At 36.5% G+C, this 288,358-nt stretch overlaps 8 protein-coding genes across 16 annotated transcripts; 5 read left to right on the top strand and 3 right to left on the bottom strand.

The window, feature by feature from the left end:
* The first annotated feature begins 218 nt into the window (after positions 1-218).
* On the top strand, positions 219-2,122 carry LOC141426631 (pyruvate kinase-like). Its single transcript, XM_074085677.1, has one exon. It carries the CDS (start codon positions 387-389, stop codon positions 2,085-2,087), a length of 1,701 nt encoding a protein of 566 aa, XP_073941778.1. The 5' UTR covers positions 219-386; the 3' UTR covers positions 2,088-2,122.
* Positions 2,123-3,274: 1,152 nt separating this feature from the next.
* On the top strand, positions 3,275-25,470 carry LOC141426630 (serine-protein kinase ATM-like). 3 transcript variants are annotated; one of them, XM_074085673.1, is made up of 36 exons: positions 3,275-3,573; positions 4,054-4,150; positions 4,308-4,472; positions 5,309-5,538; positions 5,908-6,006; positions 6,086-6,322; positions 6,490-6,620; positions 6,784-7,017; positions 7,271-8,376; positions 8,462-8,880; positions 8,981-9,439; positions 9,615-9,944; positions 10,224-10,777; positions 10,855-11,026; positions 11,418-11,658; positions 11,905-12,143; positions 12,710-12,975; positions 13,328-13,538; positions 13,979-14,147; positions 14,529-14,663; positions 15,598-16,068; positions 16,338-16,539; positions 16,881-17,046; positions 17,197-17,306; positions 17,394-17,501; positions 17,669-17,892; positions 18,309-18,530; positions 19,043-19,201; positions 20,252-20,358; positions 20,429-20,545; positions 21,207-21,317; positions 21,502-21,689; positions 22,254-22,360; positions 22,920-23,034; positions 23,501-23,640; positions 25,195-25,470. In XM_074085673.1, the coding sequence occupies exons 1-36, from the start codon at positions 3,373-3,375 to the stop codon at positions 25,386-25,388; spliced, it is 8,436 nt and encodes a 2,811-aa protein (XP_073941774.1). In that variant the 5' UTR covers positions 3,275-3,372; the 3' UTR covers positions 25,389-25,470. The 3 variants fall into 3 exon arrangements, with proteins under 3 accessions (XP_073941774.1, XP_073941776.1, XP_073941777.1); XM_074085675.1 differs by lacking the exon at positions 25,195-25,470 and adding an exon at positions 24,839-25,187; XM_074085676.1 differs by lacking the exons at positions 3,275-3,573; positions 4,054-4,150; positions 4,308-4,472; positions 5,309-5,538 and having other exon boundaries at positions 5,926-6,006; positions 6,100-6,322.
* Positions 25,471-26,333: 863 nt separating this feature from the next.
* On the top strand, positions 26,334-27,752 carry B9d2 (B9 domain-containing protein 2). The gene is made up of 4 exons (XM_074085672.1): positions 26,334-26,554; positions 26,633-26,758; positions 27,330-27,555; positions 27,659-27,752. The coding sequence occupies exons 1-4, from the start codon at positions 26,464-26,466 to the stop codon at positions 27,750-27,752; spliced, it is 537 nt and encodes a 178-aa protein (XP_073941773.1). The 5' UTR covers positions 26,334-26,463.
* Positions 27,753-27,754: 2 nt separating this feature from the next.
* Positions 27,755-30,811, top strand: tctn (tectonic). The gene is made up of 5 exons (XM_074085671.1): positions 27,755-28,249; positions 28,444-28,656; positions 28,736-28,886; positions 28,982-29,163; positions 29,668-30,811. The coding sequence occupies exons 1-5, from the start codon at positions 27,755-27,757 to the stop codon at positions 30,724-30,726; spliced, it is 2,100 nt and encodes a 699-aa protein (XP_073941772.1). The 3' UTR covers positions 30,727-30,811.
* Positions 30,729-47,860, bottom strand: Cul3 (cullin 3). Of its 6 annotated transcripts, none has more exons than XM_074085664.1 (15): positions 43,635-43,857; positions 43,333-43,530; positions 42,774-42,959; positions 40,942-41,145; positions 40,658-40,837; positions 39,197-39,391; positions 38,565-38,741; positions 38,056-38,226; positions 36,587-36,694; positions 36,122-36,246; positions 34,815-35,040; positions 33,615-33,784; positions 33,114-33,252; positions 32,525-32,677; positions 30,729-30,838 (listed from the first exon to the last, which is right to left on the bottom strand). In XM_074085664.1, exons 1-14 carry the CDS (start codon positions 43,698-43,700, stop codon positions 32,525-32,527), a joined length of 2,298 nt encoding a protein of 765 aa, XP_073941765.1. In that variant the 5' UTR covers positions 43,701-43,857; the 3' UTR covers positions 30,729-30,838. The 6 variants fall into 6 exon arrangements, with proteins under 6 accessions (XP_073941765.1, XP_073941767.1, XP_073941769.1 ...); XM_074085666.1 differs by lacking the exons at positions 30,729-30,838; positions 43,635-43,857 and adding exons at positions 47,075-47,246; positions 47,700-47,860 and having other exon boundaries at positions 31,069-32,677; XM_074085668.1 differs by lacking the exons at positions 30,729-30,838; positions 43,635-43,857 and adding exons at positions 47,075-47,246; positions 47,578-47,648 and having other exon boundaries at positions 31,069-32,677.
* An 8,549-nt stretch (positions 47,861-56,409) lies between these two features.
* On the bottom strand, positions 56,410-110,256 carry LOC141426624 (bcl-2-related ovarian killer protein-like). The gene is made up of 6 exons (XM_074085662.1): positions 109,925-110,256; positions 64,274-64,469; positions 61,372-61,610; positions 59,950-60,210; positions 58,164-58,322; positions 56,410-56,852 (listed from the first exon to the last, which is right to left on the bottom strand). Exons 1-6 carry the CDS (start codon positions 109,949-109,951, stop codon positions 56,682-56,684), a joined length of 1,053 nt encoding a protein of 350 aa, XP_073941763.1. The 5' UTR covers positions 109,952-110,256; the 3' UTR covers positions 56,410-56,681.
* Positions 110,257-157,107: 46,851 nt separating this feature from the next.
* Positions 157,108-269,318, bottom strand: TrissinR (Trissin receptor). Of its 2 annotated transcripts, none has more exons than XM_074085646.1 (7): positions 269,124-269,318; positions 209,725-210,026; positions 198,957-199,101; positions 196,858-197,017; positions 195,299-195,496; positions 165,066-165,227; positions 157,108-159,377 (listed from the first exon to the last, which is right to left on the bottom strand). In XM_074085646.1, the coding sequence occupies exons 2-7, from the start codon at positions 209,948-209,950 to the stop codon at positions 158,910-158,912; spliced, it is 1,359 nt and encodes a 452-aa protein (XP_073941747.1). In that variant the 5' UTR covers positions 209,951-210,026; positions 269,124-269,318; the 3' UTR covers positions 157,108-158,909. The 2 variants fall into 2 exon arrangements, with proteins under 2 accessions (XP_073941747.1, XP_073941748.1); XM_074085647.1 differs by lacking the exon at positions 269,124-269,318 and adding an exon at positions 210,905-210,996.
* LOC141426101 (uncharacterized) lies at positions 252,387-252,851 on the top strand. Its single transcript, XM_074084965.1, has one exon. The coding sequence runs from the start codon at positions 252,387-252,389 to the stop codon at positions 252,849-252,851; it is 465 nt and encodes a 154-aa protein (XP_073941066.1).
* Positions 269,319-288,358: the final 19,040 nt, after the last annotated feature.

Below are 288,358 nucleotides of genomic sequence, written 5' to 3'. Positions count from 1 at the left end.
AGATACCAAACAGATGCCAATAAAATAACTTCGAGTTAAATACAGGCAGTTTAAAAAAAAGTAGGTAACGAACCTAATCTAAGTCCTAGGCAAAGAGGAGTCCTAGGCCCATAGGTACTTATACTCTTTGCCTAGGCCATAAATCGGTTATTATTGCAATATTTTTTTCAGATGATACTTCAGCGCGTTGTTGACTTGACATTGATTTACTAAACAAATGAACATGGATTGAATGTCAGTTATAAATAAATATTATTTATACTTATGTAAAATTAGCGAACGAATTTTGAATTTAATTTTATAAGGCTTTAGTTACTCATCTACAAATAACATACAATTTTTATATTTTAAACATAAAAGTACCTTCTTATACGGAATTTTACAAAATGGCATTGCCCTGGCACATACCTTTAGAAGCTGCGCCGTGTTTTACGATAAAAAAAGCCGCTCCGGAAACTTCGCTCCTAAAACATTATTGCAATTTAAAAGTACATGATAACCCCTGTGAAGAATTACAAACTGGACTGATGTGTGACATAGGTATTGGCAATCGGGAACCAGCTACTATACAAAGACTAATTGCTTCTGGTATGACTGTAGCTCGTCTGAACATGAGAGACTTAGAACCAGACGCTTGCGCACAATTGATTCAAAGTATTCGGCAAGCTGTATATAATTATAGTGCTGAATTAGAGTACGTATATCCATTAGCCGTTATCGTTGATGTTAGAGGACCTGAAATTGTCACTGGTGACTTAAAAGGCGGCCCACGAACCACATTGGAGCTAGTTCAGTATCGTACCATTCGTTTGACTACTGATTCTAGTTGGCGTGAAAGCGGTACTGTTGATTATCTATATGTTGGATATGATCACCTCACTGATCTTAGACCTGGAGATAACATTTTTATAGACAGTTTGACTCCTGGGAAAATAAAATTGGTTGTTGCTGAAGTGGGAGATGATTCCATTGAATGTACAATTGATGTTGGAGGTACGATTGGTGCTAAGATGACGGTTCGAATATCCCAGGTACCTCATGATACTGATCACGCGCGCAATGATAAAGTAGGAAGTGTTGATTCAGTATCATGTAGTGATTCGTCACAAGAACCTTTTGAACACATGGAAGAGCAAATCGCTTGGGCAGTCGCTTCTGACGTCGACGGCATGCTGATTCCCAATACCCAAAATACAAATGATATACGACAAGTGCGTGACATTGCTGCAGAAAAGGGAAAACACATACTTGTGTTTGCTTGTATTGATTCTGTTTTGGGACTTGATAATATTGATGAAATATTGGAAGAAGCTGATGGTATATTTTTAGATAGATGTGTTTTGAGTTGTGACTTACCGGTAGAAAAAATATTTATTGCCCAGAAAAATATTCTTTCAAAATGCAATAATGTTGGTAAACCTTGCATATGTAAGGCGGTTTTAAATGAACAAATACCTACACTTTGCGTTACGGACATAGCTAATTTAGTAATAGATGGTGCAGACGTACTGTGTATGGAATTACATTATGATTCTCCTTTAAAAAAGTTTGCTCCTTCTTATGATGCAGTTCGTATGGCTGAGCACTGCTTATTAGCAGCTTCTGTTGTCTGTAGAAACGCTGAAAAAATAATGTGGCAACCGCGAATTTACGGGAATGTTGAACTAATGCAAAACCCAATTGAAGAACCTAGCAAAGCAGTATGTATAAGTGCGGTCGAATTAGCCATGAGATCGCTTGCTGCAGTAATTATATGCTTAACAAATTCTGGCCGTACTGCGAAAGTTCTTTCTCATGTGAAACCCACCTGCCCTATAGTGGCGGTCACCCGGATGTGCCATACAGCGAGACAGTTACGCTTTTGGCGGAGTGTACGCGCTATGCATTATTTTGAAGCCCCTAAGCCCAATTGGGCTACTGAAGTAGAATGTAGAGTTCACGCTGCACTAAATTACTGTAAAGCTAAATGCATTTTGCGAGCAGGTGATGCTTATGTGGTTGTAACGGGGTCTCGTCGTGGCGTTGGATACTGCGATGCTGTTAGACTTTTGTACGCCAGTGCTCGGGATACTGTGTCAGTAGAATAGAATCTTGACTGTTTACAATAAAATATAATCGTTGGCATATTTCTTATTTCATTTCAGGACAGTTTAAAACTCTTTTCCAGGCCCCCGCCTGTTTACAGACGATTCTACAGTATAATTAAATGATTTATTTTTTCTTATGAACGGCTAATTTAAAAGCTAATTTAGATATTACACATTACGCAATTGATCACGACTATTTTGTATTGCTAAAATTACCCCAAAGAATTACCACGACTTTTCGACCATAATGCAGCAGGGCTACTACGAAACTCGAAGTTCGTATCGTACCGTCCCTCTCGCTCTCTTATTAAACAGTGTAAGTGTCAGAGGGACCGCACGACACGAACTTCGAGTTTCGTAGTAGCCCTGCTGCAGTCGTAGTAACGAGTAGACACAATTTGTTTTATTCTACGTTTAGTAATATAAAATAGCCGTAATTAAGTCCCGGGGTGATAACTTATAAAACTTCTTGTTAAGTAACCACTGGCTGGCTCTATGAATATTATTTCCCTTGTATATCTCTGGCGGGATGAATTTAAAAATATAACATAATTGTTGCCAGCCGCCAAACATTACCCGAAAAGGAGTAAAAGTTCAAATTTGTTCTGGCCTTATGAAACTTGCCCACCCATGCACTGTATACTTAGCACTAAGTTTGGTCACGCATTTACTTCACTTTTTAGGGATAAGCTCGCCTTTGTTTTCCTCTCTGTGTATTTGTATTTTTATTTTTATGTGCAATAAAGAGTTTACATACATACTTTACATTTTACATAAGTTGATAAGACCAGATGCCGTATTGTCTAACGTTTCTGACGCTCACGATCGCAGTTTATGTATGAGAAATCTGTTATTTGATTGCGATCGCGAGCCTCAGAACCGTTAGGCAATACGGCCTCAGAGGACAAGGAATGCATTGTAAAAGTCCACCACACTACAGTTCATAAAATAAATTTAAATGAAGTAATCAGAATGCCGCTTCTTAACGAGGTGGGGTAATTAGTGCAGAGGTTCTGGTATTACCAAAAAAATTTCAATCTTTTATTTTCTGCAGGGCTACTCCGAAACTCGAAACTCGAAGTTCGTGTCGTGCGGTCCCTCTCGCTCTCGTATCAAACAGTGTAAGTGTCAGAGGGACCGCACGACACGAACTTCGAGTTTCGAGTTTCGGAGTAGCCCAGCTGTTCTATGTCTCTGTTGAGTTGACTTTCTGAAGTTTACTTACTGGTAAATAATTGCGGGAAATGCGTAGCTACTTAATTTAAATCCTTTAATTTAAGTTATAATGTCTTTTGAAAGCTCCTTGCAAGAAATAGGTACTGGACTTATTTCCGCTCGAGCTTCCGAACGAAAAAAGAATGCGGAATCTTTGAAAAATTTTCTTACCGGCAATGCAGCACCTTCTCTTCTTAGTGCGAATACCCTAAGGAAAAGGGGATACAATTGGAATAACCTATTTGACGACATTCATGAATATGTCTTGAAGGTATTTTTTATTATTTGCCAAATATCCGAAACTGTTTGCTTATGTATTTTGATTTGTGTCTTAGTAAACAAGTTTTTGGAACCCGTTAAGTCTTGGGGTTTGTAGTATAAAAAAAATAGAACCCTCATATAATATGAGATCATTTTGTGGTGTGTTAGTCTGTCAGCCAATTTGCACTGAATGTATGTGAACTAGGTTGAAATAAAGTACACACAATTTCTGTCATCTATGGACATTATTACATGAATAAATCAATTTTGTAAATTTGGGGAGTTATACAGACGGAAAAAGTTAGAAAACAAAATTTTATGTAGGTACTATTAGCAACCACCTCACTATATCCATCATACATAAAAAATTGGAAACTAAAAGTAAAAATAATAGTAATTTATAAAAACGAGCAAGGGGTGCAAGCCGGGGGTTTCAACATTCTAAGATATCATTTTGTGTTAATTATACAATTAAGTTTTCTTTTAACAGGAATTGGAGAAACATGAGACTTCTAAAACATTCTCGAATGTCACTGCACCACTATGCACAAGTCTCTTGCATTTGTGTGTTGCTGGTGCAAACAAAGGTAATAAATTATAATAATTAAAGACAGATTTTTTTTGCCTGGACAGGCATTTTTTTTTCTCTTGTGTCACAAATTGGCAGACCCTCCCCCCTTCTAGCTATATAACGTAATTTATAGATGGTCAGTTAAGATTCATTTAATTGCACATTGCTTGCAGGTAAAGCATTTATAGGCTGTGAGAAATTAATGGAAGCATGCTTGTTTATACTAAAAGACAAGCGCATGACGACCGCAATTGGAGATGCATATGTGAATCTCCTGTATAAGCATATTATGCAATATGATCATTATGTGAGTTATATTACGCCAGCTACATGGGAAGGTAAATATTGTATGACTGTTTGCTTATCTTTATAAATTTTCCCTTACTATTGGGGATAAGTTTGCCTTTGTGCTTCTCTTTGTTTGTCTGTATTTTTATTTAAATGTTTTATGTGCAATAAAGAGTACATCCATAAATAAATACATACATAGTTTAAAAGTGAAAAGCGAAATTCTTTTATACATACATATACCTACTTCCAATGCAGGCGGTCTTAGCTTTAAATTAGAAAAAGTGAGGAAAGACAAAAAATAGGAACTAACAAATTGTTTAAAACACAGTGCTTTAAAAAAAGCAAAGAAGCTAATGATTCTCATAGGCATACTGTACTAAATTTATGGTATCAGGTGTTACTTTGCAGACGTCCAAATAAATGAACTATAAACAATTACTTTGCTCACCCACCTTACGATAGCTAAGTCTATGAAATAACCAGGGTTCATCCTCAGAGCAAACTCTCTCTTTGCTCTGAGGATGAAGTCTGGTTGAGTTCGAAACGCGTCAGCATAGTATGGTGGTGGTGATAGTTGGGTTTGTGTGATTTGTGTGTGTTCTTACAGTGTGGAGGTGGAGGAACTGCATGAACACACATTTACGTTTACGTATAGTTCCTGTTGTATCTAGTTCATACTGTGTATAGTCGCCATCAGATATTTCGGAGTGGCTAAGGTGGTCAAAAATATCGGAACGTGCACCCTATTATTAAGGTATTAGAGTTCATGTCTTGATGTTTTTGATCACCTTGGCCGCTCCGCAATGTCTGATGGCGACTGTACTTTGTTGGACAACACCTGTTAGAAAAAATGCAACTTGTAAACATATATCATGTTCTGCAGATTTGCTGGATGTGTGCATCGATACAACCTTGAAAAACCATACTAGACTGGACAGTTTCACATTACTGAGGCTGGTTTGTCTAGTTATTAGAAAAGGACAAAGCTGTTGTCAATTTGTTCTGCCACTGAAAGATTCATTGCCAAAATTGAAGAAATGTTTCAACAGAGTAGAGAGTGATAAGAAAATTCAAGAAATTGTTGCTGAGATTACTACATTACTTCTTGAAATGGTATGTCTATAATATAAAACTGCAGTGAACAGGCAATTAAGACTCCAAAAATTAGGAACTGATAAGGGATCTAGTGGTCTCTTTCCGTAATTTTTTAACAGACTTGATAAAAAGTAGAAATTATGTGTTCCACTGGATGTTTTTTTTTATATGTGTATTAATAGATTTTTCCGTTAATTAAGGATTGATTTTCACATTTTTTTTTGTTAAAAAGTTCACTTCCGAGTTTGTCATAAGTCAAATAAGTCATCCATGTGTGCGTGCGTGCGTGCGTGAGTGCGCTCGCGTCATTGTTTTGCTATCAAATTTAGAAATAACCGGTGACCAAGAACTCAAGACTCGCTTTGATATTTTATTTTAATTCTGCAGCTATCATCCGAAAGCCGCCTGGCAATGTGTGAATTCACTGAGAGCATCTTGCCCCTTCTGTTGAAAAGCTATGATCAAAATAGTGACTATAAAATGAAGGTATGTATGTACTTATATACTTTAAAAACAAAATTGTTTTTGTAAAAAAAAAAATTATAACTTGGGTATTATTCTTCAGTCTTCTGTATTTAGAACATTGCATTTAACTATCATGCTGCATCACCCGGAAGGAAAGCTACAATCTGAAGAAGGTAGCCTGGCCAATAACTGGATGGCCTGGAACAAATATCTACACAGTATCATGGAAATCATATGCTTAGAGGCCAATTATTTGCAAAAAATAAGAAAACACAGTGAACAATCTACAAAACATTGTGATGTTTTTTTCCGTTTGGCAGCTTCAGTGTGTTTCCAGGTAAAGACTAAAGTTGATTACTACTATAAAACTCAAATGAAAACTATTATTCTTGAACAGGTTAACAGGTCCAATGTTTATGATGGCAACTGTAGGTAAATACGTATTTTATTCCATTAAACCTATTTTTTAAACATTTAATTTTTAATTCAATCTTTTGTTTTTAGAATTTTAACATGTCAGCAATATCTGGAGAGGAGGATGCTGCAAACTCGTCCAAAAGACAAAGAGTATCATTGAACAATTATAAATGTTTTTCTGATCTAATACAGGAGTTTCAACATAATTGTGTACCTTGGTAGGTAAACTTGAATTTAAATGTTAGGTACTTATGTTTTGTACCAACATGTATAAGTAGGTAGGATTCTTATTTTACATGTTTGCTTGCTGCCCAGTTATGAATTTAAAGCATAATATAAATATATCCATACTGTAATTAATTAACTATTGATTAATTTCAGGCTTGGGATCCTTTATTGGTATGTACAAAATTATTGCAGCAATGTGACCACACCAGAACTAATGGCTTTACTAAATGTTGCTGAGACACTGATGGCAAATAACAGTTCTAATTTTAAATGGGATACGTTCGAATTGATTACGTGCTGCGTTCTTAACTGTATAATGAAAAGGCCAGACTGTGATCATGAACAGTTAAAAAATATTTTGGTTACTCTGTGGAATTCTTGTGTAAGGTGAGTAAATTGATTTGCGCGCAGTTTATATGTATATATAAAGCTACTGCCCTTGACTATTCCTTTAATATATTTTTATTCGATTGGTTGGTATCGTGCCCCACTGCTGGGAAAAGGCTCTCTCGGTCTGGCGCAATGTCAAGCCAATCCCTTGCATACGAATCCAACTCGTTCCACCATCTCCTTGGCCTTTCCTTTTAATAAATAAGTGTTTAAATATATTAAATTTAATTTAATGACTATCTTATTCCAGAAATTCATCATCCACCAACGATGCTCATAAACCGATTCATAAGATTATGCAATATCTACTAAAATCAGACCTGTTGCATTATCAAACAGTGCAGCCGTTGATAAAACTGTACTTTGAGAAAGGCATGCCAGTCACAGATTCCAGCATTAACACGTTATGTTGTATTTATCACAAATACTATAGCAAATGCAGCTACCCACAGGAGAGGAAGAAATGTTTTGAATGGTTCACTCAAGGAAATGCCAACTCGGTAGATCTGAAGACTGCAAAAGAATTATTTTTGCGACTCCTAGCAAAGAATAATTTCAGCTTAAAAGATGGCAAAACTAAAAGCTCAAAAGAAGATGTGTTGTATGAAAAACTGTTTACTTCCATGGAAAAAAGCATTTTGTTCAGTGCTGGCACCATCAATATCGCAAATGAGAATGCACTAGAATACAATATTAACGAGCCCTCAGAGATAGACATTGAAATGTCTAGCATCATGCAAAAATTCTTACACCAAAAACTTACAGATCATATCGACAAATTAAACCTGGGCCAAATTCCTCTGTTGGAGTGCTTACAATACGTAAAAGTAGTAGTCACCTATATTGATATCGTATTGCGAATAAGTTCTTTAACACGCGCACAGATGGAAGAAAGCCCGTTATATTGTTCTTTAAAGAGAGGATTAAACATAATGTGTAGAGCGTTGTCAAGTACTCTTAAGGATACCAAAGACGTAAGAGATAGAGTGATACTACTGCAATGTATGCAGTCGCTCTGGCTATCAGACTATCATCCTATGATTGAAGCTCTCATTCGTCATTGCGCTGATCAAGAATTTTTCGCCCGTATCAATGAAATGTTGAACATACAAGTTTCAAAAGAAGACGAAGCAGTTTATGAAGAAAACGATGCCGAATATAATCCTAACGCTTTACGACACAACAGTATCATGCTGCTGGCGACTTACTGTAGAAGAATTTCCGAATTCAGAGAGGACATTTTGGAATTGATTTTAGACCCAGATCTATATGACTTTACGACAGTTTGGGATGTCAAATGCGCGTTTCAGTGCGTAACAATTTTAATTGACCGAAGCATGACAGAATCCCCATTGGGTAAATTATATTTCAGCAACGTCTTTTCAATTTATATTTTTGTTCATCACTATTTTTTTAATTATTTATCTATGTTTGTTTGTAGAGTCGATATTTGCTCTTATGAGAAGCATGTGTCAGGCATTATTTCGAAACTCAGAAGCAACTAAAACCATCCTAGAAGTGTTGCTGGATATACTTGATCGTGTTTGGGCACATGATGCTACCATGAGACAAAATTGTCTTATAATGGTCAAAAGTTATTTGCAACGATGCGAAATGCTGTACTACCCTCCACACGTAGCAGCGCTCGTTTATAAATGTGTAGCTAAAATAGCTGAATTGAATTTGAATAATTCAGCGATGGATTGCCCCTTCAAAAATGTTCTTGTTGAAAAAACAAGCGAAAACACTCACAGCTTGCGTTTATACACAACCTATCTGCTAAATGGCGTTATACATCATTTGTCAGATGATGAAGTTGAGGCTTATATGACCGGCCTGTTGGAAATATTTACTGTAAATGTGTGTATTTTTTATATATTTTATTTAAAATCTTCCTAACAACATTATCCTCTTTCGAATTTTGTCATCGTTCTCAACTTGCGTTTTTATTTTATTTCAGGTTTCTTGCACAAACGAGTATATTTTAAAAGATGAAACGTCGAATCGTACTTTGACTATACTGCATAGATTTCTGGCTCTCGCACAGACGAAAAAGTCATTGGTTCATAAAATCCTAACCAGGTTGCTCCAGATACAAAACGAAAAATCGTTGGATGTTATAGTAGTTAAGAAGTTTCTAAATAAAATCACTGAAACGACCGTGGCAATTGATATTGAAACGTATTTGCAGAACAATATTCTTTTCGTGATACATTTTTGGACGTCAAGGAACTATAAGTTTGAGGATTTGCCGTTGTGTATATTTGGGTTTGTAAACCGTGATGCTTTCCTGGAAAAACATATGAAGTGGTTATTTTCAGCGGATGTTTTATGGATTAACAAAGGAAATGTAAGGAAAAGCGCTGTCCTGAATACAGTTAAAAGAAAAACGGGCAAATCGGAGGAAAGTATCGTAGAGGTAAGTGGTAAACGTCCTCTGACATTTAGCTCCTTGCTTCTAGGTACCTGCACTCCACTCACATAGTAGATCTATAAAACATGAGCACTAGAAATACCCTTAATCATCAATATGTACCTATAATGTTTAAAATAAGTTACAACAGAAAATAAAATTAAGTTTAAAATTGTTACAGCTCTGTTTTTCCAACATTGTATCTCTATGTTTACCTTATGTTGTGACTGAAAAGTACAATCTGAGCTTTATGGGCGCTGAAGAGTACAATGACTTCAGACTATCAATGAAGAACGCCATCAAAATGTTTCAAATGACTAGAGAAATACTAGATAACGACAAATGGAGCATATTGTTTGTCGAGAATATGGCTGAACTGTTATTGACGGCTGCGATGCATTTACGGGATCAGCAAGGTGCGAAAGAGATGTTCCAAGTTAATGCCCCGCGAATGACAGAATCTTATTTATATCCAAAGACTGTCTTTTGTTCAATTCTAAAATACTATGGGGTGAGTATTATCTTTCATCAAATTTAGATCTTGTTAAATGACTGACTTCACAAAATATATTTTTTGTATGTATTTAAGTACCTAGGTACGTTGATAAGTTCGTCGGCTGCTACTTATTTTGATGATTCTTTTTGTTGTGTATCAATGTTGCATAGTTGGTCTTTATCAAAATCGTTTTACTAATTCTTCATTAATATTTGTATAAGTTTAATGTTTTAGTTTTCATTTTCACGAAAAGTTTTAAATGTTTGTACTAATATAAACTTATTTATAATACAGGAATTAATAGATGGAAATATCATGCAGTATCTTTGTTCGGATCAAGCCACAACTCTCTTCCACATACTATATAAACTGTGGGATAATGTCCTGCAAGAGAAAATCTTCGAATATCGGAGCCTATCCCTTTACACGTTCATCTCATTTGTCGAATGCATTCCATTAGGGTATGATTCTGATGCGTTTGTGTGTAACTTTACATGCAACAGTCTCACACACGCGATTAAGATCTCTAAAAACAGAGATGAGGTGAGAATATTCGTAGTGGCACTGAAGGCAATGCTGACAAGATTTTTGCCCCAAGCGATGGCATTGATTCGGAAATCAGTTCTAAAGGCACGATCTGTGTTACTGATTAAGAAAGAAGAGGGATACGAAAATGAATGTAGGGCATTGTCGACGTACTTAGCGGCTGATTTGAAAGAGCATCTGAAGCAAAACGAGGATGTCGTTGATTTCAGTAACGCGTCCCACGAAACCATTATATCTTGCGCTACAGTCGTTGAATTCTGTGAAAGACTCAAAGTATATCAGTTTAATCTGAGCTGTCCAAGGTATAATTGTTGACCTTAATACCTTTGCCATATTCACACAGTTATACATGTTTCATATCTCTGCTTTTATTTTTCAGTCACGAAGCTTTAATACATTTGCGACAGTTTGTAAAGTTAAACAAACATCACGTCAACAGTCTGTGTGAGGCACTGAACACAAAACGTTTCTCCGAAGAATGCAGAACGAGTGTCATTCACCAAGTTATTTATGCTCTCAGTAATACCATGAAGTCATCATCTGATGATAAGGTTGGTAGTAGAAGTGACCAGATAGGCTGTTTTCGATGTCGTAAGACCATTGTGCCAGTGTCTTTCACCAAAGTTGGCAACTGACTGCGTAAATGAAGCTGCGACAAAAGTTATGAGATTGGTTTTTATTTGACATAGTTGTGTATACTGAGTCCAGCTTACGCAGCTTTAGCTTATTTTGCACTCGGGTTTTGAAATATGCGCTATTTTAATGTATTAATTGGTTTAATTAAAAATGCACTATAAAGTGACGCAATAGATTTGTTACGTAGAAAATGCATCAGCGTATTTACGAGTATACCTCGGTGTCGATTCAAGTCTGTTTAATTTAATAATTTATCAGGAAATTTGTAATTTTGTATTTATTTTGTATTTTTTTTTGTATTTTCAGATCATAATAGAAGCCTGCAACTGTTTATCCGAGATCGGAACATATGATTTAAAAACGATAGTGACCGTACCACCTCCAGACACGAAGAGAGTAACACATCTTTCCCCAAAGCAATGTTTCGCGTTCACCGCCGTCGATGTACTGTCGGAGGTTCTTTCTGACGAAAACCCAGCTGCCACCAACAAAGCTGTACTGGCTTTAAGTGACATTTTCAGATATCGCGAAGGAAAAGAAGCGTTAGGTAACAAACTTAAAAAGCTCTTAAATTTTATTACTGTTTGATATAGTTTCGCCACTACCACCTATACCTACCCGTTTAATTATAAATTCTGATATACAAATATCACTGTTCCCCATACATACATCAATCCCAGCCTATATACGTCCCACTGCTGGGCAAAGGTCTCCTCTCAGGAATAATGATAATAATGATTATAAAATGTTCCCCATAATGAGTGTTGTTAACTTTGTTTACATTTTCTTTTAGAGTTAGATGACGTAAATGTCCAGTTATTAAAGCCATTCTTGTCTACAAATAGCAATGACAACGCACAGTTCCAATTAAGCAGCAGAGAACTTGAAAAGTGTTGTCAATCAAATCTATGGGTTCCGCTAGAAAAGGAAGATCACAACGGATGGTTAATACGGGTTACAACTGCGCTACTAGACATACTGGCCGCTGATACGAATTACTTAAAGTCTTTGCGTAATGTTTGCACAATGAAGGTAATGATTTGAAGGGTTTGTTTGATATTGCAATTTGAGAAATACGCACATTTCACAATCTCTACATACTACCGACGCTTTTATAAGAAAAGTAACAGTATCGTCAGTTTATGTAGACAGAGCTGAAGCTTTTTTAAACCTCTTCACCGCCACATAAACGAAGTGGCGTGCTCTGTACGCCACAGAAAAACCAGCGACAAATCAACTTGATTTTTAATTCCGCTGCAGAAGGATTAATCTCGATATTAAATGATATTGTAACGGATAACTTACGTCTTAAATCGAGTTTGGCTCGACATGTTTCTGGCTATTTCGTAGCCCTTCTTCGGAGCACGCGGCTCGGCGGCTGCCGCAACACGCGCACTACGCGCCACCGCTCTGCTCGCTCGTGAGTTATCCGTTACAATATCATTTAATATGAGTGAGTCTCACGGTAGTTTCATGGTTAATTTCGAGTTGAATGATGGTCATGTATAGATGACCCTGGCGTGTGAGGCATTCCATTGGCTGTCAAGACTGGATGACTCTGGCAGTCAAGAGGTTAAATGTCGCTATCATTATTTCAGCCTACAGTTTCTCGCCAAATTCTACCAGGTTTGGTTGGATTGCTTCTGGAATGTTCTGCTGAGATGCACATAAAAGTCTTCAGTGAGCAAATCAATGGCTTCTTTAAACACATTTGGAGAATGAACTTCGGTGATCATTTTGACAGCAGTGGCAGTGATCTTTACCACAAAGGTAACGTGATCAATCATGATCACAAAATGATTATTCAGTACGCGTTAGACGTCGTCAACTTTGTCCGACTCCAGATAAGTCATTATAAGACACGGTAAGTACACATTTTAGAAATAAAACTATGTTTTGTTGTGTCTGAAGGTGCTGATAAACTTGAGCATTCACTTTTAATTAGCATTCTAGGGAATGTTAAATTAAGGCTTACAAAATACACAGAAACAGAAGCGTTCTAGCGAGCATTATAGCGGGCGTTCTAGCGAGCATTCAAGCTAAGCGACGGTAAATTTGCTCCGAACTTTTTGCCGAGCATCCGTTCGAATAATAACATTTTCGAAAACGTTCCCTAGAATGATCATGTAAGTGTTCTGTTCGAGGATTTAAAAACTGCGAATGCTCTAGTTTATCAGCACCTTAAAGGCAAATACTCACGTAATAGATTTTTTTAGTCCCGAACGCACAACGCTGGACGCTTTGAACTATTTGCGGCTGGATTATGACAAGGTGGCGTGGGCGGCGTCTGTGGCTCGTCAGAACTTGGTGGCAATATACTACGGGGAACTATGGGCCGTGGCCCACAACGGCGGCGTCCCTCCGTCCACGCCCGAAACCACCACCAAACTAAATGGCGGTGACAACGTCCAGAGAATGTTCAGAAAGGTTAGGATACAAAAAAATAAATAAATATATATACGGTAATCGTATTTTATCAAATAAAAAAATATTTTGTGATGTTGCCAGGCTTGTATTACAAGTTGCAAGGTTAAAGTTAGCTAAATTTACCACGAATATGTATAAGCTAAATAAAAAAGGTAAGGTTGCCTGGAAGAGATCGCTCTGAAGCGATAAGGCCGCCTATTGCTTACCTTAGAAAATCTCTATGTATATACTTGTTTTCTCTGTACTGTTTACTGTATTGGTGTGCAATAAAGAGTTATTGTATTGTATTGTAAAAATTATACCATTACTGAATATTTTGGGAATCAGTATAGATTACTTACTACGCGCAGCCAGAAGAAGAAATAGTTTTCATGGTAATACTCTGAAGCTTCGTTAGTTGGTAATACGTTACGTGACTGTACATCTATTATTGTTTCTAGTGCTTCGTGTCTATAGGCGAGATGGACGCCATAGACGGCTGCGGCACAGCACACTTGACCAGCGAAGACGAGAAGCGCAAACATTTATTTAACACTGGCCAATACTCGGACGCGCTGCTCTCGCACGACATTGCGCTCTCAGGCCCGACAGAGACGGGTTCATATTCAGGTACAATAAAGCTTGTTTTTCAGATGATGGTTTTGGTCAGTCCCGTCTTTCCCATAAGGGCACCCAGGGCCCATGCGCAGGGTTCTCGATCTCACGGGGGTTCTGAAAGTCAGATATTTTGCTTACACGATAATTATGAGTTTGGTTATCATTGTCATAAACTTAAACACTTTCCAACGAAAGCGCTAGTTTTGGTTACTCGTCGAGACAGCGCCATCCACTAACGCAAGTGCCATTTTATTTTATTTATTGATTCGGCATAGTTGCATATATAATAAAGCTATTATAATAGCGATAAATCGTTTCAAGTTCAATTCGCTTATCTCTTTTATTTTATGTTGTAAAATGTACTTATGATTTGGTAAATATCCGTGTTCGCAGACGTAGACCTGCAGTTCGGAGTGGTAAGGTCGCTTCACAAGTCTGGGATGCATCATCTCGCTTTGCAGTACATTAAATCACTTCCAGAAAGTGAGCAATTAAATGATGTCAAGTACGACTGTCTCACATGTCTTGGTGAGTTCTTTTTGTTTGTTGCGTTCGTTGATACATACATACATAAAGTTAACATTTTCTAATAGGGCATATTAGGCAAAACTCTGCGCAGGGGGCGACACTAGCACAAACCATAAAGAAACCGCCATGACAACGTCAGTTCTCTTTATATTTTGTCGCCATAACGGATCTGACCAAAAAGTATTAATACCTATAGAAATCATGACAAGTAACAAAATAAATGATATTTACATCGATAGTAGCGATAGAGCTATATTGACAAAAATTTAATTTAAATAATATGATATTACGGAATCCTACGGACATTTAAGATACTCAAAAAACATAAACCATAAACATATGGTATGTGCTAGTGCTGCACTCTGACGGGATAAAATGGCAGTAATAATCCCTATTTGTCGGAAATTGCATGTCTTATCTTCTTAAGTATAACACTCTCTGTTTTCTTCTGTACAATTTTTTTGGTTGATTGTACCATCAGCCAAATATGTGGTCTACCATCCTAAAGTTGATAATCGTTTCGTCATAATGCGAATAGATGTGTCTGTCAACTTGAAAGTTCGACTTAAGCGACATATTCATTTGATAGGATATTAACTTGTTTAAAAATTGATAGACCACTTATTTGGCTGATGATTTTCCTTCACCGTAAAGCTCGTGGTAAATTTCAAATGTAATTCCGCACTTGAATTTCGAAAAACTCAGAGGTGCGGTGCGAGCCGGGGTTTGAACCCACGACCCTCTGCTTGAGAGGCCATAGGTCAAACCACTCGGCCACCACGGCTTTTACTAAAGCTGCTTGCTGGGAAAACTAAAATGATTGATTTCTAGAAACTCCTTAAAAGTAGGTATGGTTAGAATATTTATTCATTAACGCCATGCTATCTGGTTTTTTTGACGGTAGTTAACGGTTTATGCTTTATTTATGGTCTAGGGGATTGGAGCAACTTCGTGGACACGCAGGACTTAGAAGAGAAATCCAAGAACACAATGCTGCGCCCTCTTTCTATAATAAAAGCATTCCGCTACGCTTGTCTCAAGGACTGTCTGAATTTGCAGACAGGGAAAGATTTCGAGTCCAAGCTCACTTTACCCCTGAACAGAGCAAAGTTAACTATATCCAGATGGTGCCAAAAACTCAACATGGAAAACTGTCAGAGTGTGTACAAAGTTGTGGCCAATTTACATCTTTTCAACGATATAGAAGACTATTATTCTGTAAAATGCGGCAAATTGCCCTTTGAAACTCTTCTAAGCAATTGGAAAACGGAAAATCTGGCACTATTTCATGATTTTAAGCATCTTGAGCCATTGATTTCTCAGAGAAGTCTAATACTTGAATACGCTGGGAAAACGTACAAAAACTTTTTAAAAGATATTATACCGCTGCAGCTCCAATATGCAGGTAAGAGTAAAAGATAAACAAGTAAGTATTATGGTCTCTTTCTTTCCTACTTCTACGCGCGGCGCGCAGTTTTTTACTACATTGCGTGTGTTCCCAACCAAGCGCTGGACGCTGAGATTATAAATCGAGAAATGTACAGAGAATTGGCTTGCCGTCGGTCGCGCATAGTCGTTGCCGAGCCGATGATTGACTTTTAAACTTGATTGACTTTTAAAGAGCGAACCATCTAATGGACGGATATTGTAAATTAAAGAATTTATTATTTGTAGAGTTAAGTCTGTCTAACGAAAGAGTACAAATGGCTCAGCGGCTCTTGGCTACGGCTAAGAAAATGCAGAATTCAGATGCTGTTGCTTTAGTGGAAGGCCAAGTGTGCTGGGCTAAAGGACATAAAGAAATTGCACTTTCGCTTGTCCGAAACGTAATGGGTAGCGACACAGCTAATATGCACCTTACTGCAGCATCTTTAAGGTAAACAAAAACCATACTCATGTATAACTTTTTTAAGGTGCATGTTATAGTATTTAGACATAAATATAGTCATGATTGGTTAGTGCTGCTGCATAAGTAGCGTAGTAGAAATAAGCAACCTGAGATATGTATGCATAGGAAAAATTCGTGTCTAAATTCCTGTCCAGCGGTGGTGTAGGGGTTATAGCACGCAGCACGGATTGCTGAGGACCTGGGTTCGATTCCCAGCGCTGGTCTCTTTTTCTGGTTTTTCTGTGCATCCATGTCTAAGTTTGTATTTTCGATATAAATATAGTCCCTGTATTGAGTGTATTAAAAATAAGTGTACCTAATTGTTTTAGACAATACGGCATGTGGATGGCAGAATCCAAGTTTGACAATGCCAGGGATATTATAAATAAATATTTGATGAAGAGTCTCCATGTTCTGGACAAGTGTGATCACGTGCGAACCAGGCTGAAAGTTTACCACGATATTGCAAAATTTGCGGACTCTGAATATAAACAGGTATGATTTTAAATCATGGTTTTACATGGCTCTAACATTTCCTGGTAGACAACTAAAGGGTGTTTGTAGTCTCTCAGTCAGCCATGGTACTGTTTTTAAACATACGAGATAGATTATCTGTTCAAGTTTTATTGTTATTGTTGATGTCAGGTGGTGAGCTACATGAACTCCTCAATTTTCGAAAACAAATTGAAATGTTTGGAAAGCATGAAGGGCACAGCTGATTCAATGAAATCAACACAATCATCACTTCTAACAAAGTGGGTATCGGTCCAAATTATCTCTTGGCATTACCTTAGATATTGTATGAAAAGCCAGTAATAACAACAAGTTTATCTTTTCTGTAGGGATGAGAAGAAGGTACTCTTTACCACTCAAAAGCTTAGCACCTTAGACGAAGCGGACATCGCTAATACCAAAGCGGAAAAGCTTAGGTTTCTGCAATTAGCTATGAAGTGAGTAGATTCTCATTAACGCCCCTTGCTTAAATTTTTACTTATATTATAACGCAAATTTAATGTAGTTTTCTTTCTTCTTTCTTTCTTTCAAATTGGTTGACTATACTTATTTTTCAGCCATTTTTTCTTAGTTCACTGAATACAAATACTATCTTTTCCCTCAGATATTATTTGCTGTCCCTGAAACATTGTGAGGACAATAATCTGTCCGTGTTCCGCGTGATATCCCTCTGGTTGGACAACCCCGCGCTCCAGCTGGAAGGCGAGAGCTTTGAGCAGCTGCTGCTCGCTATTCCGTCGCGCAAATTCCTCACTGTGCTGCCTCAGCTTGCCCCTCGCATCACACAGGATACTACGCCTTTTGCACAGAACTTGACCGCTGTACTAAGTAAGTAAATTGATTAGAAACAACTCGATCACTCTGAAATCACGTACAACTCGTAATTATGTATGAGGTTTTTGTAAAAAACATTTGTCAGAGGTTACTAAAGTGGTTCAGGTAAACCAGAAGGGGTCCACGTTGACATTAAGAAAAAAAATAGAGAAGTTTTGGGAATACAATAGAAATGTAGCGGCAGCGGCCGGGTCTACCTACCGACAACAGTAAAACTTTGAAAGTGATCTACGAGAAGAAAAACTTTGGGAGTCTCTCTATCCAAATTAATATATACGAAATTTCAAGTCAATCCGACCTTTAGAAGTGTGTATAATTCGACTTGCACAGACGCAGAGACACCGGGTCAGGTGAAAGAAAAACCTAAAAAGAGCATAACCTAACATAGTGTGCGTTTGTTTCATTCACAGAACGCTGCGCTCGTGAACACCCGCACCACACTCTGCCCATCCTCTTCAGTCTCAAGAATTCTGACAAGGACATGTATATATTGAACGCATCGCGCGGCGCCGGCGGAGCGGCGCGGGCGCTCGAGCCTCGGGACGCCGCCGCCGCCGCACTGGTGGCGGACCTCGCCGAGTCTAGCGCTGTGCTGGCGAAGATTATAGGGCAGATGGAACGTCTGTGTGACGGTTAGCTAACTTTATTTCGTTCCTTTGGTGCCCCTATGCCAGCATTAGCCATCTAAAAGAAAGAAAGAAAGATTTATTTGATTTATTTTATCTAGGCGCCTTTTTATATACGACAAGCGACAAAATGATAGGTTGTGTTTGTTAGACGTAGTATGAGTTTTCTATGTCTAACAAACGTGACCTGTCCGTCACTCGTGATACGTCTCACTCACTCCTACGAGATAGATAAGTATATAAAAGTTCATACGTTCAGTCTAGTTTTCCTTTAGATGCCAAATCTTCTTGGTCAAAAACAAGCAACGAACCCGCCAGCCGAACTGAACTGAATAACGGTCTCCGACAATCTTATCCAACTATTTGGTTGAAATTACAGATTTTTACCTTTTAATTTCGTTCTTCAGATTATTAACTCCTAACATGAACCTGCTACGGCTGTCCGAAATCTGGTTGTTACCCGTCCGCATTGTTGTTCTACACCATGAGGATACTTTAACGGTTTTTCTTTGTTTCAGCTACCATAAGCTTCGCCAATTTCAAAACTCAAGCCAAGGAACAAAGGCAAAAGATACCGTCGGCCGAGCTGATACATAAACTCGGCCATTTGGATGCGATTCCGGTCCCCATCGACACCATAGCCGTGCGAAACGATTGCAACTACTCTTATATACCAAGTAAGTTCCAAGTGCTATATAAACTATTTTGAGTAGTTTTATCCGTTTACATGCTGGTCTTAGCTTTAAGAGTGGGTTGTTTGTGGGTTTTAGAGAAAGTTGATAGTTTTGATTGATACTGAACGAATAAATAAAACATAGTTCGTATACGTTATGCCAATCCAATTTATGGAAAGTGTAAACAACCCGATTTCATCAAAATTCTTGTATAAACACCCGCTGGATCGAATCAATAACATATTTATCTATAATTCGTGGCTTTTAACTAGACGTCTAATCAGTTTTTTTCACCAAAATTCACTTGATTTCAATATTTAATTTTCATTTGAAAAATCTTCGTCAAAATCTGACGTTATTTCTTGAATAAACCTCTTGTATAATCTGCAGTAGCATAGACTAGCGTAGAGATGGTGAAAAAATTTGTCATTTTAAAAATCGAATAATACTCTATTAAATAAGCGATTATTACTTATTTACCTTAAAATTTAAAAATAGTTACTGCTTTTATAATTGAATAAACAGACGTTGGAATTAAATCAAGTATTGTACGAGTAAATAATGAAATAGACAAAAATACTTTGATCTATTCAATTAATAAATTACTCGATTTACTGCACAGAATAATTATTTTGCAATAGCTTCTAGGTTTAATGGCGTCTGTGTTTACCCTTTCTATAAATTGGATTGACATAAACCTTAGGTTGTCCCTTATGTCCAGTGGGTCTCATAAGAAGGCTTATGTAAATAGTTGTGATCAGAGTATCTCTGTAGGATCGAATCAGTAAAAGAATTAAAGTTACCGACATTTCTCAGCGAATCGCATACCTTAGAGGGTGGGACTTGCTCGTAGACTTATCGATTGAGTAGAATCGAGTGGCGACCGCGTACCACAAGTCCACAACCAATGATCAAGGAATCCTTTGGCTACTAGTGCCATGATCAATCGTCATGGAGATTCATATAAAAAACAGCATAGATAGAGTCTAGCTAGCAGTCAGAACTTGTACATTTCTGCTTTGATTGCATACTTTAACTGTGTTAATCTTTTAGCGCTGGTGGCATTCGATAACTATTTCGAACTTGTTGGTGGAATAAACTGTCCGAAGAAAATAAATTGCCGCAGCTCAGATGGCAAAAAGAGAATTGTTTTAGTGAAGGTACAGTAGTTTTATTTTATTTTTGCTTGAATTGTTTTACAAATTAATTAATGTATTGATTCTGATTTAGGGAGAGGACGATCTCAGACAGGATGCCGTCATGCAGCAAGTGTTCCATATAGTAAACACCTTGCTAGAGAAGAACCCCGTGACTAGTCGAAACAAGCTACTTATTCGCACTTATAAGGTAAATTATAATTATTACCTAGAGTTTCTTCATGAACCCAATCACCGGAACATGATGAAAATTGAATGAAGCATTGGTTTCTTTGATTATAACAAAAAAAACTATTCAGACCAAATAATATTTCAAGTAGGGCATCTATCTAAGTGGGTGCACCGGACCTTGCGTGTCATAAACATGTTGTAACTTATACATATTAAATTATATTGTAACGGATAACTCACGTCTTAAACCGAGTTTAGCTCGACATGTATCGGGCTATTTCGTAGCCCTTCTTCTCAGGAGCACGCGACTCGGCGGCTGCCGCAACACGCACACTAGGCGCCACCGCTCTGCTCGCGCGACTGCCCGACGAAACTAACACCGGCGCACAACTACCCGCAATTTATCGTCATTTTTATTGTCAAAAAATGTTCTAACTTGTTGAGGTTGACTCTGAGCTTGGCGGTTATATTTGACAGAAGCGAAAATGGTGAAGCGAAAAGACCCACGTAACGTGGATATTGCTCACTAAAAGTAGTCGATTACGTATTCACAAATAGACATATTGCGTTTTTATATATTTCACCGGACTTCAAAACAGGTCCGTGATGTAAAGTTATCACGGAATTTTGTCACTAATAACCTAATAAAATAAGTCGCACAATTAGTTCGACGTTTGCAGGTGGTGCCTATGTCTCGTCAGTCGGGAGTGCTCGAGTGGTGCGAAGGCACGCAGCCAATAGGGTCATATTTGATCGGGAGCAATGGCGCCCATGCCCGCTACCGCCCAAAGGTAAAGTACAGTGGCTATCGAAAAATTACAAACTGTATTCTTATATATTTCTATATATGTTTTTATTTCATTTCATAATTATAATTAAGAAAGGACATACGTTTTTGCTTGATAATTTACTAAGCTTATTTACTTAATTACTTTGTCTTATTTGTGTTACTATAAACAGGTTTATTTATTTCAGGATATATCTTGCACCGCTGCTCGTTCGAAATTCACCACTATCCAGGCGAGTAGAAGAACTCTAGCGGAAAAATTGGCTATTTACTTGGGGATATTAAAGAACTTTAAACCAGTATTCCATCACTTCTTTACGGAGCACTATCTTGACCCTGTCACTTGGTATGAACGACGGCTGGCCTACACTAAAAGGTAAAAATCTTCAACTAGTAGTAATTATACCTTCCGCCGCCTAACTTTGCCTAAAAATTCATTGCCACGACTAGTACGACAAAAACTATAAAGGTATAATTCCAATAATTGAATAGGTACTATACCGTTAAGCGATTCGAACACAATCCGGGAGTAACGTAAAGACGTCGCATAAAAAATGTATCTCAAAAATGCGTCAAAACTGAGTATTAAGTAATGAACTTTTAGGCAGATTTATATGGCGCGTGGTATAGTAATATTTACAAAGATGATACTACTAGCTGTTGCCCGTGACTTTGACTGCGAAGAATTCGTTCCTGCAGGAACTATGCAATTTTTTGGGATAAAAGTATCCTATATGGTTTTCCAGGTTATAAACTATCGGTGTACCACGTTCCAACCAAATCCGTCCAGCCGTTTTTGCGTGTTTGAGTAACATACATCCAAACAACTTCACAAACTTTCTCATAATAGTCTAAGTAGAATATTTGTAATTCTTTGTAATAGAAATGGATCTATCTTCTCATAATAATAGTTTCACGCACTCGTTTTTTTGTTTTTCAGTGTTGCCACATCGTCGATGGTCGGCTACATTTTAGGTTTAGGAGACAGACACGTACAAAATATTCTTATAGACAAGAATACCGCCGAAGTTGTGCACATTGATTTTGGTAAGATGTCTTTTATCTTCTAACTTCACTTAATTATTTTCAAATATTTAATACATTCACTGCCGCATTCGCGTAGCGCGTAGCAGCGGTTTTCCACTTTGCAGCGAAAACTGCCTACGAATAAAGAACGCGCCTAGGGTGTTCTTGGCACTGAATGTGTGAAAGGGCTTAGTTAGATGAAGTACGACAAGAAAGACTTGTGCCAAACTAAAATAACACTTCTAGTGCAACAAACGACTTGGACGAGAATTTTCTTCTGTAAAATGTATTAGTATGTACATTATAGCTAATATAAATAGCTATAATGTAGTTGCGTAGCGGAACTGACCAATAGGTAGAGTTGTAATACGAGCTAACTGATTCTGCAACACTCTTTGTTTTGTCACTTTACCAATCTAGCACCAGTTTTTCGTTATAATTTTGCCAAAAATTAGTTTATCCCCTAAATGGACTAAAGTCACTTTGTTATTAGAATAGGATTGTTATATTTCCTTTTTTTCATAAAAAAAACAAGTATGTTTTAATAAACTTGCCTAAATTAATGGCCATTCATTTTCAGGTATCGCCTTCGATCAAGGCAAAGCACTACCTACGCCCGAGACCATCCCCTTTCGCCTGACGCAGGATATCATCGCTGGTTTTGGTTCCAGTGGAGTGGAGGGAATTTTCAGAAAGTATACATACATATTCAACTCCACTCACGGATTGTGATAATTAATGGACGGATGTGTGCTGATAATTAATCTTATTTGGCCAATCCTTGAAATGCTATTTCGCTCACGCAATGGCTTCGTACTAGCGCTTAGCAGGATGTTAAAAGTGCAAAACACGGGTGCGAGCCGAAAGCAGCAGGGCTACTACGAAACTCGAAACTCGAAGTTCGTGTCGTGCGGTCCCTCTGACACTTATACTATTTAATACGAGAGCGAGAGGGACGGTACGACACGAACTTTGAGTTTCGTAGTAGCCCTGCAGGGCGGGGCGTGCGCGGGCGCTGCAGTGTGATATTGTAGCACGTAAATACGCCCGCCGCATTCTCGATCCGACCCGCTTTCGACTCGCTGCCGTCCTGTGTGTGTTTTGAGCTTAAAAAAAGGATCGGCTCCGTTTCTTCACTTCTAATATTGTTTTTGTTCTCAGGTCGTGTGAAAAGACGATGCAGTTATTACGGGACAATCACGAGACCCTGTTGACAATATTAGAGGTGCTCCTGTGCGATCCATTCTATTCTTGGACTACAAAGAAGATAACGGCAACTCCTAAAGATTCCAATTTGAATTGTAAGTTTTTCTTTTTTTTTGTAACTTTTCTGAAAATGTACATTTTCGTGTTTTTGAGTAGGTAAAAAATATGGAATTTAAATAGTTATTTGTGCAACAAGAGAGCAAAGTTGTTTTTTGTTGCGAGTGTTGATTTTTGAATCCCGAGTAAGCGAAGGATTCTATAATTGAATCACGAGCGTCAGCGAGTGATTCTAGGTTAGAATCCTGAGATCAGCAAGGGATTGAAATACACGAGATGCAAAAAAACTTTGGTCTCGTGTGACACATACAATTTTTCACCTCAGCAGCGAGAACAAATTTAAATGTAACATAAGAATAAAACCACATATACCTACCTGTTTACAAAACAAACACATTTTTTTAAAATAGAATCCGATTATTATCAAATATAATAATTACATTTAAAACCATAAAAAGAGTCCAGTAGCTACAATACAAATCGCATACTCATAGCATGCAACCTTAACTTCTTGTACTAATGTCACACTTATTTTTTAATACTGCAAAAAGCCTCATCTCGGGGTAATTGAAAAGGTTGAACAATTAAACCTTTAAATATGATTTTTATTAAGATTTCTATTACATAAACATAAATAGATTTGTTAAAAAATAATTCAATTTAACAAATAATAATTATACTGTAGAGGCAGTATACGGATTTTTTTTTAATAAAAAAAAAACAAGAGAAGCTGCTTTCGTGCAACGAGGTTGCATACTTTATTAAAAGATCAGGAAAATTTACATTTTGGAAATATTTCGATATATTTTTAATACCAAAAATTTAATTTAAGTTTGTAATCGACAAATTTGATCCTATCTCTTGCTTTTTTCGAGTTGAAGTGAAATGACAGATCAAAGTAAAGTTCAAATATTTGGAATTCAGCGAGTAGACCCAACACTGTACTCAGCATTTAAAAAAAATAATTAAAAAGTTACTTTGTCTCACGGAGTGAGCAAAATGCGATTTTGCTCACTGATTTCTCATAGCAAAACCTGCCTGTTTGAGCTGCTGAGGTGAAAAAGAACTTTTCTATTCTAAACTTGAATTATACTGAGCGGCAAAAAATCTGGCACTTTAAATGTATGCAGTGATAGGTAATCTTCCATGTAAGTTGTGCCAAATTTTGTGCCACTGAGTAAGTATATAATTCACGCTAGCAAACTAGCAATTATTCTTTTTTTTTTGTTCGACCAGATAGCCAACGAGCAAGTGGGTCTCCTGATGGTAAGAGATCACCACTGCCCATAAACATCTGCAACGCCAGGGGTATTGCAAATGCGTTGCCAACCTAGAGGCCTAAGATGGGATACCTTAAGTGCCAGTAATTTCACCGACTGTCTTACTCTCCACGCCGAAACACAACAGTGCAAGCACTGCTGCTTCACGGCAGGACTAGCGAGCAAGATGATGGTAGTAATCCGGGCGGACCTTGCACGAGGTCCTACCACCTGCAAATCTCGACGTTTCAGCCACATTGCACTGGCCGTTGTCACCTGCCATTCGGTTCGTCTTTCTCTATAAATAATACGAATCGCTTTAAAAAATTTCAGTACCAGCTCAAACAGGGTCAGTGGCAGATCTGGCAGAGCGGACGCTACTAGCAGTAAGCAGCAAGCTAAGCGGCACGGAGGGCGGCGCCGCGGGCGGCGTAGCCGTCCCCGGTCAAGTCGCCCAGCTCATCAGCACCGCTACCGACCCCGCTAACCTTTGCCGCCTGTACCACGGCTGGCAACCCTACTTGTAAACGTGACAGTTTTTTGTGTATACCCGTATGTGTAGCGATTGTGAATAATGTTGAAATAAATGATTGTTATAATATAAATGTACTTACTTTATTTTTTATATTGCTCAGCTGCTTATTAAAACACGAGAAATACACTATAACGTTACAGGCTCGTATAATCATACTCAGGTACAGATATTCGATTTCATTGATAACTATGCTGTGCAAACCTGCTTAAGTAGTAATAAGGTTCTACATTGGCACAGTGTCTTTAGACTGATATTGGTAAGCAATTGAGTTTTCTCGACTGTATTTATAGAGTTATTCGATATGCTACCATTTTTCCGAATAAAAGCCACATATATGCGACATGTTCCTTCGCCATCTTTGTGACACACGGTTCACTAATATGTTGCATAAAATCGAATCTCATAATTTCGTTTCTCATAACAACCTTCAGCAGAATCATCATATCACCGAATTACTTTTCGCATATATTTTTCTCATACTATGGCAGTTGTCTCACCGCCAGCGAGGAAACTATTGGCTATCGACTATTTTATCGCTCAAGAAACGCTCTCGAACAAAAGATATAAGATCCTGTGTGAGTAAAAGAGACACATATATGAACAATAGTCCAAACTAGTGTTTTGCAATGCCATTATGCCATATATAAATCGGCTATACTAATGTTCTGCAGAAGTATATTCGGCGAGTGTTTTGCTATTACATATTCTGAGAAATGACTATTATTCGAACTGATAATTATTATGATTATGCAAAAGTAACATTCGGCAAAAAAAATATACGAGATACCTGTTATGCGAAGTGTATTTCGGAGAATCGATATTATGCAAGATAAAGGAAACCGGTGACACACATACACCACCAAAATTGAACGTATCGATAACAGGCTTCGTAAACAAAAAAAAAAAGCGAACTGTCACTGTGACAGTTTAGCACGTAACCATAGTAACGGAACAGAATAACAAACAACATTCAAGCGAAAAATGAACATTACGTTTCATTTAATAAAGCTACGGAAAAGAACACTAATGCGATATCAAATTGACGTCCACCCTATAAAGTCTGTCTCATGGCTGAATTGCACATATTAGGGCAATTGCAGAGTGTATCAAATTTTCGTACTCCGTCGTCCTTATTTTGCCGATATTCATTTCAATCTGGTATGCCGATAGTTTGTGATTATAACAACCATATAGTGCCGTGCAGTGAAGCAAATTAATAATGCAGTGGTATTTCAGGACCGAATTGGACTCTTGTTTCTGGTTCACCAGAGGGCCAAACTGTATCAGGCAAGCCAGATCACAACGACTCTGTTGTGTGGGCTCAACCCCTCGATGTTCATTACATAACAAAGGGTATCCAAGGTAACAATCTAAATAATCAATATTACAGACAAGACATTGCAGTCATCGAAGTAAAATATGTTGCCTCTTTGATTTCTTAAATAAAAGGGCCCAATACGGTCACAATCATTAATTTTGGACCCACTTGTTGTTTCTTTAAAAAAATATGGCTCTGTCCATCGGAGGACAATTTTGCCAGTGTCTAATAGTTTTGTACGGTAAAAAAATTCTAGAAAACGAAATATGAGAGATAATGGTGGATGAATGATGACAGTGCGACTCAGGCTTGGACCCACTTAAGATCAAATACATTGACATCTATGAACCTTATCAAATAACTGTCATTTTGTATGACAATTCAAAGAATTTTTAAAAAAAAAATCTCAAATTAGTGCTTGTGGCCATACCTAATAATAATATATGATATAGGTAAGGTTTTAAGTTTTCTTCTATGCTTTATTTATACATGAATGAAAACTGTGAATATTGAAAGGTCTATTATTTGTTTTCAATTACTTTCATACTCTTTGCAAAATTTTCCTTAGCCTTTCTGATTGCTATGCTTTTCTACTTTTTACTTACATATTTGAAGGCTGGCCTAAACTGATAGTGCAAGTGAGTTGCCTGGACTCCTTCAGCCGGTCCTGGATAGTGGGCTACAGCTGCTGCAGCTTGCCAGCTGTTCCAGGACACCACTCCATAGACGTCTCTTGCTGGGTCCCACAAGCTACTAATCTCACGGACAGAATCAGACAGTACTTCCTTGGTGGATCTCATCAGCTTTTACAATCTGATCTTATTAACTTAGGATTAGATAGGTAAGACCGCATCCTCAGACAACTTATACACCAATAAGTGGTGTATTCAATTATTGAATAATGTAGAGTTGTTGATGCTGATATCTTGTTCTTATTTTTTCAGGTACAAACTACAGACAGAATCAAAAGGCAACATAGTGTTACATGTAGACATTATATTAAGGAACTTTAGTCAGTTTGGAATAGAATATAAGTAAAAATGAAGATTATTACTTATCTTGGTTTCACATTGGTCTCCATCCTTGTGCAGTTTTGTGTTATGGATTTTATCCAAGAAAGGCTCCAAGTTGAAGAGAAGCCCATTATTTTTAATGTGAGCAGTCAAAGGAAGCAGTTTCGTGATATACTAAAAGAATACACTAATAAGCCTCATGCACTGTATTATCGTACTAGTTTGAACAGATTAACAGATTATAAAAATATTTCGACTACTCCAGCAATATACAGAAACACTTCCCTATTAGACAGTTCTACTTCTACTGAGTCATACAGCACCAGCTTTGAAATGCTTTATGATGAAAGTGGTTCAGTATTAGACACTGATACAACAACAGAGTCATTTTACACCAGCACAGAGATAGATAATGTTACAGATTTTGTTTTATTTGAAACAAGAAACAAAACAAAAGAAGAACCAAATGCTATTTTACCAAAAAGAACTTTAAACAAAAAAAAATGTGATTGCAATTTTTTGGTGGGTATTACACATTACAGAATTTTTTGACGCAGAATCTTTCACTAGCATCATAATATACTCAGATATAGTAATAATTTGTTCATAAAACTAGCTAGCTTTGAAAAGTTAATAATGTAACCCAATGTAAATAATATTTTAAGCAACTTGATATATATTATTGGGCAATAACTTCATCCTTGTCTTCTTTACAGTATAAAGTATGTGATATTAATTGCTGCTGTGATGTAGATTGTTCAGATGCCGACATAAAACTATTTTTGAGCTGTACCGAGAAGGTATCCCATACACAACAAGATGTCTGCTACCCACAACTTGATGGTAAAACACAACCAAGTTCTGTTAACAATTTTCTTTGCATAGCAAAGATGAATTTGCCAGAAAAGCGAAATATTAATAAAAACAAGGTATGTCTACTGTCCTGTTATTATAAGATTATAAGTAATCTAAAGAAATAAGCGATTTTGTACCCCTATTTTGTTTCAGTATGATCCGGAATTCGTTACTAGAACCAGGGAGACAACTTTAAAATGGCAGAATAAAGCGCTACTAAAAAATAATAAAGAATTCACGAATAAACGATACACCTATGGAGATCCAATATGGCTCCTAAGGAATAATTCTATTACTTATCTGGGTTGATACACTAATCTTATATAATATTAGATATTTGTTATGCAACTTTTGATTTTTGTGTTAGTAATTAATATAAATAAATTTATTTTGTTGTAGAAGTGTCTTCTCCGGTGGTAAACAACTACTGCACCGGTAGAAAGAGAGTACAATTCCTAAAAGAAGAAAATATAGTTTGTAGTGTGAAGTTGACGCATCTAGAAATGATACAAATTCTCAATACCATAGAAGAATCATGCATTATCAGTGTCATAGACAGAAGTTTTAACGCCTCTATTTTGGTACGATATTTCATTTACCCATTACGAAGAGCCCACAGGCTTGGCAAGCGCCTACAAACGCATAGGATGCAGTCATAGGATAAAAAGTATAAGATAAGAATAGCCTTTGCTTACTATAACATATGACCGTTATGCGCGTTTGCCGGCACAGGCCAAACAAATGTATTATCCAAAAATGGATAATTTAGCACACTGGATGAGACACTAGTACCTGGGCGACCGAGCTTTGCTCTCCCGTAATTGTCTGTGAAAAATGCTGCCATCACTAACGAAAAATATACTACATTATATAAAATTAATAATATTCGTAATATATTGTTTCATCACACGCCACTCACTGGCAACTGGCAAGGCAGAAACGTTGACGTAGGCTTGTAGGTCGCTTATCCCACGAGTCTTGACTCTTGACTGCTATATTTGGCGTACTATATTATGCCATATTATCAAACGTGTTTAGTTGTTGTGAACTGAGCTTTATGTAAATAATATATTTATATTTTACAGGATTGTTCTACACTTCACTGTACGAACTGGAGTGTCATTGTTTGCGAAGATACTTCCTGTGTGGTATATAATAAATCTATGCATGAGCCATTCTGCACGGACAGCAAATGCACATTTATTGCCCTCAAGATGGACTACATATTTTACTACCACAATTTCAAGATCGTAAATGCCACCGTAAAATTGTATACACAAAATGTATCTATGATGTTACCGTTTATGACACAAGAATTAGGTGTAAAATTCTATTTAGCTAATGCGTCTACTGAACATGCTATTCGATTTAGTGGAGTTCCTGGCTATGTCCATGGCTTGCCGGTTATAGCGTCATTTGTTGAAGCGAATCATACTGACGCATTTTTTAAAAATACCCCTCTGAAGAAGCATTTAGCATTACCTATTAATGAAAATGGAAATTGTGTCAAGTCACCTATTAAAGAAAACACTTTGCTATTCGGACTGAATAAGAGAACAAAATGCAGACTTTCCTTCGAGCCCAGCATTATTTCAAACAATGGCACTAATACGTGTAAATTAATTTCTAAATATATTAACGAATATTTAGAACTCAATAATACAATATTCGTTTCACCTACTGGCAATCCACTTGGCAGAAATGACGAAGATTGGCTACCGGTTCACATTAAAAATATAGATAAAGAATCAATTCATGGCGAGTTCTTTCATGGAACATTAAGTTTAACATGTTATAATATTGCAACAAAAATATTTTTCATATTTACTTATGCAGACAAAAGTAACATTGATTTTCAAATTCAAAATGAAATTCTTAGTGCTGACGTCGAAGTTATGATGCAGAATGTCACCTTCAATATGGATGATTTTTCAACAGTGCTTACAATCGACATAACATTCATTGATGTTACTAAACCCCCGCAGTATGAATTTGCTGGAAGCCCAGATCTAAATATTCATTTGCCTAGAGATTTCTTTTTCCCATTTTCTAGTCAAGCTTCGGTAAAAGATAGCAATTCGACGCTTATAGCATTATTGTGTTTATTTGTGGTGTGCAGTGTTTGTCAAAATAAAATACCTTGAAATAAGAACTAATAAATTTTATTTTGCAATAATTTAATTACTTTTGTTACTTCTTTCACTTTTAACTTTGCACCCGCCATTCAAGGAAAAAACGATCTTGATTTGTGACGTCCTGAAAATAAAACCCAGTTGAGGCTAAACTTCAAGGCGCAATGCCTTCCAAGAATGAGGCGGAGAGAACATGTTACCAAGCAAAGCCAATTCATATAAACATCTTAATCAGTGCCGTCTTTAAAGAAGAATCTTAGTAAAAGAGAGTTTTAGTTTCTAGTAAAATTTCGTGGTAAGTAATCATCTCACTTGATATTTCGCTCGTGTTAGTAATATCAATAAAACAGAATGTACAAAAGAGAATTTTAATATATTTGTTTCTGGAAATTATGAGGAACACTATCATAATACATTTCGAAAGGATCCAACTAAAGCTACACTTGGTATTTACAATATTTTTACATTGAACAAAATCTCAATGTGTTTTGATGAATATTTCTAGACATATTTCCATTCGTAATAACAAAATACTATTTAAATAAACTAAAGCGGACTTACATTGGAATCTATGCTTCATACGTGTTTATGATATAACAGATAACTATAGTAATCCTGTTTAACTTGATTATCTATCTCAGTTCTTACCGCGATCCGACCAGCGCAGAATTTCTGAATCGAGATGCATTAAACACTATCCTTATGGTTGGTTCAGGCAACCAAATTACACTAACTTGCGAAGGAGAGCCAGGTGCAGAAGGGACGGCTGATAGAGCCGGAATATTCAGCGGTGTTTTAACATCATTAAACATTTCTTAAAGTCGCGTTTTCATGCTAATAACATTGGTATTTCTACCATTTTAACAGGCTAAGGTGAATTTATAAGCACGGAGATTCGAAGAATGCAATGAAATAAAATGTTTAAGTAAAATTCAAGCTGCTTCTTCTGGCTTAGATAACCTCACAACATACATTTATAGAAAATCAAACGTCTGCAATCGGCTTCAAGAGGATGATAAGGCGAACAACATTAGTACAGATTAGAGTAGGTAGACAACAATTTTGCCATTAAAAAATTCACAAAAAAGTTCAAGAGAATTATAAAAAGACTGAAAAGAAACGTTACATTATCAGTATACGTGTAATTCGAATTATACCGTGATGTGAAACCACCCACGACTTCTTCAGGTGCCCCGTGAACGTGCGTTTAAATGGCTGTAATGATAGGGCGAAATTCACGAAACGTGTATTACGTTGTTGGCACTGAATGCGTTTCGACTCTTAGCCGCTAAGCCGCCGTGGAGTGGCGAAACATCTGACAGCTCAAAAGCATTTAAAGAAACTAGAAACGAAGTACAAGTTGCATCTAGCAAGGTCGTCACAAGATAACTGCGAGACAGTGGTAATGGCAAAATAGTTGTCCTATGAGGCGGCGGCCCTGCCGCGAACAAATGGAGCGTCCACGCAGGCGCGTAACGTCGAAGAGTAGAAAGCTGTGCCAAATCGCTCGCCCGCGCCAACTATGCGTGCGGCAATCACAGTAATCCGACTGCCGGGTATACGCGTTCAACGGACTCTTACGCGCGAGACGCTGCTACATCAACTAAAAAATATATTAAGCCACGGATTAAAACAAGTCCAACAAGGCTACAGTGTAAAGCCGACGTCAGACTATCCATTTAGAATGGATTAGAAGCGGCCGGATTAGTGTGATCGCGCCGGAGTCGAGCCGCAACTGGCAGCGTGGGTCGTCGCGTACGTGTACTTGCACGGGGGGTAGGGCTGCTCGACAGTTGGTAGGTGTAGGTACCTATGCGACGTAGGTGTAGACTTTGCGGTCGTCAGGCGTGCGGGCGAGGTACTCCCGCTCGATGAGGCCCTCGATGCGCTTCTTGATGACGACGGGCGACGGCAGGAAGCGCGCGCGCAGCTGCTCCGTCACCTCCGCCACCAACAGCGTGTGCTGATAACGTGTTACACATTAAATAACACTGGATGATGAATTAATGAGGTTAGGTAATGTGTACCTCAAGAGCATAGCGAAATACACGCGATAACTACCAATTTCTATACAAATTGTGATAACGTTGTTTTCTTCAGCTTGGTTAAGCTTAACATTTTTTTTTCCAATTTTGATGCGTTATTTTATTAGTCAACAGAAAATCTAGGTTTTAAACGTTCATTAATGATAGACAGACAATGGCCGTGACTACAGAATAATTTTAATAATAAGTGTTTGGTAAAATTTCATTTTAAATACAAGCTTTTTTTTGCTAACTGTACTTTTGTTGATTGTACTTGCATTGTCACTATCTCTAATCTGTGAAATCTAGTAGAGTGAGTACACTGTTCTCTCTAATCAGTCCTTGCTGTGCCCTATTACCGCAGGTAGTACTCACCGCCATTTTCTTACGAGCCTTCATAATGCGCACTATGGCAGCTTCTATCTCGTGCTTGCGGTCTTCGTCGACCTTATTGCGAGTCTCGAGCCGCTCCGGCTCCGACTCCCCTTTCGCCGCCACCGTTTGAATCTTCACTCTGAATTATAACATTACCAGGTGTTAAATGAATCCGTAATAAGTAAATGAGATTAAGAAAACAGCTTCTAAGACCAAGATCATTCCTGCAAGCAGCCATCATGACGCTGTTGCTCGACGCGGCGACTTGAGTATTTTTTCGAGTCGCGGGAAATTCAAAATCACATTCAAAATGGGGTCACATGACCAGATTTATCGTTGCAAACGAGCGACGCGCGACTGTACGTGGCCACGCCTTAATAATCAAATGCTCAATGCTGCGTCGAAACTACAGCCCAAGTCCTCTCATTCTCGGAGAAGGCCAGTGTCCATCAGTATAGGCCGGAAACGAGATGATGAACATAAGCAAGTGCGGCAGCTTACCTGTGCAGTTTGGAGGTGAAGGCATCGTTGACGTAGAAGTGGTGCGCGGGCTCGATGTCCTTGGTCTTGGGCTGCTTGATGAGCACACGCTGCGTGGGCTTGCCCATCGCGAGCGACTGCAGCGCCCGCACCAGATCTTTCTCGGGGATATCCGTCTCGTTCAGGATTTCCTGTCGAGCCATCAGATAGTTCAATGGCCGGTGAGTAAATTCAATGCGGATAGAATAAGGCCTCGTACGCATTATGCGGTTAACCCCGCAGTTTTAGCGCAAACGTCTTGCTCAACGATACTTTGAAGAGGGACGGCACTCAGGGCACGCTAAAACCGGGCATTTAGTCGCTTAATGCATACGTAATCTTAGGTAATTGACAATCAGAGACTATGTAAGTATTTTACAGTTGATTTTGACTATAGCTCGGACAAGGCTCGGAACCGGTTTATAAAATAGCGGTAAATACCGGTTTATTTCGGTTTAACTCTGAACTTTCATAAGAACGCGAACGTTTTTAAGAACTTAACTATAACCTAAATAAACCGGTTTATTCGACGAGTGACAGCTGGCCAGCCGGCGGTAGGCGGCGACGTTTGTCCTGCGCCGGAATAAACCGGTTTTTATTGTTCTAAACCGGTTAATCTGACAGATCTTTATGGAAATGTTCCCTTAAAAACCGATTTAAAAATAACGGTTTCGCGAACGAAACCAAAATGAAAAGGTTTGCGCCAAGTACATGATAACGGTTTGGAAATATAACCGGTATTAGCCTTGAGCTCGGATGATTTTAAATGAATTTTAAGAATAAAATCCATGCTGTCCTTTTTCATTCATTTACACAATTTACGAATGTTGGTGCGCATGTGTTTGCCCCGTGAATGTGTTGTCTACCCCATTTGTTTAATTTGCCGCCACTCTCGATCACTACTCGCTGATCAGATTAGTAATTAATAGTTACTGCAGATTTCGCCAAGTCTGTATTTAATTTGTCAAAACAGTAAATGCACGCGAGAAATATGATAAAGTTGGTACAGTGTCGGCGTAAGCGACTAGCAGAGTGTATAAAGAATACTTATGCTAGTTTGCTAATGTCTTGCGGAAGTCGAATCAAACGATCGGTTTTATTTTTCTTTCCCATCCGAATCTTCAGGAAAACGAAAAAACCGTCAAGTGTTGACCGACATTAACATGAATGTACCGTACTGACCTCGTAAGTGAGCCGCTCCCTCTTATTGAAGAGCAGCAGCACGCACATCTGGAAGGTGGAGACTTGTATGATGTGCTTGCGGGGCGCGACGGGGGCGGCGGGGGCGGCGGGCGGCGACCGCGGCGGGGACGCGGCGCCGGTCGCGCGGAACGTCGCGTGCAAGTCCACGTTGCCCAGTTGGGGCTGCAGCGACAGCTGCCGGCCCGAGTGCTTCGCCAGGTAGAAGCTGTGGAGCACGGAAACAGTCGCTGGTCAATAGTGATAGCCTACCTATATCCACATTATCCCAGCCTATTTACGTCCCACTGCTGGGTACAGGCCTCCTCTAAAAAAGAGAGGGTTTGGGCACGCGGGCCCAGTGCGGATTGGGAACTTCACACATACCATTGAATTACTTCGCAGGTTGGTGCAGGTCACGATGTTTTCCTTCACCGTAAAGCTAGTGATAAATTTCAAACGTAATTTCGTACATGAATTTCGAAAAACTCTGAGGTGCGGGCCGGGGTTTGAACCCACGAACCTCTGCTTGAGATGCGATAGGTCAAACCACTAGGCCACCGCGGCTTCCGTGCTGGTAAAACCTCAAGTCATTTGAGCGTTCATTTAGTGAAGTAGCGGTTACAAGTTTAATATGGATATGAGTAGTGCGATTGGTTAGATAGATAGATAGATTTATTTATTAGATATCACATTGTTTATTGGTTTTACAGTTACCTTATTACTTACTTACATACCGCAAATGCAATCTTGTAGATAATTAAATTCAATAAATATTTTATACAGCTCAAACATATCACATCATATTTATTACGCACATTTTTGATAAAAATAAATACTTACTTGTACTATTCTTATCCATATTAAACTTGTAATCTCTACTTCAAATCCACTCTCTATTATATGACTCGACTGTTTTTTACACTACTTATTCGAAGCTAGAGTTCTTTTTAACGTGTCGGGGACTTGAGTCCTCTGTAGTGCCTACAACCACCAACCAGACCAGAGTTCTCTATAGAGGATATTATTCCCTCTTCGGGTCTCCCCCCATCACATCTATCGACGCGGAATCGGTTTTAGCCGACCAAAAAACGCTTTATATCCACGCATTAAGAGCGAAAAAGGCGTCTTCCCGGTGGTAAACGCTGTTTCGCGTCGCCCGAGCCGATCGCCGTCTTTATCGCTCTTATTGCGTGGACATAAGAGTTTTTTGATCGGTTAAAACCGATTCCGCGTCGATAGGTTTGGGGAGACGGAGCTTTTTATACAGGCTTTAATGTCTACAAACTTGAGTACAGGACAGGACTTACCTGCGGAACACGTCGAAGGCGTTCCTTGGCGGGGTAGGGATGTTGCACTTGGGCGTGGCGCTCTGCGTCGGCCAGAAGCCCGTCGTCAGCACGCGCACCGACAGGTCCACGCCGTGTAGGTTAGTCTGACAAATAAAACGCTCCTAAAAATCTTCCTCGAGATGTGGCCAAGTAGTTAGTAATTTATTACCTTCTGGCCTTGACTTGCAGCTTCGCACGTAAACCCAGCAGTTTAGTTGTAATTCCGGGAATCCACAACAATTAAATAGAGATATCTTCAACGTTGCACAAAAACACCCGCGCCATTTATTCAGATTCCGTGGGAATACCGGGAGACCCGTTTATTTTTATGTTGGACTGGTTAAAATTATGTTGTCATTGGTTTGTTTGGATAAATTAATATCCGTTTTAGGCCGCTATTCTACATCTATACGCGTTAGCCACACAAAGTGAATGTATACATACCCCAGCAGACAGCACGTGCTCTTTAAACTCTTCCATGATAGTGTTGGACACGGTCATGTCCTTGAACATGCCCTCTAGCTTCGACGTGAACTGACACCCGCATTCAGTCTGCAACACAACACCCGTTGTTCAATACCACTTATAACAACATGCAACACTATGTCACGCCCGTGTTAAGAGTACATTGGGTCCTTATCTTGGAAATTGCCGTGTTTTCATTGATGGTAGAAATTTCATAGATAAAGACCTAAATGGTCGCCAGTTGACAAATAGTTCATATCAATAGCTGAGAACTGACTGAGAGCCGCTGCAAGAGGTTCGTGTTTTTTTATATAAATATATATATCAGAAACACTAAATGAAACTCATTTTACTTAATTAATTTATCTAACATTACATTACTATTATACCTTATCAAACTAAGGCCATATACAAAGTAGAATACGAGGTTACATTAGCGAATACGCGAAACTATCGATATATCTATGCGATGCGACGAAGTACTAAATAATCAATGAAACGTATTGGCGACTGTACGACACAGCTTAAAGTCTAAGTCTGCAAAATTCTTTACTTTTTCAATTTGTTACAAGATTTATAATGAAATTTCGAAATCAAATAGAGGAACGCAAAGAACTTGACATTCTTAGACTTTAAGCGAAATTCCCTCTAATAGACTACAAGAAAGACACTTTGGGACACTTACAAATGTCCATGGGAAAGGTAAAGAATTTTGCAGATATGTGAAGATGGAACGGGACGGGGCGGGGCGGACTTTAGGCACTGATCGTGTTGTCTATCTGTGACACGTCACCGATTATACAGTGGAAGTCCCGCGGTTCTACGTCCTTAAGCATGCCTTCCGTCTGGTAAGGAGCAAAGCATTTCTAGATTGTACCACAGAATAATGTTAGATATTGTAATTACAGTCAAGTGTAAAAATATGTACTTATTCAAAGTTTTAAAAATATGTATACCACAGACTCTTATTCCGACGCAATAAGGCCGTAGTAACACATTTTTGAGTGGTTCGAATAGATACTTATTTTTGCACTTAACTGTACCTGATAGTGAACAAATAGTGATTTAAACAACTAATAATTCCTCCCGATGTATCTACGCAGGAAAATCAATAAATTTTAGTATCGCGGGAAAATTCGATTTATTAATGGTAAAGTCAAGTTTTAGGCGTGCTAAAATCGGAGCCTGCGCGTAATTAGCAAATCTCCAATTTTTACTCCAAATTTGTTAAAATAAAATGACCCCTAATAAAACGACACGTAGTGAAGACCCGCATGGTAGATAAGCGGATTTACACTATCCCTGACGATATACAAAAAAACCTCGTTTAGATGACATTAGATGGATAAATTTAACCACCCAAAAAATTCCAAGGAATTAATTAAGGAAATAAGGAAACACACAAGAGATTGTGGAAGTCAGTCATTGAGAAATGAATGTGAAAGTACCTTGAGTTTGGAGATCATGTTCTTCTCAGAGTCATCAGAGACGGATTTGTTCAACAGCAGCCGCTTGGCGAGGTGCTGTTTGTAGTAGCGTTCGAACACATCCTTGTCTTGCAGGAACCGGAACAGTACCATCGTCTTGTCTAACACCGCCTCGATCTCTTGCTCGCTCATCTACAAAAGTAAAGTGAATACACAGCTACAAAAAAGTTTTTCAAAGGTAGAAAAACCGCCCATTATTTTAAAGACCTAGAGCTTTGTCCCTTACAAAGTTACAATATACTCCAAAAACATCAGTAGTTTGAATGAAAATTTTTGACTCCTAAATTATCGTCGTTGAGCACTGTTAGGTGAAAATAACGGGCGTTTTTCCCACATTTCACAAGTACAATGCGCTAGTAAGTTAGATAGTTAGTTGCTAAATCTTCAGTAGCTCGATTAATTAATTGCCTCGATTGCGTTATTAAGTGTCTCGATATAAGGAAGAACTATGAAAATGCTATAATACTTACGCCCTTTTCTCCTTTTTTGAGTTTGCCATCAATGAACAGGGACAAGAATTCAGGTGATTTGTTGTTCAAATTGAGGAAGTATTCGAAGTCAGAAGCGATCATGTGCTTAAATATCTTGTCATTGTTGAACGAGTTGTGGAGGAAGTGGTCAAATCTGTCCTTTAGGTCAAGGAGATTCTGTAAAAAAAATTAGAAGATAAATGATAAGATGTAGATGATAAATCGCCATGAGGGATGAAGTGAACATTTACGAATGCTGTTTCTATTTATTTTTATGTCAGTCAACCAATTCAACCATGTCACGGATACCGTTTGCTGTTATTGCGGTATTGAATTAGTGATATCCTGTATTATTATTATTATAATTACTATTGACGAAGCTTAGGGCTGAGCTAATCTGTAAAATGTTAATTTAAATAAATAGAAATTAATTTGCCGGTCGTCAAGCGGTTCATATAATGCACTCGATTTCACTCTTCGATTGTTACTATTTTTGATAAGTTACTCGCACAGAAGTCCAAGGTATTTTGAATTTATATTTTAGTATTTTGTCCAGTGACGCGTCCGCGACCGTCGGCAGCCTCCGTGCGCATGCATAGCCGTCCCTTGGGCCTTGGGCCTTGGCGCTGTACCTGCACGAAGGCGATGGCGTTGGTGTTGTGGTGGGTGTCGGTGACGAGCGCGCGGCCCTGCTCGCGCAGATGCGCCGACACGGCGTCCGCGACCGTCCGCAGCCCCTCGGGCACGCGTGACAGCAGCTTGTACACGCACGCCAGCTCCACTGTGCGCGTATGCAGCAGCATATGAACCACGCCCGAATTCTCCATCTGCATACAACATTATAACAAATTTTTCAATACATTTGCTCGAACAATTCACTATCAAAGGATGCATACATTGCTCGTAAGTTCATTTTACCGCACTAGTGCGATTTTTTTACAGTTTTTTTTTAAATTACTCCATACTCTTTTTATTTAAAAAAATTTACAAGCAAAGAGTTTTCAATGGCAAAAACAAAAAATGTCGACTTATACGTAGAAAAATGTATAAATATACAAAACTAAGTAATGAATTTGCAAAATTGATTGTATTTATTATAAACTGTATTTATTATTAACTCGGATTTTAATGATTTCCACCTTTTATTTATTCGAAAAAATCGCAGTGGCTGAACGCGTCGAACATTTGTCTGATATTTTTAGTTAACCGAATTAAAAACAAAACTTACGCATGCGCATCACGGACGTGCCATTTTTGTAAAACTTTGCGTTGTTTTGTTTTTATTTTTCTATTTTGTGTTATTAATTGCCTATTTTCTCACAAATGTATTTAAAAACGTCGTATGATACACGGTTGGCACTCGTCCACTCATTTCTAAAACCTTACTTACCAACCTCGTATCACAAATAACTAAAAAGGGTCAGTCAAAGTAGTCAAATCGTAAGTGTTTGTTATTCTGTCCCGTAACTCAGGAGACATCAGTGTTACACAACTTGCTCTTCAAGCTCTTCTTGATTTTACAAGACGATTTACGTGTAAAATAATGTACCAAAATTAATTTATTCTTTATTACGTAAACTTCTTAAAACTTGACGCAATTGCATGCATTTCCAGGATCATTAAATAATTCTACACAGCCAACTTGGCTGTATAAAGCAGAATGCGTCTCTCAGGTATTTTTAAGCGACTCCTGATGGATGAAATTACACTATCTAGGTACCTCTAGAATGCTTATGTTATATGGGTCAATGAACTTTTTCTTGTTTGTTATTCTGTGCCGTTATCCAAGAGACAACCCTGACAGACTTTCTTTAAAAAAACTGTTATAATATGCTACTAATGTGCTTAGGAGATAGTCCATAAAATTGTCAGTAAGACAAAATGTACGCTCCGTGAATTTTAACCACAGATAAAATAGAAACTCATGCTTTTAAAGAGTTGTCCAGGGGACGTAACTACCGCAACGATGTACAAGAAAAAGTAAAACGACCCATTTGCTGAAAGTAGGTTCCTCGACGCCGACGGCGACGAAGTGCGGCTCGGTGCCCTCCAGGTCCAGGTCCAGTGCCGCGCTGTTCTTAGACAAGCCCTACCTCGACGATGGTCTTCATGTGCCGCTCGATGAGCTCGTGCTCGAGCACGGAGACGACGCGCGGCTCGGTGCTCTCGTCCAGGTAGTGCCGCGCGCGTTCCGCCTCCTCGCCGATGCGCGCCTCCACGCGAGCAATGTACACGGCCGCGCTGTTCTCCGCCAGAAACTTTTGAGATTCCATCTGAAAACAGTACTTAATTAGGCAAGGTCGCCATAAGAGAACATTAATGGAAAAAATAGAGAATCCGCCCGAAGAGTCCGATCCCGCCATAAAAACACGCTCACCCTGTAAAACTCGGCGGACTGGTGCAGGAAGGGTTTCTCGAAGTCCTCCTCGTAGACGGCGCGCGAGTTGATGCCGAGCACCATGAGCATCTGGCACGCGTTGCGGATGGCCAGCCGGTCCACCACCTCGCCGCGCCGCTCGCGCGCCACCAGCTCCAGCAGCGTCTGCCGCAGGTGGTCGCGGATGCAGCCGTAGCGGACCACCTGCGATATCAACTTCCCATTATAATGTAAAGTATGGTATCGAAGACGTCAATATTAGTTTCAATTATTGATAACTAACTGTTGCCCGCGACTTCGTTCACGTAGAATTCGTTTATTGCTATCCCGCTATTGCTATTTGCTAATACTATGAGATTAACTTTGCTATTTTTCATATCATAATTTAAAAACAATAAAAATACTTTTTTCTTTTTTGTTAATAACAGAAAAGTCTTCCTATAAAATACCTAAAGAGGCAGAGGTAAAGAACATTCTGAAAGAAACAGAACGTTTTCAATATTGTTAACTCAAAAAATATTCTGTACATTATTTATAGTTTTTAAATAATACAAATAGTTAACTTTTCACAACTAAAGCACTGCACCAAATTCGATGAAATTTGGAATGGAAAAAGCTTGAACTTCATAGCAGTAACAACGAGTAGAATATTTTAAAAACAGAGAATGAGAGCGGATGAGTCCTCGAAACACAGTTATTAAACTATGTATAAATATAAATCGAATTCATATTATGTAGCAAATTACGTATTAATATTGTGTTATTTTGTCATTTGTAACAAACACAATTTGAAACAAAATTATGACTTCATCTTATGACTTCTTTTATTCATCATCATCATTATTATTACAACTTCACAAAAAAATATTAAGATCACCTTCTTCTGTGAGCTTCTAGAGTCCAATGTTATCCTGAATGTAGAATTTGTAAGCAAACTATTAAATAAATATCTTTTATTATTATTATTATTTTTATTAATGGATTAGTATTATCCACATTGCAAACATTTTTCTAAGCAAGGGTATCATTGATGTCTCCTGAGTCACGGGACAGAATAACAACAATAAAAAGTTGATTGACCCTAAAACAACAACGCGCGCGTTAGGTGACGTGACGTGACGTGGCGCGGCGTCGTGTTTTAGTAGTGTGTTTCTCCCTTTACGCACGTTGCTATGATAATAAATAACATAGATACCGTCTCTAATTTAAAAAAAAGTTAAAATTTTTATGAGTGATCTTTATGAACATTATTTTAAGGGTAAATTTTGTTGACGTATTGATTTGTGATACAAGATATTTTCAAAGTAGTGACAATATGTTATCATGAATTTGTTGTGGTCACGGATTCAGCTGTACGCAGCCGTAACAGACTACCAGCGACGTCAAAGCTCCTCTCTCTCTCTCTCTCTCTCTCTCTCTCTCTCTCTCTCCTCTAAACTCTTTTTTTAAAGTTCGAAACAGGGATGAAATAAAACTAGTCTACATCTTTGCTACCTATGATTGGAAAAGTTTGACTGAACACACCTGTAAATGTTTTCAAGATTTTTCAAATCGTGTTTGACATGTTTCCATACATTGGTTGGTTTTTATGTACAGTCAACCAATTTAATTTATAGGCCACCATAGAACCTTGCCATAGTAAATAATTTTGGTTAGTGCTTATTGGATGATGTAAGATGTCACATGGATATGGCTCCAAAAACTTGACTATATCTCAAATCAAAAATTACACAGGTGATGTGCAGTAAATTTAACCCGGTTGGGTTAAGTTAGATGATTCTACTGAAATATTTTAGATAAATTTAAGAAATGTAATTATGCTTTTTTTTTACCTGATCTCTAAAAATAATAAGTCCCAGATTGTAAACATTGTCCACTTCGTTTTGCTGCACATATACCCTGTCCATATACATAAGTATGTCTCGTATCATCACCATGCTAGTCTGGTGGTCTGTCCACGCGTTATTTAACGTCTGCAGAAAACCGTTGTGTAACGCGTGTAGGACATCCTCCCTGACCTATAATTAAAAAAATATTTCAGGATGATTAAAGTTTCAGACCAATGCAAATTGTTTTCAAATACTTGATAAGAAGAATGCAGAACAGTCAATAGACTTGGATAACAATCATGAATGCTTTCATCAGATAGTAGATATTAATATTTTCTTTTCCTTTTCGATTTAAGCGTTTGTTCAACCAATAACAGTAAATAATAATAAAACAGAGAAATCAAATTCTTTCTTAAAAAAATATATTTTTAAAATTAAAAAACAGTTTAGTGAAATTGGACCAATCATACATACTGAGTTGCATCTAGTAGGAATTTGGGTATGGACTACTTCTACTGATGTTACTAATATTGAATACACAATTATTAAAGTAGGTAGTTACCTTTGTTTCAAGATGATGAGTGACCACTTCCTTTAAGCCTGTGTAGAGTCTTTCGCCATGTTTGTGGAGCACCATAGTGTATGCATTACGGTACAGCTCCTCAAAAGAAAGTCCTGAATTATTTTTCTTTTGAATCTCCTGTATTGCATTCTTTAGCAAACTCCATATACTTTCTACATATTTCTCGTCCATAGTCATCTGCAACAAAATAGCAGGTGTTTGTGCATTTATGAAACATGTTTTATTACCACACTAAGCATCCTAATTGACTTGAAACTGTTAAGTAATATCTTGTTACAGACCCATGTGTCTGGATACATTTGATAGTAAGGTTCAGAATAGTTCCACACTTGAAATTTACGTGTCATGTTGAATTTTTCGTACGATTTTTTATGAGTCACACAAACATTGTACAAAATTAAAACAGAAGTAACAAAACATTAAACAACTATAATATAAAAACACAAATTAAGGTTTGCTTTTGAATAAATTTTCCCTCTTGTCAAAATATAATTTGTGACATATTGAATACAAATAATTTGGTTTCAAACTAAAATCATTTTGACACTTCCAATTTTGAAATTCAGTCTAAAATGAATGAAAAAGTAAAACCATAGTGAAACCACAGAAAAAATAGACTTTAGTATCTTTGCTTATTTAAAAGTAGTTTGATCAAGAGGGATATTTTCAAGTCAATTTGACCTTATTGTTACATAAAAATATGGATGAAGACCAAAAAGTTGCACACCGTTAAAGCTGCGTTAGCAAGTAGTTTAAATTTCCATTAACTTTTTCCATTGTGACACAAAAATTATCAATACAGCTGTAGCCAGTGAGTAATAAATAAGACCAATTTTAAAGCAAAATAAACTATTTAATTTAATTTCAATCTATTCAACAAAGATTGGTTTGATAGGTTCAAACCTAACTAGTGCAACCAAGCTTTTTCTTCAAAATGTGTATAGATTATGAAATGTATGCATGTAGGTACCATAAATAAAGCACATAGAAAGTAAAGTAAATAGAAACTGAAAATTGACCGAAGAGCTATGAAGAGAAGTATAATGAACAAGAGACAAATAGACAAAATGAGAAAAAAAGAATTATAAACTGCAACAGGAGTGATCAATGTGACCCATAAAATTGAACAAGCAAAGAGAAGAGGGCCGGGCAAGCCATGTGAGGGCCAGACAAATGAAGTAAACTTGTAACTGCATGGTGGTATGCAAGAGATGGAAAAAGGAATAAAGGAAGGTAATTTTGTTGCTGGGCAGATGAAATTGCAGAAGTGGCTGGCACACAGATGCCGAAAATAATATTATTTACTACTTTTATATTTTGTATTTGCATCTGCACCAAGAGGTAAAAAAATAAATAAGAAATCTATAAAGTACATAATTTTGTATCTGTTGGCTTTGAGAACCTGGGGCCATGAGGCTCTGGTAAACGTAGACTCTCAAGATTTGTAAAAGCACCTGGTCCACACTACTGGAGACCAAGGGGCTGGGCACAATGCCACAATGGCCCCCGTGGCAACCGTGGCAATTGTACAAATCTATTCTAGACTTGATTAAGTTTTAAGGAACTAGTAATTTTAGTTTTAATTAATTTATTTCATTTCTTATTTTATTTATGAAATAAAAAGCTAGAATAAAATTATTCCAAAGCAGAAAGACAACAAACAAAGGATCCTTTATTTTCTAACAATACCTAATTTTAACACAATGCAATACAATACAAATATATCCTTCCCCCCTATATTCCCAAACCTGCCTACCTCAAAACCTTTATTCTTGCCTCTTCTAAAAAATAAACTTGAACTTACTAATTAAATATATTCCAAAGGAAAAGATAACATTTTAGGTGTTTCTTTTCTGCTTTTGTCACTCCCACTGATTTAATCTGTATTGTCTCTAGATTTTGTATGTCCATTTTACTTGTTAGAGCGTTTTCACATTATCTGATCCGATATCGGTATTGGACGAGGATACAATATTGGGGCACATCAAATTTTAAATATGTACCTGTCTTTCACATTGTCCGGCCTGATATCATATATCGGAGCCGACACCGATATGTTCATGGTACCATCGGACGCCTGTGGGCTGTCGGACGATAAAGTTTGTATGTGTGCTATATGTGTATCTAAATTGTCTCTGTGTCGCAGAGCTCTATGCGTGGCGGCCATTTTTAACCGGCCGTATCGGAACGATTTTGTCGTAAATATGTGAAAGCAGCACATGGTGTCAGCTATGAGATGTCGTCTATCGTCGTCTGATACCGATATTGGATCAGATAATGTGAAAACGCTCTGAGTATGCAAAAAGCACTCTATTGCAACTACTGTTTACAAAACTAAAAAACTGATCAAGCAATATATTATATAGCTGCTGTCAGGAGTCAGTGGCAAAAGTGGTTGCTATTGCTAAGTTGAAGCAACCATTGCCAATAACAAGAAAAAAAAAGTTGATTTAATTAGTAATATAAAAATGATGTGCCTTAGTAAGTAATTATAATGCAATAATAAAGTACCGGGGTGATGGAGCTTTGCTCGGGCTAAAACTCGATAATAAGCATTTTCCCAGAGATAAGACCAAGCTAGATCGATTTGTCATGCCCGAAAACCCCCACATACAAAAATTTCATCAAAATCATTGGAGCAGTTTCCGAGATTCTGATTATACATATAACTTAGTTTTGTAACTTGTAAGCAAACTATTGAATAAATATCTTTTATTATTATTTATATACAAGCATTGCTTGCTTAAAGGTATTAGATAGATAGATGTAAGATGTGTTATATTTTTATCACAGAAATATGGTGTATTTTGTGCATATACTACAAGTTTATATACAGAAATGCTAAAAGCGAACCAAGAACGATTATGAGCATGACTGAGTTGGCAAGGGCTTAAAATTGTTTGACTATGTATTTTGATGCACCATAGCTACTCTAATAGATTTGACAGCAACAGTTAGTAAGTATACTATAAATTGCTACCCAATTTGATGGTTTAAAGTTTAGAAGATTCTGTTAATAATGACTTAAAATAATCACTTATTGAAATTACTTGAATTTGATGTATTATTTGACCTTTAGTCTTTAAAGAAATACCATATGAGATAAGCTCCTAAACTCCCATCTCAGAGTTTTACAGAAATCAAGTGTGAAATTACATTTCAAATTTACCACAAGTTTTACAGTGAAGGAAAGCACTGTAAAGAAGCCTGCAAAATCCTGCAAGCAATTCAATGGTGTGTGTGTGTGTGTGTGTGTGTGTGTGTGTGTGTGTATGGTTCCCAATCTCAAATTTCTGAGAAGTGAGACATAAGTTGAGATGATAACTTAGTGGCACATTAAAAAAATCTGTTTAAAATTTTTATTTTTTTAGCCAGTTATGTGTTACTATATTCTAGTACTGACATATGAACATTGTTTCAGAATGGCTAGCATGAGTGGCTATGACTCATTTTATCACTGCAACTATAAATGTTAAACAATTAGGCAGTTTGTAATGTATTTGCAGGTTGTTTACAAATTCTCTAATGAATACTACAGTGACAGAAAACATGCCACATTACAAAGTAAAATTAAAGCACCCTTTAAATATGGAATAAACCACTGCATGCGATCTAATGACCTATTCATGTAAATGAACAATCAATAACAAGGTTATCATCGTTTTGTGATATCAAATACACATACAGAATATGTTCACACCATAAAAGCTATGTTACTCACCGGAAAGGCCCGGATCCTCATCTTGCCCGGTTTATCCTTAGTTAGCGTACTTTTCATCATTATGACTGCTGGTTGTTTACACAAATAAAACACTAGACACCTATATGGTTTTTTTTTCACTTATTATTCATTTACATAGGCAATAATTCTTCATTGTGGCACTTATTAACATCTGAAATTAAACATAATAAAAATCCTTCAATAACTTTGCATATTTAAGGACACATTCCATGAGTGATTATTTACAAGTTTTCTGTATTTTGGACTCTGTAAGAAGCACATTTCTATTATTTCAAATAGGCAAACGTCATTTCGAATGATAAACACACAGGGACTCCATGCTAAAGAACACCAGAAGCACTTTGACTTTTGTATTAGTGTGCACGGAATTCGAAGTTAGTACTGAAATCAATTATTACGTGTTTACACAATACAATGCTAGCGGAAAAACAAGTAAAATTCCTATAAAATCTTCTATTAAAATTAGAATATAGATGACTGACAGTCAACTGTGCTTCACCATCTCTCTCTTTCCCACGGCAAAAAGAGTGTTCTTTTTCTAATTTTTATATCCTTTGTAAATGACCGAATATAAATGATCGAATTTTTCGGAAATAAAACTTACGAGTAGTGAGATTTAAGTCGTAATGTAGAATTAATAAAATATCACCACAGCACGAAATAATAACATGTATTTTTGATCTGTTAATCCTCAATTGTTTCATTCAATTTATTTCTCTTTCCGACATGACAGTAATACAGTTTAACGTTGCCAGTTAATTGAACAAAATTCCAAGGATTATGTACTTTCGGGGAATTAAGCTGGCATAGATTATCATCTCACAATGTTTCCTAAAACATTTCTGTTTATTTGATTTCTGTTTATGATATGACGAATAACAATATTTTTTTTATGGCTCCCTAGGCAATTTAATTATTTTTTTTGATTACGTTTAACTAAACAATTTTAATATACTAGTAGTATTCAAATTTTGAAAGAAAAAATAAATCGAGACAAATGATGAAATTAAATTGTTTTTCTCGTTCTTTACGTTCATTAAAATTGCCTGTTATAAAAATTCTTACGGCCGTTATGGTGCTTCAAAAGTTTACTAGATGGCGCTGAAAGCGAAAATATACGAAACGTATGAAACCTCAGAGGAATGAAACGTATGTCCGCCCAGCAGGGCTACTACGAAACTTGAAACTCGAAGTTCGTGTCGTGCGATCCCTCTGACACTTACACTATTTAATACGAGAGCGAGAGGGATGGTACGATAAGAACTTCAAATTTCGAGTTTCGTAGTAGCCCTGCGGAAAGAATAGGTAAGCTTTACTATACATATAAACTAACTAGCTTTTGCCCGCGGCTTCGCCCGCGTGGAACTCGGTCACTGTTCCCTCGAGAACTGTGCCTTTTCCGGGATAAAAAGGAGCCTATATCGTTCTGGCCCATAAACTATTTCTATGCCGAAAATCCGTTTCGACGTGAAAGACGGACAAATATACAAACACACACAATTTCGCATTTATAATATTAGTATGGATATGGATGTAGTATCAGAGGGGTTACTACGAAATTCAGAAATCGAAGTTCGTATCGTGTACCTCGTACCGTCTCCCTCTCACTCTCGTATTAAATAAAAATAAATTAGCGTCAGCGGGACGGCACGATACGAAGTTTGAATTCTGTTTGCATTTCGTACTAGGGTTCTGTAGTCAACTAGGAACCCTTATAGTTTCGCTATGTCTGTCCGTCTGTCTGTCCGCGGCTAAGCTCAGAGGCCGTTAGTACTAGAAAGAAAACTGACAGTGGTAAGTTTAAAAAAAACTCAATTTTTTTTTCAGGGTAGCCTATCTACCTCCCATACACCTACGCGTAAAGAGGGGATTTTTATTTCACTTCCACCCTGTTTTGTGGGGTATCGTTGGATAGGTGTATTTAAAAATGAATAGGGGTTTGCAATAACCATTTTTTGATAAAGTGAATATTTTCGGAGATATTCACTCCGAAAGTTCAAAAAAATGTGTACCCCCTCTAACTCTTGAACCGCGCGCACGTCTAAAAATATGAAAAAAATCACGAAAGTTAAGCTTAATAAAAACTTTCTAGGAAAAATATTTTAAACTGAATCAGTAGAGCAGTTTTTTACTTTTTGTAAATTAAACTACCTACCTATAATAGTCAGTACCTATCTAAGTAACTAAAAAAGTCGTATTTTAAGTCCGCCTATTGTGACGGTCGGAAACTTACAGAACCCTACACTGAGCATAGCCCGACATGCTCCTGACCGGTTATTTATATAAAAAAACCCCCGACACCAAAAAACGAAACGACAAAAAACGCAGCCAAAAAAGACTGACAAAAGGTTAACAGGAAACTAAAGTACTTGCATATGTTGTATTTTTAAAGTATTAAATTTTAAAAAATACAACATATGTACTTTAGTTTCCTGTTAACCTTAGCGGTCCCCCGACACCGACTACGCTTAGATAAAAAAATACTAGTTACTTATACTAAATTAATTTAGGCTAATTTTGCGGGAAATCAGCATAGTCCCCGCGGGATAGGGATAAACGAATTCTTCGCAGATGAAGTCGCGGGCTAAACAGCTAGGTAGTGCATAATTATTTTTACCCGACTGCCCGAAGGGGGGTTATTTACTTTTTAGTTGTATTTTTTTGGCGGCATTTTTTTGTGGGTTTTTTTCGGGCGTTTTTTTATTTTTGCTGGCGTTTTTAGGAGTCAGGGCTTTTTAAATTTAAAATTTAAGTTTTTTTATTTCATGTTTTTTAAACTGGTATTTTTTTTAAAAAGTGTACTAGTTTGTTGGATATCCTGGCTGCAGCATCAGCTCATCGTGTTGCCACCATTGCATTGTATGTAGAATCAAATACTGATCAAAAGGAATCAAACACGACATATCTGCTATTATTTTTTCAAGAGTATACTGGTGTGCTGGATATCCTGGCTGCAGCATCAGCTCGTCGTGTTGCCACCACTGCATTGTATGTAGAATCAATTACTGACTAAAACGAATCCAAACACGACATATGACACTGATAGATACCACGGTTGCCGACATTCAAACTCACACAGGTACTGGCAGAATACCAGCGCTACGGCTTGTTTGCCGCGGCATTATGCTGAGTCAGCGCCTTATCTTCATTACATAACATGGCTCCCTGTATTACAATGTGGTTTCTCTATATCTGTTATGCGTTCTCTGTATGATTGTTAACCTGGTTTTGTCTTCTTAATGTTTATTCCATTGTTTTTATCAAAAACGTGTATAGAGCCATGTTATTTTGTTATGACGATTAAAGTTTCTATCTATCTATCTATCTATCTATCTATCTATGTGCTATTATTTTTTATAGTGTACTAGTGTGCTGGATATTCTGGCTGCAGCATCAGCTCATCCTGTTGCCACCATTGCATTGTATGTAGAATCAAATACTGATCAAAACGAATCCAAACACGATACATCTGCTATAGTTTTAACAAGAGTGTATCTATTAGTGTTTTGGATATCCTGGCTGCAGCATCAGGCCGAGAATTCCATAATTTTGCATAGTTATATAGCATACATGGGTGTTTCAAATTTTAGGTCCCGAATATGTTTGAAAGTAAAGTAAATACCCCTTATGCGTCTAAGATTCCTACCGCAGCGAACAAAAGAGCTGATGATCTTGAAACGGTTGAACCGATTTTGATAAAACATGTCTAAGCTCCATCGCTAGAAAACCAGCTTTCAAATAAAAAAAATCCGCATTCAAATCGGTCCACCCGTTTAAGAGCTACGGTGCCACAGACAGACACACAGACACACATAGCGGTCAAAGTCAAAGTCAAAGTCAAAATATCTTTATTAAATTTAGGCTATAACAAGCACTTATGAATGTCAAAAAAAATCTACCACCGGTTCGGAAAAACCTCTGCTGAGAAGAATCCGGCAAGAAACAACGGGTATATATTTTTTTAAACAGATTTACAATATTATTAAATGATATGTATACATCACAAGTATTTAACACAACTTTATTTTTAACACAGTAGGTTCGCTATTTGAAGAGATCGCTAATGCGGATCGGAATTATTTCCAAATATCCCTGTCCATGATATAATCATTAACTTTATAATACGCCTTTGATATTAATGTCTTCTTGACAATAGATCTGAATTTTGTATCCGTTTCATTTATAATATTTTTTGGAATTTTATTATAAAAACGTATGCAATTTCCCAGAAAAGACTTTTTGGTTTTAGCCAGTCTGTAAGATGGAACTTTAAGCTTCCCTGTGTTTCTAGTAGCCTTTGGCTTATCGGCGTTAGTGGGAAAATCAAATATATTATGTTCTTCCTAAACATACATGATTATTTCAAAAACATAAAGCGACGGCAGGGTTAGGATATCTGTTTCCTTAAAAAAAGATCTTAAAGATTCACGCGTCTTCAAATTATAAATTGCTAATAATAAAATTCCAAAAAATATTATAAATGAAACCGATACAAAATTCAGATCTATTGTCAAGAAGAAATTAATATCAAAGGCGTATTATAAAGTTAATGATTATATCATGGACAGGGATATTTGGAAATAATTCCGATCCGCATTAGCGATCTCTTCAAATAGCGAACCTACTGTGTTAAAAATAAAGTTGTGTTAAATACTTGTGATGTATACATATCATTTAATAATATTGTAAATCTGTTTTAAAAAAAATATATACCTTGTTGAGTTTCTTGCCGGATTCTTCTCAGCAGAGGTTTTTCCGAACCGGTGGTAGTTTTTTTTTTGACATTCATAAGTGCTTGTTATAGCCTAAATTGAATAAAGATATTTTGACTTTGACTTTGTACATTACTTATTCTGTGGTAAAAGACGGGAAAACCTAAGCCACCAGTCCATTCCAAACGTACGTACCTACGAGGCAAGAAACACCGCTTGCTTAAGGCGCTATATTGAAAAGCAGCAATACGGAAGGCTTAAGAGCGTTTACCTATACCTGCTGAGCTGGCAACGTTGCATTTTTGTTAGTTTTTCTGGATTATTCCATAAAAAAATAATGAAAATTAAAAATGTGGTCTGATAGAACTCTTCTTCCATACTTTATTAACTCTGTCTATCTGTCTGTTATGCTTTCACGCCCGAACCGAATTTGTTGGAATTTGGTACAGAGATAGAATAGACCATGGGAAAGAACATAGGCTATCTTTTATCGCGAAAAAGAGGCTTTATGGGGTTGAAACAGGGGATGAAAGTTTATATGGTGGAAGTTCGTCGCTGTCGAAGATAAAACCATGAAACTTGGCATTTAGGCATGTAATAAGAAATAAATCAATATTTGTTTGAGCTTTTTTGAAAATGCGACCTGTGAGGAGATGAAATAGGGGATGAAAGTTTATATTATGGAAGATCGTCATTGTCTAAGATAAATCGATGGTACTTTATGAAACTTGGCATTCAGGCACTTAAGAAATAAATAGATATTTATTCAAGCAATTTTGAAAATTTTACTTGCGAGGGGATGTTAGCAGAGGGGATGATGCAGTGTTAGCAGAGCCTTCTAAGCTTATAAGCAAAATGTACGCAATGTAGGGCCATTTTATATGGCTTATTGACATAGACAGTCATGCAGCGTTTCCACCAATAATGTGCGAGGATGTGTTGCGAGCTGATAGAAACGCTTCATTTACACATCCTCGTCCTCGCACAGCACAACTCTGGTGGAAACAGCTGAGCGGAGCGAGGCGAGGTAAATGAAGCGTTTCTATTGGTTAATGAAAAACATTCCCCACAACACATCCTCGCACATCTCTGGTGGAAACGCTGATTCAGACATGAAAAATTATGATTTTTAGATTTAATTTCGTTTTTAACGCAAGCCTTTTTGCAGACTGTAGATACTTTTTATTGACTGTACGTGCATTGTCATCTAAACTAGGTACATATCCGTACCTACCAAATTTCAAGTCGGAACTATTAACCGTTGAGGAGTTCCCTCCTGCGGACACGATCCTGGCTGGACCACCTAGATGTCACTACCAGATTATTGTATTGTCTGTCACCAAAATTACATAAGTAAGTATGCCAAATTTCAAGTCAATCGGACCACTGGAAGTGGGTCAAATTTAGCTTCCAAGATTTAATTTATATTTATTACTTATTCTATCATAAAAATGCTCAAAACGAAGTACTTATGTGGATATTAAATTTATTTGTGTTCCGACTAAGTACAGTCAAGTGCAAATATATATACACGGCCAAAGTTACAAAAATATGTACCTATACCTACATGACCATCATGTTAAGTGCATAAAGTCGTGTATACATATTTTTGCAACTTTAGCCGTGTCGATATCTTTGCACTTGACTGTACCCACTTAAGACCTATTGGATGATGGAAGTAACATGTGTCAGCGGATGTCCCGACAATCTCAAAAACTTCATAAAGCTACTTTTACACGTGCTCGTTACTAGCACGAAAGCATGCTACGTGCTTCTATTTATTAAGCATGCTTATTTAGTGACATATTGGTAAGTACTTCAGACACGCATGCTTCTAGGTTAGCATGCTTATTAGCATGCTAGTAAAGATCATGTGTAAGGCGGCCTTAAGTGTAGAAATATAAAAAGGAATTAGGGTATGAAACAACACTTAATTATAAATAAAATTTATTGAAATAACAACAATAAATATTTGTCAAGATCAGATAGAAGCTGCAACATTCCTAAATGTTATACTTATAACGTGGCCATTCACGTCGTTTCGGTGTTCACGTACCGTAAAACGAGGTTACTTTGCTCCCCACTGGGTAACTATGCTCCAGTTCTGTATTTTGTTTAAATGTCTTGCAGATCGAAGTCCCGGTATTTACCCGATACACTTCCCAATAAAGTGACAACACTGAACTTCAATTTTTGCTTCGATATTTTCTTTTCTTTTCCTGTCAGATGCCGTACAGTGATAATACAGAGTGCAATGATAATGATGGGGTAAAAATACACCAAACGCCTCCTAGTATGAATTATGAATGAAATTAAATTCAGTAGCATAACTAGTTACCCAAACGCCGGTTAACATTGCTCCTAAATTAAAGTTTTAATATATCGCATGCTTAGTAATAAACGGTCCTAACTCAAAAATCGTGAATTTTGGCAAATCGAGTTTAAAGTTTAAGTAATTAGCACTTCTCGTTTCCGTTGAATTATTTGGTAGGATTTAATTTTGTTTACTATGTTTTTTATAATTCCTAACGTTGTATATAATGTCTACTTGCACTTTTTTCTTATAAACCAATTTGTTTTTATATATTTAATAATATTGCTAAGGTTTAAAAAAAACATTGCATTCATATATCACTTTATTACAAAATGTAGCAAAATGTAGCGAAATAATAAAAAAAAAATGATGCAAGTCTTAATACAACACCAAGTATTCAAGGATTATTTTTAATAAAACGAGGCAATCCGAATTACATCACTTCATTTTGCGTTTGATTTTTGTGCTAAAAAGAAGTAAATCCAAATATGCTTTTATTTCCTTAAAAGTTATTCAAAATACTCATGTTTTCCTTCTTGCAATAACGATCTATCTTCAAATGGCTCACGAAAGCTAACTTCTTGCTCGCAAGTAAGTCGGAACATGACTGAAGTTAGCTGCTTTAGCACCAAATGAAATTTGCAATTTTGTTAAAAGTAAAACGCACCAAGTCGTGCTATCTCTTTATAATACCCGATTTAGGCTGGTTTAAGAAAGAGAGCCGATAGTGCTCTCAGATATAAGCCGTTTTAGTACAATAACTAATTTTTCGCCAATTTTGAGTTAGGCCCGTTTATTACTAAGCATGCGATATAATATATATTAAAACAACATTATGACGTAGTTTAAGCAAGCCAGCATGATAGAAGGGGTGATCTACTTTACATAAATACATATATGAACATACCACAGCATAATAATCTTTAAGATAAAACAAAGATTTCGAAATTTGGAGCAATATTCGGAGTAAAGTAGCCTCGTTTTACCGGTAACTAATAGGTAAGTACCTATAGCCCAGAACAAAGATAGCGAGTCGGATACTGTAGGTAGATACTTAGGTACAACCATGTACAACTATTTAAGAAAAAAATACAGACCAGTTTTATTTGCTTTCGAGGGATTTTTCGAGAGTCAAATGAAGCACCATGTCACTTTTTGTGTAAATTGATCTTAATAATTAGTTTATGAGCTGTTGTCGGTAATAAATTATAAATGACTAAACCTTAATTATTTACATTAAAAATAATACGTACCTAGACAAGGAATAATGTTTTTGTTTACAAGTTATAAAAATGATTGAAACTGTTGTACCTCGGCCATAGTTGTACCTCGGACAGTCGTCTAAATTTCAATGTTCCCGCATTATTTTAATATCATGTGCTATGTTATTTGAACTGTCGGCGGGATGTATCGAAGTAAAGTTAGTAACGAAACGCAAACGCTGAATGACCTATGTCATGTATCATGAAAATAAAAATCCTTTTACAAAAGCACCATTTTGGAACTTTAAATGAAGCTTATTTATTTAATGTTTTAATTTTTCGTAATAAATTTTAACGGACGGTACGGAACGGTAGGGCTGTTTCAGCATAAACCTAAATCGATGTGCGTTTTTGGACGCATTTTTATCTAAAAACCGGATACGTTCTAAGTACGTAGGACACTAAAAATACGTTGTACCTTGGCCAATGAAATTTAATAGTAAAAAAAATATATATATTTGGTTCCGATCAAATCTAAATGCTGAAAGGTATTGAACTTTAAGTAATTTAGTCATTTGATCAATACGATTTCATCATGTAATCAGCGTCGAAACTAAAAACTAAGATAACTTTTTGTTTGATCTATAAAATAATATGTACGAACTTGGCGGGAAAACTGCTGTGTTCTAATGACCAGTAAATAAGTCAATGATTTTATAAATAAGTAATACATATAAACAGTAAATATTTTCTTGACAAAAATCACGTGTCCAAGGTACAACCTCGAATGTCCAAGGTACATCAGGGGTGTTGTACCTTGGACACTTTTCTCTTTTTTTTCGTGAGCCTACCGTTTCAAAATTTAAAAACGAATCGCTTAGTTTTTTATCGAATAACATAGCCTAATGATGTATCATTAGATATTTTAATATCTGATGTTTATTCCATAATTATTTATTTTTCTAAAAATCAAAAAAGGAAAAACTGTCCGTGGTACAACAGCTTCCCCTATTCGTAAAAAACAATAAGTACCCACCTATTGTAGGTATATAACAAAAAACTGGGTTAAAATAAAACGACTGCTGGTAATTACACACTGGTATACTTTTGTAGTTTGGTAGAGTTCTCGAAACGTTGGTCGAAAAGCATTTTAAGAATTAGATAAGCAGATTACACACCCGAGAGAAAAAAAAAGCTTTTTGCTATGGAACTGATATACAAAACTAAATACTGACAATTTAGAACGGTTACCTACAAATAGGTACAGCTGGAAATTAAAACCAGCGTATACATTAGGCAGAGGCACTCTGGTGATTAAATATGGGTAAGTAGCACCCAGTTGTGGAAAATCTCTAATTCTATTTTCTGTACTCTTGATGCTCAAGTAGGTAAGATGGGTGAGCTTGAATTACCCACCTCAGTATAACTAGAAAGAGGAAAGACATGGCTAAGAAGGAAACTATCACTTTAAGGTTCTTCTCTGAACGCTGGTCCCGCTCGCTTGCTCTAAGCCGCTCCACTAGCCCGTCCTAGAACAAAATAAAATATGTATTTTCAGAATTTTCTTCCTTATTCTTCGCTTGATATTAGATATACAGCCTTATTCATAAAAAGTTAGAGCCTCATTGAAGGCTCCTTGAAGGCCCGATGCTAAAAAACATGATTCATAAACGTCTGTTAGCGCTAATCAGTCGATCAAGGCTCTGCTAAAGTTAGAGGACCGTAGACCCTCCTCTATCTCCCTGCTAAGTCACAAAATGGCCGCCACAAGTTTAAACAGCTGACTGACAAGAGCAAAAAACCATACCGAAGATAAATTCGGTGAATGGAGGGTTACGCAAAGATTAAAAAAAATCCAGGTAAATTTATTTTCAGGAAATTGTATTTAAAAATCCTCTAAATTAGGTACTTATTACTGCTACTTTACTAAGAATAACAAGGAAAAAAAATAAAATTAGGATGATTAACAAATGGCGGGAAAACAAACATCTCGCTTTTTATTTTTTTTCCTGCTAATTTGCTGTCACAGCCGTCATTTTTTTTTTAAATTATCGATGAGGCCATTTTTTGTCTGTGATTTGTCAAGATGGCCAACATAACGCGTCTAATCCGTCTATCAGCAGCTCAACAACTAGCAGACTGCTAGCAAGCGTTTATGAATCATACTTCTTGACAACCGTCTAACAAGTTTAATCAGTCTGCTAAGTAACAGACCGATCAAACCTCAATAAGGATTTTTTTATGAATAAGGATGTTAGATTATAACTGACAAAACCTACCTACAGGTACTGTGCTTCATAAAGACGTCTGGTCAAAAACGTGAGATGTGAGTTAGATTTGAACCTATATCATGGACGTAGGCACGGAGGAGGGGTTTCGAGGGCACAGGATCTTCAGTGAGTGCTCTGAAGAATTATTTGATCTGCTACCGTGGTCGCACCTATAGCCGAATGTCAAAATTCCATCGTCACCATCGCGATGAATGGCGGTCTTCCATTTTACGTGTTCTTCGGCACTTCCTGCCACATACAGTGAAATTGTGGAATCAACTTCCGTCAGCAGTGTTCCAGACAACTATGACATCGGGGCTTTAAAGAAAAGGGCTGACTTTTTTTTTAAAGGCCGGCAATAGACCAATGACTAATTGACTTGTTGTTACTCATGGGCGGTGGTGATCATTTCCCGTCAGATGATCTCCCTCTCATTATAAAAGAGAAACTCACTTTTGCGTACTTAAACCAGGGTGATAATTGATTATATTATTATTATTTTGGATAGTTCTCAACTCGCTGAAAACTTTCAGGATTTTTTGTTGTTATTTGATATTTATTTTAACTTACCCATCCACCATTAGCTGCAATCCAGGAGCCCGTGTCTTCGTGCAATAGGTCGGCGACCGCAGCTGCCGGGGCTGCCACTAGTTCCAGCGCCGGCTCGCCGTCCGCCGCCTCAGCTGCTTCCCTGGCCAGAGCGCCGCAAATGCAGAACACCGCTGCTATCTGCAATGATATCTTGGTCTTATCTCTGGGAAAACGTTTGTTATTGAGTTTCAGCCCGAGCAATTAGCTCGGTCGCCCAGGTACTGGTATTTTAATAAATGGATTAGGTACATAACCGTGACAATCGATCATGATTGCTTTTTCCTTTTCTTGTTGCCTATTTTTAGGGTTCCGGAGCCAAAATTGCAAAAACGGAACCCTTATAATTTCGCCATGCCTGTCTGTCTATCTGTCCGTCCATCCGCGGCTTTGCTTAGGGACTATCAATGCTAGAAAGCTCTAATTTTGCACGGATATATATGTAAACTATGCCGACAAAATGGTACAATAAAAAAATCTAAAAAAAATTTTTTTAGGGTACCTCCCATAGACGTAAAGTGGGGATGTTTTTTTTACTCATCCAACTAGTGTGAGGTACCGTTGGATAGGTCTTTTAAAATCATTTGGGGGTTGCACGGACGATTTTTCAATTCAATGATTTGATTGATTGTTTGCGAAATATTCAACTTTAAAGTGCTAATTTTCATGAAAATCGAGCGTCCTCCCCCCTCTAAAATCTAAACCGGTGGGTGGAAAAATTTGAAAAAAATCAGGATGATAGTAAGTATATCAAAATTTTAAGAAAAAGTTTAACAGCTTAGTTTGCTTTAGAATTAATAGTAGTTTAAGAGTAAATAGCAGCCTAAAGTATAAAATATACCTAAACTTGAAAGATTCCGTATAAAATACGAAATCCTTAGAAAAATATTACTTAATTTTTCGTAATGGCTACGGAACCCAAACCGGAATTCAAACCTATCGATTGGGGTATCAAATGAAAGCTAATAATTAGCCCATTCTTAAAATATATGGGTTATAACCGTTTTAATATACCATTTTCACAGAAAAGTGTGAAATAAAACAATAAGTTTAAAACATCAAAAAACCCGACTGCCTTAAAAAATACTAAAAAGAAGAAAACAAGTCTAGTGGCCTAGAACTTTGTTAAGTAGCTAACTTAAAGTTCAACAGTCGGGACCCACTTAAATCGTGACTTTCAAAAATTCTTACCTAATGGGTCCAGACTGTTGAACTTTAAGTTAGCTACTTAACAAAGTTCTAAGCCACTAGACTTGTTTTGTTCTTTTTACCCGACTGCGAAGAAGGAGGGTTATTAGTATTTTTTAAGGCAGTCGGGTTTTTTGATTTCTTAAATTTATTGTTTTATTCGATTAAAACTATCGATTGCAAACTATCCATTTTTCGGCAACACTAGTCCGAATAGTTCATTGATTTATGGACCTCAACAAATTCAATGGTGACCGCGGACTGGGAGACGAGCTGTCGGTAGGGCTCCAAGAAAATAATGGAGCGACGACCTGAGGCCGTATTGCCTAAAGTTTCTGACACACGCGATCGCAATCAAATGACAGATTTCACATACAAAAACTGTCATTTGATTGCGAACGCGAGCATCAGAAACGTTAGAAAATACGGCCTCTGATCGCGGTGGATGCAGAAAGCACAAGACCGGCCTGAGTGGAGAGCCTTGGCCTTGGGGGAGGCCTATGTCCAGCAGTGGACGTCTTTGTGCTGACAGGATGATAATGGTGATGATGACAAATTAAATTAATACAAACGTAGGTACCTTTGGCCATGTCATGTTTTCTCTAGTCACGCGACGCGCCAAAGCCAACGCGAGCTCCGCTATAGCGGTATCAGAGCGCAACATGGCGAACGGCGCCCGCGTCGCTTGCCGCGCGACATGGCGGAAGACCTCGGGCCGCTTCCTCTCCAGGGCCGCGCAGAGCACTCGCATCGCCGCGAAGATCTGGCTCTCCACGTTGTAAGTCGCCTCCTCGCCGCATTCCGTCTCGAGCATACGTTGCAGACGCTTCATTACGATTTGCTGGAACACAAAAATAATATTTTCATTTTTCATGCTCGTAAACCTCGCATTTATGCTAGATCTAGGCGACATACAATGACTTTTTCACACCTCTCCTTCAGATTATTAACTTTTCCTCCCTGACGAGAGGGAGCAAAGTGCAACTTTTCTGTTCAAGGCTTTTCTAAGTGTTTTATTGCAAATGCCATTTTTTGAAGTTGATAATTGTAACGCCACGCCATTTTCTATGCTGGTTGTTCTATAATAATATTAAGAATTATTTTTTTCAAGTTGTTTAACGCTTGGTGTAAAAAGTTGTATGAGCCACTCAGGAGCAAAATTATTTTCATCTTGGACGTTAACACTTGAATCCCTCATTACGCTCAGGATTCTACTTTAGAATCCCTCGCTACGCTCAGGATTCTATTGCAGAATCCTTCGCTACATTCTGGATTCAATGTACGCCCTCGCCGTAAATACACCATTTTGCTCCCTTGTGACACAAATAACTATTTATGCTCTAGTGCATAAAATAAAATCTTCGTCTAAGACCAAGGGAATCAGGTGTCAACAGCCACAAACAGAAAAGGTTTTAATTTTTTAAATATTCTTTTATATAAATAAACATCAATCAAATCAATCTAAATAAATCAATAAAACTACTCATGCCTAAATAAAAAAACTATAAGAACTACTAATTACTTCACAGTAATGTCGTATCAATTATAAAAGATCTATTATATGTAGAAATCTATTAAGTAACTTAAATCAATAAAACTATAATTATATAGCAATGCATAAAAAATAAAAGGTACATAGTAAGTGAACAAGATTGTTTCCACCGTTGCTATATTTTCATCTCCTCGCAATCGAAGTGAAAAGCAGAGTGTAAAACTCGAGCATTAAACCCATTTTCCCATTGACGTGTCTATCCACCCTCGTCGTACCGGGTCGGATGGCTATATGAACGTCTCGGGTAAAATGGCTCGTTTTATGCTCTTGTTGTACAATCTACTATTAAGGATTGTCGCGGCTAAGAGATATTATTTAATTCGGCAGAAGTGACTTTACTGTGATGTGCTGCAAACATTATTAGTGTTTTTACTGCCACGTTTAACTGATACAAGATGATTAGACTGATATAGTAGAAACACCAATATATTTAAATATAATATTAGTTACCTTATTGGCACACATGGGTGACCGTCTAATCTGAGTCTTTATGTATTGAAGACACAGAGCTCGCCCTTGCCGCACGATCTGGGGCTTGATCTGGGTCGGCGAGGTGAGACACCAACCGATGGTAGCCGATAGCCGCCGGGACACCGCTGATGCTGTGGCCGAAGACACCATTGTGCTGAAGCGACGCTTCGTGCGGTCCAGGGGTGACAGGGACCTCGAGGGAGACGTACGGCCCGCATCTGTAATAATGTATCAGCAAAATAAAAATAAAACTTGTAATTACATTTATTGACCTAGGTTAGCAACCAGCGGCTCTTCACGTTCATATCAACTGAACTGACTGATATCTATGACATCATCTTTGTTATTTTGTGACAGCCACCTATGTAACTGGCGTCACTGAAAATCAGCGTTGCGAAATAAACTACAGATCTTTTCGCGACACATAGCTGAGTGGCGGCCATTTTGGCTGGTAGGCATGGATGTGTATATTCAGTGTTTCTGTATGTGTATCTATTTTTATCATCCAATAAACCATTCTTATTCGTATTCTTATTCTTATTTTGTTATATATAGAGACGGTATCACAGAATCTGATAGCCGTCATATAACATAATTAAAGCTTACTTAGTTACATTGAAATGTTTGAAATACGGAACCAAAGATTTCAAACAGGGCGAAACCGCTTCAAATTATTACTTTTCACTACTAACGTATGATAAAATTAGGTACATGTCTTGCTGTCTTGAGTAACTAGTGAGTGAGGAAGCAGGTAATCTTGTTAGATGAATAAATGTTGCCATAGTAAGTAAGGGGGGCCTTTGCTCAGCAGTGGGACAGAATAGGCTAACAATAATAATAATAATAAATAGTAAGTAAGTGTAAGAAGTAAAGTAAGTGTAAGACCCAGGTACCGCTGGGAGGACAATGTCCAGGCGGATCTGCGCCGTCTTCAAGTCTACGACTGGCAAGAGGCTGCGCACGATCGGGACAGATGGCACGCTCTCGCTTCGGAGACCAAGACCCTCTTTGGGTCCCTGAGCCAAGTTAGTTAGTTCTAAAGTAAGTTTATCATTACTACGTGATTTTGTTATGTAAGTATTTGCGAAAATTGTACCCTGGAAGAAGACCTGGTTTCTGATTTGATATTAAGTTCCATAGGTAGTACGAAAGTACTACCTAACTATCTTTCTTAAACTCAAAAAATCATTTCAAAATCATTTATTTTCTAACAATGTGTTTACAGTTGTTGACGAATCCTCCTTTTAAGTTAAACTATGTGTTACTAGTGCTACTCTTCTAGGTGCTTTTAGCAACAACAGTATAAAATTAGCTTACGAGTATATGAATGTGTATTGGTTAGTCTATCGAGTTCGCAAGAATCGACTCCGTTATTCAAACATAAGCGGATTTCGGCAATTGCTTTTATATTGATAAGCCAATGGATGCTAATGCATTGCATGTTTCATCCACAATCATAAGTGGACGTTGGATTATGGATGTGAAAAACACATTAGGCTTACAGCTTATTTGTACAAGGTTAACTTATCGTCACGTGGACGGCTTGGTAAAATAAAATTATACTTAAACTTAGTGTTTAGAAGCTGTAGTAACTATAGGTAGAGTCATTGACGATGACGCGTGCCGTGGTTCTTATTACAATGTCATTAATGGCTAATTTTGACAAAATAACGTGTCTAGGTATAATTATTGTTTAAGTTGATTGATTTTACTGTTTGTCTAGTAGGTAGACTCTACTAAGGTCTTATTGTCTAAAATCACGACCGCTTTCATCACTTATTTCTGTCACATGGTGTAGGATGACGGAAGAAAGAGACTGAATACGATCGCGGCGTCCACCACGCATTAGACAATACCTATGTGGTTTGGTTGGGTAGGTTGACTAAAACGGAATTGTGCCATGCGCGCCGCGTTAACTTCCCTACGTACGACAATGTACTTACCACAATGGACTGAACTTCAATTTATTGTCTACACTCGGAATCACAATCGTTTTTACACTTCTTTCTTTGAAACGGTATAGGATATGAGTAGAAAGAAAGGGTCAATGCAATTGCGAGCATTACTTGGCAATGCCGAGCAGGTAGTCGGAGGCACCGGGCAGAACAGCCAGCGGCGTACTATACTCGTAATGGCCTTACTTGGCATGCCGAGCGGGCGGTCGGAGGCACCGGGCAGAGCGGCCAGCGGCGTACTTTACTCGTAATGACCTTACTTGGCATGCCGAGCGGGCGGTCGGAGGCACCGGGCAGAGCGGCCAGCGGCCTACTATACTCATAATGGCCTTACTTGGCATGCCGAGCAGGCGGTTGGAGGCACCGGGCAGAGCGACCAGCGGTGTACTATACTCGTAATGGCCTTACTTGGCATGCCGAGCGGGCGGTCGGAGGCACCGGGCAGAGCGGCCAGCGGCCTACTATACTCGTAATGGCCTTACTTGGCATGCCGAGCAGGCGGTCGGAGGCACCGGGCAGAGCGGCCAGCGGCGTACTATACTCGTAATGGCCTTACTTGGCATGCCGAGCAGGCGGTCGGAGGCACCGGGCAGAGCGGCCAGCGGCGTACTATACTCGTAATGGCCTTACTTGGCATGCCGAGCAGGCGGTCGGAGGCACCGGGCAGAGCGGCCAGCGGCGTACTATACTCGTAATGGCCTTACTTGGCATGCCGAGCAGGCGGTCGGAGGCACCGGGCAGAGCGGCCAGCGGCGTACTATACTCGTAATGGCCTTACTTGGCATGCCGAGCAGGCGGTCGGAAGCACCGGGCAGAGCGGCCAGCGGCGTACTATACACGTAATGGCCTTACTTGGCATGCCGAGCAGGCGGTCGGAGGCACCGGGCAGAGCGGCCAGCGGCGTACTATACTCGTAATGGCCTTACTTGGCATGCCGAGCAGGCGGTCGGAGGCACCGGGCAGAGCGGCCAGCGGCGTACTCATCTTCCGCCGCGGACGCAGCGGCGGCACGAATTCGTCGTCATCTTCCTCGCCATCGGGAGGTATGACGTTTATCGCGATGTTGTTCTCTTGTTCTAATCGCAACCGATCCATTTTCCATTTTACCTCCGCAAGGTCTAACTGAAAGATAAAACGAACGATAAATTTCCTGATGACTTTGATACTTAGAAACTTTCAAACGAATCGCATGGATCAAGCATAAAATGTATAACGAGCAGAGGTTTTGGTCTATCATTCTAACACAATAATGTTAAAGTTCATTGATATGGACCTCCGCAAAGTAACGCCTGATTCAATAAATTAATAGGTACTTATGTTAGTGTTCGTTTCGTTGTCTGCATTCCTGTGACTACTAGCTCGAAATGGAGCTACGATTAGACATGTATTTTGGCAAGGGGCCAGTCGAAAAGTCGAAGTGAACCGAATCGAAGTGAAGCGAAGTGAGTGAAGTGGTACCTACTTTTAATCGTAAAACAAGAAGCCCTTACAAACGACCGAGCCGGCGGGAAAAAGTTTAAACGAAGTATATAAATAAAGTCTGTTCATCATTAAAGCTGCCGATTTCAGTTTTCTTTCACACACTGTGCCTATAGGCATCTTACATTACCTCTAAGATAAAGATTGACACCTCATTTCTCAAGATCGGTTGAATACAAGTCGAACAGCTCAACCGCCGCTTCAATGAAATATCCACAGTAGGTAGGTACCAATTTATACTCAACGTGGGTTGTTTATTGTTAAAGCACTAAAATGTAGCTTAAGCCATACTGCATTGTCACGATGAGCGGGAAGCGCTTTGCACCTAATGTACGGCGAGCGGTGCACTATGAGCCTTGATAGTTCTGAGTAGGTAGGTACCTAGTGTAATAAATTATAAATCTACCTGAAACATGCCGTCTTCGTTAAACTTCGCTTTATCTTAGCAAAATGCTCTGCATGTCTAGGCTTATAATAAAAGCCGAAATCGTACGTTATATACATAGGTATGTATATGCCTTGAAGTATTTACTGTTAAGGTATCAAATGCACTAGCATAGAGATTTAGATAGGTACTTCTTCTTATTGCTCAACTCGTAAAGTTCACGGAGATGCGGAGCCTGTCTGCATCTACGACTTCGTGAATTTTGATTACTTTCAGTTGAACTTGTTTCAATTCATTAGGAAGTCTACGACATGCAGTTCTTGTAAAGATTGACTAAAGTTTTTGATTTAAATATGGTAAGGTCAAGGATTTTAATTCGTGAGCCACCATGGAAACATTTCATAGTAAACGCCATAGTGACATCGCATTAATTAACAAGGAGACTCGTAGTAATGACTTTTCTTTTGAAAAGGTTCCATGGTGGCTCATAAATTAAAGTCCTTGACAGTACTAAAATTACGTTTCATATTACCTATTACATAGCTATAATAGATATTAACAGTTCCCTGTCCGTCAGTATGTATAGGTGAAATCAAGTAATATAGACATAACCTAACCAACAAAAAGTGGGAAAACCCCCGACATTGTAACTTCAAAGTTCAATATCTCAAAAACGGCTAAACCGATTTTGATCAAACATGTCTAAGAACCATCGCTAGAAAATCTGCTTTCAAATAAAAAACTGCATTCAAATCGGTCAAATCGGTCCGCCCGTTTAAGAGCTACGGTGCCACACAGACACACATAGCGCTCAAACTCATAATACCCCTTTTTTGCGTCGGGGGTTAAAATACTTACAAGCAAAAATGGTTCTGCCAAAATCATGTTAATTTTATCGATTTCCCCAGTTTCACATTATAGTTTACTAAGAATAGTTAAGTGATTTACGTGTACATTTTACCTACCTGTTGATAAATGGAACATCGTTGAGAATCAGGCAGAGATATCAGTCGCCGTCAGTCAGGTCTATGAGCTTAACGATGTGTGATTGAGTCACGGACAGACACTATAAATCTGCGGACCCTCAAGGCAAAAGCTTACCACCGGGCTGCCATCTCGGGATATATCATCACAATGACACTATAGCACTAGGATTGTCTCGTGAAAGTTGTCATTTTGTTCTCATTCAAAACCACGGACGTGCTGTTATTAAGTGTGCACGAACTTTTTCACAGCTTTATAATAGTAAACGTTTTCATTTATCCCAAATTATGGTGAGAAGATGTGACCGTTGACATGTCTGACTAATTAAAACCTATTGCTCCAGTCACGCGAAGACATTGTTGAGAAATTCAATACATTTGTTTCTAAATTAGTCGCACCGTGCTTCTTTTGTCGACGTAACCAAGCATTCGTTTTGCATAAACTCAAACTTTACTTGTGCCATTATTTTAATGGGTACTTAAAGTGATAAAAGAAACAGAATGATAATTTAAGTACTGGTTTTAATGCAAAAAAATGCAAGACATTGTAAACGTTATTAAAATTAACTTTTGATCTCGAAGTAAGTGTACTGTACCTAATGGTTTGGATCAGATAAAGGCAACATTGGCATCTGTATTTGGTATTAACAATAGATCATCTGAACTCAGACCTACTCTATTCTGGCATGAATATTGATAGGTATTGCCTATCCGCTAAATTTCACATGCTTTCTCTAGTCATATCGAAGCGTAGTGTCGCGTTATGGTATTTTATCTAGTTACTTACCGAAGTTAATTGATCTAATTTACGCTCTAAGTGTAACAACACGAGAACATAGTGATTTACTACTGATGAAAAAACGAAATAAATTAGACAACTGAACAAAAGCTATTTAAAGTAAAGAAACAGTTTTTTTATGTTTGAAAAACTTTAAAAACGACATGAAAGTGATGTTTTTATGTACTGAAAATACATTACGTGCGCATTCAAAAGCATCGTGGTAGGTAAGGTAATAAAACAGAGACGGTACGGGCCGTACGGGTAAATAAACCGAGATCGTACCTACGGATCCAGTTCCTGCTAAGAAAATTTATCTATGGCTATTTTTTATGTAAAATTAAAAATAACAGCATATTAAGCCTTTAATCAATAGACTTGTTAATCCGTCGCGTAGCTACATTAGCACACCTAAAACAAGTCAAAACATGACACCTTCTTAAGGTCTAGCAGAGTACAATGTATTATAGTAGATTGTTCAACGAGGGACTAAAACAAGCCATAATGACACGAAATGTTTAGCCACCCGAACAAATTATTTAAAACTAATATTGGACTATGCATAATAAAGTGAAATCATACTTAATATAATTAAATATTCGTAATAATTTTAATCGTTATTCACGATATTAAATGATTTTTTATTTTTTCCACAGTTGTCATTTTGAGGTTATTTCCACGCCATAAAAATTGACTATAGGTACACAATCAATAAAAATGGCGATAATCCTCCATTTACAAATAACGTGGTTAGCTGTATAAGGGTTCCCAGAGTAAATTAAAAAACAAACTTTAATCCTTCGAGATTAATAAGAACCTTTAGTCTCGATATGCAGAGACTATATAGTAACATTTCAAGAGCACGAGAAGTGAAAAGTAGATAATATAGCTAGAATAAGCAGATAATATGCATCGTGAGTTAAGGCCGCTATATTCTGTCTGTTATACTTATTGGTAAAGGAGTAGGTACATTATCGTCAGCTGGCATTCCGATACTAATACCCATCAACAAAATCAGTGTTTCATTCAAGCTCAGTTAATGATGAACAATACAATGAATTAACTCATTTGTTATAATTACTCTGATTAAATTTGCTGTTTCCAAACTTTGAGGTTCGTGATTTAATGACAACAAAGTATGAGAATCCTAAATTTTATCAGACTAATTTAAATAAATGAGTTAATGCATTATATTGTCGTATCACGTTAAAAATTTGACCTTGTAGAATAATAGATTTTAATTAGTCATTGTTATTTCCTTAATCTAATGCCACAATCTATGCCTACTGCCTGTTATTAAATAAAATTTGGACGACCCGAGCTATAAGCCTTACCTACGTATTGAAAATTTGTTAATACTGAGTTTTATACTCCTCTGTAGATTATCGGCTTCACAAATAACTATTTTAATACCGATCCAAGCAAAGCCTTCAAAGTGTACAATGGTTCTTTTGATTAAATATAATCAAGGGATTGAAACTTTTATAACTTGGACTTTGATTAAGTATTTTAAATCAATAAAACTATAGAGATGGGAAAAACTCATTCAGTTAAAAAAGAAAATCGTTTCAAAAGCGTCGTCAGCTGCTTTAATTTCTAATCACGATTGTAATATTTCTTCTTTCTTCAATTACTTGAAGACTTACTTTTAAGAGCTGAAAGGAAAATTACGAACGAATGTAAAGTTCTATAAAGGCAAGTTCCATTTTCTTATATATGTATGTAAACACTTTATTGTACATACAACACAAAAGTACCTAATATAAAAAAAAAACAAAACAAAAAGAGTGTGTCATAACTGAAATCATTCGCTTTTCGTTAAACACAGGTAGAATTTTGTCTACGAAAAAAAACTGATATACGCTAACGTGCTTAGGGGTGCTAGGAAAAGTTTGTTTTGCAACTGCAGTAGGTACCTATTAACAATGCTAAGTGGCGTCCCGGAACAGGTGGTGTCACGCATTACGAGGAGACGGCCCTGAGTACCGGCGCGATGGAAATGTTAATTCACCGTTTCAATGCTACAAACGCCGCGCTTATCAGCAACGTGCTTCTAGAATACCTGATGATGCTACAGGCCGGGGTTATATTGACATATGCTTACATTAGAGATCAGCACTTGCAGTCAACGGCTTTCTTTTGCAATTTCGAGAATAGCTAGGCAGGGGCTAGATTTAATGACTAAAGGAAATCGTCATTAATTTTTCCTGAAATTCATGGAAAAGAACGTTTCGAATGCTCCTGTTTGGTCTCATTTATATAATAATAATATATAAAAAAACTTTGCTACCCAAAACACACACCGTTCTTTGAAATCGTTTTTAGGGTTCCGTAGTCAACTAGGAATATTTTGTAATGTTATACCTACCTTAAATACGCTTTACAAAACTCTTTAAATTATGAAAACACAAATTTGAACCTTCATAACAATCCTTTTCATTTGATAGGTGTGTTATACACATAACTTACTTCTCATAATCTTTCGTCAATTAGTCCCTTTCACAATTGTTTTTATTCGCTGCGTTTATCCACGTGTAAACAGCCGCCACGTGCTGTCGTGAAGCATTGCACAACGGCTCGTGATTACGTAGAAAATTTAAATTGAAATTTAAAATACGACTCACAATTCTTGATACACATGCAATTGTTCGAGCTCACGCTTGGCGCTTGGGTAATAAATGCATAGAAATGCCAATTGAAAAGATAACAAAAGAAGTAGAGTCGAATAAATATAAGCTTCACGGTTTTAAAATCAATATTACATTTCTAATTTTTTTTTAACAATTATGTTATGCGCTTGATGAACAGAGTTTTGTGCAAAAACAGTTTGATATATTTATAACTAGCTTTTACCTGCAGCTTCGCACGCGTAAACTAACTCGGTCTGGTAGTTGCAATTGAAATTTTCGGGATTTTATAAAATTTCCCTGGAAATTTCCAAAATTTATATCGTAGTCTTCATTGAGGTTGTGTTGTGAATAACTCTACAAAATTCAAGACTAACCCAGTGCTGAAATTTCAAAATTTTTCCCTATCCAAATTCAAATAATTTATTCACTAAATAGGCCGCAATGGGCACTTTTACACGTCATTTTTTAAACTACTAGCGCTTTCGGAAAGACCATCATTGCCGAACCTGCCGAAGAAGAATGCGCAGCAAGAAACTTGGCAGCTAGTCATTTATTCAAAATAAAATAATTACAAATAAAATACTTAAAAACTACAGTATACAATTATAAAAAAAAACAAAATAATAATAATAATACAGGGATTTATGGGGTCCCTTAGTTACAAAACTATCCCGTAGGAATATCGGGATAAAAAGTAGCGTATGTGTTATTCCAGACGTCCGGCTACCTACATACATACCGAATTTCATTCCTCTAAGCCCAACGGTTGTTATTTCGACATTTTATCCCTAGATATCCCGTGGTAATATCGGGTCAAAAAGTCGTCTATGTGTTTTTCTAGACATCCAACTACCTACATACCAAATTTAATGATTCTAAGCCTAGCGGTTATTATTTAAAGATTTTATTATGCCGTGGGAATATCGGGATAAAAAGTAGCTTATGTGTTATTTCAAAGGTCCAGCTATCTACATAATAAATTTCATGGCTCTAAGCCCAGCGGTTGTTATTTCAAGATTTTATCCCTAATTATCCCATCGTGGGAATATCGGGTCAAAAAGTGGCCTGTGTTATTCAAGACGTCCAACTACCTACATCATACCAAATTTCATGACTCTAAGCCCAGCGGTTGTTATTTCGAGATTTTAACCCTATCCCGTGGGAATCCAGGTTATAAACTAAGTTTTCGCCAAATTTCATCCAAATCCGTCCAGCCGTTTCAGCGTGAAGAAGTAACAAACATACTCACTCACAAACTTTCACATTTATAATATTATAGTAGGACTAAGACTTGTGGAAATACGTCAGGTGTTGTTTTTTTCAGACATTAATTTTTAACAGCAGTTACGTCTATATAATATTATTTTTCATATTATTAATTATCAAGGTAAAGTGTACGTTGTATGTGATAATAATAGAATTGGCAGTATTGTAGGCGGTGCTGTTGCTGAGTAATGCTTGGTTTACACGAGCTTAGTAGCTAATTCTTAGTACTTGTCACTTACACTTGTCAAATGTGTGTAGTATTAACTTAGCACTTATGCAATATGTGCTCTATGCACTTATACTAATGTGTAACTGCAAGTGCGAGTGAATAGAAGCCAGTCCTGTTTACTAAGCAACAAGTGCCTACCCCTATCTAAAAATCGATTAATACTTGTCACTTGGGTGGTGTGAACATTCATATCAAGTTTGATTATGCAAAGCTGCCGAAGTGTTTTGTTTGCTTTGATTTCCGAGTTTTATATCTAGAAAAACATCATTATAAGGCGTCAGAAAGATGAAACTCAGAAACTAACTATAAAGTTTATTCAATAATTTAGGTCCTACGAGTGTCTATGGAACCAAAAATCAAAGATACATATCAGAAATAAGAGATATATAAAGATAGATATATATAGGTAGAGAGGGGCACATTAAGTAATTTTGTATTTATCACTTTCTCATTTCGTAATGGTTTGCACTAGAAATATGATACCTGCTTTGATTGTTAGGAAATTTGTCTGAAAATACTGACTTCGGACTGTTTTTTCTACTTTGTATTTCTCTAACGTGACTAAAGTCAGACATGCTCAACTTGCCTCGACAGTGAGGTAAGTTGAGCAAGGTAAAAGTTACATAATAATATCGTCGCTCGGCAGGCAAAAGTACTAAAGCGACACTTCGTCAACTTTACAGGAGAGCGATTTAAAGTTTTTTTTTTACGAAAAAAAATCATAACTTTTTAACCAGACAACCAATTTTAAAATTTCCAGGAATATATGACACATAATTTAATAGACTATAATAAGGTTTTAATAATTCATAGCAAAATCCACTGGTTTAGGAGATAAGTGTCGCTTTAGTAAATTGTCCCCTAGTCATCGAGCAAATGCAATCAGGCAAAAAGACTAAACGTAAAAATTTACCTCAAACGTCATATTTCAAATTAACTTATGTGATTTTACGTCTCAATAAATTTAGCATGTTTTTACTAACAATACACATTTTATTTCTTATCAAACTGTTCATAATGCTGATTTACCAAATTGCAAGGGAAAAAATATTCCAAAGTACCTACTGAACAGAAATTATATAAATAATATTAATTAATTATAATAAATATTAATCATCAATGCTAAAATTTCAATAACTTAACGTTAACTGTTACTAACACTAGACTTTTATTAATATTATAAGGTAATTAATCACAAAGGCACCATCTGATTTCTAACAAAATGCACAAAAGGTTTTTTTCACTATTTTTTTTTGAGGTATTTTGATCATTATCATGTCCTACTATTTTTGGTGTATATACACTTAGGTTTAAGGATGAAATAATACGTAAAATACCTTAATTTATTCTGTAGGTAATAACTTTAATTAGCATTTCAACTAAAACTTCAGAACTTTTTTTTCTATGTTATGCAAATAAATCATTCATTCAACATTATAGTACTTATTAGTACCTTATAAGTAAGAAACCTGAATAACAAACTCATGCGTCATGGTTGCTATAGCAACTTTAGATATATCATTGGTCTATATAACGATTAAGAAATATAATGCACTATTGGTACAACAACATTTTTTATATTCTCATGATCTAACTATTCCGGTATCATGGACTTGTTGTACTTGTTGTACCAAACTATTAATATACTAAGGGGCTGTTTCACCATCCATTGATTACTGTTAACTGGTGGTTAGGTGTGATGCCGTCTCTATTTGTTTTGTTCGAATAGACTCAATAGACGGAGACGGCATCACATTTAACCGTCGGTTAACGCTAATCAATGGATGGTGAAACAGCCCCTAACAGTAATATGGTATAATGCCAAATGAAACGTCGTGAGACCTTTGCTGAGATTTAAGGACTGCGCTAAGTGAGATATGGCCGTCTTAAAAATTGACCACCTAGACTGAGAAAAGCTTTCGGAAAAATGCACTGATTGGTGCAGACGTGTGTGGAGGGCCGCAAGTATTGCGATGAAGGCTTGCCTGGCTCAATGCACTTATTGAAAAGAGACAGAAACGACACCAAGGCCGTTCTGCATCAACATCCGCAGACTTCGCTTGTCAGAGATGTGGACGGACATGTCGCTCTCGCATCGGTCTAGTCAGCCACCAAAGACGTTGTGCACAGGCAACACGCCAAAATTCGTCTGGAACAGACGCGTAGGCCTGATTGATGGTATAATATATGTGATATAACCTATGTTCGATGTAGCGTTCAGTGGGGTATAATGAATTACTGGTATTTATGCCAAATATCTTTTATTCTAGTGAAAGTATATCTAAAGTTGTTATACTGGTCATAACACACCCTGATGGCCATTCGGTTCCACCATGGAGCCGCAGCTGCAGTTATGAGGCACACAAACATCGCAGCCCAGGCGGAGAGCTACTGCCACCCGCAATGAGTCGTTGTCCAAGACTGTTCCCAAATAAGGAACATGCAACGCCTATAACCACGTTCCCGCTTTGACTTTTGATGCCGACTTCAGCCTGGCCAAACCCACCCCAGTGGTTACACCCACAGGCCGTGCTAGAGCGTCCCTAGCCCCCTCGTCATCCCAAACTCATTGTATCTGCGGAGCCCCGTGCAGTGACGCCAGTCTCATTCGGCTCGCCAGTGCATCATGCACATACGAAATGGTATTGGTAACCTTTATGAGATTTAAAAATTTAGGAGATAAGGCCACCAACTCCATGTGCCGATCCGAGGAACGCTGGCAAGCCCACATCCGCCGTACGCCGCAAACCGAGACCACCGTTACATATGGGCAAGGACGCTTGGACCCATTGCTCATCCGCAAGGGACACGTTCAATACAGTCTCCTTTGTATCTCTCAACGTGACGTCAAAAGAAGAAGTTTTACCCGAACACAACCATTGGAGTGGTTTTCAAAAAATAGGTTATTTTTGGAACTGCGAAACACATTCGTAACAGAGTCAAGATGAGATGGGTATTAATACTCTTCAAACGTTCCTGGGCGAGCAAAATAGACGCTTCCTGGTCTCTAGTGCACTAGAAATGGCCTCTTGGAAAATAGAAGAACCCAAGAGGGTAAAGGTCTCGTGTAAAAAGCCCTTTGAGACCAGGAAGAAAGACCTTTGAAGTTAAAGAAGGAGAACAGGCGGGGTTAAATCTGTCCCATATTCGCCGTGCCATCATCTACGAGTAAATACCAAATATTAAGAGGTGATTTTCGAGACGACAGTGCTTCATGAATAGTAAGACTGAAGGTAAGCGGTCCAAGCTGATCTCCCTACTGCGCACCCACCTGCGAAAGAATTTTAGAATCGCCGTAGACAAGGTTAGAAGAAGAATGATAGACCTGGTGTAAAAAAGGTACAGGGTGGGAATGTATTTTTTCACTTCGCCCAACAGAACATCCCTCTCGCCAGTATTGGACGCGTTCTTGAGATCCTACTTCAAGACGACACAGTCTGGATTTCCGGGTTCCGTGACGAAAGTGCGTGTTGTGGATCGTGACCTCAGTGTTCCAAAACCCAGCTGAAAATGAGCTGGTCGAATTCCGTCTAAGCCCACGGCTGACCCATTATGGAATGACCCTAGTGCTCGCACCACATCCTCCAAGTTTACCGGCAAGGCTTGAATGGACCGATCCGGCTCCCGAGGGAAATTTAACGTGCGGGACGCGGGAGGATGCTTCGAACACAAGCGTCTCAAGACCCGGAGGTGCTACCGAGTCATCAGGCGAACGGCCCCCCACACACCGGCCTCATATACTTTGGACTCTGTAGTCTTAAGGACAGAATGCGACCTGGAGGAAGCCTGCCCGTCACTACTAAATTCAACCAAGTCCCATGTTCAAGTTTGGTCTCAGTTTGCGGCGTGTGGAGAATGTGGGCTTGCCAGTCTTCCTCGCATCAGCACATGGAGTTATTATAGTGGCCTTGTCTCTTAAAATTAAAAATTCTCATGAAACCCCATCAGCTCAGTGCACTGGCGAGGTGGACGGCTCGACACCTAATAGCGTCGCTGCCTCGGGCTCCGCTGATATAACGAGTTTGGGATGACGTGGGGGCTAGAGACGCTCTGGCACTTGTGGGTGGGTGTGCCACTAGGGTGGATTTAGCCAGGCTGAAGTCGGTATCAAAAATCAAAGCGGGAGCGTGGTTATGGGCTTTGCTTGCTCCTTATTTGGAAATACTTCTGGACAACGACTCATTGTGGGTGGCAGTAGCTCTCCGCCTGGGCTGCGATGTTTGTGTGCCTCATAAATGCATCTGCGGCTCCATGGTGGAAGCAAATGGCCATCAGGGCTTAAGATGATCGGTATAACAAATAACACATAATTTCACAATATTATGCTATAAGTATTTAGTAGTATAATGTGTAGATATAATTTAGTTTTCTTTATGAAATCGTTGGAGTTGCAATTCTAACCTAACCTAGTTTTCAGGCAGTTTCGTTTCTTGATAGGGTCGCAGTTCTAACCTAACCTACTTTTTTGGCATAACACATTATTATTATAATAGTATTACGTATTCCAGATTATACCAATAATTCATTATACCCACTGAAAGTTATATCTACCAATAATATATCTAAAGTTGTTATACCTAGCCACCGGTACGCACCCTGGCCATTTCACGCGTTGAGTTCTTGTCGATGTTCAGGAAAATTTCCGCGCTACTACGCTCTCTTTGACATACTGAAGAGGGCTTTAATATCCGCCAACATCCTCTGCGTTCTGGAGCCTTCGGTCCTCTGTCGAACCGACAGCAAAAGGCCAGATGGCTTAACTTTAGTGCCATGGCAGAACGGGAAGTGTTTGCTGTCGGACGTTACGTGCGTTAGTACTTTCGCCGCCTCGCACCTCAGCTGAATAGTCCGCGGCAATCCGCGGTGGATTTTGCGGTCAAAAAACGGCAGAATTATTCGGCACTATTATTTTGTTCCTCTTGCGTTTGAGGCGATTATTTACATTCGGGAAGTGGGACGTCGAATTACGGAAAGGGGGTCTCACGCTCACGCCCGCGCGGATTCGTTCCCTGGTGCAAAGATTGTCTATCGCCATTAAACGTGGTAATGCGGCCAGTTTGATGGCTACCTTTGCGCCAGGGACAACTCGAGGGGCCTTCTGGACTAAACTTAAGCTATTTATGTAACATTAATAAAAACAAATTAAAACTTCTAACTCTAAATTTCAAATACTTAGGGCCGAACATCATCTTTATTCGATGCAAACAGAACCGTAGCGATAAAATTATAACTACAAAATTTTGAAATAGATTTACTATTGAGGTTGCCTGGGAGAGATCCCTTAAAGGGATAAGTCCGCCTTTGTACAAGTATCTCAAAGTTTGTCAATTGTGTTGTGTTTCTTTTCTTTTGTACAATTAAGAGTTTACATACATACATACTATTTTCTTTTATCCTTTTGCAACAAAAAGAACTTAAAGTTTTAAGGAATAATAATCATTATAATTTATAAATAAAGTTATAAATCTTAAGAAAATATGATGTTTCTATATACCAAACATCGAATTGCAATGATATTTTACTACGTATATATACTAAACACTTTTTTAATACACGATAAAGGTCAAGAGTAATGACTAATTTCACCAAATCTATAATATTTCGTGAAGTTTTTTTGCTAATCCTGTTTGAATGTATGCTTTTGTATATGTTAAAATGGCTAAAATGCCAAACGTATGTTTTAGTTTTTAAGAACAAATAGCTAAATTCTTATAAATTAATTCTTATCAATACAACCAAACGACTAAAAGTGTATAAAACTTCAACTCGGGGAGGGCATAATTACTGAAGTGACAAAGGTATTTTCTTTTTTTTTTGTACAAAATACTAAACGTCCAACATTTGCAAACTAGAAAAATGGCAAAAGACTGAACGACAGTAAATCGAAAAATGGCAAAAAGGTAACAGTACTAAAATGAAAATAATGAAAGTGATGCTGCATTAAGTAATTTGCTTCCCAAATTTAAGCGTTTTTTGAAAGACTAAAGCGCCAAAAAAAAGTTAAATTTTGCTCCAATCGCTTTGAAACCTAGACAGTTCGATACAGAAAAATTCGCTGATTCTGGTGATATGCATAACTCATTTTAGCCCAAAGTGTCGCTTTAGTACTTTTGCCTGCCGAGCGACGATATATACTTTACCAAAGTTCAACTAACAAAACCTCTGATTTATAATGATTATAATTTTGATTGAAGTAACATCAATACACCTACTCATTAGTTTGCTGTGCCCTTGCAGGGCGTCACATATATACCTTTGCTTTTTAAGACCTTTGCACGCAACGTTTTTAAGACCTTTGTAAAAGTACTGAAATGTGACATGCAATAAAGATTTATTATCATGTTCTTTATTTATCTTCATTCTCAGGATTAGGTTTTTATAACAGTTATAAAAAGTAAAATACAGAAAAGTACATACAAAATAAAAATATTATAAAATCCTAACCTAGTTTGCCGCCGGTAACGGGGCAGGGCCCAAGCCACCGGTGTCAGGGCCGCAGAGTGAGGAACCTCCGGACAATGCGTGCCGTGTCCAGAAGTACCTACCGCCTTCTGTATCTGGCCCTTGATCCAGTCATCTAGCGAGTGTCTCTTGAGATGTTGTTGATTACATTATACTTACGTGAAAAATTAAGTCATCATAATATCTATTTATTTTTGTCAAGAAACAACAATCAGTCTTAATCAAACATATTCAGAAAGTTTTTGACTCGTTAATCACTTTTTAGTCGGTGTTTGTTGCTAGGTGTATAATAATCTATGTAATTTCCACTTTTATTTAAATAAACACTTTTTTTCTGCAGAAAAAATCTGCCGTAGGCGTAGCCCATGGTTGGACCACCTGTACTGGGATTCTTTAATTTTTAAATATATCTAGTTAACGTAATTTTCTCTTTGTGTACCTGTTTCAGTATCGCTTATTATTTTTGGTGTACAATAAAGAGTTATTGTATTGTATTGTATTGTCATTCTTTTAATATTGTACTTGCAATGCTCAACTAGCCCCGTAAAGAACAGACTAACTAGCCCCATGCCACGTTTTTTAGTAAATGATATAATAAATAAATAAAGGTTATAATAAAATGAGTAAGACTTGCGTTAACATACGCATTAAAACACAATAGACAGGTACATTTGCTGAGTACTAAAGCTTTTCTGATGCCCTAGACATTTGTCCTTGCAATATTAGAAGAAAACTACGAGTACTACAGTTTAGTTCTTTTACTTTTGAGTCAGAAAAAAATAAATAAACGAAGCCTGCGACTAATTTTTGCGCCACGTACCTATCAATTGGTAATGACGGATTATTTTATCTTTTCCTCACTTAGACCAGACCTCACTTTCCGCCATATTGAATTACCGCGTTGCATGTTTAGTTTTGGAGGTTTAGACGTGATGAAGTAACAAACAAACAAACAGACTCACTAACTTTCGCATTTATTATATTAGTGGAATAATCCTATCGGTATCGATCGATTTGTCGATATTACTTTCTTCACTCTAGGTTATAATAATATCGATAACACCTCTGACATCACTAAAATGCCCCTGCCCCCCGACCCGCATTGTGCGATAAAGAGAGTTGCAAGTCCTGGACGCCATTGCCTAAAATTTCCTTCTGAAATATTATTTCGGGCGATAACGTTTTAACCCCCCCTAAGCCTTAACAAGACGAGACGATTTTGATGTCATTCGATTCAGTAGACCTTAGTCTAGGGTTGTACGTTAAAAATATAGATATTTAGACGCTTATTACTTTTAATTTAAACAATATTTCTTTAAAATGAAAACGTAAGACCTTAGTTTTTGATTACATCCGGAACATATCCAAAAAATATTAAAATTGGACTACGTTTAAGGGGGGAAAACATTATCGCTTTTTGTATGAAAATTTATAGCTACACAATCCTCTTGATTGTTCAACTTACCCACTTGCTCAACATGCCCCTCCCTACCCTACAAAAATAAACAAGCCAGAGAATCGGCATACTTCTGCTTGCTAATCTTGTATCATTGTCATTAAAAGAATATTAGAGTAATGCCTGTAAACATTTCTTAAAATTAACGAGTCGCTGGCGGTAATCTATGGCGAAGTTTTGTAACTACTAACACCATTCTCTAACACCAATGTATAGAGGGCTACTTGTCACTTGTCACTCTGCAGACAATCCTCTAATCACTTTCACTAATGGCTAGTACTAAGCTCGTATAAACCTAGCATAACTGCTCCAGTCCTTGTTCGATACGACTAGGCAAAGAAACGCTGCCGACTATATTATTTGGTGAAAACATGAAATGTTATTGGTGTAATGCGTCACTGCTGTTATATAGTAGATTATTGTTGTGGCCTGGAAGTAGGGAATTGCTGGCTGAGTATGAGAATTAAACTAACGTTTAACTAACACGAAGCCAGTACTTGCTATTCCAGCCGAGACTAAAATAAAGCTTTTCTTAAAAATGGTGAAGGAAAAAACTAAATTAGAATAAACCTTTTCTCAACAAATGCTTCTGATATGTAAGGAATAATGTACGTAGACTTTTACGGACATTATTGAAAATAAATAAATTATTTTCTTTCTTTCTTTCTAACCGAAAATATTGGGTAAGTATACATATTCATGGAATACCTATTTTGTAATGGGATAAGAAGAAGAAGCCGTAAGAAGGAGAGTTCTGAAAATTAACAATGTGGCGCGTGTATAAGGTTGACTGACGTGACAAGTCCGTGATATTATTGAAGGTGGAAATTAATGCCCTATCGCAGAATATTTTGTTCCAAAACTCCTCATATCCTACTAAAATATAATATTATAAATGAGAAAATTTGTGAGTGAGTATGTTTGCTAATCCTTCATGCTGAAACGGCGCTGGACGGATTTGAATTAAATTTGGTATGCAGATACTTTTCGGGGTAACCACGATGTAATTTTCGGGAATTCCCACGGGAATTTTGTATAATCACAGAATCTCAATTCAACCGTTGTATCTAATCTAATTTGTGCTTGCACCTTTGGGAGTACCTATGCTTGCTTGATCTGTTGTTTGCACGCTTGCTTGCATTTTGGCTTGACTGCTTGCTTGCATGCTTGAATGCAGCCTTAAATGCATGCTTGCTTGCACTATTTCTTGCATAATTACATGTTTGCTTATATGCTCACTTGCATGCTTGCTTCTTTGAAATGTTTATGGTTTACGCGAGTGAAGCCGCGGCGGGTAAAAGCTAGTTGGATTCGTAATGTTAGTTTGATGACATCATTCCTTAATTTTTTATTTGGCATAAATATTGATGTTAATTAATTATTTAATTACTAGCCGTTACCTGCGGCTCCGTCCGCGTAGAATTCGGCTTTCACTATCCCGCGGGAAAAATGCAATTTCCGGGATAAAAAATATCTTATGTCCTCCCCCGGGACTCAAACTACCTGTATACCGAATTTTATCTAAATCGGTTCAGCGGTTTAGACATGATGAAGTAACAAACAAACAAATAAACAAACAGACTTACAAACTTTCGCATTTATTATATTAGTGGGATTCAAAACATGGATAAATCCATTGAAAGACACTTTGCCAATATCGTGTAATAAGACAGTTTATTACATATCGGCCATTGTTTGGAAAAAGAGCCCCTTCCGTGTCGGGTTATTAGCCATCAGGCCAATGAATATCCATAAATTGGTCTAACGCTGCTCTTCATCCCGAACGGATCCAGAAGGAAACCGCAGCTCTTGGACACACGAGGAGGTTACCCAACACGGACTGGTATGTGGTAGGTAACCTTGTTAATTACTTTTTTTAACCTTTTTTTTACTTGCACTAGGTCACATTGGGAATTCATCTCTTGTTATTTTTCCTAGAGCACTAGATGCACATGTAATCGTACTTGACGTCGTTCTTCATCATAGGCATCCTTCACTAAGCACGATTTGGCGTGTTGTTTTCGTCAATTTGAAAGCTCAGTGAAGCCACTGAATATTCGATGATTGGGCATTCGAGATGTTGCCGTAAATTTCATTAATTATCATTTGACTTTATCACAAATTATGATTTCCGATATTTTTTAAACTCTAAACCTATGCAATGTAGCCTAAATAATAATAGAAACTTATTAAATAAATAGAAACTTCGTACATTATAGCTAATTTTACTGTCCCGTTCCCGCGAAACATGGGAACAATAAATATATTATGGTAATGAAGAAAGTAAAAACTGTACCTATAATATATTCGTATATTGTTTTTCGGAGAAATGAAACGAAAACAAAACTCTGAAAATCAAACCAGTGTCTTAGTGATTCCAATAGGTAATGGTAGAGTCTTCTAACTAAAATTGCTAAGGTTGAAGTAGGTAGGTTGAATACCCATCCAAACCAAGAAAAGGTGGTTATAGATACTTATTACAACGTGGAGTTATTTTGAAAAACACTTAATTCGCGCTTTTAATGAAACGTTTCTTTTAGCGAACCTCTGTTTCCAACAAGTCTGATAATACCAAATTTCTTCAGATTAGATCCTTTCCTTTATGCAGGTTAGAACAAAAGCATTCATTTAAGCCAGATAACGCCGAACCTCTTGATTCGATTACATAATGCATAAACAGCGGGTAATGCTTCTTTTCTGGCCAGTGATGACTTGGCGATAATCAGACAAAATCAGAGCGTGGGAGTCAATTGATTGCTACTATTTGCATTGGTTATCAATTGAACGTAAATTGTGTGAGGTTTCCACTTCAGTAATAACACACCGGTGAAGGTTACTCGATGCCCGCTAGGTTATGCTAACATTGTTCTACACCAGACGGCAAACAGCCCATTAAAAACTGGCATAAATCGCTTTAAACAACTACATCAATTAATTTAGCAAAATTTTCCTACCGTAGCGCTTGCTAATTTTTATTCGACCGATGGGAACACATTACCATTGTGATAGCGTTACCTTTATCGACGTAGCTAATTACCGCAAGAGGGGAATCGGTAATTGATAAAATTTTCACTATTTCGCTTTAAAGCGGATAAACTCTTTTATAAAGATAATCAAAATATGTATGTTTTACGATTTCATTACTGAATACTGAGTAGTTTTATAAATAAGCTATAATTTATGTGCGTTTAAAGTACTTATGTTTTGCCGAGAAAGTTGTTTTACTGACGACGAACATTTATATTTAAATGTCTTTAAAAATCCTTTGTAACCAAAAGAATAAAAATATCTCAAATCGGTTTTTAAAATAGAATATACATTTTTATCTCATGACCAGAAATTAATGTTCATCTATTAAGCGAAGTAATTTCAGCAGCTGGCAGCTGTCTCCCAAAAAGAAATTCTATACAAGCCAGAGCTGACACTGGACGGAGTTTCGACTCGCTGGGAGCACGGGCCCGACCAATCTGCACGCTAACAGCAGTTTATAAAGTAGTGCCTAGCAGAATAGTATTGCATAGCGTTCGTTCAGAGTGTAGGTAATATAAGTTTTATGGCTGCGATTGTATAAAGTTCTCGGTTTGCTATCTGGAAAATCAATATCACAGAAATAAGGTTGCCAGCATTGAAATACGGAAATAAACCAACTTTGTAATATTAAGTACCTACAAACACTTACAATTGCATTTACTTAGGCTTTTTAACACGCTATATATTAGCGTCGTTACTATGTAGGTACTTCCTTATGACGAAATCTTTTTATTAACTTGATTGTCACCTACTTTTTGTTAACCCCCGACGCAAAAAGAGGGGTGTTATAAGTTTGACCGCTGTGTGTCTGTCTGTGTGTCTGTCCGTGGCACCGTAGCTCTTAAACGGGAGGACCGATTTGAATGCGGTTTTTTTTATTTGAAAAGCAGGTTTTCTAGCGATGGTTCTTACACATGTTTTATCAAAATCGGTTTAGTCGTTTCAAGATCATCAGCTCTTGTGTTCGCTGCGGTAGGAATCTTAGACGCATCACGGGAACATATTTGGGACCTAAAATTTGAAACACCCATTTATGCTATACAACTATGCAAGATTATGGAATTCTCGGCCTGATGTGGCAGCCAGGATATCCAGAACACTAGTAGGTAAACTCTTGATAAAACCAGTGCAGATATACGTGTTTGGATTCGTTTTGATCAGTATTTGATTCTGCATATAATGCAATGGTGGCAACAGGTTGAGCTGATGCTGCAGCCAGTATATCCAGCACATTAGTACACTCTATAAAAAATAATAGCGCATATGTCGTGTTTGGATTCGTTTTGATCAGTAATTGATTCTACATACAATGTAATGGTGGCAATACGACAAGCTGATGCTGCAGCCAGGATATCAAGCATACCAGTATACTCTTGAAAAAATTATAGCAGATATGTCGTGTTTGATTCCTTTTGATCAGTATTTGATTCTACATACAATGCAATGGTGGCAACACGATGAGCTGATGCTGCAGCCAGGATATCCAACAAACTAGTACACTTTTTTAAAAAAATATCAGTTTAAAAAACATGAAATAAAAAAACTTAAATTTAAAATTTAAAAAACCCCGACTCCTAAAAACGTCAGCAAAAATAAAAAAAACGCCCGAAAAAAAACTCCCACAAAAAATGCCGCCAAAAAAATACAACTAAAAAGTAAATAACCCCCCTTCGGGCAGTCGGGTAATAGTAATTTGTGTCACAAGGGAGCAAAATGGTGTATTTACGGCAAGGGCGTACATTGAATCCAGAATGTAGCGAAGGATTCTACAATAGAATCCTGAGCGTAGCGAGGGATTCTAAAGTAGAATCCTGAGCGTAATGAGGGATTCAAGTGTAAACGCCCAAGATGAAAATAATTTTGCTCCCGAGTGGCTCATACAACTTTTCACAACGAGCATTAAGAAAAAAGTTTCGCCATGTCTGTCTGTCTGTCTGTCTGTCCGTCCGCGGCTTTGCTTAGGGCCTATCAATGCTAGAAAGCTGTAATTCTGTACGTAAGTAAACTATGCCAACAAAATGGTACAACTAAAAATTCAAAAATATTTTTTTTTAGGGTACCTCCCATAGACGTAAAGTGGGGGTGATTTTTTTTCTCATCCAACCCTGTAGTGTGGGATATCGTTAGATAGGTATTTTAAAACCATTAGGGGGTTGCTAAGATTTTTCGATTCAGTAATTTGTTTGCGAAATATTCAACTTTAAAGTGCCAATTTTCATAAAAATCGAGCGTCCCCCTCATCTAAAATCTAAACCGATGTGGAAAAATTTGAAAAAAATCAGGATGGTAGTAAGGATATCAAACTTTCAAGGAAAACTATAACGGCTAAGTTTGCTTGAGAATTATTAGTAGTTTATGAGTAAATAGCAGTCTAAGGTATAAAATATACCTAAACTTGGAAGATTCCGTATAAAATACGAAATCCTTAGAAAAATATTACTTAATTTTTTCTTAATGGCTACGGAACCCTATTTTGGGCCTGTCCGACACGCTCTTGGCCGGTTTTTTATCTAAGCGTCGTCGGTGTCGGGGGACCGCTAAGGTTAACTAATACTTTAAAAAATACAACATAATTATGTAATTTAGTTTCCTGTTAACCTTAGCGGTCCCCCGACTCCGACGACGCTTAGATAAAAAAATATTACTAGGTACTTATACTAAATTAGGCTAATTTTGCGGGAAATCAGCATAGTCCCCGCGGGAGAGGGATAAACGAATTCTTCGCAGACTTTTTACTTTTTTAGTTGTCTTTTTGGCGGGGTTTTGTTTTCGGCGTTTTTTTCAGGCGTTTATTTATTATTTTTGCTGGCGTTTTTCCTAAATTTTACTACTTCTTATGTTAATCGATATCACGAGAAAAAATGCAACTTTGGAGCTAAACGCTTAAACTACAATTAACTAAACATCCAAGTAAGCCTCAGGTACGTAAATTGCGCAATAGATATAATTAATTTTTCAATTATTTCGTTATCAGACACAGGAAATCAGTGATAAATTATTACTAAAAGCACGAGTACCTATCTCGGAAGACAACAACAAATAGTTCTACATATATCAATAATTTGAACCGGTTATAAACAGTCGCGCATAAATTTACTTCATTTCCACAGGAAGTGGCGCTAGATTTAAACTTAGAAACTTAAACGTTAAATGTATCGCGCGCGTTAAATGTATGCGTCTAATAATAGTGTCGCGCCTTTTAGATAGGTACCTACCTACAGCTATATGACAAATCTCAAAGAAGTAAATAATAGTATATTACTGCAGAGGGCGGGAAAAGTCATTTCGTGGATAATATGGTTTTGAAGGACGAGTCCTTCAATAGATACGAATCCACGAAATGATATTCCTGCCGAGGCCTGTATACTGCTTTTCTCCAAATATGCGAGGAAATAAAACGAAAACATTATATTTATTCGACACAATATATTTATATAACAATCTACGTACAATCCTAAACAAAATTAACACTTTAATAAAAAATAACACGGCAAAAAATCTTTAGCAAAATGAAATTCACGTTCCCGCCTGAATTTCGATATTAAAGATTTGGGTCCGAATCGTATATTCATCATCATCATCCCAGCCTATATACGTCCCACTGCTGGGCACAGGCCTCCTCTCAGAACAAGAGGGCTTGGGCTATAGTTCCCACGCGGGCCCAGTGCGGATTGGGAACTTCACACGCACCATTGAATTGCTTCGCGAATTTATATTTGGTTCCACATAAAATATAGTAATCAAAATAAATTAAAACAAAATTTATAGGATTAGTAAATATAAATATTAAATATTTTTGCTTTTAGTTAAAGCGGCAATTCCTAAGCGCACAACATAAAAAAACATACCTTTGTTACAAAATATTTGGCAGTCCGAGAAGATAATTAAGTCTAAATACACCTTATTATAACTTGGACACAATCATTTTGACATTAGCTAAACGGACAAATATTTTTTTTTTAATTAAGGTTTTTGTACATTTGGACAATTAGCTGGCTATTTGGTGAATTTTCGGTCTTGGATGAAATTAAAAGTAAAAAACCTGCACAATAATAAACACTTCCCGGACATGTCCGGGAAATAATGTCACTTTTTTAATTATGATTGGTTTTTTGGAGTCTTTTTGTATTTTATATTTCAACTCCAAATTTGTTACTTTTACGGGTATCCCGTGAAACCATATCGAAAATACAAACTGAGACATGGATGCACAGAAAAACCAGAAAAAGAGACCAGCGCTGGGAATCGAACCCAGGTCCTCAGCAATCCGTGCTGCGTGCTCAGGTTAGTAACCTGAGATATGTATGCATAGGAAAAATTCGTGTCTAGATTCCTGTCCAGCGGTGGTGTAGGGGTTATAGCACGCAGCACGGATTGCTGAGGACCTGGGTTCGATTCCCAGCGCTGGTCTCTTTTTCTGGTTTTTCTGTGCATCCATGTCTCAGTTTGTATTTTCGATATGAGTACATTTAATAATGTGACTGTATTCTTGAATGGGAGATTAAATATATTCTTCATATTTATGATGATTACCTACTACAGACAACAATGAAATGAATGTAGTTTTCGGTTTGTGACTTTATGGCCCATGCTATATTATAACTTTAAGCCGCAAGCCGCAAGCCTATGTGTGACTTAGTAGTTGTCAATGTCATACGAGTACAAAACTAATGCCAGTGAAGCACACTTGTTTCATTGCAGCTAGTTGATGCCTGCATGTTCTTAGTTAATACACACATACATATACACATAAATTAGCGAGCTAGCGATTGCATTTAAGCTTTTTTAACAAGCTTATATTAGCTTCACTTCTAACTGTGTAATGTATATATGTATGTAATGGAATTTGATTTTGACCTACTTTTTTGTGTGATATTAATACAATATTTAAATAGTTAGGGATTCCATTACAAATTTTTCGGTATGCTTAAGTAATTGTGTTTTAGCAAGGCTGTTGTTGTGTATAGTAATTAATAATTATTGTGCGGATATTTTTGGAACACGAAATCACAAAAAGATTTAGTAAAGTCTCGGAAAGTAAACACAGCCAAAATTGAACGTCGTCAATCGTTTAACCTGAGCACATAGATACAACTGTTCCTATACGAAGGTGCCCAAGTTTCGTAATATTCCGGTGCTGTTTACGTGAGTTTGTTGACTGTATGATGTTAATAACTGCTTCAGAACAAGGCAATTAATTACCAACAAACATATCGTTGCGCCCAATTTATTACTTTTATGGTTTTCTGGTACCGGATCTGATAGAATATTGTATTCCGCATGAATGGTCATAATCAATAGTATAGGAATGTGGCGTGAAGTTACTGTTAATGGACCAAGGGCTTTGCCCTGTTTCGAGACTTCCGGATATTTGAGTAGGCAGGTGAGCGCGTGATAACACCAAAGGGACCACACCACTAAATAATGTTTGCGGCTATTATGGACGGAGAAAAGGGATGCAGCTATGGGCACTGCGTAGCTCTATCTCTTTCACTTTACTCAAAATCCACGGTTGATACTTCCTAATGGAACTCGTAGTTTTTATCTGTTTATGATAAATAAAACGTGGGCAGCATTCCATTGTGGGAATGAAATAAAGTTTGAATATTTGATACTGAACTCGTTCTACGGAATGACAATATTATTATGGTTGTATTTTATCACACGTTTCAGTTATCAAGAATACTGGATTGCGGACTCTAAATACATTAGCTAACAAGCAATTTAAGTAACCGACGTAGAGCTGGAAATGTAGTGGGTAGATATTAAATCCCACCTTATATCCTTTTAGATAGGTAGGTAGGTATACTTTTATTATTTTCATTGCAAGTGTGCTATGAAAATGAGACACATCATTATTTAGCTATACCTACATAGTTTTAGTTGTGGGCCATATGCTAATGATACAATATGAGCGCGAGTAGGGTTCAAATTGTTTGTCACATTATCTCTCTCACTGCTATAACTTAAGAAGTTTTATGAGTTTCAGGTATGCTGCCGACAAGTGAACTGCAGTCCGTTATCTGTTTAAAAGTCAATATCATGGACACTGGTTTTATTTTTCTAGACATGTTACGTGTATTTAGACAACAATAGCTAGCAAGCGACACCAATACGATCTACATTACAATACGGAACAAGTAAACAGCTGAGAATGAAAAAGATTACTAACACTAAACGGAGTCATGACTTACACATATTTCTACCGGCATAGACGTTCACGTGGGATGTTTCTGAGTACATTAAAACTATATTTTCTGGTCGTTAGTTAACGACTTAAGATAAGAATTTCTCGTACTAAAATCGGCTTAAAACAACAAGAATTTGTTCGAAAGAAATAGGATTCTTTGGCCATTTGCTGTATGATTTAACAATTTCTTTAAATTTTTTATACCATGTATTTAAATTGCAGACTGCTAACACATCAAAACATAATAACAATTAATTTTAATTTTTAATGTTAGCGTATTCGAAATCTTGAAACAACAACTCGTGTATCGAGCATACCATCTCGGGACCCCATCTAACACAAAGTAAACAAACATAAAGTAAATAAGCATAAATCTGCTGCATGTTAATGTAATGAAGCCTTTTTGTTATACATTTTTGATTGTTAACCTATTTTTGAGTTTTCATACTGGTTGTTTAGTTGTGTTTTTTTCAGTGTTTTTTTTTAATGTTTGAATTTTTGTCCAGAGAACGAGGAACAAAGATGACGTTAAAATTTGTGTTGTCAGATTTGGATTTTCCGTTGAAGTGGTATCAACAGTACTTGGCAAGAGTTTTTTCTTTTATAAATTTTCACAGTTTTCGTGGCAAAGCAATCAAGTGGTGTTGTGAAAGTGGTTGCTTACTATCAGTGCATTTAATTGGCTTTCCACCACCCGCTGCGTGCTTGGAGCTTGCCGTTGTTGCTTCGGTTTCAAAAAGCTGGAATCTATTTACTAGTCTCGGGTATGTAATTTCTGTTGTGCTGTGCATTTAGGGTATGGTTAGGTTTCATACTTTATGAATAAGTTCATAGCCAGTTTATCTTTTCAGCTTTCACCAAACGGTGTAATATTTTCCGACATCGTGCCGTGCTCTGCTCACGGCTGCGGGCTAGCAACGTTCTAATTTGTTTTTTCCTTGACGACGTGATCTTTGTCTGGATCCTGTGACGGGATATCCATTCCTCGCCACCCTTGTTCACGTGAAATAATCTAACATTCAACATAATATTACCGTACCTTCTTAAACACTTAATATTACGCTATTCGGTATTACAACTTGTAATCCAAAGTCCCACATCAGTGTCTACTAATTGCTTCCCATAGCGGCGTGCTTTACTTAAATAATTGTTAATTGTCATTATTTATAAGTTTTTTTATGATTTCTTACTAGTTGCTGCAGTTTTCGTGTCACTTTAATAGTAGATTATTGTCGTGGCCTGGAAGTAGGCAATAGCTGGCTGAGTATGAGTATTAAACGGACGAGCTTGCGAGTCCGTTTAACTAATACGAAGCCAGCAATTGCTATTCCAGCCGAGACTAATATAAAGCTTTTCTCAAAAATGGTGAATAATTCTGAAATAGAATAAACTTTTTCTCAAAATATATTGTAAAATTTAATTTTATTCCAATATTTTTCTTATGCTTTCCCGCCTTTTTTCATCAAAAATAAACTGCAGGTGTATTTTTCCACCGATAACACCACAAGCTATTTCAGACCCAATAGAAAAAGTCCGGAGTTTCAATAAAATATCTGATACCGGCCATTAGACTTGGCTGTATACGACTTGTGCCAACATTTCCATGGCCTTTTTAACTTTAAAAAAAAAATTTGACTGATTGCAGGCGCGCTAATTCATTATTGTCGAGCTAGCGCGCCTGCAATCTTTTTAACTTTTTAATTTCTCGCTGACCATAAACTATGCACTTCACCTTCTGATATGTAAAGAATAATGTCAACTTTTACGGACATTTTTGAGAAAAAGATATTATAACTCTGGCGGAACTTTTCAACTTGTAGTAAAGTGGGTTTTATGCGCATAACGACTGACTTAACTATAGGTACGTGTCTCTCCCTGCATAGGAATTGTGTAGCTTGATACTTGTATAAAATGTGCTAATCGAAAACTTAACGCAGCTCGTGCGAAGTCTTGTTTTCGCAGTATTCAAAATTATCAAATTTATTGCGTTTTTTCTAATATATTACCTACTTACTACCTAATATATTTTGTTATTTTTTCCAAATTCCAAATGCCTATAGTAGGCATTCTTATTATTGCGGTAAATTTTGACTTAATGAACAATACGACAACCATATCTCATTTAATTTTTGTTTTAATTTTAAATTATGTACATACCTAACGTTTTTTTTGTACATACATTTTATGCACGACATTGTTCCAATAAAGGCTTGTTAGTATGACAAACTAAACGTTTTATTTATAGTGTATCGCACATAAATATTGTGTTGTGGGGCTTGCCCGAAGTTGCTCAATTTAAATCCTTTTATACCTTTAAATGGTCTACATAATTTTGTTAAAGTATTATAAGCTTAGGTTGATCAAAGTTTCAGCCAATGGTAAATAATGACTAGTTAACAAAGCCGCATTGACATGGTAGAATTGTAATTTTTGTAATATTAAGAATTATATAGCTACTATTATAATCGTACAGACCTACCTCTCTTTTTTTATTTAACGCCTTTATGATATTGACCTCAGTATCACTGTCACTAGAATTAGAGCTGCTGACTGTGCCGCGTCTGTAGAGCCTCATTTTATTTTAAATAATATTTTAAACTCAGTTATGATACACTCAATAAACAAAGGAGAGTCACTTGATTCAAATAATTTTTACAACACTGACTGACTCTGAACTGCAGACACTAATAGGTACGATAACTTTCAGAGACAATACTAAATACGAATAGAAAAGTTCAATATAATTTGGGATTAATTAATGACGTTTACAATGACGTATTAGTAAAAAAGTTACAATCGATATTATTTCAACGTCATACACTAATTGATTTTTAAATATCTGGCTTACGTTTCCATTTATATAATGAAAACTAATTAAAAGAAAATAAATTGGTAAAATTTTTGTGTTACACAAAAAACTCGTGAATTGTTGTTTTCTGTGTAACAATAATACCTATATCGGGTAGCTAATCTTATTCCATGTACTTTCATCGATCTAGCGGCAAATCGAATCGAACAATTTATTTCATGATGTATTTAAAAACAGTTATCCAAACTGGTAAAGCACTTTTTTGATTGACTACATTATATATAATAATAGTGCACGCTTTCGCATTTTTGTAATGAATAATTATATATTTTTTAGAAACTGTACAGATGAAACAGCCATGTCCTCATTCAGGTGCTGGTAGGCATGAGTACCCAGTGAAAATTTAGGGACGGCTGGAGTTTATCAAACAGCTACCAGATGGGAAGCGGACTGAATGTCGAAACGTTCCATAACACTGTCCAGGTAATAATAATAAATATAGCAGGAACGTTTAAGCTTGTTCTTCTGCTACATCCGAGTGGCGGCACTGATCGTAGATGTTATTGATAAACACGCTATTACTAAGGTAATGGTTTGTACAAACATTACACTATCATTATGATTATGACGTATCTGCATAATACACGACCTATGCCCATTATGCAGTCTTGAGTCAAATAAAATTACAGGAATTACTTCAAGCAATTAGGCTAGGTTGCATATTTTGTTAGACAATTGAGTAAAAAACAATATACTGTCGACGAAACTGAAGCGCGGACCAGGGTGGGACCTTTTCATAATCAATTTCGCTATGATTTCTTTGGCAGATACATGAGTACCTATATAAAATGTCAACATGACATCAGTAGCATAAAGGTTGCACGGTGCACCCATACGCGGTTCTGTTTCTTTGATAGTAGGTATACCTACCAACGACACCCAACGATTCAATTAGACGTATTGCTTTATGAGTTATGTCGTTATTCGCTCTTGAAACTACTAGTAGTTCGCGTAACTGACGTTATAATTTCGCAGTCGCAGTTTACTGTTATAATTTTCGTTTTTAGTGGTAAGTTTCTTTGTTGTTCGTTTACTGCGATAATTGTTTACCCGGTGCGCAGGAGCCGGTCGTAAACGGAAACTGATGCGCCATATCTGCGCGCTGCGATAGTTTCATTATACAAACGGAACTTGCACACATCCCGTAACGTTTAGTTTATTCAGTTATGTACTCGCTGAATGTGATAGATAATCGGTAGAAATAACGGGTGTGGCCTGTAATATAAGCAAATAATTAAAACAGCCTCCTCGTCAAACTGAACAACATTAGTTCAGCGACTTTTAAAAATAGTTAGTTTTTTAACTTTTATTACACTTTTAAGTTTATTCCAAGAAGAAATGTAAAGCAAAATGCTTAATGTTTGTAGCGTGACTGGCGACGTCAGTTGTGTTCTACGATGGCGTACATTGATAGCAGTATTTAATTTGTATGAAAAAAGGAAGATTCAAAGACTCCATTATTATTAAAAGTCGCTGAACTGATGTTGTTCAGTTTGAAGAGGAGGATCTATGTTTTAATATTTTGCTCGTATTACTGGCCACACCCGGTATATACCCGGTATATCACGTGAACATGACATACTTTGTATCATATCCTATCAACAACAAGTAATTTTAGTTCAATTTTGCTTTGTTTTTTGTAATGTCGTAGTATTTGTTACTTATTGTACCTATTATATCTTTTAATAACTATTATATCTTTTACCTAGTAGTTCTCAATTAATAATTAGTCAGGCATTCTTTAAAAAAAATATAAAAAAAGTGTTTTAAAACAATGATATCTAAAAGCATATATTTAACTGAACATAATTATATATTACGTAGGAACGTTCTAAAATATTGTAAGTGATTTTTTACCTTATTCCAGAGGTCCGATTGACGTGAAATGCAGCACACAATATGTAAGCCCGGTGAATCGTCAGTGTAGGTAGAAACTCCACAATAGTATTAATGGCATCGACTAGAAACTTGGTAGTATGTATTTTATTTACCTAAGTAGATGACAATCCGAGTACAGATAACATGAAAAGCTATTATATAGCTATTATATTATATTGAACTGTAAATTATTTTTTACCAGAAACTCTTTATTTTTCTGAATGTGTTTATGAGTTACGTAGGTTCCGTACAATCTATGGTTTATCACTGGCCGTGAATAATTCATCCATGTTAACGAATAGTCAATTTAAAACATGGTGTAAGTTGTAACTCGTGTATAATTTGACAATAACCCTTCGATATCTTTTATCCTTATCTGGATCTCTATAATTTCATCTAGTGATGTGATTCTGATTAACTTGCGAATTACATTTCTTGGTACGGGGTCCTTAGGTCCAGCTATCGTAGGGATAATAGTTAATTAAGTAGGGACTCGTTCTTATCTTATCGGCTTGATAGCCGGATGTGTCACGGCAAATCTTCGTCACTTTTTGTTCCAAGAGATCGGCGAAGTGATTAATCTTTTGGTCCCATCATGTCGAGAGCCTAAATTAAATACATTTAAAAAGGGCCCAAAAAGGCCACCTGCTTCAAGTAGCAAAAATGCTAAAAGGGTTTCTATGCAAGCAATTTGCAAAGAACGTGGAACCTGCGGAGATTACATTAATCTTATCTGACTGACTCGCTATTTGGCAAATTAATGAAGTTGGCATTGGCAAACATAGGCGGCCGAACAAATGGCCGGCCCAAGAGAGTTTTGTTCACGCGGATTGATGTTATTTCTAATTTGCAATGAACTAAGTTATTAACACTTTTGAATGTAATGTAATGTATATAAAACAACGAGTTTATTAGTTCAATTCTCTTATATATAGGACTCAGACAGCAGTGGACGTCCTACAGCTGATATGATGGTGATGAGTCCTCATCCTTCAGTGGGGCTTATTTATGCTCAACATTGCATTAAGTATGAACATTTTTGATTTGTAGGGGTGGTCTGCTAAAAATATTTTTAAACACCGCCATATTGAAATTCTCCGTAGCAGCAGGTTCCATCCATAGCTGTAACAGGGAAAATGTGGTTCAGTAACAAAAGGATTACTTTAATATTTTTTTATTTGTGTTTAAGTCAGTATTTTGAATTTTGAGTTAGTGTTATCATAAAGGTTACCTAATACAATTTGTTGAGCACTACAAATAAGTACCTACAATTAGTTAACACATAATACCTGTGAGTACTGTATTTTCGGTCGCGTAATTTGATTTCATATCCATACTATAATATTACTTTAATATGAAAGTTTATACGGAAGGTCGTCATTATCGAAGATAAATCGATGAATCTTTATTTAACTTGCCATTTTGCAGCGTAATTAGAGATAAATAGATATTTTTAGAGCATTTTTGAAAGTTTTACCTGTGAGGGATGAAATAGGGGATGAAAGATCGAAAATCGATGAATAAATGAAACTCGGCAAGAAGAAATAAATACATATTTGTTTGAGCGTTTTTTTTTTAATTCTACCTAAGGCAGGATGAAATAGGAAAGTTTATATGGAAGGTCGTCATTATCGAAGATAAATCCATGAATCTTTCTGTTTAGGTATTTGATATTAACTAAAAAAAAACCGATTAAATGCGAATCGTTTTTAAGGTTCTGGAGCCAAAATGGCAAAAACGGAACCCTTATAGTTTCTCCATGTCTGTCTATCTGTCTGTCTGTCTGTCCGTGCGCGGCTTTGCTCAGGGACTATCAATGCTAGAATACTGTAATTTTGCACAGATATATAAATGAACTATGTCGACAAAATAGTACAGTTAAAAATTCAAAAAAAAATTTTTTAGTGTACCTCCCATAGACGTAAAGTGGGGGTAATTTTTTTTTCTCATTCAACCCTATAGTGTAGGGTATCGTTGGATAGGTCTTTTAACACCATTAGGGGTTTGCTAAGACGATTTATCGATTCAGTGATTTGTTTGCGAAATATTCAACTTTAAAGTGCAAATTTTCATTAAAATCGAGCGTCCCCGCCCTCTAAAATCTAAACCGGTGGGTGGAAAAATTTGAAAAAATTCAGGATGGTAGTATATCAAACTTTCTAGAAAAACTATAACGGCTAAGTTTTCTTGAGAATTATTAGTAGTTTATGAGTAAAAAGCCTAAGGTATAAAATATACCTAAACGGTGAAGATTCCGTAGGTATACGTAAAATAGCCCTCTTGTTCTGAGAGGAGGTCTGTGCCCAGCAGTGGGACGTATACAGGCTGGGATGAAATCGACACCTCCTACGTATACTGGTACAAGTGCATAATCATAAATTTACAGGAGAGCTGTTCAAAGGTTCCAAAACCTGTAACTTTCTCATTTGATGATATAACTTTTCAAAATTTTGCATTGGTTCCAAAGAAAATATTTGCTTTCTACCTGTATTCATGGAATTTTGAAAATTCTTATAGTTTTTGAGAAAATTGCAGATACACTACTATACGCGTATTTTACATCTTGTAGTTGTGCGGTATACTGAGCTAATTACCACTTGCTCCAGTATACGGCGTAATGCGTAGATTACTGATCTAACGATATTTTTATATTGTATATGAATTTTTAGATGAAATACTTATATGGCTTGCAATGAACAATAAAACAGATGCTCTTTTACCTTCATCTATTGATTTATAAACGTTTTTATCACTTGCATCAATATACGCTAACATTAGCATGCCACTTGTACCAATATACCGCTAGTAATGTTTTAAACGTGCTATACAAAATACAGAAATATACCTTTATAAAAAACCTCACTTGAAATATAAATGGTTTTATAAAGAAAAGTAATTGTATTAAGTGCTTTAAATTAATGGAAGCCCATTCAATGGATTCGTATTCCTGTTCAAATGTGTACTCGTATTTTATTGTGAAAGGTTCCTCATGTGATACATATATCGCATCGCACCCATTTGTATCCACATAACGGTTTAGCTTTTTGTGCCTCTTCAGGGTTCCGTACCCAAAGGGTATAAACGGAAACCCTACTACTTTATACTACTTCGCTGTCCGTCCGTCTGTCACCAGGCTGTATCTCATGAACCATTATAGTTAGACAGTTGAAATTTTCACAGATTATGTATAACTGTAGTCGATATAATATATATATAACAATGAATAGATCAGAATAAATATTTAAGGGGCCCCCATACAACAAATGTTTTTTTTGCCATTTTTTTGCTAATCCTAATGAAGTTGTATAGATGGTACGGAACCCTTCGTGCGCGAGTCTGATTGGCACTTTGCTTAAGACAAGCTTTGACATTAAATATTGAGTCAAAGTCAAAATATCTTTATTCAATTTAGATTGTAACAAGCACTTATGAATGTCAAAAAATTTACCACCGGTTCGTAAAAACCTCTGTTGAGAAGAGTCTGGCAATAAACCTAGGTATATTTTGTAAACAGATTTACAATCATATTTTAGTGATATCTATACATCACAAGTATTTAACACAACTACATATTTAAAACAGTTCTCAATTCGCTATTTGGAGTAAGCACTCGCCAATGCGGATCGGAATTATTTCCAAATTTCCCTATCCATGATATAATCATTAATTTTAATAATACGCCTTATATATTAATGTCTTCTTGACAATAGATTTAAATTTTGTGTCTGCTTCTGAGTCTTGGGAAACTTCTATAACTTCATACGGTTTACCCGTTTTCGCCATATACATAGCCAGGCACCATTCCTTAGGTGTGTATAAAAAAATGTGTATAGGGTGTTATTAAAACCCTGTACTATACTTTAAACCACATTAGGGCTACTAATTACTAACATGATCCAAGTAGAAAAATACTGCGATTCGAAAAAAAAAGTTTTGTATGGAAGTGGAGTCGCAAGAAGACTTTCTAATTTCGATGTTTTCCCACTTATATCGTATTAGTAATCAGTAGCTCTAATATGGGTTACAGTATAGTACAGGATTTTTTTTATCAACCTGTAGGTATATTGAAATTTACTATTCTCATTTTAATTTAAGCATGCATGCCTTCGCCTTCTTTTTGGGGATGCTCAACTACCAAAATGCAATGTAATACTGCAATGTTATATTTCTAGCACGCGTACATGTAGGTATAGCCGAGGAAATTGAATCACGTACTGGTACTGGGGTGGAACCGTTGTACTACCAATGTTATGTTGACATCCCATACATTTGCCAAAGAAATCATAGCGAAATAGATCACGAAAAGGTTTCACATTGGATTTAGTTTCCATGACTGTCTATGAGAAATACGGCTATTGTGGTCTTGCCAAACCAAAACATGTTTTTTTTATATATACTATCAAATTATGTGCTCGTAGAACATTTTAAACGGTCCGCACGCAGCGACGGCTAGCGCGTACACTGAGGCAACTGCCAGTTACACTCGACTTCCCCGGCCCCGCGACAAAATCGGTGCCGCGTATAGTGGTGCATGTCGGTTGCCTCAGCATACGTTGTACCGATTAGCAAAACGGTGTTAGATGCATTCATATACGTCACTTTATTTCCAAAACTATTAGGAATATCCGTCCAAATTTTTTGTGGTAGGTAAATAAGGAAATATTAATCACAAAATTGCAAAAAACTAAAAATCAGAAATTTGTCACTTGTACCAGTATACGTAGGAGGTATCGAAATAATCTATGATACAATAGTTTAATATCAACTGCTCCTTTTACGAAAGATTGCTTTTTCCGATGCAGAGACGTTCATTATTGAGGAGTCCTGGTGCTTCACCACCCGTTTTACCATATGCTTAGCAACTGTGTCTAAGTAATTAAAATTCAACCCGTGAAATACTTGCTATTGAGTAATAACTCTGATGGTCAACTGTGGTCTTCATCATCAGTTCCACTTCACCAAATGATGATTTTCAAGAGCAAATGCACGAGCTACTACTAAATATGTATATCCAATTTACTATAGGTGTCCCTACAAGATTTGAAGAGTTCTCTTGATTTCCTTAAGATCCAATCATCAGCAGGGCTACTGCGAAACTCGAAACTCGAAGTTCGTATCGTACCATCCCTCTCGCTCTCGTATTAATTAAATAGTAAAAGTGTCAGAGAGACCGCTCGACACGAACTTCGAGTTTCGAGTTTCGTAGTAGCCCTGCAGATTAAGATTTGGTGCTTATGGGACGTAATTGAAGACATTCCTAGACAAACGCAAAAAAAAATCAAATCGGTTCATAATGACGGGATTCTGAGGTAACAAACATAAAAAATAAAACCGAATTGATAACCTCCTCCTTTTTTGAAGTCGTTTTAAAATTATCTACTTGTAAATAGTGGTATCCATGGTAAATAAACATAATTAAATGATTCCAGCTTTGTCGTTAAAAGGAAAGCCAATATTCGCACAGGATGAACCACTCAGAGTGAATGCAAGATTTTCATAACTTAGAATAAAAAAATACTGATATATTAAGACTTATACCTTTATACCATTTGGCGCTAATCTGGAGGGACGTACTCCGAACTATGTTCCTCTTGAAGAATCAAGGGAAACTTTTCAAAGGATTATTATTTAGCAAACTTCGCTGTAGATACAATTTACTTATCAGTGTGTCGAGTATGTACCTATGCACGCACGTTTTCAATCACATACTTTCTGTTACGAATTCAATTAGTTACACATTATTGAGTCTTAGAATCCAAAATAACGAATGTTAACAAATTTTATTGATTCACACTTATTGACATTAAATACGGGTAGGTCTACCCGTGATTACGATACATCTGACGTGTTTTGTTTTACAAATACATAAAAGAATACCTACTGTTTAGTCTATTGACTGACTGACGTATCGTACATTATGTTAATTGGCTGTTAGAAATACGAGTCAATTAGGATTATTAGCTCATTTAATACTAACCATAATTAGTGAATAATAAGATTGGCACCTTTCCATTGTTATTCGTTATTCATCGCAATTAATTGAATTATCAAGTAATAAAAAGCCGTTTCGTGAGTATACCTTTAGATATCAGATATCAGTAGCTTTACTTAAAAAAAATCAAAGGTAAAGTAGAGGTGGCGTAAGACTGTGGTTTATGTATACTTATAGAAATACGTTACGAACTCTTTTGATAGGTACTTTATGTATTATACTTCAAAGTTCAAAGACTTTTACATAATCTATTTTTATTACGAAATGGTAAACTTTCTTTGTGTTTTTATTAGTATCCAAGAGGTAGGTCTCCGGTTTGGTACCAAACCAATTATTCAAATATACTGAGCGGCAAAAAATCTGGCCCTCAAATGTATGCAAAATCGGTAATTTTGTATGAAAGGTGGGCCAAATTTTGTGCCTCTCAGTATATTTTCATTGATAGGAAGCCACACTGTCTCTGTTTAACATAGACTACTTAAATTCTGGGAAAATGCAATGTTATAACTAAAGGTTCTTTGTCTAAAATAAAGCGCTCGCAGCCGTCCCCCCATGCCTTCCGCAACGACGTAGATAGCTGTACGCTTTTCAAGATTTGGGCGGTTGAATTTTGGGTTTCGTTGTATTCATATTATACGAAAAGTATAGCACAGAAATCAATGATATTTTACAATCAAGATATTTATTATATTTTTTATGCCTGTGGTTTTTTCGATTTTTGTACAGTTGTCATCTTTTTTTTGTCAACTTTTGAGCTCCTGTAATTCTGATATTGCACATTCATATGAAAATCTGAAAAGCTACAGGCATAGATAATTACGTCTAGTCCATACTTACAAAATTTAATCTATTTCTGTTGCCTAGTTTTCAAATGAGACCGGGACTACGTTTGTATGGGGAATGGAATGAAGAGACTTCTCTTAATGCACAATGTACTATTTATGTTCGGGATACGATGACTTCAGTCTTGGCTTCGTGAATAAAGTAAATGAATGATGATCGGGTTTGATTGTGTAACTAGTTAGTGTTGTTAACTCATGGCTTCGCACGCGTGATTAGATCCAACAGTTGAACTAAAATTCCGGGATTTTACTAAATTCCCATGAGAACTCCTAAAAATTATATCGTGGTCTTCGCCACAGGGTTACTTATATTTAATTTTGTAGGATATATATTGTTGACTTTGATTGTACGGAATCCTTTTTAAGCGAATCCGACTCTCACTCGGCCAGTATTATTACTGGTAGCGGTAGCAGAGGAGCAAAGTAAAAGGTTGTAGATGATTATATGTTACCTATTTGAGCCTCATGAATCAGTAGGTATAGAGAGATACAATTATAAAAAGGCAGAGTATACAATAAGCAGTCTTAATACTAAGTATAGCGGTTTCTAGTAGTAGACAGCCATTTAATAGGTACATAAGTATTGTTTAAGTTTAGTTATTTAAAACAAAACGAACAGAAAAGGATACCAAGACAGCCGGCGATCAAGTTATTTAAAACTTTACTATAGTTACCAAAAGCGACAAAATTAGTTTTAAAATAAAAGACTTTAAGAATATTTCGCCTAAAGGCCTGTTCTTTAATAACTTAGTTAGTATTTTATGAAAGACTTCACAATGTCACCCGTAGAGTTAAAATTAAATCAGACTTACACATGCTGCTTTGAACGTTAATTTTATTAACCGACTTCAAAATCGGAGGAGGTTATCAATATGGTTGTATTTTTTTATGTTTGTTACCTCAGAACTCCGTAATTTATGAACCGATTTGAAATTTTTTTTTTGCGAAAGCATAGGAATGGCTTCAATTAGGTCCCATAAGCACCAAATCAGGATCTGATGATTGGATCTTAAGGAATTCAAATATTGTAGGGACACCTATGGTAAATTCTTATTTCGTAGCAACTCGTGCATTTGCTCTTGAAAATCATCATTTGGTGAAGTGGAACTGATGATGAAGACTACAGTTGACCATCGGAGTTAATTCTCAATAACAAGTATTTCACGGGTTGAATTTCAATTACTTTAACACAGTTTCTAAGCAATTTATGCTCCTCGTAATGCATATATAGGTACTTAGTAAAATGAAACGGGTGGTAAAGCACCAGGACTCCTCAATAATGAACGTCTCTGCATCAAAAAAAACAGCAAAGCAGTTGACATTAAACTATTGTATCTTAGATTATTTACAATAAAAAGCGAGAAAAAAAAATATAACAAAAAATTTAACAGGCTACAAAAAAACCATGAAAATCTGATATTAATCATGATAGTCGGTTCAAATTTTTTGTTATAATTTTTTATCAAGTTTGATATACTTAAATGGTGATTTATTTTAATATCCATCCAATCTCAACAATTACTTAGTTATTTCGTTTGTCTGATTTACGAACGCTAATAAAACGAAATGAGTAAAGTTAAGCCACGTTGAATATTTCATTGTAATAATTAAATAGTACAACTTGAATTCTTATTCCGTAAAATTTGGCCGGCTCCATTAAATATTTTGTATTCCCTGATAAAGTACCTAATACCCACCCATTGTATAGCTTTAAATGGAGAATTTACGTTTTGGTCGGTCCTAGAAGCTCTTTAAAATCTTATTTGGTTAACTCTGATCTTCTTTTGGTAAAAAGCCGTTAAAAATATAACTGCAGCTCGCATGACACTGTACAAATTCTGGTGACCGAGGTTTACCTAGCATGCGTGACGTCATCAGGCATTGTGTCGAGATACTGTATTGGGCGAGCGCACATGTGATATCGTTTGGTTTCAATTCTGCTTTTCCGCCTGCACAAAGAAAAAGTATGAAATCGGGGTGATTTATTTGTGTCTACCAATTAGAACTTCATGTTCCGGTCAGTGCAGAAAATCCTTGCGGTTTCCCTTAGTACCTAGACTTTTATTTTCTTTATGTATATGAATCCTACTAACTGAGATAGAATCTCGCTCGTGTTGTGCTTTGATATCGCGGTGTGTTTCCGAATACAGATCGTGGTGAGGACACAGAGGAGGACTACAATAAGTTTGGCATACTAGTACTAATTTCGGAGAGTTATGCAGTTAATGAACCGATCGCGACATTCGCGACTGAGTCGTTATGCCTCAGTGAGCAATGTCAAACCACAAAATCTGTGCAGCGTCCAATGTCCAAATATATCAATGTCACGGTGAATTAGTCAACCGAGAAGAAACGAGTTTTATAGTTCGTAGTTTTGTATCATCCGAAACATTACCTGAATAAATGCATAGGTTTCCGAAAGAAATTACTGTTGTGATTATGGAATGCACGCAATTAAACGTCGAAATTGTAAAATTTTAAGCCAAATAATTTCTTGGATTGTCATTGAGCATAAGCAGAAACGGTGATAAAACACTTACTGAAATACTGCACCTTTATGGACTTACTTAGTTTACGTCAAATTAATGACATGTAAACTTCGGATATCTATAGAGAGTTGTTGCATCTACTAGAAAAAGGATAGTTTCCTCTTTTTTCTAAAGATGCCATCGTACAATTTAAAATTTTGGGGTGTTTCCAAAACTTAAAACTTTTTAATTTTTTAGAAAAGAAGCCGAAATTAGCCGAGTCTCCTTCCAAAGATCGATGTGCAATCTTTATGGCCGGGTACTGTAACTTTTAGTGAATCTGTACTTTTAATAAGTAACTCAAAAGACACATTTATTTGTTAACTAGCTTTTGCCGGCGACTTCGTATGCGTAGATTTAGATATTTACACAATACCCCATAGCACAGTCGAACCATTTGAGTCCTGTACCACTACCATAAGTTTACAGTGACGTACTCGATAGCGACGGCGTAAATTATTTGTAGAGGCGCTGTACAACTCTTCATACAAATAATTTACGCCGTCGCTATCGAGTACGGTCACTGTAAACTCATGGTAGTGGTACTGACCCACCGTAGATCGTTCTCACAGTAAGTGTCATAATAAATTCCCTCGTCAAGCAATGCGATGTCACTATGACTTTTTCTACGAAAAGGTTTCCCAGTGGGTCACGATTCATTTGGTTCGAGTGTATCTAAGTAATGAGATTTTCTCATTTCACATTTATCTGTCGTGTTGTGTCGTGAGTGTTGCCAGGTCCGATTTGTTTTAAATCGGTACCTACATAAGGCAAAACAAATCGGGATTTAGGGTTGTAGATCGGGACAAACAAAAAACATTATTTATAGTTGTAAATCTCTATTTAATCTAACAGAATAACAATCAGCCTTGTTGGACTATTGTGTGTATGTAACGGTACTCTAATTTTTCGCAGAAAATTGTTTCGCCGATTATTAGTTCCCAACCAACTTTTCGCAGAATTTCATTTTGCCGAATGATCACTTGCCAAGTTATCAAAATATTTAGTTTTACTTCCCAACCTCACAGTTACCAACTGTACGTTTGGTCTGTTTGTTATAAAGTCACTTTTAAAAATGATAACTTTCGTTTAGAAGACTGTTTTGGTTGGCATCATATTCATTTCGTTGTACAATGTTTCCCAAATTTTTTATTGAATAAGGGTTTCGTTTAGTAACTATGTAATAAGCAGGGGTCGGACAAAAAGTGCGGATGACGTAAAAATGACGTAATCTTGCACACAAGATGATGTTTTTATTTAAACTTCCGTGTGACATGTAGTAGTAACATTAAGTAAGTAGCATTAATGAAGTAATAAAATAATCTATTGAATCAGGCGTTACTTTGAATAAAATAATCGTAAATAAATCAATGGAATTCAGTGAATAAAATACATTTCATATCGTTTCATAAAGAGGTTAATAAATGATAAGTGATAATTGTTTATGAAAATTAAAAATGCTATTTGAAATCATCCTATAAGTGGTTTGACGTCATCGGCACTTTTTGTCCGACCACAGATAAAAAGCAATTTGGATAAGCACAACATTTCCGTTGTGTTTTTGTTTATGCACCAATAAAGCGTTTGTTAATCAAAATTGTGTGTTAGATTTCGAAAAAGCTGTAATTATAAAAAATGTAACATTAAAAAATAAAAAATTGTTTCTAGCACTCGCCGGCCGCTGCCGCGGCATGCTCGCTTCGCTCGCTCGGCTTCGTGCGCTGATTGCTCACGGTTAACCTAACACGCTCCTCCTCGCTTCGCTCGTCGTCGCACCTAACTGAACTTTGTCACACATTAGATTTCTGTTGCTATACTTTTACAAAACACTATTTGTAATTCATATTGCCAATTAAAAAATGGTGTGTAAATCTTACTTAGTTTGTGTTTGGCTTACGTACGAAAAAGACGAAAATGTTATTCGTTCAATAGTTGTTTGACCTAGTGAAAGATTTGACAAAATGATAAGTTTTCCAAACGTTTTGAGTCATTATGATATTCTGCTTTATTATAATCCGACCACATAACGACACGTTGTCATACAAAAATTTGGTAATAGTTAGTTGTCAAAGTGATACATCGGCGAAACGTTGGTTGACAAGTGATATTCGGCCAAATGAATTTCTGCGAAAAGGCAGAATACCGTATGTAACACTTTATTGGACAAAAATCTCATGATCGCGGACATGGCGGAGCGGTCTCGCTCGCACGTCTCTGATTTCTCTCTCTCATTCTCTAGAATTGAAACAAAACCATAAAATTCAATTCAATACCAACCTTTAGCGCTAGTGATGTGATACGTGCTATTTTGAATGATTTGTCGCATTCGATATAGTGATGTGATGCTGATGCGTAAAATATACCTATTTTTATCCTAATGATACTGATTTTTGATTTCATTGATTTATTGGGACATTTAGCGTCCCGATTAGGTACAAATCGGGACGCGTCCCCAGACCCCTGAAAATCGGGACGTCCCGCGCAAATCGGGACACCTGGCAACTCTCGTGACGCATCAGAACGGTTTCATACATTTTATATGGTTGCGTTCACATTTATCTCAATGGGGTCACGGCTTGTGTTTTGTCGCATCACGCTATAGAGAGAAAGAGACAGAGAGCATCACGACACGACAGATAAATGTGAATGCGGCTTTAATATTCCACATTATCCGATTCTATGAGATTTTCTAAAAATTCATTCAAACTGCGGATATTTTTTTTTCTAGCCTACAATAGCGTCCCACTGCTGGGCAGCCTCTTGCCGTTTCTCCTCTTGCGGATAAATATCAACTGAAAAACCTGTTCACTAAGTTTCACATCTACCTATGTAGCTAAGTAGCACGATCTCAAGGAATACAATTTTACATACAAGAAGGCATGATAACGTGTACAAAATGCAAAGAGTATCTTCTATAATATAAAAGTGAACCGCTAGAACGGAAAAAAAACGAGAGAACAGAGATATACTTAAAACGTCACTTAATAAATACGATGATTGATGGACGGTCGCCAGTGTTCGGAAAGGTTCACCCTCGTAAAAGCTAATTTCACAAGGCATACCAACGTTAGATATAATTTTCATTAGCCCTAATATCATGCCAGCTAAACTTGTATGTCCGAATTGATTACTAGACCTAAAGCTTTTCACCCTAATGGTTACTTGTACTAAACATTAAATGCTCCAGTATAACTAAAACTAATAATGATTATTCCTTGCTTGAGAGGCGATAGGTCAAACCACTAGGCCACCACGGCTTCCACCGGGATTTTAGTGATTATTAATTCATATTTCCATTCGTCCCGTTTTATTTTTCAAAGTCAAAATATCTTTATTCAATTTAGGCTATAACAAGCACTTATGAATGTCAAAAAAAAAAACTACCACCGGTTCGGAAAAACCTCCGTGTAGAAGAATCCGGCAAGAAACTCAACGAAGTATATATATTTTTTTTAAACATAGTTACAATATTATTAAATGATATGTATACATCACAAGTATTTAACACAACTTTATTTTTAACACTGCCATCTGACCTGGGGGCCTACCAAGATCTTTTCATAAACGATCCAAACGCAGAGCAGTCCAATTTATGTAGGCACCTAAACTGAATCGTCGAAATTGGTACCACGACGTTTATTTCTCAGAGTTGAGTCTCAATGGTTTACAAGTGAATGAAAGACCGATATTGTCTCTGGTCCAAAACTGAAACGCTTTGTGAAACGCTAAGTTGCGAAAGGGATGCCGCTATATGCAAACCAAATATTGTATACTAAAACCTCTTTATTTTGGAAAACCATAACTCTATGTCATTCCGTGTTCTTAGCAACCGTTGTGTTGATTACAAATAAAATGTTTACGCTGTCACTAATCCACGAGTCTCTGTTCTCACTGAAAAATTAGTTTTATCAATGAGGAGTTAAGAAGCACAATGTCGTGAGTACCTATGAAAAGTTATAAAACTTGAATAAAAGTTTAAAAGTTCTTGAAATTTAAAAATATTCCAAGTAAAACATTTAAAATTTCAAAAGAATTGACAGAATGAGTAACTTATACTGAATCGCTAAATTTGATACTGAAGCGATTCAATTCCCACTCAAGTTAAGCGTCATGGTACGAAAACCGCTTGAAGTGAGTGAATGAAAATGTCTGTATCGCTGTCGCTGAACTGTGCTCGAACTGAATCGCAAAAGTAACCTAAAGCCTAAACTGAATCGCATTAAGAGAGCGTGGTAGGCCCCCAGTACTTTTTTTGTATTTTTCCCTATTTTTTTTTAATTAAACGACTGTAAGTGGGTGAAATCGATTTGCAAGATTTTGTAAAATAAAAATAAGAAGTTAAAAGCTCCAGACAAGTACCTACTAGAATAAGTAGGCCAAAGTTATTTAAGAATACATAGTCCATGCTCTTGACTTGACGCCGAATTCAAAGAGACACAAGGCTTGTTTTTCAAATTTTAGATAAACGATTCAGATAGTGGCGGCATAAGGAGTGAGCATTGTGATTAATATCTACCGTGAACTATGACTGTAGCACTTCCTTGCCGCAGATCAATCTTTGTCATTGTGTATATTTTTCTTTCCATTGTTGTGTTCACTTTGAGGCTCACATGTAAAACAGTTTTCATCCGACATCAAAAAGGAGGAGGTTCTCAATTCTTCTGTATATATGTTTTGTGTTTGTTCTCGTAACTCCGCCAATTGTGGGCCGAATTTCAAAATTCTTTTTTTGTTCTAAAGGACATACATCCGAGGTGGTCCGATTGACATCTCTTAGGGAGGGATTTTAGAAAAATCGAGGGCAACCTTCTAATTTTAAAAGCACATCTATAGCGATTTTGGCATTTATAATACCAATTCAAGTATTTACATTCAGAAGATATAATTTGGTGAACTGGAAACTGATAAAGAAGACCGTAGGTACCGGTACTCTGTTATAAAATAATATAACTATGCCGTATTTGAGCTTAATGGAATCGTTGTGAGATGCACTTTGGCTACAAATCACTAAAAACAATATAGTTATGGTATTATGTGTAGGTAAACATGAGTAGTATGTATACAGTCGCCATCACCATTTATAAATAATATTTTAAAATTTAGTATAACGGCATAGAATCTGTCTGGTTTCTCTAGAGTCTAGGCACAGACATTAGGCAATTTTAAGGTAACTTTCGTACTAAAATTATTTGCCGGTAGGTAATTAATCTAAAATAGACGTCGACAACCCTAAGTGTCCGCGCCGGAGTAGGCAGTTAAGTTTCCTAAAGGGTCGGAGTGAACTTACTTCTCCTCTTTTACTATGTTACTGATAGGCATTCATTTAATTTTGTTAGATCTACCCATGCGCCCATTGCTTGAAACGTCAAGACTCACATTTGCAAAATGCACAAAAAGATTTTTTTTTATTTCTCGGAGGCTGCTGCCAAAATGTGATATTCGAATGCTAATGCGAGGTAAATGAAATATAGGTCGTAATAATTTACCAACAGGGTATTCTGACAAACTTTAATAAAAATATGAGGTCCTTAAGAGTATTGAAGCGTGCCGCCATAGAGTCTAACCTGCTGTGATTTAGTTAGTCTTCGGGTCACCACACTCACGTGTGAAGAGTGGGAGAAAGAGCCCATGTATTGACAAGATAACGAGTAAACATCAAAAGACAAGTTAGCTAGAATAATGTTCAATGTGGCAATTTTTTACATGCTTTATATTAGCTATACCTACTTGTAACTATAATATATCGATGATGACAATACAATAAATGTACCATCGAGCAGATCTGATGATTCAAGACGGAACAACGGAACCTGTACCCTTAGTGTAAGTTTTCGGTTACAAAATACGTCGTAAATATTGCGATGTTCGTGTTTCCATACAAATTGAGCTTTTAACGCGAACGCGACCGAGACGTATTTTGTGACCGAAAACTAACACTAAGGGCACTGGCCGTGTTTAGGCTTGTTAGTCTTCTTAGGGTCTCCCTACATCTATTAACTGACGCGGTATCGGCTTAAACCAATCGAAAAACTTTTTATGTCCACGTAATAAATACGAAAAAGACGTCGATCGGCTCGGCCGTCGCGAAACGACGTTTACCGACGGGGAGATGTTTTTTTCGCTCTTATTGCGTGGACATAAAGCGTTTTTTGGTCGGCTTAAGCCGATTCCGCGTCGATAGATGTGGGGAGACCCTTAGTGTGGACTTTGGATTGGATCCAGAATGGTACCCAGAGTCTGACGATGGAGTAGTCATGCAAATTTAGCGTCAAAGCTTGTTTTTAGTTCTTTAATTTAACTAGTGACGCAGAATTGTAAGCAAAAGATTTTGTAAACATTTAGCATGCTACACACTGGTAATCTAATGGTAACCAAACTAAGCCAATTAGGCTGTCGTCGATATGATAATTTCGTGCACGAAGTATAACAAGGTGCAAAAATAACGCCGAAGGAACAAGCTATTGCTAACTTAATGAAATTAATTTCGTAGGTAATGTATTATAATTATATCTACCTAAGTTTTGTTAAACGGGAAGGAAGATGAGTGACTAACTAATTAACATTAAGTCATTGTCATGAGGAGGGAATCTCCAGGGCATATCAGTAATACAGGCTAATGAAATTTGCACTTTGTAAGTAGTGCAGATGCAGACTAATAATGATTAGGTAAACGGCCCACTCGTGTTAGTATGTTGCTAAGCCTAAAGTGACTAGAACCCTAAATCAGACCCTGGGAATCCCTTAGCAATTACCATTTATGGTTAGTGAGTATATCTCCATCTTCATATCGAAGGATTTATGGCAAAGCAATGGACCTCAAACTAGACAGTTAACGTCTTTTTCCCGATGGTATCGCTTTCATTATCCTAAGATGACCATAACTACCATAACTTTGCGAAATTTGGTCGTTAGGTGTTAATTAAACATCATATTCAAACAAATACATATAATACCTAGGTATATATTTTTAAACTAAGTCTCAAAAGAAAACATTATATAAGACCTTTAATTTGAGCTTCTATACTACCACGAGGTTAATCAATACCTAGGATTATAGCAGCATTTAATAGGTATCTGGTCTAGATTAGTTTAAGTTTAACCCGATAGTTAAGTACCCACTAATTAATAACGTACTATTTTATTGCCTTTCAAACAAATGATGTCGTAAAATTATAATAATTTTGGATTTGAAGAAAATTTTAATAGTTTTCTGTGTATATAGGGCAATTAAATATTATTTGAGTTTCAATTAAAAGTTTACTTAAGACTGTTTACTTAAGGAAGAGTTAAGTTAATCTCGTTACTCGATAAAATGGTTTACCTACTCATGGGGCTAAGGTATTTGATTAAATAGCTATTCTTGGACAACCACTTTCATCTCGTAGAATTTTAAGTGACTAATTCCATACTGTGCCATGAGATTAAATATATAAAATATATTTAGATGAATTTATTTATTTAGTAGGTACACATTCACATAATTCGACAAAAATGTGCCTATTCATCAGTTCTATATTTGTGTTTGTACAAAAATGTGTGTATTCAAAATTCTAATTACAAAATTGTAATTTAAGTCATACCTTCTTGGCGACTTCTAATGCATCCATATTCACAATATCAGCAGCATCGCACAATGCACCCAGTCTCGTCACCGATACATAATGTATGATGCGTACAACTAAAAACTTGGTTAACTGGAATATCTGCTTGAATCTAATTCCGGAAACCTGTACAACTACTTGTCACTGATGTTTTAAAGTTTAACTTATTGATTAAAACTGAAAATATGTAGTTGGAGGCATTTCTTTGGTCCCGGCCGGCGTTTTGTTTTGTTTGAGTGCTGATAAGACGCGCTGGTCGTGCTGCGTGCGTGCTGACGGCACTGGCGGCGCGCGCGGCCTGTGATTATCAACTAAACATATGACTACACTACGCTATACGACCGGCGACCACTTTCCTCTATGCATCTTAACGACACGCTGTATTGTTGATTCGTCAAGCGCGCTCCATCGCCGCTTGGAGATTCTATTTAGCGCGGCCCGTGCACCTCATGTTTACAATGTACCTACAACTAAGTGACAAGGACGCTGGTTATTGAGTATTTAGTTTAATGACACAATAATATTGGCAGTGAAATCTTACAGCTCTATAGGTAAATGTTAATAATAATATAGGTAGCTTACAGCCAAAGTGATTCACCACACCATTATGTAGCCGAGCTATGCAAACTGTATCACTATGAAATGTCATTTTCACTTCTTATGCTCGTAAAGTTGGTATTTATGCTAGATCTAGGCGACATAAAAATGCAGTAATGCTGTAGTGAAATTGTGTCCCCCTGCCGCACACCCCTGCCAAGAGGCACGGGGTTGGTTTTTTCATGCATACGCACCTGCATTGTCGCGGACTTGTACAACTCCCGGAGTACATCCACATAGCCACTAGAAACCCCACAACGATGGAGAGAATCAAAGACTGCCCAGTGTTCGACACTACCGAAAGCCTTCTCGTAATCGACGAAGGCGAAGCACAAGGGCTGATTGAATTCCTTACATTTCTCCATCTGTTGCTTGACCGTATGGATATGGTCAGTGGTAGAGTACCCGCTCCGGAAACCTGCTTGCTCCACAGGTTGATAGGTATTCATCGAAGAGACGTGTTAATCGGATGCATTATTACCCGACTGCCCGAAGGAGGGTTATGTTTTTTTTTTAAACAATTTGTATACCTGAGATAGTAGAGTAATCGGACGATAATTTTGTAGTTTACATTTGACGCCTTTTTTACCCGACTGCCCGAAGGAGGGTTATGTTTTTGGAGCGTATGTATGTATGTATGCATGTATGTAAGTATGTATGTATAGAAAGAAAGAAAGAAAGAAAGAAAGAAAAAGTTTATTCGGCAAACTTGTAGGTAGCATTGTATGTATGTGGGTATGTATGCCCATTTCTTTGGTCCTCGCTGCAGCCTAAACGGCTGGACGGATTGTAACATATGAGGTATCATTGGATAACTGTCGGAGTGACATACTCGTAGGGTGTTTAATATTTCAATATGGCGTCTGCGAAAAAAAATATGGCGAAGGAATAAAAAATATATTTTGTATTGTAACAATATGGGAATCAAATGAATATAATATGGGTTATAATACTTTTAATCTACTATTTTCACAAAAATATCAAAAAAGTATAAAATAAAAAACATTAAATTTAAAAATAAAAAAACCCGACTGCCTTAAAAACTTAAAGGAAGAATATAAGCCTAGTAGCCTGGAACTCTGTCAAGAAGCTCATTTAAGGTTCAACAGTCGGGACCCATTCAAATCGTAACCAGCTCAAAAAATCTTGGTAATGGGTCCCGACTGTTGAACCTTAGATGAGCTTCTTGACAGAGTTCCAGGCTACTAGGCTTAATTTCTTCCTTTTAGTTTTTAAGGCAGTCGGGTTTTTTGATTTTTTAAATTTAATTATGCAAGATACTTACCTACTACAGCATTTTTCCAGGCATTTGGCGTGCTTTTTGTGACCAAGACTTTATTAAGATTGGTTTTTTGGAATCTTTTTGCATTTTTTATTTGTTGATGGTGTAGTGGTATGGCACGTGGCACGGAATGCCGAGGACCTGGGTTCGATTCCCAGCGCTGGTCTTATTTTTTTGGTTTTTCTATGCATCTATATTTCAGTTTGTATTTTCGACAAGACTTTATTGAAAAGATTTACTATTATTCTCTGTAGGGGATCGCCTCCCGCTTGCAGCATTCCAACGTAAACACCGTCCTCCCCAGATGCTTTGTTACGCTTCATTAGTGACAGAGCGTGCTGCACTGTATCTATGGTAATTTCAGGCAGGTCATCCTCAGAATGACACTGTTCAGATGTTGTTGCATCCTGAGGGGCCGAGGCTGCTGATGTTGATGCATACAAATCCTTATAGAACCCCTCAACAATGCCAAGTATCTCAGCCCGGTCAGTTACCACTTTCCCCGTCTGGTCTTTTAATTTAAAAATTGTTTTATTTATTTATTTATTTTGCGTTGAAAAACTTTTGGCCCCTTATTTTGATCTATGGTCTCCCTAATTATTTTTGTGTTAAAATTTCTTATATCTGATTTGATTGATTTCCTGATATAATATATACATACATACATAAAATAACGCCTCTTTCCCAACGGGGTAGACCACATCCTTCCACTTGATACGATCCTGGCATACAACTCTCGCTTCTTCTACATCCATCAATCTTTTCATGCATGCACTTCGGTTTAGTGTACTGCTGACCCGACCTTTCTTCAGAACGTCCTCAATTTGATCGTATATATCGCTGCTTAAATACAAAAGGGCCACAAATAAAAAAATCATTTTCACGTTAAATAGCATTTAAAATGCTTATAAACGAAGGCAAACGTGCACCAAATAAAAGTCGCACAAAGAGCCATGGAGCGAGCTATGCTGGGCATCACACTTCTTGACCACGTGCCCAATTCTGAAATTCGGAAACGGACTGGAGTTGTGGATGTGAGTAAGAGGATAACACAATTGAAGTGGAGATGGGCGGGTCACTTGGCGAGACGCACTGACAACAGGTGGTCGAGAGCAATCACGGAGTGGTAGCCAAGACTGGGTCGAAGAACGGTGGGCAGACCACCGGCCCGTTGGTCGGATGACATCTGGCAGTCGGCTGGTAAACTGTGGATGAGACTGGCACAGGACCGGGCAAAGTGGCGTGAAAATGAAGAGGCCTTACCCAGCAGTGGGTGGATGTGGGCTGATTTGATTGATTTATATATATTGTGGATAACAATAATCAAGCCTGATTCGTAGGATGCCAATTGACTATTACAATTTCGAGATGGCGGCAAACGCCGTGTGACTTAACGACCGGCTACGGAGCAAGTGGACGGGCTCGTTGGCTGGAGCGTCATTCTACTTCGGACTGTAGGGACGACAACACCTGGCTAATTGATTCAGTCGGTTCGTCTGTCGATTAGCTATATATGTACATACTCTGATGGGTTCTGTGATTTAATTATTATCGGTTGGTGAAATAAAAGACCTGCATTCCAAAAGAAGTTCTTATTGAAGCTCTCACTCAAGTACCTACCTACATCATGAACGCATCCTGACGGCGAGACAGAAGTAACCATATTCCATCAATCATCATGTCATCTCTCCTCTCCGCTCTTGTCGACATATACATATATGTCGGCTGCCGATCGTAAAATCGGTGCTGTATTGTACTATTTTAATTTGTATTGTTTATATTGTTGTCTTGTATTGTTTGTACTGTTGTCAATAAAATGGCAAAAACGGAACCCTTTCCCCCTTTCGTCAATTCCGTCTGTATGTCTGTCTGTCCGTCCGTTCGTATGTCACAGGAATTTTACTCGAAAACTACAAGATGTATGTCAATGAAAGTTGGAGTACAGATGTCTTGTCAAAGCCGCTATTTAGTTTTGTAGTTAAATTACAAAAATAAATATTTATAGGGGGGCAGGCACTCCATACACGTACTTAACAGAATTTGTTTTTTTTTTTTAATTCGCATCAACGTGTGGCATATGTGCGACACGTTGATGCGAACTATGGTTTGACAGCTCTTTTGAAAAGACAGTAAGGTTTCTCAAAAACTTTTTTGATTAAGTGAAGATTTCCGGAAGTAATCGCTCCCAAAGTAACAAAGTTTGTGTCCCCCCCTCTCTTGTAAACCGTTTGTCCAAAAAATATGCAAAAATATGGAAAGGTAACGCTTAATAAATACTTTCAATGAAAATTGGTTTCAACATGATCGGATATACCGTTTTTGAGTTATTGCCGAAAAACTGCGCTTCTCAACAAAAGGACGTAAGTACCGTGAAGATACGCTCTTTTTCTGGTAATAGATTTTAAGACTGTAGTGTTTTAATTTTTTTCGTAATGGCTACGGAACCCTATCTTGGGCGTGTCCGACACGCTCTTGGCCGGTTTTTATACGTATAGGTACTAACGGTGAATAATAGGTAAATATAAGAATTCAAGTGAAAACGCGTAGGTATCCCCTCCATTCATGTTACCCCCAAGATGCCACGGCTGCTCCTCGCCGTTGCTCGCCGTAAAGTAAATAAATATACTATCACATGACGAAAGGCGTGAGGAGCTGACAGGATATAGCAGAGAGAGAAAGTTGGCATCTGATTATGTTAAAAGTTCATACAATTTTATGGACAAGGTGCTCAAATACTCAACTGACTCATAGGGTTTTTGTTTAAATCATTTAGTAAGTATTAGTTTGAAACATTCTGCGAAACGCCTTTTTTTCTCTTTATCGGGCTACGAGTACAAATCTATACCTAAGTTCAAAGTATTCAGTTCATTAAGTTTAAAGGAATCAGCCGTCGATCTTCTTCCTCAAGGATCTACGGTTCAGTGCCCCAGGGATTCTGGAAGGCAAGGAAACTAATTAGCTATACTTGAACAAATCCCACGCGAGCGGTGCGGAAAGTTAACATTTGTATAACAAAAACTTTGCAAAGGAAAATTAAAATTATTAATGGTTTTGCAACAAGACATTCAAACCATTTAAAAAGAATTTCGTTTGCATAATTAAAACTAAACTAAGTACAGCTCAAAAGTACATGAAGTAAGTAGGTAGGTAAAAAAGTTTCAGTGTCTAACCACAAAACTAGGACACCTCTGAGATTGAGTGTACGTATGCGAAAATAAATACAACTTCCAATTTGTATTTCATAAAATATTATCAAGGCTTCCTGGAGTTTCATTTGCAACATTAACGAAGTATTTATTTTTCTTGAATTCTAATACACAGTGTAGCATAAAAAGCGATCTAAGGGCACTTAGGGTGCGGGTCGACCCCCAGTCATGCTAAATAAAACACGATGAAATTTCGATGAAATAAAATTTTATATTATGATTGGTTTTTTGGAGTCTTTGTATTTTTTATTTCAACACCAAATTTGTTACTTTTACGGGTATCCCGTGAAACCATATCTGGATAGCAGTGGTGTAGGAGTTATAGCACGCAGCACGGAATGCTGAGGACCTGGGTTCAATTCCCAGTGCTGGTCTCTTTTTCTGGTTTTTCTGTGTATCCATGTCTGAGTTTGTATTTCGATAAAATTTAATACATTTAGAAAAGACCGCACATAAAACAAATTTACACAAAAAATATAAATAAGATTAACGAAACACTGTAAAAAATAATAATTAAAAACTCAGATCACACGTTACGATCGAAGTATACAAGGGTGTTTAAACATTGAATAAGTATTGAAGATTTAGCAGGTTAAGTCACATAATTAATTCAAGCCGAAAATGAGCCAAAAGTACGTTGGAGCGCTTGTGGTAAGCCTCGTTTGGAATTTGGAGAAAAATAAAACATGAAGCTGTACAAAAGGTACTCACAAAATACTGTGAATAATCGCCAGATTAACCCAATAAGGAGAAACTGGTACGGTCAGAATCAAAAGTAGCTGGTTACTATTTTACTCTGTCACATTAACACATTTGTCAATCTTGTACGGCGCTAAGTACGTGGCTATAAAACGACAAAGTAAAATAACCAGCTACTTTTGATGCTGAATGTACCTAAATTCTCTTGATCATGATAATCCTAGTTACTACCCTATAGATTGGGGAAAAATAAATATAATCACACAGAAGAAATTTCAAAGCACCTTATACTTTAAAAAAAACTATATATACTTTAAAAAAATATTTAGAGCAAACAGTTAATTTCAGCACAATTAAATACGTGAAATCGAACCGCAACGGAATCCTTAGCTATTCTCTTCACTTGCACGGAACCCGGATGCCGGCCAAGAACCCACAGTTTTTTTTTAGAGTTAGCCCACAACAATGAAAAACACATGTATTCAATCCTAAGCAACAATGAGATAAAAACTTACCCGATGAAAAAATCGTAAACGTCGGTGATACGCCTTCAGCACAGGCGTGCAGGAAAAACTGATTCGTAGATCAATGAGATTGGCTCGCAGCGCAGCGTAAACCAGCTCCGCTTCCAAAAGATGCAGAAGAAATTACGTGGTAAAAAATTGAGGAACAAAAGAAATCTTCAGAGATCTTCAATGAAAATTTCAGTGACGAAATCCGCGTGCAACGCTCGTCAACGTGTGATCAAAGAATGGGCGCAAAACAAAACTCCTATTACAGAACTACGGAGTATTTACCCAAAGCAAACTTTAAAATTCAAACAAAAATTTAAAATACGTAGAATAATAGCGTTAGCAGCCAGGAAAATCGGCCAGTACTAAAGCACTCTGAAATCAAATAAAAAGATTGTATCACCAAATACTCATGCAGCGTTGTAATGCTGCAATAGGTAGTACTTGCTATTCTAACGCCATAAATCTGGAAGGTAAGTAAATTTTGAAACACTCCAAGTGTCCAGCTCTTCCACAATATAAATCCAACTAAAATTAGCACCTACGTCAGTTTTCGAGCTTGAAGAGTGTAATTGAATTTCGTGGGTCAATTTCTTCAGGGATTACATTTTACATTAGTAAAGATACACAAAATCAACACAGTTAACAGATGTACTAAAGTTCAAAGCTTGTGGCATTCCTTTTGTGTCGCTTGAAACTTATTTTAAGGTGCATGTTACTTTAATGAAGTGCAATATAAAGGATACAATAGCATAGACGCCAGCACGGGAACGCTCTCGTATCGAAAACCGGCAGATGGCCGTTTGCACAGAGCTAGGTTTAGATCCCAAGCGGCGGCAGCGGCGCCAGTTCTTTCATGAGAGCAGTGGGTATACATACACCCACAATGCGGTCAAGTACGATTATTTGCAAATACTCAACGCAAACACAGTGTTCTCGACAACTTTTTTCATTTGATTTTCAATGGACTCGAGTTGGAACTAACCGTACTTACCTACGAGCCAACCGAGTCACAAGTACCTACCTACAGCGAACTAGACAATACGAGTGGTTTCTAAAGTTTTAAAGTTAGATGGAACAATTTATTTTTTTAATACGAAGTAATACAAACACAGGTAAGTTTTACATAGGATTATAGAAATTGTTGGGCGGAATATGTTGGAAATGTTGGAATAAAAAACGAGCTTAAAATGTATTTTCACTTTGGTCGCGAAAGATAAATGCGTCGTTAGTAGGTAGTTCGCTTAGTTTGAAATTAAATTCCGTGCGAATGTTAAATTTTAAACTGAATACTGTTTACATTTGAATGTTAAAAAAGGTAATAACATTAATACCTCGTTTATAAAACTCAAGTTTTAAGCTACAAATTGAATGCGGACGTTTTCTTATCCTTACTTCCTTTCTTTATATCATAAATGCGAAAGTAACTGTTTGTCTCTCAATCTATTTAATACTTCTTCATAAACCGTTGAAACTAATGATGATAGTTGATTTGGATGAAATTTAGTATAAAGATAATTTTGAGAAGGACTTATGATAGTTTTTATCTCAGAAACAGCGTAGTTCCCATGGGTAAGCGATAACCAAATTCTTCGCAGACGTACTCACAAGTAATAGCAAGTTAATATATTCCTAGTATCAATAATAACTTAAACCTGCAAAGTGTTTTTATATTTATTGTTCCAGCATCAAATCCCAGAGGTCAAGTAACTATCCATATTCAAATCACTATCGTTAAATTGTAGACATTTTAAGTCAATGACATCAGTAAGTCGATGAAAAACGAACTTGTCTTTTACAGAACTAAATGCTTTATAAAATTCAAGCGAAAACTAGACTTTTCATAGGGTGTGGTTTAATGTATGACCTATAATTGTCGACCCTGAATGAATGACTATAAGACTTGAAAAAGCAAGCTGCAAGTTTCTTTTGCTCGCAGCTTATACTGAGCCTGCAGGGCTACTACGAAACTCGAAACTCGCAATTCGTATCGTACCGTCCTTCTCGCTCTGGTATTAAATAGTATAAGTGTCAGAGGGACCGCACGACACGAACTTCGAGTTTCGAGTTTCGTAGTAGCCCTGCTGAGCCCATTGCCACCTACTTACGTGGAATTGTTTTTGTTACTATGTAGTTTCGTGGCAATAAATGATTTTATTATTATTATTATTATTAAATCCCTCATGTACCTAACTGTCGGAATTAGAATTTTTAGGTCGTGCATTATGTGGTTTATTTCTGGTCGACATATACGGGGTCGTACACTAACTGCAACGTTTATACCTATAGTGATAACGATTTCCACTCCCAAACGTCTATCGTTTTCCCCAACTTCAGGATTTTGTAAATAAAATACTTTTAACAGAATCAAATACCTATTGGTGAAAATCGGATGGAAACCATTATTGTTTGTACGAAAAGCCTTCACTGCAAAGTCGTTTTAAAAATGCTATGCCAAGTCTGTGTTATTAGTAAGAAGTACTATGATGCCTTATTTTGAATCCCGCTCAGAATTTTCAGCCCAGTATATAAACCAGGCATGTACAATGACTTCATCTATGGCTTAATTCTTGTTAAGAGATTGTTAGAATATTCGTAAATAAATAATTTTGTCCTTGAGAATGCTTGTTATTGGCGTGTAGTAAATAATTTTTAATACTAGTTCTCAAAACTGGGTAAAAGTAACCGTTTTTATACATTCAATATATTCTCATGATTTCAGAATCTTTCATGTAAATCATTAAGCCGATTTTAAAAATCGGTCCGCTGTAGTTATTTAATTGGTTTAATCCTTTGCAGTCCTGCGTTAGGCACATTTAAATTGGATGAAGTATTTTTTACAAAAGTTTGTTAATTTAAAGTCGGTTCACTTTATTCGAAACTATTGTTTCGATGCTGACACTCAATCATAAGGAATAAAAGAATTCTCCTGATACGTCAGTGGTTCAATGTTTAAATTTTCAAGACTATTAATTTCAGGCATAAGTACTTAATTAGTAGTTACTTGCGTATTAGAGGTGAACACAATAATTTTTCATTGCCATTGAAAATGCTATGATATAAGATGCAGCAAACCGCACTGTATATTGAAATATTATTACATTTTTCTAGTAACTAGATGGACGATTATCAGTCGTGAACAAGGATTGTTAAGCCATCTACCTGTTCGTAATTTGGCTGTAGGTATTGTATAATGCTACTCTGGTTTATTAATGGCAATATCGATGCCTTAGTTCAGACTAGTACTAATTACAAAAAAACAAATTTTACTTTTTTATTGCCATATATATTAAACGAATTTCTGCGTCGTTTGCTCTTCTCAGAAATCTGAAAAGCCTTCTCCTTCTATTAAAAACAATATGACACCATAATACTAACTGCGACGGATGCGTGTAATATTATACTAAAATCCATTTTTTTTTAAATGTTATGAACGTATACTATAAGTGATTTAAGGTTGATATGCTTAAATTCAAAGAAATGTACATCCATCTTAAGAAAATTTAGTCCCATCGAAAAGTTAGTTATACTTACTTCCTTGTCTGCAAGATATTTGCCTATTAGAGGAACGTTTTATTTGAACACAATATTTTTTCACTGCCATTGAAAATGCTATGATGTACCTATAAGATGCAGCAAACCGGACCCCAAACATACTTTGATAACTGTAATAATATAATAATAGAGCCTAAATAGAACTAACATACCTACTCCGATGTAGATGTTAGATGCTATAAAATACATACAAGTGTGTACGGTACTATTCAATGGAAAAAATCAATCATGTAAACAAAGCAATTTTTCACGATTACTCCGTAGTTACTTACATTTGAACGCCAATCCCGATCATATTCACATCTCAATGAACTCACCACTGTTTTTAACAATCACTTTATCATTAAATAATCGTGTAAATATGTTTATTTTATATAATTAATTGGAAGACTAAAATCCGTTATATTTGTCAAATTGACATGATATTTTTTTCCTCACCGAAGTTGGTCTATGGTCGGTCTAGTCTCTGGAAATTTAGTGCTGTACCTACAAAATTAATTATTTGACTGAACCAACCTTACCTACCGATAATTATGGCTGGCTCTGCAAATTGAGGAATTTTATTGGTTCAGGTTGTAGAGCGTATTCATAAGCATACCTATTAACTTATTCGTAATATTGACATTATTAAAAACAAGCATGCCAAATTTCATGACTCCAGCGGTTGTTATTTCGAGATTTTATCCCTATCTCGTGGGAATAACGGGATAAAAAGTAGCCCTTTGTGTTATTCCAGATGTTCAGCTATCTACATACCAAATTTCATCAAAGTCCGTCTAGCCGTTTTTTGTATAGCTTATTTTTATATTTATAATGGTAACCCGGGGTTATTGTAGCTGGGGGGATATTGTATCTGAGCCGTCTAATGGCGTCCATACGACGCCATGCTCGCCATGTTTATGTGTGTTGTGTGAAGATAGTCTTCTGACGAACACAACGTAAAATGGCCGAGAAGAAAATGGCGTCGTAAGGACGCCATCAGACGGTTCAGATACAATATCCCCCCAGCTACAATAGCCCCGGGTCACCTTACACCCGCCATTCTGACTCTTTGCCCCATTGGACAGAAGTTATTTATTAAAAAAAATAAGGCGGTATAAATAAACTTGTATTTTCATTTCGCTACTATTTTATCATAGCTGTAAACATACAAATAATAAATACTTAAATAATGAAATATGAATAAATTCAAAATAATTATTTACTGCTGATTGAAGTATGTTAAAGAGCATTCACATCACTAGAGCTAACGTCAGTCAATCAGTCAGCCAGTCGTCAGTCAAGTGTCAATGTCAGTAGCCACATTTGTTTACACGATTGATTTTTTCCATTGAATAGTATTATAGGTATTGTATCTACTTATAGGTATTGCTTTAATAATATACCTATGACGAGGTGAGGAAAGTAATGTTTTTTTTAAACTAAGTATGTATTTTTGTATGTAAACTGTTTATTGCACTTAGTACAAAATAAGTTATTGTTAAAAATTCAAATTTTAATACAAGCTTTTTTGCTGACTGTACTTTTTGTTAACTGTACTTGCATTTTCATCCAAGCTAAATATTCGAGCCACAAGTCGATGCCATTAACCGTTGAGGAGTTCCGTTCTGCGGAGGCGATCCTGGCCGGTCTGCTAGGATTTCACTGCCAGATTGTATTGTCACCAAATTTACACAAGTATACGAAATTTCCGTTAAACTCAGAGGTGCGAGCCGGGGTTTGAACCCACGACCCTCTGCTTGAGAACCGATAGGTCAAACCACTAGGCCACCACGGCTTTTTTTTTCATTCATGTGCGGAATTACATTTGAAATTTACCACGAGCTTTGCGGTGAAGGAAAACATCGTGAGGAAACCTGCACGAACCTGCGAAGCGATTCAATGGTGCGTGCGAAGTTCCCGATCCGCACTGGGCCCGCGTGGGAGCTATGGCCCAAGCCCTCTTGTTCTGAGAGGAGGCCTGTGCCCAGCAGTTGGACGTATATAGGCTGGGATGATGATGATGATGATACGAAATTTCAAGTTAATCAGATCACTGGAAGTGGGTCAAATTTAGCTTCCAAGATTTGACCCAAACAAACAAAAAGTTTTTCGTGAATAATACTAGCGCCAATGTTTAAACAGGGCAAGCAGGCAGGCAAATAAGGAAAAGCTTGTAAAATGAATTACAAAAGCGAATTTATCTCTAATAAGGGATCTCTTTTAGCTAACTTAGTTAAGGAAGAAAAATCAAAAGGAAGGAAACAGCGGTGCATTGAAAAGTATAAGTACAAGTACTCAAAAAAGTATAAGTACTCAAAAAAATCATGAACATTAAAGTAAGTATGAGATGCAATGGTATTATTTTGTACTAAGACTGATATTTAAGAGTAATACAAGTGTTTACCTAGTCAAACTTTATTTCTTACCTCAATGGCTACGCGTAGTACCTACGACAAGAAAGGATATAAGTAGGTATACTTATAATAGAAAGGAAAGAAGAAAAGAAGAAGATATAATAGCTACCAAAATTTTACAGTGTAATTTTAAACGAAAATATCCTCATTACTTTCCTATTTATTAATTACTTCATGACTTAAGTCTCGTTTAAAGGAGGTTCCATTTTCGTCTTTCTCGCATTCTGCGTTTATTAAGCTTGAGGCGTGAATAATTTGTACCTAAGCAACCGACTTAATAAGACAGAAACTGGTTACAGCTGGAGCAAAAGGCATTTTGTAATTGAAGCAAATATCCGGAGAAAGAGGAACTCGAGCAAGTTATCGAATTTAAAACTGCGGTTCTTTTGATCTTGTTAAAATAAATTACCTTAACTTAGCTGTAAAAGGGACATTCTCTTTTTGTTATATTATATTGTCATTCTTACATCAACTGATTAGGTCTTTTATAAATATTGTATGTATTGAATGGATTTACATATAAGTATAATCGTTTTTTTACCATTAAGCTGAAAGAGACGACGATGTTTTAGATGCCCAGTAAAAATTGTTCACGATTTTTATTCATGAAGTTTATTCACTGCTTTATCCAAAATATTTAATTAACGTCTGAAGCGTATATATATGTTCAAAGTAGTTATTTTGAAGTTGTCTCGTTTCGGGCTCCTAAATTAAATTTCTAGCAATCAACACATTTTACATACTATAATGCTTTCCTAATCTCTTAAAGCAGGCACTTCACTCTGGATATAACAGACGGTACCTAACCATCGTGCTGTCCTTTTCTATCATTAATTATACAAAATGGAGTGGCATAAATCAGTATAAGACCAAAGCCACGGCTTATGTACATATATTATTGTTGTTTGTTAGATTCAGACAATTTGAACCGCGACGCAGGCCACTGTGGAACCCTATCACAATAAATTTCGTAACGATTACTTCACATGGAATGGTTCAACTTTACGAATATTTCATATTTGTTGCTTTTTTAACCCCCGGCGCAAAATTATAAGCAATGCGCAAGCGGTGCAATGTTATAAGTTTGACCGCTATGTCACACAGGCAGGCACACAGACACACTGTGTCTGTGTGTCTGTGTGTGTGTGTCTGTCTGTCTGTGGCACCGTAGCTCGTAAACGGGTGGACCGATTTGAATGCGTTTTTTTATTTGAAAGCAGGTTTTCTATCGATGATTCTTAGACATGTTTCATCAAAATCAGTTAAGCCGTTTTTAAGATATTCAACTTTGAAGTGACAAAGTCGGGGTTTTCCAACTTTACATTAGGCAGTTTAGCACCTTTATAAGGCAGAGGGAATATTTTTCCACCATAGATTTGCCTTTTTTTTCTCAAACTAATGAAGCGATCGGTTTTTTTCTATGGCAACATGACTTGTGAAAACCCCCTAAACATTTCTTATCAAGGACTTGGGATCGGTCGTCATACATTTTTTTTAGTCTGTGACGGCTGTGGTGACGGTAATCAGTGTAAAAACTAGGGAACCTGAGTGACCGAGTACTGCCTTTTCGCAACGTAACGTTTGGCAACCTGTTTCATTTCGCAACTTTTCATTTCGCAAACTCTAAAAATGTAAATATTTCAGGATTTATTTCAGGGCCATCGTGTAGAACCCTTTAGGTTAGGTTAGGTTTAGGTTAGGTAAGATTGTCTGTAACATGCGACCAAAAAAAAAACATGCATTTTATGCTCGCCAGGGGCAGAGGGATTATTTTTACCACCAAGTTTAAAAAAAATCTGAAAAGCAATAAAAAACGCATCTAGTCATATAAATAGTTTTATTGTATCACCTCTGGATGCTTATGCCTTATAAAGGGTCAGTTAGGTTACAAGCCTTACAGTTCGAGCTCATTAGGTAGTGATTATTAAGGGTACGTATTATAATGTATAAATTTAAAATACATGTCGGTTGAAATACCATAAAGTTGAAATACCGAAAATTGAAAAATATTATGTAGAAATAAATAATAATCAAAATTCATAAAGCACGTTTTTCATATTGGTAGAAAATTCGAAATACATACAATTAAAATGACTAAGTTCACAATGTTTATGTTCATAATGTATACAATCAGAATATATAATAGTTGAAAGAAATAACAATTAAAATTCCTATAGTACGTTTTTCATAATGGTCAAAATACTTACGATATAATGCCCATTTTTATCATCATCTCTAGTCTAATATACGTTGTATTTACTTACATGTTAAATTCTGAAAAATTAAGGAACATAAACATAAGACAATGTCGACGGACGCGGATCTCCTATTCAGCGTAGTTAAGGCGCTTAGCGCCTGGACAAGCTTCGCCTAACCTAACATATACGATACCGACTAATCAGAGGCCGTATTGTCTAACAAGACTGCATTTTAAACTAAAGTCTGATCATTAATTGAATAGAAACTTTAGACGTGCGACGACGAGCGTAGCGAAGCGAGGAGCAGCATGTTAGGTTCAGCTATGACCAAAACAAGGCCAGAATTGTTGTATTTATAACCATTTTTCTTTGTGACATTTCAGTGTCTATTATGTATTTCAACCATTATAGAAAACATACTGTATAGATATTTATATATGTAGCCTACATAAATTGAACTGCTCTGCGTTTGGATCGTTTATGAAAAGATCTTGGTAGGCCCCCAGGTCAGATGGCAGTGTTAAAAATAAAGTTGTGTTAAATACTTGTGATGTATACATATCATTTAATAATATTGTAACTCTGTTTAAAAAAATATATATACTTCGTTGAGTTTCTTGCCGGATTCTTCTACACGGAGGTTTTTCCGAACCGGTGGTAGTTTTTTTTTTTGACATTCATAAGTGCTTGTTATAGCCTAAATTGAATAAAGATATTTTGACTTTGAAAAATAAAACGGGACGAATGGAAATATGAATTAATAATCACTAAAATCCCGGTGGAAGCCGTGGTGGCCTAGTGGTTTGACCTATCGCCTCTCAAACAGAGGGTCGTGGGTTCAAACCCCGGCTCGCACCTCTGAGTTTTTCGAAATTCATGTGCGGAATTACATTTGAAATTTACCACGAGCTTTGCGGTGAAGGAAAACATCGTGAGGAAAACCTGCACAAACCTGCGAAGCAATTCAATGGTGCGTGTGAAGTTCCCAATCCGCACTGGGCCCGCGTGGGAACTATAGCCCAAGCCCTCTTGTTCTGAGAGGAGGCCTGTGCCCAGCAGTGGGACGTATATAGGCTGGGATGATGATGATGATGATAGATATTTCATTTAACTATTTATTTTTTATAATGTTATGTATTTTGAACGTATACATTATTTGACCACTAAGTATATTTCAAGCTTGTGCGTATAGAACTTATGTCAAATAACTTAATATATTTTGATGGATTATATTTTATAAATTTCGGTATTTCAATTATGTATTTCAACCGATATGTATTTTAAATTCATAAATTATGTACGTACCTGATTATTAATATACAACGTGATATTATTGACTTTCGTTAACTTTAAGGGAACATTCAACAGGTAAAATCAAGTATTTAGATCTCTCTAAGACACCGTAGCTCTTACTGTTTAAAAGATAATCAAGGTTTAAGAAAATTAATTATACGCAGTAAAACGTGGTAAAACAGTTCTAAAAACTATTACAATATTGGATGTAAGCATATTGAATTTTGCGTTACCTACAGGAATAATCCAAGCCACAATGTAGAGCAAATTTATGTCTTCTTTGCTCTGATTGTATAATTAATTCGTGCCTTGGATGTTATTTACAACTAGCCGTTGTATTTTTCATTGGATATACTTTATGCCAAGGCAATTATGACAACCTTTTGTGGCTCATCAATATTTTGATCATTAATTTTTATTTATGCTTGTACGGGTGGGTAGTTTATAATGAAATCAATTTAAAGTGGAAAGTTTGCGTACGTGATATTAATAAATAATTACGTCCCGATTTGCAGATCTTAGAAATAGGTTTACTTCAGGATATAAGTTTGTTTTTAACCTACTTCAAATAAGGATGATGTTTTTATTTTGGTTGCTTATTTTTTATTTTTCTATTCAAAGTGTATTATTCTAACTCATAGATCTATATAGATAAAATTCAAAGTCCTGACTGACTGACTGATATATCAACGCACAGCCCAAACCGCTGAACCTAAACACTTGAAATTAGAAAGAAAGAAAGAAAGAAAAATGATTTGTTAACTGTCCCAACAGTACCACCACCAAACACAAAAAACAATAATATATTACTATACAAATTAGGCATACATATACATTAAGTGGCATAGATGTACACTAATAAGGGATTTTTCAAAATTCCGACATTATGGGAAAAAATGGGAATTACATTTTCACTTTAAAATGGCTATGTTTCCGTAACTAAAATTATAAGAGACTTCAAATTTGGCATGCAAGTAGGCAATACCTACTAACTGCTAAAAACCGTTTTCAAGATTTCCCGAAATTCCCACAGGATAAAACGTTTAAAGAGGATCTTATAAACTAATTGAATCATAAAACGCACAAGTTAAACTAATTAACCTAAGGACTGTAGATTTGGCATACTTAATGTAAATCTGGTGACAATTCAATAATCTGGCAGTGACATCCAGGTAGTCCGGCCAAGATCGTCTCCGCAGGAACGAACTCCTCAAAAGTTAATGGCACACACAAGAAAATTTTCAAGATTATTCAATTTCTTTCAATTACAATTCATACGTATGATAGACACCACCTGATGCTATAGCCAAGGTCGTCTGCTCATGAGGGAACCCCTCATGGGTTGATAGCTCTGATTCGTAATTTTACAGTCATGTACGTTCAGTTTTGATGATAAACACGGCTTAATGAAAGACTATGGAGAGAGCTATGTTTGGAGTTTCATTGGAGTTTCTGCGTGGAAAGTCGCTTTTTATTCTCTTGGCTTCCAGCCTTGCTTCAAATAACTATTGTTATGCAAGGCTGGAAAGTAACTGTTTGGCAGGAGTGCTTATATTGAAACCCGAGCAAGCAAATGGTTCAAAAGAAGAATCCTGAGCGTAGTCGAGGGTTTCAAAGGCACGAGATGCTAAACAACATTACAGCCGAGCGGAACACACAATATTTCACCTCACGACAGCGAGAAAAATAGTTGGTAGAAGAAAGTAAATTGAACACTCTTATAAATCAGTTTCAGGTTATGCTAGGTAGCTTATGCCAGTGGCATTTTCTAGATCGCAGAATTCTCATCCCATGAAAATATCTCAAAATACATTCACGTTCTTGTCTCTAATATCTTGTCAATAAGTGAGTTAGCCAGTGGGTACTTTTTACATTTCATTTTGCAAGTAGCTAAACCTACTTAAAGTTAAAATAATTATTACTAGAATTGGTAATATTGACAGTGTGAACTTTTTCCCTCCGGTAGGTGCGTTCTGAATTTGACCACATATCTATCTACCTATTTGTCGTTATTTTTTGTGAATAAAGACGAAAAAACTTATGTAATAGAACAAAATGTAAATAAATGTTATCTATTTTTTTTTAATGTTATCTATATTAATAACAATAATAATAACAATAATAACATAACACATTTGACACACTGGTAACTTGATACTTGGCATATGCCCGTATCAAGTACCAAAAAAAATAACCGACTTAATGTCGAGAAACTCTTTGAGTAAAAAAAAATAACAATAATAATAACAAGAATGAAAACACTAACGCATTTATTTTACTCGTAATGAAATAATTTATGACACACCACGTTTTAGAACGTGTGATTGTGCTTTTTTTTCGGGTGCGTTTCGAAATCTGTTTTTTTTTATTCTACTGGATGGCAAACGAGCAAGTGGGTCTCCTGATGGTAAGACATCACCACCGCCCGTAAGCATCTGCAACACCAGGGGTATTGCAGATGCGTTGCCAACCTAGAGGCCTAAGATGGGATACCTCAAGTGCCAGTAATTTCACCGGCTGTCTTACTCTCCACGCCGAAACACAACAGTGCAAGCACTGCTGCTTCACGGCAGGATTAGCGAGCAAGATGGTGGTAGCAATCCGGGCAGACCTTGCACAAGGTCCTAGGTACCACGTGCTGCCTGTTTTCATCATTTGATACCTATCTATTTTCTTCTTGTTTGTTCTGTAATTTTTTGTAATTATAGACGCATTTGGAATAATTTCAGAAAACTGAAATGAGCTTTATTATTACTAAATAAATGTTTAGTAATAAGAATAAAATATCAGATTAATTAACAGATTTAAATATTACTTCAACAATGTATGACGAACTTTCTTTGTGAACACGTCAATATTCAACGCTTACTTCCTCAAACTCGTATCTACCCGAATTGTATACCGGGTGTGGCCTGTAATACGAGCAAATAATTAAAACATAGATCATACTCGTCAAACTGAACAACATTAGTTCATACAGCATTAGTTCTACCGGATAAACTCTTTCCAGCCAAGAGGATAAGAGGCGACTTTCCACGCAGATTTCGAAGGATAAAGACAGCTTACATATATATTCGTGCAAAATTACAGCTTTCTAGCGTTGATAGTCTCTGAGCAAAGCCGCGGACGTACAGACAGACAGACATGGCGAAACTATAAGGGTTCCGTTTTTGCCATTTTGGCTACGGTACCCTAAAATGAATTTAATTTTGAATATCTAAATTGCAATAGCCTGTTATATTCAGTGAGTCCTTGATGTTTATTACAAGCTTTTCTTTAGCTTGCCCTGTTTATTTATTTATTTGGGTCAAATCTTGGAAGCTAAATTTGAGCCGCTTCTAGCTGTAAATTTGGTGACAATACAATAATCTGGTAGTGATGTCGGCGGCCGATCGTAAAATCCGCCAGATCACGAAATTCCTAGGCATATCGTGAAATGCCGCCATTTCATGAATTGGCTAAGGGACATCCGCCATATCGTTCATAACTCACCGTTTAGCGAATTGCCTAGTGACGTTTAGGCAGATCATGAAATTCCTAGGCATATCATGAGGCGCCGCCATTTCATGATTTGGCCAGTTTAGGCAGATCATGAAATTCCTAGGCATATCATGAAACGCCGCCATATCGGTTCTGGCACTTCGCCGGCCGCTGCCGCGGCACGCTCGCTTCGCTCGCTCGGCTCGTGCGTCGTGATCACAATTAATACTAACCACTCCTCGCTTCGCTCGTCGTACCTAAATTTTTCTATATAAATAAATAACAACTAGTGAATACTTTATTTACCAACAAAATACTAACCTCTAAAATACGGGCAGACGCCCATGGTTTTTTCACATTGTGCACAGAATCCGTTTGATTCACATAAAAAAAACGGAGCTGATGTTCAAAATCTTCTTTTGCACTTCTATTTGGAATTCAATCACTATTTTCGGTTTAAAGATCATTTTGTTGCGACGCCGACATTTTTCACGCGCAAAACAAACACGGCCGGTCAGCTGGTCACGGCCGCCATTGCATACGCAGCGCCACCAGTGGCCAAATAAGAAACTATTTTACGATGTGCCCGGTATAGAGCTAGGAATATCGACGAATGCGTTGCTCTAATCGATCTGCCGTATTATTTCTCAGGCACATCGTGATATGCCTGGCCAACGTTTAGGCATATCATGAAATGGCGGCGTTTCACGATATGCCTAGGAATTTCGTGATCTGGCGGATTTTACGATCGGCCGCCGACATAGACATCTTGGTAGTCCTGCCAGAAACCTCTCCACAGGAGATAACTACTCAATGATTAATAGTACTGACTTGAAATTTGGTACGGATATATGCAGTTAAATGACTATGCAAGTAGTCAACAAACAGTACCTACAGTCAACAAAAAAGCATGTATTAAAAATGAAATTTATACCAAAAACTTATTTTAATGTCGTTTTACGATACAAATAAGCCAAATGTCAGTAAATATGGTTACCTACTTTGTAACGGAATCATCGGATTAGACGAGTGAGCTCAATTTCGGGAGGCGCTGACATACGCAGTCACGCGGAACTGATGTGAGCCCAAAATAAATACCATGGAGAACCTTTTAGAGCATCGATTGCGGAACACTTTACTTGAAACAAAAATAAAACTGTTAAACTTCTACGTACCTACTTTGAACATGATCGTGATGTGGGTCATACCTAATATTATATAGCAAGTAGCCTTATTTACACGGTTTGAAAAATATCGTGCGATTTCATGGTATTCCGCAGCCGCGCGGCTATGGTTCGGTATTGGTTCGGGTTAAAAAGTCGCCTATGTGTTATTCCAGACGTCCAGCTACCTACATACTAAATTTCATGTCTCTAAGCCCAATCGTTGTTATTTCGAGATTTTATCCCTATCCCGTAGGAATATCGGGATAAAAAGTATTTTATGTTTTGATTCAGGCTATAAACTAACATTTTGCCAAATTTCATCCAAATCCGTTCAGCCGTTTCAGCGTGAAGAAGTAACAAACATACTCACTTTCAAGATTTTTCGTGATAAAGTCTATTCGTGGTAACGTCTTTTCGTGATATAGTCTGTTCGTGATTAAGTTTTCGTGATAAAGTCTATTCATGGTAAAGTCTTTTCGTGATATAGTCTGTTCGTGGTAAAGTCTTTTCGTGATATAGTCTGTTCGTGATTAAGTTTTCGTGATAAAGTCTTTAGTGGTAAAGTCTATTCGTGATAATGTTTTTCGTGATAAAGTTTTCGTGATAAAGTCGTTCGTGAAAAAGTTTTTCGTGAAATAAGGGCCTGGACACATGTCGCCGGTACGGTGCCGTCTACGGTGTCACGGCGATAGATGCAAACTGGGGTACAGTGGGGGGGGGGGGGGGGGTCTCAAGGGTGTCCTTACGCGATATAGCGCACGATCTGGCATGGTGGCCCTTTAGAAATATCGCAATGTTTCACTGTGTACCGAATTGCTAATTTGCTTTTAAAATTGGAATGGAAGGAATTTATTGTTTTACTTCGCACAGGTTTGTTTCTCTTGGTAATGATTGGGGATCTAATTTTAAAATTATTTCCATCTTATTAATAATTCAGTAAACCATCATAGGTGAAACTTAATTGTGCCTACCTGTCTGTTGGGTTAAACGTCGGGTCTTAAACACGGGCTGGATACGGATGCTTTCGACTATAAATAATACTTATAATATAAAATAAATAAATTCGAGTTTTTCTACATAAAATAGTTGCCATAAAAAAGCATTTTATGACAAGAAAATATCAGTAGGTAGGTACGCAGAAAGGGATGCCTTTCATTTAATTCCTACTGTTTTATGTGGGAGTGTGATAACAGATTCATTTAGGGGCACTGCGATCATTAACTCGTAAATTAGAACCGAATTTATATATCAAAGGCCCGAAGATTAATGGCATTAGGTACAGGGCGTTTCAGTGATTTCATTATGTATCTACAGCAGCGTGAGCGAACTGCGCAGGGCGGTCACAATTTTGGTTCCAGTACAGAGGAATGAAGCGATCTCATAAACCATTTAGGTATGTACGCTGTTAATCCAATTTTGTCAAACATTGTCCGAACTCCGAACTATGGAACGGGAAAGAGGAGGTTTTCAAGCATCATTTAATGCGGAAAAAGGTAAGTTTGCGAGTGTAGCTACTGCCAGCCTCCTACCAACTGCGGAGGTTGCTAAACGGATTATCTTGGAGGGAGGTAGGTAGTAGAGCACACTTATTCGCGAAAATCCGTTATAAAAGTTGTCTCATTAATGTTGCAAACTGCGCGTAATGCTGGAACTTTTATTTTTATGCGCGCCTAGCGCACTCTAGTTTATGGCATTTAATTTAATAACTAAGGACATTAGGAAATCTTTTAATTCTTTAAGATCGCAAGTCTAGTTTGAATGAGTCCAATATGTGATCAACGATGTCTCTTTCTAACGGAATTACCTACCTAAGTTTTTATAAGTTAGACTAATATAGGCAGTTTCTGATATAATATAAAATGAGGGATTTTTAAGTATAAAGTATAAACTAAAATATTACGCTATAAACCGTATTTTTACACCACGACTCAAACTGGAACTTTTTTTTTTCATACATGTTATTCATGCTGTTAAATAGCACCTAATCTATTTAGGACCTACTATAGAATGCGTTTCTCGATTAAGTTGACATAGGAAATTGTCAAACACTTTTTGACGACCGGATAGACAAGTGGTTAGAGAACCTGACTACGAAGCTTGAGGTTCCGAGTTCGATTCCCGGCCGAGGCAGATATTTGTATGAATAATACGAATGTTTATTCTCGGGTCTTGGATGTTCAATATGTAGTTAAGTATGCTTTTATCTATATAAATATGTTAATCCGTTGCCTAGTATCCATAGTACAAGCTTTGCTTAGTTTGGGACTAGGTCAATTGGTGTCAGTGTCCCATGATATTAATTTATTATTATTTATTATTTTACATTTTTCCGACGAAATCCCTAGGCATATCGTGAAATGACGCTATTTCATGAATTGCCTAAGGGATATCCGCCATATTATTGAAAACTCACCGTTTAACGATTTGCCTAGTGACGTTAGGCATATCATGATACGCCGCCACCGCCATATCAGTTCTGGCACTTCGCCGGCCGCAGCCGCAGCCGCAGCCGCAGCACGCTCGCTTTGCTCGCTGCGGAAACGTACCGTCACAGTTTCTTTTTGACAAGTAACAGTTTCTTAAAAAGCAGTTTCTTTGCTACGGCTTGGTTTCGTTTCAAAGGAAACGAAAATTCCCTTATAAAAAAACGTTTGTTGTGAAACTAGTTTAAGATAAGAATTTGTCATTTGTTCTTGTAAAAAAATTTCCTCAAGTCAACGCATATATTATGTATGTGATAGTCTGTGGTATCGTTTCTCAAGTCGAAGTGTATGTCTAAAAAAACTGTTTTCGTTTCGGCACGAAACTGTTACTCCGTAACTTTATAAGAAACTGTTTCCCGAAACAGTTTCAGAAAATAACGCTCAGCTCTATCGTGCGTTGTGGTCACAATTCATACTAATCACTCCTCGCTTCGCTCGTCGTACATACATTTTTCTTTTTTCGTCTTATCACGATGTGCCCGGTATAAAGCTAGGAATATCGATGAATGCGTTGCTCTAATCGATCTGCCGTATTGTTTTTCAGGCACATCGTGATATGCCTGGCCAACTTTTAGCCATACTTACCATGAAATGGCGCCATTTCCCACATCGTAAAATACTTTTCTTTGTAATCATTAATAATTTAGGTACGACGAGCGAAGCGAGGAGTGGTTAGTATGAATTGTGTCCACAACGCACGAGCCGGGCGAGCGAAGCGAGCGTGCCTTGGCAGTGGCCAGCGAAGTACCAGAACCGAATTAAGTCATTAACCTTAGCTATTGTTTGATCAAAATGTTCTTTAAATTATGTAAGTCCTAGCTCCATACTAATTTTGCTTGAAATTTGAAGTCCAAAATCCGATATGGCAGCGTTTCATGATATGCCTAGGAATTTCATGATCTGCCTAAACGTCACCAGGCAAATTGTTAAACGGTGAGTTTTAAATGATATGGCGGATGACCCTTAGCCATATCATGAAATGCCATTTCATGATATGCCTAGGAATTTTGTGATCTGGCAGATTTTAAAATCGGCCGCCGATATGTCGATTGCACTGACATGCAATATTCCTTGCGAAATTAAGAAACTCAGCTACAGCTCGGAAAAAAGTAACTGAGTAAGTGGGTAGGTGATCTCGCATGTTACATGCGTCTGCCTTCTACAATTCGAGAGACGGCTAGCTTCCTCGCACAATAAGTTTTTTTTTTTTCAGAAATAGTGCCTATTAGTATAATTGATGGATTCTGTCGCAGATCTGTGTTGCGGTGCAATGTCACGTAGGCGCGCCGACAGATTTGAGCTTTTGACTCGGCGAACTCATGTACCTACCTACGGCACGGCGCCGGCCCAATAAGAGCTATTCTAATTAAAGCATGACTGAAAAAACAGTGTGATGTATTTTACTTATTTCTGTAATCGAGGAAGTTAATTTAAATGTTTTCATCACTTAAGCTCTGAAAGGCATTTAAGAGGCGACCTACGCCAGTCACTGCTATTTTTAAACAGACGTGGTATAAAATTGATGTACTTCGTGGCAATAAAAAAAATATTACGATAATCTTGATCGTATTCCTGAGTTAGTCGTTGCTTTCAAAACACGATTAAACTAATTTGGCTCGAAAGATTTTATTGCCAAAGTGAGCTCTTACTTTGATTTAGAAACCAAAAATACTCCGTTATTTATAAAGACACTATAATCAAATTACTAAGTCTGATTTACAAACAAAACGTAATAATAATATCTGTCGTGTTATTTCTTAAATCTAAATCGTAATTTCTTTGCATTTATTTTATTTCCAAATTTTTGATGAGCAAAGACTTACGCCACGCCGACGACATATTGCTTCTCTGTCACTTCAACGCAGAGAAACAGTGAGCCAGTGGGTTGAAACTCCATACAAAAAATCTAATGTATGGAGCTAGTGACTTTTTTGTACCAACCTCTCCAAAATAACTTATTGGTTGCCATATTTATGAAATGATCTGTGTTTAGAAGATTTCACTTAAATTATAATATTTGCAATTCTTCACATTTTAAGCTGTAAAAAAAAAATAAGCGGAAAAAAATATAACTAAGATAAATAATACAATATAAAAATAATTCTGACTGGATATCCTTTTTTATTTAAGTAAATGAAAAAAAATTAGTTCTATTTTTTAATTTTATATGGCAGCCCACAAACCTTCATCTGCTGCGTGGGAACGGACGCCTTCGCGAGATTTTGTGTTTACTGTTTGAATTTCGTGTATTTTGGTGTTTTGTTTTGTTAATAGCGTTGAGTTTGAGATTATTTCTCCTCCGCATTAACTTTTCTTTCACTAAAGTGCATTTATTCGAGACAGGACTCTAGTTTTTACCGTTATTTTCACGGCTGTCCTTTACTAAGAAACCATTCAACATGAGGAGATGCGAAATTTGTGGTATTCAAGAAAAACATTGTGAAAACAAAATGTTCTTTGCTAGATTTCCTCTAAGTGAACATGTGTAAGTAAAGTTACTGATAAATCTGATAATAGGTGTTGAGGTTATATTTGGCTGGCCGACGTCAATTCGTATTATATAGTATCACGACAATTAAATTTTATTTCAGTTGTAAGCAGTGGGTGAAAGTAGTTGGCAACGAGATTTCACAAAATCGAAAACCCGGCTGAAGAAGAAAGCCATACCAAAATTGGGACTTCCCATGCCACCTCTTTCTGAAGAAATTCTTGAAGGGTTTCCCCTAAAGATGGCAAGAACAGCCAAGGTAAACACTTTATTTTATTTTCAATTTATCTCTATTGCAACTTGACTTACTGCATCTTATAATAATAATAATAAAATAATAAAAGATATTGATTTATAGTTTGTTTACAAATTCTACATAGGTACATAACAAATAATAAGTACAATCAAACTATCAAAAGGGAAAGCGACTCAGCTTATGCCTGCACCTTGCAGAACAAAGTCCCTTGGCTAACAGGCGCTGTTTTTCAGTCGCCCCCATAAACCATAACCCTAATAAATACCATCAATACACATGCACATATTTTTTTACATACAATATATGTTATAAATTAATTTGCTTCGTCATCGATAATAATGCTAGGTATTTTGAGTGTATAGTATAGTTGCCGGTCAGAGCATTAGTAATAGACAGAAAAATTGGCTATACACACTAATTATATTTCACCTGTATAAGTTAGTGGAAGCTTCTGGCTAAATTAAACTTTGTTTCAGGTTCAGCTTTGGAGTTGCCCAGTGTGGAATATTTACATGCACAGCCTTCTACAAGTGGTGCGCAGTGTAAAACTGACAATACAACAGGTAAGCTATCACTGATAAAAATCTATACCTTACCTTATAGCATAATTTAGAATTTTAGAGTTGATCTGATGATAAAGCTAGCGGGTGACCATAGGAACACTGTGATAAACAACACAACTGCATCGAGTTTGGACTCGTTTGTCGTCTTGACGAGTACTTTGGTAACCAGGGGCATATAGTACAGTCAGCAAAAAAAAATACTTACATTAGAAGAATTTTCAGAAAAACTTTAATTGAACTGTTTACGGAACCTTTCATGTACGAGTCCAACTGGCACTTGACCATTTTTTCTGTATTGTCTGTGTTTATGGTACACTTCATGTAATAACACTCCTCTTTTTGCGTTAGGGGTTAAAAATAGGTTGAGCTGCTTAGTAGTTAGAGAAGATAGAAATGGATATGCATACATACAGGTCAAAATATAATCCTCCTTTTGGGCTTCACCAGAGTCGGGTAAAAACTACAGAATTAATTTCATTACATTTGGCATGGCAAGTAGATTGTTTATCAGAGGTATACAAAATTATGTATTGTCAACTAACTCCAAGATCACCTTACATTTTATTTCATTCATTTGACAAGTAAAGACATATTTGACAATAAGGCAAGAAATTGTAAGAAAGTTGTCTAGGTAAACATAGGTCATTGACATGCAATATGACAAAAATTGGATTGTGCGTACCAATTTTATTTTATCTTGCATTAGTTAGTGTAAGCTACTGGCTAAATTTAACTTTGTTTCAGGTTCAGCTTTGGAGTTGCCCAGTGTGGAATATTTACATGCACAGCCTTCCACAAGTGCTGTGCAGTGCAAAACGGACAATACAATACTACAATACAATACTTGTGTAACATGAAACTGTATTTACCTATGTAGAGAAAAACAGATCCATGACATGAAAATAAATTATTATTAAGAAAAACAACTTTTTTTTTCTTTAATTCGATCATTTAATTAATAAAAAGCGCACCACTACGTGCCGTTTTTTGACAATATATCGATAAAAAAGCACAACACTATGCTGTTACAATATCGATAATATCGACTGTTCCTAACAACACTACTTGTCAATGTGACTTTTTCGGCCCTGTTTAGTCTGTGCAGTTCGTTTCTTGATATTGGCACCAAAAAGACACTGAATTCATACTACAATCGTGGTATTGTTTTTGTATGAGAGTTCCGACTCTTAAAACGTAGTGATTATATACTCTTTGCAGTGAGCGCTTAGGTGCTCTGCCTGATTGACCTGCGTCGCTTTTCTCCACAAAATTCATTTACGAAAAAAAACTTTTACATTTACACTTCTTTCATAACACTCAATCTATGAGTAAGGAAATTATTATTAAATTACGTTATCACTGTATTTTGGGTATTTAAGGTGTTTTAGGATAGTCAACACCGAGAAATAAATTAAATAACGCACAAAAAAACAAGAAGCCCTCATACTCGTACAATGACAGACAACATGTCAGAAGATGTCAGAAGTTGTAAAGTAAGTGTGTTGTTTATTACAAGAATTAGGTAAGTACAGAAAAATTGGTTAGTAGTCTAAATAGTTTTATTGGCTCCATATTTTGTCTATTACTTATAAACTGATAACTACCATAGTAGGAATATAGGACATGTGTTCAAACTTAATACGTGTCTGGTACGAGTATATAGCCTACCCAACGAAGACCAAAAACTGCCTCTCCGGGGAAATCTCGCGTATAAGTCAATTTTGGCATAGTTGTAGGGGATGGTGTTTAAGACCACATACTAAAAGTAGGTACTGATGGGTGGGGGTAGAGCTAACGGGTGGGGAGGAGTTTGTGTAAAAGTCCCATTTAGTTTTTCGTAAATAACTGGTAAACCACAGCAAAAAATGTTCTAAAACATAAGTAATCTACATAAAATTCTCTACAAAAAAAATTCTAAACATTTTTTTTAAGTATGGCGATGGATGGATGTTTGTTACTCTTTCACGTAGAAACTACTGAAGGGATTTGCATGAAATTTGCCATACAGGTAATAAATACCCTGGATTAACATGTTCTACAGTAAAAAAACGCACTGAGTTCTCTGAACCAGATGATGATACATCTACACTACACAAGCACTATTTTAGTACAGTAAGTACCTACATTATTTTGAGACACCCACTAAATAACATGACTTATATAAAACAAATATTTACTTTATTAATCGTTGGGCAAAGTAACTTATTGATTGAATTTTATAACGGGCAAAGTTATTTAGACAACATTGCCCACATGCGTTATAATAGTAGAAAAAGTTCTCACTTACAGGTTCAAATACTGCACTTTGTGCTTTTTGTATTAGTGTTAATAAAATATCCTTCTTTCTTTCTTTATACGTCTAAAGTACAATTAAAATAGTAAATAATTTTTTAATTCAGACAAAGTGATTGCATTTAGTCGTTAGGTAACAGTTCATAGTTTGGTTTTTCTAGTAAGCCGTCCCTTTTATCAAATGGGCACAGTTTTTTCTGCGAGTACTCGTATCTCCAAGAATATTTATGTTGAGTATGAATATCCTACTTGTGTCAGTTCTTGACTTTTGTTTTTTTAATGTATTTATTATCAGTATGTAATCAAGCGATTTGTTTCAAATTTTAAAGTTGTTCTTTATATAGATTTACATCGCCACTCAAAAATCATATAAATTTAAAAAAAATACCAAATAAAAAGACACATTTCGGTCTTGAAGTAGTGACACCTCTAACTTTTTTTCTAAGAATTAACCATACATTGACCTACTACTTGCCGAAATATCAAAGTTTTGTAGGTGGTACTTCCTATTAAAAATAAGGGACATACGTGGCCTAGTTCTGTATTCAATCGGTGTTTTTAGTGTCATATACAAACTGTTGTTGTTATAATTTGTTATTGGTTATTAGCGTTTAACTCATAAATATGATAAAATTATTAGAAAACTCAAACATAATATAGAGGTGTTTGTATACATACGACATTGATAGAACACTGATTGAATACAAATTGCTGATTTTTGACAGGACCCCCTGTCCCCTGTTTGGAGTAACGCCTGGAAAATTTTGATATTTAGGCAAGCAGGCGAGAAAAAATCTAGAAGTTGACACCTCTGTCATGCTGAGGATGCTGGTCTCTTTTTCTGGTTTTTCTGTGCATCTATATTTCAGTTTGTATTTTCCTACCGACTATGGCCTTGTTGTAACAGGATCATAGCGGGTAATATTTGGAATTGGAACTAATATTGACACAAAAGTACATTGTGCATTAAGGGCTGTAAAAAGGGGATTATTAACGAGAGTCTATTAGAAGCCTGAGCTTAACTGACTTCAGAAAAAAGGAGGAGGTTATCAATTCGGTTGTATTTTTTATGTTGGTTCTGAATTTTGGGCAAAAAACCGTCAACTTTGCCTTAGGGCCATTTTCTTATAAAATCGATTAAATAAATAAATAAATAAATAAATATCATGGGACACTTGACACCAATTGACCTAGTCCCAAACTAAGCAAAGCTTGTACTATGGATACTAGGCAACGGATAAACATACTTATATAGATAAATACATACTTAAATACTTTTTAAACATCCAAGACCCGAGAACAAACATTCGTGTTATTCACACAAATATCTGCCCCGGCCGGGATTCGAACCCAGGACCTCAAGCTTCGTAGTCAGGTGCTCTAACCACTTAGCCATCCGGTCGTCAAAAAACGTCACGAATGTCACGTCAATTGTCACGAATGAGTATTTTTTGTTCAATAAAGGGCTTATATAACTCTCTATTGTACATAAAACATATAAAAATAACAGTTATCAGAGCAAAGTACAATGTTTATTTTGTGTTTATTAAAATTTAAGTTTGTAAACGTAAGTTTGTGCTTTATAAAATTATAAACGTGGGTAATTTTACTTAATATAATGTCCACTTGTGATTGAAAAAATTGCCCGCCAGGCAATGTTATGTCCTTTGAATGTTTTATCCGACTGTACGAAGCAAATGAGGTTTTTGGTTTTCAAATAAAAAATCGATACCTATCTGCAAATGGATCCATATTTTAGTGTATACCTACCTATATGAGTATAGGTATTATAAGTTATCTTCAGTTTTGTCTACATTTTGAGAAATATATCTTGCTTAATTTTTAATATTTTGATATAGGTATTTCTCTAGCAAGAAATTACTAATACACTTATAGAAATGTAGGTGTATTTCATAGGCCATAGTTAAATTAAAGTGTACCTAAGAAAATAAAAGTTAGGTGAACTTTAGTATTGTGTCACCCGAAAGACGTCCACTGCTGGACATAATAGGCCTCTCCCAAGGCTCTCCACTCAGACCGGAGTACAATAAAGAGTCATTGTATTGTATTGGAATGCAGCTTTGAAAATACTCATAATAACCGAATTTTCACATTTTTCGTAATTTCGGCGATTTTCAAGTTAATAAAAACGAATTATCTAAGTACCTAAGTACATAAAATTGAATCAGTTTGAACGTGGGAAATTGTAACGTCATAGCCTTGTCATAGCAGTCAGTCTATGACGTATTCAATACAAACTCCATAACAAACGATCGTTTTGACATTTCTGATAAACTTTAGCGGTACCGTATTTCGCCGCGCTGCGCGCGAAAACGCGTCGCTGTCAGATAACGCCTACGAACAAATCGCGGTTGCACGCGATCTATCTCAGAGGGGTCGCGGGGGTGAGGTACAAAACCGCTCGCGCAGTTTGGCGTGGGTGGACTCTTAACTTGAAATACGTGTAGTAAATTCGATTTACATCTTTAGGGATGTAAGTAAATTTAAAAATTGAATGGTGCTCCTTTGTATTCGCGAACTGGTAAACAAGGAGATTGTAATGCGTAATACTTACTACCTCCAAACCTCCATGCTGGCATAATGCTGCTGGCCAGTGCTGGTTGGCTGAATGAATGTGCCGAAGCCAAAGAGCGCGAGGCCATTAAAAAAAAACAAAAGACGGTTTGGCGCGATAAATTTTCTTCCGCTCTGTTACAGTGATTTCCTCGCATTTGTGATGAAAAGTAGAGTGTTCAACTCGAGTGTAAATGATCAATTACACCCGCGAACTATAAGCACCCTCGCTCGCTTTGCTCGCTCGTGCGCCTAAATATCTTGGGTCTAATTGATCGCTTACAACCCTTGTTTATCAATCTACTATTACTTGCATGTAGGTTACATACATTTTGAGAAGTTTCGCAATCATTAATTTTTATTAAAACTGGCAAGAGTGATTTAAGAGGCACCGTCTCGTGTGCTTCGATAATGATAGATAGATAGATAAAAACGTTTATTTGGTACTGCACACACAATCAAGATTAGATACAAGGATACAAAACATCAGTCCAGACTTAAAAGTAAACTTCATATTGCTTGTGTGCGCTGCAGTAGTGCAAAAGGGCCATGGCTCAGTGGTCAACATGTTGGACATCAGTGGATAACTATGCTAGGTAGTTTAAGAGGCACAGTCTCGTGTTATAAGATTGTGCTTCTATAAATATGCTAGGTAGTTTAAGAGGCACCGTCTCGTGTTATAAGATTGTGCTTCTATAACTATGCTAGGTAGTAAGAGGCACCGTCTCGTGTTATAAGATTGTGCTTCTATAACTATGCTAGGTAGTTTAAGAGGCACCGTCTCGTGTTATAAGATTGTGCTTCGATAACTATGCTAGGTAGTTTAAGAGGCACCATCTCAGTTATAAGATTGTGCTTCGATAACTATGCTAGGTAGTTTAAGAGGCACCGTCTCGTGTTATAAGATTGTGCTTCGATAACTATGCTAGGTAGTTTAAGAGGCACCGTCTCGTGTTATAAGATTGTGCTTCTATAACTATGCTAAGTAGTTTAAGAGGCACCGTCTCGTGTTATAAGATTGTGCTTCTATAAATATGCTAGGTAGTTTAAGAGGCAACGTCTCGTGTTATAAGATTGTGCTTCTATAAATATGCTAGGTAGTTTAAGAGGCACCGTCTCGTGTTATAAGATTGTGCTTCTATAACTATGCTAGGTAGTAAGAGGCACCGTCTCTGTTATAAGATTGTGCTTCGATAACTATGCTAGGTAGTTTAAGAGGCACCGTCTCGTGTTATAAGATTGTGCTTCTATAACTATGCTAGGTAGTAAGAGGCACCGTCTCGTGTTATAAGATTGTGCTTCTATAACTATGCTAGGTAGTTTAAGAGGCACCGTCTCGTGTTATAAGATTGTGCTTCGATAACTATGCTAGGTAGTTTAAGAGGCACCGTCTCAGTTATAAGATTGTGCTTCGATAACTATGCTAGGTAGTTTAAGAGGCACCGTCTCGTGTTATAAGATTGTGCTTCGATAACTATGCTAGGTAGTTTAAGAGGCACCGTCTCGTGTTATAAGATTGTGCTTCTATAACTATGCTAGGTAGTTTAAGAGGCACCGTCTCGTGTTATAAGATTTTGCTTCTATAACTATGCCAAGTAGTTTAAGAGGAACCGTCTCGTGTTATAAGATTGTGCTTCTATAAATATGCTAGATAGTTTAAGAGGCAACGTCTCGTGTTATAAGATTGTGCTTCTATAAATATGCTAGGTAGTTTAAGAGGCACCGTCTCGTGTTATAAGATTGTGCTTCTATAACTATGCTAGGTAGTAAGAGGCACCGTCTCAGTTATAAGATTGTGCTTCGATAACTATGCTAGGTAGTTTAAGAGGCACCGTCTCGTGTTATAAGATTGTGCTTCGATAACTATGCTAGGTAGTTTAAGAGGCACCGTCTCGTGTTATAAGATTGTGCTTCTATAACTATGCTAGGTAGTTTAAGAGGCACCGTCTCGTGTTATAAGATTGTGCTTCTATAACTATGCTAAGTAGTTTAAGAGGCACCGTCTCGTGTTATAAGATTGTGCTTCGTTAACTATGCTAGGTAGTTTAAGAGGCACCGTCTCGTGTTATAAGATTGTACTTCGATAACTATGCTAGGTAGTTTATACCATACTCTTTAATAATACTCCATAATAACGCCAAGACAAATATTAACATCAGCGATAGAAGAAATGAAAGAAAGTAATTGAAATGGTTTTTCATCTTTTTTTATCACAAATATTAATTTAACTTTTCTTTGTTTCAGAAACGGTCTAATCAATGAAAAGTACTTCCCTCGGCGCGGCATCCAACTTCAAGTCGTTTAATAAACAAACGTTCCTCCGTTTGAATAGTAGGTATCATTTTGCTCTTGATTCGAAACGAATCTATTTTTCGCCTCATTATTCATTGTAACAAAGCCTTATTTACCACTTTCCTTTGCAGAATGGTGTTTGAATGTTCTCTCATTATTTTGGATTCTTTGTAAGTTTTCGACGAATTTGCGAATAATGATTGTTATAACTAGGACATTTAATGGACTTTAGGTATTAATTAGGGGTATTTCCTGGACTCCTTCGTTTTATCCATAGAAAATATACTGTTAAAGTTTTTTTAATCAGATATCCATAAGCTATCATTGTGTTAGTTAAACCTTTGAATAGTGACTGTTACCAAGGCCGTGGCTTATTTGCTCTTCTGTGCAGCATTGTGTCTAGAGAACAATTCATGAAAAACATACCTCAATGAAGCCGACTTCGATGCATGACGCTCGCTAAAGTCCGTAAAGCCGCAATAGTCCGCACCGCCACTTCACTAGCTAGTTTTAAGACGTATAAAGTTTGTTACTATTTTACACACAACATTATTTACAATGTCTATAATCACAATTAATATTTATTTTAGAAAACCGAGCACAACCGTACCAATATATGTCCGCCGAGAGCCTTTTTTTTAAGTCACGCTGACTGCCGCCTTTTTTACGATCGAAGGCGCGCGGCAAAGGACTTGCGCCAATCAGCCACCGACAGTAAAGAGGATGCAAATCAAAAAAATTGTTCGCCATCCAAAATACTTGCACACATTGTATAATTTTATCATGTACCTAGTTATTTTAACAGTAGACTTTAATCGAATAGGTATATTTACGCAACACCATCATATGTGACAAAACCTACGCAGTTTTTTAGCATGCGGTTGGGTTAATTGAGTTTGTGCCGTGCCTGGGTTTAGAATAGGATGGACCCATCTCTTCCCATGGGTGTCGTAAAAGGTGACTAAAGGGACCGAATGTGAGGGTGGGCATCAGCGCTCTCTATTGCAAACTACGAACTCCGGAAACCAGCTTTGCGGCGTGGAAGGCAAGGACTACAACACTATTTTCCCAAGAAAGTCGTCATGAGAGTTAAGTACTGATCCTTATCCGACGACCACGATCACTGAGTCAGAGCCTTGTTCCTGGAAACTTGTATTACAGGAAACATATTTTTATGCCCCAGATTTTAGTATTTTCATTTATGAAAATCGCCTAGAATATTCGTAGGATTTTTATGCTCTATACTTAACTTGAATTAAATCGTAGCTTAGAGATAACTTTGGTCATTACTTTAACGTCTCTAGATCAAAGATTTAGAAATGTGATAACACCCCTCTTTTTGCATCGGGGGTTAATAAAATAGATCTAGTTTAGATTTACTAGTTGTTGTAAAATTATTGTTCTATTGTAATTTTTCACAGTTTTGTGAACTAATTTTTAATTTTATATAAGATTTGACCTCATTGACATTTAAATTATTTATTTGATTGATTGTTCCTATTTTCTAAATTTGGCACAGAAATTGTAATTTTAGCTTTATATTCATGTTTTTAAACTTATTACTTACCTGATATTGTGTTTGTAATGTATTTTTTCAGAAGATAATAAATAAATCTATCTATCTATCTACTTACCCACCTGGGCAACCGATATATTTGCTCGGGCTATAACTCGATATCACACGTTTTTCTAGTAAAGCTAGATCAATTATTATAAGTAGGTAGGTAGGTAGGTTTTAAGTGGGTTCCTTGTAGGGGAGCATTTCCCGAACTTCTTACGGGAACGGGAAAAAAACGGGATTTTGCGTTTTACTGGTTGTTGAAAGCGAAAATTTCAAAATTCAAAAGTTTATATTGTAAGTAGGCCGCAAAGGGCAAAGCTTTAACCGACTTCAAAAAAAGGAGGAGGTATGCATTCCACTGTATGTATTTTTTTATGTATGTTCACCGATTTCTCGGTGAATTGTGGACTGATTTTAAAAATTATTTTTTATTTCAAAGAGTATAGGTACTTCCGAGATGGCTCCATTGTCACCAAATCAGGATCTGACGACGGAATCTCAGGGAAATCGAGTGCAACCCTTAAATTTTGTAGGCACGCATTACGTTTTTCATATAAATATTTTCTCAAGCTATTTAAGTATTTGCGTCTGGTAGACATCATCTCATGTTGATGAGCTAATGATGAAAGGTAAAACTCCTTAACGGTTAGGAGTTCAGGATATTTTTTAAATATTACAGGTACGTATAGACCGATAGTTGTATTATTTCAGGTTATCCAGGTGAGCTGATGATGGAAGGTTAAACTCCTTAACGGTTAGGAGTTAGAGAAAGTTTCTTTAAATATATTTTATTATTATTATTTATTTATTTATTTATTACATACACACAACATATGCACGTATAGACCTTTAGTTGTATTCTTTCTGGTTATTCAGGTGAGCTGATGATGGGAGGCATGACTCCTTAACGGTTAGGACACATGAAGTACTTACGCCAAAACAATCAACTCATTACGTAACAAAATTTATCTATACCTATAAAACAGTATACCAACACGTAGCTTAAAGTACAGATTTCACAGACCTGAATTTGGCACATATGTAGATAAAGTATCATAGAAGTGCACTAAGTAAGAATTTTTCGAAATTCCCGTGGGATAAGGACTTTCTAAACTTTGTGTGTTTCTTTGTTTGTTGGGGGTAATCTCTAAAAAAACTGAGCTGATTAAAATAAAACTATTAGTAAAAGCTTTTTAAAAATCGATACCCGAAATAATAGAAGCATGTTTCAATTCAATCGCGGACAGTGTGGTTTTCTACTTAGTTTACTTATTTCTATCCCGCGGGAATAATCCTATGTCGCGTAGGTACGAAGTCGCGGGAAAAAGAAACACGTAGGTTTTCTAAAATTATACCCCTGACCTGACGATGTGAAACAGGGGTTCTAGGTTTGTACGAATTATGATCTCTAGGTTGATATTTTAACTTGAAAATTTGCAAATATTACCCTCCGAAAAATCAATTAAAACACAAAAATAAAGATCGTGGAAAGTAAATCTGTGTTACCCCAAATTTACCGCAAGCGGAGCTGCGGGAAAAAGCTAGTATAATATAAATGTAAGTCGCACTTCTCTCTTGAGATAGTTAAAACATAAAAATACGAGATTTTAGCCCATGCAATTATTTAAAATGAAAAATAAAAGAGGAGAGGAAGTGAATAATAAAATAATTAATTAAAGTAAATAATTTTTTATTTTCTAATTATTGTTAAATTTAACGGACTTCGGCGGCGTGGCGGGCCCAGGCGTCGATGACGGGATGGCCTACGCCTTTCTTCGCAGCTGGTCAGAGCTCGCCCAAGACCGGGCGAGTGGAGGACATGGGGGGAGGCCTTCGGGACACCTCTATAGGCTTTTAAATAATACAATAATATTGTTCAATTAAATTGTTTTAACAAAATAAAGTAGAACGTCAATGTTGGCTCATACATATTCATATCAAGAAGTCCATACATAAATACATCCCAGCCTATTTACGTCCCACTGCTGGGTACAGGCCTCCTCTTAGAATTACAGGGCTTGGGCCGTAGTTCCCACGCAGGCCCAGTGCGGATTGGGAACTTCACACATAAAATTGAATTACTTCACAGGTGTGTGCAGGTTTCCTCACGATGTTTTCCTTCACCATGAAGCTCGTGGTAAATTTCAAATGTATTAACGCACATGAATTTCGAAAAACGCAGAGGTGCGGGCCGGGATTTGAACTCTCGAACTTCTGCTTGAGTGGCGATAGGTCAAACCACTAGGCCAACCCGCGGCTTCTAAGAAGTACTAAGAAGAAGGAGAAGTGCCAATTAACTTCACCGACTAGAGTGCAACTCTTCAATGTTGTTGTTGAATGATGTTAGTACATGTAATCTGCTACAAAAAATTACACAATGAGTAAGTACCTACCTAGGTGCCTTCACAAAAGCAAATTGCTGTAAACATAAAGGTAATGATTTTTAAAGACCAATGTCAAGGCTTGCCCAAGTAACATTCTGTCAAAACCTTGACATCTTTGGAATACTAACCTTTTCACCGCCAGTCATCCAGTCGTGACAGCCAATGGAATGCCTCACCGCCAGGGTCATCTATACATAACCAACATTCAACTCGAAATTAATCGAAAATACAAACTGAGACATGGATGCACAGAAAAACCAGAAAAAGAGACCAGCGCTGGGAATCGAACCCAGGTCCTCAGCAATCCGTGCTGCGTGCTATAACCCCTACACCACCGCTGGACAGGAATCTATACACGAATTATTCCTATGCATACATATCTCAGGTTGCTTATTTCTACCACGCTACTTATGCAGCAGCACTCCAACACCAACACCAACTCGAAATTAATCCTTCTGCAATGGAATTAAAAATCAAGTTGATTTGTCGCTGGTTTTTCTGTGGCGTAGGTACAGAGCACGTCACCTCGTTTGTTTTGTGGCGGTGAAAAGGCTAAGAAGAGTAAGTATTGATTGATATTCTGTGGTACCAATCTTCTCGACGTGTAAATGCAATAAGGAATATTGAGGCCGCCAGGTGGAGTGAGGCAGACTATTGAGTCAATAGACACGTAGTGATGTATTGACATCACCACGTGTCTATTCTTGCCATCGCCACGAAATAAATCGGCGACGCCAATCGGGCTCCAATCTACCCAGTACAGACTGTTTTAACGCGAACGTTAACAGAGGTTTTTCTCAAAAATATCCAAGTACCTACTTAAAGTACAATTCAATAGAATCTGTCAATTTTCTACATATTTAAGACACCCTATCGTGGGTACACTTGATTATATATGTCCCTGTTGTTGCAATTATCATCTAAAAGGAATCAAAAAAGAATAATAGTCACATCACAAAGCCTTAGGCAGCCCGGTGTTTATATTAGTAGGCTGGAAGTGTCTACAGGATTGTCAGATTCTATTGAATTGAAGTGTACGAGTGTCGTTGTCATTATGAATGAATCTAATGGCAAAACGCAACGCATTGGAGACGGTCTATCTAGGTAGTTTAATCAAATCTAAATTAAATAATAAAAATTGATAAAGTGCGACGGCGTGTGGAGCTACGAACAGTGCATGGCTCCGTGTTAATCGTCGGAAAATATTGAATTTCATATTTTGATCAACTGTTTAGTGATAGTTTCATAAGGTACTTATTTTCTAATTTTTGAGAAAAAGCACAATTTTGAACAATGAAACTACCGTGAGGCTCAGTTTTAGGGTTCCGTACCTCAAAAGGAAAAACCGGAACCCTTATAGGATCACTTTGTTGTCCGTTCGTCCGTCCGTCTGTCAAGACCCCTTTTCTCAGGAACGCGTGAAGGTATCAAGCTGAAATTTATATCAAATACTCAAGTCTACTGTCCCTTGGAGTTGTGAAAAAATTAAACTTCTAAGCCAACGCAATCAAAAGATACAACCGTTTATTCTGCAAATTTTCAACACTTGCAAGGGAATCAAAACCTACCTACAGGGTACTTCCCGTGAACTCAGATTCTTGAAATTTGGTACAAAGCAACGTCTTATAGCACAGATAAAGGAAAAATTGCGAAAAACGTATTTTTTTAGTTACATCATAATTATAATATAAATATTTGTAGGGAACCCTCAGTGCGCGAGTCCGACTCGCACTTGGCCGGTTTTTTTAATTAAATAAATCCGGATACCACATCTTAAGTCAAGTTTAGCTCGATATTTTTCGGGTTAATTCGTAGCAACGCGACTCCTAGAGGAAGCTTTTGGAGTCGCATTGCCCCAAGAGCAGAGCTATAAATTAGCCCGAAACATGTCGAGCTAAACTTCGTAGTAATCCGAATTTATTTAATTAAATAAAAACTGCGTAATTTTCGTTTCATGCAATGTGAACAACTCATTTTAAGTCGCCGCGTGGCGCAAACTGGACTTTAGTATAAAACCGAATGCAGCAGAAATCGTTCTCACGACTCAAAAAATTACGCTCGTCTGGCTTCACCCTAAGGCAATAATTAACATTAAGCGGTCTCAAATTAAAATACGTAAATGTACAAATTGCTCATTTTCATTGCTCTGTGTACTTTTAATGTTAATACATTAATTATTACACGAGGCTGACTGTTCATTTATATATATATATATATATATATATATATATATACAGAATCTCAATGTTTTACTTTATACCTTAATTGATCCTATATTTACAGTTAAAAATAATATTTAAATAAATTTGCACAAAAAAACACGTCCGCCAAGTTTTACAGTTTCCCGCCTTTTTTTCTCGTACATAACTTCTTCTCTTTTAAAATATGGCTTTTCTGTACTAATTAATAGGACAATTTCGCCAGTGTCAAAGTGTACTCTCTTTGAGAGGGACGTTGTACGGTGGTTGTAGTTTTTGCAACTTGATAGTAAAATTCCAGAAACCACGTGGACACAACTTGTGCATTAAAAAATGTCAGACACGAGAGAAATATAGAATTTTGTGATCACTGTTCACTGTTAAGGTAAATCGCCGCATAAAACACTATCAAGAAATAGCAAAATTAGATATTGTCTACATCCGCCATGTTCGAATGCTACAAATCGAATCCCGTACATAACTTAATCTGTGGCATTACAATGTGACAATAATACAAGCACGGCTTAGGGTCCTAAATGAACCATGACAAATAGTTTTATTTATTTCTCTTTTTTTGGCTTCGATTATTCCTATGTTTGTTTAATGATGTGATAGTAAATAGATATTTTTTGTTAAAATCTGATATTTAAATGCTTTTATATTTACTTGTAACGTAGTAATTTAATAATTTAATTTGTAAAAATACATTGGAAATACTCGTATGCATTTCGGACTTTACGATAAATGACAACTATTTAAAGCCGAGTGCGCATCATGTGATTAAAGTTCTGTCAGTGTCACTCTTTGCTATTATATAAGCAGGACAGCAACATTTCAAACTGTCAATTTGCTTTAGAGTGTAGACCTGCTTTAGAACTGCCTTTGTGACGGAACACTGCAGGGGTAAAACGAAGGTCATTACTTAAATTTTGTTTATTTAATTCAGTAAATCAAATTTTTGAAATCTGATTTCTGAAAACGCTTCACGAAGCCTATTTCTCCGAATGGTTTTCGATTTATTATACGTTGTCAAAAATTGGGACTGTGTACCTATAGAACAACAACCATTGTAACCGCATCTTAAGTAAATACATGAATTTGAATTTTTTGAATTTTTTAGTACGGTGCGAATTTGGCGAGCGCTTTATTAAAGTTGACTTCATTGAGGTTTGCGGTTCATAAATTGCTTCATTATTTTTTCACAAAAACGAATAAATCACACAATCAGACAGTCACTATATTATATTATCGAAGCTTTTATAAAACATCATTAAAATAGCTAACTTAAAGGTGTAAACATTCAAACGGCATAGGGCCGTTGCTAGGTGACAACCTTGGCTGCCTAGCAACGGCTAACAAGGCGTAGCAACCAAAAACGCCGAAAAAAACACGTTTCTTGTATGACGACCCCTTTAATTTGCTACTTTATTTTATTTTTAGTATTTGTTGTTGTAATGGCCACTGTAATACATAATCTTTTAAAAATTTCAAGTGCCTAACTTTTACGGCTTAAGAGATAGAGCCCTGTGACAGACGGATGGACAGACAAACAGACAGCGGAGTCTCAGTAATAGGGCCCAGTTTGCACCCTTTGGGTACGGAACCCTAAAAATGAATAAACTCGGAAGCGGGCACACCAATAACAATACCGAGGAATGGAATTGACAGGCTTAAATATTTAACTTAATTCCAACGTGAAGCACGTTACAGTTCATATAGACTAGCTAAAACTCCCCCTCATTAGTAGGATATACGACAATTTGATTCGTTATTTGCTTTTGCGGCTAACAGCCTAAGTTATTAATGTTAATTAAAGTAAATACGGAAAATAAATCGGAATCTTGATGCTCTGTAGCTTACAGCGTCATTGAATTTTGAGGTTGATAAAAATATTTTTCTGTTGTGTACAGTTAGTTTAGTAGGTACCTAAATAAACCGGTATTAAGTTGTTGCATGATCAGGATGGCAATTATACTGGGTATGACGTCGGAAATCTGCCGATCTGATCTTTAAGTTGCCGTCTTTTGACAGAGGCGAGCTTAAAGTACCCAAGTACCAGCTTGTTCGATTCGGGCAGGGAAAGGTAAGGGTGAGCCTAATCAGGGCGGCAGCCATCATTCCCTCGGTTCCGCCCTATTTTCAGAGTAGAACGTGAACGGCCACTGAGTAGAATGTGGGTCGCTTCGTTGACTTCGAGGATTAAACTTTTATAAAATAATCGGGCATCTACAGGGAGAGAATGCTTACCAACTTTGTCTTTATGTGTTTAAAAACTTACACACATATTTTAATCAGTAAACGACTCCCGAAGATACCCGTCACGGCGCAGTCTGGATCTCGCACTGCCTGAGTCGTACTTTTTACAATATAAAAAAAGCATAGGTTATGTAGCAAATAAAGGTTTATAATCACCTTGATGTCGACATAAGAAAATCAGTAAACTTGAGAGAATTCTCTAATAACTTGAAATCTTATTTAAAGTTAAGACCATTTTATACCTTAACGAATATTTTGCTAAAATATTTGACTGATTTATGGCAAGTGCTTGCTTCGTCTACATGTAACTCATCCATACTATATTCATCCGTACTTTATTGTATTTAATAAATTTTTAATTGCATACATAGATTAGTGTATTTTTTGGTAGTCCAAAGATTTTGTAAATTATAATTGTATCTCCTTTGACATTATTAATGATATTTATGAGAAATGTAAAGATGTGTAATGACTTAGGTATAATAGAAATTAGAATAGAATTAGAATATGTAAGTTAATTCTGAATTTAACTATTTATTGAGTATGTAATATAATTCTCAATTCAAATTTAACTATATTGTATTGTATTGCATGAAAAGCAATAAATGGCTCAATACTGAATACTGAGGCTGGGGAGCCGAGCCTGCATTGGATTGCTGCAAGTCGACGTGAGGAGCTCCATCCCGGGGCGGCCAGTGGGGGTCGCGCTGTCACTTCGAGCTCTCGTGGCGTCCCACAATAGCAACGAGGGATTTCGTGAGGTTTTTAGTGGGCATCACCTTCGTGGGCGATATGATTCCAAGGGTGTTATTTATACATACAATAAGGCAGTTAATTCCGTATAATGCTTGCCATTGGACGCGCAAGAAGCTATAACTGTCTGCCAAACCCAGCAATGACTTTGCAGTCGAGGTTTGTGTAGAACATAGCACCCCCTATACTCAATACTCACTCTGGCAACAGACGGTCATGTACTAAACTAATTGTGGTTACAACAAATTTTACTTAGGATGAACTCTTTAATAATTTAATTATCTAGAGTAATTATCTTGAGTCTACTCGTGACCACGGCCACTGTAATGTTGCCGAAACGTCGAGGTAAATATTACTCGAGCGTGATAAGTCCTGTGCGTGGTATTTTGACTATTAATTATCTAGGTCTTTGTAAACTGGTTAAATTGCCATAATTACTTTAGTAAGAAATACGAAAAAGCGGGGCGTAGCATAAATTAAATTGTTTGAGTACAACAAAACTTGTTTTAAATTTCAAGCGTAGAAACTTGTCAATTTGTTTCAACTTCGCTTTGGGAGTTTAAGATTTCTCTGGTGGCTTCGGGTAATTGTGATGGATTACTTGTAGCGTCTTTTATTTAATTAAATACAAAATTTTACCATGTGCAGTGACTTCGGATTATTCGCGGTAGATTGGAGGTTCCTTCAAAGGAACTATATTGCGTTTTTTTTTTCGCACAAGTTCCTTCACTAGAGATGAAGGAAGAACCGCGTTTATTTTTTCGCCCTAGTTCCTTTGCATGAACTGAAGGTGCTACTGGGAAAGGAACGAAAGCGAAAAAACAAACGCAGTTTTTCTTTCTTCTCTTGTGAAGGAACTACTTAGTGCGAAAAAAAAGCAAAAGTTCCTTCGAAGGAACAGCCAAAGGAACTAACGCGAGTACCTAATCCGTAACTTCCGCGGTTTATTCCACACTTTTCATCCATATTTTGCAAATTTAAAATCAATGAAGTATCGTAACTAAATCTTCCTAATTTATGTTATTTTTTTCAAAAACTACAAATAAGTACTAATCATGTACCTAGCTTTTTCGAGATTATTTAAACCAGTGTTAATACCTATACGACATTTTTATGGCTGCCTTTAAGACGTTATAGTAGATTGTTCAACGAGGGACTAAAACAACCCATAATGACACGAGATGTTTGGCCACCCGAGCAGAGAGTAGAGACAGCAGAGTGTCATTATGGTCGTTTAGTCTCGCGTTAAACACTACTTTGAATGCGAGGAAAAAAAGGAAATTCTGTTCAAAATTACCATATTTCGTTTTAAAAACGTAGGCTCAATACGACTACTAAAGGACATCTGTTCACAATTTAAATAGTAAAATAATTGCTACGCGATTTTTATTTGTAAAGTGACGCTTTAAACGCTTTAAATATTTATCCAACAGTTTCAAACTATTTTAAAACTAATTGGACTATGCGTAGATAACAAAATGAATTTATCCTTGATATAATTGAATAGATTAATATTCGTAATCATTAATTATGTTTCACGAAATTAAATCGTGTATTTTTAAATATTTTTGCACAGTAGTCATTTTGAGGTTTCCATGCCCTAAAAATTGTTTATACACAATCACTGAAAATGGCGATAATCCTCCATATTCATAAACACCGTGATTGGCTGTTTAGGGGTTTCCCACGTAAATCAAAAAATATATATTTTAAGCCCTAGATTAGGTACCTAATGAGGAGCTTTAGTCCCGATATACAGAGACTAAAGTAACATTAACATTTTAAGGGCATGAGAAGTGAAAAATAATTTTATTAACGCCATAAGCATTAGTGTTATTAATTATAAATACTAACTATAGCGATAAGATTATAATTTGTAAATACTAACACTACAGATTCAAAAGTCCGCAATAAATGATTTGTATTTGAGTTTGAACGGCGATGTCTGGAAATAAAAATATCCAAGAAGTCTTTCTTTGGAACGCATTAAGCACTGTAAGTCTTGTAAAGGTTTAGACCATAGACATAGACCATTTAGGCCTTCAGAATGTTGGCTTACTTTATATGCGAAGGCTGCTCACTTTTCCTTATCTTATCGACACATTGATTTGATTTTATTGATTGATTTTAGCGTAATAAAAGTTATTTATACAATGTGTTCCCAGCAGCCAGGCTTTTTTAGAGAAAAGTTAAAGTAGCATATTTCTTTCTGTAACAACCATGACATTATTTTAGTTAATATACTAAAATTCTGACTTGTTAACTTTCTAACAGAATACGATATTTCACTATATTGTATATGTTTTATAAATTAAAATTACACAATGCCTGTTATCGAATAGGGAAACAATTTTTAGGCTACCTTTACAAATAACAAAGTTATAAAGGTTTGAAATTTAAGATTAGACAGAGAAAGACATCTGGCATGCGACGGCACACGCCAGTACCGCCATACTTGCTGCATAGAGAAAAGTGTTCGAGAAAGAGACAGGTAAGTATATAGATTTTTCAAAAAATCACTATAAATTAAATTTTCAACCGATTTAAGTTTTCTCTTCGCTAAACACTGTCTGTATATCTATATTTTCATAATTATATTAAGATATGGCAAATTCAGGAGTTGTCAAATACCGTATTTAAGTATAATTGCCAGCAATGTACAGCACAGTACATTGACAAGTAATAATCAAAGTATCTGTCGGCTGTCATTTACACTTACTTGCCAATTTACTTTACTGTACGGCTGGCAACTATAATTTTGTTCGAAAGTTAACAGTCTGAATTTAAGTTTATTAATTAAAATAATGTCATGGTAAAGTTACAGAAATACGTTACTTTATCCCTTAAAAAAGCCTGGTTTCCGGTAACACACTGTAGAATCTCGTAACGTAATCAGATAAATATTCTAGCTTTAAAAAAACATTTGAGTTTAATGACTATAAGTAATAAAAAGATTAGTCAAATCGCTAATAAAATTTGAATATATCTAGCCTAAGTCAAACGCTATACTTAACAACTTAATCGGTACTAAATTAAGTGCGAAACTGCTGGGAATATTCCGTCATATTAAGTATCATAGTAAAAGAGGAGAAGTAAGTCCACTCCGACAAATGTTTTTTTGGAGTACCTCCCCTAGAAGTAAATTGGGGGTGATTTTTGTTAGGTACTCATCCAACCCTATGGTGTGGGGTATCGTTGGATAAGTCTTTTAAAATCATTGGGGGTATTAGGTAAGTTTAAGATGTAATTTCGCACATTCATTTCAATAAACTTAGAGGAGCGAGCACGTGGGCTCGAACCCACGATCCTCTGCTTGAGAGGCCATAGGTTAAATAAGTAAGCTACCATGACTTACGTCTGAGATTATAGGTAGTGACCGTGAACCTAAGTCCCGCTTTGACCGATGTCATCGGCATACAATTTTGTGGTTCTATCATTGACATCTATGTACTTTACGGCAGAATATAGATGTCTAAAAATTGAACTTGTTATAATTAAGCAATTTAGAATACATTAAAATCAAAAACTAATCAAAATCACTGTAGAATTAATTCTGGTTTAGTAGTTGAATAGATCCAAGCTTACAAAAGCTTTAGATATCGGGAAGCTTCGGCGTGTCTCAAGAGTGAAGTTTAAATCTCCCTTAAGTTCAGATTTGTCTCACGTCTGAGCTCGAAGCAGCCGACTTTAAATTAGAACTTGTTTTATTGCTATTAAGTCGTCAACTATTGTTTGAAGTTAAAGGCGGACAGTTGAACTAAACCACCATGTCTTAGGTAAAGATACCATAACAATAAAATCACTTTTACTCATCTTTTACTAGTATTGTCCGCATCAATTCTTAAATATAGGTTTGTTATTTTTTTTTGTTTTTACAAGTTTTTCTGATCGTTTTTACTGACTTTACTTGCATTGTCATTGAAACTAAAACATACAATACGTATATTTTACGGTTTCAAGGCAAACCGATCACTAACAGTGGGCAATATTTGACTTTTAAGATTTTAAAACAAATAAGTAACATTACATAGAAAGTTAAATAAAAGCTTGTAAAAAAGTTTGTTTAATTAATAAATATGCTCAACTTTGTATAGCTTTCGGTAAGTGTATGAAAGCGGAGTTAGTCAAAATGTTTAATTTAAACAAAATTGTTAATCATGTTTCGGTTAGCTCTTCCATTCCTAACCTAACTAACTAACTTGACTCAACTCAGGGACCCACAGAGGGTCTTGGCCTCCGAAACGAGAGCATCCCATCTGTCCCGATCGTGCGCAGCCTCTTGCCAGTCGTCGACTTGAAGACGTCGCAGATCCGCCTGGACACTGTCCTCCCAGCGGTACCTGGGTCGCCCAACCGGGCGGCGACCAGTCGGTCGTCCCACGTACGCTCTCTTGGCAGCCCAATTCTCTCCCATTCCAGTTATTATATTTAAAAGGTTTTTAATATCTAATAAATCTCCTATAGAGCCAATGCGATCCAGTCAAAGTGTAGTAGGCAACTGTTGCTACTTGTTTAGAGAAAAGAAGTAACAGCATTACTTACGCTGATCAATTGCTTGTATGAGCTAGGAGCGATGCACGTAACAATATCTAAGTACCTGCGTCTCCTGAAACTATCTTTACAGGGGAATTAGTGCAAATACTAAAATAAATAAAACACTTGGAACGAACATCTTTAATATATTTATAGAATACATTTTATTTACCTTTCTCATTTACAAAGTATCCTAACACGAATAATAAAAATGGTACTGATATTTCAGTACCATTAAGGGTTTTTTATTTGTATATTATAGGGCATAACGTTTGTCTATGTGGTTATTCTAATGTCACTGTGGTTGGTAGTACAGTCAAGGAATTTAATTCATGGACCACCATGGAACCATTTCAAAGGAAAAGTTCAAAGAAACTTTCCCTGTTAATTAATGCGATGTAACTATGACGTTTACTGTGAAATGGTTCCATGGTGGCCAATGAATTAAAATCCTGGACCGTACATTCAATGAACAGTTTAAACTGCCGTGCTCAGAGATGTTGTTGCAAAAAAGTGAAAAGCAAAAATATTTGTACCCCCAAACAAGCAAAGCAAGCAAGTATTAATACCCCTGGTGTTGCAGATAAACATCTGGGCGGTGGTGATCTCTTGCCATCGGAAGACCCACTTGCTCGTTTGCCATCCAGTCGAATAAAAAAAAAGTTTGTCTCTGTTATAACGGATAATTGCTAATAACTGTTTTCATTATGTAATTTAGTTTATATAGTTTTGAAGAATGCTTAGAGTAGATACCATGTGTCTGTCGCTCGCTATGAGCTGAATTTATTATTTAATACAATTTACACTAAGTATTATTTACATTTCAAATGTAACGATAATTTTTCTTGTTATGACTAGACGAAGAAATATACTTAATTCTAGTTTTGTCGTACCTTCGTAAATAACAAATTATTAAAAAAATATAAGTAAAAATAGAAATAGAAATAGAAATATTTATTCGCTATTCGCACACAACATAATAAAAATACATTAAAGAAAGAAAAAAAACAACAATATGCGAAATCGCGAAGCGGTCCCAGCTCAGCATAGTGTTGGCTGTGTAGGCCAACGCTGGTCTTCCGCTGTGACCGCTTGGCGACTTCACGGAAAGCGACAAAATTTCCTAAAAAAAAAACAAACAAAAAGCAATAAAGTCAAAATACAAAACCAATTACTTACAAATAAAAAAAACAAAACACAATGGAACCAAAATAACAAAACATTAAAAACACTAACCACTTACAATTTGCATTAGCATAGACCACCGACGTCGATATGACACGCATAATTGCATTTTAACTACAAAAATATTGCCAAACTATTCTACTTGTAGGTAAATGTAGCGGTAACAATTGAGAATGTTTTTTTTCCCTTTCATAATATTACCAAAACGTACAAACAAGATTTACACAAGAATATTTACCACACAAATAATACTTAATAGAAAATGTCAGTCAGTCATTTGCCATAAAATAACTTACAGCCTGTTTGCCACATTGTCGTGTGAGGTTACTATTACTACTCGTAAACTAGTATGAACAAGGCGAAGAAAGCGGTTAAGCACAAAAGTAAAATCGTAGTGACTCGATAATTCAGGGTAGAAAAGATATGTTCATATGGGCACAACTTAGTGTTGACTATAAAAAACTAACAACATTTATTAATAGGTAACGTATCACGAATGTACCAAAAATACCTACTTCGATTAATTAAGCTCAGGAGATCACTTAACTCTATCAATTGATAGACTAATACAGCGCTTATAACTATATATTCAATATAAAATTAGTTTGTAGCATTTCTTCATTAGTCGTATAAGTCCCGCTTAGATATAGTAGATATAGTATAGAGACCGCTACTGTCGGTCACCTCGTCCGTGGTACTCGACGTTAATCAGGAAATGTCTATGTCCTCAACTTTGTAAAGAAACCTTCGGCGTCGGTAGTCTCATGAGTCTCCGTTTGGGGCCATCGTGACCGTGCTGCAGTTGGCGCGTGTGGACCTCGTTGAACTCCTCCTAAGGCCCACTCCGACAGGATTCAACAATATTAAGTTGTTGTTCTTCCTATTTTTACGACAGTTACAAAATATGAGCTCCCTCATACCTTTCCTGAAGTTTTTCGATAGGAACGCGTAGAGGAGCGGGTTGATGCCGGAGTTGAAGTAAGTGATGAGGAATGTGAGAGGAGTAAGGAGGGTACTGAAGTCACCGGTGCCATGATAGCCGCTGGACCAGTGCTGCCACATCTTACGCGCGTGGAAGGGCAAGTTGCAGATAGCGAAGGTGAGCACGACCACGATGAGCATGCGCACGACGCCGCGGCGCGCACGCAGCACGTTGCGCGACAGGTGGCTCAGGTGGTGGCAGTTGCGGGACTCCCGGTCGCGGCAGGCCTTTAACGCTTTCATGGCGCGCTGGATTACAAAAAAAAGATTTGTTAATTTAAATCAACAAGGCTTGATGCAAAAGTTTCTGATTAGTACTCCTATCACAATTTTCTTACGGAAAGTAACAAGAGCATTCGCGAAATTCCTCATTGTTACCATGGCGTATGCTGATATTGGGATATTGTTGGGGTTCTTTTCTATCTTTTCACCCTTGGACCTTGCTGTTTTGGAGACATGATTTTTTAAATGTTTTTCTCAAATTTCACGAAATCCCGCCTTTTAACGTTCGTAACTTTTTTATTAATGTTTGTAAAATTATTATTTTTTGTATTTAATACTTAGTAATACATGCTTGTTCAAATAATCATAGTTTTTATTATAATTCATAGTCTCAGAGCGACGTACAAGGATTTTTATTCCAAAAAATCCTACTTTAAAATCAAATATTAAACAACAAAAGACAATTGAGTAGTCTCACAGGCTCGCGACGTCGAAGTTCCCAAGACGATCCCATAGAGCTTATGGGAACGGAAGCAATACCATGCCCTCGGTACCGCTCTGCTTTCAGAGCATGACATGAGTGCGTGTGAGCTAACTTTGGGGGCGGCAGACGTGAACTTGCCTTCGAAATCCAAAAGCTTAAAGGTTACTTGACCTGAAATGTATATTTCAGAACTAAATTGTTGTTATTATTATTTTAAAATTTATGACGGTGGAAGCATTCTACACTTCCACTGAACGTAGATATAGTTTAGATATAGTTAGTGTTTAGTATTTTAACTAAGATCCCTTTTTTTTACTATTAGTATTTTTTGTATTTTTTTTTCTTTAATTGTATAATATATTTTTTAAGTATTTTATTTGTAATTATATTATTATGAAAAAATGACTTTCTGCCAAGTTTCTTGTGGCGCATTCATCTTGGCAATGATGGTCTTTCCGAAAGCGCTGGTAGTTTAAAAAATGACATATAAAAGTGCCCATTGCGGCCTATTTACTGAATAAAGGCTAGGGCGGAAATTGTTCGGAGTCAGCGAGTAAAGCAAGTTTATTTTTATGATCGTTTTTTGAAATACTGGTTGCACAAATTGAACTTAATTTAATACTTAATTTTGTTATAATCATTTTTTGCTTCTAACTGTTTTCCCCTGTTCCTAATGCACGCCCGACATCTCTTTCTTACTTGTACAGTTACGGTAGCTAGCCGCATTTCGGCTTTAATTGTCATAAAAGCTGCGTTTATCCTTTCCATTAATACCTGTGCGTGGTCACCTCCGTAACATACTCTTTCGCCCGTCCCCAGACATAAAAGTCTATGGGCGTTTGGTTTGGATACTGTGCGGGCCAAGGTATCTGCCTATCCACTAGTTAGGAAGTTCTGCGTGGAATCGCGGGCAACAGCTATAATAAATATTTTTTTTAACTAAATAACTGATTTTCACAACCACCACTGGCGTACTAACTCTGCTTGCTTGCATGCTTGTTTGCATTATTACTTGAAAATTTGGAAGGATGCTTGCTTGATCTGTTGTTTGCATGCTTGCTCGCGCTATTTCTTGCAAATTTACGTATACATATGCTCACTTGCAAGCTTGCTTAGATGCTTACTTGCATGCTTGCTTGCTTGCATGCTTGCTTGCTTGCATGCTTGCTTGCATGCATGCTTAATTGCTTGCATGCTTGCTTACATGCTCACTTGCATGCTTGCTTCTTTGAAATATTTATGGTTCACGCGAGCGAAGCATGCTCACTTGCAAGCTTGCTTAGATGCTTGCTTGCTTGATTCCTTGCTTCTTTGAAATGTTAATGGTTCGCACGAGCGAAGCCGCGGGTAAAAGCTAGTTAATCATTTATTCCCATTCAATTCTTATATTTCTTTGTTTATGAAAACATTCGTTATGTATGTATTTGAAAACAATTGATTCTAGAACACAGAAGAAAATCGGATGTATACATACCTACTAGTACATCGTGTGTACCCATAAAACGGCATAAAGTCGCAATAGTACCCACCGAATTCCGAATTCCGAAATTCATAGAGTTTTGTCACTAAACTAGTCCTGGAACTAGTTCGTTTTTGTCGTTAGAATAAAAAAATAAAAATTTCATTTTTTACTTGATTAAAAACAAGGGAGTGTAATTCACTAATGCATTGTGATGTTTAAACATCTGATTGCCCGACTCTAGTGCCTGCTTGGGCGATTATTCGAGCGTTTCAACCGCTTCATTTTTGGTCACATTTTTACGAATTGGCTGTTGATTTTGATATCGTTTTCGGTTATCTATCGTTTCATTTTCCCGAAGTTCATATGCCCGAAACTTCATTTGCCCGAATGATTCGTTTACTAGAAAATTTATTTAAAATATATTTTTATTTTTCCGAATTTAGATGCCATAATGATATAAATTCAATACGTATTGTTTTCCATATTATTAAGTGCAGTAATATTATTAAATAGAATATTCAAACGCCATACTAATTAAAAAAACGTCCTAAAAACGCCGTAAAAAAAGGCCTCCAAAAATACAACTAAAAATTAAAAAAATAATTATACACTACTTAGCTGTTGCCCGCGACTTCATCTGCGAAGAATTCGTTTATCCCTATCCCGCGGGGACTATGCTGATTTCCCGTAAAATTAGCCTAAGTTAATTTAGTATAAGTACAAAGTAATATTTTTTTTATCTAAGCGTCGTCGGTCTCGGGGGACCGCTAAGTTTAACAGGAAACTAAAGTACATATGTTGTATTTTTTAAAGTACTTATAACCTATATTACTAGGTACTTACTTATACTAAATTAACTTAGGCTAATTTTGCGGGAAATCAGCATAGTCCCCGCGGGATAGGGATAAACGAATTCTTCGCAGATGAAGTCGCGGGCAACAGCTAGGTAGTGTACCTATAATATATTTTTTTAAATTTTTAGTTCTTTTTTGGCGGCGTTTTTTTTCGGCTTCTTTTTAGGACGTTTTTTTTTTATTTTTGCTGGCGTTTTTTGGTGTCGGGTGTTTTTAAAATATTAAATTTAAGTTTTTTATTTCATGTTTTTTAAACTGGTATATATTTTTTTTAAAGTGTACTAGTGTGTTGGATATCCTGGCTGCAGCATCAGCTCATCGCGTTGCCGTTGCCACCATTGCATTTTATGTAGAATCAAATACTGATCAAAAGGAATCAAACACGACATATCTGCTATTATTTTTTCAAGAGTATACTGGCGTGCTGAATATCCTGGCTGCAGCATCAGCTCGTCGTGTTGCCACCACTGCATTGTATGTAGAATCAATTACTGATCAAAACGAATCCAAACACGACATATGTGCTATTATTTTTTATAGAGTGTACTAGTGTGCTGGATATCCTGGCTGCAGCATCAGCTCATCCTGTTGCCACCATTGCATTGAATGTAGAATCAAATACTGATCAAAACGAATCGAAATACGATATATCTGCTATAGTTTTATCAAGAGTGTACCTACTAGTGTTCTGGATATCCTGGCTGCAGCATCAGGCCGAGAACTCCATAATCTTGCATATTTATATAGCATACATGGGTGCTTCAAATTTTAGGTCACAAATATGTTTGAAAGTAAAGTAAATACCCATTATGCGTCTAAGATCCCTACCGCAGCGAACAAAAGAGCATGTCTAAGATCCATCGCTAGAAAACCAGCTTTTAAATGAAAAAAAAAACCGCATTCAAATCGGTCCACCCGTTTAAGAGCTACGGTGCCACAGACATACACACAGACACACATAGCGGTCAAACTTATAACACCCCTCTTTTTGCGTCGGGGGTTAAAAAAGTGTGTTTGAATATCCAGCCATTTTTACAGAAAAGTGTACAGAAAAATGAGACGGTTGGAACGCTCGAATAATCGCCCGCTTGCTCTGAACAAGATCTGGGGTATTTCGTTTCAATCTCTGGAAAATTTTCAAAATTTGAATAAACACGACGTAAATGATGACGTTTGTCGTGATGTGCGGTTTCAGTAATATAACCCATAACTAGATCATACGTGCGTCGTTAATCTGATATTGATACCGGATTGGAAATTTCTGTACCCATTATACCCTGGTAGGCATATTATTTTTATTCAACCTTGATCGCTTCCGGAGACATTATTATTCGTTACGCATGTTTCAGGTAATTTTACATCGGTGATACCTATTTTGTGGTGTTGAAGAAAAATGCTTAACATATCATGGACGCAATTTAGGACTAACGTCTCCATTATCCAGGAACTCAACATCAAGAAACGTCTTCCTTCCATCGTACAGGGCCGTATTTTCTCTTTCTTCGAACACGTCTTGCGTCGAGATGATACACCTGTGGAGCGACTGGTGGTACAAGGTAAAGTTGAGGGCACACGAACACGAGGCAGATCGCCTATGCGCTGGACCGACCAAATAAAGGCAGCACTTGGCAGTTCGCTGCATGAATGCACTAGGAAGGCAACAGTGAGAGAGGAATGGCGACGGATAGTGCGCCGCATTACCACCCCGGATATGACGACCACGACCACTCTGTCAAGAGTGTAACGACTAGGAAGAAGATACCTATTCCACAATCTTCATCCTTTCGCCGCAGAGGTCTTGTACGTGAAATAACAATGGATTTTGTTTGCGTAGGTGGGAGCGGAATTAGAATAAAGTTTGTAATCGCTGAATGCGAAGGCAAGGTGTGCTTTGTATATTTCATGCACAAAATAAATTGCCTAACTTTTCTACAATGTTGCATCAATTTTGAAGGAACACCTGCTACGTAACTGGCTCATTAGTTTTTATAACAGTTACGAACCCCGATATTATTTCACCAAATCGTACCGAGGCTATCGGCCGCCCAGAAGCTAGGTTAAAGTCATTCAATAAAACGTCAGCAAAATTTCTCTATTTATTAAATTCGAGAGACTTCATAAATCCGAAGATAAGTCTACTTATCTTTTGACAAAGAGATTAATGAATGAAGAAAACATAAATGCGATATCAGAAATAAAAGGACAGATTTGTTTCGCAATAGAAATTCGCGTTTGCTTTAGCTGAATCTTATTTAGATAGATAGATAGATAAAACGTTTATTTGTTACTGCAAACACACACAATCAAAATATATATTTGTGATTAGGTATTATTAGGCATGAATTAGTCAAATACCTACGAACCAAAAACTTATTTAATAAGTATCTCGTCTGTACCTTTGCTTCTTTGTAGCTCATGAAGGAGCGCTGAGGCTCGTAGCTGTATAGCGGCTGTTTCTTGATCTTTTAACAACCGGAAACTTAGTAAGTGTCTGCTGTACCTTTGCTTCTATGTTGCCTATGAAGGTGCGTTGAGGCTCGTAGCTGGAGAGCGGCTGCTTCTCGGTCCTTTAACAACCGGAAACTTAGTAAGTGTCTGCTGTACCTTTGCTTCTATGTTGCCTATGAAGGTGCGCTGAGGCTCGTAGCTGGAGAGCGGCTGCTTCTCGGTCCTTTAACAACCGGAAACTTAGTAAGTGGCAGCTGTACATTTGCTTCTTTGTTGCCTATGAACATGCGCTGAGGCTCGTAGCTGGAAAGTGGGTGCTTCTCGAGCTGTTAATAACCAGAAACTTAGTAAGTCCCTGCCGTACCTTTGCTTCTTTGTAGGTCATAAAGGTGCGCTGGGGCTCGTAGCTGGAGAGCGGCTGCTTGTCGGGCTTTTAACAATCGGAAACTTATAAGTGTCAGCTGTACCTTTGCTTCTTTGTTGCCTATGAAGGTGCGCTGAGGCTCGTAGCTGGAGAGGGGCTGCTTCTCGGGTTTCGGGCAGGGCGTGGCGCAGCACTGGACGCGGCCCAGATGCTGCAGCCCGTGGGAGCTCTGCCACAGCCCCACGGCTATGCGGGTGTATAGAACCTGCCACAAACCATAAATATAATTTAGATTAGTTTGTACCTACAGTTAATTTTTTACACCTTCGTGTTGAGGTATTTTCACAATTGACAGTGAACTTTTTTTTCCTGTGAATAACAATTTCAACACAAGCTTTTTGCTTACGGTAATGTATTGTCATTGGAGCTCTCTATATATGTATATGCTTCTTTTTTTAGCATTAGAAAGAAGAGAAGTGATCTGGACGTGTCTTTTTATTGAAAAACACTTTTGAAAAATAAATCACAGGAAATTATTTACATTTTTTTGGTATCATACGTAATAATTACTGTTTTTTTTAAAACGTTTTTCAATAAAAAAAATGTTAAGATAGTTCATTATTTTTCTAATGCTAAAAAAACGAAGTATGGGAGGGGGGGGGGTCATAGTAGGGTACTTAACGTATTCATTGCGAATGACTATGGATACATTTATGTTGATGCAATTAATCTACTAGATGTGCTTAAATGAAAAAAGGCATTTGACCCGCTATGCCACGTGTATAGGGGTAAAGTGGAGTCTCCTGTGAGATGGTCATAATAAATAACGAAACACAACTTCCAAACGAAATAGTTTTATTTCTTAGGTTATGATCCTGGTACGTTTTAGAAAGGATCGGTGTTCAATTTCACTAATTTTTTTAAGAAAAACACTGGTTTTGGTATTTTTGTTTATATCACACAAACGCGTGCCAAAATGGCGTGGCTCGCCTATGAAGGTCGTTCGCCGACTAAGAACCAATCATAGCTACGCATTTGACAGTTTGTACGGCGTTTGGTTCGAGCTGCATAAGGCTCGCCCCGCTATGCCCCGTGGCCCCGCTATGCCCACCCCCTTCCCTACGAGTATGTATAAATACCAATTTTTTTCGAGGACAAACATTCCTCCTCTCGGTTCCGTTCAAAGGCTTACCCGTGATGGACATGGAAGTTTGAAGAGTTTAGAAGTAGGGCTGTATTAACAATAGTATTTTATTCAGGGTGTCTTTGACCATGGGGTTTTAAACTCAAGTTATTTTTATTTTGTAACATTTTCAAATAACTTGAAGTTGGATAATTTATTGATCCTCATCCTCAAAGTTTAATCGTTAAATCAGTGTATCGGAATCGCTCTCTTGGTACGGGTGCCTTTAAATAATTCCTGGTGTGCTATTCCGATTTCCACTTGGCCCGTTTTTTTTTACAACCTATATTTGCAGGTGGTAGGACCTTGTGCAAGGTCCGCCCGGATTGCTACCACCATCTTGCTCGCTAATCCTGCCGTGAAACAACAGTGCTTGCACTGTTGTGTTTCGGCGTGGAGAGTAAGACAGCCGGTGAAATTACTGGCACTTGAGGTATCTCATCTTATGCCTCTAGGTTGGCAATGCATCTGCAATCCCCCTGGTGTTGCAGGTGTCTATGGGCGGTGGTGATCTCTTATCATCAGGAGACCCACTTGCTCGTTTGCCATCCAGTTGAATAAAAAAAAAATTATAGTAGCGTCTCACTCTAAAGGGCATTTCGTCTGAGTTTTTTTTAATATATCGTGAGCATAGGTATCTGTAGTAATTTATCTATAACGACGGAGAGGCAACGAATAAGTCTCATAGTTTAAAACATTCTACTCAGTCATGAACACTAATTGAGTAAAGAAATATTAAGGGCGTGAAATCCTACTTTAACGCTTAACTCTCAAGTAATGAGAGCTCGTATGAGCCTAAAATGGCACTCAACTTGTATAACTTGTAGTTGAGTGCCATTTTAGGCTGACGTTATGAAAATAGGCACATACCTTGGTACTATGTATTACGAGATTGCTGGATTGGCAAAGATTGTGCACTGGCCAGACGACCACTTTTTGAAATCACATCATTCTAAAATACCTCTTGAAAGTGGTAAAAATTTGTGGTGATATTTAATTCGAGTAGAGTAGAAAATTACAGCTCTTAATTAATTTTGACAACTACTTAGTTGAATCTTTTGAATGAGGGCTATCGCGTATGAATTCGCCACTAGGGCGCTAGTGTAGCGTGAGGTCTCCGAAATGACAAATCTCATTGTTTTTGGCTGAGCTACGCGGGTTTAATTATAATTAGAATAATTTTGTGAATATTTTGCAATATCTGAAATTAATTATGGCAAATATGCGTTCCGGGGCAATGAATGTCTGTGTTATGAGATAGTTTTGTCTTTCGGAAACCTTTGTCCTCCCTTTTTTCCGAACAAAACGGGGACTATGCAACACTGTAGCATGCTCGATATTTTTATGGTACGGTTTTAAGGTGTATTAAATATGATTTTAATCTAAACTTTGTTTTCACGCCCGTCATAACAGACTTTAAAAGCCATACTTAAAAACCTCACGCAACAGTGCGCCATCTAGTGAGACAAAAAACGATAGCCCTCATTAACTTTCGAACGGTCTTGTCATTAATGCGTTACAATTGTTTTTATTGGTTTTTATCTTTTGTATGCCTTTGTAATAACAATAAATACAAAGAAAAAGTCCGCAATCGGAAAAGTGTCCCTGTCCCTTGGACCTTTACATAGAGATTCCCTTTATGATGAGATTGTATACAAAATATTTATTAAGATTAAGCAAAATTCATACAGGGGTCAATCAACTTTTTTACCTACACTAATCTGTCCGCGACTTTTGTAAGTGAATAGGTTTTATGATTGTTTTTTTTGAGTCTTTTTGTATTTTTTATTTCAACTCCAAATTTGTTACTTTTACGGGTATCCCGTGAAACCATATCGAAAATACAAACAACACAACATAACACAACACAAACAAAACATAGATGTCGCTAGTGCTGCTGCATAAGTAGCGTAGTAGAAATAAGCAACCTGAGACATGTATGCATAGGAAAAATTCGTGTCTAGATTGTGTGGACAGGAGTCCAGCGGTGGTGTAGGGGTTATAGCACGCAGCACGAATTGCTGAGGACCTGGGTTCGATTCCCAGCGCTGGTCTCTTTTTCTGGTTTTTCTGTGCATCCATGTCTCAGTTTGTATTTTTGAATATGTTTTTTCTGTAATTTAATAGATGTTGTACATGAATACATGCCATCCTACGTAAGTTCAACCTATAAAACCGTGAAATATCTTGTTAGAAGCACGATTTTTGGTAACGCCAGAGACAATTCTGGTAACGCAGGAGAAGCCCAAAGTATAGGTAAAATAGTTGATTGGCCCACAGGACAGGAAAACTGCAACGGGGATTAAAACCCGCGGTCGTCAAATTTAGTAACGACCAGGAAACTTGTGTTCCAGATGGAAGTAAAGACTATTATTTAGAAGGAATTAAAAAATAATTCTAGTGTTACGTCCTACACAAATGTAGTGTTGCTCTGAAGATGAGCTCTGGTTGAGTTTGAAACGCGTCCGTTAAGTGTGGTGGTGATAATAGTTGGGTTTGTGTGATTTGAGTGTGTTAGTGTAAAAGTGGAGGAACTGCATGAACACACATTTCTTGCATAAGAACATAGCTATCATAAGGTCGCGGGTGAGCAAAGTATTGGTTTAATTGGACGACCAGATGGCCTAGTGGTTAGAGAACCTGACTGCGAAGCTTGAGGTCCCGAGAGAGAGAGGAAAAATACGAATGTTTGTTCTCGGGTCTTGGGTGTTTACTATGTATTTAAGTATGTATCTATCTATATAATTATATTTATCCGTTGCTTAGTACCCATAACACAAGCTTTGCTAAGCTTACTTTGGGACTAGGTCAATTGGTGTGAATTGTCCCGTGATATTTATTTATTTAATTTACAATTATGTAGCCAGATTTTACTTAGGTACTGCCAGGAACACAATGACTATGACTACCTGTATTTTTACAGACATCGACGGCGGTTGAAACCATAAGGTTGGGTAACAACGCAAGAAATCTAGCTATGTCTATACAAAATAACGTAATTTTCATCATCATCATCATCGTACCAGCCGTCGGATTCTTATTTTTGAACTAGGTACCTACTAGGTGTAAAGCCAGGTGGCGCGTAGGTACAACGTACCTAATACGTTAAGGTCTTTGATTATACAACACTAGGAAACAATGCGATTCAAAACGTCCCAATTATTTCTTGCTTGTGTGCGTGGCGACCAATTAACAGCTTCATCCTACGCTCGCGTTACGTCAATCCGGTTGTCACTGTGTGCGTGCAAAATGATACCACGTTATGTCAAATCCCCCAAAATTTGGGGGAAAATTATTAGAGCGCGATAATCAAATCGATTGCTTGGAAAATAATCTCTTATACTAAAAATTCATTGTTATATTAATGAGTTCAATATTTGTAGAATAAAACATATTATTATCTATAGGCATAACATCTGCCTGCAGAGAGATCTCGATTGTAGCCTCTCCCTACAAAAAATAATCACATAATATTATTTTACACAAATATTATTTTTTGTAGGGAGAGGCTACAATCGAGATCTCTCTGCAGGCAGATGTTATGCCTATAGATAATAATATGTTTTATTCTACAAATATTGAACTCATTAATATTACAATGAATTTTTAGTATAAGAGATTATTTTCCAAGCAATCGATTTGATTAAGTAGCACCTAGCGCCACGACAGTCAAATGTTATCTTCAATTTAACATAAGTTATCGACTTTGTATAAATTATTCAATAGTTCAATTTAAAAAAATACATTTTTATATATCAAACACTGTTGTAGCGAGAAAACGAAGCAATCGAGTTTTATATTTGTCGGATGTTATTTGTTCTTACAAATAGATTTCAGGATTATCTGCAGAACTTGGCTATTGTTTTTCACAATTTAGTTTTTGGTAGGATAGCTAACAGAACTAACGAGCAGCATCGTGTGTAATATTACACGAACCATTTGGAGCCACTTTTGACCCCCCTCGTAACTCAAAAACCATTTCACATAAACATGTCAAATTTGGCTCAAGTCAGTCACGTCGATTAAAAGTAAAAATTGTATAGGTTCATGCGTAAAATCGATACATTTCGACTTTGTGCCCAATACAAACTTATAAATACGATTTAGACTGAATTGTGGGGAATATTGCACTGAAAATTGGTATCACCTATAAAAAATGTCAAACAATACCTACTAACCAAAATAATTAAATCTTTTCTTACGAAATTTTATATATTCTGGAGTACTTACAGATGGAAAGTCACTTTATTGGGGTTTTCATCCTCGCTTTGTAATTTTGGCATAGGTACTTTTACGGCGCATTTCGTCATTTTGAGGTAAGTACTATTACGTTGCCTACGATGTCACAATACAGACGGAGGGGGAAATGACATATAAGCCAACAGTTGGCTTATATTTTTTCGGGTCGTCTTTATGCTGCCTAAGGTCTATCTAGTGTTGTATATAAACAAAGGTGTTAAAGTATACCTACTTAACTTAATTCAAATATTTCTGTGGTTCCACTTTGTTTGAGGGTTTGTGTTGTGTGCTAAGGTAAATGTTCCAGTGGTCGACACTTTTAGAGGGAAAATTACACATTTCGTTGAATAACTTCGAAATTTAGTCTTATCAATTACACAGATACAAAATGTTGAGCAGTTTGTCGTTGATGATATAGCAACTTTAAAATTGATCTATATCTTATTACTATTATAATATTATGATGTGTCTTAAAAGTTGAGAAGAAAAATTTTTAAAAAATCAGGATGGTAGTAAGTATATAAAATTTACAAGGAAAATTATAACGCCTAAGATTGCTTGAGAATTAGTAGTAGTTTAAGAGTAAACAGTAGCCTATAGGTATAAAATATACATAAACTTGGAAGATTCCGTACACAATACGAAGTCCATAGAAAAATATTAAGTACTTGATTTTTTGTAAAGGCTACGGAACCCTATCTTGGGCGTGTCAGACACGCTCTTGGCCGGTTTTTCTTTTTATTATGAAATGAACAACGTAGGTTAGGTACTTATGTGGCTGAATTCTTAATAATATGTATTTTTGTAGGAAAAAATAATAATTAGGGTACCCAGTGATCGATACCCCCCCCCCCTCCCTGCAAGCTAAAACATTGACTTGAAATCGAGTGACGAATTTAATAGGAAAAAGTACCACAACTTAGTAAGCTTTACAAGTTAATGGGCAATAGTCGATCAAAACTTAATATTAAATATACGTCTTAACTGTTTTGGGCTAAACTCGATTTAAAACGTGAGTTATCCGGGTAAATATATTTAATATGAGTGAGTCTCATGGTAGTTTCATGTTCAAAATCAAAACTTAATATTCTTTGGACGCATAGGTTAGGTATAATACCGAATCCACACTACACGCACTTGGTTCAGGAGAAAGTCCGTAAAACTTTCAATACTTTTATAACATTTAAGAACGGTTCAGTCACGGAAAGGAACTAATAGTAATAACTTAACTAGTACCTAAGACTGGGTGTTAAAGTGTAAGCCAGGAACGAGTTTTCAAATTACAGTAGAGCCTTTGAGGTTAGTGTTTGCCAGCGCATCAGCGACAAACGTCAAAGGAGTTTCCGGGTTCACTTCATTACCGCTTTAATATGAGCTCTAAACGTATCGTGGTCTTAATTGCAGGCCTCTAAACGACCATTTTGTGCTCTGTGAGTTCACAAGGGTGCATAATCTGAGCTAAAATGGGGAAAACACATTTCGGACTGTAACATCATTTACTTTGCGGAAGGAGCGTAGGTACCTACTGCTTGGATGTTCATTTAGTGGAACAGTAATTCGGATTCTTGTTGCTGAGTACTTATGTTTTGCCTGAGAAAGCAAGGCTAAAGAACCAGTGCAAGTTAATGGATGAGTGTTAGAGAATAATTGAGCAATACTAAATTTAATAATGTCTTATTTTAAATACACCATTAGCCTTGTGAGCGACAAATCAGACGACTATCACAAGTTGTGAAATACTTTCGTAGTTACCACGGTAAAATAGCAGTAAATCTCATTGAGAATTGGTGGCGACCCAATGAGCTATCAATTAATCTGTGTATGAGAACGCCACGGCTTAATGGGGAGCGAGTGCCGAGGATTGTACCAAAGCACGAAAACACGAAAGGCAAGAGTTTCCCCGTAGACGGTCACGTTTAGACATAAATGGCCAAATAAATGAGCATCTTTAAGCAACATAAAAGTAAAAAAAGTAAAGTAAAAATCTTTATTTGTAAACAGAAGAATGCTATGCATACAACAAAGACAGTACATACAAAACAAGTTTGAACTTGCACTGCGACTCCACAAACACACAAAACAACGATAGCGATATATATATTTATTTATTATATTTATTTATGTATATATTTTTTTTTAATTTACGTACTTTAAGTAGGTATAATGAGCACGGCGACGTGCAAGCTACCTCCCACCGGCCGCGCGATGCGCATCGGCGCTCAGGCCGCCGGGTGTGGGAGTTAAATAAACAACTCATAGTAAGTAGGTACAGGATGTTTGACTTTCGCCGAGCTTAACTAAATTTAATTTGTTAATTTATAATTAATATAACGAAGCATCTCCTTTTAATAATGGATCCAACCTGTTCACAAAATATTGGTTAAGTTTCAGTTTGATATTTTTCTCATTTAAAATAGACTTAATCTCCAGTGGCAACTAATTAAAAAGAAAAGGAACCTTGTAATGGAGACGCTGGGTCCCATACAAGTTTTGGTAACGCGGAGTGCTGAGAAACTTCTGACTTCGACGCGTATTTTTGTCATTAAGGTATTCCATTTTTACGAGTCTATCATTAAATAAATTTTCCACCAGAATGGCGTACTTCACCTGATCGTGCACAGGTAGAACCTTGCAGAAGTAGAATAAGTCCCTATAATTATTTTTGATTCTGTCTGACTTTGGCAGGAACCACATTTTTAAGCAGCCTTAGTTGTAAGTCATATATTTATTCTATTTAAGTTAGTTTTACATGTTAACCCGTAACTACTCAATCCATAGGTTATTATTGATACATGGTAGCATTGTAGGTAGTTTCCATTCCAGCAGCATTTGTGCAGTAGCTCGAAACGACACGATCGCAGCTTTGAGATTTCAACCGCCGCTCGTCATTGTGCCGACTGCCCTCGGCGGGACGTGCTCGGTGCAGTCGTGCACTTTCGGCAAATGGTTTGTTGCATTAAGAATCAGACGCTCACTATAAAGATGGATATCTCATGATTTTTTCAAAGAGGAAAACTGCCAAACTTGCACTGATAGATAACTAAAGGAAAAGCATTTTTGGAAAATATACTGAGCGGCAAAAATCTGGCCCTCAAATGTATGCAGAAATAGGTAATTTTGTATGTAGAGTGGGCCAAATTTTGTGCCGGTAAGTATTGTTTAAAGTAAAAAATACCTACTTATTAGTACTGTTTTATAGGTACAATGTGTGGTAGGTAGGTACAGTGATTTTATTTGCCAAGGCTTCCCTGAGAGTGGTTTCAGACTAACGTTTTTTCTGCGCATATACGATCGTTTTTGACGTACTTATACGCGCACAAGATTATATTGAACGCGTATATACACGGTGATTCCTCCGTGTTAACGTTCGAGGAAAAGAAAATCGCACGCGCGTACACGTGGGTTCAAAAACGAGCTTATACGCGCAAATTAAACTCTAGTCTGACACCGACTACCTAACTTTATGATTGGTTATTTGGAGTCTTTTGTATTTTTTATTTCAACTCTAAATTTGTTACTTTAACGGCCATCCCGTAAAACCATATCGAAAATACAAACATGGATAAAATATAGACATGGATGCACAGAAAAACCAGAAAAAGAGACCAGCGCTGGGAATCGAACCCAGGTGCTCAGCATTCCGTGCTGCGTGCCATACCCCTACACTACCACTGCACTGGAGTACAGACATGAATTTCTCTTATGCACACATCTCAGGTTGCTTTTTTCTACTACCCTACTTAAGCATCCGCACTAGCGACATCTATGTTTCGCTCTCATCGAGAGACGTAACACTCTTTTGTAACTGACATAATTTGATTGCTTAGTAGAGATGTCGCTACTAAGCAATCAAATTATGATTGGTTATTTGAAGCCTTTTTTTTATTTCAACTCCAAATTAACTATACCTACTACTACGTACCATTATGTACTCCTGTCCAGTAGTGTGGCACGTAACACGGAATGCTGAGAACCTGGGTTAGATTCCCAGCGCTGGTCTCTTTTTATGGTTTTTCTGTACATAGTCTGAGTTTGTATTTTCGACATAGTTTTAGGGGATGACCGTAAAAGTAACAAATTTGGAATTGAAATAAAAAATACAAAAATATTCCAAATATCATAATTTGATTGCTTAGTAACGACATCTCTTGTCTGGGTGAGCGGTTAGTTCCAAAAGAGTTTTACGTCTCTCGATGAGAGCGAAACATAGATGTCGCTAGTGCTGCTGCTTAAGTAGCGTAGTAGAAAAAAGCAACCTGAGATATGTGTGCATAGGAGAAATTCGTGTCTGTACTCCTGTCTAGTGGTAGTGTAGGGGTATGGCATGCAGCGCGGAATGCTAGCGCTGGTCTTTTTTTCTGGTTTTTCTGTGCATCCATGTCTCAGTTTGTATTTTCGCTACCTAACTTTAACAAACTTAAGTACGTATGTAGGTATCTACCTTATTGAGTAAACAAAAACACTAGAGATTAAATATACTCGTACGGTGCCGACCCATAGGGCTAAGATGGGATGCCTTCAGTACCCGTAGTTTCTCCTTGTGCCTCGCATTCCACACCGGAACACGAAAGTGCGAACATACTCGTATTTAGTAGTACTTAGCATGAAAGTATTAACTTCATAGTGTACCGGGCCGTAGGGTAGGACCTTTGAGGGTAGGACACAGAACGTATTTTGTGTAGTCCCTGATTCTCTCAGCAAAACTCATCCTCTGCGGATCCATCTATGCAACAGTCATAATCATAATTTCAGTCGTTCTCTCGCAGACGCTAAACGTGGTCGAGCGTTGAGGTCGTGTTTGCACAAATTCGTGGCCGAGCGTCGTTTAGAGTATCTATGGGTAGCGCGAGATTCTTTGCTTTGGCTTTACCACGGAAATATCTGACGCCACGCTACTGATATTTAGAGAATAATTATACCTATCTAGTAGCAAATTGGATGGATCTGGCACAAGGAAACCAATCGCAGAAAATAGTCTTGTTGTTGGCATGGTTGAGCGAGGCGGTATTCAAATGAAAAGGGATGACGCGTAAGACTTCTAACGGGATTCCATTAAGCTCATTAAAAGAAGTCATCATTGGAATTGAGTCTAGAAACAGAGCTGTTTCTCGTGCTGAGATAACAAGACATTATTGAACTCTGATTCGTCTCGTGATCTCGTGAAATGAAGTCGGCATTTACTTCGGGTACTTCGGGCCCAATTATGGGTATGAGTTTCAAGATACATAGTAGGTAATCAAGATATTCATGACAAGACACATATCAAAAGAAACGGTGGCACGTGGGCCTTGGAAGTATTTTATCATTAAATCAAATCAAATACATAACTGAAAAGTGACAGTCAGTAGAGTAGGCAGCCCTATCGCGTGTTAGTGTACCGAGCCAGCGTAGGTACTTAACTATTCAAGGACGCTGCTCCTTTTTTGTACTGTGTCCAAACCAAGTATAGGTACCTACTTACTGGAATAGTTAGAATCTCGATCTAAACCTCACGGCATAGGTAGGTAATTAATGATGGGTGGTTCTACTCAGGAGGGACGAAAATGAAGTGATTTTTGGCACAACATTTTTTTGGCATCTAAGATCAGAAAAGTAGCTTGACGTCTAGCTTAGGTTTTCCTTTTATTGATCTCAAACGGGCCAGTCAAAAAAATTAACAATACCAAATTTATGACCATTTAAAAAAATATGAGCCCAGGAGACTGAGGCTATGAACAGGATACTGAGTATTGATACAAAAGAACTTAAAAGCCGTTTTGTAATTAATTAAATATATCTATAAAGATAAATGCAGATAAAGTAAAAGTAAAAAGCAACTGTTCTTTCCTAAAGTAAGTAACTTGGAGTTGGTTTGGCCAGAATTTATATCCTAATGTAGTTATCTACTATTATGATATAAATTTTTCGTACAATTTGCTATATCAGCCAACCTAAACCGCCTTGACTTTAAATTGCTAACAAAATTAATACGGCCAAGAGCGTGTCGTACACGCCCAAGATAGGGCTCCGTAGCCGTTACGAAAAAATCAAGTACGTAATAGTTTTCTAAGGATTTTGAATTTTGTATGGAATCTTCCCAAGTTTAAGTTTATTTTATAAATACCTTAGGTCCTGTTGTTTGATCATTAGTTAAAGATACTAATAGTCAAATTTCCTTTGAAATGCGTTAACTTTTGTTATGTTTCCCATACAGTTTAACTATTAGTTTGTTTAACTACTTATCAAACAACAGGCCCTTAGGCGCTATTTACTCTTAAACTACTTACTTAGGTGTGTGTTCTCAAGCAAACTAAGCCGTTGTAGATTTCATTGTAAGTCTCATCATCAACTTGCTATCATCATGATTTTTTTCAAAATTTTCAAACCAATGGTTTAGCTTTTAGAGGGAGGTGGGGGGCGGGGGACGCTCGATTCGAATGAAAATTTGTATTTTAAAGTTGAATATTTTGCAAACAGATTACTGGATCGAAAAATTATCTTCGCAACCTCGCAACTGTTTTAAAATACCTATCTAACGATACTCCACACTATAGGGTTAGATGAGAAAAAAATCACCCCCCCCCACTTTACGTCTGTGGGAGGTACTCTAAAATTTTTTTTTACCATTTTGTCGGCATAGTTGCTATATATATCCGAGCAAAATTTCAGCTTTCTATCTCTGAGCAAAGCTGCGGACGGACAGACGGACGGACAGACATAGCGAAACTGTAAGGGTTATTGCCGTTTTGGCATTTTGGCTACGGAACCCTAAAAACGAGTAAACCTATTCTTCGTGATAATTAATGTACCCAAACATTCAAGAAAAAAATAACCTACCACGTCAATTAAGGTCTCCCCTTAATACGCTACAGTGAACGACAATTCGTCACTTTCATCCACCCGTTGCCCGCAACTGTCGCAATGTCGCCCTCCAATCCACCCAATGGGACACTATACTTACACACAATAACACATAACTAAAACAATTCTTGTAATTGAAAATGTCAATTGCCTTGAAAATAAGTTATAAATCCATACTAATATTATAAAGCGAAAGTGTGTGTTTGTCCGTCTTCCACGTCGAAACTTTAAACGTCGTTTGGCATAGAGATAGTTTAAGGGCCAGAGAGTGACGTAGGCTACTTTTTATCCCGGAGAAATACAGTTCCCAAGGGAACAGCGTGCGATAACCGAATCCCACGCGGGCGAAGCCGCGGGCAAAGGCTAGTGAGTCTATAATAAAATAAAGTATCGCCAAAAAAATTAGTTTCAGTGTCGTGTCCTCCAAATAATTAGATTGTAATGTAATTACCTGACACGCGCTGATTGATATCATTAGATCGTGTTGAGCTGTTTAATACAGAAGTTGATTTCCCTTTGGAACGTTTGTGTATTTTCGTAAACAAGCAAGTCATTAGCGATGTCAAGTGTCGAGACCGCAAGCGACATGTCAGCTATTGCGGATAAATTAGAAACAAAGAAGGACACACCTTTCGTGTTGTGTTGCGTAATTTTGCGAATAGGAACTAAGGCCAATAATGGTTATTTGTCATTGTACAGATACACAGTTATCTAATTGTATAACGCTCAATGTTTACAAAATCTTCTAAGGCAAGAGAGATATATACTATTTTGTTACCAAAACGAACTTAAATCGCTCCAGTTATAAATTTTACAGGTGGTATTTGTGTTTTCTTTTTGTTATATGCGTAAAATATTGCTAATTTTATACCTGTAATGAGTAGCGACTCGCCCCAGCCTCGCACAGGCAAAAATTTTAAAAAGAAGGTCTTATGAAAGGTCTCTACCATAAACATAATATTACTTAGACGAACAGACCTTGCTTGACAGCGTGACCGAAAGTGAGATGGACCTTTCTGTGTAAATTTGTAAATGGCTGTGTTAGTTTTAGAGTTGCTCTCACTGCCAAATATGAGTTGTCGATAACCATAGGTAGGTACTGTATCCTCGGTATCCCCGTATATCCGGTATCGTCATATAGGTACTTAAGGTACACAGTACAAATAAATCTTAAGGGCTGTTGCAGTAAAGTAGGTACTAGAAACTTCATAAACATTTCTAAATTAAAAAAAAGGCAAGCAAATATCTGACACTCCCACTCATGTCACTCGTCGTTAACTTTACACTAGACAATCAGGTACCTATATTCGTATGTCGAGAGTGCAAATAGTAAGCCATGAAGAAAATACAAACAAGATACGTACCTACTACTTAGCTTTAATGAACACTTAAGGTATTTTTAGTTAGCGTGGCACAAAAGTCCAATTGTTATCTCAATATTAACAATTGGAAGAATATCGATAAAGGTATCGATAAAAAATGTTCAAACTCTACGTTGTAATTGCTCAAGTTCACGGATACAATATATTTTTATTTAACACATAATTATTAGAAATCAAGCCATGTTTATGTAATCTAATTAAGCACTGTTTACAGCTTCATATTAGCATATTAATAAGTAAATTTGAGAATACATTCAATTAAAATAAGAGCTATGAAAATGGTACTTACTTGTACAATCATATTTACCTGTGAAATGTATGTTTATTTGGGTTATGGCAGTAGGTTGTAACACGACACCATTCTGGAATCCTACCGTTTTATGCAAAAAACTGAAAGGATTGCAGAAATGAACACAAAACAAATACGGCGAAAATGTTTTCAGGAGGCTAAAGGAGGCTCACTGATTCAAAACGGGTCACGCTGTCATTTTGATTTTATCTCTTTCCCACACATAGCTTATGCCGTAAGGATCGGTTTCTTCACTCGCACCACTGTAGGTCTATTTACGCTAGTAATATTATGCCTATGGTCTCTACTTTATACACATTTTTACACTCTACTTTACACACACGGCGGCACGGCGCAAAGCCGATGCGCGTGGACGATGAATTTTTTGATTAGATTTATATTTTTAAATTAGATTTATATATTTTGAATAGATTGACCGATTTGATTAATTCAAAAAGTAATCTACTGATATGTATAATTATCTATCACGGTGAATTTTCATATTGAGATGATAATACCAGACCAGTGTACCCAGACGACGAAGATCTAATAGGTGTTCTCATGGAGACCTTCCAGTCTGATAAACATTCACATATCGCTAACTATACTCGTATTAATATACTAGCTTTTGCCCACGGCTTCGCCTGTGCATTTTTCGGGATAAAAAGTAGCCTATGTCACTCTCTGGCCCATAAACCATCTCTATACCGTTGCTCCGTTTTGACGTGAAAGACGGACAAACATACAAACAAACAAACACACACACTTTCGCAATTATAATATTAAGTATGGATTCTCGTAGTAGCTTGATATGTTTATACACACACAAACATCACGCCTGTATTCCCAAATGGGGTAGGGAGAGCACACGAAACGTTACCGCTTCGGAGCCACTTTTAGCAATTTTAGGTTTTAAGTTTGGCAAAAACGGTACAATAGTGACAGATTGCTACCCTGTCGCCTACGGTACACCTTAACCTATATCCTCAGTTTGTACCTGGCAGTTATTCATTACATAATAAGTATGCTTAAATCTTTTAAAATCACATAGAAATATAAATTAATGTAACAATACCTACTCCACTTCGGTACTTACTTAATCTCAGAAAAGATCTACACGTAATGTTACTTACTTGTAAGTAAGTACACATAACCTGCTGTTATTATAAAAAAATGTCTTTTACATTAACGGATGTTACGGTCCGAATGCTGATGCTTAAACCTCGGCTTGAGCTAACGGATTTTTTGTAAATATCGGAATAGGCGTACCTACCTTCTTATTTATGAAGGTACAAATGGCCTTACAAGCTCATAATTCTCACCGTGCCTCAGGACGCCCTACACTACGTTTTCCCGTCCGCGGTCTCCATTCGAGGAATAGTCTACTCCACCGTTCGTCGGTCCTGCGACAGACGTGGCCAGTACCCTTAAGGGCAACACACACAGAGAGCGGGCGCGGGTCGTGCGCGGGCCCGCGACGGGCGTATTTGCATGGCGGTATATGGACGCCTTCACACAGAACGCGGGCGCGGGCGCGGGTCGTGCGCGGGCCCGCGCCCGTCGCCCGTTGTCACAAACAGCGCGCGGGCCGAGCGCAGAGTTACCAACTCTCAAAAATGTTTATCCCTAAAGCTTAAGTTAAAAACCCCTAAAATTGCTATAATTAATTGGAAATCCCCCTAAAACATGTTAGTATAGGTAGTGCCACAAGAGTTGAAGTGAATGATTACATACAAAGCTACATGTCGTGTAATGTCGTGTTATTTACTAACTTAATTAAAGTTTGACCTTGGTGCGCAAGCGCGTTTGTCGTTTTCTACATATATCTCCTGGCACTGCATAATTCTATCTCGAGTTGACAAAAATATCGTGTCCATTATTGGTTCTCGAACTGTTTTAATATGTACTCCAAAAGTCGCCCGATAAACCATTTTTGTCGTTATACTTTTTTGCAGTCGCTAAGATTTAAGCAAAAGTCGTCACTTCTAGGGACTAAGTCACTAAACTGGCAACATTGATAGCCGCTGCGGGCCCGCGCCCGCTCTCTGTGTGAATACAACGAACCGCGCGGCTCACGCGGCGGACACGACCCGCCCGACCCGCGCACGCTTTCTGTGTGTGTTGCCCTTTAGTGTAAGTTTTAGTTTAGGCGCTGTTCGTGTTTCCATACAAATTGAGATTTTAACGCGAACGCGATCGAGACGTATTCTGTAACCGAAAACTTACACTAAGGGTACAGCCCAGCTCCACTACAGCAAACTAATTCTCTGAGCAACGTCAGTGACTTTCGTTCTTTGTCGGATAACGTGATTTCAGATTTTATCCTTCAAAAAAACACCTAGCATTACTCTCTCCCGATGACCCGATGGCCGAAGAATAATCTAATGTAGTGCGAGATTACATTTGCAACTTACCAAGAGCTTTACGATGAAGGTAAAAATCGTGAGGAAACCTGCGCAAACCTGCGAAGCAATTAAATGGTGTGTGTTAAGTTCCCAATCCGCACAGGGCCCGCGTGGGAACTACGGACCAAGCCTCATTCTAAGAGGAGGACTGTGCCCAGCACTCAGACGTATATAGGCTGGGATGATGAAGATCTTGTAGAAATGTCTACAAGATTATTCTTACCTACTTTTAGAACGCCAGCCATGACAAAACAAAGAAGATACTTACTTGTTTGTGTCCGTGAAATTGTTTGGCTGTTAACTTTTCCATTTATTGACCGATTTCCTCTCGTACTTCTTTTAAGCTTGATATACACATTAATCACATTTTAGAATAACCACTGGTAGAAAAAGTAGTCTGACATCAAAAGGAAAAAAAATACCGCGCACAGGACATTATCACGCTAACACACACGAGTAATATTTACCTCGACGTTTCGGCAACATTACAGTGGCCGTGGTCACGAGTAGACTACCACTACCACGGCCACTATAATATTGCCGAACCGCCGAGGTAAATATTACTCATGTGTGTTAGCGTGATAAGGCCTGTGCGTGGTATTTTGACTACGAGTATGAGTGAAAATCAAGAAAGTTTAAACGTTATATCAAAGGGAAAGTTCTCTTTGCGCGCAGCATAAATATTACCGCGCTGTAACTGGTATTATATCCTTATTAATATATTTGAGATCCTTATTTCGTACTTACCTACTTCTGTATTTACTCTTTAGGTAGAAGAAGACCTTGATTCCTATCGGTTTGAAAAACATAATTTCGAATTGATAGTTGAATTATACTTAGTTTGGATAGGTATTTAACTAAATGTAAACAAAACAACGTCAATTGGTGTCTTAAATATTGAAATTCCCCCATTAAACTATCTAAACATTCACATTTCTGTATTGAAATACACTAGTAGAAAAGCTTCTACTCCTATAGTATAGTCTGTCAATTATATGGTCAAAAATTATACAATAATAACTAACATAATAACCCATAGTAATTTTCATTATAACTGAGTAATATAATAACATTCGAATAAAGAATACTGAAATCGATTTTGATAATCAAGTTTCCTTATAATATATGCCATATGATTGGTTGCTTAAAAATGAGTAAGAACTGCTGTAAGCCCATCACAATCAAGGTTTATTTTTTCAAGCGAAATTTCGTAATTGAGAACACGCAGATCAAGCTCTATGGTACGAGTACGGTAGCAAATTAAAAAAAATAATAAAGCGGGAAATTAATATAAAGTCAGTCTAATGCTGTTGTTATTGTTGGTTTAAAGTAATTAAAATTACTTAAAATGAGTGATGATAATGAGATACCTTGTACTCCCGAAGACATTTTAACGATGGCGCAAACAGTCACTGCAAGTTTGCTGTCGGAAAAGTAAAAAACAAACTGTATAACAAGATTTACAACAATCTCATGCAATGTAGAATCGACAAAAGTATTAAGTACATCTGGAAAATGTGTTGTTGGTGTATTTTCAAGAAATAAGTAGCAAATTCAAGTCATCAACATTGTGGGCTGAGTACCTACTCCATGCTAAAATCTACGTTAAACATATACCATCAAACATTATCCAAATACTGTAAGTTGCAAGCTTTCCTAAAACGCAAGTCAGAGGGGTTTTAAATCTAAGAAATCAAAAACATTCTTGCCTGGCGAAATTAACGTATTTGTAAATGAAGCACCAGATGAGAAGTACGTTTTTTTTAAATTTCTTTTTTAATTTCTGAAATAATGTCGTAGAAAAAGTTATGTATGCAACTGTACATAACTGGGTCATTATACACTCTTGTGATTCTTTTATAAAACTCGCCAAGGCTCGTTTTCTAAACACACACACACACACTCGTGAAATAATGACCCTTGTTATGTTACAGTAGCATAAAATACTATTGTATTACAATGATATAATGTAAGTAAAATGTTTAAAATCTTTGAATGTACCAAATCTGGCAGCTGAAGTTTATTTACATTTACTTACTACGTAAACGTTTCAAGTATAGGGTAAATTGTGATTTAAAAATCTAAGGATTTATTGTCCTATAGGATTAACAAAATTAACTAATTAAATGATAATAAATCAGATAACACGTCTGAAATCGAGTTTAGTTCGACATGATTTAAGTTCATTCAATAAAGTAAATGTATCGGATATGATAGCCACCAATCATTCAAGGTAAAGATAATTCATATTTTTTATGCCACTGATCTAAGTACCTCTTAGAACCAATCAATCAAGTCAGAAAATTCTTAACGTTTCGTTGGTGTTGTGAGGATAATAATAATAAAGGTGTACTACTAAGCCAGACAGGTAAAGCAGGCTAAATGGGTCTGAAGTTCTCAACATTCCAAGATGCTGCGTTCGTTTGTTTGTTTTTGTTTAGTTGTAGGTTGTGGAGGTAAAACATAGGTAGGTAATATTTCAGGGACGGAAACGCTGACAAAGACGGCTCAGCGGACCGCGCAAATATGGGTAATGACTTGTTTGAATTTATAGGGTAACCTTGTTTACTTGATTGGACAGATTATTGGGAATTGGTTTATGGCAACAAACAGAAATCATGCACATTCCATTGAGCGTGATTCATAATTAAGTACTTATAAATATTATTAATGCTTTAGTAAGGTGCTTGACGGCTGAGAAGTATTTGAGCTAAAAGGAAAGACTGTGCTTAGATTGTTTCCATAATTCATTGCTTGTGCAGAAAATTCATCGCAGCGCTCAGAAATGATGAATAATTAATCAACTCTAAATCAACATTATTTGCAACGACCTTTTAAAGACCGGATAAGTGCGAGTCGGGTCCTACGCAGTGTAGGGTTCCGTCACAGTGTAAGAAAATGTTCCGTGCCTACGGCAAATATTCAATGTTATGATCCACTATTACTGTCTAAACCCGTAGTATCGTTGGATAGGTCTTTGAGACTTACATGAAGTGTTACATTATTGCGGCAAGGGGTTTCGTCTCGATGTTCTAGAATGCATAGAGATAATTAGGTACAATATGATTCTATTATTAATGAGCAGGTAAATTTAGTATCATCTCCCTTGCTATGGATTGGGTCTAATTTCAGCAACAATGGCAGTTAATAAAACACGCCTTGACAGTAAATAAATAAAAAAACAAGGTACTTTTATAGGACGGTTAAAATTTATTAATATTTTGTAGGTAGTTTTTGTAATTTACAAACATTTTTATCAATTTTATTATTTTCTGTTTTAATTTTATTGGTGGCAATAAAGATTTTTGAATTTGAATTTCCACATTTTTAGACTCCTAACCAGTGGTGAGGACCTGGGTACGATTCCCAGAGCTGGTCTCTTTTTCTGTTTTTTTTTTGTTTCTGTGTATCCATGTTTCAGTTTGTATTTTCGTTGGATTTCACGGGATGACCGTAAAAGTTACAAATTTGATGTTGAAATAAAAAATACTCCAAAAACCAATACTAAAAATACTTAATAGCGACATCTCTTGTCCGGGTGAGCGTTTAGTTCCGAAGGAATGTTGACGTCTCTCGATGAGAGCTAAATCATAGTTAGTGTCGCTGCTTAAGTGGCTAAGAAAAGGCAGGCTGAAATGTGTGTTGCATGGGAGAAATTTGTGTCTAGACTCCTGTCTAGTGGTGGTGTAGGGGTATGGCACGCAGCACGGAAGGTTCGATTCCCAGCGCTGGTCTCTTTTTCTGTTTTTTTTCTGTGTATCGGTCGGCGGCCGATCGTAAAATCCCGCCAAATCACGAAATTTTCTAGGCATATCGTAAAATGGCGCCATTTCATGAATTGGCTGAGGGACATCCGCCATATCGTTAAAAACTCGACGCTTAACGATTTTCCTAGTGACCTTTAGGCAAATCATAAAATTCCTAGGCATATCATGAAACGCGGCCATATCGGTTCTGGCACTACGCCAGCCGCTGCCGCGGCACACTCGCTTTGCTCGCTCGGCTCGGGCGTTGTGGTCACAATAAATACTAACCACTCCTCGCTTCGCTCGTTGTACCTACATTTTTCTTTTTTCGGCATATCACGACACGATGTGCCCGGTATAGAGCTAGGAATATCGACGAATGCGTTGCTCTAATCGATCTGCCGTATTGTTTCTCAGGCACATCGTGATATGCCTGGCCAATTTTTAGGCATATCATGAAATGGCGCCATTATTATCCATGTTACAGTTTGTATTTTTGTTTGAATTTCCACTTATTTGATTTCCACTTATTCCAGCCATTTATTAATGATACTGCTTTATTTATTATCTAAATTCAACGACTGCGAATTTGGGAAGACATCAAACTATAATCAGAATAAGAATATTATTTTTCACTAATTCAATCATCCATCATTCGCCGTCAGTTTCAAGATGAAGGGTGGTTTGTGCCTCTCACGTTTTGATATATTGCTCTGCAAATAGGACGTTGCCACGATAGTTGGAATATACGGGGAGCATAGATATCAATTGCGGAAGACGAAGCGCTGGCAGGCCTCCCACCAGGTGCACTGACGACATCGTGAGAGTGGCGGGAAACCGGTGGATGCAAGTGTGGTGGTTGAACTTTTTTTTTGCCCGTGTGGTTTTCGTATTTGCCACACACGCGAAATATTTAGAGAAAACGTAAAAGGAAAAAATACAGATTTTTAAAAACAAAGGGTTAAATGGGATTTTATAAAGTAAGCTTTTCAAATGTACATATTAATAATAAATATTTGTATATATTTAGCAAATCATAAGTTTTAGTTATTTATTTTAAAAGAATACCTTTGTGATCGGGAAGTTTCCAGTTAATTTCGTTTTAGTTTAATTATGCGCCTAATATATACTTCGACAAGATCCTAATGAACGTGGGCAACGTTTTCAGGAGGGCGTTTAATTATATTTTTATTTTGAAATTATTATTTTTAGCTGTATATTGCCCGAAATCCCCTCTACTCGATACACCCCCCTCGCTCCACGACGGTTACAAACCTACTTAGTTAATTCTGAATGACTTCAGAAATAAATACTACTATGCGAAAAAAATCTACTTCAGTGTCATACATCCAAAACAATACAGCCTTATTTTAATTTACTTGTGCTAAATTGTCACAAGTTTATTTGATTTTAATAAAAAAATAAAAAAATGTTCTGAACTTTGTGTTTTCAAAACTTTGATAGCTGGTAGCGACCCCTAAAACTAATAATAAAAAAAACTAACTTAATCAGGGTCCTAGAACCCAATGGCGGGGTGAGACAATGACTTTTATGAAAGTTGATTTTTAAGCAACATCCTAATCTACTGAAAAGCCGGGTGCGCTGTTTAGTTTTTTTTTACTGTTCGTATGGCACCATCGTGCTAGAATACCGAAAGAGGGAACTTATACTATGGGGGAGGCCTATGTCCAACAGTGGACGTCCTACGTCTGATATGATGATCATGATGATGAGCTTATTATGCATTCCATTGCATATGATACGAGGCACAGGTTACACGACAGCCCCGGTCCAGTCGATAAATTAATAAGTAATTAGCTATGCCTACTAAATCAATTTTCAATTAATAATAACATGCTATGAACATTATTAATTAAACGGTTAGCTAATTAGAACGGGGCATCTGCATAATCTGGCATTTTGAATTTGAATTTGAATTTTTTAAATAATTCTGAAAGGCTTGTACGGCTTGTGCCTGTAATAAAAACAACTAAAATAACAAGATAATTAATGTCTAGGTACACGTTATCTATCTAATACCTACAAACGAGCAATTCTTGTAGGTATATATAATAATATATATAATCAGAATCTCCGAAACGGCTCCAAAGATTTCGATGAAATTTGGTATGTTTGGGGGTTTTCGGGGATGACAAATCGATCTAGCTTGGTTTTATCCCTTGGAAAACGCTTACTATCGAGTTTTAGGCCAAGCAAAGCTCGGTGGCCCAGGTACTCTAAATTAAATTTAAAATATTGTATGCTTGAAAGTTAAGTTGAGCTTCACATTCAATGGACAATACGGATATTAACATCGCGATATGGTCACGTCAGTCATTAGACGTTTCGTTTTCGTTTTGCAGACGGCGTATCCCTTACGAGTACACGTAGAGGACGTACGTTTTGCGACCATTGTTTACTGCGCTGTAGGCGGCTGCTCCAGGGACCAGATTGTATGGCAGCATTGGCAGCGGTAACACGTGGCAACGCTTGCGAAATGAAATTTCGACAGCGGTTTTTCGCTGCATGAAACCGTGTCGATCAAAGGACGTCAAGTGACAACCTTCAAGTAGAGACTCCGTCAAAGGCTAAGCCGGCGCTGCAAAGGTAACTTTATTTCTTTTGCAGCCCGACAACGCACATACCTGCGTGAGCTTAAAAAATAATTCGTCTGCATAATTATGCTCCCATAATTTTAGATATTCTTAACATAACGTAAATAAGAAAGGATATCCAACGTAGCTACATATTTGCCCTTGAACGTATACGTCACACAGCCATTCTCGCGGATGGTTCATTGTGGGTGCAGAATTGTATCAAATACATTTTACGACAGCCAAATTTGTAACACAGGGACTCCTAGCACAGGATCCAGAGCCGTAGATTCTTATTTATAAGTTTTTATGCAATAAATTATTTTCATTTTTTTTTCATTTGCTTGAAATTCAAAGCCTAGTTTTTGAACTTACGAGTTACAAATATTTATATAAGGTATGCGTGGTCTGTAATAAGAAAACAAACGTCTATCTGCCCTGTGCACAAGGAGCTGAGACGACCGAGTATGCGTAGGTATACAGATATTAATGGACGGAAATTTTGTAACATAAACATAAATTTCCTTCTTCTTGTCGGGGTAACAGTTTTTTTTTGGACGGACTGTTGTTGTTACCCTCAGATGGCTTTTACAGCTTACCGGAAAGGCGACGAGCTGCCAGATGGACCGCTCAGGCAGGGTAAAAGTTATTACATTCACTCCTCAAATAAATAAATAAACTATCATATGTATAGTATCATACAGTAATAAAATAATCTAAAAGTCGAGTGGATTTATTCTATGATGGGATTTTTAATCCGCCCTGCGTGGATCTTTTAACGTTTTGTTTTGCTGTCTTTAAAGACATGATAATGTTTTTAAGAAAGAAAGTTTTTTTTATTGAATTTTGGGTAAATAAGACGAAGGTATTTTTATTTCTTTTTTATATCAGGGAACAGTTTTACGACCTCGTCTATATGTGTGGTACGTTTGTTGACAAAGCAATTAAGGAAGCAGCGCAGCGGCGCCATAAATAACATGCAAGTGAATTTAAAAAAATACGCGCCACATTCGTAGCGGTTTGAAGAAGGCTTCAAACTCGTTCCTACAACACGTTTACTAAGTATACTAATAATTTTTATTGTTGAACATAATAATATTAACATTTGATATCTAGGTAAGTATTTCATAAGACGCTATTACCTATGTATCTTGAAGTTCCTAACTAGAAGCAATATCTTAGACTATAATAAGTCTATATGCTTGTTACGTATGCTTTGTTGATTTAAGTCTAATATACTGTAGTATAAGACCGGTCTGAGTGGAGAGCCTTGGGGGAGGCCTATGTCCAGCAGTGGACGTCTTTCGGCTGACATGATGATGATGATACTGTAGTAATTCATTAAGTAAATGTGTGTGGTGTATATAATATGTTGAATATTCCGCCAATATCGAGAGATTTTATTTTTACTTTACAGAGTAAACACGTTCGCTTGATAAAAGACTTTCTCGCACAATAATAGCTCATGCTCGTTGCTAAGGAATTATAACCAAGAATTTTCCTTAGCGCCGTTTTGAATCATAATTCATAACTTTTACATTATTCAAACCACAGATTGCTTTCAACAACTAATTTCGTCGCTATAAAACTATTACATCTGTAATTTGATGGATATCGTGTACCTATTTAACGTTTGGGCTCCACAGAAAACCAGCCTTACTGCACATAATGTGCGGCAACACATGCTGAGTGGAGACCCTTTTTGGTATCCTGACGTGTCACCAAGTAACATAGTTTTAGTGCTAGTTTTAGTCTTAGTTTTAGGTGGTACTTATGGAGCCAAAATAAACCTTTCTTTCTTTCTTCTTTTTTTCTATTTTATTTTCTTCATATACTATTGGTGCGAACGATCTTAATGTGTGATCGCTGTACGTCTCGACCTTTTTTACCTAGAGAATAAATAAAAGTAATAAATGAAAAAAGAAATCATAGAAAGAAAATCGAAATAAATAAATTAAAATAAAATTCCGACTTTTTAATAAATTAGTGTGATTTTTATACCAATCAATGGCTTATTACTTTTGATTGGTCCGATTGTCATTTCAGCACGCCGGGAAAAATATTCTGAAATATATTCTAAAAAGTCGTATGAAATACATATTAATTACGTATAAATAAGATCTGTTACCGTAATGTGTTACATTTTTGTCGTGTTTTGCGAGCCATAAATGAGTCAGCTGTTAAATTTACACACACATATATAAATATAGGCAGTTTTGTGTACTGGGTTTAGGTTATCTATGGCCACATTTTTGAGCAGTGTCGTAAAATAGTTACCTTTTTAAAACCCTCATTTATTTTGTTTAATGCGTTTCGCTAGTTTTTTCTCTCAACAATGGAGTTCGAACGTAATCATTTTCGTGCAATGATGTTGTATAACGATTAAATTTTAAAATCAATCATTTGAGTGAAACTGAGTTCCAAAATACTTATACTTTTATCTGCATTTGGGGAGCATGCACCATCCCATATGCAACAGTTTTTAGATAGTTGTCACAATTTAAAGAGGGGAGAAATTCCCTGAAAGATAACGACCGAGGGTGGTCCTGCTACTTCTAATATAACGAACGAAAATATCGAAGCGGTAAAGAAAATTTTGCACGTTTTGTTTTCGTAAACTACCTGCAAGGAGATAGAAGAATTCCTAAAGATTTTATCGCCGATAATTAATAAAAAAAAAGGTCAAGTGCGAGTTGGACTCGTACATGAAGGGTTCCGTAAACAGTTCAGTAAAATTGTTTCTTATAAGTCTTCTAATATAAGTTTTTTTTATTTCTGACTGTACTTTATGCCCCTGGTTACCAATGTACTCGTCAAGACGACAAATGAGTCCAAACTCGATGCGGTCGTGTCGTTTATCACAGAGTTACTATAGTCACCCGCTAGCTTTATCATCAGATCAACTCCATGTTATAATAATATTGCATTGTCATCGGATTTATACATGCGTGTAAAATTTCAGCTCAATCGGTTGAAGATATCCACTTCAAATTAGAGTTGAAAGATTCCACCCGAGCAAACATAGTTACATTAGGTACACTGCAAATAAATACGAGTATATTGCTTGTAATGAGTTTTTGTTAAAAATTTAATTTTTGATACAAGCTTTTTTTGCCGAATGTACTTTTTGTTGACTGTACTTGCATTGTCGTCTAAACTACATAATTATGTGTACCAAATTTCAAGTCGGTACTATTAACTATTGAGGAGTTCCCTCCTGCAGAGACGATCCTGGCTGAACCACCAAGATGTCACTACTAGATTGGACCACTGGAAGTGGGTCAAATTTAGCTTCCAAGATTTGAGCCAAACAAACATTAAATAAACAAACAGGCAAGCTAAGGCAAAGCGTCTATTTTTTATAAAAATATCGCCGAAATGTAAGCACTTTTGTATTCTCATCCTCTTTGGTTCTGGCTGTTTTCTTCTGAAGCCATTGTTCGCAACGCGCCGCGCGCGGCTAAAAAAATATATCTGTCAGCGCAGCTGTCGCGGGAAATTCGGCGGACTTCGTATGTTGTGTAATTAAATAATAAGAAGCTCGACTAGTGTGAATAAATTTTAAACTGTACTTATTATAAACCTTGTAAATAGTGTTAAATACTTAGTATGATTTTTTAGTGTTAAAAAACAATAGGTAAACATAGTGATTAATACGGTGTGGATTTGGCGAGCGCTTTATCAAAGTTGGCTTCATTGAGGTTTGTGGTTCATAAATTGCTTTATTAATTTTGCACAAAAACGAAGCTTTTATAAAACATCATTAACATAGCTACCCGTCGCTAGGCGACTCGGACGCCTTAGCAACGGCTAGTAATGCCTAGCACCCAAAAAACGCTGAAAAAAAAACACGTTTCTTGTATGACGACCCCCTTTAATTTGTAACTTTATTTTATTTTTAGTATTTGTTGTTATAGCGGCCACAGTAATACATAATCTGTGAAAATTTTAGGTGTCTAACTTTTACGGCTTCAGAGATAGAGCCCTGTGACAGACGGACGGACAGACATACAGACAGACAGACAGCGGAGTCTCAGTATTATAATAGGGTCTTGTTGGCACCCTTTGAGTACGGAACCCTAATTATACATGGTCATCAGTGTGGGAGTTTTCTACACGATGTTTCTCATACCGCTGAACACAAACAAGCGCGCATGACCTGGTGACGGGAACTGCTTGAATTTTTTTAAAAGGGAGAGAGGTCGCAACTTATTAAATACCTAGTAGCCTTCGCCCGCGGCTTGGCCCGCATTTAGAAATTTAATAGCTTAATGCCGTCTCATGTAGGTTTATTATGCCCGTGCAATTTTGAAATATACCTACAACGACAACCGTTTACTTACACGATTCTGTGACCATGGAAACACCATAAATAAAGGTCTTACAGCCTTATTCATAAAAAGTTAGAGCCTCCTTGAAGGCTTCTTGAAGGCCCGATGCTAAAAAACATGACTCATAAACGTCTGTTAGCGCTAATTAATCGATCAAGGCTCTGCTAAAGTTAGAGGACCGTAGACCCTCCTTTATCTCCCTGCTAAGTCACAAAATTGACAAGTTTGAACAGCTGACTTTGACAAGAGCCAAAAACCATACCGAAGATATTTTTAGTGAAGGGAGGGTTACGCAAAGATTTAAAAATTAAGGATCGGAATTTAGAAAAAAAAAATTTTTACTTAGGAATTATGTAAATTTAAAAATCATTATTACTCAGATAAATTTGTAGAAATTCATATGTTATGATTACTTTAAAAAGTCTATTTTCTTATTTAAAATTCCTCTAAATTAGGTATGCAACTTATTACAATAAATATTACGGCTTTTTGCACTTAGGTACAACATAAACATGAGGATCGGAAATGGCGGCAATACAAACATCTCGCTTTTTATTTTATTTTGTCCAGGAGGACAATTTTGCCAACTTGTACTGAAAACCGACAATCTCGCTTTTTATTTTATTTTCCTGCTAATTTGCTGTCACAGCCGTCATTTTTTTTTTAAATTAATGATGAGGCCATTTTTTGTCTTTGATTTGTCAAGGTGGCCAACATAACGCGTCTAATCCGTCTATCAGCAGCTCAACAACTAGCAGACTGCTAGCAAGCGTTTATGAATCATACTTCTTGACAACCGTCTAACAAGCTTAATCAGTCTGCTAAGTAACAGACCGATCAAACCAATTAAGGTTTTTTTATGAATAAGGCTGTTAGTTTGGCTTGAAAAAAGGTTACGCGCGGTAACGATTTGAAAGGACAACGTTCGCTTGCACAACGCCATCTATTGATTGCAAACGAAGTTTAACACGTCATCTTGAGGGCCGAGGTACGGTACGCAAACGCAAACGGTACGCAAACGGTGCGGAGTCGCAGTGACGTGCCGTAAACGTCAGGACTTTACCGAACAAAGTCTTGTGCGCATACAATGCGTCACTGCGATTCCGTGCCGTCACCGTTTTTTAAGCATTGGTTTGGTTAAGGAAGAATATCGCCACTGCTTTAAATCTTGATTTAGACAAATATCAATCAACATCTATACAGTATGTTTTCTATAATGGTTGAAATACATAATATACACTGACATTTCACAAAGAAAAATGCATATAATACAATTCTGGCAATCGCCGGCCGCTCCCGCGCCGCGTCACGCTCGCTTTGCTCGCTCGGCTCGTGCTTGTTTTGGTCATAGTTCTGTTGAACCTAACACGCACCTCCTCTCTACGCTCGTCGTCGCACCTAAAATTTCTATTCAATTAATGATCAGACTTTAATTTAAAATGCAAGGTCTTGTTAGACAATAAGGCCTCCGATCAGTCGGTACGCTGAATAGGAGCTCCGCAAAGCGAAGCTCCGTCGAAATTGTCTTATAGTCCTTAGTTTTTCAGACTTTAACATCTAAATACAACGTAAATAGACTGGAGATGATGATGAAAATGTCCATTATATTATATCGTATGTATTTTGACCATTATGAAAAACGTACTGTATGAATTTTAATTGGTATTTCTTTCAAATATTATATATTCTGATTGTATATTATATTCTGAATATATACATTGTGAACTTAGTCATTTTAATTGTATGTATTTCGACCAATATGAAAAACGTGCTTTATGAATTTTGATTATTATTTATTTTAACCATTATATTTTCCAATTTTCGGTTTTTCAACTGTATGTATTTCAACGGATATGTATTTTAAATTTATACATTATAATATGTAACCAATATGAAATACACATATACGCCCAAAAAGCATTACCCTCCTTCGAGTAGTCAGGTAAAAAGCAAACTAAACTGAAATCATACTTATTTTACTCGGAAATTAGTCGAAGAAACCACAATAAGCGGACTATCCCATAGGTAACCGTGTAATACAAATGGAGCGTCAAGAAACTCCTAGATCACTGAACCACAGACTGAACTACGCGTTACCTTTGAACTAAGGGCAGCTGCAAATGGTGGCTAACTACGAGTAATCATCGAAATAGTGAGGGTCACTGCGGAGACACCAGCCCTATTAAGACAACGTTCCACAACAGATGGCCCTGCTACTTAGTATGTCGTCGTTGCCAACTAATTGGTAACACACTACCAATTAATGGTAAAACCTAATTTGAAACCTCACCGGTGGGCACTACTAGTGCTCTGTTGAATTTCCTTCTTGGCTCGTTGTAATTTAATGTTTATGCTAACACTGGCATCAAGTCGAAAGATTTTGACAAAAGTCAAACTAACCAAAATGTTTTTGCCAAAGTGACTGACTGGATTAATACTCTATTTAGTAACGCAATCCAATATTTGAAACACAAAAAGAGCTTAAGTAGCTGTTCGGCCAAAGATTTTTTAAGCTGCGTAAACTGTGTAGCTAAAAATGTATTAGATACATTTCCAAAATTTGTAATAGCCAAATCAAATCCTGGCCTGACTTGATAAGGTTTAATTGTTCGAAAATGGTTAAACTGAGCAAGTGTTGCCATACATTCCTCCGGAACATAACTTTGTTTGCGAACTACCTTCCGCTGGCGTTCGTGTCGTCACATCCTAGTGTGTATATGTCTTTATTGTATGTGTTTAGTTTTAATGGGTCCCACTGAAAAACAGCGTTGTGGCTTGCCGCAACATTATGCTGAGTGGGTCCCAATTTATACTATTCGATGTTTTTTTAAATTATTATTTCATCCTAACGTGTTTTTTCTGTGTATCGAATAAAATAAATAAATAGTAAATAAATGTCTCTCTCTCTCTCTCATTTCCACAAATTCATACCTTAAATAGTTTAGTCAGGATGGGTGCATTCCGCATTTCAGCCAAAAGTACCCGGTGGGCGTCGTCTGAACGAATTAATTACAATGGGCTGCTCCGTGCCGGATAAGTTGTATATACCTATATATATATATATATATATATATATATATATATATATATAAAGTCAGCCATTTCTAATTTTTCAAATATGTTTTTCGTTATTATTCTGTAGATGGGTTAAATGAATGAATTTATTTGACTGAATTTGCGGAGAGAATCTTTTCTACTTGCACTTTTATGTTTATTCTGTGGTTTGGCTTAGCATAAGTGGATATGCAAAGCTCGCTGTTCAGCTACCTCATACGAATCTAGTGGGACAGCAACCTAAAATTGAATCTTATAAATCCAACGACTTACCGTCATGACGCACAGCGGCGTCACATAAAGTAGACCGAAGTTCACGATGTCAAATATCTCCGAGTTGTACTTCATTCGATGCTGTATGCATAAAATTTCCATATGCCCATTGCCGAGTTGATTCGTTATCGTCTCAACCCATATAAACTTGGGCGCGCTGTAAGCAGCACTCGTAATCCAGACTCCAATGATAACCATCTGTAAACAAGCATTGTGTAATCCAAGTGGAAAATCGCGTTACCAAAGAACTTAAAAACTGTTCTCCTAAATACCTAAAATAATCAAAAATTATATATTACAAAATCAATTTCTCTGGATATCCCTTGCGAAGCCTTAGTGGCTACTTCAATTTTGATATTCAGATTTTTTCTCAAAAACTATTTTCGTTTTATCGTACGTACGTACCTCTATGTGTTTTAGGCAGAGCAAACGAAACAATCAAAAAAACCTCTTTCTGATTGAAATTATACTGAAACCAAGTTTTATACAAAACGAAGTAAGGTTGATCAAATCCTCATGTGCTCGCTACACCTAATCCTAATCAAATCATGTTCGTTTACGTCTCAATTCTAAAGGCATCCTTTCATCCAAAACCGTTAGGTAAATAAGTAAGCATTGATCGATGCTTAGGTGTGAGAGTGATTTAAAATTAGAAGCTTATAAGTTGTAAATTTACATTATTTTAGGGCTCAGTGAGACACCTCAGTAACTCATAAAATCCGGATAGGGTTTACCAATCTTGAATAATATAGTGTATGATAATATGTATGTGTATGATATATGTTGAATATATATATAGTGACCCTATCCCACAAAATCCCTGCATTTTCCGGGATGAATAAATCTCATCGGCCTCTGTGCCTCAAACTTCACGTAGAATATGTCTTAACCTTTTTGGTGAATGAAGCGTAAAAACGAATTACATAATCAAGTCATAATTTACTGAGTACTAAGTTTTAATATTTGCCTACTTATATTATTATTATAATTACGAGTATGTCGCGACCTGACCGCTGTGATAGATATACAACTTTTCCATACTGACCGATCTAAATGAGCCATCCTGTATACATGTGTTCCTAATTAGTTAAGTAGGTATATCTTTTTAGTTTACATTATGAATACAACAACCTTCTATATCTTCGGGAAAATCCAACACTACATTTTTGATAAATAGTAGAATTTGTTATTTTCAAGCCCGCGAGCTAACTGTTCCTGTGCAAATTGATGTTGACCATTGCTCAGTCGTGATGTGAAGTAAGGAAAACAAACAAACCAACTTTAACATTTATTATTCTGTTTAGTCCGAATTAAGATTAGTCCAACAACTCTTGAACCTTTTTAAATAATAAATACTTAAATAAAAAAGGGATTTCTTTTATATTAGTTTTATAGCAAATCTTCAAATAATTTATTAAGAAGTGAATATATACGTAGGTATATCACGCTTAATCATACTATATACATTCAGCACTTAATCCCTTTTACTGATTAAGAGCTTGGGCGTTTACTTTAGTCGATAGATAATTTAGAAGTTATACCTCGATTATCTTACTTACCCTTAGTCTAGTGGACGTCAGAATCTGCTTGCACGTAATAGGATGTATTATCGCAAAATACCTTTCTGTGCATATAACCACCAAGATGAATATTGATGCCGTGTAACTTAGTGAGTGCACAAATTGGTACATTTTGCACAAAAAATCTCCGAATACCCAACTGAAAAAGAAAAAAAGCAGATTTATAGTTCGCAAAGTTGTTAACCAAATTGATTTGCAGTGATCGTAGAGCGGCGTATAGAAACCATTTGGAAGCGGCCGGGAAAATTGCGAATCAGCATGAAAAGAACTGAATAGGATACCTACATACGATGGTTGCCGGTTGTTTGCACTGGAGTAGAACCCAGTAGGTACTAATTAATTTTGAATGGATAAAACAAGCGAAATCGAAATTGACCAACGACGTAACGCTGATTTAAATTAAAGCAATAAACCATAAATTATATAAAATATACAACGCCAATATTACAAAATCAAGCCAAGAAATTATTAGAGAAATAATTTTATTTTGTTATTAAACAATTCCCTTTCTAATCACTAAAATTCAAGTAAGGTTTTAAACTGAACAAAAACAACATTATCATTAAATAGCGTTTGATATAATTGAGCAACACCACTTAAAATGTTCAAAGGTATGTAGGAAAATATCAGGAATTAGCATGTTCTAAAAGTTTTCACAGAAGAATTAAGCTCTAATAGCGTAATTATTTAATGCAATTTGAATCTTGTTTCACGCTTGGTTTGGTATAGTAAAATGTCTTCTTGTTTTAAATGTAACATTAAATCAAAAAGAAGACCTTGTGAACTAAATATAAAATTTTCTTCCAAACAGCATTATCCGCGCCTATAATTCAAGCAATTTACATAGCTTTACACCTGTGGTAGAAAAAATAAATTCCTAATGAGAAAAAATGTGGACAATTCACGAGAAGCCGGATCAATTTTATTTACGAGCCGTAGGCAAATACCAATCAGTTGCCGTAAAACGAGGCTACTTTGCACCAAAATTTTTGCTCCAAATTTCGTAATATTTGTTTTATTTTAAAATTATTATGCTGAGGTATGTTCATATATGTATTTATGTAAAGTAGATCAATTTATTGGGAAGTGTATTGGACTTCGACCTGCAAGACATTTAAACAAAATACAGAACAAGAGGCAAAGAAGCCCCGTTTTACGGTACCTCAGTAGTTTTGGTTGGCGAAAAATATTCGATGCACTATTAAAAACTATTTGATTCAAATTCAAATCATTTATTCAGAAAATAGGCCGCAATGGGCACTTTTACACGTCATTTTTTAAACTACCAGCGCTTTCCGAAAGACCATCATTGCCAAGAAGAATGCGCCTCAAAAAACTTGGCAGAACGTCATTTTTAAAAAAAAAAAATAATAATAATAATAATACAGGGATTAGTGGATCTGTATGAGAACAGCAAAAGTGAGTTAATTTGAAACATATACCTTCTTAGATCTCGCTACCAATTAAAAAAAAACCTAATCTAAATATATCTACAAACATAGAACGGTCACAATTCATTGAAGAATTAAGAATATCATTAGGGAATTACTCCAATAGGTGGAAGTAATTTAGTACTATCTAATGTCTTGTTTTTCTTTATGATCCATTGTTTGTACCGAAATTGATGTACCGAAAGACGGTAAATAATTGAGGTGTCAGTGTACCTACGCTCTTCACATCTTTGATATTAATTTTATGAATTTATGAAAAACAGGGAACTCACTCGTATACTCGTATAGACACGACAAGCGAGCGATAATATTGAAACAAAAAAAAAATTTTTTTTTCTCCTGGTATTAAAAAGGAACCATTGTTTTCATTAAAATAGAATCATTATGTACCTATGTATTTATGTACCTATGTCAATAATTTTATTAGATTAAATTCGAATATTGTCATACAATATAATACTTCAGTGTCGATAGGAAGTAACCGCGAGAGATTTACTGTGTTCTAGCCGGATACAACGTACAAGTACATCCGAACATATCGAAAAATATGAGCTCTCCGGTCAACCCGATCAGTTAATTTTAGTCAATATTTACAGGTGGCTAACCTCATTTATTTTTTGCACTCACCTGGGTATAAGATACATGGTCAGATTTTGGAAGACGCAAAACACTCCGACACATAAATCTGCCACGGCCAGATTTGCCAGAAAAAAGTTCGTTATCGACCGCAGCCGCCTCGACAACGTCACCACAAGGATCACCAAGAGATTACCTGAAAATACAACGTAATTACAAAATTGTTACTATGAATCTATATTTGGTATATCACCATATCAATAATCCTTTATAAGCACAGATTCCATGAAAGCTTTGTTATTTAACAGAGGACATCGAAGCATGTCGTGTAATTAATTCCCTGCGCAATCTAATCACGGTAATCCTACGAATTAGATAGATGGTATTTGACGGTATGTCGTAGCTAAATCATCAGTAAATTCTGCCAGCTAAATTGGGTTTTCCGAATGAGAACAGATCGAAATTGCATCTGGAGCAAATTTAAATGACTATTTGTGTGGTGATTGGGACAATGCTTCAATCGTCAGTAAGCCGCAGCTGCGGGCGTGCAGGTTTTTCACTATGCTGACAAGAATAAGGTTATAGACAGACAGGACCGTGCATGTGCAACTGTTAAAGCAATTCTACTAGCATTCTTTCTTATACTTTCCACCATAATTTAATTTTAAACGACTGCTACGTTGAAGCAGTTTGGTATAAAATTCCATTCAATATATTTAAGACTGTTGTGAACTAAATATTTGATGAGAAACGAAGTGAAGAGAAGTGTACGATAATTGTGTTACACTCAAAATATTTATCAATCCCTTTTGTCCTTTAAAAAAAATCCACACCAGTAAATAATTTATTTATAAATTCCTAGCTGTTGCTTAAGAACTACTTATATATGTAGTTAGGTATTCAATTTTCTGGAATAAAAAGTATCTTACTTGTTAATCCAGGTTTTAGGGGCTGTTTCACCATCCATTGATTAGTGTTAACTGACGGTTAAATGTGATGCCTACTCCGTCTATTCGAAGAAAACAAATAGAGACGGCATCACACCTAACCGCCAGTTATATAACACTTATCAATGGATGGTGAAACAGCCCCTCAGTGTTATAAACTATCTGTGTGACGAATTTCATCTAAATCTGTTGAGATGTTATTGCGTGATTATCTTAACAAACATTCAAACATTTTCACAAAAAATCTAATTTATGATATTACCTGAATCAAGACAATTTAACACTATGGTTATGTAATTACACATTATGGTGGTGTTCTTTGTATTTGCAAAGTATTCACTCAGTCAAAAACAATCTTATTTTCACTACGGGAAAAGACATAATATATTATAATACAGTTATGTAAGTCCGATTTAAATATGAGATCATGTGGGTGGGAGATATTGACGCCAAAGCCTTTTTATTAAAGTGTTGATCGCTGCTGAAATGTTATCATTGTTATATTACGTGTCTGTTATAATTTATCTCTAAAATATTGGCATTTAGTCATTATTACTCAATTTATTAACACGAGTCATATATTATGGGTGCCGATTCCAATTTAACGTTTATTGAACCACTGTAATTTGGTTACGGCCGATCCTATTATCTAATCATCGTATTTTAACCAAAGCCTCTCAACTAATTGGAAATTTGTTTGAACAGAGATCCGGATGGTTATTTACGAGTAGTATAACTATTATATATATATATATATATATATATATATATATATATATACATATATGAACACTTATGTACGTACGAAATATCCTTAGTAACTCAAAGATGTATAAATTGAAATAAATAATATTTATAGAAATCGTCTACTGTATTATATTATTTCATTATTTAGGTACCTATCTTTTTTCCATAGAATAGTTATTTTATTTCTACTTTTGGAGATCTATCCTTTATACCACTAAGAAAGAAGCACAGAGAAAAAGTCGGCATTTACTCGCAGGTTAAAAAATGAACTAGGTAACAAAAAAAGCTAAACTTTCAATTTGAGACAAACTTCGATCACCAATCAAATAAACGTTCCGAATTCCTTTAAAGAGGAAGTTCGATACGGTATTTTTCTTTTCCAATTAAAAAAGAGACTCCGTCCAGAGCCAGTAGGTAGTCTTTTGATCAATTCAAATAAAATACAGTGTCCCGTTCCGGTTTTTCTAGGTTGTATAATCGTTATAAATCGTTGAATTCAATTTCACAGGTTGTCAATAACAATAATAGTTACTTAAGTGACAAAAATAGTTACTTTCTTATTATAATGTGTGGTATGAAAAAATGTGTATTAACCATCACTCAAAATAAAAACCTTTTTATTTATTTATTTTTAGCCAAATGAAAAAAAAAACATTTTGAGGATATTCGTTAGGAACCATTTTCATTTGTTCTTATGATATGACGTGTAGCTTAGGCGTTCGTGGTAGCACCTATTGGTTCGAAATACGTGTCTTACTAATTAGTGAAATTATTGTGCCGTAAGTCGTAGTCAGTCGTAGACCACAGTGTACCTGCGTAAATAACTCTAATAAAAGTTTTCCTTCTTCGCCGTGCCTGATTTAGAAAAGAACAGACCCATTATCTTCCCATGTCGTCGTGTGTCGTATAAGGTGACAAAAGGTCTTGAATATCAGCTCTAATACTGTGGGAAAAATAGTGTTTTTCACTTCTTATGCTCGTAAAGTTCGTGTTTATGCTGGATCTAAGCGACATAAAATGACTTTTTCATCTTTCCTGTTCGGAAAGTTTAATTTTCATGGGTAGATAGCCGGGTGGAAAATTGCGTTTTCTTCTCTAGGGTGGAAAGTAATTTTTTTTTTTAATTTTTCGTTTAGCCACGGAGTCGAAGATAGTTGAGTTACGTCAATGACACTTTTTTTCACGTTTCGACATGGCCATCTAGATGCACGTCGTGACCAAGGAGCTTATATACAACACTGGAGGTTGAACGCCGAACATCCGTATAAAACAAGAAATTTCATCTTTATTACGTCACGAACATATTCCATCTCTTTCTTTAGTTAGGTTAAGAAAGACATGGATGTCATTCGTGAAATGTGAAAGAAAGAGATGGAATATATAAATAAGTAATAAAGGTCAACCTTCTTTGTTCGGCGTTCAACCTCAAGTTTTGCAGGTATATAAACTCCTTGGTCGTGACCAACTCGATTTTTTTTATACTCGGCCGAGGCAAGTTTCCAGGTCGAAAAGGTACCGTTGGAGGCTGGATATAAGTAAATTAAATTTACTGAATACTGAAATTCAATTTAATGATATTCTCATTTTTTTATACTATTTTACTTTCCTCACAGTCGAAATGAAAAGTAGTGTCTAACTCGGGTGAAATTACCCATTTCCCCTCGAACTATTGGCGCTCTCACTTCGTTCGAGCGCCAGAAATATCTCAGGTGAAATGGGTCACTTTCCACCCTTGGTTATCAATCTACTATTTATGCACTAGAGCATAAAATAAAATCTTCGTCTAAGACCAAGGTAATTAGGTGTCAACAGCCACAAACACAGAAGTTTATATATATATTTTTTCATAATTTTTAATTTATATAAAATAAAAATACAATCAAAATTAATCAATAAAACTAAACAATTATAATTATATAGTAATGCATGAAAAATAAAATGTACATAGTACTTAAGTAAACAATGTTTCCACTATTGTTATTTCATCTCGCAATCGAAGTGAAAAGCAGTGTAAAACTCGAGCATTAAACCCATTTTCCCCTCGGCATGTCTATCCACCCTCGCCGTACCGGCTCGGGTAGCCACCCGTATGAAAAAAAAAATGGCTCGTTTAATGATCTTGTTGTACAATCGACTATTTTCCGAAAAAAAAATATGGATCATAAATATCATAATCAGATATCCTCAACCAACAACGACGACATCTCTGTCAAATGTGTAGCAACTTACAGATATAATGCATTAATAGTTCCATCGTTTTTCATCGGAAAAGTTTGTTATCGTTCCTTCTCAAATAGCTTCAGTACCCATCGGATATTTGACACTAAATAATAAAGTTCCTTATTAATGGTTACGAAAATATCACTCATTTAATACAATAACTGATTGACACTTCGGATACCGTCGTATTCCTATTGAGATCCGACTTTTCTCGGTGGAAATACCTACTTAATGTACTATATCTGTAGAAGATAGAGTGTAGGAGGCAATAGTTGTGATTTTATTTAGGTTATAAATGGTAATGACTAAACAAATAATGTTGGTTCTATTAACACTGGTGAGCCAGTTTTTTGTATAAGACATAATAGTTCAGATGAAGCAATTAAGAGAAATACTTTTATTGTCTTTATATTGCGGTAATTTCGGGCTACAGCTACACAATATAGTCGTAAAGAGGGCGCAATAAGAGCAATATAATGATTCGTGTTATCCTGAATAATAATAAGCAAATTACTATTTCACGACACTGCTCGAAAATGTGGCCTTAGATAATAGTTATCGAGTACCCAAAACTGCCTATATAAGTATATTTGAATTGTTCCTGATGCGTCGTAATCCTGCAACATTTAACAGCCGACTCATTTATGTCTCGCAAAATACGCCAACAATGTCACACATTACGAAGACAGGTCGTGTCAATATATGTAGTTCATAATACGATACGACTTTTTAGAATATATTTCAGACTTTCATTCCCGGCGTGCTGAAACGACAATCGGACCAATCAAAAGTAACCGTCTGCTTGCATGTGAAATTAAATTGACCAATGAGAATGCGTCATTCATGAATTTTATGAGTTATTTTTTTTTCTTAAACGCATAATGTGCACAAAGTACTATAAGTACGTAGGCGGGATGATAAGTAACTAGCCTTATGAAAAACTACTAATGTTTTCGTGATAAATCTGATTTAATTTTTCGACAAAGTCTCCGTGTAGTTCTATGCATTTATTCCATCTTCGTTCTAAAGCTTTAATGCCCTCCATAAAATGACTTTTCTCAAGGCCTGCAAAATACTCCTCTACAGCGGCTATAACTTCATCATTTGTGGCAAATTTCTGTCCACCCAAAAAAGTTTTCAGCTTAGGGAACAGATGGAAGTCTGATGGTGCTAGGTCAGGCGAATAAGGTGGGTGTGGCAGCAAATCAAACTTTAATTCGTTGATTTTTGCCATAGCTTTAACACACGTGTGAACTCGAGCGTTATCTTGATGGAAGATGATTTTTTTTTCCGCTAAACTTGGTCGTTTTTCCTGAATGCATTGATGCAGTTTATCTAAAAGATTAGCGTAATATTCTCCAGTAATTGTTTGACCTTTAGGAAGGTAATCTATCATCAAAATTCCACTAGCATCCCAAAAAACTGAAGCCATCACCTTCCCCGCTGATTTTACAGCCATAGCTTTTTTAGGAGCCGAACACCCAGATTCGGTCCATTGCTTTGATTGTATTTTTGATTCTGGTGTGTAATGGTGAACCCATGTTTCATCAGTTGTTACAAATCGACGCAAAAAATCAGCTTTATTACGCTCAAAACGGTTCAAACAATCTTTCGAGTTTTGCTCCCGAATCCTTTTTTGATCTTGCGTAAGCAATCGCGGCACCCAACGGGCGGATAACTTCTTCATATGCAATTCTTCAATAGGATATGATGTACCCGTTCTTTCGAGATACCTATAGTGTCAGCTATTTCAGATAACTTCAATCGTCGATCGGCCAAAACCAAATCATGCACTTTGGTCACCATTTCTGGAGTCGTAACACTTTTAGGACGTCCGGGGCGGACTTCATCTTGGACACATGTACGGCCGCGTTTAAATTCGGCCACCCAGTTTTTTACCGCGGCATAAGATAGAGCACATTCACCCAACACATTGTTTAACTCTTCATAAATTTCTGTCCCCTTCATCCTCTTCATAAACAGAAACTTAATTACCGCTCGTTGTTCAAATCTATCCATTTTGAAATCAATCGACAGAATATATTTTCAAATGACAACAAATCGATTAAATTGTCACACCACCCGATTCAAATTTAGAACGCAGATAGCCAGAGACACGCTTTTAAAAATAGTATAGTTTTTTTTCAATTTTTTTAATTTTAAATTGCAAAGGCCAGTTACTTATTATCTATGGTCTATACTATGCTACAGCATCGCAGATGACGTTTAGATTTTTTAATATTGTGGTTGGGTACTGGCCACTACGAACGGAGTTGTTTAAAAAAATAATTATATCACAAAAGAAAAACTAAAATCGGCGGAAGGGGTGACAATATTTACCGGCCCAGATAACACCGACCCGATTATTCGTGTACACGCCACCCATACAAACTCGTGTGAAACTGACATGAGTTTCTAGGGGCGTGAATAAGAACAATCGGGTCGGTATTTCCATGTTAAGGTAGGTATATATTATGTGTGTAATATTTTAGCTAAATATAAGTATATATTGGGAAACTGTAAATTTGGTAAGTATATTCTTGATAAATAAAAAAATAAACAAATAAATGTCGGTATTATCCGGGCCGGTAAAGAGCGGACAAGGCGGGAGCAACGCAGTCACAGACTACTCAGAGAACGCAGTTATTGGATTATTATTGTTCGTTTTGTGATATAGTACATTGTTGTAGGTAGAGGCTTGAAAGTAAGCAATAGATGAACGAGTTAGTTTCGATTAATACGAGTTCATCTATTGTACTTTTGGGCGAAAAACATTGTGCTTTTCACGATCACTGCGACTGCGTGGAAATAAAAAATATATATCACAAAACAAACAATAAGAATCAAATGACTGCTTTGCTCCGGTTGCACCTTGTTTTGCCTATCAACTTTTTGCCTATTTTCAGTTTGCCTAATTTTTATTTTAGTGGAAGTCTTTTTGTATACAACTAACTTCACATAATTTTGTTTCGCCTAATTTTAAATTACCTAATTTTGCTTTTGCATGAACTCATTTAATATAATGTTTGACTGACATAATTATATTTTGTCTAACATACATGTCATACATAATTTCATTTTTATAAACTTATTTCGTATAACGTTTGACTGACATAATTATTTTTGTCTAACATACATGTAGCATAATTTCATTTTGTCAAAACTTATTTCGTATAAAGTTTGACTGACTTAATAATTATTTTTAGTCTGACATACATGTACTTAGCATAATTTAATTTTGTATAAACTTATTTCGTATTAAGTTTGACTGACAATTATATTTTGTCTAACATACATATTGCATAAGTTTATTTATTCTAATCACGGTTAATCCAAATACATTGCGATATCGTTAGTTAATTCTAAAAAGTTTAGTATTATTAAATAAAGTCGGTTCTGGCACTTCACCGGCCGCTACCGCGGCACGCTCGCTTCGCTCGCTCGGCTCGCGCACTGTAGGGTCGCAGTTCTACCTAACGCTACTTCTCGCTTCGCTCGTTGTCGTACCTATTCCCTGTGTATTTAGTTTTGTTACTTGCTTGAACCCAATAATTTTTTTTTAGAATATATGGATTAATTTATTTCGATTTTAACCTACCTAATTGACCTTATTTTATAATAAACATTTAGGTACCAAAATTTGGCATGTTAGTAAGCAAAACAAATATTATGATAATTCAATATTAGACAATCTAATGTTAGTTAAAACGTTATTCGGCTACATGATGATTAGTTAAAATAATAATCGACAATGTGAGTTTTCAATAAAATGATATTCGACTAAACAAGAGTTATGTAAATGATTATTTAGTAAAAATGAAAATTCGACAAAATAAAAATTATGAATAATGAAATTTTACAAATTGACTTTAGACAAACTATTCATTATAGTAAAAGTTGTTAGATAAAGTGAAATTAGGCAAAACAAGTTTAGACAAGTCAAGGGAATACCCGTTGCTCCTGCCGTGTGGCACTTAACCGGCCTGGATAATACCAACATGGAAATACCGACCCGATTTTTATTGTAGACGCCCATAGAAACTCATGTCAGTTTGACAGGAGTTTGTATGGGCGTTTGCAGGAATAATCGGGTTGGTATTTCCATGTCGGTATTATCTGGGCCCGTAAATAGTATCACCCCTCCCGCCTATTTAATCTGGTTTAGATTTTAGTGGGGGGGGGCTCGATTTTAATGTTTTTTTTAATTAAAAATGTGCACTTTAAAGTTGAATATTTTGCAAATAAATCACTGAATCGAAATATTGTTTTAGCAATCCCGCACAGCGCTCTTACTTTGCTGGCCTTAATTTATGGTAACTGTTCGTTCCTTTAACCATGTCATTATGCCATGTTAAGGACAGCACTATTTGAAATTCCGTGAAAATACTATTGTATTGTCCAAACTAGTATTTCGCTATGCCATTATGCTATATAAAAAACGGCGATACTATTGTTCTGCTATTTAATATTCTGCAGAAGTAAATTCGGCGTTAACAGTTTATTCGAACTGATATGATTTCTTTTTTGACATTCATGAGTGCTGGTTATAGCCTAAATTGAATAAAGATATTTCGACTGACTTTGATAATTATGCAAAGTAATGATTATGCAAAAGTATCATTCGGCTAAAAAAAAATATGTGATACCAGTTATGCGAAGTGTATTTCGGAGAATCGATATTATGCAAGTTAAAGGGAACCCGAAATGTCGTTTATTGGGTAAGATTACGTAATCACTCAAGCAAGTACCTATTTGATACAATTGTTTCTGTGACAAACGAAAAAGGAAATTGTATTAACTACAACATTATTAACTGTCATAAATACTTTGTGAGCCATTTTTCCGGCTTTCGATGAGATTTTCCTTTATTAAATTGGATAAATACTTATAATGCGTAGCCTCTGCAAATCTGCTGATTTATGTCCGTTACAATTATACTGTTAGTAACATTTCAAAAAGACAAATAAATAAAAATTACTTTTTTTTATCAAACAGCTGGCAAACGAACGGGCGGATCACCTGGTGGTAAGTGATCACCGCCGCCCATGGACACATACAGTATAATTAGGACTGCGGGTGCGTTGACGGCCTTGCAATGCGATAGACGATACACTCGCCTTCGGAAGGTGCCCAGATCATAGCTAGATGGACCCCCAGCAGTGAGTCCATTCCATATTTTACACGTGCGAGGTAGAAAGGAACGTTTAAACCGCACTGTGGAAAAGCACCAATCAACGAGATGGTGCGGGTGAAAACCACCCTTATGGAGAGTGCTCGGTGATGGAACTTAGCAGCTGGGACGAGATCAAAGAGTTCGTCGGAACACTGCCCATTGTAAGAGACATTGTACTTATGTAAGATTTACCCCTTAACTCAATGGGATAAAAAATGTGAATAGAAAAACAAAACTAAATTTATTATATTCATCGAAAGAGGCAGCTCTCATAGCTTATCATCTATACTTAGATACGGTCTGATCGTTTGGGGCAACTCAGTGGAAATCCAAAGAGCTTTTAGAGCTCAAAAGAAGTATGATTAGTTTTTTGGAGTCTTTTTGTATTTTTTATTTCAACTCCAAATTTGTTACTTTTACGGGTATCCCGTGAAACCATATCGAAAATACAAACTGAGACATGGATGCAAACTAAGACTCCAAAAATCCAATCATAATTTGATTGCTTAGTAGCGACATCTCTTGTCTGGGTGAGCGGTTGGTTCCGAGAGTGTGACGTCTCTCGATGAGAGCGGAACATAGATGTCGCTAGTGCTGCTGCATACGTAGCGTAGTAGAAATAAGCAACCTGAGATATGTATGCATAGGAAAAATTCGTGTCTAGATTCCTGTCCAGCGGTGGTGTAGGGGTTATAGCACGCAGCACGGATTGCTGAGGACCTGGGTTCGATTCCCAGCGCCGGTCTCTTTTTCTGGTTTTTCTGTGCATCCATGTCTCAGTTTGTATTTTCTCAAAAGAAGTGCTTAAGAGCCATTGTAGGAGGCAAATATGACCAATCCTGTAAGGAGTTAGACATCCTGCCACTCCCATGTATGTACGTACATCAGAGAGATGTGCGTATTTGTTAGGGAGCATGAGCACTTGTTCCAACTGTATGGAACTGGGAATAAGCGAAATACAAGGAAGGGCCCCTATTTATGTCAACCAACGACAAGACATTAAGGTATTGCATGGCATGTGCGTGACATGAACATAAATAATTTTAACAAAATGATCCACCAATGGATATTAAAAAAATGTTTTTATTCGTTGAGTGAATTTTTGAGTGATGATAGTTTTTAGTATACGTTTAGTAGGTAAGTAACTATGTTTTTGCAAGCCGGAAACGGCAGAACATGATGCACCCAGTTTATTTCGTAAGACCTGATAATATGTAACACATGTTTGGCAATAAATTATTTCATTTCATTTCATATATTATTCTCAATTTTACACAAAACAAAAATTAATCGCTTTCTGCTATAAACTTGATTTTACTAAAATCTCTATTTCTACTATACCTACTTGTAGGTACAGTCGCCATGTGGAGCGGCCAAGGTGGTCAAAAATATCGGCACGTGCATTTTCGTAGAGTTCATGTATCGATATTTTTGATCACCTTGACCGCTCCGAAATATCTGATGGCGACTGTACAAGTTTAATGGATGGAATAATTTTCTTGACATAATTTATTACTAGTTTGTGTATGTAATTTGTGTAATTAATTGTAAATATTATTTTCATCGAAGCATACTAAAATATCGGCAATTTTAGGAGCTAATATAGATTTTTTTAAGATCATAATTTAGTTAAGAGATTGTTCGATAGATAAAATACAGAACTAAGTTAATAAAACACGCAAGCATTAGATATGGAAAAAGCAAGTTTACATTAAAATATAAGAAGACTCACCAAAGAAACAACAGCAAAATACGATCGTATATAGAGCAATAAATATAGCTCTGATGTCTGTTCTATCAAAAATGTATTCATCGTCGTTTAACGGGTTACTACTATTTACACTTGAATTATTGTACAAATCTTCTTGATTGTCTAATATGTCGGGTTCGGTTTTATTCCCAGTGACGAGAACTGACGTTTGTACTTTACTGGCGATAACAAGGCCCGCACCCAACATGTTGCTACCTCTGGCTCTCAACCCATTAGTGTGTGGCGATTTTACTTTTTAAGCTTTTTTTTTCATCGCCCATTTTCTGTAACAAAAAAACACAAATTAGAATCGGTTACAAATAAATACCATTGTATTTATTTAATTTAATTAATTCAAGGAAAAGTTACCAACATTAACCTATACTTATAACTAAGACAATGTGGAATGTTCTACATTATTATACTAAAAGTCGATTATTTTACATCATTCCTATTCAATCATATTTCAAATTTTGAAATTTGTACAATCACAAAATTATTACATATTAAATTTTCCATGACAAAAGGGAAGTTTCCTAATTTTCCGAGTAAGACTTCGTTAACATTTCCCTTTAGAAAAAAATTTTTTTTATGATGTCGGGCCTTGTTATTTTTCATCTTGTTAGCTACGGGGTGGTAGATTGGATACCTTCCAACTTTCCCTTTATTATTAAATATTTAACAAAATCTCTTGAAAGGGCATACGAGGGCTACAATAATAAAAAGCTGTATGTAGTTACGAGTATTTAATGTTTTACATAGGCAGTCTCTGTTTATGAGTGTTGATATTAATATTTTTATATTTTAGTATAGACGTTTTAGCTTACAATATCGGAGTGACTTTGGTTGTTGACAGGCGTGTAACATACATACGTACATTGTTTACGTTGAGCACACATTGACTTGAAACATAACAACACACACGCACACTATAATATAATAATTGGTTAAATAAAACAACAACTGTTTCTAAATCTATCTTTAGCGATAAAAAAGGACAATTTATTAAATCAGGCGTTACTTTGCAGACGTCCATATAAATGAACTAAAAGAATTTCTTTGCTCACCCGCGTCTTTATGATAGCTAAGTTTATGCAAAATATGCGTGTGCATGCAGTTCCTCCACCTCCACACTATAAAAACACACACAAATCACACAAACCCATCTATCACCACCATCACCGTACACTGACGCGTTTCGAACTCAACCAGAACTCATCTTCAGAGCAACACAACCGTACACCATACTACCAGATGTTAGACTAATTAACCACAACAAGCGTTTTAATTTGTCACTGTTACTCCCTAAGTACCCACCAATATTTTTTCTCAACCAAACTACTTACAACATATTAATAAATTTTTCACCTCAGCAGCTCAAACAGGCAGGTTTTGCTATTAAAAATCAGTGAGCAAAATCGCATTTTGCTCACTCCGTGAGACAAAGTAACTTGTTAATTTTTTTTTAAATCTATTCAGTGCTGGGTCTATTCACTGAATTCCAAATATTTGAACTTTACTTTGATATGTCACTTTCACTTCAACACAAAAAAACCGGTCAAGAGCGTGTCGGACACGCCCAAAATAGGGTTCCGTGGCCATTACGAAAAAATTAAGTAATATTTTTTTAAGGATTTCATATTTTATACGGAATCTTCCAAGTTTAGGTATATTTTATACCTTACGCTGCTATCTCTCTAAATATATAAAACTCAAAGGTGACTGACTGACATAGTGATCTATCAACGCACAGCCCAAACCACTGGACGGATCGGGCTGAAATTTGGCATGCAGGTAGATGTTATGACGTAGGCACACGCTAAGAAAGGATTTTTCGAAATTCCCACGGGATAGGGAATAAATGGGATAGGAAATAAAATGGGATTTATATTTTCACTTCAAAATGGCCCTATTTGCGTAACTATAATTATTAGAAACTTCAAATTTGGCTTGCAAGTAGGTAATACTAACAGCTAAAAACGACTTTCAGGATTTTACGAAATTCCCACGGGATAGTGAATAAAAAGGATTTGTCGGTGTATTTTCACTTTCAATTATTGACCCTTTTACCGTAACTATAATTATTAGAGAGTTCAAATTTGGCGAGCAAGTAGGTAATACTAACAGCTAAAATCAATTTTCAGGATTTATCAAAATTCCTATGGGATAGGGAATAAAATGGGATTTATATTTTCGCTTCAAAGTGGCCCTAACTCCGTAATTATAAATATTAAAGACTTCAAATTTGGCATGCAGGTAGATAATACTAATAGGTAAAAACTGTTTCAAAGATTTTCCGAATATCCCACGGGATAAAACGAATAAAGAGAATTTTATATACCAACTGAATCAGAAAACGCATAAGCTAATCCAATAAAACTGGGGACTGGAGATTTGGCAAACTGATGTAAATCTGGTAACAATTATTTAGCAGTGACATCCTGCTCATCCTGGCGAGGATCGTCTCCGTAGAAGGGAACTCCTCAAAAGTTACTGGCACACGCAAAAGATTTTACATGATTGTTAAATTTCAATGACAATGCGTTTATATTATATACACCGCCTGATGCTGCAGCCAGGGTCGTTTGCTGATGACGGAACTCCTCAAGGGCTGATAGCATAGATACGAAATTTTACATGTACGTTCAACGAGCTGACACAATTACTTTGCCCACCCGCGACCTTTATGATAGCTACTTTTGTACCCATGCAATGTGTGTTCATGCAGTTCCTCCACCTCCACACTGTAAGAACACACAAATCACACAAATCCATCTATCACCACCACCACTTTACACTGACGCGTTTCGAACTCAACCAGAGCTCATTTTCAGAGCAACACAACCGTTCAGCATGCTACGGTGTGAAATTTGGCATAGATGGACCTAAAGTAATGAAGAGGTGCACTAGGGTGCACTACTTTACAATTTCTCGGGATATAATCCTATATGGTGTATGAAGTCGCGGGCAACCCTGAATCAGCGAAGCAGGGGTTCAAAGCTGGTAAGAATCATAATTAATTACGTATGTAGGTTGATTTTTGTATTACAAAATTTGCATCATCTGTCTAAAAGAAAATCTGTCCGTATTTGTATTTCCATGTAATCCTCCGAAAATTAATCAAAATACGAAAAAAGGATCGCAGAAAGTCAATGTATGTTACTCCAAATTTAACGCGAGCGAAGCTGCGGGCAAAAGCTAGTTTACTCATAAACTACTAATAATTTTTAAGCAAACTTAGCCATTATAGTTTTCCTTGGAAGTTTGATATACTGACCATCCTGAATTTTTTCAAATTTTTTCACCCACCGGTTTAGATTTTAGAGGGGGGGACGCTCGATTTTAATGAAAATTTGCACTTTAAAGTTGAATATTTCGCAAACAAATTACTGAATCGAAAAGTCGTCTTAGCAAACCCCTAATGGTTTTTAAAATACCTATCCAACGATACCCCACATTATAGGGTTGGATGAGAAAAAAAAAACACCCCACTTTACGTCTATGGGAGGTACCCTAAAAAAAAGTTTTTGAATTTTTAATTGTACTATTTTGTCGGCATAGTTTATCTATATATCCGTGCAAAATTACAGCTTTCTAGCATTGATAGTCCCTGAGCAAAGCCGCGGACGGACAGACAGACAGAGAGACAAACAGACAGACATGGCGAAACTATAAGGGTTCCGTTTTTGCCATTTTGGCTCCGGAACCGTAAAAAGCGAGAGATAAGACCAAATGTGTTGATTACAATCTTAAATTAAATTTATAGTAAGTATTAAAAATAAATACACACATTACACAGACACATTACATGAAAACGGTATATTACGAAAAAGTAAAAAAAAATCCGCTCTTTTAATAAACTATGCAACCTCGTTGGACGAAACCCGCTGCTCTTGTTTTTTTTTTTAATAAATGCATTCCGTATACTGCCTATATACCTCTAAGAGATGGAATTAACATTTATTTGTGAAATTGAATGAATTTGTAACTAATCTATTTATTACAAAACCTAATAAAATCATATTTAAAAGTTTAATAACGTTTATAATAAACTATACCTACGTGTATTGTTGAACCTTTTTAACGACCCAAAGATGAGGCTTTTTGCAGTAAGTATTTTTTTTTTACATTGTTTACAAGTAGTTCTAAGTTCAAATTAAAATGCATGGTTATGAGTATGAGATTTGTATCGCACCTACTTTTTCGTTCCGAATTCAAAACCTCTCTACTTTATTGAATCAGGCGTTACTTTGCGGAGGTCCATATCAATGAACTAAAATAATTTCCTTGCTCACCCGCGACCTTACGATAGCTAAGCTTATGCAAAATATGCGTGTTCATGCAGTTCCTCCACCTCCACACTGTAAGAACACACACAAATCACACAAACCCATCTATCACCACCACCACACTACACTGACGCGTTTCGAACTCAAACAGAGCTCATCTTCAGAGTGACACAACCGTACACCATGCTACCAGTTGTTAGAGTTGTTGTGAGTCTAACAACTGGTAGCATGGTGTACGGTTGTTGTGAGTCTAACAACTGGTAGCATGGTGTACGGTTGTGTCACTCTGAAGATGAGCTCTGTTTGAGTTCGAAACGCGTCAGTGTAGTGTGGTGGTGGTGATAGATGGGTTTGTGTGATTTGTGTGTTCTTACAGTTCTTGAACACGCATGTGGAGCTGTGGAGGAGACTGCATGAAATCACGCATATTTTGCATAAGCTTAGCTATCGTAAGGTCGCGGGTGAGCAAGGAAATTATTTTAGTTCACCTCTCTACTTGCCGGAGACTTTTGATCATTTGCTGGCATTCTTAACTTTTTGTTGACTTTTTAAAGATGTAATGGCAACTGTACGTATCATTTTTTAGAAGGGTTTAAATGTGATTATTATATTTGTTTCTTAATAATCGGATTATTTATATATATATTATATTATTTGTTTTGTAAATGGGTGATAATCTGGTTTTATTCCATTCCAACCTTATGTTCTCGCTGCTGAGGTGAAAAGTTGTATGTCACACGTGACCAAAGATTTTTTGCATCTCGTGTGTTTGAATCCCTCATTGCTCTCAGGATTCTAACTTAGAATCACTCGCTACGCTCGTGATTCATTAATAGAATTCTTCGCTTGCTCGGTATTCAAATTCAACACTCGCAGTAAAAACCAACTTTGCTCTCTTGTTGCACAAGTAACTATAAATTTATTTCAAATTGTTTTGCAATAATTTTAGTAAATATCTTTTTAGCACGTTGGAACAATCTGGCCGTAAGACCATTTGAATTCTAAACTAAACATAGTTTTTAGCATTATCTATGCTCGAAAAGTGACAATCAGGGGGGCTACTACAAAATTCGAAAATTGAAGTTCGTATCGTTTTCCTGGCGCTAATATTATTTAATACGAGAATAAGAGGGACGGTGCGATACGAACTCCGATTTTCGAATTTTGTATTAGCCCCCTGTTGTATCGGCGGGGAGCCATTATTTTATTCAATTGTTTTCTTAGCGTCTTTCTTTTACCGAGCTGTGAAGTATTTATACACAAAATAATTTATTTTTTTGCATTTTTTCCTCGCAATGTGATGAAAATCATTGTGTGTAGGTATCACGGGCCATAAGGGTTACAAACTCGAGTCATTAAAATTCTAATAGACTCTCTAATCCCCTTCTTACGCCCCTTAATGCACAATGTACTATAGTTCATTAAAAAAGGACAACATTATTTTTACAAATTTACTAAGGTATATAGTATAAAGTGGTTAGTGGTTAAGGTATATAGTGGTTAGAGAACCTGACTACGAAGCTTGAGGTCCCGGGTTCGATTCCCGTGTCGGGGCAGATATTTGTATGAAAAATACGAATGTTTGTTCTCGGGTCTTGGGTGTTTAATATGTATTTAAGTATGTATCTATCTATATAATTATATTTATCCGTTGCTTAGTACCCATAACACAAGCTTTGCTAAGCTTACTTTGGGACTAGGTCAATTGGTGTGAATTGTCCCGTGATATTTATTATTATTATAAATACACACTTACTACTACTACTACCTACTGTTATAATTTACCAGAAGCCATCGTCAATCTTTAAGATTAAGCTGTGCGTTGTCGATAATATTATCTATTGGTAAAATAGAAATGCAACAACTACTGTCTAAAATTTGTTCGGATAAAAGCGATATTACATATTAGCATAAACATGGCCAACTAACCAAAGTATATTGAATGCCTGTTGATGTTACACAACCGAGGCAACACCAGAAAATATTACGAAATGCCCAAACTTTTGTAAAGTTTACATATTAGCAATTAACGAGGGTATTAATCAGAATCACGGCGCCAAGATTAATAGCTGAGAGAACATGAACCATGATTATTCGGATATGTACCTATCGAAGAGATTGAATATGCTTTTACGAGCATTTTACGCTCACAAGTACGCTACAGCGCGGTTCTGAAAATCTGTCACGGATCGTTCCAATTGCTTTCATTAGGACTGGTAGGTACCAATCGGAGAACGGAACTCCGTAATAAGAGGCCATTATTTAGTATTATACGCGGGCATGGCCGAATTCAATTTAATGACACGTTTTATAGGCTAACATTGACCTTAGCATTGCAAGTTACCAGGGGAGCGTGCTCAGTGTCCCTTAATGGATTACAATTCCCTTATAAGTAGTTGAAGCAAGACGAAGTAAAACCAAACGTTTGGTTTAAACACTCAAATAAGGATTAGCCAGGAACAACTAAACATGTTGTTCACAAACAACTAAACAAATGGAAAGTCGAAAAGTGTTAAGAAAGTAGGTAACTTAGGATAAAATTACTTTTATCGTAAATTATTTGTAATTACATAAATATAATACTTATAATATAACAATTATTTTGTTTGCGTGCGTATATATAAAAACATTAGGAATCTGATCTACAGATCTGATGCACGTAGCAAATACTTTGGGTACATGCTGAGAAATAAATGAGCTTACCGACATAATGGATATAACTTTATCGATATAATGGATCACCTGTCAGAGATTTGAAGATAAAACACATTTGCTTAGTAGGTGCCTCGTCATGTATCTTATCGCATCCTTTATCAAAATCCAATAAATGTTTCAGCTGGCTGCTGAAGATAGCAGGGTTCCTGAGAGAACCTTTAGACCTTTTGTAATAAGAAAATCGCAAAAGGTGGATATTTAGTGATCTCGATCAAGGCAGTTTGCAGCAGTAGCGTACTGTAGCTTTTTAGGGGCTTGAATAATAAATTTGGGGTCGTGCGGTTTCACCAATCGTTGATCCTTATTTTGAAGAATAATGAACCCTAATTTTTGCCCATCGGATGGATATCAAGACTAACAGCCTTATTCATAAAAAAACCTTAATTGAGGTTTGATCGGTCTGTTACTTAACAGACTGATTAAGCTTAATAGACGGTTGTCAAGAAGTATGATTCATAAACACTTGCTAGCAGTCTGCTAGTTGTTGAGCTGCTGATAGACGGATAAGACGCGTTATGTTGGCCACCTTGACAAATCAAAGACAAAAAATGGCCTAATCGATAATTAAAAAAAAAAATTGACAGCAGTGACAGCAAATTAGCAGGAAAAAAAATAAAAAGCGAATTGTTTGTTTTCCCGCCATTTCCGATTCGCATGTTTATGTTGTGCAAAAAGCCATAATTATGTTAATCATGCTACATATTTATTGTAATTTATTGTTGCTAATTTAGAGGATTTTTAAATACAAATTCCTGAATAATTTTCCAGTTTTTTTTTTAATCTTTGCGTAGCTCTGCCTTCACTATAAATATCTTCGGGTTTAAGTCAGCTGTTCAAACTTGTGGCGGCCATTTTGTGACTTAGCAGGGAGATAAAGGAGGGTACGGTCCTCTAACTTTAGCAGAGCCTTGATCGACTGATTAGCGCTAACAGACGTTTATGAATCACGTTTTTTAGCATCGGGCCTTCAAGGAGCCTTCATCTAACTTTTTATGAATAAGGCTAAGTGGCTGAGCTAGTTGAATGTAGAGTATTGAATTATTTAACTCTTTATTGTACCTATATACATAAAAATAACAGGTCACATTGGAAGTTTGGTCAATTTTGTATCCCTTGTTGGATAAATATTGAACACTCTCGTATAACTCTGGTTTATGGAAACGTGTTATTTTTATTCATTACGTAGCACGAATAGAAAATCGTTGTATTTTCGATAAATATTTACTCCGTATTAATATAATATTTTGGATATTAGTCACAAATTTAATTGTCATTAAACTTCGTGTCTACTATTAGTCTAAATTATTAATTCACAATGTAAGGATTGACACAATTAGAAGCATAAAAGCCGCGGTTGTACCTACCCCACTTTATTTGCTGGATTAGAGACGATGTTGCTGTCGCAAATCCTCCTTCTCGTTCATCACTAAGTGCTCTTCGTTAAGTATGGTTTTCATAATAATTTCGTACAATGCCCTTTTTAGGGTTCCGGAGCCAAAATGGCAAAAACGGAACCCTTATAGTTTCGCCATGTCTGTCGGTCTGTCTGTCTGTCTGTCTGTCCGTCCGTCCGCGGCTTTGCTCAGGGACTATCAATCGAAAGCTGTAATTTTGCAGGATATATACTTATGTAAACTATGCCGACAAAATGGTACAATAAAAACTGAAAAAAAATTTTTTTTAGGTTACCTCCCAGACGTAAAGTGGGGGTATTTTTTTTCTCATCCAACCCTATAGTGTGGGGTATCGTTGGATAGGTCTCTCTCTCGTGGGGTATACGAAAACGCAAGCTTTTCATTTAGTGATACTACTATAGAAAGCTATACTATATAGCTATACTATAGAAAGCTTTAACACTAACCATTTATCATTAGAACTCGGCTCTTATTTCCCTTTGAAAACGACGAATACTCTGTTTCGCACTGAAATACGAATATGTGTCACTGAATAAAATAAAGCCCGGTCGACATCCCTGTCCTAATCCATTACTCCCACAAACCACCTAAATGATGGCAACCGGGCCCTGATTCAGCTTCGCATCTTTATTCAACTTAATGCAGAAACTTTAGCTGATAATTATTCAGTGGAGATATGGAACTTAAAGTTATTACTCCGTTTGGAATAACTTGTTAAATTGTCATGGTTTTCAGTCGGTTGCATGATTATCTATTTAACGCTAGCGCCATCAGTCAGTAACAGGCTTAAAGTCAAAGAATTTTGCCAGAAACAAATCATTAATTTTGCACCAAAAGCTTCATAAGTATACGGAAATTAAAAGCTTCAAGCCTGCCCAACTTATAATCTTCTTGATAAAGTTCAATTTGTGACACAGCCGAGCTGCCGGCGCGAGATTCGTTATCTTCATTAGCGAGATTTACATTTTTAAATAAGAAAGGAAGTTTCAGTGCCGTGACTAGTTATATCCATCGATATATCGATAGGGATAATATGTACTAGTTAACTAAAATTAAGTAGATAAGATATCTGTCAAATATCAATTTCTCATAAGAGCTACAGCTAGTAGGTAAATTTCACGGGAATGTCGATGAAAATCCTGAATATAATTTTTCCAGTTATAAATACCTACTAACTTGCCAAATTTCAAGTTTAGTCACTAGCCTTGGTCTGAAATAAATTTATTATTATTTTCTTTATTTTTTTTCATTCTTAGGATTAGGTTTTTATAATAGTTATAAAAAGTTAAATACAGAAAAGTACATACAAAGTAAAAATATTATAAAAGCCTAACCTAGTTTGCCGCCGGTAATTATTATTATTATAGTTACCATTATAGTGATCATTTTTTTTCCGCAGGACATTTAAATCGTGATAAATGTATAATTGCCTACTTGCATGTGAAATGTAAATAATTTAGTGATTATAGTTACATAGATCCAGAACTCAAATTGTCGATGTGGGAATGAAGACCGCCAAACATGCATCCGGATCGCTGGGCCAAAGTAATCACCGATTGGGTTCCATGCGATGGGCACCGGAGCAGAGGCAGACCTAGGAGGAGATGGCGGGACGACCTGGACCGATTCCAGTCAGATTGGCAAGAGCTGGCCAAGAGAAGAGACGAGTGGAATACATAAGAAAGGGGAGGCTTTTGCCCTGCAGTGGGACACATTTTAAGCTATTAAAAAAAACAGGTAGGGTCACTTTCAAATTGAATAAATAAATTCTGTTTATTACTAATCACTTCGATTAATCCTGAAATTGTTTTCTAGCTATTAGAATTCCTTAATTTTATGTCCAATTTGAAGAGTTTACCTACTATTTATAATTACGGAGATATGGTCCCATTGAATCCCATGAAATTGAATAATTTATGGAAATCCCTTTGTTCCCTTATCCCGTGGGAATTTCACCAATCACTGTCGGGACAAGGCGTGGCGTGGCGTGAGCGTCAGTGAGGCAGTTAATCAGTCAGGACTTTTCTTTTTACACATGGATATGTTATAGTTATAGTCAAATGGAGACATAAATTGGAATAAAAATTAGTTAGTAAAAAGCTTTCAAAATAATTTAGCGAGAGAGTCTGATTAAGAAAAAAAAAACAAATTGCTTATTTTCTTTCACCATTTTACTCGTTGCCACTTTTTTGTTATGTACCAACATCAATTACACCTACGCAAATTTCGCATGGCTTCAACCGAGAGTATAGCGTCATTTAGTTTTACCTTTGTTTATCCCTACCAAATAAGACCAAAATACCCCAAACATCTCAATAAAATCGTGTTTGTGAAACTACTTTGTGATTGGTACAGTCACCAGCATTTATATCTGCCACAGCGGAGCGTGCAAAAATATCTGACAAGTCCTTCCGGCCCTAAAAATAGAGTCGTATCAGATATTTATGCACGCTTGTGTGTCAGATATTGGTGCTGGTGACTGTACGTGCAACTGGCACAAACAAATACTCTGTAAAATATGTTAGCGGCCAATCGTAAAATCCGCCAGATCACGAAACGCCGCCATTTCATGAATTGGCTAAGGGACATCCGCCATATCGTTAAAAACACACCGTTTAACGATTTGCCTAGTGACGTTTAGGCAGATCATGAAATTTCTAGGCTTATCATGAAACGCCGCCATTTCATGATTTGGCCAGTTTAGGCAGATCACGAAATTCCTAGGCTCGCTTCGCTCGCTCAGCTCGTGCATTGTGGTCACAATTCATACTAATGCACTCCTCGCTTCACTCATCGTACCTAAATTATTATTTTTTTCGACATATCACGATGTACCCGGTATAGAGCTAGGAATATCGACGAATGCGTTGCTCTAACCGATCGACCGTATTGTTTCTCAGGCACAACGTGATATGCTTGGTCAACTTTTAGGCATATCAGGAATTGGCGTATATATGTCGGTGGGGTGCCGTTCAACCGTCATACAAACTTTTAGCATAATTTCATTTTACTACGTTCAAGAATCATAATATACATTTAGCAAAAAACGGATTTCATATTATTACCGAGCATAAGCTTTAAATAACATTTAACATTCATTAGTCATAACAACAATTGCAATAATGCTTATATTCCATAATTTCATTCTGAATATTCGGTTAGTCATAACAATATAATTACGATTAGGTATAATTATTATACATAATCGTAATTATATCGTATTCACATTCATACGTATCGTCTCCTTTAACCACTTAATAATGGCCACGAAGGTGGGTACTTTAAAAAAAAACATTTTTCTCTGTAGTTTGCAGAGTAAATAGGGTCTATATTGGAATTCCTAATATCTGTTGTCCTAATTGTATTTTTCTTAATAACTTTGGTCATGATGATCTCTTGCCATAACGACGTTTGCCCTTAACACTATTTGTCATAAAATATACTTTTCTGGTAGCAGTTCGTTTCTGTTGGGGACGCAGTTCTAACCTAACCTAACCTACTTTTCTGGTAGCAGTTTGCTTTCGTTGAGGACGCAGTTCTAACCTAACCTAACCTACTTTTCTGCTAGCAGTTCGTTTCCGTTGGGGACGCAGTTCGGGTGCCATTCGTGATCCATAACATCGTATGTCCTAATGTAATTTTTGTCCTAATCATCATTTGCGATAACGGTTTCTTTTTCTGAAACCGTAAATATTTCAGAAATTTTGAAGTGGTCATTCTGTAGAACTGTATAGGTTAGGATAGGTTTATTTTATAACAACCCTGAAAAAATTACGGTTTCAGAGAAAAAAGCGTTATGGCAAATGATGATTAGGACGAACATTACATTAGGACATAAGATGTTATGTGTTATAATATTAGTACAGCACAGATTAGGTATTTTGGCATTAGGTCATTTTATATTATGGCTAAAGTAATTAGGTATTTTGAACAGTAGGTAATGTAATATTATGGCTTATGGCTCTTAGGACATAAGAAACATTATGGCTTATAATCTTTATGACTAATGAACGATATGTCAAGAGCGTTTAGGGCAAAATTGGTATGGCACTTAACTTTAGGACATACGACGGTATGGATCGGGACCGAGACTCTAGGTTAGAACTGCGATCTCCCCAAAACCACACGGTTGCCAGAAAAGTAGGTTAGGTTAGAACTGCGACCACTACAGAACCAAACTGCGGCCATTAAAGTAGGATAATCACAGCTTAAGTAAATAATTTCACCAATATCATCATCTCGGCCTATTTATAGTCGTTTATTTCTCCTCCATATTGATAATAATATATTATAAAAACTTTCAGTCCAGTTCCAACATCGCATTAACGTTAAATTAACGTAAAAAAAACTGTATCGATGTTTATATTATAATTAACAAGTTTATTGAAATTGATGCTTATTAATGAAAGAAATAGAAAACCAGCATTATGACTACAAACATATCTTAGTGACAACGTTATGAATAACGATATTCTGATAAGTGTCTATTATGACCTCAGTAGGTAGTAATAAAAAATTATGACAAATAAAATTATGAAGTAAAAAATCGGAAGTGATGATTCTGGCTACAAATCGATAGCAGGAAAAAAATCGGAGGATCGATTTTATGCGAGTCAATATGGACCCATTTAAATTACATGAAAAACTATTTGATAGAAATTAATTTTAACTGGCATATGCCATGGCATGACGAAGAACCACCGCTCAAATTTTATATTTATGTTTTTGCTATATTAAGTTCTCGTCAAAGTAGACATGGAAAAATACCGACAATTATATTGAAAAATTTTGCTACCTCTAGCCTACCTCATTAAAAACATTTTTATCACTAAACGGAATTTCTTGTTACTGGTGCCAATTGTACCTACAGAAAATAAATCCGTGTGAGCGTTAGTAAATGTTTAGGTGCCGATAATTAATAGCTTTACGCATTTGCCCACCGGGAAACGATATGTGATGCTCAAATTATTTTTACGAGGACGAAACATCTGCCGGCACAGCCACGTTACAGGCGCGTTATAATACCGTAAAATAGTAAATTATAGTCACATAATATTATGTAAAATTACATCCAAATTCTTTGGGTTAAAGTCACCGACCGCCAAACGAGACTTATCACGTACGTGACATATAAGTATAACAAATTGGTCAAGTGCGAGTCGGACTCGTACATGAAGGGTTCCGTAAACAGTTCAGTAAAAGTTTTTCTTAAAATTCTTCTAACATATGTTTTTTTTTGCCGATTGTAGATACTTTATGCCCCTGGTTACCAAAGAACTTGTCCAGACGAATTAAACGAGTCCAAACTCGCGATGCGGTCGTGTCGTTTATCACAGAGTTCCTATGGTCACCCGCTAGCTTTATCATCAGATCAACTCCATGTCATAATAATATTGCATTGTCATCGGATTTATATATGCGTGTAAAATTTCAGCTCAATCGGTTGAAGATATCCACTTCAAATTTGAGTTGAAAGATTCCACCCGAGCAAACATAGTTACATAGTACACTGCAAATAAATATAATGCTTGTAATAAGTTATTGACAAAAATTTCATTTTTAATGCTTACAAGCTTTTTTTGCCAAATGTGCTTTTTGTTAACTGTATAGTGGAGCTTGTAATTGTTTCTTCAACAATCTTCTTGTAACGGTAGGACCATGGTAGGACGCTTTGCCGGGATTGCGGTAGATAACTTTTGGGTATTGTCCGTCTTAAAGAGAATTTAGGGCGGGTTCCACCGACGCGTCAAAATTGTACATATTTATTGTAAATATTTTTGTATATTTATTGTTAAGTAGTTAGTGTTGTGTAGTGTTGTGCCAATTGTGATTATAATGTATCTATAATAATCATCCTATCGTATTTTTGACGATACGAGCGCTTTTTTGCTACCCGTTTATTTTTGTCTTTGTTTCTCCATTATAATATAATATTTACAGTTAGCACACTTAACTAAATATTTAAACTTCTTAAATACTAAACTCTAATATAGATAAGTATGTTATACCTAGTGCCATCCACCAAGACGCGTGATTTTGCCAAAATTAGACATTAATGACATTTTAATAAGAAGCACGGCACGCGTCGTCGTGAATGACTTTGCCTATACACAGTTCATAGATTTTTAACACAAGTTTTCGATGCGCAAATGAGAAACATAGGTCCGTCCAGCACGGCGCGTCGACGCATACTGTCTATTTGTATCGGAGTAAACGAGAGCCCACTGTCGCTGTAACTGAGCAGCCGGGTTTTAGAAGATAATAATAAATAAATATTTAAATGAAAAAAGTATGGATTATTTGTGAAATATGACTGGTTAGCGGTTTAGGTATGAATATGTTGACTTCATGTTTTTAATTGCAGACCCATACGTCTAAAAAATAAAGACAGACAACCGTTTAATGATGATTTTAAGACCAATCATTGCATTTTTTTTTATCGAGCCGATTTTGTCCAATTGTGTATCGAGTCCGTCCACGGTCTTTGAAATATGATTAATTTTAACATTTTTTTTGATGCGCTAGAACAAATAGTTTTTCTTAAAAAACTGCGTAAGTAATTAAACAAAATTAAACAAAAATAATAATAATAATAGTAATTTCAACAAAATTAGGTCTTGTCAGCTTCTTAAAAGGTTAAATGAAATACGCTCTTGGTTGCTTAGCTAAAGAAGGGGTGAAGGAGATACTATAGCCCGCGTGTCAATTATGGTAAGTACACACATACTGCACGTATTTGTATTTATTTTGTATAAATATATATTTTTAACAAAATACGACCTAAAAATCGTGTAATTTGTAAGGAATAGGGGTGAATAAAATAACATTTATTTCAAAATAATTCACAGCAGTGGAATAAATCTGATTTTTAGTCGCCTAGACATTAAGATTGATTTTTGGAGTCTTTTTGTATTTTTATTTCAACTTCAAGTTTGTTACTTTTACGGTCATCCCGTGAAATCCAACGTAAATACAAACTGAAACGTGGATACACAGAAAAGACCCCGAAATAGAGACCAGCGCTGAGAATCGAACCCAGGTCCTCAGCATTCCGTGCTGCTTGCTATAACCCCTACACCACCACTGGACAGGAGTCTAGACACATATTTCTCCCATGCACCACACATTTCAGCCTGCTTTTTCCTTTCTTAAGCCACTTAAGCAGTGACACTAGCGACATCTATGTTTTAGCTCTCATCGAGAAACATCAACACTCCTTCCCAGCGCTGGTCTCTTTTTCTGGGTTTTTTCTGTGTATCCATGTTTCAGTTTGTATTTACGTCGCCTAGACATTCTATCGAGGCAAGTTTACTCTATCGTGTGTTGAACGCCTGAAGGCTGAAAAGCTAAACTTGAGGAAAATGAATTAACTTTGGTTTTCGTAAAAACAAAAAAAAAATTACTACTTTATAAACATGCACGAAATCATCAGTGCGTGAGTCAAACTACCATTAAGCCACTTTTTTATTTAAAAAAAACATACTCTCCTATGTATCTCTAGCTTTATTTTTGTTTATTTACTTGTATTTTCATAACTTTGAATGTATCGCGTAGAGATTCAGTAAACTTTAAAACTTTCTGCAAAAACAAAATCTCAAAAGCGACATCATTAAAATCCGCCGGGAGATTTTATTTCAGTTCAGACTTGTATTCACTTTTTACTTGACACATGCTTTTGATTTATTTTGCGTCTCGATGTGAAATTTCAGACAATAATTGAAAAGTAACTAAGTTTATATTTTTGTAAAAGCGATGGTATATTTATGTATGGGTGGGTTGGTATAGGTATCCACTAAATTGAATGAAGGCTAACGGCCGCTCGGGCAATAAAGTCGTTTTTTTGACTAGATTTGTAGAAAATTATGAAGGTAACCGTTCGTTTAATTTTAACTGTCTTATACTAACTGTACCTACGAGTAATAAATCAGTTTTGTTACCTAATAAATAGAAGTAGAAATTTTGTAGACCCTCGCACAAATGGATCATATTAAACTTTAGTTTAGCTAGTTGCGCATGGCAAGAGTCTAGAGCGCTATTCAGCCTCCGGGCGACAGCCAAAGAGGATGAGAACACAGACTACTAAGAGATACTAACGTATGATGAGAATTTAAAATTGTTCTTTATTCAAAATACTTGCACCTAGTGCTTACATTTTGCTCATATGTTTTTATTAACTTGTAATGTAACTAGTTATGTTTATGTTTGTTCGGGTGGAATTAATATTTCAACTTAAATTTGAAGTGGATATCTTCAGCCGATTGAGCTGAAATTTTGCATGCATGTATAAATCCGATGACAATGCAATATTATTATGACGTAGAGCTGATCTGATGATAAAGTTAGATGTTGGCCATAGGAACTCTTGTTGGCGACATCTATCAGCAACAAAAGGAACAAAACGGCGGTGGTGCATATCCGCGCTGAGCACTACGTCACTTCCGACGACTGCAGCTGACCACACCCGATGCGAGGCTTTAAAAGACGTTGTCACAAAGCCAGAGCACTTTTTCCCCTTGGTGAACTCCACGAAGCAACTTCCTATATAGTTCGGTTTTGGTATCGTTCTATTTGTGTGAAATTTATAACCATTATTCAGATTATTCAGACTATTTTATCTTTTAATTGTGTAAAATAAAATTAAATACTATTCATTAAAATTACTATTATTTTATTATTATTTGGAATGTTTTTTTTTTGAGTTAATTTAAATTTCGGTTCTTTTACCTTTTCATTGTACTTGTAGTGTCTACTCTTGTGTCTGATATTCTGTCAATCGTTCAAAGGTTAACTGGAAGAGATCCCTTTAAGGGATACGTTCGCCTTTGTACATCTTATTATCCTGTGTTATGTTATTTTCATGTGTTTTATGTACAATAAAGAGTTTTACAATACAATACAATACAATTACCCCTTTAAATTAAATATAATTATTAATTACGGGACAAATATATCGTTATTGCGAATAACATGCCCTTGTCATTATAAATCTTTTGTGTATAGTACTACACAATGATGAAAGTATATATTTACTCCTATTAAATACTTCTTCTATGTGTATTTAATGTGTATTATTTGATAACCACAGGAAAAGTTCTTACACTCTGTAATAAAACGACACGATCGCATCGATTTTGGTCTTATTTGATTCGTCTTGACGACTACCTACTTTGGAAACCAGGGACAAAAAGTACCTACCGCCAGCAAAAAAGCTATATTAGAATTTTTTTTACAAAAAAATATAACTGAACTATTTGTTTTTAAAACATTGTACGGAGGTGCGGAACCCTTTATGCGTGAGTCGCTCGCACTCGCACTTGACCGATTATTTTTTTCGTGCTATTGTTCAAATTGATTCTTATGGCCTAAAGATCAATCGTTCCGATTTTTATGCTTTTTTTTGCGCATGTGTATCGCGTTATGAATTTGATATTTTATATCGATGGGAAGCAATAAAACGACATTTAATATACTGACGACTCAGTCTTTTTAAAAAATCTATGGTTTCAGTTGTTACATTTATTAGGACGAGTTCATATTTGGAAAGTGCTCCACATTGCTTGTCCATTAAACGTGAACGTGTATATTTTAAAAGTAAATCTTTTTCTGGTAAAGATAAAAAATATCGTTTTGAAAATGTGATTTCTTCTATTCACTGTATTTTGGCATGTCTGCTTAATAGCTTCGAGCATTCATGCAAACAAATGAAATCTTGTGCAGGACTTAAATCAGATAATTTTAAAAAGTCAGTTTAATCTAATTACCCATAAAAAATATTTCTTAGTAAAAATTGTATGTGTTTTATGCACAATAAAGAGTTATCCATACATACGAGTACACTCAAATCATCATGTAAAGGTAAAACAATATCACTTCATTAAGTATTTCTTAATATCAAAAATATTAAATAAACATTTTAAATTGCGACTTATAAGTACGAGTCCGTACGCTTAGGCAGTAGACCTCTACGACTTGTTTGGAATTTTCTATATTAAAACAACGTAATAGCCATCAAGTTATTCAGGACCATTTCGAGATTGCGGTATTTTGTACGCGAGTAAATCTTAATTATAAGAAGCGGCGTAGAACACCTTATCGACGGAAGGTTTATTTATGCAGGTAGGTACTTACTCAATTAGGTGTAGTAAAATTAAACACAACAGTGTGAAATAGAATACTGTATTATTTAAGTAATACAAAAAGGATGTCAATATCAATCGAAGAGTTTTTTAAATGTAACCTTTCCCCGCGGCATTCAAATATAATTTCTGAATTTAATTACATCAAAAGCTTCGGCTTGTTTAATTTATTTCTTACTCCTACCCTGCTTCGTTTTTCCAATTTAAATAGACAGAAACAAGGTGTACTCGTTTAAAGCTACGGAACATAAAGTTTGTTCTCAAGTATTCTCAACTCAAAACTTTACTTTTGTTCAACAAAACACTGCAAATTTAAGATTCGACAATTAACGGTCCTGTTTGCTGTCATTTTAATAATTACGTTTTAAGCGCCTCATTAATTTAATTAAAAATTATTTCGATATTCTTCTTAGTCGTACACTCCTGACGGAGTGTTCGTGGTCTTGGATCGTCTACTGGGTTAAATTGCGGCATAAGTGATGCTTTTCCATCACATACATTTTACGAGAGAACACTATGTAATGTAGATGACTTAATGAGGTCTATCCATCATGCGGGTGATTTCGGTACAAATAAGGTCAAAACTTACTAAGTTTAAAAAAGATACTTATTCAAATTTTAAAACTTACTTCAGCGGTTTTTAACCTTTTTAACTGGTGACCCAAAGTATAAATCAATTTGAAACCCGCGACCCAAAAATACCTACCGATAAAATTGACGTCATTATAAAAAAAAAACTTTTGTTAGCAAATGCTTAACTCTTCGTGTCACAGATTTTTGTTTACTACGTTAAAGACTTAATATTTGTAGAGGTATATGACTTATAGCTAATAAAAAGGAAAACATTATTTTTGAGAATTTCCGCGAACTACTCCAATACCGCAAGCGACCCAAATTTGGGTCTCGACCCGAGGTTAAGAAACGCTGACTTACTTAGCTGGAGACGTTAAAGTTGGAGAAACTTACGTATAATAAATACCACATATTTTTAAAAATATAACCGTACGTAGGTACATAATATTGATTTATTATCACGAGGGATAACCTGTTTCGGATTACTTAAAAGCAGATTCATAAGTGCAACCTTTTTAGTTTATAAATAGTACATAATCCCTAAAATTTCCATCGTTTTAGGTGTGTTTGAAAATATTTACTTTATACCTACAGTTGTTCAACTTCCAACAGACAGCGACTGTTGAATATCTAAATATAAAAGATGTTTATATTTTAATTAATGTGTTTATTCAGTCACTATAATATTTTTTCAGCAAGAACATTTAGGAGCGGAGCAACATCCGTTACTCTGATTTCAAGAATTTTTGTAATTAAATGGTATATTTAAAGACATGGCGCTGTTTTACTTCTCATAAGTACCTACAATTTTCACACGGTTTGACGATAACTAATAAATTGTAATCTGTTATACACTGTTGTGGTACACTGCGAGGAAACCACTGACGGGATGTTTGGATAATAGATACCGGTACACCTCATCTCCCGTTTAAATTACATGATTCATTTTAGAAGACGCAATATACGTATAGCTATAAAACAAATTAGCCCGAAACATGTCGAGCTAAACTCGATTTAAGACGCGAGTTATGGGTTTGTTTCAGTACACAAAAAAAATCTCGGTTAAAGATATTGGAATTGTTTTTAATGGATTTTCAAATAATATTTTGCTTTCCTTTTTCATCCAAAGTATTCATCCAAAGATGCTAGCTAATACACAAACATAATATTCAATGAAGTTGGCGACGTGGTGATTTGCTAATGTATTAACGGTACAAGAGCACAATAAGGTAATCTTATTTTATCACGAAGCCCGCAGCGAATTTAATCAGAGGTTGATTTGAGCAATGAAGGAAATTGCCAGGTAGGTACTTAAAGCAAAATAAGTACCTACTAAAGTCTAAAATAAACATTTTTCAATGTGCCATCAATTTAGTATTGTATCGCATATATTGAAAACATTTAATTTGTATGAAAAAAAAAAGAAATTAACGGTGGTCATATTTTTAAAAAGTAACAAAACAAAAGTAGCTCAGTTATGTGACTAGTATTTATCGAACCCTGGATTTAAAGCCCATTGTGAGAGAATCCCTGTATTTAATAATATTTAAGTACATGATATCTATTAAAACTTTAATTGAAGAAATATGTAAAAAAAAATATTATGCTACGCTAAAAAAAATTTTTTGGATATTTTTTTATTGTACCATTTTGTCGGCATAGTTTACATATATATCCGTGCAAAATAACAACTTTCTAGCATTGATATGCTAGAAAGTTGTTATTTTGCACGGACTATCAAGTCCCTGAGCAAAGCCGCGGACGGACAGACAGACAGACATTGCGAAATTATAAGGGTTCCGGTTTTGCAACTTTGGTCCAGGGACCCTAAAAAAGGCAAGTGAAAAAAATATCTCTGCAGGAGTGAGCTACATTATAAATCTACTATCGATAAAAAATCAAAATGCGTATTTTATACTTTTTTATTACAGTTTTCTGTGAAATAATATGTCTCGTTTACTCATGTATAGTGCGTGCCTAAGTATATTTGCGGTAAAACGGTATCAGTTTCGAAACTCAATTTACGTGAACTGGCTCGTAAAAATAAATTTGAAAATCTAGATTTAGGAGTAAGATCATAAAACCCTTTCTAAACCCTGCATTATTTTCGATGCTGCTAGATAAAAAAAACCGGCCAAGAGCGTGTCGGACACGCCCGAAATAGGGTTCGGTAGTCATTACGAAAAAATTAAGTAATATTTTTCCAAGGATTTCGTATTTTGTACGGAATATTCCAAGTTTAGGTATATTTTATACTTTAGGCTGCTATTTACTCATAAACTACCTACTAATAATTCTCAAGCAAACTTAGCCGTTATAGTTTTCCTTGAAAGTTTGATATACTTATACCATCCTGAATTTTTTCAAATTTTACCACCCACCGGTTTAGATTTTAGAGGGGGGGACGACGCTCGATTTTAATGAAAATTTCCACTTTAAAGTAGAATATTACGCAAACAAATCACTGAATCGAGAAATTGTCTTCGCAAACCTCTAATGGGATTAAAAGACCAATTCAACGATACCCCACACTATAGGGTTGAAAGAGAAAAAAAAATCACCCCCACTTTACGTCTATGGGAGGAACCCTAAAATTTTTTTTTAATTTTTTTATTGTACTGTGTGTTGTGTTGTCGGAATAGTTAACATATAAATCCGTGCAAAATTACAGCTTTCTAGCATTTTAGTCCCTGAGCAAAGCCGCGGACGGACAGACAGACAGACAGACATGGCGAAACTATAAGGGTTCCGTTTTTGCCATTTTGGCTCCGGAACCCTAAAAACCCATATGAGAATTAAAGCATTGCGAACTCGTAACGGATGAGTATTTTTAATCTAAGTTGGCTTGCCATGAGATGTGGAGACCCTTGCTAGAGTACAAAGGCTAGGAAAATATACATAATTATCCTTTACTCTAATGTTTGGTCTATTGTGCTTTTGATATTGATAAAACCTAACCCGAAAGGAGCAAGTAAATACGTATATACGTAAATACGTATTAATACTTAAATCAATCAGAAAGTAATAGTAATATACTGAGGGTCTTACAAACTACCTTGTATCATTTCATATCTACTATCAGTTGTGCTATTTCTTTATCTCTGAGTGTAATGCGATAAACATGAAATGAATGCACAAGCACATTTTCATTTGATTTTCAATTGACCATTTCTTTTGAATTTCTTTTGAATTGGCCATTTTCCATGCCCCACTAATTTAGATGCGCTACTACAAAATGAATCATAGTTTTATATTATTTACTTGTAAGGGACTTCAATTTATTTTGTACCATATTGTAAATTCAGCAAGGTCGAACATTTGTGTACATTTATGTGGTCGCTATATGCTCTATACCTGGAAAAGGGATAACTATTTTTTTTATAAACTCGCTAGTGGATCCTCAATACTTACGTATGATTTTCATGGGCATATTTTTGTTGACATGGTAGAAGATTACAGTTTCCAGGATTTCTAGTAGAAGTAGGTACCTACAGGACGTCTAAAATATAGTCGAAAATGTCATCAAATACTACAGCCCTTACTAAATCAAATATCTGCATATTCTGCATCCAATATACCTTTAGATACCGGGTATGGGGTGAGCTCTCAAAGGCTTTAACAACCACAACCCGACCGTTATTGCACTATAGTGATGCAATTCTGGAGGGACCGCTGCGAACATGTCATTTTTATTGTGTATCCCAAACTTTTTTTGATGTGTGTATTTTCATTATTCTACACTTAGCGGCACAAAATTTGGGCCATTCGAAGTGTAAGGGTCATATTAGTTACCGCTCAGTATATGTAATACATATTTGGATTTACTTTCAAAATTACGACTCATGTTTGCCATTCATTTGTGTTTTGCGTAAGATTGAGATAAAGTGCGGTTGGTTGGTTAATATTTGCTCCGATTTCATACAAAAAACTTCATCGATTTTCAAAAGAAAAGGTACTTTATTAGGGTTTCGTACCCAAAGGGTGCCAACGGAACCCTATTACTGAGACTCCGCTGTCTGTCTGTCTGTCTGTCCGTCTGTCACAGTGCTCTATCTCTTGAGCCGTAATAGCTAGGCACTTGAAATTTTCGTAGATTATGTATTACAGTGGCCGCGACAACAACAAATACTAAAAAAAAAGTTACAAATTAATGGGAGTCGTCATCGGCATACAAGAAACGTGTTTTATTCAGCGGTTTTTGATTGCTCGGCAGCCAAGATGACGGCCGTCAGTTGCTAACAACTGATACTGCATGAACACGCATTTGCATAAGCTTAGCTATCGTAAGGTCGCGGGTGAGCAAGGAAATTATTTTAGTACATTGGTGATATGTTTTTATTAACTTGTAATATAATGTAACTAATTATGTTTGTTCAGGTGAAATTAAATAATTTCAATAAAATATTAAATATTTCAACTTAAATTTGAAGTGGATATCTTCAACCGATTGTGCTGAAATTTTGCATGCATCTATAAATCCGATGACAATCCATACTTCCATACTATCCATACTATCCATACTAATATTATAAATGCGAAAGTAACTCTGTCTGTCTGTCTGTCTGTCTGTCTGTCTGTTACGCTTTCACGCCAAAACCGCTGAACCGATTTGGATGAAATTTGGTACAGAGATAGAATAGACCATGGGAAAGAACATAGGCTATTTTTTATCGCGAAAAAGAGGCTTTAAGGGGTTGAAATAGGGGATGAAAGTTTATATGGTGGAAGTTCGTCGCTGTCGAAGATAAAACCATGAAACTTGGCATTTAGGAACTTAATAAAAAATAAGTCGGTATTTGTAAGAGCTTTTTTGAAAATTCGACCTGTGAGGGGATGAAATAGGGGATGAAAGTTCATATGGAAGGTCGTCATTATCGAAGATAAATCGATGAGTCTTTATTAAACTTGCCATTTCGGCACGTGATTAAGAGATAAATAGACATTTGTTCGCGCGTTTTTTTAAATTCTTCCTGTATGGGGGTGAAATAGGGGATGAAAGTTTAATAAAGTAAGATAATGAAAGTAAGATAGCTGGGTGGAAAATTGCGTTTTCATTTCTAGGGTGGAAAGTATTTTTTTTTTTAATTTTTCGATTAGCCACGGAGTCGAAGATAATTGCGTTACGTCAATGACACTTTCTTTTCACATTTCGGCATGGCCATCTAGATGCACGTCGTGACCAAGGAGCTTATATACAAAACTGGAGGTTCAACGCCGAACGAAGAAGTTTGACCTTTATTACTTATTTATATATTCCAACTCTTTCTTTCACATTTCACGAATGACTCCATCTCTTTCTTAACCTAACTAAAGAAAGAGATGGAATATGTTCGTGACGTAATAAAGATCAATTCTTTGTTTCAAATGGATGTTCGGCGTTCAACCTCCAGTGTTGAATATAAGCTCCTTGGTCACGACGTGCATCTAGATGGCCATGCCGAAATGTGAAAAAAAAGTGTCATTGACGTAACGCAATTATCTTCGACTCCGTGGCTAATCGAAAAATTAAAAAAAAATACTTTCCACCCTAGAAATGAAAACGCAATTTTCCACCCAGCTATCTACCCATGAAAATTAAACTTTCCGAACAGGAGAGATGAAAAAAGTTTTTATGTGTGTGTGAACTAATACTACTTTGAACCAAAAACATTTCTTTATAAAATGTTTTATTACAAAAGAAATAATAACAATGTCAAACATAGTCAAAAATTACATTTTGTTTTATTCAATATGTACTATCATTTGAACAAGCACGCACAATGTCGAGTCGAATACCTACTTAATCATCTTTCTAAAAACTCCTCGTGAATGGTTGGTTTCGTGCATACACCTACGAAAGAATGCGAGTCGAATTGCTGGTTAAATATAAATTTCATTCATAGATTAAAAATCGTAAACATCTTGAGTTAGGTATGTGCGGGAAGCGTGCCGCTAATAATAAGCCCAGTTTAGACCTGCAAGAAAAATCGTGCAAGTTGATTGACCACTACAAACTCTACGCTCTACGGCTCTACGGCCTTGCAATAGAATGCAACTTGCACAATTTTTCTTGCGGGTCTTAACCGGGCTTTAATATTACATTATTGGGCATTAGCACGTGTAAGTTCAATGTACCTACTGGTTCTCGCAAATATTAGTACGTATAGTAGTAACTAGGATATCCTACTAATATTATAAATGCGAAAGTTTGTGAGTGAGTATGTTTGTTACTCCTTCACGCTAAAACGGCTGGACGGATTTGGATGAAAATTGGTATGTAGATAGTTGGACATCTGGAATAAAACATAGGCTACTTTTTTTCCCGATATTCCCACGGGATAGGGATAAAATCTCGAAATAACAACCACTGAGCTTAGAGTAATGAAATTATTTTTTTAAATAATTATATAAAACTAGAATCACTTTCCTTTGCCTGCCTGTAACTCCGTATGATTGTCCCTGCCACTCACTGCAATTCAGCACACCCTAAGAGTTGGTGCATCGCTGCAGAGGAGTGACTGGCAAACAATCTAGCACTGAACCACAACTGACACCACCTAATTTACAGGGCAGCTCCGTACGGCTTCAACTTTCACAAGCTCCGTACGGCTACAGCTTTCAAAGCTCCGTTCGGCTACAACTCTCACGGCTCAGGCGGCTCCTTTACGCCCTAACCTGACACTAAGCCCTGACGGCCTTAACTTCCGGAGCACTGCATATCCTTCCTGGCTCGTCCAAGACCCTGATCGTTCCGGCGTGGAACACTGTCCAGGATGCTCGTCCTGCCGCCCTAAGGCCCCTTTTGACCTCGGCACCGACGACCACTCAGCTGGACCAGGCCCCCCTGCTGTGGCCAGCCCTCTTCGCTCCGGGTTCTTCTCTCCGACTCCAGGGAAGTGTAGGCCAGGGAGACCGAATAATCAGAACCGACCTCTCAATAAAATCGCTTGAACTTACTACCCGAGATTCTCATAATACTTTTACTTTTAATTTTGTCATACTAGGCCTGTTATTTTTTGTGTTCAATTTTTAATTAAAAAATTGTTAAAACGTCTTATTGTTTTACTCAAAGAGTAACCTACTAGAACTCCTTTAAGGTCAAACCTCCCCTAAAGAGGTCTGCCATTGACAGGGCCCTACCTATTCTGTTTTTATTGGGCTGTATTTACCATACCATCACTACCATCAGCCCTTTGCCACACTTTGCAAATGCTGGAATTGTATTATAGAGCATTTAACGGAAAATGCAGGGAAATAAAAGAAAATGTAGGCCTCCCATATTATTATTTCAAATATATTAAGTAGCACCGAGATTTTAGCGTTAATCAATGTGGATATAGGGAAGGGGGATAGGTGCGAAGTGCTGCAGCTCAAGATAGGTTGGTCCGAGCTCGCGCATTTTTAGATATTTTCTTCATAATTACTAAAAACAAATACACATTTTACACGTATATTTACGCCATAGAAAACTCCAGTTTTCTAGTCATTCAAAAATTCATGTCCCGTCGCGCATTATTTACCTACGCCGTACTTAGGTTACATATTTTATTTTTTAGAGTTGACTTTGGGATTTTTGTCTATTGAACGAACTACAAGTACTTAGGTAATTATTGTGTTTCTACAGTAGGTTTTATAGAATAATTCCTCAAATATCATACATCTGAATTTTAAACTAAAGCTTTTCTAGTAAATGTTGATACAGCAAGAAATTATATGAACGCAATAAATGCGCTAAAAGCTCGGCACGCCCTTAAGTAATTTTTTCTCAAGCCGTTACAATTTGAGTCCCTAACTGGCTTTAAAAGTTATGCTTATATTCAGTACATACCTATACGGCGCAATTTTGACGGGTTATTGAAAATTAGCCTAGAACAACAAAAACAAACAATCCAGCCTAATGTTGTTTTCAAATTCAAATTTCAAATCATTTATTCAGTAAATAGGCCGCAATGGGCACTTTTACACGTCATTTTTTAAACTACCAGCGCTTTCAGAAAGACCATCATTGCCAAGAAGAATGCGCCGCAAGAAACTTGGCAGAAAGTCATTTTTTCAACATAAAATAATTACAAATAAAATACTTGAAAACTACAGTGTACAATTAAATTAAAAAAAATACAAAAAACAAGGATGTATGGGGTCCCTTAGTTACAAAACTAAACACTAACTATTATCTACGTTCAGTGGAAGTGTGGACTGCTTCCACCGTCATAAATAAAAAAAATATATATAATCTAATTCTGAAATTTACATTTCAGGTCAAGTAACCATTAAAAATACAAACTGAAATACAGATGCACAGAAAAACAGAAAAATAAGACCATCACTGGGAATCGAACCCAGGTCCTCGGTAATCCGTACCGCGTGCTATACCGCTACACCACTGATGGTCAACGGTACCGACACGAATTTCTCTATGCACCTCATATCTCAGCTTGTGTTTCTTACTTAGTCACTTAAGCAGCGACGCTAGCGACATCTATGCCGTAAGCCCTCAAACTTTTTTGGCATTCCTTTGGAACTAACCGCTCACCCGGACAAGAGATATCGTTTCTAAGCAATCAAATTAAGATTGGTTTTTTGGAATCTTTTTGTATTTTTTATTTCAATTCCAAATTTTTACTTTTACGGTCATCCCGTAAAACCGAAATTGAAAATACAAACTGAAATACAGATGCACAGAAAAACAGAAAAATAAGACCATCACTGGGAATCGAACCCAGGTCCTCGGTAATCCGTACCGCGTGCCATCAGTGGTGTAGCGGTATAGCATGGTCTTACTCTTTATAGCATGGTCTCTCTAGCATGGTTTTACTAACTCTAAAACTGTAAATATTTCAGGATTTATTTCAGGGCCATCGTGTAGAACCCTTTACGAGTAGGTTAGGTTAGTTTTATAAAAATCCTGAAATATGTACAGTTTCAGAAATATTAAACTGTTGGACAATGAAAAGTTGCGAAAGGAAACAGGTTGCCAAACGTTATTCGCCGAAACATTAGTAAACCGAGAGAGAGGCCACAAAACGACTTAATATATTAATTTATCTGACTCGGTATTTTTTCTGCTTGTTATTGAGAAATCAAAATTATTGTTTGTAAAAAGGTTACTTACTATTTCTACCGACTTAGTTACCATGACGTAATATGGGATAACAATAACACAAATTATTATGAAATAATATGTTTCCAATCTTTTTTCAAATAATTAAGTGAATGGGCGAGGGAATAAATTGCTCTGAAAAATGATTAAATGTGTAGCAATTATAATGTATTTTATTTATTTAATGAGTCATGAAATCTAATTAACCTACCAGCTCAGCTAAAGGCTATTTCTGGCACCTTTTAATTTTTTCGATTTAACTTACTGAAGGTTAATGTTAAACCCGTGTTTCTAACTGAAAACATCCGTTCTACAATTAATAGCGCTTTCGGCAACCTCGTTAAATGTTTATGTTTAATAGCATAAAGATAACACACCTATCTAGTGGGCGCCGGACAACACAGCGGAGGAATAAAAAAAAACAAACGGTCATAATGGGAAACAAAAATAACTCGTCGTTTACAATGCACGGGCCATTAATTTGAAATGTATACAGAATAACAGACACGCAGTCACGAGGAAGATGTTTTGCGCGCTTCCCTACTTACTATGCCGGGCATCAACTACCGCGTGCCAGTCCTAAAACGTCAAAAAAAATGGTTTATTTCATTCCTGTAGATTTATATGTAACTGGCTTGTCCCGCAAAATGACGTTCCATTCCTGGGAAGTTTTTCCGGGCTGGAAATGTTACCGTCCAGATTGCTGGCAGTGGGAACTTATACAAGTTAAATAGCACTGCAAAATCGTGGCCATACCGGAACTTTTTTCTGAAAGTTTGTTACACTCCCTCCAGTATTGCTCTAGTACTACAGTGCTTTCATTCTAGCATGGTGCACGTTTCGTTTTACTCAAAAAAAAGTATAATTCAGTTGTAGCCTAAATATGACTGGTGTAAAATATTTGGACATAAAGAACTATGTTTTACGAAATAAGCATAAGCTATCAGATTATTATAATCAATTAATTAATTAATTAAATTCGAAGCACAATTGAATGCATGAAACGTAACACCAGAGACTCGTTTAGTGATGGGACCTAATGGAATCTTGAGTTATATCGGTACTTATTAATTGGTAAGTAACGAATATTCTTGTAAACTCCGTTTAGCCTTACTTAAGTGGCAAATAATATTCCAACCTAGAATTTCACCAATATAGTACATTACTGCAGAGGCCGTGACGTAAGGGATTGATGAACGAGTTTGGGATAAAACAAGTCCAGGAATCCCTGTTCTGGCCGAGGTTTGTATAGTGCTTTTCTCAAACAATGTTAGGAAATATTCCATCCATCCAATCCCATCCTATCCCATCCCATCCATCCATCCATGTATCGCATCGCATCGCATCGCAATATCGCAAATGCTTACAGAGTTTAGTGATGGTTGGCTGTTCTTAATTTTTCCTTTGTCAGTTTAATGTCAGTAAGCGAATTTAAAAAGTTAAAGCAGCGGACAGTAATGGTTTTTCATATATTCATTATGGCCTAGACCAAGAAGTTATGTCGGGAGCTAAATGAGAAACTTCATGTCTCCATTAACGCATACATTTCCGAGCATGTTTGAGAAAATATGGCTTAATTTATCCATAAAACCCTTAATTATATTCTCCACACTTTTATCACGTGTTTGCCCGAACGAAAAATAACATTAATGGACCCTTTGTTTATTGTTTTAAATATACTATTCAAATTTAACCACACAACATAGGTAATCCTATTTGAATATGCAAAAGTTTTAATTTGATTATATGATATCTAAATTCTCGAGTGTACACACTTTTGTTCATGTTTTATTAACTCCCGACGCGAAATGAGGGATGTTATAAGTTTGACCGCTATGTGTGTCTGTCTGTCTGTGTCTCTGTCTGTGGCACCGTAGCTCTTAAACGAGTCGACCGATTTGAATGCAGTTTTTTCTTTGAAATCTGGTTTTCTAGCGATAGTTCGATGGTCCTATATATAAGGGCCAGTGTTTTTTTTTCAATTTTGAGTTATGTGCGTTATAGGTATTTAAAAACTATACATATTTTGATAGTGGATTAAAAAAACATTGTTATTCAATTATTTTTCGAGTTATCGTCCAAGTAAAATGGCCAAACTAGATGCAATGTTAACGTAAAAAGGCTAAACGTACGTTTGATACTTTTACGCGGTAATTCCCGGGCGGTTTTTTTTTAATCTGTGGATATAACTGCCATTTAGGTACTTGTACGTCAAGCTGAACTCCGCTACTCCAACGCTACATCGTAATGTGATTGTATTACTTTTTTTATTTATTTCCACAAGTATCTTGGGTAACGTATTTTTTACCAAAGATTTTAAAGTTGAACGCGTATATGAGCCAAAGTAGCAAATATAGATCTTTTTACTGTATTTCTGAACACAAGTGTATTTCCCGGAAATTCACGTACCTATATGGGCGTATGTACAATAACTTTTAATGGAAAAATATTTTATTAAAATTTATTCATTGTGGTTGAAGGACAGAGTACTATTAGCTAGTGTGCCAAATTTTAGAAGTCTCGCATACTTACACCATCTCTGAGTTACGACAGTTTTTGACTTTGAAAGCCCGTCCTGTAAAGTAAGGATTTTACACTTAAGCCCTTGTATGTAGGACCCATCGAGTTTTTAGACATTTTTCATCAAAATCCGTTCAGCCATATTTGAGATATTGAACTTTGAAGTGACAAAGTCGAGGGTTTTCCAACTTTTTATTGGTTAGGTTATAATTGAATTATCTTCACCCAATAAAAAAAAATATTCAGTTACAGCTTAATAAATATGTATGAGACTATTACGACACCATAAACTCGTGAGTCTTTTTTCCAGAGAGCGAGTTTAATTATAGGGTGGAACTCATGGCCGTGTTAGTGTGGCTGCCAGCGAACCCATGTCGTGCCAAAATGTATATTGGCAAAGGAATACCCTTTATGAAAATCTGTATCACAAGTTAACTTCGAAGGGACTGTCATATTATAGTGCCTTAATTTTAACGTTACTGAGACAGACATAGTAAGTTTAGACATGGATTTTCAGTTGTGTGTTGTTTTGTATATTGCATTGCAGTTTTGAAGTGCTATTGAAATGTCTATTCGAGGATTGTTACGCAGGTTAGAGTGTGTGTGAAGACAGTAAATAGGAAGATTTTTTAGTAAATCTGTATTTATTTAGAGTTAAATAGTAATTAAGATACGTCACATCTGACTTAATATTTTTTTTAGAGAAAGATGCAAATTCCTACGTATGAACACTTCCCAATTTAAAAATTAATTCACTTTAATTTCTTGATCATTGTAAATTACATTAAGTTGATACTACATTATATGTTCGATCTTTTTCGTAGACTATCTTATGTTATTTTTTTAAACAAAATATTACACTTTCTGTTTTTCTACCTAGCGTTATGCTTAACATTCCAATAGGAGTTTACGTTTCGACAATTAATTCATTGCACTAAAATAAAAACACCAACTGTCATTCTCCAAAAGAATAGGTATAGGTTAGGAGAAACTCGGATATATAGTACCACTTTTTATTTTGACGTCAATATTTCATTTACAAACAGACTTACCTACACATATGAATAACTTGCAATTATAAGTCAATACTTTGGCGTGCTTTGGCTATCACATATAAAAAAATGAGGTTTAGATTGCAGTAAAGGTAGCCAAAAATGTATTTGTTCGGAGATCTGCTAAAGGCACAATTTAGGCAACTAGTCATTTAAGTTGTACCAGTAACAAAAACAATATTTATTTATATGAAAATGTTTATTTTCGGTGTCAACCAACCTTACTCAACCGTGTCATTTGTCTATGCAAGCAGATCTCTAAAATACAAAAATAAGTATTTTATTATTATTACACTAAGAAAAAAACGGCTAACAAAGTCACAATAAACGCTTTGCCATTTTTTTGTTGTTGTGAACACTATAAGTGTTGTCATAATAAAAAGCCAACTTACCTAAGTTGGCTAAATGGTGGTATAAAAACGCTGTACAAGTACCTACTTGTACAGCGTTTTTATTGTCAAGCGTTTACTGTGTTGTAAACAACTTGCACTTTGCTACGGTAAAAACATTTTTTGGGTTAGTTGGTTTGACAACAGTATTTTGCAGTCGTAACACGGTTAAACATTAAGTAATAAAGAATCAAAACGACTTTCTAACAAAGTAACATTGTATCAGAGTAAACAGTTATATTGTCAAATTGACATGTACAAAATTACTATTAATACAATAACAAAGGTAATTTCTTAACAAAGTACCTTTGCTCCAGAATAAATAGTAATATATTGTCAAATTGGCATGTACAAAATTATTATTAATACAATGACAAAGGTAATTTCTTAACAAAGTACCTTTGCTCCAGAATAAATAGTAATGTTGTCAAATTGGCAATGTACGAATTAACTATGTTGGAATAACAAAACGCGGGTTATGAAGCGGTAGCGGGGAGGGGTACAATGTTGTCGCTGTCTCATCAAATTCTCGTTCATTTGTAAATTGACACGGCGTGGTGAGGTCAGAGTCTAAGGTGAAACAAAATTGAAATGGAATTAGACGAGTTCCTAGAAGGTGCTGGCCTTGCACATTTCAAAGATAAATTACTGGGTAAATTCTTGTAGTATGATCTATGTTTTAATTATTTGCTCGTGTTACAGGAAACACCGGATATAACTGAAGCGAGAGTTCCGCTTGTAATATTAGTTGTACTTTGTTATGCAACAGGCCCCTGTCGTTCGGAGAGTTCGTTCGTTGTGACGTTCGGTGACAGCTTGCCCCTCCTGTCAGTCCTGGGAGGACTCTTCTCTAGTTTCTAAGTTGTAGTAGGTCTGTGATGGACAAGTTACGTTTTCCGCTAGTGACCCCATTGACCCAAAGAGGTTTATTGTTAAAAGCACCAAGTTTGATTTATAATGACAAGAGTTCTATTGTTAAAAGCACAAAGTTGGGTTTGTAACGACAAAAGTTCTGTTGTTAAAAGCACAAAGTTAAATTTGCATTGACAAAATTTCTGTTGTTAAGAGCACGAAGTTCGATTTGTAGTGACAATAATTCTATTGTTAAAAGCACAAGCTTCGATTTGAAGTGACAAAAGTTCTGTTGTTAATAGCGCAATGTTTTTGTAGTTGCAACGACAATATATAAAACATTGTAATTGTAACAATTTAGAACGTCGTTTATAAAACGTTGTTAGATTCCCCATAAATATCTGACAATAAAAACATTGTTTCATCTGCAACTCACCTTAGACGGTTGTGTGGCGTTAAAGTTACACCCAACAATATTTTTTTCTCAGTGTAAGACTAAAACATAATAATATTATCTAAGCTCTATAAAAGTCTTTTTTTGTTCCGTCGATAATATTTTCTTTGATCACCTGGGTCCGTCATCTAAAAAAATGAGAATGTATTGTTTTGTAACTGTTCGATAAATCGGTCTAACCACACCACACTGTGGTACAATTTAACCAACCATGTAGATACCTATCTAAAACAAAACAACTACGTACTACATAACCTTAACGCTTAAAGACTTTGCGAAAACAATGTAAAAAAACCGTTTAGTGTATAAAATGCTGTTGTTGTTATGAAAACTCACCTTTACAGTGAATTCTAGCCGTACGAATCAGCACGAAAATTTAGGTCAATTTTTACAAAGCCTAGGGTAATTCGAGGATAGATGCCGCGATTTTTATTTCGGCTAGTATCAGAACTGTGGGACTAAAGTTCCACCACATAATAGCAAGCGCCTTCCCCGAAAACCTCGGTACTGCTGCCATCGTGAGCAAGAGCGCACGCGTTTCGTCATAAAGTGCCAAAACCTTCCGCGGCGCGGGACCTCAGAGAGCGTGGAAATTATATTCGTAAGTATTGAAAATGTGTTCGAATAACTATTGACTCGCTTATAATTTCTGTCTTTCTTAATTGATTTGGTAGTACTGAGGCTTAGGTACCTACATGGATTAATATGTTTTTTTGTGATTTTATCATTACATTATTTAGTACCTAAAAGGGCATCCTCTGCGAAAAGTATAGTTGCCCCGGTTTTTAATCGCCGTAGATGCCCCAAAGGGCATCTATCCTCAACTTGTTTTAAATAAAGAATAATTTTGTTGCAGAGGGGCGGTAGATGCAGGGCCCTTCCAATCGTAGCAACTGGAGGTATATGGGGATGGAGGAGGCCTATGCCCAACACTGAACGTCCTACGGCCGATATGATGTTATTGGTACGACCAAAATGCCTCATAAATAATATAAGAGAAAACAGGGCATTGTTGTAGCATGCGACCAGCTTTCGAGGAAATGAAGAAGGGAGAAAAAGGAGTCAATAATATTTTGATTTTGGCTATCGCCATAACATGGAATACCGCGCCTTGGACTCTTAAGACGAAGTTTTACCAGGAATGACAAAAAACAAATTATACGTATACAAAACTTGTACATAGTGTGGTTTTTTGTATTTGCAAATACAAAAAAGGCAATACAAATAAAAACTGGTTCAATTTAGCTTGTTTGATTTTAAAGGGCATCTATCCTCTAAACCCATTTTTGCCGCCGAGTCGTCTATCCCCCACGGTAGGCATCTATCCCATTTTTAAGGGGTCAAGAAAAGTACGACACGAAATCTATACGACATATGTCAAAACAAGTACAGTAAAATAATAGATTAAGGATCATAGTTATCATGCGCATTGGACGCATTACTATAAAATTATGAATTATTGAGTTATAAAGCTTTTTAAAAAAGTGGGGCATCTATCCTGGAATTACCCAATTTTTTTGCTAGAACACAAAGTTTTCAACCGATGCCATTACAAAATGACAGAGTTGATTGCGCCACTAAAGCAAAGTCGAGTGGTATCAGAGCGTTCAAAATTATATTGGTTTGCTCCCCTATTACTACATTTATTTTAACAGTGTTTGATTCAGTTCAGTATTTTGTGATTTATATTTAAACATCATGACACAATCAAGTCACAGGTTATAAAAATACAATACAATACAATACAATATATAGCTCTTTATTGCACACCATCACATAGCAAGCAGTACAGAAAAACAGGTATATACACAGAGAAATATTGAGTTATTGAGTTAACAGCGTATTTACCCAAAAAATCATAACTCAATTAAGTTCACATAAATAAGGAAAAAAGATAAAACGACTTTCCGCTCTCATTTTTTTATATAATTATGATAGGGAAAACGAGTAGGCGGGTCACCTGATGGAAAGCAATCACTGCCGCCCATGGACATCTACGACTTACGCTGAGGATAACGTAATTTTGTCAAAATGTTAGCGCTTTGGTGACTTTTTAAAAATTTGAACCTTTTAAATTTTTTAAAAACCTCACCTAGAAAATTCACTTTTACAACATAAATTACTTGAGTAAATTGACGTCGTTGCACTTTGAAATTTTTCATGCATTGAATAAAGAGGTAGGTAATATGAAATATTATCCGAATTTTAAATGAAAACAATACTAACACCATAACTGTCATTTCTACTGAACTGAATTAATTGTTGGAGTCTATGTAGACTATGATGATCGGCGCAAATGGTTAGGTGTTTTGTTGTTTCAAACAAATTGAATACTTGTAACTTTTCCACTCTATTACTACTATGCATACCTGTAATTTGCGGATACTTATTTAGAAAAAATATTCTCTTTTAGGTACGTTCCTTCAACATTTATTTTCCCAAGAAATTTGGTTACAATTTTACTTAGGTAGCAGGAAAGGAACGTTAGGTCCTTGACAATCTTGCTGCGATCAAAGTCAAAATAATTTGAAATTTTTACCACAAGATCTAAATTATTTTTTACAGCGAAAGAAGGAAGAACCCGAAACTAACAAAACGTGTACTTTACTTGTTGGTCTTTGTCAAGAAACAAACTGAATCTTTTGTTATAGTACTGTTTTAAATTTACTTTCATGGACACTTTCAGTTTTTTGGTTGTATTGTGTCTAGCTTTATCTGTTTTATTTATTGTAAGAACGGAGATGTTTGAAACAAAAAACACACTACTTGTACCTTATTACATACGAGTACCAGCTAAAAAGTTTTACACAGGAATACGATTGAGAAACGATTTAAAATAGCATGTATTACTTTTGAAAAGGTGAGTCCTGAGACAATACGAATGTAAAGATGACAGTTTGTGTTTACATTTTAAACGTAAAATTAGACTCCAGGATTTTAACGTTTGGATGAAATTAGAAAAGATAGTGTTAAGAACAACAATGGACTCGCTAGTTATAAATGTGTGCGTGCTTGAAATTTCACATAGCGCTTGCTATTCTACACAGTGTTTGTTTATTCTATTTATAATACTGCCTTTGCAACTCAGAACTGTTAAATATTGGATGAGAGTTGTATTACTTTTCATCTAATGCAAGTAACAAGACTTCGATTTCAGATAATGTGTGTCTGATTTACGAATTTCAGAACATGGAGTGAAATCGGAGACGCTCGGTAGATATTTGTTCTGTACCTATTTCAGGGCAGTCGCTGGGCAAACACTTACTTATATATCTTGCTGTTATACATGGATAGAGAGTTGATTACTAAATACTAGTATTTGTTATAGAAATAAATATCTCTAACATTGATTCATCCGCAACAATTTGGTACTTAATACTCGTAGTAGTCGTAGTACCTACTAAAAATCCAAAGTAAAAGTCACAAAAAATTTAAATCTAAATAGGTATATTAATGCATAGGCATTAGGTACTTGTTATATCCGGAATAAATAATATTTATTACTTTATTGTGTAAATAAAATAAAGACAAAGGCCTTGAAATAATGAGTGAAATCAACGCACAGTCCAAACAATTTTGACTAGAAGCTTAAAATTTTGCACATTCCTTGTACCATTTATTGATATCTCACCAAATTTCACTTTGGAAGAATTACATGGCGAGACTTGAAATTTTAGTACTTTTATGTTTTAGACGAGATGTTATGCGTGTTTACTTGCTTATTTAATTAGTTATTTACGTTATTATCAAGGGTTAGGATGAATTCTGGTACAAGATAAATGGCGAGCAGTTAGTTAAAAAATCGGTCAAGTGCGAGTGCGAGCGACTCGCGCATGAAGGGTTCCGCACCTCCGTACAATGTTTTAAAAACAAGTAGTTCAGTAATATTTTTTTGTAAAAAAATCTAATACAAGCTTTTTGTTGGCGGTACTTTTTGCCCCTGGTTACCAAAGTAGGTAGTCGTGAAGACGAATCAAATGAGACCAAAATCGATGCGGTCGTGTCGTTTTATTACAGAGTTTCGTCTAACTTCATCATCAGAACAGCTCTACGTCAAAATAATATTGTATTGTCATCGGATTTATACATGCGTTCAAAATTTCAGCTCAATCGGTTGAAGATATCCACTTCAAATTTCGTTTTAAACCCGCTTATGGTTTTAAAAGACCTATCCAACGATACCCGACACTACAAGGTTTGAGGAGAAAAAAAACTCACCCCCCACTGTACGTCTATGGGAGGTACCTACTCTAAAAAAAATAATATGTATTCGTGCAAAATTATAGCTTTCTAGCATTGATAGTCCCTGAGCCAGCCGCGGACGGACAGACAGATAGACAAACACAGACAGACAGACATGGCGAAACTATAAGAGTTCCGTTTTTGCCATTTTGGCTACGGAACCCAAAAAAGCGACTACGGATAAGGAAGTCAAAAAACTCTTGCTTTTACCCACTTACAGGCTTCTATTAAGGAAAATAATATCGATTAACAGACGCCACTAATAAAATCTGGTTCGTGAAGTGTAACAAAATAAAGTCGCAATATTACTTCAAGTTTTCAAGAATAGAGCGTACTCCTACCTTAAAGGCCGGCAACGCACTTGTGACTCTTCTGGTGTTGCAGGTGTCCATGGGCGACGGTAATCGCTTACCATCAGGCGATCCGCCTGCTCGTTTTCCCATTACGTAAAAAAAAAAAACAATACAGTAGGAGCGAGGCAACCGACTGATCTATTAATACATACCTGACGTACCGACAATACTTATCTGTTGTTCACCATGTTAACGCGTAACCAATTCGAAGTAAATCTTTTCTCTCTATATAGAAATTTTTTCTCTGCATTCACGTTAGTTTATGTTTCGAATACCTCGTGCATAGTAAGTGAATGCTTTTGTTTTATCTGAAAATAGTTTACGCACGTCACGATCACGATATCAACCATTAACAACCATTTACAAGCTATCCCCTCGCGTCCCCGACTTCATTCGAATGTCGTAGGCCCAACTATTCTGTTTTTATCTGGGTAAGGCCGCGAATTTTGACCAATTTGGACGTTTCAAATTTGGAACGCTGATAAAAAAAAACTGATAACACCTAGAGGTTTAATTTTTTTTTTATTATATGACACAATATAAACTCTCAAGGTCGCAAATGAGATAATTGATTTAAACCCTTTTAAAAAAATAATAAAAATATATTACCGTCCAAAACGTAACGAAAATTGACTATTTTTTTTGACCACGAGTACTTAATACCTTATTATTTTCATGCTATTTAACTTCTCATGATAATGATTTTGTTTAAACGAAATTTTATGATATAACGATAGTCCTACCGATTGCGGAATCATGATAATCAAATAATTTTCATGTTTTATATTTATTTCTTTTCCCGTGCCAAAAAACCACGTTTTCGTTACGAATACTTAGGTGACGCTTTTTTAAGCTACCTTTAACGCCAATTTCGGTAGAAATTTGTTTTTGTACACTGGCAAGTAATACTCTAATAGGGCAACATCGATGAGATAAATAAATCTCATCAGTTTGTTGACAAACAGCCATCAAAAGTGACGCGGAGGTTTTTTTTCGAAAAAACGTCGAAAGTGCTTGTTCGATTTTAAGGGTAAGTAGTGATTATTTTTAACTGGTTGTTTTTTCATACGATAGGGTAATCTTTTCCATGTAAGTGGCATGTGTTATTTATTATGTTCAAAATGTCGTTATTCACCATGATAAACGATTTTTTGTATAAAATACGTTACACTTTCGTTACGATTACGTTACATTTTTACAAAATGCTACGTATTTTGTACATAACGTAACGAAAAAATGTGGTAAAGGGAAGTTCACACAGAAAAATTCTAACTTACACCAGTTTATTATTAGGTTTCCAATGACTGCACGCACAGTAAGTTAGTTAGATGGATATTTTGAAGTTAAATAAATTTTAATCTGTCGGTGCAGGGATCGGCACAAGAGAATTGTGGCGAGTTCTGTGTTCACGTCCTGCTACATGCATAGCGTATTTAAAGTGAGAGACAAACGGAGAGATTCACTTACCTACTTAGTTCATTTGTTACCTAAACATTATAATCATTATAATTTATTTCCAAAAACATCTTTTTACATTGTCCACTTAACTAAGATACTACTTCCTAAATTGGTAAAACCTGTGATTTAGGGTTTTGGCCATTTCTTTGAGGTATTTAATAGCTTGTACAGTCGAAGTCACAAGCATGCTCATAACTAGGTGGTAGGACCTTGTGCAAGGTCCGCCCGGATTGCTACCACCATCTTCCTCGCTAATCCTGCCGTGAAGCAGCAGTGCTTGAACTGTTGTGTTTCGGCGTGGTGAGTAAGACAGCCGGTGAAATTACTGGCACGAGGTATCCCATCATAGGCCTCTAGGTTGGCAACGCGTCTGCAATACCCCTGGTGTTGCAGATTTTTATGGGCGGTGGTGATCTCTTACTCATTTGATCGTTTGCCATCCAGTCGAATAAAAAAAAAACACATCCAAATTCGTTATGCTTATAAATGTGCACCTTATTGTCAGTGTTAGAGAGGCATGTAAAGATACACTTTTGGAAAGATGTTCGTCAACTAGAGGGTACTTCTACTTCCACATTCTCATGTTTAGCTCTATAGATCTGATATAGGACAGATTTAAGATCAGTATCGTCAGAAAGTTCTAGTAAAAATAAAAACTTCACTTTATTATATGACATGTATTTTTTTTTCATACATACGTTATCTAATGGGAATTTTTACCAGTTTGATCTAGGCTTTATAAAAATTTGCGTTACGTTTTATGGTAACGTCACGTATTTTTTTATGTTATTTCTATGTCACATTGGTTAAAATTCGCGGCCTTACCCATCTATTAACTTTTTAGGAAAAATAAGTTTTGGAATTTTTAAATGTTCCAACATTACAAAGGTCTCGAAACGAAACATTCAGACAGAGGGAATAAGTAATGAGGGCTATCGTTTTTTGTCTCACTAGATGGCGCACTGTTGCGTGAGGTTTTTAAGTATGGCTTTCAATGTCTGTTATTACGGGTGTGAAAACAAAGTTTAGATTAAAATCATCTTTAATACACCTTAAAACCGTACCATAAAAATATCGAGCATGCCACAGTGTTGCATAGTCCCCGTTTTGTTCGGAAAAAAGGGAGGACAATGGTTTCCGAAAGACAAAACTGTCTCAAAACACAGACATTCATTGCCCCGGAACGCATATTTGGCATAATTAATTTCAGATATTGCAAAATATTCACAAAATTATTCTAATTATAAATAAACCCGCGTAGCTCACCCAAAAACTATGAAATTTGACATTTCGGAGATCTCTAGTGGCGAATTCATACGCGATAGCCCTCATTAAAGCTTTTTATCTACATGCATATCATAACTTCCCTATTATATGTTCAGAAACGACTATCAAATGGCCCTTATTAAGAAACCTGGTATCTGCGGGTGCATCTTAATGTTCACATTAAAGTACAGTGCATCTTAATGTTTACATTAAAGTATCGGTAATACTTTTTTTAACAATGCATATCTGTACATATTGTAGAAAACTTGTGACATGCATGTAGATAATAATTATTATTCAGTCAGTCAGTCAGTCAGTCAGTCAAGTTAAAGTCAAAGTCAAAGTCAAAGTCAAAGTCAAAGTCAAAGTCACAGGCAAAGTCAAAGTCAAAGTCAAAGTCAAAGGCAAAGGCAAAGGCAAAGTCAAAGTCAGTCAAAATCAAAGTCAAAATACAGTCCATATCTGAACATATTATAGAAAACTTATGATATGCATGTAGATAAAGTTATGTATGCGGCTATACATAATTAGGCATTATGCACCAGCCACATAAATAACTATTATCTACTCTCATATCGTAAAGTTCGAATTATAAAATTCAAAACGAGATTATATTTACATACTTGTTAAACACAAGATCTGAAAATTTTGTTCTTGCTTAAAAATGTCTCATATCAGTGAATGCGAAGAAAATTTGACTCCGCCCGATATTTTAGATGCGGCGAAGGAAATGACTCATAATTGATTTCCAGCAAAGTGAAGGTCCTAGTTCTGTTTGCAGTGCAGGTCATTCTCAATGGTTCTTAAACACATGATAGAGGATTTAATATATGGATGTAGATAAAATATTGTATGCAACTGTACGTAATTAGGCATTAAAACACTCATGCTACGCCTCTTTTCATGAAACCACACTCGTGTTTTAACCTCTATTACGATACAGTTGCTTAAATAGCTATTACTGCACACAAGGGTCACATTGACTCAATTAGATTAATATTATGTACAAAAGCCAAAATTTTGTTTTCTATCTTCCTATAGAAGCAGAATGCATTAAATACCTAGTAATTAGTAAGTTTGATTATTCACTGAGTTACGTTAATTTGACCTGTAGGTACGTACAGAGTTCCATGTTTCGAATGAAACTAATTTTTCGCATTAATATGCGACGTAACAATCTCACAAACGGGTACGCGCTCGACCGAGCGCGCGAGACCAATCATTCATCTAAGTCGCAATCATATTTTTCATATTTTCCGGTATTCACGTGTTTCACCCAGGTATTAAAATGCAAATCAACTTCGCATCTGCATGTTATCTCAATAACCGTTGATCAGCGCGCCAAGCAGAAGTGGCTGTGGTTTTTTTTATCATCGCTTCCCTTTCTGAACACACAGGAACAAAGAGGACTCACTGACGTGATCCATTTACAGAGAAACCGCATCTCATGCCATCGGCCCCGAGCGATAATTGCCTGAACATTTAATAAATATTGGAACATCGAAATCATGATGACTTTTACGCTGCAGACGGGTAATGGATTTGCTGTTTTTTTTATTATTCGACTGGATGGCAAACGAGCTAGTGGGTCTCCTGATGGTAAGAGATCACCACCGCCCATAAACATCTGCTACGGTATTGCAGATGCGTTGCCAACCTAGAGGCCTAAGATGGGATACCTCAAGTGCCAGTAATTTCACCGGCTGTCTTACTCTCCACACCGAAACACAACAGTGCAAGCACAGCTGCTTCACGACAGGATTAGCGAGCAAGATGGTGGTAGCAATCCGGGCGGACCTTGCACAAGGTCCTATACCACCTGCTGTGCCAATATTTCACTCGATCGTACCCATGGATGCTCTGATTGTCTCGCTCAGCAGCAAGCATGTCGGTTGCTATGTGGACGGAGTCTGCGTTAATAACTTGAGCTATGCGGACGACATTGCGCCGTTGAGCGCGTCAGTCTGCGGTCTTGAGAGGTTGCTACGTGTTTGTGAGGAATACGCCTTAAGCCATGGGTTAAAATATAATGTAGCCAAAAGTCAGTTCATGGCCTTTGAGGCGGGTTGTAACCGTCCATCTAATGTTTCTCCGGTCATTTTGAACGGATCTCCACTCGAAAGAGTGGACCTGTTTAAGTACTTGGGCCACATTGATACGACTGACCTCAGGCACAATGCCGACATAGAACGGAAGCGAGAGCGTTGTAGGTACATTTGTCAGGGCAAATATGATAGCTCGCAGGTTCGCGCGATGTTCCAGGGACGTGAAGATAACGCTGTTCAAAGCGTACTGCACGTCGCTTTACACGTGTAGCCTGTGGGCTGACTACACACAGAAGGCGTACAACGTTATTCGTGTCCAATACAACAACGCGTTCAGGGCGTTGATGGGGCTGCCGCGCCTGGTGTAGTGCGTCCGGCATGTTCGCGGAGGCGCGCACAGCGTGCTTCCACGCGAGCATTCGCGTGCGCGCTGCGGCCCTGGTGCGCCGGGTGCGCGACAGCTCAACACCGTCCTGGTGATGATAGCCGACAAACCGGACTGCCCCTCCATTAGGCACTGTTGTAACCGGCATGTTAGTGGGATAGGATATAGATTCCAGTGACCCATCGACTGTATTCTTTATAATTTTAATTAATTTTAATTTAAATTTTCTGTAATTTTGACTATTGTTCTTATTATTATTGTATTATTTTTACTTTTAGAACTCATAAATCCTATTTTTTGATAAAATTTAATTCAATCGCAATTAATTAAACTACTAACATTATCATTATAAGACTGTAACTAACATGAAGTGTATGGGACTAGAGCCTGAAATAAACCTTAAATTATACTTATTAATATGCAAAGAATACTAAATACCGAATGAATAAATCAGAAGATTTAGTGTCATCGCTCTCTAAATGAGTTCACTTAATTCTTCAATCCACACCTATTGATTATGCGTCATTAATGAATTGTTCCGGTGGCTTTGCCTCGTGAAAAGTACCTAAACCCTGTCAATTTGCATATTCATTATCAGTCAGAAATGACCTTACACAGATTAAAGGTTAATAGATTCGATTTGTAGCATTCGAACATGGCGGATGTAGACAATATCTAATTTTGCTATTTCTGTTTCTTTGGCTAGTTGAAGTATAGTTTTGATAGGTGTTTTATGCGGCGACAGTGAACAGTGATCACAAAATTCTATATTGCTCTCGTGTCTGGCATTTTCTAATGCGCAAGTTGTCTCCACGTGGTTTCTGGAATTTTACTATCAAGTTGCAAAAACTACAATCACCGTACAACATCCCTCTCAAAGAGAGTTTACCTTGACACTGGCGAAATTGTCCTATTAATTAGGGCAGAAAAGCCATATCTTAAAAGAGAAGAAGAAGAAAGATTAATTAATACCCAAATAATTACACAGAGCGAAATTAACGGCGATAGGATAAAACAAACTTAAAAATTGACCCAAATGGCAATCCATCTCAGAAACTTAATTTTTATTACAGTCTTAAAAAAATCATTGCCCTTATTATTTAAATTTAATATCTTAATACGTTTCGGGAAAAAAGTTTCTTGTCAGACAGGTGGACTATTAAGATTTTCTTCCTTACTACAATTTCACCTGATTTCTTTATTAGCATTTTCTTAGACAAAAAATAAAATCATGATACCACGAGGAAAATATGGGTTTCGCGATTTCCTCAATGCATACTCATATAAAAGAACCTCCATTTTTACAAAAAAAAAAAAACATTTTATTATGCACGTTTTTTTTCCTTTTAAACCACACAAATCCCCAAAATAATGCAGAAAATGACAATATTACTTACCTAGCGAATGGCAACGTCAAGTGATTATCAACGATGTCTTTTGTATTGTAGCGTTTCAAGCATTTTGTCGGCTATCCTTTTTCCAATTCTGTTCAAAATTATTGACTAGGTACTAGCTTTTGCGCGCGACTCCGTCTGCGTAGAATTTGTTTATCGCTATCCCGCTGGAACTATGCAATTTTCTGGAATAAAAACTATCCTATGTCCTCTTCAAACTATCTTCATACCAAATTTCATTTTAGTGAAATTATGTACCTATAATAAAATAATGTGGGACATGTTGTCTGATTAATAAACTTTTTTGTTTTTAATTTAAATTGGTTCAGCGGTATAATCATGAAAAGGTACCCAACAGACAGCGACAAATACTTTCGCATTTGTAATATTAGTTAGGATAAAAAAAAACTTAAAGTTTTCGTCTAACTAAAACCAAGACACTTATCCCTAATCTTAATTAAGTTGTTTCTGCGAGTACTTATTGTTTTCAAATTCTGCTTCGGTACCTTTGGCTACGGCTCCACTGCTGAGGCGGAGACAAGCGAAGCGGAGAGGAGACGTGTAGGATCGACCAATCATATTAGTTGAAATCTACATCTCGGAGACGAGATGAGACGAGATGTAATATGATTGGTCGATCCCTACACGTCTCCTCTCTGCTCCGCTCGTCTCCGCCTCAGTGAAGCCGCAGCCTTAGTCTACGAGTCTGCCTAGTCAGGAGTATTCCCAGACTACGTATGCTCGCGAATATTTTTCAAATTTGTTTGTAGATCAATACCACCGGGCCATGATAACATCGTAAATTTGGTACTTTATAGTTCGTCTAACGTAGCACATTTGTTTGTACCAGCCGAAAATATCCCACGGCTATTTTCTTTGCACTTTCCCAGAAGTTGCAAGTGATTGGACTGGACCCAGTCCGTATTAAAGATTGCTTGCTCAAATTGTTCAAGCGTTTGCATTAAGTATATTGGGCCACTTATGAAAACGTTTATCGCTTTATATAATTCCGTAGGCGTATAAAATTATAAGACCCCATTTACTCACAAGTAGGTACTTTAAACCAGGCATGTTATGGAGCTCCGTATCCGTAACCGAAACTATCGGATATCCGAAATAAAAAACTATCCGTAACCGTAACCGAATCCGATATAAAAATTTCGGATAGTTTCGGATAGGGGCGGTGTCAAAATGCGACATGTTGTGACAGGTTTTTGTTTTTGCCAGGCCGAGCCGACAGAACAGCCGCGCGCGACTTCTCCATCTATTGTTTATTATTTTTTCATCACACTTGCTTGTCAATGATATTATTCCATGCCTGTACATACACTAAATGAAAATGAACTTAATTGTTACGATTTACGTGTAATTTTTCTTCTCAAGGAAGTTATGACTTTAGTTTTAAAAAGTAAATAGGTGCGTCATTTCAGACGAAAGAGGTTTCAAGTCAGCCAACGTTTTATTTTCATCTTTAAAACTTAGCTAGGTATAACCTAGATATTTATAGACCAATTATTTTACACCATAAAACAATTCCACGCATCATGAAACTTCGTTATTTTTATATTTTAAATTTATATCGAAAATACAAACTGAGACATGGATTCACAGAAAAGCCAGAAAAAGAGACCAGCGCTGGGAATCGAACTCAGGTCCTCAGCAATCCATGCTGCGTGCTATAACCCCTACACCACCAGCGGTAGCGGTAGCATTGTCTATGGTAGACGACTCTAAAAAAAAGACAGGGGGGCTACTACGCAATTCGAAAATAGAAGTTCGTATCGTTATGCTCACGCAAATATTATTTAATACGAGAGTGAGGGACGGTACGATACGAACTTCGATTTTCGAATTTTGTTGTAGCCTCCTGTATTGGCGGGTAGCCATTATTTTATTCGTTTGTCTTTATAGCGTCTTTCTTTTGCCGAGCTGTGTTTGTCGAAGTGTTTAGACACAAAATAGTTTCATTTTTGTCATTTTTTTCCTCGCAATGTGATGAAAATCATTGTGTGTATCACGGGCCGTAAGGGGATACATTACAATAAAATTAAAGTCAAGTCACCTATATTCCTATTAGAAGGAAAACTCTTTATTGTACAAAAGAAAATAAGTAAATAAAAATACAATAAAAAAATACAAAATTATACGAGTAGGTGTTTTAGCCTTACAGCCTTATTCATAAAAAAACCTTAATTGAGGTTTGATCGGTCTGTTACTTAGCAGACTGATTAAGCTTAATAGACGGTTGTCAAGAAGTATGATTCATAAACACTTGCTAGCAGTCTGCTAGTTGTTGAGCTGCTGATAGACGGATTAGACGCGTTATGTTGGCCACCTTGACAAATCAAAGACAAAAAATGGTCTAATCGATAATTAAAAAAAAATTGACAGCAGTGACAGCAAATTACCAGGAAAAAAAATAAAAAGCGAGATGTTTGTTTTCCCGCCATTTCCGATCCGCATGTTTATGTTGTGCAAAAAGCCATAATTATGTTAATCATGCTATTTTTTTTTTCATATTTATTGTTAATTTATTGTTGCTAATTTAGAGGATTTTTAAATACAAATTCCTGAAAATAAATTTTCGTTTTTTTTTTTTAATTTTTGCGTAACCCTGCCTTCACTATAAATATCTTCGGTATGGTTTTTTGCTCTTGTCAAAGTCAGCTGTTCAAACTTGTGGCGGCCATTTTGTGACTTAGCAGGGAAATAAAGGAGGGTCTACGGTCCTCTAACTTTAGCAGAGCCTTGATCGACTGATTAGCGCTAACAGACGTTTATGAATCATGTTTTTAAGCATCGGGCCTTCAAGGAGCCTTCAAGGAGGCTCTAACTTTTTATGAATAAGGCTGTTAGTCTGTAGGTATAGGTTTGAGTTGTTTTTTTTGGAATTTATTATTTTATTTTTATTTATTCCTATTTTTATTTTAGTTGTACACTTCCTTAAAAATCCAATATCCGTAACCGAAACCGAAACCGGTATTTATGTTTGACATATTATATCCGTATCCATATCCAGATCCGAAATGTTATATCCATAACATCCTTGCTTTAAACTTAAAAGGGGCTTTTAACAACCTCACTTATTAATTCTATTCTGTATCGAATAATAGCACAATGAAAGAAATGTCGTAGGTATTCCAACGCTTAGCTTCTAGTGACAATTCATAGAAGTTTTTAGGCTCTCCATGTTATTCTTAATTTCCGTTAACTTTGACAAAAGGTTTAGTTTATTAATAGAATCTATCTCCCAGGTAATTAACTTTTAGCCCAAATATTAATATATACTACTCTCTCTTTTACTGCTCCTAATTAATTGTCTTAATTCATGATTATCTTTTAAACAATAAAATTAATATATTTAAATATAATATAAAAAATAATTTCATTTGACCTTTTGAATTAATTTAACAAACGATTTAAATTAATTACCGAAGATCAATAGTAAAAAGTTGTAGATCAAGGTTGCACATAATATTTAAAAAGTTATGTATCACTACTAAACTTGCCTTTACATGCGACTTCGTTCGCGTGAGCTATTAAGCCCAAAATGTTAATTGAAATTTCAGGATTTTACTGAATTCCCACGGGAATACTCCAAAGTTACACCGTGTTTTCAATTTACATTGTATGAAGAACACCAGTGAAATAAATTTTATTTCTACCTGAATTTAAACCGGAAAATCAAATACAGTTGACCGTGGTGCACTGTTAGCGGAAGTCAAAAAAGAGGTACCAGAGCTTTATCCTTACTTATGGCAATGCTACGGTGCACCTTCAAAATTAGTTTTCGGCGACAATATTTTTTTTCCAGCGTGGGTTGTCAGCAAGGAGATCCGCTTGGGCCCGCCATTTTTAGTTTGGCAATTCACCCCATCATATCCCATCTAAATTCTAAATTTAATCTTTGGTATCTAGACGACGGTTCTCTTGGTGGAAACGCCTTAACTGTTTTTTCAAGATCTACAGCAAACCTTCGAAAAATTTTCAGAAATTGGCCTCACTTTAAACTTCACTAAATGCGAAATTTATCTGCCGAACCACCTTTCTTCTGATAAAAAAATTGAAATTTTGACGAACTTTAACACGCTTCTGCCTAATATTTCCGTACATTTAAATTCATCTCTCACACTTTTAGGCTCACCCATTTTCGATGAATCAATCAACCCTGTCATTAATTGTAAACTAAATTTATTCAATAGTACGTCAAATCTCCTCTTTCAGATAAATCCCCACATGGCCCTTTTTATTATTCGGTTCTGTTTATTCACACCAAAATTTATGTATCTACTTCGCAGTTGCCCGATTTGGAAATTTCCGTCCATTCTCTCATCCATTGACGATTCTCTCCAGGCAACTCTTTCCAAAATTCTAAATATCAGTTTCAATACTTTTTCATGGACTCAGGCTGTTCTCCCATTCGATTTGGTGGTTTAGGTGTTCGCTCGTCATCCAGTGTGGCTTTACCTGCTTTCTTGTCTTCCGCCTACAGCTCGCTATCTCTCGTCGGTATTATTTTAAATAAACCACAGATACCTGTCGATGAGTTAGCCTGCCTGGCGGAGGCTGAAAAAGCTTGGTGTGACTCGTGCCCTGGAGCGGACACCCCCACGGTTAAACAGATCTAGCGGGCCTGGGACGCCCCTCGCCTTAATGCGACTCACGCTTCCCTCCTCGAAAACTGTCCGGACAATTATGAACGCGCCCGTCTATTAGCTGTTTCTGCACCCGAGGCAGGCCATTGGCTGAACGCCTTGCCATCGAGGAATATTGGCACTATTCTGGACCCAAGTACTTTGTGGATAGCAATTTCCCTGAGACTTGGGGCCAGAATATGCATTCCTCATATCTGCGCGTGTGGCTAAAACGTCGATCAACTGGGACGACATGGTCTTTCGTGTGCTAGAAGCGCCGACCGTATGTACCGTCATGGCACCATAAATGACATAGTACGTCGGTCGCTTGCCACCGCGTCAGTGCCTTCGGCTTTAGAGCCGGCTGGCATGGCAAGGGACGATGGCAAGCGTCCAGACGGCGTCACCCTGGTGCCGTGGAAGCTCGGTAGGGCCCTGGTGTGGGACGCTACATGCGTTGATACTTTCGCTCTGTCCCACATCCAGGCAACTAGCTCACGAGCCGGCGCTGCGGCTGATCAGGCCCAACTCCTCAAGCGCCGCAAGTACTCCTCTTTATTAAAAGATTACGAGTTTGCGGCGCTTGCTGTTGAGACTCTAGGGCCTTGGTCAGCCGATATGAAGTGTTTCATAAAGGCCCTTTCTTCCCGGTTGATCGACACCTCTGGGGACCCAAGAGCTGGTACGTATTTATCCCAGCGGATCGCACTTGCGGTCCAAAGGGGTAATGCGGCCAGCATCATGGGAACTCTGCCACAGGCAGATGTTTTGGACGGGGTTTTCTTTTTATAATTTTTATTTCATAGTAACATATTAGATATACTTAGTTAAGGTTTCTTAGGTAAGTTTTCTTTGTCTTCTTCTTATTAGTATTATTTTATTTAATTCAATCTGTACTTCTTTTGTTTTTTTATTTGAGTAAAAATGCGTAATAAAATCAATCTAAAACATGTACTTGCCTTATGTTTACTGACTAACTCGTCTGTATAGGTAAGGCAATTTGTATTTATTCCACGAAATAATTCCATATGTTGCACAAAAGGCATTGCCACACTAGGGTAGCTGCAATTCAAGTGTGAAATGGGCTTTTCTATCGCTGAAGTATGCCTTTTGGCGCTAAAATCATGCGTGAGTTACAAAACAACAAGGGATCTCGGCATAAAGGACCTATGATGACGGAAGTCCTCTTTAGTTTAAGTTTGTACTACGTTTTTCTGCCAGTTGTACTCGTAACACTTATGTATACTCGTACTAATAAATGAGTAACGTGAACGAATGACTGTATGACAGACAATGCACAGTTTAAACCACTAAAATTAGAGACTTGATGGCAGGCATATTTCTTGATGATTGATGAGATTTCTCATGTGTGTGCGTATGTGTGTGTAGGTATCTGGTGTTTGTATGTCTTCGTGTATATTTTTACACTGATGTATTTGTATATAAATAGCTATTGTTCTGAAAGTGACTTCTTGTAACACTACAAGTCAGTATTTTAAGTAGATGTTTCTATTACCTAAATGAGGTATCTTCGGATGGGCAACGGAGTCCTTAGAACAACTCTGTCTCCATTTGGTAGTCATTATGATAAATATCGCGACAGATGCAGTGTAGCGAAGTATATTGTGACTCCAGGCAAATCTAGCTAGAGTAACAAGGTAGAGTTGCCTTATCTTACTGTGACTATTGTGCACGATGAAAGAAAAGCTGTCATTGCCAGTGATTGTCTAGCGATAAGTTCATAATTTATATAATTTAGTATTCTGTGAAATTACGATCTATTTGTTTTGTCTAACATTTGCGCAAAATTATCACTTCACCAATAATAATACGTTACTCATACTATCCATACTAATTTATAAATGTAAAAGTGTGTGTGTTTCTTATCAGTGAGGAATGGGCTTTGATGACATTGAGAATGTAATTAAAGTACTTTCGCCGTTGGTTAAAGGATAATATATTTATTTTATGAGAATGATTAATATACAAATTTAATGATGATTAAACAAGTGTTTAATTAAATAATATAATGTCTTAAACTTTCGTAATTTTCACTCATAGTCAAAATACCACCAGCACCAGCCACTTCGAAGTCCTGAGCATCGGGAGGCCACGACAGACTTGATTTTTAACCGACTCCAAAAAACATGGAGGTTCTATGTTCCAATGTTTTTAATAAAAAGTACGTAGGTGAGGTAGATAAATAATAAATAAATAAATAAATATCACGGGACAATTCACACCAATTGACCTAGTCCCAAAGTAAGCTTAGCAAAGCTTGTGTTATGGGTACTAAGCAACGGATAAATATAATTATATAGATAGATACATACTTAAATACATAGTAAACACCCAAGACCCGAGAACAAACATTCGTATTTTTCATACAAATATCTGCCCCGACACGGGAATCGAACCCGGGACCTCAAGCTTCGTAGTCAGGTTCTCTAACCACTAGGCCATCTGGTCGTCGTGGTGGATGACTATAGGTCCACTCCTGCCGGCTCGTGCTGAGCCAAAAATTAAAAAAAATATATATTTTTAAAAGTCGCTGAACTTTAGTTCTTCAGTTTGACGAGAATGATCTATGTTTCAATTATTTGCTCATATTACAGGCCACACCCGGTGTGTAAGCTGCCCAAAAGGGAAATATGCCCTTCAGACCCACCGTACCCCTGGCCATATACCCCTGGTGGTACGGTGGGTCTTCCAAAGTTACACGATACCACCGACTGCAGTGACCCTTGAATCCTTGATGACCTAACTAGCTCTTGTGATCACGACCGTGTTGTCAATGACCCATTTACTCGTTTGCCTCCCTATACTATAACAATGAAAAAAAACGCCCACATAAATAAAATCCCTGGAGAGGCTGGCGCAATCAAACCAATAATAACGTCAAATTAGCTTACTTTTCTACGTTTAAACGTTACGCTCTCATGTCACTCATTATATTTTATTATTATTTTAAATAGCACATTTCAAATTTTAATATGAATAGAATCGCACAGTATACAGATTATTTCCAATGCAAATGTCGTGACCCAACTGGCCATGATGATAGACGTAGCCACTTTACAATTTATCAAGGAATATTCTTTTATAAGTATTAAAAGAAAACGTGCCGCGGCGGCGATAGACCTGCTTTAGTTCAATAGATGCAATTGAAAACAAATATTACATGACTTAAGTTAACGAATACAACTCCAACGTTATCATGGTCTGATTGTGACTAAGATATCTTTAATGAATGTACTTACATCACGAACTTACAACAATAAGAATATTGATGGAATGAAAGTGAAGGGGATGAAATTAGAAAAGGTTAGGTTAGCACACCCTTGTGGAAACTAAATCTGCTTTTCAGTTATTCGTACTTCACTATGATACCAGGTGTAGGTAAATGTTAACATGATCCAAAATTAGTGTTTCTAAGTAGTAAATGCTGGACAATATAATGAATTAACTTATTTGTTGAAATTTATCCGATAAAATTTGTGGTTACGATACATCAAGTTCGCACCGCAAATTTTACCTGACTAATTTCAACAAATGAGTTAATGCATTATTGTCCAGCATTTACTGAGCTAGAAACATTAATTTTGGTTCACGTTAAAATTTACCCCCGGTATTTTTTGTCATATTTAGAAGTTTACATCTCTATGCGGTTACCTTTTAGTGTAAGACCCAGAAATGACTGCAGGGCATTGACTGGCGTGCATATAAAAAAATGGTCAAGTGCGAGTCGGACTCGTACATGAAGGGTTCCGTAAACAGTTCAGTAAAAGTTTTTCTTAAAATTCTTCTAATATAAGTTCTTTTTGCTGACTGTACTTTTTGCCCCTGGTTACCAAAATACTCGTCAAGACGACAAACGAGTCCAAACTTGATGTGGTCGTGTCGTTTATTACAGAGTTCCTATGGTCACCCGCTAGCTTTATCATCAGATCAATTCCATGTTATAATAATATTGCATTGTCATCGGACTTATAGAGAGAGTTATTTGAATTTTATAGCTTAAGTATTTAATAATACAAATGTAACCAAGATAAGATGATAGGTCATCTTATCTTATTTTACCTCTACTTACTACGGCTGTACTACTCGATACCTGTATATGGAAGAGCGGTGCCCCTTAGCACAGGTATTTCATTTACTTAAAAAGGGGACACCAGCTCATTGTAAAATTAGTACTAAGTGAACGAATAAATCATTTTTCATTTTTTTTTTCATACATGCGTGTAAAATTTCAGCTCAATCGGTTGAAGATATCCACTTCAAATTTGAGTTGAAAGATTCCACCCGAGCAAACATAGTTACATTACACTGCAAATAAATATAATAAACTAAGTATATGCTTGTAATAAGTTTTTGTTAAAATTTCCTTTTTAATACAAGCATTTTTTGCCGAATGTACTTTTTGTTGACTGTACTTGAATTGTCGTCTAAATTACATATGTGTACCAAATTTCAAGTCGGTGCTATTAACTATTGAGGAGTTCCCTCCTGCAGAGACGATCCTGGCAGGACCACCAAGATGTCACTACCAGGTTATTGTATTGTCACCAAATTTATATAAGTATGCCAAATTTCAAGTCGATCGGACCACTGGAAGTGGGTCAAATTTAGCTTCCAAGATTAAAAAACAAATGAGTGAATAAAAAACAATTTGAATTCTCATCCTCCTTGGTTTTGGCTGTTTGCTTCTGAAACCATTGCCGTCTGTATAAAAAAATGCTGTCTTTGGAAATTGGAAATTTGGCGTAACTATGTTGTGTAATTAAATAATGAAAAGCTCGACTAGTGTGAATAATTTTTAAACAGTATTATAAACCTTTTAAATAGTGTTAAATACTTAGTATGATTTTTTTAGTGTAAAAAACAATAGGTAAACATAGTGGTGTGGTTCATAAATTGCTTTATTAATATTGCACAAAAACGAATAAACCACACCATCAGACAGTCGGTACATTATATTATCGAAGCTTTTATAAAAGATCATTAAAATCGCAAACTTAAAGGTAAATATTCAAACGACATAGCTACCCGTTGCTAGGCGACTCAGCCGCCTTAGCAACGGCTAATAACGCCTAGCAACCAAAAAAACGCTGAAAGAAACACGTTTCTTGTATGACGACCCCCTTTCATTTGTAACTTTATTTTATTTTTAGTATTTGTTGTTATAGCGGCCACAGTAATACATAATCTGTGAAAATTTCAAGTGTCTAACTTTTACGGCTTCAGAGATATAGCCCTGTGACAGACGGACAGACAGACAGACAGACAGCGGAGTGTCAGTAATAGGGTCCCTTGGCACCCTTTGGGTACGGAACCCTAAAAACGATACAGAGTATGAAATAATTTATACCTCGACAATAGCCCACGGCCTAAGCGAACCTTTTGTTTGATCTGTCACGACACCATTTCTAATACCTAAGATCGAAGATAATACGTATCCAAAGAAGTACTCGTAGAGTCAGGAATTTAAATAAAACAATGGCAACTTACTATCTCTCCAACGTGGGGAGCAGTATTATTTTCAGCAACGGTCTCGAATTTATTCCTACATTCTACATTACTTTTAGGGTTCCGTAGTCCTACAAGGAACTCTTATAATTTCGTCATGTGCGTCCGACTGGCCGTCCACGGCTTAGCTTAGTGACTGTTAGTTCTAGAAAAGGGGCGTTCAAAGAAATACGTAACGCAATTTTTGGAGATTTTTGACCCCCCCCCCCCCCCCCCCACCCTTCCTAAAAGTTACGTAACACCCAAATTACCATTTTTTTAGCTTTTCTAAACAACAACTGATGATGCGAATTTCCCACTTTTGAGGACATTGTCACTTGTTACAAAAAAACTTTGACGTATCGCGTAGTTTTTACAAGACTTTACGTTACGTAATACTTGAACGCTCCCAAAGCTGTAATTTTGCATGACTAATTGACTATATACTTAATTAAGTTAATCACGCCGATAAAGTACCTACCTAATGACATAAATTATTAAAAAAAAAAGGTGTCGCTGGATAGGTCTTTCAAAAACTCGTTAACGTAATATATTTGCTCAAACCTTTTTTTAATTTACCCCCGGCACAAACAAGCTAAGCAATTAGGTTGTAATTTTTTTGAAAATCACAACCTAAGTATTTATTAAAAAATTAAAAGTAAATCTATCACAGGCTAGATGGTTTTTTAAGTAACAAGGCCCTTCATTTGTGGAATAGATGAACTAAAATTTGAATTTTAACCGTGGATTTTTGATGGAGAAGTTTTTCTGGTCGTGAGGATGTCTGTAAATAATATAAATGAACTAAAAGAATTTCTTTGCTTTGGGTGAGCAGAGAAATTCTTTTAGTTCATTGATATGGACCTCCGAAAAATAACGCCTTATTCAATAAATTATGTAAATAATATGTTTGTATATACTATATACGAGCGAAGGCATTCATTGGTATGTGAGCAGCTCCCAATCCAATCCGCCGGCCCGTAAGTAGATACATCCCAAGCTCGTTCTGAGAAGAAGCCTATGACTTTGAGACATTATTATAAGCACGCAATTACAGGTTATTTAAACGACTACAAAATAATTTAATGCCCTTCATTAAATACGCATATCAAATGCCATTAGGCATAAGCCTAATCAGGCATTTTAATCCATTTCTCCTTGCTTATAAACCGGTTAATCGTCGCTTTAGATTTATTGCATCAAGATGGCACGTACCGCTTTGAAAATTAATGTCATTTAAAAAGGCTACATATTCTGACAAGACACAATGCTTTGCTGCAGCGCGTTTATTACAATGATGGACGTGATGTCATAGAGTCGAGTATTATCGCAGGAATAAACAGCTGTTTAAAACAAAAATAGCGTTGAATTAAGTCAGGTCATGATACACTGAATATGTACAAAACTTAATTTAAACATTAAAACCACTTCTGATAACGAACATTTATTCGTAGGGATACTGGTAGGTATGTTTGTAGGCCCTGCTTAATTTAAAGTTGTAAATGTCAATTAGCGTTTAATCTAAAAATTATAAATTCAAATAATATCACAGAGAGCGACCTTTTTAACGCTGATCTAAAAGTGTATGGTACTCGCAAGTGAATCTAATAATGTCATTAAATAAAACGTACGCCAAAAAAATTTATTTAATATAAATAGAACCGACTAAAGAGAACTTGAAATTAATTGTCTACTAGCTTGAAGTCGGTGCCCCAACATGAGCCAGCAGGAATGATTGAAAGTGCTGAGGTACCGACTTCAAACTGGTACCTAGATTAAGGTAAAACAAAAAAGGTTTATTATTTTTAGCTTTTCAGTTTTTTCGGCGGTTTAATTTTTTGTCAAATATGTTTCGGTTTGTATTTTCCATATGGGTAAGTTTAATTTCACATCCTATAAATGTTGATCAGGTTTTTTTTTTTGGTGGTTGGCATATATCAGTGCAATCTGCCAGGCTGTGGAATCGGCTACCGACCGACCTCCATCAGGCAATCTCCCGCCGTGGTGAGATCTTTCAGGAAAGGCTTGAAAAGGATCTGACTTACACTTTCTCCTTAAATATTTGAGAACACACCTTTGTTTTATTAGCTTTTGCCCACGGCTTCGCTCGCGTTAAATTTGTAGTAACATACATTTACTTTCTGAGATCCTTTTTTTCGTGTTTTGATTAATTTTTCGGAGGATTATATGGAAATACAAATACAGACAGATTTTCTTTTAGACCGATGGTGCAAATTTTGTAATACAAAAATCAACCTACATACGTAATTAATTATGATTCTTACCAACATACTTACTTTGAAACCCTGCTTCGCTGATTTAGGGTTGGAATTTTAGAAAACGTTAAAGTACCTACTACGCGTTTCTTTTGCCCGCGACTTCATACACGATATAAGATTATATCCCGTGAAATTTTAAAGTTCCCGCGGGACATGAATTACTGTTCAAGAATATTAAAATAGTTAAACATGAATTACTGTTAAAGAATATTAAAAAAGATCTTATGATCTATTTTAATATTCTTTAATATTAAAATAGATCATAAGATCTATTTTAATATTCTTTATTGTCGATTACAGACACATTGTACCTTTCTATCATTGAAATAATTTTGTAAATCTGCCTCAAAATTGAAACTTATTTTTATTCTGCGGAAAGTTTGCATTTTTTTAAAGTAGTCAATCAGGGATAGTGTATCTTTCAATTGATAAAAGAATTATTTAAATCAGCTCAGTAGTTTCAGAGATTACCCCAAGCAAAAAAAAAAAAACAAAGTTGAGATATTTTCCTATTCCATGGGATTTTCTTAAAATCTTTCCCTACTGCACCTCTTTATTTCTTTAGGTCCATCTATGCCAAATTTCACACCGTAGCATGCTGAACGGTTGTGTTGCTCAGAAGATGAGCTCTGGTTGAGTTCGAAACGCGTCTGTGTAAAGTGATGGTGGTGATAGATGGATTTGTGTGATTTGTGTGTGTTCTAACAGTGTGGAGGTGGAGGAAGGTCGCGGGTGAGCAAAGTAATTGTGTCAGCTCGTTGAACGTACATGTAAAATTTCGTATCTATGCTATCAGCCCTTGAGGAGTTCCGTCATCAGCAGACGACCCTGGCTGCAGCATCAGGCGGTGTATATCATATAAACGCATTGTCTTTTGCGTGTGCCATCAACTTTCGAGGAGTTTCCTTTTACGGAGACGATCTAGAAAAAAAAACTGTTACATCACCTTCCATTAAAAAAACAATATTTGTATTACTTACGTTGTCTACGCGCACGAAATCGCGGGTAAAAGCTAGTTCTAATAATTAATGACAACGTTTGTGATCAATGATCATTTATTATAGTAAAACCCTTACTGAGCACGTGGTCAAGACAGATCGAGAGTTAATAGGTGCATCAGCCCATTGTTGGCACCTCTTCCGACACGAGCCAAACTTGCTATTTAATTGTCCCACAGTTAATAACACGGATCCGCAAAATCCAATTCCCAAATCACACACAAAACCGGGAAGAATAAATATGTAAGTACATTTAGAACCTTCACTTGTTAATAAAGACAAAATTTAGACTAAATAACAAACGTGAAAGCTCTGAACGTTCTAATTTGTGTGAAATAAATTATTCACGCAAAAATAAGTCTATATAATTTTACGTTTGTCGCGTCAATACAACCAGGCTGGTACGTGAGTTTACACGTGAGCAAGCTACATAAAATTGCCAATGGGAGAAACAGTTTTCCCGCAAGATTACGCCTACGAATGTTAGAGTTTGACCCTGCGACTCATTAATGGTAATGGCCGTAGGAATCTTACATTTTTCCGGAGAAAAAGTAGCCTATGTCAATTAAGGATAGTGTACTTTTTAATTGGTGAAAGAATTTCTAAAATCAGCCACAAAAGTAATATAATTTTCTCAAAAATGACCGTTCTTTATATATCAGGAGGTGAAGTGCATAGTTTATGTCAGCGAAAAATTAAAAAGTTAAAAAGATTGCAGGCGAGCTAGCTCGACAATAAAGAATTAGCGCGCCTGCAATCAGTCACTTTTTTTTAAGTTAAAAAGGCCATGGAAATGGCACAAGTCGTATACAGCCAAGTCTAATGGCCGGTATCAGATATTTTGTTGGAACTCCGGACTTTTTCTATTGGGTCTGAAATAGCTTGTGGTGTTTTCGGTGGAAAAATACACCTGCAGTTTATTTTTAATGAAAAAAGGCGGGAAAGCGTAAGAAACATATTGGAATAAAATTAAATTTTATAATATATTTTGAGAAAAAGTTTATTCTATTTCAGAATTATTCACCATTTTTGAGAAAAGCCTTATATTAGTCTCGGCTGGAATAGCAATTGTTGGCTTCGTAGGTATTAGTTAAACGGACTCGCAAGCTCGTCCGTTTAATACTCATACTCAGCCAGCAATTGCCTACTTCCAGCCCACGACAATAATCTACTATTAATCATTTTATATATTACGATCGTTTTTGTTTTGCACAAGCTTATTTAGTGCTCATTGTTTCTTTAATTGAAACCTTTTCTTATAATTTTAATACTTACTTTAAAATATTGAATTAATTATATTACCTACTAACTTAAAATTAATTTGATAAACATAAAACAGAAAACTTACCCAAAAAAAGTATAGTTTTCCACGAAACTTTAGTACAAGTCACGAAACTTTTCCACCTTCGAATATACACCGTTAATTTTATTGTTATTGCAAAAAACTGCTAAGCACTTTTTCACAACTACATGGGGTATCAGAATGGAGTGACACACGTGGTGTTGCATTTATGTCGATGGGCGGGCGGCGACCGCGTCCGAGCCAGTCGGTGCGAGCACTGAAGAAAGCCGGCAGCGCGGCCCTTCAAGCGCCCCAGGGTGCGCCGAGCCTACGACGTCAAACAATCCATTGAAGAGAAGCACATGGAGTGATAACCCCTGTATAACATCAGGCTTCAAAAAGAAAAGAAGCTGGTTTTTTTGTAATCAGACTCGCAAAATATCATTGCTAAATGGGAAAATCTGAGTTTTGCTACCAAATTCCTGCTCATATTAAATTCTCAACGACTTGTGAAAATCAATAAGAAGATTACTTTTCTCAGTCTCATTTTAAATTCAAAAAGATTTTTAACATTTTTGGTATGGCATGTAGATAAATGGTAAATTTTTTGGGGTTGCGTAAGACCTAGAGCCCGCTGGTGCGAAAAGGGTTTTTTATATCTGTGTAACTATTTGTACCTACGGTGGGTTATAAATAGCAGTCAATATATAAATAAAACACAGACTTTTCTTAATATTCTATCAAAGAGCACCCCCTGCCTGCCTGCACTACATAGAGCCAAGAGAGGATTTAATGCACGAACAACTTTTGAATATTAAATATTACTGCAATATTCTGCCGTCAGAATGCAACACTAGCAAAAACCGTGAACAGTTTTTAGAATGTCTTAAATGACTTTTTAAATATCCGTAGGATGCCATAATTACTTATATCAACTAAAATTTTGAAAATATAGCTTTAACATTACTATCCATATAATATCACGTTATTTTGTTAAATATGTCATGATCCATCATGGAGACCAACTATAAATATCGTGTACTTAGCAGTATCGTGTATTAATGAGAAAAATCAGAAAATCTTTAAAATTGTATGTCTGTTCATTTATATCACTCAATTTCACGAGTCTAAGTTGACGAAAAGTAGGTACCCTATAGGTTTCGGTTCCCATGTCAAAATATACTTATGTACGTTCCAAACGGTCGTATACTTAAATATAATTCAGAGTTGGCAGCGCCTCTTGCTAATAAGTAAAATATAAGGTAATATGTGAGTCATTTTATACTGGACTATATTACAACTAGGTAGATATATTGCTTTTTAGAAGACCTATTTATGAGGGATAAAATGACTTCAGTGGAATTACATAGAAACGACCTAATTATTTGAATAATGTGAGGAATTTTTTGCGTAATTTTATATCAGTCAAATATAAAATAACTTTGACCCGTTTTTTATTGAGTTTCCGTATTGAAGCGATCCTTGTGAATCAGAGTTAGCGGTTTGCCGGAACAGGATCCCTTAACATAACATGAAAAAAATCAATTTATATTATAGGATTACCTAAAGATAAGGTTAAAGATTAAGTACTTACAGTACATAAGATAACGTAACGTTAAAATCGAAAAAAAAAACAATATATCTTTTAGCGATTACTTAGGAAAAGTTCGATCTAGAAGATCTGCTTAAAAAGTTCCAGTTTTTTTGGAAGGGAGAAACAAAATCACAAAAATAATTTGTTTACTTTATCTATAGTTAGATATAAGCATTTAATACTTAGGTATATCACAAAATTTACAGCCAAACAAATCATTAGATGATTTACACAAATACCTAACGGCCAGATATTATTTCCGGACGACGTCGCGAAAGTATCATGGTTATCTTAGAAAGGGAATAAATCAAGGTTTTCCGCTATGTCATTTCTCAAAGGAGAGGTAATTGAATCCTTTGTGAATTGACATTCTGTTTTACGATATGGCTTCCAACAAGCTAGTCGAGTGTTTGCTTCATGTTCTCTAAACACAATATACCTAGGGTCGCTTTTTTTTAAATCCAGTTTATTTTTACTAGGTAGGTACTTAACCAACAAAAAGTTGAAAAACCTCCGACTTTGTCATTTCAAAGTTCAATATCTCAAAATCTGCTAAACCGATTTTGATGAAACGTGTCTGTGCATCGCTAGAAAACCTGATTTTAAATAAAACGAACCGCATTCAAATCTGTCCAGCCGTTTAAGAGCTACGGTGCCACAGACGCTTTGAAATTTTACTACGCAGTTTAAAGTTACCTTTTGTAATATTTTTATAGAGACACATAAAGACTAGTCAGTAGATGAAATTGTAAGATGATAACTGTTCCTACTGGGTCTTCAATTGATAATAAGAAATCTTTGTGTTAACCTACCTACAGTTTTAATTCACTGGTTTCTTTTTTTTTTCGGTCGGTGGCGCTTAACGTATTTCAGTTAGTCCTTTTATCGAATTTGATAGCATTTACGCCATAACAATTTCCCAGTTGAAATAAGTATGCAACGGTTACAGCATTTATGCTTTATGGAATTCTTACCGGTCCTACAATTTTCATACATCATTCCATACCTTTTACGGCGTAAGCGACACTAAAAGGAAAACTAGTAATTTATAAGTTATGTATTTATTCCACATTTTAAGTGTTTCCGTTAGCAAATGAAGAAGTATGTTTTTTTTTTATCGAAAAGTTTTTGCTCTGGTCTGTTGTAAAGTTTGCATTTTGGCAGTTACTACGTTTCTGCTTTTTGCCATAGATATTTTTATAATGAAGGACTTAATTATAAACCTACTTACTACCTACTCTGCATTTCAATTTGGAATTACACATGCACAAAGGTAACTAAAAGATTTAGTTCTATCAATAAACATTTTCCTGAAGTTTCATGCCGCGAGACATTGTAAAACGCGTGATAAACTGTAGGGCGGATGGCAGCTTGGCCCGTGTTATCTTGTTACATACAGCCACAACCTTTTAGATAGCACCGAAAAAGCGCCACCACTCTTGTAAACGACCCTACTCGGAAGCTTTAAAAAATAGACTGTAAGTAAATGAAATGAAATGAAATTTTAATAACATAGAATCGAGTTAGGAACATTGGAGCAAATTATAGCGCTTCTAACACCTCCCACGTCGACACCAAAAATATTTACGGTTAACAATATTAATAAACCGTTAATAAGGTAATTAAGTAATCAAATTCATCTAATTCGGATAAATACTTCCTAAACTAAGGACACTGCATCCCACTAATATTATAAATGCGAAAGTTTGTAAGTCTGTTTGTTTGTTACTGCATCGCGTCTAAACCGCTGAACCGGTGTAGATGAAATTCATTATACAGATAGTTTAAGTCCCGAGGAAGCACATAGGATAGTTATTATCCCGGAAAATTTAATAGTTCCCGCGGGATAGCGATAACCGAAATCTGCGCCGCGGGTAACGGCAAGTTTATAATATAACTAATTATGAGTAGAATTCGTAATAAATTTAATGTAAGTGGTATTAATTGCAAGTACCTACCTACGTCCAATAAATAGGAACAGTCTCTACTATCTTCTCTTTGGAGTGTTGATACTTTAACAAGAAGCTCATGCCATGCACAGAAGGCCCAGTAGGTAATTTGTGTGCTAGGTTTTATTTTAGGTCATATATTGGGGGCATAAAACTCAATTACCAACCTGGATTTGAATATACCTGCAATATCAAATGTTAGGCGTAATTTTATTTATTTCCCATGTGGAATAACTGCATTGCATGAATGACATTTGAAAACCGGCCAAGTGGGAATCGGACTCGTATAGATGGGTTTCTTCATATCACCTTAATAGCCAGATGGATGTTAAATGATACTTAATACTTTTAAGCAATCCAGCATCAAATCAGTCTTGTACCTGGCTCCATGTAACTACGATAAAATGGTGTGGGCAATGTAGCCAAACATCTGCAATAAAGTTGATGGCCCTATGTCCATACCGCCAAACAATATTTAACACTAGGTAGTGACATGTACTGGGTACGTCAGAGGACTAGACAGAAATCTTTGGACGTATTTTTTTAAAGAGAAAATAAATTTTCCTATCTTTATCTGCCCCTAAATTAAACTAATCGTTAAAATATAAAATAATTACGTATATACATATTTTTGTATGCTGGTAAATAAAAAATATTTCACTCAATATAGGTATTTACTATTCCTAACAATATATGTAGCTGTATCTATACATTAAATAACAAAAACCTAGGACGTTTGCAAAAATATCGAAGAAAAAATTAAACTTAACCTATATTTTCAAATTGTTATAAAACTTCAGCTAAAATTAAATTTTCAACTACCAATCAAACCAAAACTAGACTTGATAATTAATTAGATCTGTCATTTTCAACTATTACTTGTTTTTGTTTTCAAGTACATAGTACTTGAATTTTAAATAGGAATAAGTAGAGTACTTGTCAAGTACTTATTTCTATTTAAAATTCAGCAGAATACTTCACTGCTTTCGAATTTTGTTTTTTTTTTAATGACACGAATGATAATTCAAAAATTAGTCCCCAGACAGACGAGATATGGTCAATAAGCGAAACCTTGTAATTAACTCCATATAAACTCCCGTTGGTACTTTTTGGGTACGAAACTACGAGTAAATATATATCAAAACAATATTTCTGTTTCATAACGCTACATCGTGTCCTGACACTCGACATATATTTTCTGCTTAGAACATAGACTTATTTCCTGTTAGATCATGGGGCTCCGTAAATCTTAGCTCTTGTGTCAGACACACATATATCCATATAAAATACGTAGAGTACCTTATTTGGAATTATTCTCAAGGAGAACTGCGGCAGTGCGGCACCTAATGAAAAAGTTAGCGAACAAAGCAAGAGTAGAGTTTCTCTATCCTGTTAATCGGTATCTAACTTAAGTAGTAGGTTTAGTAAAATCTCGTCTTTCTCAATTTTCCCGGAAAATAGTTATATCAAACGAAAAGTTTTGGTTCCAGGTTTTTGCTCGCTTTTCTTTGTAATGACTTTCGAAATTAATACTTAACTACGAGTAAGCGTAGCTGCTGAATGTTCAGCAGATGATTGGATAAAATTTCCGTCTTAAATGAGTTTTGATTCAAACTGTGCTTTGATGCGTTAGGTACACTTGATAAACAAACAGGTTGCTTTGTGAAACTACCGTAAACTGCTGTAATATTCCGAAATAATTATAAACAATTTGAATATAATAAGTAATTTATTTAAGAATATAAACTTATAGAAAATACAATCATATACCTAAGATACTACTAAATACTAAATAATAAATCTACTAGCTAACTTAAATAATATTTTTATATTATAAAAAAAGACCGCCTCGAATCGTTCCTGGCGCAAAGGTGCCCAACACGCTTGCCGCGTTCCCGCGTTGAACGGCGATAGATAGCCTTTGCATCAAGAACGACTCGGAGCGAGAGTCTAATCCCCGGTCCCGCAGCCGGCGTCCTACCTCTTTAAAAAACAACTTAGCCTCCGAGCACCAACAACCGGTCGTCTCCACCGCAAGCGCAACAAATATGTAATTGGAGAGGGCTGAATATTTCTCACGCTTCCTAAGGGCCGCTGATTCCGCAGCAGCTCCCGCGGTCCTCGTGGTTCGACCCAGGTGCGAGGCTGCAAAAGTGCTGACGCAGGTAGCGTCCCAGAGAAGGCACTTTCCCTTTTGCCATGGCACCAAGGTCAGCCCATCAGGCCTTTTACCATCTGACCGACTAAGACCTGGTGGCTCCAGCACGCACGGGACGTTAGCTGAAACCAGGGCCCTTCTTATTATTTCATTGAGCGCGTGATGGCGCGGAAATCTTCCCACACAACGACAACAACTCAATGCATGATGACCGTTGCTCTCAACCATAGTGCCGCAGATGCATATATGAGGTTCGCAAACATCACAGCCCAGGCGAAGAGCAACAGCCACCCGCAAGGAGTCGTCGTCGAGGAGCGTTCCTATGTGAGGAGAAGGAAGTGCGTGTAACCAAGCCCCAGATTCCGGCCTGGATATGGCAACTAGCCTGGCTCTATCCACGCCTGCAGCCCTCTCCAATAGGCAATCGGAAATCCGCTTCACCCCCACCTCGTCCCACGAGCGCTGGAGGTGTACCGTTTCCGGCACTGATGAATATGAATATAATATATATTTCTACACCATTCCTAGAGGAATCTTGGACTATTTGCTCAATTAATTACACAATGATACGAACAGAGCACTTACAAGTGACGAACTCTTATAAATTAGGTAATATTATTATATTATAAGATAAACTCCAGATTGCTGATGCTAAAAATCGCCAATATGGCTAAGCCCTCAGAAATTTCAAGCGGTTACCTACCTATTTAAAATTAGAAATAGAAATAGAAATCATTATCTCAAATTAAATTCTCACTGAAGCGATAAACTACAAATAGACTTTAATTGTTTAACTTTAAGTAATTAAATCGCTTTACTTCCAGTTAGTGAGTATTTATTTTTACCTTTAATAAAAACAGATCATCCGACTTAAGATTTTATTTAGGAACCCAGAATTCCCTTTAAATGTACTAATAACAGATTTATAAATAGTTTTATGGGACATTGCAATTATTTGCTTTAAACAAACACGCATTCAACGGTAGTCAAGTAGCTTAGAATAGGAAACTCCCCGGGAAACATAGTGCCCTAAGATAAATAATGTAGCGTTAGCATATATTTACGACATGCTAAAGAAGAAAAACACGTTTACAGAAACTAACTAATAATAAAGTGCCTCTATTTAAAGTGTGCAGCTAGTGCGGACTTATCGCGAGATTTTCAGTTCTGGCGCGGGTTTACATATACAACGTTATTCATTGCTCAGCGCCGGTGATTACCAACGTTTTTACATGTGGGTAGGTATTGGTAGGTATATGATATTATTCTCTTACGAATAATTTCGTTGATCTTGTATTATTTTTGGTTAACGGCAATATAACTAGGACTGTTTATTGGGTTCTGTACCTCAAGAGGAAAAATACTGAACTCTATAAGTAGTTATAGGATCACTGTTGTCCGTTTGTTCTTCTGTAAAGACCCTTTTCCTCAGGAATGCGTGGAGGTATCAAGATGAAATTAATATCAAATACTCAGTTTTACTACTCCTTGAAGAAGTGACAAAAAAACAGATTTCAAAGTCAACGCAATCAAAGGATCTTCTCTTTTTAGGGTTCCGGAGCCAAAATAGCAAAAACGGAACCCTTATAGTTTCGCCATGTCCGTCTGTCCATCTGTCCGTCTGTCCGTCGGTCCGTCGGTCCGTCGGTCCGTCGGTCCGTCGGTCCGTCGGTCCGTCGGTCCGTCGGTCCGTCCGTCCGTGCGTCCGCAGCTTTGCTCAGGGACTATCATATCAATGCTAGAAAGCTGTAATTTTGCACGGATATATACCTACCTAAACTAGGCCCACGAAATGGTATAATAAAAAAATCATAAAAAAATGTTTTTAGGGTACCTCCCTAGGGTAAACGTAAAGTGGGGGTGATTTTTTTATTCTCATCCAACCCTATAGTGTGGGGTATCGTTGGATAGTTCTTTTAAAACCATTAGGGGTTTACTAATACGATTTTTTGATTCATTGATTCATTTGCGAATATTCAACTTTAAAGTGCAAATTTTCCCCCTCCCTCTAAAATCTAAACCGAAAAACTATTTCAATTTAATTTCTTGTGTTTTTGTCGAAGACTATGTCTTATCTACTTAGTATAGGCTGATAATTCAAAGCCCTTAGTTATGCTGTTCGTTTCTAGTTTCATTTAAAATACAAAATGGCTACTGGGTCAACAGCGGCTTATTTCCGAAAAGTACACGGTGGCTCGCGAACCACTGTGTACCTCTAGGGCGTCCAGTCTCTGAAATAATTTTGAGTCTCGGGACTGAGACGAGACTTTATCGTCAGTCCCGGGTGTCTCGAAAGTTTGAGACTGGTCCTGCACCTATGAACCTATGAACTGAAGTCATACATAACCTGGTCTGAATCTGAACTGAAGTCATAGTCGTAGTTACAGATAAGGAGTAGTGGGAGAAGAGCGGGCGACTGACGGTGGAAGCATTCTGCACTTCCACTGAACGTAGATACCTATAGTTTAGATATAGTTAGTGTTTAGTATTGTAACTAAGGGACCCCATACATCCCTGTATTTCTTTTATTATTATTTTTTGTATTTTATTTCGTAAATTGTATAATATAGTTTTTAAGTATTTTATTTGTAATTATACTTTTATGAAAAAATGACTTTCTGCCAAGTTTCTTGCGGCGCATTCTTCTTGGCAATGATGGTCTTTCCGAAAGCGCTGGTAGTTTAAAAAATGACGTGTAAAAGTGCCCATTGCGGCCTATTTACTGAATAAATCATTTGAATTTGAATTTTGAATTATGAATTTGAATTTGACTTAAAATATTACGAATAATAATATAGAATCTGCAACCATTTTCCGACAGTCGTTTCGTCGTTAGGTTGATCGCCGACATAATGTTCTGTTTTTTATATAAAAGAATTCGGTATATATACGTATACTGCCTCTACAGTTGGAATAAATATTTGTCAAATTAATGAATTTGTAACAAATCTATTTTCACCTCAGCAGCTCAAACCGGCAGGTTTTGCTATGAAAAATCAGTGAGCAAAATCGCATTTTGCTCACTCCGTCAGACAAAGTAGCTTTTTAATTTTTTTTTAAATGCTGAGGACAGTGCTGGGTCCACTTACTGAATTCCAAATATTTGAACTTGACTTTGATCTGTCACTTTCACTTCAATATGAAAAAAGCGAGGGATAGATTCGATTTGTAGCATTCGAACATATACAATATCGAATTTTGCTATTTCTGTTTCTTTGGCTAGTTGAAGAATAATTTTGATAGTGTTTTATGCGGCGATTGACCTTAACAGTGAACAGTGATCACAAAATTCTATATTGCTCTCGTGTCTGACATTTTTTAATGCGCAAGTTGTCTCCACGTGATTTCTGGAATTTTACTATCAAGTTGCAAAAACTACAACCACCGTACAACGTCCCTCTCAAAGAGAGTTTACTTTGACACTGGCGCAATTGTCCTGTTAATTAGGACAGAAAAGCCATATTTTAAAAAAGAAGAAGCGAGAGATAGGATGAAATCGATACTAAGTTCTGTAGGCCTAAAAAAAAACAAATGTTCGGATACACATATAACCGAAAAATTACAAAACGTCTGTTATATTAAGTGTATAGTGCATTACTAAAGGGTTTTAGTATAGCTCTTATTGTTCGAAGCGTGTACAGTGCTTTTCTCAAATATAAACTAAAAAACTACAAAGGTAAATTAGCAAATAAAACTAGCATAAATTAACGAATATCCTGCTCAATTTTACTTTTTTCTAAGTTTTTTTTACTTTTTAATTAAGCAAGAAGCATTATACGTACTAACCTAATAAAAAAATACTGTGTTGACCTTTAGCATTAAAAATATGTCAATAATTAATTAATTATAATGAGAACAAATTCAAAAACAAAAACACGAGGTGAAATTTTAAAAAACATAGTCAATTATATGACAGCGAAATATTTCCGAAATGTTACATTTTTCCCTCTCTTTTAATAAAGTATGCAACCTCGTTGTACGAAAGCCGCTGCTCTTGTTTTTTTTTTAATAAAATCGTTCCGTATACTGCCTACCTCTTAAAGTTCGATCAAATATTTATCAAATTGAATGAATTTGCAAGTAATTTATTTATATTAACACGTTCGCGTGACCACCGTCAATATCCGACAAATAGGATACTATGCGTTGTGACACATAGTCTAATCACGTCAGACTTTATAAAAACGTTAAAGGAACTACGTGGTCGGACGTTCGGTGTTCATAATAAATTGCAGTAGTTCCATCCTTGCGCCGTATCATATTAAATTACCAAAAATCTTGCGCCACATAGTATAACATTTTTTGACTTCAAAAGAGGTGACGAACACGCTCTTAAATGTGACTACTCACAGACGCACAACGTCGGTGGACGCTGTATTTTGTTCCCGCGCCTATACATTCAGTCATCCTGTTCACGTGACGGAGGACGCGCTCGCGCTGGTCGCGGCAGGTTGATTCAGCAACGAATTTATCCACGCAGCTTTAGTATTATTTCAATATTTTTGTATGAATAATAGTATATTTTTGCTATATGTTAAATTCTTAGTGATGTAAACTTTTACTTGGATGGGTTTTTTATTGTGTTTAGTGAGTTTTTAGGGAATTTAGATGGTATGGTTCTAACTCAATTACCGACTTATTTCTCACATCTAAACGAGTAATTTCTTAAAGTATATGTGTGTAGTTCTTGCTGTGATAGTATTATGAATAATACTGCTAGATATTATTATCCTCAATTGATTTGAGAGCTTTTTCCTTCTTTTAGATTAACAAAGAACTACGAGCATGTAAAAATGCTTCTGTGCAAGTCTTCGAGGAAGTTCAATCATCTCGAGAAACATCACCTGACCCTTATAGTGATGACGGGTAGTTTTAGCTTAGATGCAGACTACAACCCAGGAGGAGACGAAGGTTCCAGCGCTAGCAGCATTGGTAATATTTCTGTAGGTGCACCAATAAGAGCAACGTCTTTCTAGCAAGTCAGCCACAAACTACCAAAGCAGCAAAGACTCTGACTCGGCTAGAATGTTATAGATGAGACTGTATACGCATCCTCCAGTTCAGACAGTATTTTTGACAATTTTGGCGCTGAAGCCGAACTAAATATCAAAATAAACAACAACCCAAGAAACCAAGGCATGAAGTACTCGGTAAGTATCTTCGCTTCGCTGCTTTGGTATATAGTTTGTGGCCGACTTGCTGGAAAGACGTTGCTGTGATTGGTGCACCTACGGAGACGTTACTAACGCTGCTTGCGCTGGAACCTTCGTCTCCTTCTGGGCTGTAGTCTGCATCTGATCCAAACTACCCGTCATCAATATATAGGGTCATGTAAGGTTTCTCGAGATGATTGAACTTCCTCGAAGACATGCATAGAAGCATTTATTACGTGCTTGCAGTTTTTTATCCATCTAAAACAAGAAAAAGCCATTTGCCAGTATGATATGGCTGCCGTAATATGACGTTGCTTTATTCTTTTAGTATAACGTTACATCGCATTGTGACACTACGTCAATTGACGTTTCGATCATGTTGCCGTAATATGACGTTGCTACGTTATTGTAGTATTATGTTACGTCACTATGTGACACAACGTCATTTGACGATTCGATAATATTGTCGTGATATGACGTTGTTAAGAATATGTATAATTACAATATCAGTTGTACGGTAGAACGTCTATAAACGGTGACGATTAATTCCGCATGCGCCGTAACGCTAATTATTTCTGTATACAGTCAAAGCTCAACTTGTAATGACGTGACGTCTCATTGTATGGAAAAAGTTGTGCGATATCGCATTGACCGAAAATTTTGGGCGTACGCGCGAACGTGTTAAATATAATGACCCGGAAAACTCATGTCTTAAATCGAGTTTAGCTCGACATGTTTCGGGCTAATCCGTAGCCCTTCGTCTTCGGAGCAACGCGACTCAGCGGCTGTTGCAACACGCGCACTGCGCGCCGCCGCTCTGCTCTCGCGACTACCCGACGAAACTGACACCGGCACACAACTACCCGCGTTTTCATCATCATTACAACTGTCAAATGTAGGGTAGCACACAACACTAACAACATCGCTCTGTAAAGGTACGTTTACACACACCGATGACGCAGCACGAGTATTTAACACCGTTTTCCAACTCGGAGGTACCATCCAACCACTATCCCGGTTGAAATACGGCCGACGACTAATCTTCACGCACTTTCCGCGGAATGAAAAATTTCTCTCTCGCAAGTACAGATACCTTATCAAATCTGATATCGTGCGTCGAATCCGAGTCCATTGAGTGCTCGGCTACAGCAGACCCCTTAGAGATTAGTCGTCGGCCGAATTTCAATCGGGATAGTGGTTGGACGGTACCTCCGAGTTGGAAAACGGTGTTAAATACTCGTGCTGCGTCATCGGTGTGTGTAAACGTACCTTTACAGAGCGATGTTGTTAGTGTTGTGTGCTACCCTACATTTGACAGTTGTAATGATGATGAAAACGCGGGTAGTTGTGTGCCGGTGTCAGTTTCGTCGGGTAGTCGCGAGAGCAGAGCGGCGGCGCGCAGTGCGCGTGTTGCAACAGCCGCTGAGTCGCGTTGCTCCGAAGACGAAGGGCTACGGATTAGCCCGAAACATGTCGAGCTAAACTCGATTTAAGACGTGAGTTATCCAGGTCATTATATTTAATATGAGTGAGTCTCACGGTAGTTTCATAATCTATTTATATTCATGTTCAATTTTATGTTATTGTTCAAACAATAGAAATCCTAATAAAATCATATTTAAAAGTTTATTTTTATAAAAAAATATACGTTTATTGTTCCACCATCATCGCGCATCAAATCATCAGATTCTTTTAGATAAACTTTATAAATGCGGGATTAGAGGTAAGGCTCATGATTGGTTGTCTAGCTATTTGGGTGATCGCAAACAATGTACAGAGATAACAAAAATCGAAAACGGGGAAAAACTGTCAGCCCTATCTGAATATTGTGATAATAAACAGGGTGTACCCCAGGGGAAGCATACTGGGGCCACTGCTGTTTCTTCTGTATATTAATGATATTTCAGATGTCACAAATCACAAGTGCATATTGTTTGCAGATGATACCACATTATTATTTAAATGTTATGATAGAGAGATATTTGAGACTGACATTAATTTGGCATTAAGTAAAATAATTGAATGGATGGACATGAATAATTTAAAAATTAATATAACTAAAACTAAGGCAATACAATTTAAAACATATAGAAGTCAAAAACTTACGTTAAATTTAACTTACGACAATAATAAAATAGATATTGTTGATTCCACGACTTTTCTGGGAATAACGCTTGATGAAATTGTAACTGGAAAAATCATGTTGATGTTCTGTGCACGAGAATAAATCGCTTTGTGTTTGCACTTTACCGTTTGAGAAAGATTTCTTCTTTGCAGACAGCGCTTAACGCTTATCATGGCTATGTCTCATCCGTTTTGCGTTACGGTATCATAATCTGGGGCAACTCAGTCGAAATCAACAGACTGTTCATAGCGCAAAAAAAATGCATAAGGGCGTTGTGTGCATTGGCAGAAGGGAATCTTGTAGGCCAATGTTTAAAAAGCTTAAAATTCTTCCTCTTCCATGCATTTATATTGCTGAGATGTCACTTTTTGTAAAAAATAATATTGAACACTTTACTAGAGTATCAGATGTCAATCCCCAAGCTAGGAGCAATCGAAGAAATAAACTACTAGTTACAAGAAATAGACTGGCTCTTTGCCGCAACAACGTGTACAGCATGGCGATCAAAATTTTTAATAAACTACCGCCTGCCTTATTAGAGTTGCCAATGCGAAAATTTAAATCATTTTTATTAAATTGGCTTATGGCTTACAATTTTTATAGCCTCAATGAGTTTTTAATTTAAGGGAATAGTTTTGATTACATATGACATTTATTTTATTTTAATTCTATTGTGACAATTCTTATGATATTGATTTTGATTTATAATGATAATTTTGTTTTCGATTGTGTATGACATTTTGCAGTTTTGATATTTGATCTTAATTAATTTTGTAACCTAGATTTAAGTCAAATTTTTGCATGCCTACTGTTAGAGGGCAGCTAGCACTATTGACACTTTTATAAGTTAATACCTTATAAGAAATTCCAACATCGTATTTATCCACATAGTGCTAAAGCAAATAAATAAATATTTCATTTTATATATATTTATTATTTCACCCTTTTAATGACCCAAAGATGAGGTTTTTTGCAGTATTAAAAAGTATGATGTTACATTTTTGAGCAAAAGTTTTAAATATAATTAAGTAAGTACTTACTATATTTATTTCTTAACAATCGGATAATATTTTAAAGTTTTGGATATTTTTTATCTTCTAAATATATGTGGTTTTATTTTAACCTTTAATTTAAATGTTCTCGCTGCTCAGGTAAAAAGTTGTATGCGTCACACGAGACCAAAGTTTTTTTGCATCTCGTGTGTTTGAATCCCTCGCTGATCCCAGGATTCTAACCTAGAATATCTCGCTATCGCTCGTGATTCAATTGTAGAATCCTTCGCTTACTCGGGATTCAAAATCAACACTCGCACCAAAAACCGACTTTGCTCTCTTGTTGCACAAATAACTATTTTACGACACGTGTTCGTTCACGACCAATTACTTTGTTCACAGTAGTTAAAAAATAAATGTGACAATAAAAGGCTTTGATACTTTTTTACGCAATATTTTGAGACAAAAGACAGACTTCGTCGTAATTTTTAGTCACGCCTGTTTAGTCTAGCTCAGATATTAAAGGTGTCGACTTTGAAAAATGCTTGTTTGCAGAGAGAAGATAGCCTCATCTATCCTGGGCAAAAGCTGAGTCTGAGGGATAAAGGTCAAATAAGTGGCGGCTTGCTCACAGGCAATGTTACCTCTTTCCCTAGTGACAGTGACTATCGAAGCGCGTAGAATGCCAATATATATTGTCTCGATCGCTATTTGGGGGAGGGGGTCCGACCAAGTCTTTTTCTCTTACATGGATTTCAGAAGGGGTTTATAAATAACTACTTACCTAAAACTTAGATTTTTGCGAATTTTTCTTTGCGATTTTGTGAGATGTGACATATCTTACGTAAGATTTATTTTTGAATAGCCTGTTGCCCGCGACTCTGTCCGCGTAGAATTCGTTTATCACTATCCCGCGGTAACAATGCTACTTTCCGGGATAAAAACTATCCTATGTCCTTCCCCGGGACTCAAACTATCTGTATAAGTACCGAATTTCATCTAAATCGGTTCAGTGGTTTAGACGTGATGAGGTAGGTAACAAACAAACAGACTTACTTACAAACTTTCGCATATTTATAATATTAGTGGAATTGATAATTTTGATAACCGAGTAGGTAGAATGCTTGTGATTTGTGCGCTCTTTGTCCGTAGGTTCCTACATACGTACCTTGTGTTTTAATTTGTGAGACAAGCACAACGTAAATTCAAAACAAGTTCGCACTGAAATTAGTGCTCCCTCAGATGAAAAAGATACCGGGCAAGGGTATTTTTTTAATTTACAGCAACAAAAAATGTTCACTAAAGCATAGCTAATCATTTTCGCGTAGCTAATTATATTTTCACGGTCCTATTCCGTTGTTACTCCAAGCTCCAAAGAGAACTCGATGGTCCAAACGAATAAACGTGCAAAGGTCTTTACACGATTTTTTTTTATTGCTTGTTTGCTTTTACATGGCCTAAGGTATGGCATCAATTTATTTTATACCGATCTGATTAGCAACCGTTTTTGAGAAATTGTATTTTTATTGTTTATTCGTTGGTAATTATTCCATACAAAGTTACACGAATAATATTCCAAGAGAGTGTTGCCTTTTTAAAAGTTGTGTTCCTATACACGAATAAACGGGCAATGCTGCCTTACGGTTTTTAATCATGAATTTTTGTTAACTTAATATGTGTAATAATACTTTGCACGTTTATTCGTTGTAAACTTTGTAAGCACGATTCTTATAAGTTGGCTTTAAACGTTTATTCGCGTTCAGTATTGTTAGTCAAATTCTAGCTTAGTAAATAGTGTTAACACATTTAATAACGAGGAGTTACGTGTATTTTTATTATTTGAATTAGGTATGTAGTATTGACATTTACTTAACTACTTAAAGCTATATAATAATTTGGTGCTATGGGATAAAACAACATTCTTACGGCATACCGGATAAGAAATAAAATGTGAGTAATGCATTGAAGCGCAAATATAATTACAAAGAAGGTATCTTGATTATATTTCGCGAAAGTTATTGTTATTCTTTTTGAGAAATAAAGATCTTTAAACCGAAAGTTAGCGGGTGATGCAGCAGGGCTACTACGAAACTCGAAACTCGAAGTTCGTGTCGTGCGGTCCCTCTGACACTTATACCATTTAATACAAGAGCGAGAGGGACGGTACAATACCTACTTAAAATAGTTTGTTGGAACCAAGGCTTATGTGGTAGAGACTCTTGGACAAGGCGATAATATTTCCCTTTAGATGAACTATCAATCCAGTCTATTCCATTCTTCATATAAAAATGATTTGGGTAGATTAGCCAGATCGTGACAGAAATTGACATATCGATGGTGGAAGTCTCAATTGGCGTAAGGGACAAAATACCGAAAATCACTTTTAAACATAGAAAGTTAGAGTTTTTTTTTCTCTGTCGATTGGTAGTATTCAAGTTACGATACGCCCCTTACTTTTGCTATTATCAACATTTATTATTTTAAAATAAAATAGCTTAAGGGACATGATATAAAATATTTGAGCAGAAAAATGTCGTAAATGTATAATTTTTTTAATATTTGGGTCGTAAGGGGCTGTGGCAGTCTCATATGTCCTTTACGTCTCGGCTCATGTCGTTAATAAAAAAACAACAAATATAATAAAAGGGCGTATGGGTCAATTATTGTTTCATTGCCCTTTACACCCCAACATTTTATAACGAATAAGATAAAAAGCAAGAAGTAGTTGGGCGTAACCTTACCGCCTGTACCTATTTCTTGTACCTAACATCAAAATACTAACGCGTCTACCTACCTTCCACGCGCCGAGCGTTTGCGCATTGCACATTCGGTCAATCGTGCCAGACACGTCAAACACGGAGGACGTATTTGATTGCCTACGTTTGTTCTTTGTCAACGCGCGTATTTTTTTATAAGATGCCAAAAGCAAAACAAAAAAAGAAGATGAAAGAAAGTTGATGGATCCCCTAATGGCTTGACGTCGAGCTAACATTTCCGTAATGGAATTTCAGTCAAGGATGTTGAGGTAAATTTCTCTTAGCTACTTTGTTTATTTTAACCTGTCCTGACAGATCCTAATAAAAGAAGCCTGTGCCCAGCAGTGGGACGTATATAGGCCGAGATGATGATGCATACATAATAATAATTGGCCTGTATAATTAATTATGTATGTTGAGGGTTAAAAATGGTGTAATCGGAACGTCGTAATCGTAAGGGACATTAAAAAACAGCAATTTATAAAATAAGAAATACTTTTATGGGCGTAAGGGGTACAAAAAGCAAGAGCTAGAGTAAATTGTCGATCGTAAGGGGCAGTAGCAAACAGACATTTAAAAAAAAGGTGTAATTGGTACGTCATAAGGGGCATTAAACAACAGCAACTTATAAAATAAGGAATACTCTTATGGGCGTAAGGGACATCAAAAGCTAAAACTAGAGTAAATTGTTAGTCGTAAGGGACAGTAACAAACAGACATTTTAAAAATTGAGGTTACTTTATGGGTGTAAGGGGCACTTAAAGTAAAATACCTTGCTTGCTTCTTTTAGTTCATTAAAATACCTTGTTAATGTTAGGTCGTAGGAGGCATCAAAACAGATGGTTTTTAGAACTTATAGTGATTGAAACAACAACTCAAGCAAGCATACTCTCAAATGTGCAAGAAATAGTGCAAGCAAGCGTGCAAGAAAGCATGCAAGCAAGCAAGCATGTCAGCAACCACCTAAGCAAGCTTGCAAGTGAGCATGTAATTTTGTCAATCAAATCAACAAACATGCAATTTTATTGGCCTGGGTTAGATGAACATCGCGGGTTACCCCGATCCCGCGATGACCGGTCTATGGTATCTCCTCCAGCGCTCATGAAGCGGGCTGGCGTCCCACTCCCTCACAGCTGCAATCAGTGTGTTAGAGGAAGCATAAATAGTGCAAGCATGCATGCAAGCAAGCGTGAAGCCAGAAGGCAAGCATGCATGCAAACAACAAATCAAGCAAGAATACTCCCAAATGTGCAAGAAATAGTGCAAGCAAGCATGCAATCAAACATGCAAGCAAGCAAGCAAGCATGTAAGCAATAATGCAAGCAAGCAGAGTTAGTACGCCAGTGGTGGTAGTGAAAATCATTTCATCATCATCGTCATCAACAACATCATCAGTTCGTTTATCTATTTTCCGGGATAAAAACTTATTTACTTGGCGATTTTTAACAGCTGCAATATCTTCCTTGACCCTCTCAGCTATAAACAAACAAGTCAGCCATAGCCGAGCATTTGTTGGAGTCAGGACCAAACCACTGGATTGAGCTTCACAATCCCAAAATTCTGTCCACGGAACGTCGTCATTTCTACTCAAGAATGGTACGTGAAGCAGTTGAAATAAAAAAGCATAAAAATGTCAACCGGGACGATGGATATTGTTAAATATCGGTCGGGGAACGAGTGAAACAGCTGATGGTTACAAATACACTGTTTATTGAATAGACGAATGACAAGAGTAAACGTTCGTACACGCACACATATATAACAATCCTCCCCTTAGTTAAACTAGTATAGAACTACAAGCACAAATAAAACCCTAAAAATATTGTTTATAACTAACTGGTGGACGATTCCGTTTAGATCTATTACAGGTGGACTCGTCTGACCGTTCCTTAGTTCCCTCTGACAATGGTTCATCAGTTTCAGCATCTAGAAATTCTTCATGTAGCGGAGAGTGACTGGCGGCAGTGGCTGAGGGTAATCCGGCTGTTAATCCCTCGCTTTGAGATGTTCCATCTTGACCACTCCCCCTTTCACTGTCCTTCTCCTGAACTTCCTCCTGTATCGATGATGGGCCAGATAGAGGAGAGGAGAACCAATCCGTTAAGTAGCTCTCTGGTGACGGAACTGTTTTTTCAAGTCCCTTGTATTTAACTAGTTGATTTTTTTATGTTTTTTGTAAATCTCAGAATTTTCACAATCTCTTACTAAATAAAGTACCTTTCCCACTTTCTTATATATTACTCCTTTACACCATGTATATTTATTGTTGTGTAAGTTCTTTTTATACAAAACTTTCTCATTTACATCATATGATGTATGATTAGGACCACTGTATGATTCACTCTGTAAGCACTGTTTTTTCTTTACATATTCCGCTAATTCCGTGGACGAGGGCGATGGAGTCGAAGGATCAATTAAATCTAGGCGGGTCCTAAGTTTTCGACCAAAGACTAGCTGAGCCGGGGAGTACCCCGTTGTGGAATGTATTGAATTTCTATAATCGAAAAGATATTTTTGCAATCTGTCATTATAGTCTTTTTACCCCGCGGCTATCCATTAGACAAGACTTTATGC

This window comes from Choristoneura fumiferana, chromosome 3 (genome assembly GCF_025370935.1).
Source record: "Choristoneura fumiferana chromosome 3, NRCan_CFum_1, whole genome shotgun sequence".
In the NCBI taxonomy this organism is placed as follows: domain Eukaryota; kingdom Metazoa; phylum Arthropoda; class Insecta; order Lepidoptera; family Tortricidae; genus Choristoneura; species Choristoneura fumiferana.
Note: the sequence above shows the minus strand (reverse complement) of the source record. Positions and strands in the feature narration are given on the sequence as shown.

Coding starts and splice junctions, on each gene's coding strand:
- LOC141426101 (XM_074084965.1), top strand. CDS start 252,387: ATGGATGCTCTGATTGTCTCGCTCAGCAGCAAGCATGTCGGTTGCTAT.
- LOC141426631 (XM_074085677.1), top strand. CDS start 387: ATGGCATTGCCCTGGCACATACCTTTAGAAGCTGCGCCGTGTTTTACG.
- B9d2 (XM_074085672.1), top strand. CDS start 26,464: ATGGCTGAATTGCACATATTAGGGCAATTGCAGAGTGTATCAAATTTT. Junction 26,555..26,632: donor CCGATATTCATTTCAATCTG/GTATGCCGATAG, acceptor GTGGTATTTCAG/GACCGAATTGGACTCTTGTT. Junction 27,556..27,658: donor ATTAACTTAGGATTAGATAG/GTAAGACCGCAT, acceptor TTATTTTTTCAG/GTACAAACTACAGACAGAAT.
- Cul3 (XM_074085664.1), bottom strand. CDS start 43,700: ATGACACGTAAATTTCAAGTGTGGAACTATTCTGAACCTTACTATCAA. Junction 41,146..42,773: donor TTATTATTTTTAGAGATCAG/GTAAAAAAAAAG, acceptor TTGATATCGCAG/GTGGTCCGCTACGGCTGCAT. Junction 36,247..36,586: donor AGCACGTGCTGTCTGCTGGG/GTATGTATACAT, acceptor TTTATTTGTCAG/ACTAACCTACACGGCGTGGA.
- LOC141426624 (XM_074085662.1), bottom strand. CDS start 109,951: ATGGATGCATTAGAAGTCGCCAAGAAG. Junction 64,470..109,924: donor CATTAGAAGTCGCCAAGAAG/GTATGACTTAAA, acceptor TTTATCTTTCAG/TTAGACCTTGCGGAGGTAAA. Junction 60,211..61,371: donor CACCCATGTGTGCCAATAAG/GTAACTAATATT, acceptor TTTGTGTTCCAG/CAAATCGTAATGAAGCGTCT.
- tctn (XM_074085671.1), top strand. CDS start 27,755: ATGAAGATTATTACTTATCTTGGTTTCACATTGGTCTCCATCCTTGTG. Junction 28,250..28,443: donor AATGTGATTGCAATTTTTTG/GTGGGTATTACA, acceptor TCTTCTTTACAG/TATAAAGTATGTGATATTAA. Junction 28,887..28,981: donor TAATTCTATTACTTATCTGG/GTTGATACACTA, acceptor ATTTTGTTGTAG/AAGTGTCTTCTCCGGTGGTA.
- LOC141426630 (XM_074085673.1), top strand. CDS start 3,373: ATGTCTTTTGAAAGCTCCTTGCAAGAAATAGGTACTGGACTTATTTCC. Junction 3,574..4,053: donor TTCATGAATATGTCTTGAAG/GTATTTTTTATT, acceptor TTCTTTTAACAG/GAATTGGAGAAACATGAGAC. Junction 13,539..13,978: donor TCCAGAGAATGTTCAGAAAG/GTTAGGATACAA, acceptor TATTGTTTCTAG/TGCTTCGTGTCTATAGGCGA.
- TrissinR (XM_074085646.1), bottom strand. CDS start 209,950: ATGTTGGGTGCGGGCCTTGTTATCGCCAGTAAAGTACAAACGTCAGTT. Junction 199,102..209,724: donor ATTTTGCTGTTGTTTCTTTG/GTGAGTCTTCTT, acceptor TTGTATTTTCAG/GTAATCTCTTGGTGATCCTT. Junction 195,497..196,857: donor TGACGTCCACTAGACTAAGG/GTAAGTAAGATA, acceptor GCTTGTTTACAG/ATGGTTATCATTGGAGTCTG.